Source organism: Barbatula barbatula (assembly GCF_947034865.1).
Source record: "Barbatula barbatula genome assembly, chromosome: 23".
Lineage (NCBI taxonomy): Eukaryota > Metazoa > Chordata > Actinopteri > Cypriniformes > Nemacheilidae > Barbatula > Barbatula barbatula.
Genome location: NC_136786.1, coordinates 12887076 through 13098251, shown reverse-complemented (window position 1 = coordinate 13098251; position 211176 = coordinate 12887076). Strand labels below are relative to the sequence as shown.

The following is a 211176-nucleotide window of genomic DNA, read 5'->3' as shown; positions in this document are numbered from 1 at the left end:
TCCTATGCAATATACTTAGACAGGGCTGGACTGGGATAAAAAAAGGGCCCTGGCATTTTTGCTCAGACCGGCCCACCACAATCGGTCGGACACAACCAACCAGTACCCCATCCTTGCGGTCCCTGTAGATATGCATATCTACTTTTCCATTCCCCAAAACCCCTACAAAGCTGAGAACTAAGTGCCATGGACCAGTGTACTCACTCTCTCTTGACTGACTCCGTGGTGACCAAAGGTGGCAGTGGAGTAGGGCCTACACAAAGTGAGAGAGAGAGAGAGCGAGAGAGAGAGCGAGAGAGAGAGCGAGAGAGCGAGAGAGCGAGAGAGCGAGAGAGCGAGAGAGCGAGAGAGCGAGAGAGAGAGAGAGAGAGAGAGAGAGACGAGAATGATAACTGAATGAGAAAAATGATCCCCATACAAGTATCTTTAATATATAACAATGTAGAGAGATGGTTGCACATATTTTATACTTACTTAGTGGAAATGGCTCCATGGTGAACATCATCTCTCTGAACATCAAAGACAACGAACTACAAACGTAAGGGCATCCTGAGAGAGAGAGAGAGAGAGAGAGAGAGAGAGAGGGGGAATAACGAGTCACATTTCAGTCTACAATATTCTGAATATTTTTATAATAATATCAATAATCTCAACTCACCTTACAATAACAGCAGTTTCCTCAGTAGCTTGCTCTTCTCTGCAACTCTGTCAATTACAATGTGCTCCATGTTATAAAAGCTAGTTAACATTAGAATAATCAGCCGAAGTTGCAATTGAATAAGTTAACTCTGCTAACCTAGCTACAAAAACAATGCAAAATAGCTTATGCTGTGTTATTTGACTTAAGCTGACTGAGTGGCTAGTGCAGTAGGTGACAATCTGACAGACATTATAATAGCGACAACGATTATGTTGTCTTACTATAATATTCATTAATTTAGGTAAATCTTCATCTTCGTAGTGGCCCAACCAGGCCCACACACTGTGATGTCACCGTCCGGAGCAGAAGGTGGCAGTAATGCACCAAAAAGCTGTTTACCGTAAAACACGAAGAAGTCACCGGCCGGTCCCTGTATGGTGGTGGCGTCACTTACTGGACCAGGATCGGTGATCCTTAGCTGTTGTGTTTCCGATATGAGCTTGTTCTTCAGAAATGTTTGGTAATATGTAACGTTAGCTTGTGTGGACGCTACCGCACTACTTGATCAACAAAAGAGCTTCGCTACGGAAAAGCTATTTGATTCAGAAAACAGCGACGTTACCACTACGCTACTGAAAAATGTAGTTAAGCTAGTAGCGTCACTGCTTGTAGCGACGCTACTGCCCAACACTGCTTACAGTTTCAAGTACACTCTCCTACTCACTCTGTCTCTCCTTGACTTCACTATCAGACACCTACTCCTCTGCCTGGGTGCCGCCATGGCTAGTCACCTCTCCTCCATGTGCTATGTTCACCTGTTTTTGCAAAATTTCGTCAGGTACTATAGGCTTGGAAACTGAAGCTACAGCACTTAACATGTCGGTTATTTTTGCACATGTTGAGGCATCAACCTCTAGAATTTGTATTTGTTTGGCCCGCAACTTCTCCGCACCCCCCTTGCCCTTGCGCTTTTGTTTCTCCATCCTAAGTCCACAGATTTCTGGCTCTGACCCACTGACTGCATTTGACACAGGAAACCGAGGGGGAGGGGTGGAGCCCTAACCATAAGAGATGATTGGGCCAGCCCAGTGTCAGTCTGGATAATGAACCAATGGGCCGCTGTCCCTGCTTTATGGGCCGGTCGTTGGCAAATAAAAAAAAATAATTTTATATTAATCGGCCCCCAAGTGCGTCGGCCCACCGGGCATTTGCCCGGTATGCCAGATTACCAGTCCAGCCCTGTACTTAGACAATCATTTAACATAATGTAGGCAGTCCACAAGTATGCCATCAGGTGCCATCTACATTACCAGCAAATGACCAGCATGAACCTGTTAATAACCACCTTGGACCAGCTATAAGCAAGCTTCCACTTTCCAGCATGCTGAATTTCCCTTCTGGGTAGGTATTAAAAAGCACAAACATATTTTATTTGTCTTTTTTTACCTCTTCATACAAGAAAATGCAACAAGCGCTGAGCGAAAATAAATAAGATGTGCGCTGAAGGAATATAGAGCCCTTCTCCAGCAGCAGAGAGGGAAAGAATGGGAGTTAGATAAGCAAGCCCTGCGGTAGAGATGAAGCACAGAATGAAAATGGATGCAGTGCTCTGACCTTGTTGATCGGGCGAGAACGGATGAATGCATTTGTGATGGAGGTGAAGGGGATTGGCAATGGAGGGAGAGAGAGAGCGATGGGAGAGGAGTGGTGGAGCGACTGGCCAGACACAGCACACATTCTCATGCATTAGTGTAGTAATCAGTCCCCAGCAGGGTGCATGGAGAGAATTGAATTAATTCCATATGCAGACAGTACTCTTGACAAAAACACACACAATTGCGCTACATACCACAGTCCCCTGGTGATGTTGCACATGTCAGATTACCCTGAGAGTGTATTCTCGCCCGCTTTGTCCGTGTAGAACAATTGTGGTGTTTGCGTCATTTCAGATGATGTTAATGGAAGCTGATGAATGCAAATAGATTTTTATGTGGCATGGATGCACATACAGTACGATACATTATAGATCCATTGAAATGATGAAAAGAAACACTTCACACATTAAATTTACCTGCAATGCAACACAATGTTGTGTGTTTATTTTCTTTTTCCCAGCTGTAGATTTTGCTGTAATCATCTGCTAATATAAAGAATGAATGAATGACGTACGAAGCAGTTGAGTGCCCTTGAGAACTGTGAGTTTGCGTAATTTATCCAAAGGCTATGCGGTGTCAGGAGTGGAAATAAAACCAAGAGAGCGAGACGAGAAATTTACATTCATAACTTCCGGTATGTATCATTCAGGGCCACAACAGGGATAAAAAATCCTTCTACTCTGTGCAATAAGCAGAATGGCTTTGTCAGCAGGTAATAGCCAGCTGCAATTTTCTGCCTCCTTTCTATAGTTTATCACCTGATCCCAGCTGCAGTTTATCTGTGAACTTCCATGCTTTCGCCGAAGCGATCTGGAGAACGCTCGCTCAACCCATCATTTAACCAAAAATGTCCATGACACCCATTCACCTCTGGGGTGCTGATATGTGCTTTTTCTTTTTTCTCTCCCTTTCACTTTCTCGTGGCCTTCAACAGGGGCAGATGTGATTAATTTTGATGGGCAGGGGGTGATCTCTTACCGCTTCAAAATGAAGAAGATGAAGATTTTGAAGGATGTGATAGCCCTGAAGTTTAAAACATCGGAGAGTGAAGGTGTGATTCTGCATGGAGAGGGTCAACAGGGGGACTACATCACTCTGGAGTTGAGAAGAGGCAGACTTCTTCTCCAGATAAACCTCGGTAACGCTGAGGAACTCTTAGACCTTTGATGTCTGTGAGATATGTTGGTGTTCCTGCTGTGTACTCTGTGTGTGTCCTTGTGTGTGTGCAGTATTTTTTCATGTGAATTACCTAGTAAAAAGAGTGTGGGGAGATCAGCGTCCAAAAATATTTTCAGTAGGATACCGTGATGTGAATTCTTTTTAATACTGTACGAGCATCCTTAACTTATAAATGGACTTAAACTTTATGTATTTTATTACATGATTTCTTGATCTCCATAAAGAAATGATGTGTCAAAGTTCTAGCCAAAAAAACAGAAACATTCAACGAATATTTGCAAACTCTGGATATTTTTATACGATGGACATAATCAACTCATATCCAATGCTGGAGATAAATGATGTTGCAGGAGTTGCTTCCATCCATAAGTGTCCTCATGTTTCACCGTGAAGGAGAAGATGTCATGCGTTTGATATTAATGATGATCTCCTCTGTCTAATAAACTGCAGGCAGTAATCAGTACGGCTCCATCCTGGGCCATACATCTGTGACCAGCGGCAGTCTTCTGGATGACCATCATTGGCATTCTGTAGTAATTGAGCGCTACAGGAGAAATGTCAATTTTACTCTAGACCAGCACACTCAGCACTTCCGCACCAACGGGGAGTTTGACCACCTTGACCTGGATTATGAGGTACGAGAAAGTGAATGATTTATTGCGTTGAACTTCATTTCACAAGCAGGAGAATTATGGGATGCTAAAGATGAAATTTCTTCAGAAATGTAGCATTTTTACAGTGTTGGAGTTAAAGGAATAGTTCACAGAGAAATCCACAGAGAAAAAATGAACTATTCCTTTAACTTTCTCAAATAAAATTTCATTGTACAAGGATTGTTTGCATTGGGGGTTTTCATCCCTCAGCTTTGAAAATTACATTCGCTTCTCGCAGTATTAATCCAAGCCAGTAATGTGTAGCAGGATGTTAAAGTTATCAAACAGAAATAATGCATAATTGCATATTAATACGCACTGTTGAGAATTGTATGGGAAACTTTTCTTCTGCGACATAAAGAATATAGTCTGTGAAGAAATGCTTGTCTAAAGCCTGGTTGGATGCTAAAGGGCTTGTTACAGCTCAGTTTGTCTAGGACAAATTGACCCCAATTAAAGGGAAAGTGTCTGATTAATTGAGCTGAGAAAGATCCAAACCATTGAGTCGTTTTCTGCTGGAGCATGCTCTGCATTTACAAACAATTGCATTTATCGACTGTTGTGTTTAGGCGTCTTTGTTTGAGATTTAATTTGTAACAACAGGAAAGTTTTGGGTAAGATGCTTGTCAATAGGCGAGCTGTCTGCTTGTCATAATACTATGTATTTAAATTGGGTATATCATATACAGCTGTCTAAGTAACTGATCTTTTTCAATGCTAGTAACATAGTTTTTACATGTCAGAGTTTATTTTCTACCTATAAGTATAAAGGCATGGTGTAGTGTTTTTATTGTTATATCACATAAATCTAAATGTAGACATTTTTGATCAAGCTACAAAAATTGTGATATGTATTGTTGCTCTATTGTGATATCTTTTACTATATGACCTCTGTTTAATTCTATTGGTTGAGGTGTTAACAATATATAATGTTTTAATGACAGTACAGACCACTTCTGAAAAGACATAAACAATGCTGGTCCAGAGGAACCTCCAATTTCAGTTTTCTGAAAAGACATAAACAATGCTGGTCCAGAGGAACCTCCAATTTCAGTTTTCAATCATTTGTAACGGAATCAAAATGTTAAACAATTATCTTTTAGATTTTATCATGTATGTTAGATAAAAAAGTATATTATTACATAAATATAAACTGAAACCGGAAGTGTTAACATCTTGTGAAGTGGTCTGTAGCCCCTTTCTGGTAAAAAGTGTTTGGCTTTAAGTTATGAGATACAAAGCATTTATCATTAAGACTTTTATAAGGTTCTGACCTGATCAGATCTACTTAATTTTTCAAATCTAGTAGTTCTAGTAAACTATTATAAACATAGAAGATTTGATAACGTCTAATAAGTCATTTCATGTTTATGATGTTTACCATGTTAGCATTCTATCACAAAGCCTTATTCCATTTTTGTCTGGCTGGTCCCTCTGAGATGCTGTGATTTGTTCATATAGCTGAGTTTCGGAGGAATGCCTTATTCCGGGAAGCCAATCTCTGGAAGCAGACGAAACTTCAAAGGATGCATGGAAAGCATCAACTACAATGGAGAGAACATCACTGACCTAGCCAGAAGAAAAAAACTGGACACCTCTAGCTTTGTGAGTCGATTTCCTTTTTTCTACGCCATAGAAACCATATCAGAGGGAAGTAATCAGAGTTCGATTTTTCAGTCCATAACTTTTTCTGGTCATGACAGTTTTGCGCATATTTAACATGTTTTTGTGGGTTGTTTTGCCTGGAGGGTTTTGCGGAGGTGTGTGACCATGAAGTGCTGGAATATCGCTCAAGCTGTGCAAGGTTGACAGCTGAAAATGCAGAACGCATTTCAACTGCCGTGCCAGAGACATGATATTGATGGAGCTTGCATTTTAAACCTCATGTCTATATGCTGTACGGATTAGTTTCATTTGTTTCAAAGTGCTGATGAAAATGTTGCAGTGATAATAATCTGATTTTCCAATTAAATCAAAATGATCTGATTTGCATATTATCTTTCTATTGTAATCGAGAAATTAAAGAGTTTTAATGATTATTTGTGATAAGTAAAATACAATCTTACTCTGCTATATTTTACACTTAGTGATAGGTTATTAGGCAAGCATTAAAAATGTGAAATCTTATTTAATCACTCAGGAAGGCATTTCGTATGATAATGACAGGCTGACGTAGTTTGCCACAAATGTTCATAACTTGATAACAATGATAAGAGGAGCGGTGTGCATTTCAATTAAATGTTTCGGTTCCGCTTGTCTGGTATTGCTTTTGACAAATCATGCTTGTACTGGAAAAACAAAACTTTAATGAACATGATCAGAGAAAGTAGTAGCTGTGACAGGGTCCCCAATCCGACTGTTTAATAATAAGAAAATAGCACAGCTCTCCTTTTCTTCAAATTTGACATGTGTCCACCATAGACTCTGAGTTATATTCAGGGTTGATAAGGGGGAAGGTTCTGTTATGAAGTGTTTAGAAAGGCTGAGTGCACTTTTCTATTTCACTGCGGTGATTAAGTTCTCTTTATTTAAAATGATTAAGATGTGCATTTGGTGCCTTAAAATTACCATTTAGAGGGGCGTAAAGCTGCAGAGTTATGAATGAAAGCACTCGGCCTTGCTTTCATGCGCCTTCTTTCCAGCTTAAGGTTGTGAAATCTACGATGTGGTTTGAACATGCTGCTGCAGCAGTTTGGGAGATCTTTCTATAAGCCCATGTTCCACATGAGAGGGCTTCAGCTAGACTCTTATTTAGTTTCTGGTCACCAGGGTTGGGCAATAGTCTGAATCAAAGACCTGGCTTCCTTTCAGTTCACAAGTGAAATGGGTTATTTGAATTGACAGCACCCCACAGGATGTTAAATTAGATTTTTGAAGTGCAATTAAAAAAGGATTGTTAAGTAATATAAAAAACTAATAATAATAACTTTATTATAAATATAATTAAAAAAATTCTTCTTACCTTATTATTATTGTTATTATTATTATGATTATTACTATATTATTAAGACGATTAATACTTCCACTACTGCTACAAATGACACTAATACTAATAATAAATAAGATTATATTTATTATTGTTATTATTATTATATTCTTGTTATAAGTATATATTAATTATATAATTAAATAACAAATAATGTATGTATTTTATACATTCATATGTTATTTAAATTTGTATATAAATTGATAATCATAAACTCATAAACTTTCTATAGATGGAATTTCTGTGTTTTTTATGTTATAATCTAATATGTTAGTACACTGAACTCTTATGTAAATGGCTTTTAATTGTAATGATAACTCACTTTCAGCGGAACCTGACATTTTCCTGCGTGGACACGCACACGTTCCCGGTGTTTTTCAACGGCACAAGCTTCCTGCAGCTGCCAGGCAGAAGAGACCACAACATGGTTTCTATAGGTTTCCAGTTCCGAACCTGGAACCCCAGTGGCCTGCTCCTTTTTAGCTCCCTGGCAGACGGAATGCTGGAATTGGCTCTGAACGATGGAAAAGTCACAGCGCACATCAACGTCACCCTGCAGAGAAACATGCGCGTAGACCTTGCGTCAGGTGAGCCCACATTCTGCCTCCGCGCACTGATTTATGGCTTCTTAAGTGGACGTCTCATAAGGTTTCACCAGCCTGTTTTAAGAGTTGTTGTCTTTCTAGCATAATAACCCAATCGTTGAGAAATTAGTTGTTGAAATGATGTTATACAGTTTTGTGGTCTTCCAACAGTCCAATCGGTCTATACTCATCTTAACAATGCAATTTAATCAATGCTGAATAATGCAGTTGTTAAAGTTACTTAATATCCCAGAAGTATTACTTTTCATAGCTTAAAGCAGTTTTTGGTAAGGTTTAAGTATCAATTTGATCTCAGTCTTTCTCCTACATGTACATTTCCTCAGAGGAAATAATATAAACAGATGAGACAATTATTGACTTACAGTTTATAGTGATAAAATGAATGTGGACGGCATAGCTCGGATAATTTTGTCTTGAAGGAATTTGATGAGAAATGTTTAAACTCTTTACGAATCTCTGAGTTTGAATTAAAGTCTTTGGTGTCTTGATAAATCTGACCACAGTTTTTGATATACTTTGCATGTTTAGAATTGACAAAAATGTAAGATTTCCAGAGTCTGTCTTATTGCTGTTTATTACATCGTGTTGCAGTCCAAGACAAAAAAAAACTAAGATGTATTAATTTGTACGTTTTATTTGACATCGGCAATACAGAATAGAATTCCTATGTAAATATTGTGCAGCAGATGCTTGTATATACATGTATATACTATTCAATACTAAATTGCACACAGTAAAACAATGTGTATATTTTGGTTTGGTTTTATTCAATTATAAAATATGAATATATATATATATATATATATATATATATATATATATATATACAGAATATAGAAAGGAGAGTTTTGGCACAAAGATGGCTTTAGACATTCAGGGCACACTCTCCAAACTCATGTGCTAATAGGCCATTAGGAGGAAGGGTAGTTACTCTTACATTGTTAACCTCAAGGCTAATTGGGCTCCAGCTGTTGGAATCCTTTATCGTTTTTAAGAAAAGCAAATTGACTTCGCATTGAATTTCAGCATGGAAGAGACAGGTAATAACTTGATGCATAGTAAGGGCTCAGCAAAGGCTATGAGATTAATGGGTGATGAGCTGTGGTCCGGTCTTAGCTAATAGGTCTCCACAAACCGGAATTTTGAGCCGGTTTTAAGGTTTAGCATGTTATTGGATTTACTGGATCAATGGTAGACAGTGTCAGGAGTGTAAGAATTGATATACAGTATGGATGAACCGTGGAACTGCTATGGGTTCATTATTATTTTCACTCTGTTAGCGTTTGACATTAATCATTATGCATTTGAGAACATCTGTTCTTGATCCCGATTTGATTCATTATTTCTTTTCTTAAAATCCCAGTTTACATTTTGCAATTCAACACTGTTTGGTGGTGCTGGTGGTGGATTTGGTCTTTGCAACAGTATTTATCATGTGTAGTTAAGCATCTTCAAAAAGTTTTGATAAATCTCGGTTTTCATTTCTTATTTTAATAGTTTGTATATACCATTACAGATGTTCGCACTTTCTTAGAAAGCCTCAGAGAAAAGCTTCATCTTTGAAGCATATTTTTTGTCAATACAACATAAAAGAGCTTTATGCATGTGGCTGCACAACGGGGCTTCTCTTGTCAGTCAAACTTGGGCTATTAGAATGCAGTTGGTATCCTTTTTACAGCTTTGAGGTTTTATCCATCTGCGGAGACTCATTAGCTGTCGACATATTATGAATTAAGAAATCATTGCCTCAGTCATGCTTTGTCGTGAAGATCTCAGTGCTGAGGTCTTGCTGAATTGAGATCATACTTGATCAGTACTTTCATAGTCTACAATATTCTCAAAAGTTTACATCTAGAATGTTGCATATTTTGGAGATCAGAAACAAGGTTGCTGGATGCTGATGTTCAGTAGGTGTTAGGGCCTGACCAGCTGAAAAGTTCACAAAAGCAGAGCAGTCGACTTCTGCTGAACCATGTGCTAAACCAATTAAGCAGCCATCAAAGGTTTGGATGTCGGTAATTGGAAGTTTCTTTGACCCCAGATGCCTTTCCATTGACTGGAGATTTAATGCCACAGATTAGAAAGTTACCAGTTTCTTAAATATATAGGATATAGGAATGATGAAACCATCAACTAGGCAAAGGTCATATAGTAGAAGTTCATCTGTGTTATATGAAATATTATTTTCTTTGCAGCCCTAAGCCCTGCGTGCCTGCCGGCTCTGTCCATTTCTGGTTCGGGTTAAAGGTCCATTCTGCATGTCTTGAGCTGCAAATTGGCTTTGGGAAGGTGGATGAGAAGTAAATTGATGAAAAGGAAAAAAAATAAGCGTAGTCTCGCTAATAGGCAGTAGTTAAGTCAGATTCCAGAGGGGCCGGGGGTTGCCACAGCGTCCTGATTTTACTTAGTATTTCAGCAATTCATTTTGTTTTCAGCCTACTGAGTTGAATCGGTTGAAGCAGATTTTCTTCATCTTTTCCTTTAATCATTGAAGATTAATGGCCGACATGTTGTGTTAATTGACATGGGAATTACATCAGGAGTGACATAGTGTGAAGGATCCATTTGCAATGAATGGGAATGTTAGCAATTTAGGGAATAGATTTTCCTGGCTGAGTCTCTGCTCTTTTTGAGTCCACCAAAAATGCATCTGAAATACAGTATGCAGAGCACTGTTAAAAGTATGTAGACACGGCACGAGCAGAGATAAGCAGGTGTTTGCAGGAGCTCAGTGGCAGGCTCATACAATGGATTGTGGGATTGACAGTGGGTTGGAGGAAGTTGACAAACTTCATCCAAATGAGAGCCAAAACACTGGGCAGTCTTCAGTCACTGTGAGGTATAGTACAGTAAAGAAAGTGACGTGTTTTAAAATCTGCTGATAGTTCTGAAGTTAAGACTGTGTTGATTTTAGATTTTAAGTACTGTTTGTGTACACTTACTGCATTAAAGGGATTGTTCAGCGGATAATAAAATATCATTAGACATTCATTTCTATAAGTATCTAACATTTGAAAGTATTAAACACAACTCTAAAATGTCTGAGAAAACTATGTATTGGCTTTCACACAAAAATATAATTATTATTATTGTATTGATGGAAATGTTTCGGTTCTTTTTAACGTTTAATCACCATCACTCGCGAGCCAATGGTAAGCACGGATCACTTCCCTGAGTAACAGATAAATAGTTATGAGATGGTGCTACTACAGGGTTAGCTTTCCTGTGGCTCAGTGGTTAATGCATGGTGCTAGCAATGCCAAGGTCATGGGTTGAATCCCAGGGATTGCACATACTTACAAAAAAGTATAGAACAATGCGACGTATAAAAACGTCTGCAAACTGCATTAATTTAATGTAAATGTAATGGTTATCTAGTGTGCCATTGTCAAGAGAACAATGCAACTTTTGAAGTGTTCTAATTAAGCATGACGAATCGAGTGAAAATATGTTTAGTCTTAATGTTTTGTTTGTGTTTCCACTTTTTTGCTAATGAAGCCAGCTTGCGTTAGTCAAATGCTGCTGTTTGCTGTGAACTTGTTAATCTTCATTATGATACTGTCAGGAAATGGACGTTACGTTTTCGGCAGTAAGACGCTAATGCTCTAGTGTGTTGATAGCATGGATATAAAAAAACTCTTTTATTTTGTTTTCCTCTAATCACTAATGCTTTTATACGTTCTAAGTAAAACTAATGGGTATTCAGAGCATTGCTGCAGGTTCAATTACTTGCAAAATTGACAGGGTGACTGAAAATTGCCAGTGATTTTCCACTCATGAAATGTACGCCTGTAGAACAACACTGACAAGTCATGTTGCTGACAGTTTGATGAATCGCACCGATCACAGACCTGTTCCATTGTGTTAATGGGATAATTTGGAAAAACCTTCAAATTGTCATGCTTGGTGGCTTTTGTTGTGCTCCTTATATGCATTCAGCTGTTCTCGTCTGACTCCGGCCAAGGTCTGATACCTTCAAGGCATGTGGACTCTGAGGAAAGAGAGAACTGCCAATTGTCTCGCACAGTATTCTATCATATATTGATCCTGCTTGTTTAAGTGAATCTGTTTTCTTTGGAATTTATGAAGCCCTCTGGCACTTATGAGTTTGAGTTGACTGTGTGCTTTGGTCTTTAATATTTGGCCCTCTGAGGTAATTCGAGAGGCTTTTTCAATTCAGGCGGAAGGCAATTTACCAACCTCATAAACTGGGACAATATAACATTATAATCATAGTAAGGTATAGTGTTTTTCCTATCATTCCCTGGGGGAATTCCATTATTGCTGTGCTTTCGCATTCAATATTGAACTTTCAGCTTCACCAAGAAATTTAAGATGAACAAAAAATTTGATTTGTTACCTGCTATTTATTACCGTGGTGAAATGACACACAGAATTGACGGTATTGTGTCGGTTCTTACAACCTTCACTCTTGCTCAAAGGCTCTTGTATAAATGTTTTAACAACCGTCTGTCTGTGGTGACAGTGAACAGTGTTGTTGGTTGGTATGGAATTTTGCCTTTGTCAAAGAAAGCCCACAAATGAAATACGTTGTTGACATTTAATATTTTCAGTTTATATATTTTTTTATTATTAAAATATTATTTAATTGTTTATAAATATAATATTTAATTATTTATATAATAATATGCATTTGAATACATGTTACGTTAAAGTATTATTATATGTAATATTATTCAATAACTCACTTAGTTATTCATTTTATAATAAAGCGTGCTACACTGTACCTTCACACATTTTAAGTGTGCCTGCTTTTTTCTAGAATACAAACTTGTTAATTAATCATATTCAATATACTACATGAAAACACCACAGGTGTGTACATTTAGTAAGTTTATGCGACCCCGTTTCCCAGCTCTGTGAGCACAAAATGTCAGATGATATTTTATCAATAAAAACGTACCATCCCCATGGACTGTTCACACCGGTGTTGTAGATGTAATCAAAAACTGGATGTTTTTTCTTCTCTGAAAACTCTTAACGCCTGGTTTGTTGCAGATTGGTTTCAGAGGCATGTATATTGTATAGACAGACTACAAGTGATGGAAGAGATTGTGGGCAGACCGCTGAACTGATGCAACGCAGCCATTCCTTAGGTCGTTCAGAAGAGATGATGTTTATTTCCTGTGCGCTAGAAAAAATGTCCATGCTCTGAATTCCAAGTCAGTGAATGAACGTGACGAATGTTGCGCAATAATCCATTGATCTTTCTGATGTTTGTTCACAGCAGGACTAAATCGCTCCCAAACAGATTCTTTGCACTGTTTGCATTCCTTCACGTTTGCTTAAGCGAACAGATGTCTCCGGATGCCTTTTTGATCATTCGTTGTTTTAAGCACATCCAAAATTTACAATGCTATCAGCTAGATGTTTTTTACCTGTTGTTTTGTCCTGTACTTTTTTTCGCAGTTTCCTGTGTGAAATGACATGTGTCAGCTATTCTCACCATTGATAGTATCTGTTAAGTGACAGTGTACTTTAGTCTATTTTATTGGTGTGTCTAGTTACTCACTTCAGGCCATTGTCTCTGTCTAAAAAAACTAGTTTAAAGCAGCTTGGAAAAGCTCAAAAGCATTGACCCAATGAACCTCGCTTAACCCTGTCTATTTTCCAGCGGAAAAACAGGAGGTTTGTCTATTTCTGAGCCACGGCCCTGGTTAAATTCTATCAGTCAGAAATAAGCTGAGCTCCTCTCACGCTTTCCTGTTCCCTTCAGGGCGGCGATGGCTTCAAAAATCAATGTGATATCTCGAGGTGACTGGGAGCAGAGAATATCAGTTTTATCCCTCAGGCTTCTGCTGAAATATCCAATGTTCTCGACACGGTTCCACATAGCCTTTGACATACGCAGCTTCCTTTGTTGCACTTTTTATATCTTCCCCTCAGTTACTTTTGCTTCCCTTTAATTTGTTGAGTTTTTATGAAAAAAGGTAAAAGCAGGGACTTAGTTGAAAGGTTTTCTAATATCCAAGTTTAATACTGTATGCTGAGGCAGCTATAAAAGTATGCTATAGGTTGGTCCTCAAGTGTACGGTGGGAGTTAAAGGGACAGTTAACCCAAAAAAACAATTTCTTTCATCATTTCCTCACCCTCGAGTTGTTATAAATCTGTATAAGTTTCTTTGTTCTTACCAACACAGAGAAAGTTATTTGAAAGAATGCTTGTAACCAAACAGCTCTTGGCCACCATTGACTACCAGAGTAGGAGAAATTGCTTTGAAAAGATGAAAGAAATTCATACAGATCTGGAACAACAAAACAGACTTTTTTGGGGGGTGAACTGTTCCTTTAATAGATTACAAACAACCCGAAATAGCAGCATTGGTTTAACAGAAAGTGTGCGTATTAGATAAGAATCATAAATTATTGGATGTTTAATTACATTGTTTTAATAAAAAATAAATATAATACGAAAATAATTTTCATTGCTTAAAACAGGAAGTGATTGGTCTAACAATGGGGCGTAGAATCAGGACATTTCACCAGACTGTGATTATTTGTGTTTTTCAAATATGTAATTTCCTTTCACTCTGAATTATACCCAAAAGAAACACATTAATCACCGATCCATTGTTCAGGCCATTTAGAGCAATTGAGAAATTCAGCCGGTTGCTTTTAACACAGCATTAGCTGGCACTATTTTTGATTTGTTGAGGATGAAGGTGCGAAGGCCTCCGAGCGGTCTTGTGTATTTTACATCCCTCACAAAAGCCTCTGCAAACAGTAATTGCAAGTTTGAGCTCTGTCCCCAGGAGCCCACAGGCTGTGCTTTAAGAAGTGGACCTGACCACGACAGGCCAAAGTCAAGAGAGAAACCAAACTGATTAAGGTCAGCCTCTAGGTAAGAACTAAACAGGATGGGGCCTTAAACGATGCTCAGATACATATCATTAGACAATTGGATAAATAGTAAAACCGCCATTGTACTAGCTTATTATTGGCCAGGGGTAACCTTAATTTGTCTTTGACAGTCAGAGAGAATCAAAATTTATCACATACTGTAACCAAGACCTCCCACTGAAAAGTCATTTCTTTGTGCATTTGAGAGAAGACCTCATACGTATTTCATGTTTAAAAGACAATTTCAGACAGACCACTATCAAACAAAACATATTCATGGAAACACAGGAGCTGGAAGTTCTCCCAAGAGCACTCTTTGCTGGCACAGCCCAGCATTAATCATGGCCGGGTGTCTGTGAATGGTAAGGAGGAGGAAACTTTCCAGGCAATCCTTTTCAGATGACATTATTGCATCTGGGGCTTCTTGGCTTGAGTTTTAGAGGGTCTGTTCCGGCTTTACCCAGACCCACATACTCAAATAACAGCCTTACCATGATGACAAATAGAGCTGCGGGCTGTGTATCCCAGTAATTGCATCAGTACCTTTGAACCTCATATGAGGATGCACCTGCTTTTAAAGGGCACTGAATCCTTCAAATGTCATTCAAACTTTAATGGACTTGTCCACATGAAATCCACCAGGCATTTATCAAAGACCATTTGGTTGGTGATGGCAGAACTATGTAAGTTGGATATTCTTTGAATGCAGAAGTGAGTCTTGTTATGGATGTGAGCATTACTAGCAGTCCTGGGCAATTTCAGAAAGCTTTTTGATTGTTCATACAATGTCATACCAAGTTGTATGGTTACCAACGTTCTTCAAAATATCTTTTTTTGGGTTCTGACAGATGACTTACAGGAACATTCTGTCATCCTTTACTCACCTTCACGTTGTTCCAAATCAGAACATTTCCTTGTTCTGATGAACACAGAGAAATATATTTGGAAGAATGCTTGTAACCAAACAGTTCTTGGCCACCATTCACAATTCATAAAATTGCTTTATACATTTCATTGTTCTGTTGAACACAAAATAAGATATTTTAAAGAATGTAGGAAAGAACACAGGTCTGGGGAACCTTTGACTACTCTTGTAATTTTTCCTACTATGGTAGTCTATGGTGGCCAGGAACTGTTTGGTTACAAGCATTCTGCCAGATATCTTTCTCCGTGTTCATCAGAACAAAGACATTTACTCACAAACTTGGAACAACTCCAGGCGGAGTAAATGATGACATCATTTTTATTTTTGGGTGAATTGTCCCTTTAACTTGAGGTTTAAGGTTGGCTGAGATGAAAACAGACGAATGAAGCTCACCTAAATCAGGTCTAGCCATGATTTGGTGGAGTCCAGTGAGGTCAGAAGTGAGAGACAAAAGCGTGTATGAGATTCCGAGGAGCTGAGAGTCATCATGGGAAAGTTGATTAATCAGGTAGATAAGTAATGACACTAGCTTGATCTGTCAGAGTTCGAAGGACCCACACTGTGTTAACAGAGGGTTTCTTCCTCTGATAATTAATCTGTGTCAGTATGTAAAGACCTCAGGGTCTCTCACGGGGACATGCATGGATGCTGCTCTTTCACACTGTTGCAGCGTAATTAGATATGCTGCGAAAGAGCTGGAATGCAGTGATGCTGTGGCAATGAAGAATGCATACCTAGAATGAACTCCCACAATGCACCTTTCTGACCTAATTACAGAACCTTTGAGAATTCTCGAAGGAAAGTGGAAGAGAAAACATTGTGAACCTCATTTGCCCAGCTCCTTAATATTAACTAGGGGATGTAAGATTCTCTCTGTCGTCATTTGAAATGTGGTTGTGAAAAGTGTTACAAGTGGATTGCCAGTTTAACATTATCTGTATTTTCCTGTTGAAAATACAATAGACAACTTTGAACAAGTTATAAATCCAAAATTTTCTTTAGGGATTTCATTGTCCCAAAATGAAAATTCTGTCATTTGTTTACCCTCGTGTTGTCAATGCAATGGAAGTCAATGTTGTTTGGTTACCAACGTTCTTAAATCTATTCTAATGTGTTCTGCAGTTAAAAGAGAGTCATACAGGTTTAGAATGACATGAGGGTGATTAAATGATGAAAGAACTTTAATTTTTTGGTGAACTACCCAACTACTGGCTTTAGCTGAACGGTAAATATCAAGTCCCTTAAAATTTGCCTAAAATGGTAAATAAATCTAAATAATGGTAAATAATACCAAAATGGAAGAATCTCTATTAACTGGCTTTATTCATGTATAAATATTTTGTATTAATTGAATCAATTTGACAAAATTCGTTTACAAAAACAAAAGGAATTTTTTTGAGTCACCCAAGTAGAAATAGCTTCTTAAAGTAACAGTTGTACAAGACAATTGCTTATTCTTTAAAGGCATGTTCAAACCACACACAAAAACAGAGACAACAATATCTTTCTATGCAATACATTTTATTGTTCAGCTAATAAACAATTAGAATTTATTTGACTTTAAAGGGTTAATGAATTTAAAACATGAAGCTACAGCTCACAAGCTTAGAATAAACATGGCATTATCGTTCTTCAGTGTGGACGGAAATGAAATTATTATGATTTGTATAGTTATCATGTTTGGTGTAAACAAGTATTTTATCCTTAATCTGAATCATAGCTGGTCTTCTTTCAGCATTGTGTTTACACTCTAACCTCATCGGCTTTGTTTTCTACAAAGGTACTAACATTTATTTGATGTTTTTGTCGTCACATTATGTCACTTAACATAAATGCTTTATACACAAAGGCCATCTGTTGTTCAAACTGTCCAACAGATCCAGCTGTTTGCCACATTGTTGTTCTAAAGATATGTTGTTCTGATGGATGGCATATGAGCACACACCCAACATTTGAAAGACAAATTTATCAGAGGTAATGGCGTGTAAGGTATTTTGGCCTTGTTCGTGCCAAGAGAACTGCGCCCACGAGAGAGAACGAGTGGGAAGGAGAGAACGGTTGTTCTATGTTTTGTGGTGTGTGACGGATAGGTAAACTGGTCACTAGGGTCTTTCAATGAGGTAATGTCTTTCCACCAGCTCGTGATTAATGATGGAAGAGAACTCATTCTTCTGAGAAAGCTTCAACCTGGTTATTATGTTCGGATGACTTTTGCCCTTCGTGATAGCATCAGAGCAAATAACAGCTCTCTGATTTATCAATCTTCAGCAGTTGATGCAGGTTTGTTGGACCTTCATTGCCTTGAATCGGCTCTCGGTGGATGCTTGTCAGCCAATTAATCATCTTCATATGCAATAGATGATGGCTGACTTGAATGGCCGGTAATCAGAGTGAAAGAAGGGCAGAATGCGGAAAATGGATGTCCTACTTCTGTAACTGAATGGTTGGGAGGTCAATGTAGGCTGCAGAATATTTTGAGATTGGCTGGAGGTCATATAGGTTGACTTGGAGAGCATGGTGCTAGCAACACCAATGTCGTGGGTTTGATGCAAGGAATACACAACTGATAATATTGTCGTGTCGGGAGACATCTTTGTATCTACATATTTTGTGATTTTTATTTGATAAATCATTAAAAATGGTCACCCTTCACCTCTGTTTGTGGGTTTTGCAAGAATATGTATTACAATGAAAAGTATTACATAAAAAGAGTCAACTTTGATAAACAATGTTTGATTGTGTTTAAAATATTGTGATTTCTGAATAGGTCAGAAAAATGCATAAATTGGCAATTCCCGTATTATAGAATTTTATTATTTTATAATATTATAAATATAAATATAATTTTGAATTTCATTTTCATGTGCCTGTTTATGAGCAACATGGAATGTTATGGATGTGACAATTCTGTTCTATGGGAAACTATGCTTTAAAAACACATAAAATACCTTCAAAACTTTAATAGATATGTCACATGGGTCATTAAACCAACAAATGTTGACATCTGATCAGTATGGGAAAAACTATATATTTTTATCTTAAGGTTGATACCTTCATGGAATCGCCCAAATGTAAAAAATATATAATGCATAATTTGTTTCTTTTATCATAGGTTCTGGTCTGAATGATGGAGAATGGCATGATGTTCGCTTCCTGGCTAAAGAGAACTTTGCCATGCTGACCATTGATGGCGATGAAGCGTCGGCTGTGAAAACCAACTCACCTGTCCAGATCACAACAGGGAGCACATACCACTTTGGAGGTGCGTTCTTAAATGCACTTGCTTTTTTTAACACAGAGACCAATATTACATTGACTGACTACCATGAGAACAGATTTCAGATTTTCTCAGTATTCCTGGTATACTGGAGGCTGGTGCGGATTCACAAAGGCCTTTGAATTCCGTTCTGCTTAGAGTCATAGGCTCTGCTTGAAAGGATTTGCAAACTTTTCTCGCTGTGCATGCATAAACATGACCCTTTAAAGAAAGAAATCTTGATGGGCATTAAAAATGCTGATAGGCTTTAATGTTTTATCTCGTTTCATTGAAAAACTGAAGAAAATTAACAAAGGGATGGTCCATTCAAAGGAAGAAATAATTGGCCGCACAGATTAGTGTGAAAGTTTGAGGTTCTGCTTCCATTGTCTTTTAACTCTCATGAGAGCTGGTTTGTCAAGGCAGAATGTCAGCGTGGATTTTGATGTACAGATGAATAAAAAATGTCTAAAACGCATTACTTATTTAAAATACACTTAGGGCTTTAACTGCACCTTCTAGAAAAAACAATGGGCCGCACAGTGTGACTGAGATAAAAGTCAAATGTGAGCCACAGCCGGGCTTCTCACTGATGTGTCAAGTTGACAGTCAGAAAGTCTAAAACTTCGTCAGGAACTTGTCATGAATTCAGTCGGACAGCTAGATTTGTTAAGATTAAAGCTTCAGAAAGTCCAACAATGCTGCGCGGGTCATTTTTTATCTTTTTATGACTTTCTCCAGCAACAAACTTTTTTTAAGCATCCATCTTTTCCTTTTATCAGAGTGCTAAGGCACTGTGACCTTCTTCCTCTTGTCAAAGCTTTAGGTCCAAAGTTGCATGTGTTACGAGACAAGCTCATTTCCCCACTCTGATAGAAACATACCCACCCCGTGCCCTCTTCAGCCCACCATCTGTCCAATCAGACCGTTGGCAGATAGTCAGAGATAAGAAGGTGGGCAGCGGCTCAGAGAGGCTAAGTATGCAAAGGAAGCCCAACAGTTCGGATAGACAGCGGTGTCTGCCGCTATCAACCTGACTGACTGTTTAGGCTGAGGGATTGTATGGCTGATAGCTTTATCAGCCTCGCACATCCTCCAAAAGAGCCAAATGAGGTAAGAACAGCAGTCCCCCAGCTCTAGGTCTGGCTGGGCCCGACAGCGCATTTACGCATGACAGCCCTTAAAATGAGATCAAAAGCTTCACTTCTCCTCCCCGCGCTCCTGTTGGTTCACCTGCGCACTGCTATTATTATCAATCATGCTGCTTCATCCATCACTTATATTCCAGGGAAGATTGTTTACTAGTGACTGGATCCTTGTATAAATAGAGCATCCTTGTGCCCGTTACGTAATATTTTTCGTTATTTTTGGTGGGAATAGATTAAATGGTGAACTTAATTCACATAAGCAGGTTCCACTTTTTGTTTTGTTACAGGTCATGTGTGTCATTTTTTAAGTTGAAATATTTCTTATCCTTTAACAAATGTAAATAGGTTACTCTGGCTCTGTGACAAGTCGCTTTGTGAGCATCCCGACTGATTTGACAGAAAGTCACACAGTGCATGATGGGTCTGAGTCTAGTCGGAGGATATAAAACATGTTTAATCATTTGAGTCAAAACTTTGTCTTCGATGCTACACAACTTCGAATTCTGTCAAATTCATATGCTGACCAGCCACAGAAAACTTCTGTTTCTATTTGTTTTGTTCAGATATTGTGTTTAATTTCTTTGTGGTTCCCAGCGGTTAAAGTGATTTCAAGCCTGGGTCTCATTAAGAAGTATTAGTCTCTTTGTTCACTTTAAAAATAAATTCTGTTTAAAGGGATAGTTCACTCAAAAATGAAGATTCTGTGATAATTTTAAACCTGATGATTTTCTTTCTACTGCATAATCTACTGCAAACTCATGGGACCGCTGTTGTTCGGTTACCAACATTCTTCAAAATATCTTCTTTTGTGCTAAAACCTGTCATACAAGTTTCAAATAACAAAAAGATTAGTAACTGATGACAGAATGTTCCTTTAATGGGTGAACTATCCCTTAATAAATGAATCAATGACCACTTTACAAAACAGCCCCTCGTGAATCTCCTTCTACTCTTTGAATCTGCCACTTGTGTGTTAACACCGGCCTCAGAGCACATTCGTTTTTACGGCGGTAGAGTCATCAAAGACAGCCTGATCAGCCTTGGTTAACAATGGCAAGGTCAGCTGCAAAACAAGCAATTTCAGGCCCAGATTGAATTTCCACAGGCAGCCTATGAAAAGTAGTTAAGTCATGTATTACATTCTCCTCTCTTGCATTAACGTGAACATACGTTCTCATGTTGACAGATTGAAACAGCATAACAATCTTGCTGTCATTCCTACGCATTGACCATCGCATGTTTATTTGGCCTGCTGTATGACTGAGCTCGCTTCTCAGAATCGATATGAATGAGGAAATTGAATCCGGGAATTGGCTTTGTCTCTGTTCAGGAAACATTCCGTTAATATTTAAATGGTTCAAACGGGATGGCACGAAATCCCTCATGTAGCTAGTTGCATTTAACATTTAACTATTGTTTGTTTTTCTAGTTTCTGAAAGGCAGACTATCCCATGTGGGTGGCACTTTGTCAAAGCTTTCTCCTGCACTTTTCATCCTAAAATAGAAGTATGTAGATAAATACAAGACGAGTTTGGTTTTTGCAGTGTGCAGATAAGAAAGTGAACTCCCTGTTGGTTATTACTCTTATCAGCTATGAGATAATGACTCTAAATTCCAAAGACAGTAATGTGTGTTTGTTCAAGATAAGCTCCTGGTAGCTGCTCGGTTATACACCTGATTTTGATCCTCATTATAGGGTCAGACATACCCCAATGACACTGTTAGAATTTGATACTAAATGTCTGAGACATTTTCAGGCATTCAGAATCCTGATATTTTCTTGGACATGTTATTGTAAATATGTAATTCCAACTTTTGTTTGATGTAAAAGTAAGGCGCTTTTGAGTATTGAGCCTACATGCAGTATATAACACACTATATAGATTGATTTGTTGACAACGGTATTAAACCATAAAGATATTCATGATTCGGTTTTTCTACCTCCATCACCCAACCCATCTATTTGAATAACTATTTACATTCACACTCCACAGAATTCATCTCTGTTGGTTTGGTTCCCACCGTGTGAAAAACCTTAGACTAGTTCGCAAAAGTAGGTTTTACATCAAATGCAAATTAGCGTAAATATTTGCATACCGGAAATGATTTTTTAAAAGTTTTTTTAGTTTTGAGCAAAGGAATCCAATATAACAAAACACTTGGGTATGCGACAAACGGTTTAGGCGTAACTAGCAAAAATGCAATTTTTATTTAAATAGTTATTTTATAACCCTCTGCTGGAAAGCAAAATCAAAAGAAATCGCCTCATTCATTGTTTTCCAAACCTCTCCACTGGGACATTCACCTGCAATAAATATAACAATGTGTAATCCATTTTTAAATCAAAGAAATGCTCTTGCACAGACTTTCCCTCTCCACTACACAACAAAAAGATACTCATCGTGGGTTCATGTGGACAAATATGATTATATTCATCACATATTTGATCATTTAAGTCCTTGTGGCATATTCTGACACAAAAAATCTACCCTCAGTCCTTCATATCTTCAAAAAAAAAACAGTGTCTCACCTGTATTTGTTTGTTTTCATTAGAACAGGGAGAATAACTGTTTTTTTCTAACTTGAGAGCTGATGCTATCTTGGCTTGGTTGGATGCTGGCCCGTCTGACGGGAGATGGCAGTCGATTGGATTTTGTAATAAAAAAAGACCGGTGAACAAAGAGCCTCAGAATTCCTCTGCAGCGGACTTGGAGTTTACAACAGTCATCAACCTGTAGGAGGTCAGCTTTTAGTTTAATGACTTTAATAAGTGGAATCAAATAAATGGGCTAAATGTCCCTGTAAGTGTTACAAACATCCAAGTAAACAAAAAGGTGTAACAGGGTTTTTTAAGCTAAGAAGAGTTTTACAATAGGATTACCGATAGATATCTTCAAATTCTGTTTGCCGGTTATGAATTATAATTAGAGCACATAAACACTCATTAATCTTACAGTAGATATTCTCTTATCTCTGCATTATACTTGTGCGTGCCAGGGTGTGAATTGGAGTCAGCTTCGGCCTCTCTCCCATAATTTACAATGTTATCTTGTCGCAAAAGTTACTCTCCTCAATTAATTACGACACCAGGATGGGACGAAAGCAGTCTCCAGTAAGTCACATCCAAGCGTGGGTGACAAAAACCTGCATTTTCATGCGTCTCTTGCTGATCAACCGTGGCTGCTGGCAGCTTCCCTGTTACCCACAAATCCTGGCAATCATTAAGATGCCAATGCGGCCCTGCCTGAATTTGTCAGCAGATGCTTGTTTTTTCACAGTTTTTCCCTCAATAACGGGACACATTTCATTCAGCACACTTTCCGATAGCCCGACTGCCCACCACACCCTTTCCAGAACCCCCTTCCTCATCTTCGGTTGACAGCTCAGGCTTATAGACTCCTGGACAGGTGCAGAAAGCAGACAAGACAGATGGTTAGGCAAACCTGCGAAAACTTTTTACTTCGATATTTTAAAGGAGCTCCATGCAAATGCTGTTCCCTCCAGATGCTCTAATTTGTAGATTAATGTCAAGGGGCTGCGGGGTGAATCTCAATAAAATGGGCTTTGTTTATCTTCAATAGGAGTGTAAACAACCCTGTGGATTTGACAGATGTAACAAGTTTCAGGATTTCAGTATTTTTTGAATCAGTGGTCCATTTAGACATAATGCGTCTTATGGTTTTACCTCACGGCAGAACATTTAAAAATGCTGTGGAAATTGGAATTTCATTGTTTTATGGTTACTAAAGGTGTCACAATATACAACTTTTTAGAATAAACATGATATTAAAAACCACGATTATCAGTATTATGTTAATTCTATGTAGCGGTCCGCAGAGGGGAAGGACAACGACACGCAGCAGCCTCCAGATTTTAAGGGCTAAAGGTCCCAATTAAAGAGTTTGACCAGATTTTTAGTCGACTACACGACCTGGCAACCATGTGAGGAACAATTGAAGTACGAATAAGAAATCCAAATGATTTCAGGCAAGAGACGTGGGTATACATGTACAAAAATTCTTTATTCAATCCTAGTATTCTTCGAATGTATAACATTTTAAAATTGGCTGCTTAATTGCAAAATTGGCGAACCTAGACACACAGAAAAAAAGAATAAACTGCTTTTATAGTAGTTGCAAACTTACAATAAATGCCAAACCACATCCTTCAAACAGCACACAAAATCAAGCACATAATGAATAACTCAGCACAGCAACCCAAACGGACAAGGTAACACCAAACATGAAATACACAAAAATTGACATACAAGACAGCAAACGGCATCAGCTAAGAATTTTAAAACGGCACCTTCTGATACAAAACGCCAAACGGGGTCTAACGCTAATAAGGGCATCTAAACCAGTTTATAAATAAAAGCAGAAAGCGCCCACATGGACTGCCACATAACCAAATAAGGGCAAAACAGAAACGTTAGATAACGGCTAAATCCGAAAGGTCATTGAAATCCTTTTCCGCATTCATTAACCTGCCGGACATGAAAAATAATTATTAGTTATTAAACTCGAAAAAAATAACACGAAATGAAGTAACGTAATTGTAAGGGTAGTTCCATAGTGGTTCAGGCTATGGCAAGATTACATTAACAGCAAGATGGGATTTAACTGTGTATTTCTTGTCAATTTCCACCGCTCTGCAACTTATACCAACGACGGAAATTAGCACGGTGATTATAGCTATATACAGTGGAAGAGCATTGCTATAACATGACTGTATTTTCTTGCAATATGGAGCGTTAAAATATTAACACTAATACAACACTAGTCTGTAGGTTTGTAAATGAAAGTTTTAATTGACGTAAAATGGTTACAAAATTAACACATAAAATTGTAAATAATTCTACGGACAGTTTCCAAATGTATGTGATAGTACCTGAGATGATAGAAAAGAAAAGAGAGAAAGTATAGAAGAGGAAGAGCCAGAGCTCACGGAGAGAAGCTTCCAGCGAGGAGACAAGAAAAAAAGCTCAGAGCATCTTACATTTCCTTTTTATCCGTTTCTTGACCATGTGACTAAACTAACGTGATATATTCAAATTGATCAATCAGGACTTCCTTTTACACCCCACTGTACTGGACCTTCAATAAACAAACATCATGGACAATAGTGGTTGATCACTGTATCAGCTCTCCTGTGATCTTAAGAAGACCAAATGGTGCCCAGCAGGACATTAGCCCAACAGGAGAAATGGGCAGCAAGTACTCAGCCAACAGTGGAAAGGAATGATAAATGATAAAAAATAATATAAATAAATATGATAATTGCTCTTCACAAACAATGCACGGAACCAACCAAAAGCTACAAATAAACCACAGATGACGTCACCAAGGGGCTGTACAAACAATGACACGCGTCCAGGTGGACAACTCTCAACCAAATATGACCGCAAGTTCAAGGCTACCAATTAAAATGAGTGAAATCACATGGCCACCAAGGCACAAGTGATTCACTCTGCTACATCTATATGAATTGTTGGCCAAAAAGAGAGACAGCACAGAATAATCCAAAATAAACATACATTTGACTGATAGCATAATTAGTTTTTATCAATTTCAAAAGATATTGAGTTATATCGTTATTGTAAATGCTTTTGTCCCGATAACCCTGCAGTGAAAATCTAATTTTGTGACAGCCCAATGGTTACATTTGGGCAATTCCAGTGTTATGGATGTGAAATGTTTTGTCAAATCTTGAAATATAAATGATCAGAGAATGTATTTATTACCAATATATTGAATTATCTGTTTATATTTTACTAAACTCCTGATGATAGAGTTCAAACATCAAGTTCAAGTTTTCTGTTTTAGAAAGGAGAAAGAATGAGAGAAAAGATTAAGTGCTATTGATGACTATTAGGTTTTGAGAGATTTCTGTGAATTAAAATACACAACAATACCAAACAAATGGGGAAGGAATGGCTGTTTTTAGAAATTTTATGATGAATATGGACCGTTTTGGATCTGACAATTAATTTACCTGACTATGAAAAATTATGCTTTAAAATAACAAAAATGTCATGGTTCTCGTGGTGAGACACAGAGAGAAGACCCAGGTGTAGACAGCGGGTAAGGGGTTTACAGATAATTTAATAAATAATAAAACAAAGACCCACGTGGGGGTAACATAACAAAACATGGTAATATTATGACAAGACAGAACTGGACTAAAACTAACTATACATAAACAAGACTTGAATAAACTCTTGACAAAAACTACAAATAACTAAACTAACACAACACAGGAACTCACCACACAAACCACAATGAACCAGCACAAGACGGAAGACACAAGGGCATTAAATAAGGGAGCAAATCAAGAGGGAAACAGGTGAAAGGCATTAATCAATAAAGAGGGTAACGAGAGGATGGGAACAAAGACGAGACCGGAGAGAGATTATGGAAGGCCATAAGAACAATAATTGTCTCTCTCCACATTTAACATGAGGTTCTGTCATGATCCTGCCACTACACGAAGAAAACATGACATGATGCAGCAGAATCATGACAAAAAATGCTTAGGTATTTAAACCACCAAATATTGACATCTGACCTATCAGTATACAGTAGTAGTAAAAGATTTGTTTCATCTTAAGGTTGACATTTGCATGGAATTGCTCATTTGATGTTTGTGTTTATTTCCTATTTATTTTGCCTGCAGTAATTAGTCAAATGATAATCAAACAGTGAAGAAGTTACTTTAAATCTGGGCAAAAATCCAGTGCAGTGAATTCTTCCAATGAATATAAGTTTTTTTAACTTATTAGTAAGCATCTGCGTTTCAGTTGAATGTGGTTGTTTGGAACGTGAATGACCTTTTGCGGTTTCATAGATATCACATTTGTTAATTAGGTTAGTTTGATAAGTTTGTCCCAGTTAAGGGTCCTTATGTCCGGCTTTCGCACCTATGACGGTAGATTTCCTGCACACGTGTCATTAGATCACACTCAGCGAATGTGTATGACCTTTTTATTCCTAAGTGATTTACAGTACACCCCAATTACTGTTTTTGCCTTGCTCGAGGGCATGATGGTTGTCAACAGCTCAGGGTCACCCATATCTAAAAATGAAGCAGTAATCCCTGAGTTACTATGGCAGCCAAGTTAAGTCTTCTCTGATATGAGAGTTGCACTGGAAAAACAGAATAAATATAAATGTCAATTGGAAAATAAAACATATACAGTAAAATTTATTTTTGTTTTATTTTTGGAAGATAAAAGGATATGCAAACTTTTTATTTATAAAAGTTTAGTTTATTAGAATTTTTATTTTCATTTACATATTTATGTTTTGCATGTCCTATTTTATGTAATTGATGTCATTTATGATTATTACCCTAAAAGTGTCCTTGACAATCTTACAAGTAATGTCATAAATGGATACATACAGAATCACTTATTTGCGGTCTCATCTCTTTGTCTAGGTTATTTTTTACGAACCAGAGCATCTCCGTCCGAGCGCTCATTCCAGGGCTGCATGCAGCTCATTCAGGTGGACGATCAGTTGGCCGATCTGAAAGCGGTGGAGCAGGGAAGAACGGGCGCCTTCGAGAACGTCAGCCTGGACATGTGTGCCATCATTGACAGGTCAGAACCCAACCCCCCCCCCCCTGCTGCCATTAAACAAACACTGGCTGAGACTGTGATTATCGTGTGCAGCAGACTGAGACAGTGGCTTTATCCCCACTGGCAGCGTCTGCCTCGGGGGCAGGATCTGTTGCATTCTTCCTGTGCTCCCTGGAGCTGACCTTCCTCTAGACACTTTATTCCTGGAGTGAGCAGTCCAGCAAATGAGAAGTTTAATCTGTATGAAGAGGCTTTGCTAAACATGCCATTCCTTTATATGTTGTTATTGAATATTTTAGAGGTGTAGAAAGGAAAGAAGGTTATTTTCTTCAGATTGATTTTACATATTCTCGCTGTCTGAGGTTTAGCATGCAGTTGAAACAATTCGTCTTCTTTAGCATGTAGATGAATGAATGGAAATCTACGCTTTACGGTCTCATGTGACCTGAGAATAACTGTATGCAATAAAAGACATGGTTGATTTACTAAAGTTAAAAAGATCAGCGGCATGTGAATTCATATTTTATCGTTTTCCTAGCACATTTTTTTGAATGGAGCATAGATTTGATATTTTGAATAAAAATAGTACATATGTGCGTTTGCAATTCAGCGTTTCCTTGAAAAAAGGACTCATCTTCCAGACTAGAGGATTTCCAGGCAGATGTTAGGGCCACATTAGCCATTGCTATATTTCCTTACTTTCAATATATTGTGTATCCCTGGTTGTGAATTATCATCGCATTTATATATATTCATACCATTTGTTCTACAATTTGTATATCAGCAAGCAGAAAGATTATGATGGTACTTTAACATTCACATGGATGGCCTTTAGCCGGAAAAGAAAAGTCATTTAATAAGAATGGCTATTTGTGCAGTTGTTTGTAATTTGCTCATTTGCTCATTTATATTTGTAGCCCATTTATGTAATCACTGACACTCCAGAAAGATAAAGTCCCACAAAAGAAGCCATTGTTTACATTCCATTAGATTCCTTACGGCTCATTTTAGAAGCTTAAGATCCACTTTAATTGTGTGTAAAGATGTATTGTGCATTAATGTGTCTCATTAGACTTACAGTCCACGGCTGAGTACATTCTCAACATGATTTAAACACCAACTCAATTCATTTTGCACATCAACGATTAGTTTCTGCTGCGTGTTTAAATTTACATCCAGCGCATGACAGTCGATGTTTAGATGACAGTGCAGATGAGGTTTCTTTCTCCGCCGCTCTGTCATTGTGTTTATTTATGCTGTTGAGATTATGGTTTATATTGCGATACAGTTAGTTCTGGGTCCCCAGAGGAAAATCTTTTCCTTTATTAGATCAGGCCAGACAGTGACTTCCTCCGCCTCCCTTCGCTCAGAAGAGAGCGCTCTGTAATAACAGAGCAGGCAGGAGACTGTTGAACGCTCTCTGTGTGTTTTTATTCCGTCAGTCTAATGATGCTTCGCTGGCAAAGCTCCACAGTGCCGGCACGGCGAGGAGCAAACTCATTACGAGGAATCGGAGGGGGGCTACTCGCTCGCCACACCATTGATTTTATGTTCGCTTTCATCAGCCGACTGATGTGCTATCAATCTTCTTTACCAAACCCCTCCCTATGTTTGACGTGTAAAAGAATATTCCACGTCCTCCCGTCAGGAGACTCTAAAGCACGACCTTTCGAATCGAAGCACGCCCGTGGTCCTTCTCTGTTTTTTTTCTTCTCACCCCTACAGTATTTGCATACCTCAATTGCTCTCGCATCAAACTATTTCACACACAAGTTGTTTCAGGGGCTTCTCAAATTGTGCCTCATCCCTAAATAGCTGCGCAGATCTGTGTCAGGGTGGGGGTGCAGGGGTGAGACGCGAGCAAAGAGAGGAGCTATAAACTAATCTGCGGCCATCTCAGTGGTGTCGCACCCTGACGAGTCTAATCTGACGGAGGCATTTGAAGCCACGTGCTATCGCTGCTCATAATGGTCGCATTAAAAAACTGTCACTTTCCATTACAAAAGCGCAGCTAGGGATGTAAACACCCAGAGATTGGGGAAAACAATGCTTTGGGTCTCTTGGCTTCAATAAGATGCTTCCTGGACGAAAATGCAGACAGGCACGTATTTTCTTTATCTTACTTTTGGAAATTGGGATGAAACCACCAGTATGCCAAGTGTCCATGAGCAGGAAATGCTTTTTCAGGCTCACTGCCCTGCAATCTCCGGCTCTTTGCTTGATCAGGAACAATACTGAGATCATTTTCGCCCTTCAAAAGCTGAGCCATTACCAAAATACACATGGCTAAATAAATGCTGACAGCTGATTTTAATTAACAGGCTGGCATACATTGCCATTGTAGAGATTTTTAAACTGTAGTTTCTAACTTTATTGCAATTGTGTATGGAAAGCATCTTTGTTCTTTAGGCCCGTGCACAATACAGAGTCCATAATGAAACCGAAGAGCTTGCATAAAGTCCAGACCTGAAACCATTTAACACCTTTAGGATAAAATTGGAACAGCTAGACCCATTCATCTAGCACCAGTTCTTGATCTTATCGATATTATTTTGGGTGCCAATCCCAATCGGTAATGTTTTAACATTTAGTGGAAAACCTTCTCAGAAGAGTCAACGTTTTTGTGGCATGATAGGGAGGTATTGATGCTTAAAATCTGACAAATTCTGATGTATTTCCTAGATAAACAGAATATTGAATGAGAAAGTTGTGGCTTATTTTTTGCATCATTGCAAATGTATTAAATCTAGAAATATGTGCATTTCAATCAGTAAAGGAGCAGAACCACAATTGGAGGGAGAGGTTGAACCGCATGTTGTTTGAAACCTGTATTACTTTTTTCTGTAGAATGCAAAAAAATGATATTTTGAGAAATGTCTTAGGGGTTTTGTGTTATCAACATTCAACAACAACCAGTGTTGTTTGGTTATCAACATTCTTCAAAATATCTTCTTGTGTGTTCTGCAGAAGGAAGAAAGTCAAACAGGTTTGGAATGACATGGGAGTGAGTGAACTAAAGAATTCTCGTTTTGGGTTGAGCTATTCCTATAAGAGATGTCTGCCCAAGCCATTCCACAGCTGAAGTACATTTTTAGAATTTAAAAGATAATTAAACTTGTGACTGCCACAGAATTGTTTACCACAAATGCGTGCTAACGGAGTAAATAGGGTCAATTTTGATTAAATGTGGACTTTAAAGTTTTGTACACTCGAAAAGCGAATATGAACGTGATGTCCAGGCTTCCAAAAACTTTTGGCAATATAGCGCAGGTCTTATCTCGCAGTGGCATGCTGCTGTTGACTCTGACTGAAGTTTTATTATCGAACTGTGTCATCAGTGCCCACATAGATATCCAGGGACCGTTCTATTGTAGGAGTTTGATTAATGAACATTATAAACGTTGTCACCGCACCTATCTCCTTCAGGCACAGATGGCCAATGAGGTAACCCAATTAATCTAGACATGTCACATTTTGGAAAACTACGGTTTGACAGCACTAACCCCCAAAAACATCCCACAATAGCACTGCAGCAGAACTTGTCAGATTTAGGGGTCATTGTTAGTGGCTTTGTCACAGCTCCTCATATGAGGCCCACTCCTAATGAGTATTAGCTCCAAGGGGATTGTTCCCTAATTTTATTTTATACCGCGTTCCGCCGTGTTAATGGATTTGACATGCATTTGGCAGGACTGTGTAGGGAAGTCTGGAAACGGACAGCTTAAATTCAACACAATCTCGGCACTGAACAAGCATTGCATCACCAGATTTGAGTTTTTATCCTTGACCAGTTGAAAACACTTTTGATGAAGACTCTTTCTTAATTAAGTTGAGGAGAAAATCATTGAAGCCATTGATTGTTTTAACTTTGGCGTTTTAATTAGGATTTCAGCTTAGACTAGGATAAAAGATGTTGGCAAATCTGCGCAACTAGAAAATCTTGGTGTGTGTGTGTGTGTTTTGCATTGTGGGAATAGTATACTATCTATTCCTGAGGCTAAAGATATAGGCTGTTTAATTGAAAATGTCCACATGTTCCCATAGTCCAGGAAAATAGATTAGCTGGTAAAACAGGAATTAGTATTTCATGTGTAAAGTATCCTGCATACCTTCCTGAAGGAAACTAGCCAGATTGCAATTGTCATCATACTTTTAACAGTTTGTTATGATTGAATGACGTATTGTGTTACAGTATGTATAAAGTTAAATGATGTCATAATCATTATCGTCACCATCACAACCAACACATTCTCACATCGTCTGTCCCCAGTGCCTTTTCAAAGGGAAACACGACGGTAAGCGGCAAAACGCGGTGCTTGTGCATCCAAAAATAGATTAGCTGGTGAATTGAGTTGTCGACATGCGCAGCTGAAGATGAAAATATTGTATCCTGTTGTGAACGGCAGCGGCAACCACATCGTCTTAATGTCGCCTGCCGTGTGGCAATTCCACCGCCAACCACGTACCGTTTGGATCCAGCATTACAGTTCTGAGCTGACGCTGAGTAATGTATTTCCCAAATCCAATGTGTTATAACAATGGGAAATAAGGGATGATTGTCCCTTAGAAATAATGTGGATAAATAGCACTGAAGCAAATTTGATAACATTGATATTCTATTTAAGATGAATTTGCTTTGTAGGCCGATGTGTGTTTTATGATAGAAATTTTTTTTTCAGATGTATGCCAAACCACTGTGAACATGGAGGCCGATGCAGTCAGACCTGGGATGGGTTTACATGCATGTGTAATGGGACAGGGTATACAGGAGCCACCTGTCATACATGTGAGTATGTGTATTTGCATGTATGTATGTATATTTGTGTTTATTTACAGAGAAATGTGTATGTGTGTTTGTGCTGGGAGGTAGAAACCTGAAATAAGATGCATTGTGGGGTCCAGTCAATGACCCATTCATCTTATAACCATAATGCACAATGTTTTATATAAAATCTAAGAATGTAAAACATTCACTGTAATGGTTGGCCTAAAGAGTTGTGATGTAGAAATATCACTAGCTCAGTATAAAACATTCAAGCTTAGATACAAACAACATGCAACAAACATGCACTGGCATAGAAATAATAGAGAACGAACAAAATGACGTTCTTTGAAATTATGGATTATATGGAGAATGCAAGGAACATGTGACAGTTCTGTAAGCTTACATCTAAAAACCTATTTGAGAAATGTCATGGCTTTGCATTTAAGTATGTGCTTAACAGGCAAAGGTGATGTGAAGGGCTTTTTGCATTGAATGAATTGTATGAGATGTCTAGTTGTATGATATTTTGACATCACAGGAATAATAACATTATTAATAGCTATATTTTAATACGTTTGCTTATTACACTTTTAATCAACATCATTTGTTTAACAGCTTTATTAAACACGAGTGGAAAGTCATGAATAATTCAGATTTATTTCATATCATTTTTAAATTAAGACAATTGGTTTCCAATGCATGTTTTATATTATGACTGAAAATATGCCATGTGATCCTGTCCACCAATAGAAATTCAATAGGGCATTTATATTGAAATGAAGAGTTTAGAGTGCCCTGATGTCAGTATAACTTATATAAATCTCCACAGGTCTCTATCTCCTGTTTTGTTTCTTTATACACATTGATTCATAGAAAGAGGCCTATTGTATTCTCTTTGAAGTCCTTTTGGAACCACTTCTGGAAGCTGAGATGGTTCACTGATGGTTCAGTTAGTACCAGTGCATAGAGAAACTTTATGTGACCCCTGAAGTTAGATCAAATAAACAAGAGAGTAGAAAGATACACAGTGGGACCGGTTGCATGTACGTCAACAAAGATGAACAAACCTTGCCCTAAACAAAAGAAAGGTTATACCGAACAATACTACGCCATAAAAACTGTCAATTATTGTTTGCTCTGTTTTTGCACAAAAAAAATTGGATTTGTAGATTTTAAGACTCAGCATTTAAAGCTTATGATTTTCATCCAAAGTGAAAATATGCTAATTTAGGATAAACTTTTTGGAAGATCAGTTCAAATGTCTTGCTAAAACACCATGGTGATTTTGTCAGATTGGAATCTCAGTAAGCAAACATAGTGCATACAGAATTGGTAATTTAATTTCCTAGTTCACTTAATTAGTTTTGCACTGCTAGCCTGCATCTCCAATTTGTGCGAAAATTAACATAAAAACAGAATTTGATCTCATTTTCAAAATGAAGGGTTTTAGTAGAAGCTATGGAGAGGTGCCTTTGCAAAAATGAACACGCCAGAACCTTCTTCAGCTGTTCTGTTTAAAAGTTGTTTGATATAACTTTTTTTTCTGCAGCGGTTTATGAGCAGTCCTGTGAGTCCTACAAGCACTTGGGCAGATCATCAGATGCCTACTGGATTGACCCAGATGGCAGTGGACCTTTAGGCCCCTTCAAAGTCATCTGCAACATGACGGGTAAAGAGTGTTTTTATGTGGTTTACCCCAGCACCATCAAAGTGCTTTTAGAGAACAGTCCCTCACACCTGTTTAATAAAACAAGCAGTGGATTACATGCTTTAGACATCTTTCTATTCCCAAAACAAACCATGGTATTCCGCAGAATCAATCACTTCGACATCTCAAGCCATTTGTTTCCAAGACAACCAAGCATTTCTCTATTTAGGGCGTCGTTCCTGAAAGTTTCCTCTGATCCAAAAAACACGTAGGAAAATTAGGACATTAAAATGTTATCATCGGAAAAGCGACTTAGAGTTTAATGGTTACATTTTGTTGTTGTTTGAGGCGGGAAGGAAAGATTACAGTTAGAGGATGTGGAGGATTTCACAGAGAGAATCTTTCATAAGCGACACATAAAATCGAATTGAAGAAAATCTTGAAAAAACAGATACCGTACCACGTATCTCTTGAACGTACAAAGTAGCTTTTCCGACGTCCAGTTGACCTATTTAATAATCATTATGGTATCCGTGTTTTAGAGGACAAGGTGTGGACAACTGTGGTGAATAACCTGCCGGCACAGACGACAGTAACAGGCTCCAGTCGGGAGAGAAGGACTGTACTTCAGCTCAACTACAGCGCCACTATGGAGCAGGTCACAGCTATAACCAACAGCGCTGAACACTGCGAACAGCACATAGCCTACGCATGCCGAATGTCACGGCTGCTCAACACACCAGGTATTGAGAGATGGGCGTGAGTGTGTGTATGTGTATACAGTATGTGATGGCATCGTGGCACTGGAGTTGGATGCTAGAGCCTTGTGAGTGTTAGAGGGTTATCTAAGACAGAAATGTAAAAAATATATAATTTTATCCAGCAGTCGCGCTAGTTCCCACCAGAGCATATGAAGGTCGAGTGTCTTGGTAATGGGGTAAACTGATTGTGGAATAGGATTGCAACCTAAATAGCCCCCCAGTCTCTGACAAACTCCCACTTTCCCTGCTCTGGGTTTAGATCCCACATTTATTGGCTCTTTGCCCAGCTCTCGAAGTGCAAGAATACTTCCAGAACAGGTTTTTATATTATAATAGCTCAGTTTCAAGAGAATTACTGTGTTTGCTTGTTCGTTTCATAAGTGTGGGCTAACAGCTGGACCTGAGAAGTATTTGGTGCTAGATATAGGCTAATGTGTGTTGTCGAGAGAATTTGGTTGAATAACACCTCACAGAGACAAAGTACAGTATAACTACTGTGGTGAGGAAGGCGGGACGAGAGCCGTGAGGCGGGGCCGGTAACGTGAGTGATAGTTGCAATCAGCTGTGCGCGCACCGGTCCCGCATATTTTACGGAGGAGATCGGAAGCTTAAAAGGACGACCGGCAGGACTGTTGACGAGAGAGGACCGGGCCCGGACATGTTATGTTTGTATTTATGTTTTATGGCCGGCAGTCGACCGTGAGGTGGCTGTCGGTCTTAACTTCCGTGTTTATTGTTTGTTTATTTTTGATTAAAGTTTGTTTAATGTTCGCCTCCTTCCTTCCCTTCTATTGGATCTCATTACAACTACATTTACAAATGATTTACTTGGTAACATGATTGGCTTCAATTTTTTCATTTTCAAAATGTAGTTAAGTAAAACAGTTTCATTGGACCCACGTGCCAGACCCGAAGTTAACTTTCGGTCTGTGTTTGTTTGTTTAAGTCAGGCTGGCTAGTGGCTGAAAATTAAAACGATTTATATTTGAGCTAATTTATATAAATATTTAATTGTATAATAATTGTATTAAATAAAACGATTTGTTTTATTTTATTGTATGTTGATTTTCCATCCATCCATCCATTTTCTACCGCTTATCCGGGGCCGGGTCGCGGGGGCAGCAGTCTAAGCAGAGATGCCCAGACATCCCTCACCCTAGACACTTCCTCCAGCTCTTCCGGTGGGACACCGAGGCGTTCCCAGGCCAGCCGGGAGACATAGTCCCACCAGCGTGTCCTAGGTCTTCCCCGGGGTCTCCTCCCGGTTGGAAGGGCCCGGAACACCTTCCGGGGAAGGCGTCCAGTAGGCATCCGTAACAGATGCCCAAGCCACCTCAGCTGACCCCTCTCGATGTGGAGGAGCAGCGGCTCTACTCCGAGCTCCTCCCGGTGACCGAGCTTCTCACCCTATTATTTAATTATAATTTTATTCTAGACACTTTTAATTTGCTACAATGGGAGATACTTCGTGGATGTGTACCAGAAGTTAAGTTTGTGCCACAAAAGCATGCATGTGCAGTAACGTTTGTTTGTTGCTTCGAAACCAACTATCTGCAGTAAATTCTACCAACCCTGTAGAAAATAACTGCCAGGAGGTTATAAAGTAAAATGAAATAAAAACAACATTCAATTGGATCTCGTGAGAATCTTTTTAAGTATAAAACTGTCCAAATACATATCTGAAAAATATAGCTCTTCATATACATTAACAAGATTACTTTTTAATCTCTCCCCTTATCTAAGCCCTCAGCCCTTGGTCATTTACCTTCTCTCTTATTTGCGCTTCAGTGCTCTACCAGTCTTTGCCACTATCCCCTGGCACTCCAGCGACCCAATTTCTGATTACAGTCAGCAATAACAATTTGCAGCATGACTGTGGCGCTGGGTGCTGATGTTAATCTATTAATGAGCATGCAGCACGGTGAGGGCCATCAAGTTTACTGCTAATCTGACTTTGGGAAAATCTGCCTCTATTCTTATTATGGAGCCTTTGAGTTTCTCACACACTTACATTTTAACTATGACCTGTCTCTCTTTGCTTGCTTTACATAGTTCATATAGGTTATTGCCTGTGTTTAATTAAGCATGGGTGGAATCCGTGGGTGGAGGAAATATGTTGTAAACTGACGATACTGTTTAGCATGTTGACAGAATGTTTATATGCTCTCCTACTTGGATAAAAGCATCTGCCAAATGAATAAATGTAAATGTTGAACGCATTGATTTTCTACTGGCCGCATTAGACAAGCAGAAGTTTTATTGAATAAAGATGAAATTGAAGTAATAGTAGAAACTGAAAATTATAATTCTGTCATTACTTTCCATATTCATATGCTATTGTTTTTCCGAAGGAAAATTATTCCGGAACTAGTGCGATTCACGACATGTCCTTTGAGGAGAGAATCACTGCATTCAATTTAATTTTTTGTCTGAAAATAATATGAAAAAGTACAGTGTACGTTCAAGGTAGAATTGCAGTCTGAATGTTCATCATTTCACGAGTTCGCCTCGCATATAATAACTGGTGATAGGGGACGGATATAAAGCGTATTTGGCGTGCTGTCCCGGGGAGGGGGCTCCGAGCTGATGTGCACCTGGACTTGGGTCGATCCCCCCCTTGGGCTGTAAGGTGCTGGGCTGTAAGGTGCTGGGCTGTAAGGTGCTGGGCTGTAAGGTGCTGGGCTGTAAGGTGCTGGGCTGTAAGGTGCTGGGCTGTAAGGTGCTGGGCTGTAAGGTGCTGGGCTGTAAGGTGCTGGGCTGTAAGGTGCTGGGCTGTAAGGTGCTGGGCTGTAAGGTGCTGGGCTGTAAGGTGCTGGGCTGTAAGGTGCTGGGCTGTAAGGTGCTGGGCTGTAAGGTGCTGGGCTGTAAGGTGCTGGGCTAAACGGTGCTGGGCTAAACGGTGCTGGGCTAAACGGTGCTGGGCTAAACGGTGCTGGGCTAAACGGTGCTGGGACGGTATGGAGGAGGGGTGTTGAAATCACTAGAGATGGTGAAGGTAAGGCAGCTTGTCTATTTGTAAGGTCTCCTCACAGGCTAATTGGGTAATTGGTAAGATTGGTTTATGGGAACCAGCTGGGTTAGTTATCTGATTGTGTGATTAGTCATGGAAAGCCAGCTGGGTTGATTATCTGTTTAGCGAGATTGATAATGACGAACCTGTCGTGTTAGTTATCTGCACGTGCTCCTCCCGAACTTAGTTAATAGGCCTAAAACATAATTGTAATTTTTTTGTAATATTCATATTCTTAGTCCTTATTCATTTAAATTCCTATATCGTATAAATACTTATACATGTCAGAATGGAAATTGATTAATCAAGTTTTTCTTACTTTCCTTTAAGTGTGATAATTATTCATAAATCATACGCATGAGCTGTGGATAGAGAATGGTAGCTGATGATATGCACTGGGCCATTAGCTTGACTCTCTACAATTCTGTCCTCTGGTCTTCGTTAATATTCAGTGAAGGACAATCAGAGCAGATGTCATAGTTATGTGCTGTGTTGTCAAGCAGGAGCGTTAGCTGGCAGAACGGACACTGACCCCCTGAAGTGTTTGTGTGTCCCCTTTATGTGTATTCATGCATGACAGCACTATGGTGAGTTTTCATTTTCAATTGATGTTTTCGTATTCAACTGTTTTAATCGTGTCACTCTTTAATGGTTGTAGTCATGGTCAATAATTAATATTTGGCAAGTCAAAATTGGTGAGTGAATAAAACAATTGCTCTAAATTGCAATCCTTGTTTAAAAAGTAAAACTTCATGTTACTTTTTAATCTTTATGTTTGTTAAGGTCAAATGACATCAACCTGGTGGTTATGTGTAAATTGTTTTATACTTCTTTTTGCGAATTGGAGTAAGGTAAAGATACTTTTTTTAAACTAGAAACTAGAAAAACGTGAAAAACACAAAAATACAACTGCATGAACATAAATCTGATTCTCTTTGATTTTAATGATTCAAATCCATCAATATTTAAGACAACATTCTCCATGTAAGGTAAATTATTGTTATTTGTTATTCATTATACTCATTATAAAGTTTCCCAACACTGATTGTGATGGGATGGAAAAACATGAAGATGAGTAAGTGAGAATTTTTTTTTTACAAACTATGCCTTTAAACATCTGTTTAGAAGATTTATAAAGTACCTAGCAAACAGATTAAGTCCATGTTGAATCCAGTCACATAAGAAGAGACTATTTCCCAAAATATGCTTTCTAAATTGACTGTCAGGTTTCATCAAATTACGAGGAGGGCTGGCATTCTGCGACCAAATGAAGCGTTAAATCAGAATTGCAACCAGGGTGCATTAAGTTCGGTAATTGGGAAGTTAAGCTATAATTGTCTTAATTCCTTGATGCCTTCAGCCCTCACATGGGTGAGCCATCAGGTTGTTATATTCCAGTCTCTTATCGTCTGCGCCGTTCCCCAGCGTCCTCACGCCTGTTGACCTCCATTAGATCTGCGTGGGGGACGGAGTTGAGAGATTCCTGCTGTACATGTCCATTTGTCATCTCTTCCCATTATACCACAATCAACATTGACGTTTTGTTTACTCCCCGTCTCCTTCGGAGGCACCAGGGGTCCATTTGTATTTAAATTGTCCTCCTTACAGCTAAATTAACCACTTTCCATTATGATTAGACCTCTGCTGTCATACAAAGGAAATTGTGTTTGATGGTGATGAATTGAGAAAAGTGTTTTCATTTTTGGCCGGTCAATATAAAGAGACAGTACATTGTCAGGCGGGAAACTGTGTCTGATTGTGTGAGCAGGACAGACATTGAGCCGGGAACTGTCATGGTGGTCTGTGTGTGTGTGTTAGTGTGAATGTCTACGCAATTAAAAGACTTCGACATCTGAACGATGGGAGCTGGATGCTCGACTTCAAGCATTTTATGTCATCTGATGGAATAAATTCAAACAGATTTTCTATCTACTGTATATCTTTGACGCCATATTGTGCATGACTACAACATCTTAGTCCTGTTTGTTATTTCTTTAAATGAATGGGTTGTACCTGGCACACACGTTAGTGTAAACACATCCCTCTAACATGCAGCACATAGTCCAATGGGAACATAAACAGGTCCCATTTAGAGATGAAATTGGGCACACTTTGGCATTTCCAGATGATATATTTGTTTATCCTGATCTGGTGTAGGCTGCTGTGTTGAAATGTAATAAAGGCGGGATGCTTAAGTGTACACTTTAATGCAATGTAATATATCAATAAAAGTACAAATTCTTCCAAAACTGCACAATATGTCTGTATTAACCTTAGTTTATTTTCAAACTTGTGTGCTCTTGTTTTGTTTGTTGACCACAAAGGGAGAATTTTAAAGCAGTTTTTGCTGATAGTGACCAGTAGCCATCAAAATGATTTTTCCACAGTGGTTTCACAAAAACAATAACAGCAGGTTTGGAATGAATAATGTGTGTGTAAATGATGAAATAAGTGTCTTTTTCCAAAGTAATTTATATCAAATTGATAAAATAAGCCTTTTTTATCTTGGTTTTGAAACTTTGTATTAGTGTAATCTGTTGTGTGAAGGGCATGTGCTGAACAACCATATTCTGTATATTTAGATTCTTGGCTGTGATTTGCTCTTTACATTCTGGCTGTAGATCACGCAGGACATAAAGATTTTACGGCCGTATGTAATGTAAACCTCAAAGGGCAGCACTCCGTATGATTAACAAGATACTCTGTGGGGTGTGTTGAGCAGGGGTGGAGGGCTTGTCTGAGGTTTTCTGCGCTCATCTATTTCTGTCTTTTTCAAAGTCAAATCACACTTGCAATCTTTCGTTCTACAAATCTCCCACAAACCCCAAGTTTAAAGTGCGTTGCACTTCCTAACTAAATTTACAGCTCTATTATCTGTTCTCACATCTCAAAAATACGCAAAATGTTTGAAGGTCTTGATGCATGAGTTTTGATGCATCAAAATGCCTATAAGATTCCTGTTACTTGTGTAAGGGAAAGGAGGAAAGCGAGGAAATGAAGAGTTTAATCGAATGAAATGATGAAATCCCAAGTTAACAATACATGCAATTCGTGAGACAAATGCTGAACGAACCATCAATAAGTAATTTAACCCTTGTTTTGTTTTCTATTAGACAGGTTATTAAATAAACACCATTTCAGCTATACATTTATGTATTTGGCAGACGCTTTTATCCAAAGCGACTTACGTTGCATTGTATTATAAATTTGTTGCTCAGCTATGGAATCTGGAGGCGTTTCTCGTGTTTGTTGCGTTTCCATGAGGATTCATTTCTGTGGCATTTTCCTCCTTGATTCGCTGGTAGTCTGTTCATCTCTGGGGTGACGTCTTGGGAAGCCAATCACGTTGGTTGGTGTTGGCCGCTATAGTGGAGTCTCGTGTTTGCGAGTTTAAATTTAAGGGTGGGTGAAGACAATAGTTGCATGTTGCTTTACTGCCAACTTAACTTAAAACCCGACTCTCGAGGAAAAGAAACGAAAATAACCAAAAGAAAAGTAAAATGAGAGTAGTAAGATGGCTTGAAGTCCGGTCTTAACCCATCTTAACCATAACTCAGTTCTGCTAGATTTTCAGTCGCTCGTTCTCCTAGCTTTAAGCCCCCCAACCCACTCCACACCCCCGTGTCAACGCATATTTTCTTTGAAAATCAAGGGTTAAGGCCTCTTCTGACAATTTATCGGGTTTAGCTGCTTATCATTGGCACATTCTTCCTTTGTCTTCAAGCCACTTGACTATGGGAGGAAGTTGAGTGGTCTCAGTCCAGGTGGTATCACATTTGGAGTAGGACTTTTCTTGATTGATGTAGCTCTGATTAAATCATTGGTGTCTGATTTCCTCCGTTCCTACACTTACCCCAACACACAGAATTATACTTAGAGTTTACAAAATTAATTTTTCTTTGTTTAAATGTTTTCTTTACAACAATTTCAAATTTTTACATTTTTATATACAGCAATAGGGGTAAATTCTGCATCTGAAATGTGTCATTATCAAGCCCCAAGAATATAATACTTATACTTTCTAGTTCTGTTTGTTAAAAAGCTTCTAGTAACTGAGATCTGATTAATCAATCCTTTAAAACTATAATATTGCTTACAGTAAAGTTAAACACAGCACTACATGATTCATTAATAGCTGCAAGTGCGCTGCAATCAGAATGAATGACTTCTGTTAGTAGTGAATACCTCGTGTTTTGTTGTTAACCATAGATATGTGTGCTTGTCCGCATATAAAGAGAAAGATGTGTGTTTTTATGTGTGTGCTGGTCTTTATATAGAGTGTATAGAGAGATGTTGCTTTAATATTATATAGGAGTAATCAGCATGTCCATGGTGCACAGTTTAAAGAGAAATATACCCACATTAAAATGCAGATGGTCTTTTGTGCTCCTGAAATTATTACAGTTCCCCAGACGGCTCGTTGTCGTGACACTCTTAAACTGACCTTGCCGTCGTTTGGTTTACTCAACATGAACCCAACCATTTGGCCTTTGACCACCAGACTATTCATATTGAGACAGATACGCAGAGAAATGGCTTAAATGCATAATGAGATGCAAAGTAAGAGGTTGATATAGGAACTCTGTCAAAGTGAGAAAAGACGTTGAAATTAACTGCAGTGATCTAAAATAGTTTTTTAGTCAGTAGTGTTCTAGCTATGGATGTAATTACAGTGCCAACCACGGATAAAAGTGGAATGCTATGATTTTTTTTCTAAATGGTCCTGAATAGTTTGTGAAATCACCAACTGTAGCAGAAGAAAAAATCTGAGGAAAAACCTTATGCAGGTGCTTTGATTTTTTTTACAATGGAGGTTTATTTTTACAATGCAGTGACATTAGTCATTTAAGAGTGCGATTTATTAAAGTTTATTATATTAAGTTTATTTATAAATTATATTTTAATAATTGTTTTGAAATTTAAGCTACAGTTCACCCAAAATGAAAAACCTGTCATTTCCTCACCCTCTTGTCATTTCAAACCTATATGACTTTCTTTGTTCTGCAGAACACAAAAGAAGATATTTTGAAGAATGATGGTAACCGAACAACGGCCGTCATTCCCTTCTATTGTACGGACACAAAACCAATGCAAGACAATGGGTGCCGCCATTGTTCGGTTGCCTACATTCTTCAAAATATCTTCTTTTGTGTTCTGCAGAAGTTTGAAATGACAAGCGGGTGAGTACATGATTTTTATTTTTTCTGAAGCTGTGAATCTTTCACCATTAACATGACACCAATAATCTGATATTTGCATTTGCAATGACAGAAAAAATCTGATTAAATTTAATTTCCCAAAACAGGCCCGAGTTTTACCCTTCAGGTCGCATTGCTCAGGTGCGACCTTCAGCAAATGTTAACTAGATCCGAGCTGTTTGTTTGTCGTTCAGCGATCCTATTTAGAGACGAGTCAACCGTACACGTCCTATTGGATGCACCTTTGCTTCGGTACCATGTAAATACGTTTAGCATTTCTAAAGTGCCACATGGGACACGATGACAGTAGCTGAAGTTTAATTAGGTAAGAGATCCTCAGGGGTGTGGCAAACGCACCTTTCCTGTCGAATGTGTGAAATAGAGTCTCTGGTGTTGTGCTCTACCAAGTGTGGCTGAATTTTAGGGCCCCAAACTACAATGAATTTCAATTTCTTTTGAATGACATGAATAAGTAAAGCAGCGCTATGGACCTTTCACAGCGTAGATTCCATTTTTAGGTCACATCTAATTTTCACTACCCATGTTTTCCCAGAACGAAATGTTATAGTTCAAAGGTTACTGTTACATGGCTCAGGAGATTTTGAGTTGCTAATAATGTTTATTAAACTCTGTCTGTAGATGTGTCTTCTTAACATTCAGAGTAGACAACGAGGACTGGTTTTAACAAATGGCATTAAATTCTATAGTATAGAGCTATTAAATATCACTTGATACCATTATATTGCTTATTTATTATGATGTACCATAATATTGCACAGATAAATTGGTTTTGAAAGAATTTAATTACAAATGTTTTATTTGATATTAAAACCTCTCAGTTGAAAGAGTTTGACTATCCCTTTAAAGTGGTCACATTTTTACCCCTTAGTAATATTTTACCAACACATATTTTCAATAGCGGAAATTCCACATCTTCACCAGACACGCAATGAAACACGACTGATCTGCTATCCAGACCTACAGTCCTGTCAAATTGAATATGCCGTCCCCCCTGACTAAAGTGCATGGGTGTATTCGGTGTGATGTTAAACCATGCAAGGTATCGCCGCACTTACTTCGGTTAACTAGATGTGAGCTGCATTGATGTGACAATCGAGGACATGATGTTTGAAGTCTCATCAGCATGCCTTCTGTACATCAGATATAATAGAAATAGATTCAATTCCTGCCTGATGTGAGCTTATTAGAAGCCTGGAATGTTCTGTGGCTTTCAATGAAGGTCTGTGTGTCTTACTGTGAGTTAATGAACAGGCAACAAACCAACATCTTCATCCAATCATTTACCTCATGAAATACACATTACCATTTGCATATATTAATGCGTCATTAAATTCAATAATGTTGTCATATGTTTCACTGACACCATCATATGTCATTTCCCAGCCTGCTTTGGTGCACGAGGGAATGTCTTAAATGGTCACGCTTGGTGTTTCATATCAAAGTTAATGGAAAATTAGTCGGGGGACAGAGATCAGACAATCAACCTATGACCCACACGGACCAGTGCCAACAGGGACGTTTTTCTACTTTACAAACGCTTGTTTGTGCCTTTTACGAGTAGTCTATGCTTTCACCCCATTGGTTTTCTATTTATCAGTGCAGTAACAGCGAGCAAAGCTTCTGAGCGTAGCACACCGCCCACGGTTATGTGACGGGCATCTGTGCAGTTAACTCTGTGAGCAGAAATTAAAATTTAGTCGTGACAATAGGATGGACTTTACCCGGGATGCAGTCTCTCTCCCATGGTGGCGATAGCAGAAAAGCAGAGTCCAAGAGGAAGGCGCAGTTAATTGCGCTGGGCAGCCACACCACCGTTTGCCTCATATGCTCCAGATGGTTCAGGACAATACAAACTGCTTCATTATCAACATGGTTAACCCTGTTTGTGCCTCCTGGCATGAGGGGTTCGGGGTACGCTTATGGTTAAAACTAGGAACATATTCCAGATAAACAGCCTTTACCTTTTTCATCTCTGTCTATGTTGAAAGTTGGGAACAATATAGGCGTATTAGTGTTTGATATACTTGAAACCAAATGGTCTGTGCTGGTTAAAGCATTGTTCATCTGATTCAGTACATTGCTTCATGCTCATCATTCATAATTGTTTATGTGTGTGGTGAAGTTGAATGATTTTAACAATCTGATGCTAATATGAATAACTACAGTGCGTGATGGCAGAAGGCTGGGAATATGATGAATAAACGTGGCTGATTTCATTTATTGACTTCGGTCAGTATTATTTAGTTCTTGGTTGTTTGAGGTGCATGAATTTCCCAAGTAATGGCACCATAAAAGCAGTGCATTTTGATTTATATTCATACAGTGATCATGCATGTGTGATGTTTCTCCCTTCAGTGTTGGGAAGAATCAAAGACACTTTAGCAAGACTCGGCGTTCTCCGCTTTCAAAACATTTCCGTTCTGTACAGTAAGGGGATAAAAACAGATTTTTTTTGTCATTTTATTCCGCTCTCTTGGAAAATTTTGTTTGACACAGTTGCATTTTTTGTGCATCTGTAGACACTCTTCACACCCTGCATGCATCTCATCATGATCCAGAGTTCCTGAGAGATGCAAAATGCTCTACAGCTGTGTGATCTTAAAGCCTATTCTGTTTTGAGCTTTTATATCAGCGGTTCCATATACTTTTACATTTTTAAACGAAAAACTGCACTTAGGATTTTTAAGCCTGCCTTATTCTTAGGAAAGTGATATTTTAGGCTGTTGCATTTTTCTCTTTTTTCATTTAGATGTTGTAATAGAACATTTTCTCATGCAATATATTGTTCTTTGTTGCTTTAAGGGTCTTATTACTTAGCTCATGAGATTTCTTAGATTTCTTAAGATGAATGATGAAAGAGTAAAATAAAGGGATTTACCTGTAAGACAGGATTAATACAACCGGGAGATGGTGTACATGTTACTGTCTGGCAGGGGTTTATCTCTTTCTGTCTGTGACATTTTGACCCCTGGAACTTCTACACGATTCAACTTTTTTTTTTTAAGTTGAGAGGGAAGTGTAAAGATACTTTGGCTAACCAAAGAAATCACACAAGTATTTAAATGATCTGATTAAACACATAAACACTCAGCATATGCATGATTCACTGTCATGCATTCTCAGCTTTAAAAAGATCTTTCAATTTATGCATGGCACATCTCTCAATCTTACAAAAGGCAATGTCACAACAGAGTTAGCTCTCTTTGAGCCAACCGTCTTGTGTATCTATGATTAATCGCTCTGACAGTAATTCTGTCTATCTGTGAAGAGTGCCAGACGGTACAGAACGAGGAAATGATAAATGATAACCCTTAACCCAACACAATTCAAAGTATTTGATAAGGTAATAGATCTACTTTTTGCTGAGCTGTAAGTAAAGCGAAAAACGTCCTATAGAGAGAATCACTTACTTTAATACACAAGAATATTGGAGCCTTGAGACGTGATGTGACATAGTGACAGTTGTTATGATGGTTTCTAATTCTTAACAACAATGTTCAACACATTACAAAATGTCAGCATTTAAATTAGCATCAACTTGTTAATTGTGTTTGCAACACAAGTTGTGAGTACTTTGGACAAAAGCAGATATCATCGTTGTCCTTTCAAAACCTTGGACTTCCACATTCACTGTTTTTTAGGAAATGGAATCAACACTGTACTTTTCAAATGCTTAAATTCTGTGTTGTCAAAGTAGACGAGGAGTTTTAATACATTTTATTGATTCGATATTTGCAAAACCCAGTGACAAAAATGAAGGGTGACTAATAATGATTTATTACACTATACAAAAAATGTAATCACAAAAAGGACAGCAGCGATATGTAAGATATACAGGACATACAGTATATAAGATAAAAGTGGCATAAGTATAGCTCAACTTTTTCCATTCACAAACAAACCTCTCGTTGCACTGACAATACAAATGAGTCCAATTTGTGTGAAACAAAAAGGCGTCTGTAATGATGATCTGATACCAGCAGCACTGCCTGATCCACACATGACAGATCACCTCTTTAGTGTCCCGCCATGATTTAGGACACATCACAAAAGTGTGAAAAAGCTTTAGACATCGACTGCACATAATCTCACACCGAACAAATGACTAGCTTGCATTCCGCTTCTTCCAGACAGATCTGTATCCCCTCACACCAACACCAAGATATAAAGTGCTGAGAGAAAAGTAATGTTAGGTTTTGGGGAGGAAATCACTTGTTTTTCCAGGAGATTGTATGTTTTAGTAAGCACAAATATGCTCTTTAGCCTTATTAGCTTGACCAGTCTGGTTTATGCAGAAAATGTGTATCATTATACATGTTCAGAAGACTGAGGATGTATGTCCGTTCTATAACCCCTGGAAACATTTTAAGACGTGAGGGGAATGTAGTTTCTTTTATGAGTATGCGTGTGCAGCAAACAGCTCGCTTTCCACTCCTCATCACACGCACAAATGTTGAGAAACAGACATGAAATACACACTCTTCATCTCACACCCATCTGCAGACACACACCCAAGCACACAAACACACATTCCTGCCAGGGATCTCATTTGTCACATCCATCTGCCACCTGTAATGCACATTGTTGCAACTGGAAAGCAAAAGAGTTCTTGCCAAACACCTCTCAGCTGGCGACCACAGTGGCAACAAAATACGGGACTGAAATAAATTAAATCGAAAGCCCGCAATACAAACATGGCGTTTCTGTCCAGGAGCTGGGGAACAAAGAAAATTGAATTGACAGATGTGTCATATGACCATACGTGTTGTTGTCTGTAGATTTATGATGATGGATTTCAATTGTTTAGGTTTGTTGTATGTTTGTTGATTATTTATTATTATGCCAGATAATAATAAATGCTCTATTTTGTTATTATCTCATTTCATTAATATAAGTCGTAACGATTTTGTTTTCTAACTGTAAAGTTGCTGTTATGGTGATATTCACACTTAAAACGCAGGCAGAGAGAGAGTTTGTAACGGTTGTGACTTTCTGCAAAATGTTGAATGAGTGCTTAAGGGTTTACAATATTCTGATATGTGCAGAATAAACATATCAATAAGCCTGGTTCGTATCGTGACCCCTAGTTTGAACCCATAACCCAAGTAAATTTTCTTTTAAATCACAAATTTTGTTCTGAGTCTGAATGCTGATGGGTCACAAATTGGTTTTAAAGCTGTTTATACTTGTTAATACACAATATAGTCCCAGCTATGACACATCAGCTAAATTATACCAATAACAAGGGCCAGCTGGAGAAGCGGTCACAGGTGTACTGCAACCCTTTCCCCTCCTCTTTTACTCGACTGATCTTCACTCAAGCCACTGATGCATTATAGATGTATATACATTGAGCTTGACCTGTCACTGTCCTGGAGTGATCATTTCCAATACAGTTCTGCTCCGGCAGTATACAGATTGACATTGCAGTCTCAGGTCAACGGGTCCTGTTAGGTGGAAAATGTTGGACAGAGAAAGAGAAAGAGAGAGAAGCAGCACTGCGTGAAGGGGTCTCTCGATCGTGTCGTGATGGTGAGTGGGCGATGGCATGAGTGGCAGATGGTGGCTGCTGCTCTGGTCTCCCTGTGTCACTGATCAGACACTGCGGCTCTGACCTATTCAGCCTGTAATGATGGCTTGAAGCCATTTTGTAGATGGAGCATAAAAGACTTGCATGTTATGATAAATTTGGTGTGAACTATGCCTTCAAATGAAGAGAAATGTTTAGGCATTTAGAAAATAGAGGGTGTAAAAACAAACCTGTTTCTTCTTATCAACAGCCCGCTAAAGAGCCTCTGATCAACAACTTAAAGGACATTTTCTGATTATTTAGATTATGTATAAATCTCCATTTCAGAAAATTTACCTCTTTATCTGGTTTTGTGGTCCAGTGTCACATATTACTGTATCTTTACCTGTAGATTTGATGACAATGTTTGAGACACTGTTCTTTTTGGACTTTTGTTGGACAACAAAAAGCACAGAACTGGTCTCATATAGCCTACCACAGTGTAGTTTTATTTACATTTTTTATAGAAAGATTATAAAAGAGATAGAAGTCCGAACTGAACGGTTTAGGAGCTGATTGAAGAGATGTTTTCAGCCGATTCTTAAAGATGGCTACAGAATAAGGTACATGAGAGTTAGTTAGCACTATAAGACGTCGTCGTTTGATCTGGCGTGTACAAAAGTCAGCATTAGCGAGTGAAGATAAGCGGTGCCGAACCTCTGGTGGTCTTGTAGGCCATGAGCAGAGCCTTGAATTTCACGCGAGCGACTATAGGGAGCCAATGTAACATAATGAAGAGAGGAGTGACGTGTGCTCTCTTCGGTTCATTTGAAGACCACTCTTGCCGCTGCATTCTGGATCATCTGTAGGGGTTTGGTTGTGCAAGCTGGAAGTCCAGTCAGTAGCGCATGGCATCGCATTGCAATAGTCCAGTGTGGACAGAACAAGAGCCTGGACAAGGACTTGAATAGCATGCTAGGACAGGAACTAATATTGTAGAGGATGAATCTACAGGACTGGGTGGTGCTGACAACATGATCTGTGAAGTTTAGCTGATCATCGATGTTTCTTCTGAACTTTATGAAGTTATGTGAGATCATTGGGGTCTTTCTTTTTACTATCACAACAACAAATAGCTGATAATAAAGCACACAATCCATGTATCCCCAAATCGCTTCCAAAGAACGGCTTGCTAAGTCGGCCTCCGAGCGATTCAGCCTAAACCTTCACTCAAGAAGATTTGCTTTGTTATGTCCCATTGGCTCTATCGTCTAAGTATTCAAAAAGTTTTTTGAATATATTGCTCATGCAGATGTGAGATGGATTTGGGCTGTGATTTTAAACCTCATGCATTCATGCAGCTGTATCAGCGAGGGAGTCTGTGCCGCATGAGCACGTCAGGGACTTTGTGTTAGCGTGCGTGTGTTCCCATGCAGCGATAGAAAGAAAAGCTTTTCTCGAGAGCTCTCTGTCATCTAATTACGCAAAAAGGTTGTCATTCAAAACAGATTGCTGTCTCTGTTTGATTGATGGCGGCTGTTATGGTGTTGAGTTGCTCATTCCAAAAAGTGTAAGAATAACCTGCGGATTTTGAATATCTTTATTTCTTTATTCAACACCCGAGATCAATGACCTATCACAAGGTTATTCTGTGCTCCCTAAATGGGCTGTGTCGATCTGGAATTTAAAATAATTGTCATTGCTTTTCTCTTTTCTTGTTTTGCCTCTGAGTGTTCAGATTATTGTTCACAGACCATTGTCTTTGCTGTAGTTAAGGGAAAACAAATATGAGTGCCAAAGTCCATCAGTCCCATTCGCTAATACTGTACAGTCTGCTTTGAAGTAAAGACCATGTTTTCCAAACAGCCCACTGATCTTACAAGGTGGCCAATTCGTATGAATTCGTACGATGTGAATCAACCGTAATTATTAGAAAAAAGCAATGCTAAGGCCCTCCCCTAACCTCACCCCAAACCTAATATCAAAGAGTGTGAAAGAGTTCATACGAATAAGCCACCTTGTAAAATAGTTATACATTTCTGTAAGATTGTGTTGGTACATATGAATCTATTATATGAATTAGCCAGCATATGTATATCACCTTATTGTATTTTTCCTGATAAAGTTGTTTTATTAGATATTGTATAGAGTAGTTGGTGGAGTATGGTGCTAGCAATTCCAGGATCATCCAGGGAATAAACAAAGTTATAAACTATTTAAAAATACCTTGAATGCTCTGTAGGTCACGAGTGTCTATGAAATGCATAAATGTAAATTACAAATTCTATGTAGCAGGCACTTTGGAATAATAATTTTCATGTGGGCCTATTGTTTAGTCATTGGGACTACGCATGGACATCACGTTTTAAAAAATCTTGATCTGCCAAACAGATTTAATGTGGTTGCAAATATGAAAATCTGACCTTGTTTACAAGGAAGTTAACATGGTCAATGTCACAAGTATGCTTCTTTAATTAGTGACCTAAACATACAGTAACATTATAACATTTTTGTGTATTTTAGTTTTTTTGAGAATTGAGAACTTTCTATTACATTTCCTAGACTTATGTACCCCATTGTGTATGTATTTGTTTTGCATGTTGTACAGTATTGGTGCTGTTGTCTACATTATATTATGCTATACTATCAGTATTAGAGGTGCATTAGAATTCAAATGCCACACACACCTATTGCCCTTTAAAGTTTAAGGCACCCTAATATATCTGGATCAGATCCAACTTCTTTTAAGAAGTCATTTATCTCCTTGCTTTGGTCCTGGACTTCATACAACTGAAACATTGTAGTGTTGATAGCCCTGGAGAAGAGTATTACAGCAGTCTGATAGAGCTGGCCCCAGGCATTGCTTCTGGAAAAGGGGACCGTGGAAACGTTGGTCTTTTGTGTGGTTCTCAGAGGTACCGAAGAGTGCTGTGTCTTGTACGGGTTCTTTCTGGGACATGCCTTTAAGTCATACAATAACACAGTGTAATGTATATAAGACTTCAAATCGTGGATAAAAGCTTTACATGGTCGTAAATTGCTTAAGGCGGAACTGTCTCGTGTTCAGAATGTTTATTAGCATGAGGCTTTGTACTTTCAGACTGGAAGGTGATGGGGAGGTAGAAACGAGGATCAGGCCTGTCCTATAGGATATTTATGGTTAAAGGATACCTTGGATCTGACATGGCACCCACTGTACAAGGTTGTCCATAAATCACGAGATCGCAGCTTCTGATGCGATGATAGTTAGCCCTTGTTCAGCGCATGAAGGTGGAAATGTAGCACACAACCTACAGGAACTGTGACGATAAACACAGGTAAAGACAAACTTGATTTCACAATGAATATATGACAATACAGCATGAGAAAAGCAGCTAAAAGAAAAACTGCATTAAATATATATTTTATGTGGTTGTCCTCAAAATGGATTCCCCAATCACATTGAAGAGGTTTTTAATGTTTCTCTTTTTTTATTTTGCTTGTTTATTTGACAACATGTCTGCACCTGACCGATTAGTTCTGACTTCTATTTCTTTTCGACTCTTTCTATCCTTAAAAAATAAGTGTTGCTTTGTATACTGTGGTAGGCTATGTGTGTCAGGGAATGTAATCCATACAGGATAACGTAGGGTTACACAAAACAGAGATTTATTAACAAAGTCAAAATATGTAGGTAGCACACGGAAAAAAAACACACTGACATTTAAACAATACCGGACAATGAGGGGGCAAACAGAATGAGTATATATAGTCCACTGGTGATGGGGGGATCGCTGACAGGTGCGGGGATCGCAGACGAGACACAGGTGTGGGAGCATGAAGGATTGTGGAAAATTAAGTCCATGGGGAAACACGGGGAGAGACAGAAGGAAACGTGACAATAGAGGGTATGCATTGACGTCATTTTCTCACGTGAACACCCCGGGACATGCCCCCCTTGGGGACCAGGACATGTACCCTTGAGTGGTAAAACACGCAGCAAAATGGCCGAGGAGAATCGCGACTAAAACACGCAATTATTTGCTGAAATTACAAGCAGCTGGCCTCGACGGTGATCCTTACGACTTTCCTATGACTAACAAAGGAATCAGGTGTTCCTGGACACTGAAATGTTGCACGGAATTGCATTTCCTTATATTGTAAGCAGTCTCAAAAAGTTGGTACGGGGGCTGAAAATGCAAGACATTTTGAAAAGATTCAGCTGATGGAACATCTGTAACAGGCCTGTAACATGATTAGCTATAAAAGAGATGTCTTAAGAGTCTCTTAGAAGTAAAGATGGGCATAGGCTCTCCAATATGTGAAAAACGTGCGTAAAAAGATTGTGGAATACTTAAAAAACAACGTTGCTCAACGTCAAATTGCAAAGGCTTTGCAAATCTCATCATCTACAGTTCATAACATCATCAAAAGATTCAGAGAAACTGGAGAAATCTCTGTGTGTAAGGGATAGGGCCAATAATGACTGTTTCAAAGTGGAAAAGTGTTCTATGGTCAGACGAGTCCAAATTCGACCATCTTGTTGGAAATCACAAACGCTGTGTCCTCCAGGCTAAAGAGGAGGGAGACCTTCCAACATGTTATCAGCGTTCAGTTGAAAAGCCAGCATCTCTGATGATATGGGGGTTCATAAGTGCATACGGTATGGGCAGCTTGCGTGTTTTGGAAGGCACTATGAATGCTGAAAGGAATATTAAGGTTTAGATGGCGTCTATTACAGGGAAGGCCTTTTGTATTTCAGCAGGACAACGCAAAACCTCAAATTTTAGCTATTACGACCGCATGGCTTTGTAGTAGAAGAGTCAGAGTGCTGAGTCTTTCACCTATAGAGAACATTTGGCGTATCATTAAACGGAAAATATGTCAAAGACGACTATAAACTTTTCAGCAGCTGGAAACCTATATCAGGCAAGAATGGGACCAAATTCCAAAACTCCAGAAACTCATTTACTCGATGCTCAGACTTCTTCAAACTGTTTTCAAAAGAAGAGGAGATGCTACACCATGGAAACATGTATTCTCAGTTTAAACATTTGTTATGTTCTTTATATTCTATTGTGAATAAAATCTGTGCTGAAAAAAAACACAGAAACCCAATAGAAACTTTCACAGAAATTCTTATGGTTTCCATTAGAATACCATTACAACCTGATTGCTTTTTCCTTTAAAACCATTACAAAATTCCTTTTTGTAGTGTGTTTTGGGCATTATTCCAGTAGGATTTAACATCCCACCAATAGAATCAATCACATACCAGTAGACACCAGTTTCCATTAAAACCAATACAAATCCCTTTAAAAGTTCTTTAATGATTTTTATTTTTTTCAGCAGAGATATTGACTCCTGTGATTTGAAAGTCTTATAGTTTTCATTTTATTCAAATTTTAAAACGTTCCAACATTTCCGGAATTCGGGTTGTATGTATTAATCAATAATATTTATTTTCTTTAAATTTATCTTGTCATTATGGTGTTATCAATGCCAAGGTTCCCTGCTGTAATAAACAATAGAACCTTGCTCAAAACACAATAGAAAATGTAATGAATACAATGGTTAAAACTAACCGTTTATTTTTTTCAGGTTTGTAAGTCAATTACAAATGCATATGAAATCTATTCCTTCCTCCCAAATTGAGAAATGCATTAAAATATGTTTATATAAAAAAGCTTGGATTGCATTGAAGGTCCACAGTACATTTCATCAGCTTGTTTTATCTTTAGATTTAACCCACAACATTTTTGTTGTGAGTGCAGTGCTACACTAGTTAAGCTACTTAATATGTAAGTCTGAGAGCCGTTTCTATTGCTCTCAACAGTCGAAAGCAAATGAAGATACAAGACTATTTAACAGGTTTTCACCCTGTTCATCTTTGATAGGGCCTCCACTGTGGATGTTTCTGAGGCGTATGATGATTTGTTTGTTTCTCTCGTGCTGTTTGAAAGCTGTACTATAATCATTTGACAGAATGCCACAGGCTTCTCTCCCAGTCTCCTGTAGTTTGTATTTACTGTTAAAACAAATCTGGATCACAAGTGTGTATTTAAAACAGCTACAACTACAACTTTATCAACGTTTTTACCGTCTGGGAGAAGAAAAAGTCAAACTCTAAAATCAAATAAGTGTAAACCCTTGTAGGTTTGTGATGTTTAAAACCAGCATGACTCCCCGTATAATGACAAGCTTAAATGTATTTTTAGGAATAAAGAAATTGCACGTCTATATATTCACCTCATGGCAATGACAGCTGTCAGGATGCAAATTTCACACAGTTCAATGTGATTTATTAGCCCTTGATTGTAAACATTTCTGCAGCATTTCATCCCCTTCCATGTGGCTCTGTTAAACAAATCTCATGACAGTGTTATACACTGTACTATACACCCAGTCAAAGCAGATGATGGGATGTAATGTCTGGAAACGAATATGTAAGCCGTAACACATTTTCCCTGCGGTTTCTGATGCTTCATGTTGTGATGGTGCATATAACACACATGTGCAAATGGTCTTACACGCTCTTGGGTTATTATATCTTCATAATCTTTCTCATCTATCTTTGCATTTGTTTGCCTTTTTTTATTAAGTGGCACATTGACAGCTTTTTGTGTAGGGTTTTTTTGTTTTGTTATTACTATTATTTCCAAAAAGAAGATCATAAACCCTGTCATTCAAAAGAACATCTATATTCTTTGTTTTCAGACAAAAACTCTGCATAAAGAATTTGAACTCAGCGTGAACTGAGGAATTCAATGGAGAAGATGAATTAATGCTGAATTCATTGTACAGACATAGAGCATATAAATGACATTCAGAGATTTAGAAGCCCTCATACATTCTTTTAATGTCTAATCCATTACAGAGAGAGAGAGGGAGAGAGAGAGAGAGAGATCCAGGCGTGGAAAAAAGAGAAGCGAGATCTCAATCTTTTTTTCAGGGAGGAGGTGGTATTCAAAGTCCTGTTTGAGTCGAGAGGTTGGATAAAATGCATTTGCTGGCTGCAAGCTGGCACGGACAATTTTACCAGCTCTGTCACCCAGAAGGCTTTACACTTCATCTCAATAAGCAAGGTCTCTTCATTTCGTTCTTCTCAGGAGCCGAGGGAAATAGCCGAGAAGATGTAATGTCAGTTCAGAGAGAGGGTCATGTTTCATGTTGTCAGTAGTGTTTGGCACATTACCCAATCAGGAATCGGTTTTATCTTTAACCGTTGCACTATTTACCCCATCAGGCTGAAACCTGCATCTCCGACCTTAAAACCCCATGACCATTTTCCCCTTGGAAAGCCAGGGGCTTTACTTTCACATCTGATCCTGTCATCACTTTCCGTTGCTTATGTCACAGCGAGACAATAATCCTTGTATTTCCACCCGTTTGTCCAATATCACCTTCAAATGAGAATTCCATTTACTGATGTGAACATAAAGGACAATGTATTCACTCAGGAATATACTGTATCCCTTAGGATATAAAGTCCATCAATCCAAAGCCTCTTTCTTATTACGCAGAAATAATACTAATGTTTATGCATGACCTTGTGCATAACGGTCCTTTGTCTCCTGCTCGGGATGACTGAATATTTGCCTCCAAAGTCGCTCAATGCTCTTATGACAAGGTTATTCCTGGTAACAAGCTCCAAAAGGCGGCTTTGAAATGTCTGTAGACAGCAGAATGTAATTCCACCACAATCTTTAGCAGTATGGAAATCCTGTGTCCTTGCAGTAAGACCAGGTGACTTGTAAATGCAATTCCTCAGTCACAAAGAGATTGTGTTTTAGATGTCATTCCTGGATAATAATAAGCGTCAGCTCCATTACCTTTTGTCACCTTGAGCATGCTTGTCTTTACTATGAATGCGTTTGCCTTGCCTTAATGCACCGAGTGTCGAACATGAGAAAATGTAAAGGCTTTACAAGTTGAAAGTGACACGTATGGATGCACTAATAAGATGACAAATTTAATTAGATTTTTTTCACCGAGAGGGAAATTAGGTTTCAGAGGAAATGCTGAGGGGGAAATTATGTCCAGACTGTAATATGACAGGATTTCCTCAAGGGCATGCTAGTTATATACACTGTTTCTGCTGTTTGATTTATTTATTTACTCATTCATTGTTGCTATGTTATTTTTGTCTCCTTGGAGAAAGAATTCGATTGAATTTTATCATCTTGACAGCCATAAACAGGGACAATCTGCTTGTTTGTTTGGTAAAGTATACTTACTCGGTTAGATTCAGTTGAATCCAATTTTCCAGTTCCTTTTTTACATAGCCAGAGAAAAAATGACCACTACAAAATAATTTTCAGTTTATATGAATTTATAATTTTTACTAAAAACTTGACACAACAGTTCTTGAAAATGAAATGCAAATCTGGTTTTTTATTTGCAGAAAATGTAAATGGCACAAGCTGGTGAAAATAATTATAAAAAATGCTATGTTTGCAGATCTTGAATACGGCAAAGAAAACAAGTTCATCTTCATGTTTAAACTACACAATACTAATGTTTTACATGTATTTTTGGATCCGTTCAAAAATGAATTATAAATAGTTTGCTTGTGGTTTCATAATTTAAAAGTTCAGATTGACAAGCCTTTTGTTTCACCGAATAGAGCTTCTAAATAAAGGTTTACAAAAATATATATTTTTCAAGCCAAGACTGTGTAAAGATTGGATCATAGCCGTGCATCTTTTGTGCTCCCTCCCCCTGTGTTGATTGACAGGAGTCGAGGGGTGATTTCCATCTTAAGGCTACATTGTTGAGAGATTGACAGATGTAACTACTATCAAAAGCTGTGTTTCTTTCTAACGTTTGTTGTGAAGCACTGGAGAAGCTTATGAAACTGGCAATAAAATCCATTTCAGCCTTGTGCTCGCAACAGAAAAGGTTGAAACCAATGGGATTTGAGCTGGGCCAAGGCTTAGTCACGTTTTATACGTGACTACATGGTTAACAGTTATAATATGTTTGTCCTGTAATCTCCAGACTCTTTCCTTGAAAACCCTGGTTCGCTTTCACGAGCAGGTAAAGTAGGTTGAAAGGTGTGCAGAGTTTTTATAAAGGGTTGTTTCAGCACCACTGTGAGACAAAGTAATGAAGAGGCTTTTGAATGATTCACTGAAGGGATTAGTGCCTGTTGAGAATGACTGTAGGTCATAAGAAGTGTCTGTCACCTTCGAAGTGTTTCGGATGAACGTAGCTTCAAAGAATTCCTCAGGAAAATCAATACCGGGAGAAGCTTAACCATAAGTTTATTTTGTGGAGTTGTGTTCTATTTTTCTTTGCTTTATGTCTCAAAGTCTTATTAAGTCAACTTGACTTGAGGTGATCGTGAAAAGATTATTTTAATGTTCCATTGTTTTTCCACAGTGACGTAGTGTAAAAAGTTGCACTGAATTTTTATGTATTTTTGGAATACGAAAAAGGTGAAATTACAGGAATACATTGACTGGCAGTTGTGCATAACATGAAAAACATAATTTTACTTTACTTTTCACACAAAACGTTTCTAGGGCAACATGTGTTCTACATGTGTTTCTGCACATGTGAAACGTATCTTGCTTGCCTGTAAGGACATTCTTTTGGTAAACCAAAGACATTTTATATTTCTTCCCATTGTTGCTGATAACTGACAGTTCACAAAGTGCAAAAATATTAATCTAAACCTCACCTCAGACCTCTGTGTCTTTACAAAGATGGACAGAGTTGTTGTTAAAAGCTTTGTCAAAATGAAAATAATTGAATTGAAAAAGATTGTTGGACTGTTTCAGAAAATAATGACATCTCAATCTTATTCTATGACTTACGTAAGTGTATGCGATTTGTTTTAACTACAAATGTTTTTGTCACACTGACACCTTTTTAATTAAACGCTAATCTGGCTTTTTTTATTTGTCTGTAAACAACACTGAATAATCGTTGCCGAGAGTACAGAAGACTGAACTGTTTGTTCATCCTTTAATGTGGCAGTTCTCAGTTTTGCTTTAAATGGAACTCTGAGAAGCTGTTTGTGTTCATATCCAGTGATATATAGAGAAATTATCGCGTTGTGTTGATGTCTTTTTTTTAAGTTTTACAGGCGTGAAGTGTTTCGACTTCAACATTCTCAGAATTTCCAACATTTACTTTCTGAGTTCGTGTGTGTAGGAAAAGAAGCTGAATTCGATATCTCCCTCTATCTCTTTCTGGAAGGCTCAGTTTGAATTATTGATTTTGCTGGGAAAGTACCGTTCAGAGCAGCTCCGGCCTTCCCCATCTACCGCAGGCAGGAATCTTTTTGACCATGGGCAAACTACATTTCGGGGGTCCAGGAGGAGAGTGAGGATTGGTCAAATGAGAACCATGTGCTGATGTGTTTTCTTGGTTCACTCAACATGAATCCTCGTGAAGGTTGGTTTACATTAATTGGTTTACTCAAGTGTATGGCTCAAGCTCTTTTGTGTTGTACTTAAATCACAGTAGAGAAGCTTTTAGGTGACTCAGAGGTGATTACACACCTGTCATCCGAATGGAGGATTTTGACAGCCTGTGAGTGACGGGACATACTGCAAACCGTGTCTGAAAGTCCCAGTGATCCTGCTTCCCACATCTATTTGAAATACCTGGCAATGTCTTACAGTTTAAAGGCATCTGAATTGTCATCCATTCAGACCCTAAAGAGGAAAGATCTAAACATGATATTTCTACAAGGAAGGATTTTATTGTGCTGAATTTGATGTACGTTGGGTTTTCCTTACATTGAATGCAATCTGTGACTGATTGCGTAGAGTCTGTAAAGCGACATTTAGCATTTCAGGTAACTCGGGTGGCAGGACTTATGTGTGTGAACTTTGTGTTTTCAATACAAAGGAATCTATAATTAACCTGTTCCTCGTGTGTCTGTTGGAACTGTTGGCCACAGGTTTTGATAGCTAATTGTTAAACATGTATAAGAATCAAGGCTCTGTGATTATTCCTTTGGAGATTTGCTTTATGGAAGGTACTACAGCAAAGATATCAAATCTCTCTCTTTCTTCTGAAAGTTTTTCTTGTTGAACCTGAGGGGTTTGTTATATAATATCCAGTGTTTTACAACTTCCATTAACAATCTCTTCTTGTCATGTATATTTGATGTTTAATATACACAAAGAGCAGGATTCCACTCCAATGAGTTTTTTTATTGCAACACATCTGATAAGAACGCAGTATTGCTATGAATCTTTTTTTGTGTATTTTCCACTGATAACCACAGAAGTTAAACTCATAAGAAAGAAAATCACAGAAGAGATTTATTTTCTCCTTGACATCAATGACATTCAGCTGAGAGCAAATGGAGACTTCTGCTTAAAGGAAAAGTTCACCCAAAAAGGAAAATTATTTTATCATGTACTCCCTCTTCAATTGGTCCAATCTGTATAAATGTTTTGTTCTGTTGAAGATTTTTTTTAAGAATGTAGCAAAGCAAACAGTTCTGGGCACCTTTGCCTACTATTGTCATTTTTCCTACTATTCAATGGTGGCCAAGAACGGTTTGGTTACCAGCATTCTTTTAAAAATCTTTCTGTGTTCATTAAAACAAAAAATGGATTCAGATTTGTAACAACTTGAGGGTGAGTTAGTGATGACAGAATTTTCATTTTGCTGTGAACTGTTCCTTTAAGTCCTCTGTGTTTCAGGGGGCATAAGCAGACACCAAAATATCACAAAATTCTCCATTAAAGAGATCTAAAATATGTCACAAACTGAGCTCAGACTGGTCAACATTTCTTAAGATTTCAATACATCTCATCGAATTCTAGTGATTTTATAGCCTCATACTTCATTAATGATTTTAAACCGTTTTCTCGTGTGTGTTTGTATTTTCCCTTAACAATTTTAGGAGACACATCTGAGAAGTTGATACTGTAAAAGAAACACAACTGATACCTCCTGAGCTATGAAACAGCAATAAAATCCTCTGGGATGCTTCACCGCCGACTGATGGAGTCATTCAAAATTGATTCATTCAAATTGCCGCATGAACAGCACATCTGGCCAACAAAGTTCCCATTACTATGAAGTCATTAGCATTCAACACAGCCGATGTAATTGAGATGACCTGCAATAACAATCCGTCCAGTCAGTGATTTTGATGCACTTAGTGTCAAGAAATGCAGCCTGCGCAGTGAAAGATGACTCAGTCATGACGTACACACACACATGGCTGCAGATTGAAATGAATGGGAGAAAATACGCTGCGTCCTTTTCAGGTGAAAGAGGCAATTACAGTGACACAATTAATTCTCATTTAATAAACGTTCATTGTTTTCATTTACGAGAACATCGCAGGCCTGACGTTTGGTTTTGCCAACCTACGGATAGGCCGGTGTAATTATTCAGATATGCATGAAGGCTCGACTATTGAGCCGAAACAGAACTGGATCAGTGAATCCCGGAGTCATGGACTTTGAATACTTATAAGGGATTATAAATCGTGGTGACACCTGTCTCAAGGCCAGCAAAACTGTAGAAAACAACAGGATGTATTCCTGTGGTGGTTCATTAAGGAAGGAAATGAACTCCGAGCGGTTTGAAAGCAGGAAGATATTCAAAGAGAAAACCGTGGGCGGAGCTCTGGAAAGTAAATGTCAATCCTTCAAACTTTTGAATGCACACTGCATTGTGCAACAAGAACCGTAGACGTTTATTTAAATGTGGCATTTTGAAAAATATCTTTGTAATAAAACTACTTGTTTTTTAGCTGTTGTTATTTTTGCTGACATTGGTTGATGTTCCTCTTCAGAGCCGTGTGATTCCGCCAAATTACACTTTCCACCTGTGATGGCATGCATTGAGAGTGTGATTTACTAGTAGTGGAGAGTCAGGCTGAAAAAGGAACTTATTCCCTTTGGCTGAAGGCTGTAAACCGCTAATGGAATTCTAAAACCCTTCAATGCGGCGTGCAGGTATTTAAATCAGCTAAATCACTGGTGGGGAAAAAGCTGCCTGCAAAAAAGCTTTCACATTAAATCCGCTGAATCTTTAATAAGTCTGAGAAAAGAAATTCACATTTCTTAAAGTGTTATCTTTGAGAACAAGACTGTGATTTTACAAAGGAACAGCTTCATTTTGGTCTCTTTCCTGCAATGTTTGCCTCTGTATCGCCATCTGTGTCTGACTCATTAAGTTGCAGGTTACTTTACAAATTTAACTTTGTGTTTAAGTTAAATGACTTAAAATAGCATAACTGTTCCTGACAGGTTAAATAGTAAATCATGTCATCATTATAATCCTATTACTTTTTATTGAGGTAAGACAAGTTTTGAATATCACACGATTGTTATGGCCAAAGCAATTCATAAAAACTTGATCTTTAATTTAATACATTTTTTTGTTTCAGGTTTTTTGGCCAATAAATCACAATCGGAATACAAGTTTAGGGAGGCGTAGAGAGAGAGTTTGTGGCTCTTACGGCAAAACTTTAAACCGGTGTTTATTAGCTATATTATCATATGTTTAGAATGAACACAATATTGATAATCATGGCTTTTAATATCACGGTTATTGTGTATACTGGTATAATGTGACACCCCTAGTTTTGAACACTGATTTATTATGTACTTACTAAGTAACTTTTTGTTAGTTTTTATGTATTGGTTTCGACGAGAGTTGGCTTAACACTTATTCTGAGAACACAGTTATATTTGAGCTTGCTAGTGCTTGGCCCCATATGGTAATATCATATGATACCACAGCTCATAGCCGTTGTCAAATATCTCCACCTGCTGTTTGAGTCAAACGCCATATAACTCTTTATTAGTAGCATAGTTTAACTTTTCTTTCTGTGTTTCTGCCCCTTTACATTACTGCACCCCCACATTCAATAATGCATAATTGTGCTTTAACCCCCAGAAGAACCAAAGCACTGGGTCTGCTAATTTAGAACTATTAGGGTGTTTGTTTTGTCAGACTAGGTTGCTTATCTTTCTAACGAGATCTGGCAACACTGGTCTACGGTGGCCTGGGGAGCACAACACAACAAAATTAGCAAAGCCCGCGGTGTCCCTTATATCCTTTGTGTTCTACCTTAATTTCATTGTGCTTTTGGGCTAATTCACAATTTTTATAATTTGGTTGCTGTGCTAGTTTTATTGTGCTGTGCTGCTTTTTGTCACAGAACACAAAGCTTAAAGGGACAGTTCACCCAAAAATAAAAATTCTTTAGAAAATGTACTCACTTTCGAGTTGTCTCGTATCTGTAAATCTGTATAGATATCTTTGTTCTGACAAACACAAAGAAATATATTTTTACGTATGCTTGCAACCAAACAATTCTTGGACCCCATTGACTACCATAGTAGGAAAAATTACTTTATAATTTTTTCGGTTCCGTTGAACACAAATGAAGATATTTTGAAGAATGTAGGAAAGCAAACAGTTCTGGGGCACTTTTTACTACCATAAAAATGTTCCTGACATTGTAGTCAATGGGTTCCAAGAACTATTTTGTTTCAAGAATTCATCCAAATATCTTTCTTTGTGTTTAACAAAACAAAGACGTGTATAGGTTTGGAACAACTGGAGAGTTATTCATTCGTACCTTTAAGGGGGCAGTTCACCCCCCAAAGAATCTGTCATCTACTCGAGTTGTAAAGTTTCGATACTCTTATGAACCCAAAGAAAGATGTTTGGAAGAATGCCTGTAAACTCCAAAAAAGAACCCTGTTCAATTATCTCTCACATATTTTACAATATTAAGTCTGTATATAAGATAATCTCTATGAAGTTAAGAACAATGAATTCTAGCTTCGCCACTGTTTTTTTCTCTCTGAAATCTGATTTACACAGCTCAGAATTCTACAGTATGGATGAATGACCTACTGTAACTCCTCCCTTCTCTTTCCTCTCTATTCTGCTCTGCATTCACAAAACATCTTCTGGACTGTTATCTCCTACCTGCCATATCAGCCCAGAGGATTTTTAATGACTGCTGGAGATGGCAGGATATTTCCTGTTATCTGGAGGGAAACAAGTAGGCTAATAATGCCGTATCTTAGGCATTACCTGTCTCTGGATGTCTAATTAACTCCTTTAAGGTGTGAAGTGATAGGGAGTGGGTCAAGGTAAACTGCTAGAGTGTAAATCACTTTCTGGACTCACATTAAATCCAGACAAAGTCAAACAGAAATGGCGTGAGATTGCCGTGTGGATCAATAGAGATATTGTTAAGGGAGTTTTGTCTGACAGAACAGCATCTCACTTCTGCGATAAAAGTGAGAAGGGAGACAAATACCTCAGGGTAGCCTGGCAACAAGCGATGGAGCAGACTGCAGAATTTTTGGCAGAACATGCTCCGCAATATTAATCTTTTTGGCAAAGGTCTCGCGAACAATAGCAAATCACATGGTAATTGGTTTCATAATGACTTTCTGAATTGATGGTTATCTTCTCATTGGTGTTGTTCTTGGGACTTCAACACCATTTTATAAATGTCAAAAGTCTATAGATAACACCAAGCATACACATAAGTGAAAAGTATTAGTCACACAACAGATTTGAACCTATCGCACCTTGACTCAATGTGCCAGGAGTACTTAAGTGATAGTTGTGTTAAAGTAATTTACTCACGCTCTTGTCATTTCAAAGCTGTATGACTGTTCTTTCTTCCGCAGAACACAAAAGGAGATATTTTGAAGAACGTTAGTAACCGAACTGCTGCGGCACCCATTCACTTCTATTGTATGGACACAAAGCCAATGTAAGTCAATGAGTGCCGCTGCTGTTTGGTTCTGTTATAGAACTATCGCTTCAAGTTAACCATTAGGTTAACCATTATTAACCACAGCAATGCTATGTTTTTTTAATAATTTGATTTGTACCTTGTTCAGGTTGAGCACGATTTGTTGTAATCCTGTTTTGCTTGTTTGAAAACAAGTGAGCGTTTCGCTTTATGCTTTACTAATTCCACCATATTTCATTTCATAGCATCAATCAGCGTGCCACTCCATACCTGACGGAACAGATAAGCTCGATAAGTCCCATTTATCAAGCCGTTCTCTATTTAAAGAAAGAACAAGTGTCGATCAATACAAGGCTCCCACTGGGGGAACATTCCACACAGTGTGTTCCACTGTCAGTGAATCATTATGCAACAGTAATCCCCCCAACTCATAGAAAGAGCCATCCGTGTCCTCCGGAGAGAAACTTCCCTGCCATACCGATGAAGAGATGAATTTTCGATCAGTGCCAGGTTTCATTGTGGTGGCCTCAGAACCTGCCATTTTTCCTCCAGTAGGAAAACACCACTCCCCCAATTTAGGCCCATCTGATGAGCTTCTCTTTCTGGCTGTCGTGTCAGACTTTCCCCTCGAGGGGTGCCGGGGAGATGCAGACAAGCGTTTTGTGACGGACAGCGGAGTGAGTCATTCTGGCTGTGAAGAGCTGGCCGTGATACCCCTGACAGGGAGATGAAGCTGTCATTCATGGTCTTGGTGCGTATAGAGCCAACATTCTTTCATTTACATGTGGCGACAGGGCTTTCCCTTCCACAGAACACAGGGAGAGAGATGGAGATAGAGATATCGTAGGTTTGTTCATCATTTAAATAAAATGGGCAAGGTTGTGGTGGACCTAAGAAGAGACAGGACTGATAAAGATGGAGGAATGTGTCCTTTAAAGTGACAGAATCTGAAAATGTAAAAGGGGCAGTGTAATGTGTATCTCAGGACCTGATATGATGGAAATGTGTTTTGTGGCTAGACCATAGATTTTTTTGGATTGAAATGATCACGCCGGGATTCTGTGGGAAGGAGGGTTACATATGGAAACAAAAAGAAAGGGTGAGAAAGAGCAAGAAATGTTGAGTCAGAAATAGAATTTGGTGTTTCGTTTATAAAATGGCTCTCAAGGTGCATTGTGCCCCTCAGGGAGGCTGTGTTCATGCAAATACAGCGCAAGTATTGTGATCGAGACACTTCCCCTAAACAGCTACTGTTCTGGTTACTTTTCAGTCTTATTTTTATTGCTACATTGTGTCTTTTCATATAAAATAAAAAACAAATGAACAAATGAAAAAAACAAATGAACCTCCAGCTTGTCATTAAGGAGGTGTTGATATCAGCTATTTACCCTGTGTTTTATCAAGGAGAATTTCTAAATTAGCCTATACACTCACATGATAATGTTGCTGTCTTTTTTAATAATTAGAAGATAACCAAAACAAATATAGTATGAATAACGTTTAAATATTAATATAAACTAAATGAGCCACTGACATTACAATGAATGGGGAGGAATGCAACGCTCAATATGGCCACTCTAGCGATGGAAGTCACGCCTTCCAGTGAAATGAGCCAATCATCAATCAATATTGACTGAGGGTTCTCTGGAGCTGGGCTCTCGTGAGGCGCTTGCCAGCCTGTGCGCATGCACAATAGATGAAGCAACCTCGAAAAAAGCGATTTTTAGCGCAATTTAAGCTTAGCAAACCGAATTTATGGTACAGTTCAGCCTTACCCATTCAAGTTAATAGGACTGTGGACTTACTATGACATAAAAAAACTGATCAGAGGCGTTACAAAAACATGGCCGCTGAGTGGCAAGACTTCCTCAAAAGGACTATGGTAGTACTTAAAGGTTTTTAGGAGGATCTGTTGACAGAAATGCAATATAATTTACATAACTTGTATAAAGATTTAAATTATTTTTTGTATTATCTTCACCGTAAATACGTTATCTCAAAAAGCAAAATCGTGATCGTGCTGTGTCAGCTGCCGTAGAGCATTAAAATGGAGGGGTGGAGGAGCCATTTGTTGCAATTCTCTAACACTGTGTCTACACCGGACATGACCTGCGTGCGGCATCCAGTGTGGACAACATTTTTAATTGTAATGGGTTCTAATGCTCTAGTTCTATTTTATTTTGTCGCGCTACGTCATGTGTAGACACAGTGTTAATTTCATACGCTGGACCTTTAAAGCTACAATGTATTTCTACTATCTGTATCTAACTCTTTTTGGTTAAAAGTAATTGAGCAAAAATTGTGTTGTGTCTATTTTTCCTTCCCTGATTCACAACACAACCACAGCTAGCTTGTACTTATGATTCATCACTAGAGCGGTTTTGTTTTGTTTTGTCAAAGTGTAATTTTGTGTATGTACTTTATATGTGCCATTTCAGAGAACAAATGTTTTATATTCAGACCCTAAGAAGATTGTTATTATGGAAATGAGTGAACACATCTCAGGGCGGTGAAGTGGCAGCTGGATAATCAAATGTGTTATTAATTTGCACATCACGATTTATTTTTACTTATTAGCTGCTATTACAACCAGTCTGAATTTTAGAACCTGAATTCAAAAACATATTTTTCCATTTTTTCTTAAACTGTAGTCTACCGTCACACAAAAATCACAAATCCAAAAATCTATTTTAAAGCTTATCAAGGTCATGATCAGATTATCGGTTTAGTTTCTGAGAATTTATGATGAACGTTGTAACATTGGTCAAAGAAGAATAAACAGTTCGCAGGCACAAAACTCATACACAGTGTTGAATCTTGTTGTTGTTTACACCTGCTTAACAAACTCTGGGTTCCGGTTACAACCGGTAGATCAACTTAGACTTTCAGAGCTCAGTAGGAGTTCCAGAAGAGCTCCATCTTCCTGCAAAATTAGCCTGGCTCAGCGTCTGTGTTTCCAGCCAGGACTCAATGGAGTTATTGATTGAGTCTGGTGTGAACTGAGGTGGGGGGAAAACAGGAAACAGCACATGCAGATTGGTGGAACAAACTCTATTGGCCCTGGAGTTTAATGAGGCATGGGCTTCCTTTCGCATATCACCTCGGACCCCCGCTGTGTCCCTAGCAGAAGTCCAGACGAAACATGCTTTGAGCGTGTGTCCAGGGGGGCGTGTTTCATTGTTATGCACCTGCATTTATCTTTCTGGGTCCGCATCTTCTCCAAGTAACAACTCTACGGACCGTGTCAGAGCTCACTCACCATCTGTTATAATGTCTGTCCATCACCAGAGTTGTTGTTTTTTATCTCGGTTCTTTGTTCATATTTTCTTGTCATTCATGCATATTCTGTTTGCCTGCCGCTTCTAGCTTGGCTTCACATCAGTCACTCAGGGGGAGATTGCCTGGCTCCCAGCCTGTCTGCCTGTTTCCTACCCGCAGCCACCGTGTGCCCGCTCCCTCCTGTATCTATCAGCGCTGTCGGGCTCGGTCGGATATGTGCGGGTCTTCATTCCAACCTCCTTTGTGAAATAGCGGGAGTCTTCGTTACTAATTAAGTACGGTGGAGATGAATGTCCTTGAGAAGATTCACTGTCTGTTGAATTTTATTGTTTCATAATTTTGGGATTGTTTCCTTGAAAACTGTACAGACCTGAGGCAGATCAAGCGCATTACCTCATATTGAATCACAGCAAAGCACAGGTTCTGTTTAACTGGATCAGGAAGGATGAAGATGTAGTCAAATCTACATCTTTACATGAAGCATTATCACGAAGCACACTTTACTTCTATTTCATTTGGGGCAACCTTGTGCACCAGAGTTTTTTTAAAGCAATTAGACTCTTGCAGATGTGATGCTGGTAGCCAGGAGTGTGTCATCTGCTTTAATAAAGTGTTTTAACTCTGAATGATTGCAAAGTTCCAGTGATCTTAAAGAGCTTTTGTCATAGACGTCAACTATCAATATTGTATGAATATTCAGTATTACCAGGGCTTGACATTAACTTTTGTGTTCACCTGTCAAAGTGGCTAGTGGTTTTCCAAAGTTACTAGCCACTCAGCATTTTCACTGCCCCCACTTTTGTTGTTGGGAAAATAACATAACATTTAATGTGATAAAAGTTGGCATTGAATTACTTGAATAGAGCTAAATTACTTTATTTAAATTACCAAAATGCTGTATATCAGCTGATATAGTCCACAATCCTGTACATACTCGTACATCCACACACTTAGTACTTGAAGGGTCGACCTGTCTTCCCAATAGCGGCTGCATCCTCCTGAGGTCCATTTGTCACCCGAATATGTCATTGAGGTTTCCTCATTTCAGTTATAAACCATTTTAAAATGAACAATTATTTATCTTAAGACATAATCATTGTAGTTTTATTCTTACATTGAAATGTTTCGGTTCACTTTCTGAATTAAATCCTGAAAGAATAAACCTGGATGATGTATGTGTCAACAAATGCGACCTCCGGAGGACGCAGCATTCGAATTGAGACGCAGCTAGTATCTTCATCTTCTTGAGCTCAGCAGACTTCATAAGGACAATCCACAACATCTTGTAGCGAAGCTGTCTTCGCCCAGTAGTTGACATGCTGTCGAAAACAAACTTTTCTGTTAATTTAACTTTTTCACTTGTGTCGTTGTTCGCAATCGGATGACCAAACAGTGAGTGCATGGAGTGCTCAAGAGAGTTGTAGCTTTGTAGTGTCGCATTGTTTATTGTTTCGCATGACTTTAAGGAAAACTACAAATAAAATAAAAAAAGTCAACCCGCCAAAGCTATAATATGTTATCTGATATGACCCAAACATGTTGTTTATGGAGCAACATGAAAAGAAAACTTGAAAAAAATGTATTTAGTTGAATGAAACTACCGGTCAACATTAAAGTAATAGTTCAACTAAAAACAGTGGCGATCAGTGCCTCCTCTTCAGGGGATGCAGTAATGCGAAGCTCAGACAAACATGTATGTAGCCTGTCATGTGTGTGCTGCATCATGTTTACACCATCATTTACACCACTGAACATATTCCTATAAAGCTGCTTTGCAACATGTTTGTACAGATACACATACATTGTAGCTGCAATGTTGTTTGTGTACTTAGTGTACGCCTCCAACACACTTCCCAGTTTATCTGGGCTACTCATGAATGCAGATGTGGACATTTGTACGCACATCAGTGCTACTGAATGGCAGTCCACCAGGCTCGAGAGTTCCGGGTTCATTCCAAAATAACAAAGTGTTAATCCTATTGAGTATGTTTTTACAGTGTAGCCTACAGATACAAGTACTGGTTCCGGCTGTGTGTGAAGTCCTCTTCAAATCTCAAGTACTGTAATTACATTTGTCTACATTTTATAAGTATCTGTCAAACAGTTGTTCAGAGATTCACACATGATAGATGAGAATCAAGGACAGATTTTTGGCAGGCTCTTGACAACAAAATAGATCCGTCATGATCCATTTGAATTTACTTTGACTACTTTGACTAAGTTTTTCTGTTTTCATCATTTTGATTGACGTTGAAAATAAAATAATTTGTTATTAAAACGATTAAGTATGTTTCTCCCATTTATAATCAAAATTTTACTGGAGTTATGTAAATGCCCTGCAGTTTTGTTGTCATTTGTGGCTATACACTTGGAATAACAACGATTTTAACTTGAAAATGTATTTAAAATGTATTGAGTTCTATTGTATGGACACAAAACCAGTGCTAGTCGCAACGTTTTCTGTTACCAACATTTTAAAAATATCTTATTTTCTGTTCTGCAGAAGAAAGAAAGTCATACAAGTTTGAAATGACAAGAGGACGTGGAAATAATGACAGAATTTTCATTGCTTTAACAAATTTCTAATTCATTTTATTATTCAGTTTAATAAAAAAAATGTGACTTTTAAAATGTTTTTAACAAAATAATTGAAGACAGCTTTTGAAGTTTGTAACTTTTTGTGCAGTGTACCCTATTCAGTTTTCAATAGTTTACGTTGTACATTTACATTCCATAGAAAGCTTTGAGGAACATTTCACAAAAAATGAAACTTTGGATATCAGTTACTCACCCTCATGTCATTGCAAACCCATATGAATTTCTCAAAAAAAAAAATCTCAAAAATAAAACATTTAAGGAATTTCTTGTCTTACAAATGGTCTGTGGATTTTGTTTCGTCACAAAAAGCTCTTATGTCTTTAAAGGCTTGGAAAATACAGAATACGGTGTGTGAGTTTGTAACCATAGACCCTTCAAAAGAACTGTGAACTTGATGGCACAGTTTATCTGACACTTGTCCAAATTATATAATAGTCACGGGATATAGTACACCTTTCAAACTGTCTATCTCTAAAATATGTCTTTATGTTCTTTTGACACTGTGTGCTGCTGTGCTCTTACCATCTCTCTTCAATGTCTGCAGATGGAACGCCCTACACGTGGTGGGTTGGCCGGGGGAACGAGAAGCACTTTTACTGGGGCGGCTCTGCACCCGGCATTCAGAAATGCATGTGCGGCATCGAGCGCAACTGCACCGACTCCAAATATTACTGCAACTGTGACGCCGACCAGAAGCAGTGGTAAGTCGCCGCATAATCTGTGAGGATATGGTTGCCATGGTAATTTGTCAGCTAATTATGGGTTTTTGAAAACTGCTATTTGTGAGTTTCTGACCTTCTCAACCCACCAATCAAACTCATGAGAGACAATCATGTCATGTTCCTTCCTATCTGTATCATTGCAAAGCGTGTGCCACGTGTCAAGGTCGGCTTGACCTCAGAGCTTGTGCAAATAAACAGATTGTGCTGATAGACAAGCGTGTATAGAGACAGACCCTGATATTTTTCCATCCACAAAAGCTGTGTCTTTGTCTTGTGGTTTCGTTACGGAGAAGAGCTGTGGAAGATGATGCAGGGGAGGGGAACAAGGTCATTCGTCGCATGTCTTCATCATAACATTGAGTTTGACGCATGTGGATGTGTTGCTTTCAGATGCATTACTTTGAGATCCTTTAACACAGAACCTATTAAAACAGTCAGCTTTTTAAAAAACCTGATTATTTATTTCTGTCATTGCACATGGAACACATCTCTCTCCTTCTTTGTGAGATGTAACAGCATGCAAAAAACCTCAATGCGTGCCACGCTTTAGCCGTTTGTGACCATTGGCCCTCCACAGGAAGTGCACTGATTGTGTTACCCAGGGATTACTCAGTCCTTGTGAATACACAAGATTTATAAAATTGTGTTTGTTTGCACAAGATTTATAATTCTAAGAGATTTGAAATAATCCGCTAATGCTCTTTTCCTGTGGTTAACATACATTAGCATTGGTCAATGCTGAACTAAAGAGCTGTACTTGCCCCTTCAGTCACTGGTTTAGTTGGGCACACAGTATGTGTGCTAATGGCCCGTGCACAGATGGACAGTGTGTTATTGTGATACTCTCGCCACTTGTCATAAACCCCAAGCAAACCTACCCACCATGCATAATGGATACAAATTAGAACACTGGATTTCAAAGCGACAGGTTTCAGTCCCAAACACATTGTTGATGTTGTTTTTCTCCCTACAGGTCTGCAAAACATAATTGTTTTTAAATGACTTTTGCAGTCGTATTGGCACTGTAATAGATGATGGTATTAAAATAATGCACATATTGCCCCGTTGCTGCACCTGTGGGTTTTTATTGTGTGTATGTGTGTGTGCATGTTTACTAATGTTTATTCATTTGCGAAAATATGTGGAATGAGATTTTGAATAAACAAAATGAATTGCTGTCATTAAAGAGCTAACCATAAATGTCATAGAGAAAAAAATACTTATAAAATGCTTTAATGAGTTTATAAGATCTTATTAAAATATATCAACACAGATTTTGCATACAAATCAATAAAAAGCATGTAAGAAAACATTGAATAAAAGCGTGGTGTTAGTTTAAAAAATGTACTGGATCTTTTATTGAACATAGGTGTACATGTGTTCTTTAATGTGTCACATCTTGTTGGGAAGGCTTGTATTGATTAATAATTATGTTGTTTTGTAGGAGGGAGGACTCTGGGCTTTTAGTGTACAAAGACCACTTACCGGTAAGCCAAGTGGCCATCGGAGACACAAATCGACCCGGGTCAGAGGCCAAGCTGACGGTGGGACCTCTTCGTTGCCATGGAGACCGTAAGTCTGTTATTTTTAAAAGACTGTTTTGCTTAGGCACAGAAAATTACAGTTTGTGTGAATCATATACAAATAGCTCCAGATCTTGACGAGTTGTTTATGCAAAGAAATCTTTTTTGCAGTATATAAAAGAGATTCATGCAAAACTATTTCCATAAAGATATTGCGATACTCTGGATTGCAAACTTTCGGCAGAAAGGGATAGTTGGCTTCAATAACTCAAACTCAAGTTGTTCTACCTTGTATAATGTTTATTGTTATGCTGAACGCAAAGAAAGATATTTGTAACTAAACAGTTCTGGGTCACTATTGACTACCATAGTAGGAAAATAATCTACTATGGTAGTCAATGGTGCCCCAGAACTGTTTGGTTTCCAACATTCTTCAAAATGTCTTCTTTTGTGTTCATCAGAACAAAGGAATCTAAACAGGTTTGAAACGACTTGAAACCCAAACTTTACAATAGATAACTAAACTACAAGGTTGCTCCTTCTTCCGCTCTGCAAAAGGACACAGTGCCACGTATAAATGAAACACAGAGCTATGATCCCAAATCAAAGCTTTTCACAAAGGTTCCCTGTCACTCATTTTTTAATCAGTCTCAACAGCCAGCACGCCATTGTGATAAAATCTGTGGTTTGTTTTACATTTCTTTCTGAGCCACTGTGGGGAGAGCAAAAGGAATTGAATACAATGAATTATTAGCGGCATCCTTATTCTGTGAGCCAGGCGCAATTACAAACACCAAACTTCCACTAGACCGAGTCAAAGAACCCAAGGGTAAAGTATGCAGTCATCCCCTACAATCATCACTGTGTGAAATGATGCATTTTTATGCCTCATTATTCTTGTTAATTGCATCTGGCTTATTACTTAGATCAGGTGCATTTGATTACACTCACCTGTTTGACATGAATGTCAGCCGCTATATTTTTCCATTTATATTGTCCCTGCACACCTGTGGCTGGAACAGATATTTTGTCCTATTTGTCCAAAAGCTTCCATACCCACGGGTGTGCAAGCCAGGATGTGCAAGTACCACCCCAAATTCACCCTCATCTTATTCGAAACGGGTATGACTCTTTCTTCTTCAAAAGAAGATATTTTGAGAAAGGTTTTAGTGGTTTCGTGTCCATAAAATGGAAGTCAATTGAGGCTAATGTTGTTCTCTTACCAACATTCTTCGAGATATCTTCTTTTGTGTTCCGCAGATGAAAGTCACATAGGTTTGTAATGACAAGAGGGTGAATAAATTATGAAAGAGTATTTGGGTGAGCTATCCCTTCAGACTCAAATCCTTAATGTTTAAAATAAAATCTGTGTTTGATGGCTTGGGAAATGCATCAGCTTTTTATCCTGGTAGAGGTGAACTGGACTATTTCTTCAAGGCACGTACATCCAAATTACACCAGGGGAACAAAGCTGGTAATAATATGGCAAAAAAAAGTCATTTTCGATAAAAGTCTCTGTTAAATAGCCATTTCCCCGTATCTACATTTCAATTGCACAGTTGTCTCTGCCAATCAGAAGCCACAAGCTGCATGGAGCCACTTATAAAAGACTTCCTGTTCTAGAAATATAATCAATGCTCATCGGGGGTCCCACAAATCATGGCTAGTGCCCACCACACAGGACTGAAACTGCTATTATTTATTCATTTCCTCATTTATTCATGGGCTGTGGAAGGAGGGGAGCAGCCGCGCATTAATGCAGCACGCTAGCCTCACTATGGTAATGCAGCATATAAATGTTTCTCTTAGCTGCCTGTATGTGCACGGGAAGAAAGTTATAGGCCTCTAGACACGCCACACCCCTCCCGGAAGGCCCCTATGGGCATGCAGCAAGTACCGAATGTAATGGTGGTCTTGCTGCTGCTGGGTTTCTATTGAAATCGTGAAATGTTTTCCAGCATGGGTCCAGCAGTTCCCAAAATACGTTTTGCACTCATTATTTATTTACTGGAAACTCTCAAAATTAGGTAATTGAATGCATAATTATGGACTGAATGACAATGTGGATATCAGAGCATTTATAATAATGAAGGAAACGAATGCAGCCTTACAGTTTTAGGATTAATAGTGACTGGTTCCAATCTAAACTTGTAGTGAGAAATTATTTGGAATATTTACATTTAGTCATTTAGCAGACGCTTTTATCCAAAGCGACTTAGAAAGAGTTCGGGGAGCAATAAGCGATATGTCATTAAAGAGCAATTGTACATTAGGTGCAAATAATGTTGGACCGGTGAAAAAAAGCATTACAATATACCTTTCATTTGCCGTATTTAAAAATGTGTGTGTTCAAGCTTTCAGCCCTTTAATTTGTCCCCTCAAAACTTCACATTAAGTTGGGTTTCTCATTTATTAAATAAAAAAAATTGCCACAGGGACAAACACCATCATCTTAAGTCAGGAAGCATAATTAATAATCATTTATAATAGAATGAAAAAAATAAGATAACAACCAGAATGGTGATTTAATGATGCAAGTCGCCTGGCAGTGATGTACCGAGGCATCAGACTGGCAGTTTCAGACCACTGGCTGGTTTGCAAATTAATCGAGATAGATAACCTGTCAGTAACAGAGGAATATGATACTCCCGTCTTGTATTATTAACTAAGCAGCGGGTCAAAATTCGGTGGCAATGCAGTGGCTATTCTGTGAGATGTGAAAAATATTGCATACGTCTCATTACGATGCATTAGGCTTTTTACATCTGAATAGTTTTCCATTTTGATTGATAAGACTTATCCTCCGCATACAATAATGGGGCTCACGAAAAACCAGCCCGCAATTGGTTTGTATCAAGACATTTCATGGCTAGCTGAGCTATGTCGCTGATAGGTGTTTCCATCTTCATTGCAAAAATGTTGTATTAGCCGCTATTAAAACTTGAATTCGGGGTCAGGCTGGAGTCCGATCGATTGGTCATGCTCCAACTACGGCGAAATTGAATGAAATTCTGCATGGCTACACGGTTTCAGATTTAGTTCGGCACAGTGCAATTGGGGTCATAGTAGCAGCATCGGCTGTTTAGGGTTTTAATGATTAACTCATTAAATTTAAGCACCACACGTTTATGTGTTAGATTGAATTCATCATTGCTGCACATGCTAAAGTTCCCTGACATGTGTTGCGTTTCTGTCTTGGTTTAGTCTGGAGAAAGTAAAGTAGTTTCAACTATAATTTCCCCGTAGTTACTTCTTGTTCCCAAAATACTATAAAATAGGGTAAAATTACTTGCTTGCTTATTATTCGCCAAGTGATGGTGGAGGCTGCAGATGTGGGCAGAAGGATAAAAAGATAATTCAGGAATAGTTGCAAGTGCACGGAATGTCGGCTAGATAGGTCAGTAAATTATCACTGGGGATGAGGATGTTCAGTGTTGCTTAGTTACGAAGTCATTGGACCGTGGTGATGTTCTCAGTGCTGTTTTTCATGCATTCGTGATTGGCGAACCTGGAGTCCAGCGACTAATTCGGGCTATGATGGGTGTCACATGCCCAAATTCTCAGAAAGTACCTCACTCTAACTCTGTCAGAAAGAAGCATTCAACATGCCTTTCAATCTCCTCTTTGCAAATGTCACTTTTACAGTGCCTGAAATCTATGAATATCACTCAGAGCCTCAGGCCTATTAGACACTTAAAGTGAATTATTGTAAAAGGTCCCTGTGTCTGCAGCTGAAAGGGCGGCCTGCTGTTTATGATGTCATTATCAGGAAACACATTTGAATGCTCATTAGCAGGTGAGCCTGGTCTATTAATCTACATCAGTCTAACTGTAATTTAAAACGATTATTGTGACCACTTTGGAAGTTTATTTATTTTTAATGTGTTCATTTGTTTTTATTTACATATTGTTGTTTTCATTTGTTACTCATAATTTGACCATAAAGCTGTTTTTGCTTTAATAATCCTGGCAGCGACTAAAGGTTCTGATTTTTTTCACACTGGGCATTAGAATATACTGATTTGAAGAATAATTTACAATATTGCAATCTGTATATATTGCCAACTGTATTTAAACATAAATTGAGATTTAATTTGTTTTAATTCAAGCTTTGCTTTGTTTAATAGTCTTAATGCATAGAACAGGGGTCTCAACTACTTTTCTTTGAGGGCCAGATTGCAAAAGTATAAATATGATACGTTTTTTTTACCATATCCTCATTTCATCTGTGATTTTGTATTTCTGATATTTATTGCATTTTTTTTCCTTTTATACTTTTTTTGTTGCTGTTACTTTTAGATCATATATTAAAACATGCACACAGATATTGCATCTGGTATTTGTGCCTTTTTATGATATTTTATTAAAAGGGATATTGTCTTTTTATTATTATTTTTTTATTGCTGTTTTATTGCTGTTCATTAACTTTGGTTGATGCGTGGGCGTGCTGCGTGCTTTTGCGGGAGAATTGCCCAATAAGGAACTAAGTAAAGTTGTTACGTAGCAATTTTTAGTGTTCGAAAAAAACTTTCCGAAACCTGTATGAACAATGGGGGAGTGTATTGCGCACAGAAATGCTACGTAATACGTCCAACTAGTTTTTTGACAAGTTGACAATGTTAAGTATGAGAAGACAGCACGTTTTACACAGTAAAGAAGTCAGAATGCATGACGCACTTTTGCACCACCCCTTTAATGGTGAAGAAAGAAAATCTGAACTTCTATGTAATCAAAACGTGTTTTTTTCTCAAGCACTTATAAAGGTCTGGTAGCCATGCGTAAACATAGATATCACTTCCAGTTTTTCCAGCGGTTGTGTGCCAACCATTTTTATTCACATTAATGAGCTCATGGGGTCATTTAGACAACTGGTTTCTGTACGCCTGCCCTCGACCCAGACAAAGGTTAACTATCATATTTAATGAGACGTGAGTCAAAATCTGACATCGTTCTGCTCGATTCATCACCATGCCACGACTAAACACATTTTGATGACCTCCATTCCAGCGGTCTTTTGTAAAGGTGCCATCTGGTGGACTCGCAGTGCGACAAATCTTTTCAAATGATAGATGAGCGTAAAAATGAATCCTGCTTTGTGAAGAGGGTTTAGCAAGATTTGAGGGCTTGAAATGCTTACAGGGATTGAGCAGTCAAGTCATTCCTCAGCGGGACAAGCATTTTTGTGTATTTAGTAAGTAATGCGTGTTTTAACGAAGCTTAAGATGTACAGTACGTCAGGACTCACAAGTAGCTTAGTTGACCATGGCTGATTGTAAATTTACATTTAACAGGGCTATCTGTGAGGCAAGATTAGACGTAAAACGTAAATAAGCACTATGTATGTTTTGACAGAAATGCAATATAATGTACATAACTATGTCTTCAGAGGTGTATAAAGACCTCTCAACAATGAAGCGTTATGTTTTGACTTGCTAAAGGCTACCTTAAGTGTAAGTTATTGTGGTGCGAAGGACCAACAAAGTATGCTGTGCGTAGCCTGACGTGCACCTCTCCAAAAATTTAACAACCATTCTGAAGATACGTCTGATTGCAGAACCATACGTCCCAGCAGTCACAAGGCAGCAGTGCCATGGCAGCAGTCTCATGCCGGAAGTGGGCGGAGTAAAAGTTATCAGTTATTGTTAATGATAAGTCAAAATATTTAGTTAAAAGGTTTTAATTGAAAAGATGTACTTTTATATACTAAAGTTTATTAACATTTTTGTTGTGTGTCTTAAAAGATGAACAGTATAAATTTAAGTGCAATGCTATAACACATTTTTTATTAAAGGGCACCACACAGATTTTATTAAAGATTTTGGTGGGTTCTTATCAGAACTAGTACTGTCTGCAGACAGAGTCCTTGTTGCTGGTGACTTTAACATTCATGTAGATAATGATAACGATGCTTTAGGAATGGCTTTTAAAGACACTCTTAACTCCATGGGCGTTAGTCAACATGTGTCAGGACCTACTCACCTTCGTAATCATACTTTAGATTTAATTTTGTCTTACGGTATAAACGTGGTCGATGTTAAAATCCTTCAGCAGAGCGAAGACATCTCAGATCATTATCTGGTATCATGCTTGCTTCAATACCCAATGGTGGCAAATCAAACTCCAAGTTACAAATATTGTAGAACAATAACTTCGACTACAAAAGGTGCGTTTCTTGATAATTTGTCTGAATTGTCTCAAATCTCTAGCATGAGTAATAACGTTGAAGATCTTGACTTTACTATTGAAAATATTAATGCCACCTTCTCGGAAACGCTAGACATAGTTGCTCCCTTGCGCTTAAAGAAGATTAAAAATGACAGACCGACACCGTGGAAAAATGAACACACTCAGGCTCTAAAGAAAGCGGCACGAAAAATGGAGCGCAACTTTAAAAAGACTAAATTAGAGGTATTTCGTACTGCCTGGAAGGATAGTACAAAAAAATACAGGAAAGCCCTAAAAACGTCTCGATCCGCCTACATTTCATCACTAATAGAAGAAAACCAGCATAACCCTAGGTTTTTATTTGATACAGTGGCTAAATTAACCAAAAATAAATCGTCAGCGACTTCTGCTGCTGTATACCAGCATAGCAGTGATGATTTTATGAACTATTTCACAAATAAAATCCAAGATATTCGAGAGAAAATTATAACTATGCAACCAGATGCGAAACCCGCTGAACAAACGACTTACTACAGCACCCCTAAGGAGAAATTACGTTTATTTTCTACTATAGATCACGATGAACTGTCGAAAATCATTAGATCATCTAAATCGACTACATGCATGCTAGACCCTATACCTACAAATCTTCTGAAAGAGATGCTCCCAGAAATTATAGATCCTCTACTTAGCATTATTAACTCATCTCTGACATTAGGACATGTGCCTAAAGCATATAAGGTGGCTGTTATAAGGCCCCTTGTCAAAAAACCCCATCTGGACCCTGGAGAACTAGTTAACTATAGACCTATTTCGAATCTACCTTTCTTATCTAAAGTTCTGGAAAAAGTTGTCTCAACTCAAATATGTTCCTTCCTCCAAAGGAATGAGATTAATGAAGATTTCCAGTCTGGATTTAGAGCACATTACAGTACAGAGACTGCTCTGATTAGAGTTACAAATGATCTGTTTATGGCGTCCGACCGAGGTTGTATCTCCTTATTGGTGCTGCTAGATCTTAGTGCTGCATTCGACACCATTGACCACAGCATGCTCCTACATAGACTTGAAAATTATGTCGGTATTAAGGAAATAGCTTTGAAATGGCTTAGATCTTATTTATGCGACCGTTTCCAATATGTAAAAATAAACAATGAGGTATCACGCAAATCGCAAGTCCAGTACGGTGTACCACAGGGCTCAGTACTAGGGCCTATGCTCTTCGCATTATACATGTTACCCCTAGGAGATATAATAAAGCGACACGGAGTAAGCTTTCACTGCTATGCTGATGATACGCAACTTTATATTTCCTCGAAGCCTCACGAAACACAGCAATTCCATCGAATAGTGGAATGCATTGTCGATATAAAAAAGTGGATGAGTAGCAATTTTTTATTACTGAACTCGGACAAAACTGAAGTGTTACTTATCGGACCGAAAACCGCCCTACGTAACAACCAAGAATACTGCTTAACTATTGATGGATGTTCCATAAAACCCTCATCTTCAGCTAAGAATCTTGGCTTTATATTCGATAGTACTCTGTCATTTGAGAACCAGGTCGCCAAAACCTGTAAGATTGCGTTTTTCCATCTTAAAAATATATCTAAATTACGTCATATGCTGTCATCATCAGATGCGGAGAAGCTTATACATGCCTTTATGACATCAAGACTAGATTACTGTAATGCACTATTAGGTGGTTGCCCTGCAGGCCTATTACAAAAACTCCAACTGGTCCAAAATGCGGCAGCTCGAGTTCTTACACGTACAAAAAAGTATGAGCATATTAGCCCGGTTCTGTCAACCTTGCACTGGTTACCTATAAAGCATCGCATAAATTTTAAAATCTTGCTTATTACCTATAAAGCCTTGCATGGTTTAGCTCCTCACTACTTGAGAGAACTTCTTACGTATTATAGTCCATCACGTGCACTACGCTCTCAGGCGTCAGGTCAGTTGGTAATACCTAGAATTTCAAAATCAAGTGCAGGCGGCAGATCCTTTTCCTATCTAGCGCCTAAACTTTGGAACAGTCTTCCCTGCAATGTCCGGGAGGCGGACACACTCTGTCAGTTTAAATCTAGACTAAAGACGCATCTTTTTAATCTTGCATACACTAGATTATCATAATATATGTATTTCAAAGATCTAGGCTGCACTAGTTAGATCAACCGGAACCAGGGACACTTCCAATAACAACTGATGCATTTGTTGCATCAAAGAGTGCAGAACAGTACTCTACTCTCAGCCAGTCTTGTCTCATTGTTCCAAGGTTACAAGAGCGGAGCGGGCAGGGCGCAATCCATTCCTAGACCTGACAAATGCTGGACGAAGGAAGTGACGTCCCTACAAAACTTCAGCCACTATTAGATTATTAATGATAATTTTAAATCTAATTTTTTTTTATTTTCGCCTTGTTGTGCAAGCACTGTTGAGCTTGTGCAGAGGCTGCAGTTTTTGCCAGAGGGGAACTGGAATCCCCTGGTTAGGCCTGGTTTCCCTCCGAGGTTTTTTTTCTCCTCCAATGGAGTTTTGGGTTCCTCGCCACCGTTTGCATACTGTTTTGCACTGTTTTGCCTGGCCGGGGGGGCTGCTAGAATTTGATAGTCTTATTTAATTAACTCTGCATATAGTAATTTATTGTGTGTCTGATATTTGACCTGTGTTTTGAATTCCATAACCTTTTATGTTTTACTTATAGTCATTTTTTCTTGTACAGCTGCTTTGTAACAATGAAAATTGTAAAAAGCGCTATATAAATAAAGCTGACTTGACTTGACTTGACTTGACATTTCTTTTTTACTTACCAATCATTTATGTACTAACCAATTTTTCACAGTCTTACCATCTTACCATGTGCTATACACTACACATAATTACAAAATCTAACAAAAGTTGTAGCACAGAAGGCACACAATAAACAATAAAAATCAAAAATTAAACCTAACGAAAATTAGATGTAAAAGAGAGTAAGCAAGAAGTAAGCAAGATGAATTCTTCTTCCGTGTGACAAGCGAGTGTCAGAAGCATAAAATTGTGCAGCGCCACCTTGCTTTTGCTTTTGTAGAGTAAAAGAAACATTGCGTTTTTGTTCCACAAAACAGAATTTCAAGAATAAATGATAAAAGATTATTAATTTCTGGGTAAATTTAAAATGTCTTTTTGGATCACACCACTAGAGATTTCTGAAGAGCTTCAGCAAAGATAAAGAAAGATAATTTATTTTCACCAAAAGAAAAAATAAAGAAGAGTAGCTGCTTTCATGTAGTTTTGACATGAATGACCATGAAAAGCACTAGGGTCGCATCTCATGTATTCAAAATAAGTTAGCATCACAGTATCCATTTGAGAACACTTCTATACAAAAAAACACATGGCACCATTCACACCTCTGAAACACAGTTTTTGTATCTCTCACTTCAGGGTCAGCCCTCAGGGTAAACAAGACGAAGGCTAGACTTTTTACCTCACTGAGGAGAGCCTGCTTTGATCTGAAAGGATGCAGGTTTCACTGCGTTTCCAATGTAATAGCCGCTGCTGAGAGACCATAGCTGTTGCTGTTGTCCTGCTTTCTTGTGATGATATTGCAGACATGATACATTATTCATATGTCCCATGATGCTTTGTGTGAATTATGAGAATGAATGATGTCGTATTATGAGCTATCACCAAATGCAAATAAACTTGCTCTACACACAATTTGAAATGTTGGGGATATTGTGTTATAAGGTTACGAAACAGTGTTCCAGTCATTCTGGGCAAATTTACGTCTTGTGCACGGCTGTTGTTAGTGGCAAACACATGGCACTTAAGACTGGTTTGAGACATTCTGTAAGCTACAAACCAACGTTTCTTCACAGGCATTTGAAATTGCGAACAAACTAGAAAAAGCAGCCTTTTTTAAAGGGTCCCCATACAGTTATATCATAAAGATTGACAGCCGGTAACAGCAGAGAGTCAATAACAGGTCTGCTTACTGATCTGTCAATCAGATGTCAGAGCAGTAACACCATGTAATCCAGAATAACTGACTCTAAAGCCTCCTGACTGCTAGGATATGACCCGAGCTCATAACATGTGTAAGGAATGAGCACAAAATGCTTTCATTTGTTCTACCTGGAAGTCCACCTTTTTATTGGGTGCATACAACATTGCATTGGTCGTTTCCGGTATGTGAAGTTGCTTTGGTTGTGTTTCTCAGTGCCAGTGTTTTCAACAAGGCTGCCTGGACACTTGGGGTCCCTGTGGAAGGTTTAGGTAGGGGGTCTAGGAGTTGGCAATACTGTATGAAACATTTTGTGGGGGAAAAAAAGATATTTTGAGAAATGTCTCAAAAATGGTTTGGTGTCCATCCAGTGGAAGTCAACTTTGTACAGTGTTGTTTGGCTGCTAACATTCTTCAAAATATTTTCCTTTGGGTTCTGTAGAAGAAAGTAGTACAGGTTTGGATTGACGTGAGAGTGAGTAGACTCTGCTTTATCTCTTTCCATCTGTGCTGTGTTCACAAGTGTGGCTCATACAGTTGATGTAATTCTAGTCCGAGAGAGAGAGAGAGAGAGAGAGAGAGAGAGAGAGAGGAGAGAGAGAGATAGACAACTTTAAAGAAGAAGCAAGTGCTCAGTAAATGTCAAATAAAAAGCATGTGTGAAGTAGACTTTTGTAGTAGCCTTTGTGCTTGGTCTCGGTGGAGCTGACTGTTTAATAGAGGCTTGTGATCATCCAGCCAGCACAGGAGTGGTCTAATGGGCACCCACTCACCACTGCAGCATCAACACAATTGCAATTATGAAAGAGGGCCAAATCATCAGACACTGGTGTGTGTTTTGCCTTACACCATACTGAGCGTTTGGCTTTACTGCCACGACAGCTCACTCAAGAATCTGCAAATGGAAACACTGAATCAAGTAGATGTTTCTCACAGCAGAAAGTAATGTGCTGTTGGCATGAATAGCATTTACAGTGTGTTGAATAAACATTTACATTTAAACGTACGTATACAATGGGATCCAAAATATTGAGACCACATTTGTTGGGTATAAAAAGATAAAAGACACAATGCAAATGAGTGAGATTTAGATACATTTACAAATCCTGTTGCTGTATATCCAAACGGTGATATAAAAACAATGTTAACATTGTTTTGTAATCCTACAGTACCTTCATGTAGACCTATTAGCATATGCTCCCATTAAACGTTATTCAGTAAACCCAGCAACTGGTTTTATTTATTTTTAAATGTTTTAATTGAAATTGTAAAACAATACAATACCTTTTACTAATCGTCTTGATATATTTTGTAGCTGTAGCCTGTGATCATGAGTGACTCTTCAAAAACACTTCATCTGACTTCACCGTGGCTTCGGCTGGGCCGTACACATTTGGACGTCCTCGTCTGGCACCTGTTAACACACTTCAGACCCATCACACTCCTGGGGTCTGAGTAAAGTAAACAGCATCTGTGCTACTGATAAATGAGATTTCACTCACATGTTTACTTTTATCACCTCACCTCAACAGCATTGTGCCCATCCGGGACCACTTGTTTCCTTCTTTAGTGCAAAAAGCCCTGAAGTGTAAAGAAACATTGGTGTAAAAACAAATATTTCTTGACTAAATATTTTCAGAATAAACATGTCCAAATACTTGTTTTCTCCAAACAGACTGACCACATAATCCAAGACACTTTAAGGCATAGTTCACCTGAAATGAAAACGGACATTATATGCTTACCAGTATTGTTTCAAATTCAATTTGGTACATTATTACTTAAGAGGCATTTTGCCCAATGCACTTTGAAATAAAGAAGCTTTACAGACAAAATAGTTATGTGCAATATTTTAAATTGCATGTCATTACTAAGCAGTTTTACTCAAAGCTTCAAAAAAAAATGTAAAAAAAATTTATATAAATATATCTGTGCTCCCAAAGAGCAAACTAAAGAAGACAGTGGCAAGGAACAAGAAACTCTGTGATTTCACAGAACTCAGTAAAAAAATGGTGGGCTATGTGTTAGGTGGGCCAGCTCTTTTCTATGTAGTGTGAATAAAGTAAAATAAGGTAAGATAATTTCATATTAATTATTAATAATTATTTTTACCGTTTAGTTTTACATTGTGTGATCCCTCAAAGTTCCTACTGTTTGTGAGAAATGATAGGGTTACAAAATTATATTTGTGTTAGGAGTCTACCGGCATCATCTGTGAGTTTGGCTCTGGTCCTGGAGTTGTCTATACTCTTGTATCCATGTGTGCCAACACACCTCATTCACATCATATCAGTCCCACTAAAAACAAAGTTACAACAGTTTGTTATTTGGTTTGAAGAGCAGAGGTGGGTAGAGTAGCCAAAATCTTTACTCAAGTAAAAGTATACAAGTAACAAGAGAAATTGTTACTCAAGCAAAAGTAAAAGTCACTATTTTAAAAATTACTTTAGTAAAAGTAAAAAAGTATGCAATGAAAAAACTATTGAAGTAGCTAGTTACTTAAGCAGATATCTTTGCAATATACACACAGAGACTTAAGAATAGACAAACACAGAAGACACAAGCATTTCTGTAAATTGAATCTAGTCCTAATATCAATGTAGCCTACACAACTACTTATTTAGAATAATAGACCATGTCACACTGAAGTGAACCTGCAGAGTTTTGCATTTACAGTCCATTTAACTAAACTCAGAGCATCTCCTAAAATCTTTTTTGCTCTCTTATGTGAAATACAAACTGATTTTAGACTAAATTAATCACATGTGTGTGTTGTGAAAAGCTCTTTCTTGTAAACATACAATAAACTGTGTACCACACGCCCATCAACAAGTTTTCTTCCCTCCATTCTTCAAAATGTATATTTCTGCAAGCCCACATCTCTGTGTCTAACAGGTCGCACGCATGTTGCTGTGTCTGACGAACAGGTCGCGGCGGTGAGCGCATATGGCAGGCATTTATCATTGCTGGCAAACAATATGACACATTTGCAGTTTTGATAAGATAGATATAGATTCATATCCGCTCTTTGTGTTTTGCATGTTCTTATGTTTCGCACTAGGAGGAGTGAGTAATCCACCGCTTCAGATGATTCAGATCGTGCTGCGAACTGAACAAATCATTGCAACTGATTCGTGAACCTATTCAGACGGTTTTGCCCATTGTTCAATTAATGCTTTCAAAAGAATCGACTCAAAAGAATCAATCATTAGGGAATGCCCCTAAAAAGAGATGACAACCTTGAAATAAACAACCATTTTATGTTGCATATTTTAAAATAAAGGAACGAAGGAACATCACGCAATGTAACAAAGTAAAAGTAAAGATTTTCTATTAGAAATATATTCAAGTAAGAGTAAAAGTACATATTTTCCAAAATGTTACTCAAGTAAATGTAACGAAGTAAATGTAGCGGGTTACTACCCACCTCTGTTGAATAGTATACCTGAAGTTTAATCATTTGCCAAACATGAATGTTCCGTACAAACGTAAAAAGCATCCCTTACTGTTCAGTGTTGAAAGTAGTGTTTTTTACATTGACAAAGCAGAATGTAAATACGAGGGTTGAGTATTTTTCTTTTTGGAAGCTAAGCTTTCCTGAAATCTCTCATTTTTGGATGTATGCGTTAGCTATAAAGTACTTGGGATTACAGGATCTTTACAGCCAAATAGGTCTGCTTGTGTTGTCCTGGACTATGTTAGCGAACCGCCCAAGAAGCATTCAAACATGAATTCGGTTGTGACACAGCTGAAGAACACTGCAGCTTTTATTGAATCAAAAACACCTCATCTGACATTGTTCAAAAACAGAAGTGACGTGTTTGATATTGAGATGCTTTTTGATGATCAATGCAACGTTCCATTTCAACCAAACATTTTAGTCCGTTGTTTAAAAACAGAGAACGTCAGGGTCAGCATTACAACATGAACTCAGAGGCTGAAGTATGTTTTGGGTAGATGCCATATTTGCTCAGCATCCATCATTCGTGTTTCTCACTTTTATTCCAAAAACATGGGGTATTGGGTGTTAATAGACAGACTGAAGAACAGTCCTTCATTCAGCAGGCTTGAATAAAATCTGAATGCAGGCGTGTTCCTGTGCCGCTGTGATAAGCCCAAACCTCCCTCATGGCCTTGTGGTCCATTCCTGTTCTCCTACCAACATCCCAGTGCTTCTGGGGGAATCTATTCACAATATACAAGCAGACATTTCTGGACTTGAAAGTGAAGAGATGTTTGTTGACGTATGTCCGCTTTGTATTTGTAATGAAAGCACTTGGCTATAAAGTGAATTTCTGGATGGGTTTTGGATGAATCTCTCTAAAGACCTCCTTGATAAACATTCTAGTCTCCAAAAGGTGATATGGGTACAGATACACATTCACTTATTACTATCTTGCATAAAAAGCTTCATTTATCGATCACTTCACTCTCTCTCACTCCCCTTCTATCTCTTTGTCTCCATGTCCTCGGATGACACCAACCCTTTAAAATCTTTCCCTCCTGTTGTCACAATGTTCTTCTCCATCACATTCAATTTTTCTCCTTCGTGAGCTCTTTTATTCTTTCTCTCCTGCTCTCTTCCTCTCCGTACCCTTCTGTTTTATGCATGACATTACAACGGAGTGAGGTAACATTATTTAGGCCCCTGATTTAAAGCACTAGAGCCGCGGTAAAAGTCTTGAAATAAATCTGATCTCTCTGCCACAGGAGTCATTAATAAAGGCCGTCTGTCGACAAGCGTGCAGCTTTGCAAACTGTCTATCACTCTCTGTTTGGGTTTTAGCATTTAGCCAGTAGCTCAACACAAGCAGCATATCATTTCAGTCAGGCGTGCTTCCTTTTATTTATTACAACAGTGGTGCATTTTGAAAGAAAGTATCTCTTAAAAAGTACACGCTAGGAGGTGGTAAGGCAAATGTTGGTTTAATTTTACGAGGAGATATTCCAAGGGGCAACATGTTATGTTTTTACTGTCTCCCACACATACACCTACACACTAATACCACTAGTACAGAAATGAACTGCAGTACAACTGCGGAATGATTTGTATTACAGCAATCTGTGCATAACAAATGCAGGTTTGTGTAATACAAGGATGCAGTACTGAACACTGAGAAAATGTACTGAAGTTACTGTAAATTGCTGTTAGTGCAGGACATTTTCTCATTATGAAGTACAAGATCATTGTGCCACATACAGTAGATTAGGTTTGTGTACAGTTCATTTTTTGACATATATTGAAATGATGAGCCATGAAAGGCTTTCAAGGTGTCATCTATTTAAAAGTGCAGTCTGTGTTTCTTATTTTTTTTTGAGAATCTATTGACAGAAATGCAATATAATGTACATAACTATGTCTTCAGAGTGACCTTGCATAATGACGTGTTATGTTTTATTACCTTAGAATAAGGTATTTCTATCTACTTACTATTTCTATCTACTTACACCTTACATGGAATTCGCCATGTTGTTTCTACAGTAGCCCATAACGGACAAACTTCTCTACAGAGCTGGTTTCGTAAATATGTTATCTCCTCTAGCAAAGAAGCGAAAACGTGACAACATCTTATTTCTGTGTCAGTCACCCTAGTGCTTTGAAAGGGAGGGGGGTGGAGTAAGCAGTTGGTTGCAGTTCACAACCTCATCGCTAGATGCCGCTAAATTTCATACACTGGACCTTTAAGTGATAGTTTAAGAAAAATCTACATTTACTTAATATCTGGTAATTCATGTTAAAAAGCTGCCTACAGTTGTCTACATTTTAGTAATTTAGACAAATAAAGTACAAATGTGATAATTTTTTCACAATGTCTTATTATTTCCTATCAATAAGATGCATAAAACATTTAAGAAAATGTTTGTCACACGTCAGTATAGGGGGCAAATCTTGCTATAAACAAACCATTATCTACGACGTTTCCCCCAATAAACTCTTGCTTTGTTGCTTATTTATAGTTAGTAAGGTGGTAGGTTAAGGTATTGGGTAGGATTAGGGATGGTCATGCAGAACATGTGCTTTATAAGTAGGCCTACTAATAAACAGCCAATATGCCAATAATATGCATGTTAGTTAATAGTGAGAAATGCACCCATACTGAAGTGTTATAAGGGCAGCCAGATGATGTCCAACAGCCCACTACAAAAAAGTTTCATACATATTCTGAGTTGAACAGTTTTGGTTTTGATTGATCTCTTGCTTTCTCCCTGAGCCCGCCTCTTACCAACAATACCGCCTTAACCTGAAACAGGCACCACTTATCATGTCGAGACAGATGACACTTTATTTTGGTCTTTTCCACTGGACTAAGTGTGGATTCGATGCACCTCTTTCACAAGGTGGGTGGGGGTCAAACCGTCAGGGCTATTGCAAAAGAGAGATGTTGGCAAGCTGGCTTTGAAATGACTTTTGGGCAGAGGACCTCCTTATTCCCCTTTGCCACAGAAATAAACAACATTCATTGCAGTAATGGTGGAAACTGGCCATACAGAATGAGATGGGCATTGCACTGTGTCTGATGTAGCTTTGCTTACAACCCCTTTGTGAGAAATAACAATGCCCTGCAGAAACTAAAATGTTTGTAGTTGAGGAAATGTATGCATACCTTTAATATTACATGTCTAATATTAAAGATATTAGGGCTGTTCAATGATCAATCGCACCCAGAATAACCGTTTGTTGTTATAATAATATATGTCTGTGCACTATGTAAATTAATATTGTATTTTTAAACACATACATATACTTATATATTATTTAGAAAATATGGGCATGTATAGATTTATAATTATATATATATTTTTTTATTAATATTTTGTACTTTTCTTAAATATATACATGTTTGTATGTGTTGATAAACACCAAATTAAATTTACACAGTGCACAGACATATATTATTATAAACATAAACTTGTATTCTGGATTTACAGTAAAATAAGTGATTTGAATTATATAAAAGAAACATTTAAAAATGTTTACATTTATTGAGATCAATTTATTAGCATAAAATATTTGTATGAAAAGATTATATGAAACCATGAATTTCAATCAGGTATTGGATTAAAGCATTTTTCATAAATATACTTCAATAATATATGTAAATTTGAGAGAAATTAACTGTTGGAAGTTATATTTTAGGGGCTTTTTGCCTTTTCTGTTTGATAGGACAGTGGAGAACAGACAGGAAAGCTTTTAGTTAGAGACAGAGGAGTGGTACCGGCAAAGCACTCGGGTCGGACCGCAAGTGCACTGGCACTGTATGTCGGCACAATAACCACAAGGCTATTGGCGGCGACAACTGTTGGATTTTTTATCAATTTTGTAATATGTCCCACTGAAACGTTTGGTTTTGTAATATTTTCTAGGCCACTGAATTATTTTTAAGAGAAATTGCAGACCAGATAATTTTCTAAATCAGGAAAAAAATCGACCCACTACCTCAAAACAAAAATGACTAATAAAATAGAAATCATTTTAAAATAGCTTTACTTTTACCTGCCCAGTTTTACAGACCACTAGTGGCCCACAGAGCAGTCCAAAGTCCTTGAGTCTTCAGTTTCTATTACAGAATTGTTGAAATCTTTGCCTGCTTTTTGTTTTCAGGAAGCTATTGGAATGCAGCGTCCTTCAACACCCCGTCCTCATATCTGCACTTCTCCACTTTTCAAGGAGAAACAAGTGCTGACATCTCCTTTTACTTCAAGACCTCTGCTCCCCACGGCGTCTTCCTGGAGAACCTCGGGAACACGGATTTCATTCGTCTGGAGTTGAAATGTAAGGGCCCGGCTTATATTTTCTTTCTTTCTCTAGGTCCCTCTCTCTGAATATCAGTCTTCCTTTCATTTCTTTGAGCCCCCCATGTCTTTTTCACCGGCTGTTATTATGAATCCCACAGTTATGCACTTACTGCAGAGGAATGATAAGTTGTAATAGAGGAACTGCTGAGATGGCACTCCAGCGGAATCGCATCAGAAATGCACTCATTGCCCGTGTCCTCTGTCCTTATCTTTTTTGCTGGTGGACTGGTGCGTCTGGCTATTGTGATTAGGTCTCAATTTGTAGCCCTGATTACAATACATTTGCCTCAAATTTGTTGCCGATTGTTCTCCGTTGAATATAAATCAAGGCTCGGAGAGAAGAAAGATGTGGAGGCTTAAAACAGGCTCAGTAATTACTTATAAATTTCTATTTACTGAAATGAGATGTTTTCCTCCAAGATGGCTAGATTGTAGATCTGGCAGTGTAACCAGGCATTTAAATATAAGTTATTCGTACAGAGCTAGAATGAATGAAAGAGAAATTTCTTTCTGGCAGATTGCGTTTGCACCCCCCGAGCCGAGCTGTGTGATTCCTTCACACTGTTTACCGCAGAATAGGCAATCCGGAACACAATAAAACACCATCACGGATAAATCCTGTGTTTCATGCAGCGTTTCACGTTTCCTGAAGTGGCTCATTGTTGCCGAACAATTTTTGCTCTTTTCAATGTTTAACTCGAATATCTGTGTAAATCTCTGAATGCTGTTGTTATGTGCTTTGTCTCTCATTTCTGAATCAGCCATTTCCGCCATTTTACTTTGACCAAGCCAAAAAATCAGATGGAAAACAACGCATGTAGTCAGCAGTATTGGGCAAGTTACTCTGAAAAAGTAATTAATTACTAGTTACTAAATACATATTCAATAGTGATATTAGATTACTGTACAAAAAGTATTTAATTACTTCACACTAATTACTTTCTATGTCCTATATCAACCTTGTTTAGTTAAGTGATTCAAAGAACGACATGAAACAGCTCTTTTAATTCATTCAAATAAATCATATAAAAGTACATGACGTAGTATTATTAAGTGAACAAAGTATTCCAAATTTGAGTTTTATACATTAAAAGCCCAGATTTTAAAGTTAGATTAGAATTTTTATGTCAATTCCACTATTGCACTCACACATATTACACACAGTGTTTAGTTTAATTACATTAGAGGTAACTGTAATTTAACTAAAGAAAAAATAAGAATCCCTTACTTACTTTTTCAAGGGGAAAGTAATTAAATTACAGTTACAAATTACTTAGTTACTAGTTATACCCAACACTTGCAGTCAGCAGTGAAAATAAAGTAAATGGCACAACTTTTATTGTTTAAAGAAGTTCTTATGAACTATTTTACAGTAAATGTAACACATCGCCGCAAACTGGATTTGTTTACCCGAATGCAGATTTTCGCTTACATTTGAGAGTTAAATATATCAAATTGAATATGATATGGGCTGGTTTAAACAGCATCTCCTTCACTTATATTGTATGCAAGAGAAGTTTCCACTTTTTGTTCTGCTGAATAAAAGTCGGTAACGGCATAAGTTATTTTTTTAAGTGAACTCCTTAAAAAAAGTAAAAATTTGCCTTTCTTAAACTCCATAAAACACGTTATCTGGGCACCAGAAAGCCACATTTCTTACACCCAAATCCCCCCCACACATGCACCCCCGCACCGAATCCTGAGCCAAGAGTGTGTCCTTTAGCCGGTTATATATCTCCCCAGGCAACCGTGTATCTCTCAAGGGCTCTGAAGAAGCACATGGAGGGCTGGAAATCAGCTTACTGGCTCCATTTGTCGAGACGGCACCTCCTGCAGCCCCCCTGTCCTCAACTCAGAGAAACAAAACACTCGGGTTAGGACGTCACATTCCCTGCGCTTGTATTTACAAATACGTTCCCGAATCCTCACAAAACTCATTATTTTTACACCCTGCTGCTTTACTCTTCCTTTGGTCTGAGAGAAGCAAATATTGTTCTCCTCCCTTCCCTTTTTAAATAAGAATTGAACAAAATGTAGGTGAGACCGAGCAGAGAGAACGGCGACTCGCTTAGTGATTTCTTAGAGCTGGGTGACAGCAAGGCATCAATCACTAGATGCGGGTATGCTGGAAAGGACGGCCAACTGGGCATTATGCATACATCACGTGTAGAAGTCTACAGACCCGTCTGTGGAGAAGACAGCACTCTCGGCTTTGAGTGTTTGTGCTGCTAGCGGGGCATGGATGCATACAAAGTGGCCCTGAATGAGGCTGGCATGATGATAATATGGGGAAACTGGAAGCTATTAGTGCTTATTGCTGCTCACTTTGCCCCAGCAGTAGCACTGTCCTCCGGAGAGCAGGAGGTTATTGGCATCCATGAAGGAAGGGCTTCAATATGACAGATGTGCTCACTTTTTATATTCAGCTTCTTACTAAAGGATTCTGCTTAGCTACAGCCTTTGCTTATACGTGAGAGCGGCACTGCCATATGTAAGACAGAAAAATCTTGGTAACGTTTCACTTATTTCTCATAGACATATTAGAAGACAATTTTGTGAAGTTTTATGCATCTCACAATTGATTTCTAAGGACAAAATCTAAGTAATCTCAAATCTCTCATATAAATATTGTCATCAAAGGATTATGAACCGTACATTTTTATCTCCCTTTCAGAGACCTTTTAAAGGCATCAAAATCTCCCTCATGTCATTCAAAACCTTTGTATGACTTTTTAGAAATATATTTAGAGAAATTTGGTTTTGTGTCAATACAATGGAAGTCAATGGAGGCCAATGCTGTTTGGTTACCAGCATTCTCCAAAATCTCTTCATTTGTGTTCATCCAGGTTTGGAATGAAATGAGAGTGGGTAAATTATGACAGAAGTTTCATTTTTAGATAAACTGTCCCTGCCACATAAAACAAGAAATAAAACCTCACATTACTCCATTAATGTCCTGAAATGTGACCCTGGACAACAAAACCAGTCTTATGGGTCAATTATTCAAAATTGAGATTTTTACATCAACGGAAAGCTGAATAGTTAAGCTTTTTATTGATATATGGGTTGCTAAGATTGGACAATATCTGGTGGAGATACAAGAGTGTAAATCTCAAAAAATCTAAATATTGAGAAAATCGCCTATGAAGTTGTCAATCCGAGGCACTGTAGCAGGCCATCAACTCACAAAAATAAAGTTTTTATATATTTTGGGTTGAAAATGTACAAAATATCTATATGGAACATGATCTTTACTTAATATCCTAATGTTTTTTGGCATAAAAGAAAAATCTATATTTTTTACCCACACAATGGATTTTTGGCTTTTACTAAAAATGTTCCCGTTAAGACTGGTTTTGTGATCCAGGGTCACAAATGTCAATAAAAGAGCCAATCTGAACAATAACATTTCAGATGAGAAATGTGTAACAAGTCTGTTTTTGTCCATTTGGAGAGCGCGCATACTTTTATTTTTGTAATTCACCACTTCGCCTGATACAGTGGCATCAGAGTAGAACAGAGACACAGACGCAGTACAGAAAGGAAAAAACTAAGTTGAAAGTACACGTGTACTATTTGTATCAGTGTCTGAGTTTAAGCCTCAGTGTCTGAGCTTGTTGACAGCACCAGCAGGTCATCATGTGCAAGACCCAGTGTAAACACTCCAGAGCTTTTCTCTAAAGCTGGATATTCACCTGCTGCATGTATCCATCCAGAAAAGAAGAGAAATCAGCCCCTGCTGCAGGCCTGTGTGTGAGATTAAGGGTGTATTCAGACCAACCGTGTGTGTTTGTGTGTGTGTGCGCACGTTGGCAAAAGTGCAGATTGTTCAATCGAAACTCTCTTTTTCTAGCCTTCCATTATGTCTCATCGATTTATGCCTATACTCCTAATCCTACTTCCTTATTTTGGTCTGCCTGGTTTTCTTCAGTAATGACTCAAACCGAGGCCTGAAATGAGCGAGAGGCATCACGTACGGTTAGTTTAGAACGGATGTGAGATTTCAGTCATGTAGATATGCTGCCCTGTCTCTTCTGGCTTGGTGCAGGAACCAGAAGTCAGTATTGACAAAACTCAAAACCGAGGCTAAGGGATATATATTTTCTTTAAAGAAATTTTTTTGTTTACATGTGTGTGTATATTGAACATACTGTATTAAATTATTCCAGGATTAAATTAAATAATGCTAACTTGGTAGCATTTGTGTTAACTTAAAATAGACGAATAGTGCATCTTAAGAGGTTCTGACCTTTAGAAAGATTGAAAAGTTTGAAATAAAAGTTTGAAAGACCATGTTTTATGCTTGTGTGTGTCAAACCCAGTCTTAGCCTACGCATAAGAGAAAAAAAAGGATATTCTGGAGCTTTATCTGCCCGGTACGCCCTCGAAAAGCATATCAAAATGTCACCTCTGTAGTGCTGACTGCAAATGAGGTCTGAGCACATGCCACAGTCTTCTGATTCACAATTGGTCTTCCCCACTGATCCCATGAAAAACAATGCATCCTAGGGCCAGATTTACTAAACAGGGCAAAATAGCGTGAGAGCACAACTTTAAAAAAACACAGATGGGAGAGAACAGATGCAATATCTCATTCCCTTAATGATTTAGCGCAGGGTTTAGAGATGCTTTTTGGGCGTGATTCATTGAAATACTCTCCTCCCGTAAAGTTTGCATCTGAAGAGGGAACTACAAATGCATACGCAATAATGTCAGTCGCACAGCGTCTACAGCTTTTCAGCGTTAATAATCATTGCATGTATTTTTTTTTTTTATTTATGCCAAAAGAGGTGTAAATCTGGCCTCTAACTCTTAAAGGAATAGTTCACCCCAAAAATGGTCATCATTGACTTTCCATAGTGGGAATAAAAAATACTATGGTCAAGTCAATGGGAACATTTTTGGGTGAACTATTTCTTTAATACTTTTATTTCTTTCTCTTTGTGCCCTCTGTTGGCATGATTCATCATTGAATGATTGATTTATGCCCACTTTCTGCCTTCTCTGACCTGTTTTAGCTCAAATCTTTTTCGCCGCTCCTTATCTCGAGCTCTGAGAATTTAAGGTCTCAAGTGACATCAATCCACCATTGAACAATAATGTGTAATTTTCACACTCTTTCTTACTCGGCCATGCAGATGAGGCTTTCAGGCTTCAATTGGATTCAGCCATATGTACTGTATGCTGTGAATTTTCACATCTGGAGTTTTTCCAAAGCAGTCTGATGTTTAATTACAATTTGATGTTTAATTATTTCATGTTCAAAATGAAATGATTGAAGCTTCCTTCATTAAAGGGCATATGTTATTTTTTTTCATTAAAACATTACATTTCAATTAGACCAGCAATTTGTAATTTTCGTTTGATGTGCTGTTTTTAAGACTCTTATGCACAAGTGCTTACTAGAAGTCATCGCTGCATTCCATACATTTTAAAGTTCAGAGACACTAGAATCCCACTTTCTGGACATGGACGTGTCTATTAGACTTGTCAGATCATCGCAACTGGTTTATTCCTGAACAAAGCTCTTTTCTACACTCTGTTCGGGCTGCTAGATGAATGTGAAGACGACTTGGGTCCGCTGTGGCCTCAGATGGAGGAAGAGCTTCAGTCTGTCTTTGATGCATCTTTAATGAAGTGGGGGCTCTCTGTGGGCCTGAGGGAGAAATGGCAACGTGACTCTTCAGAACACCTGACCGTTTGTATGAGAGTCTTGCTTGTAATACATCGACAAATAGATGTGAAAACCATGAGCCTTTGGTGGGGTTCAGACCTCTAAAATATCCTTGGTTTTAGATAAAAAATTTAGCGAGACAGAAGCCAGTATGGGAGGACATACAGCTGCTTCACAAATCAGTTTGTTTTTTGTTTTTTGCCTATTCCATCACAAATTTACATTGGTAATGCATATAAAAGCCATTCATGTGGTATCATGAAATGTTTTGCTCTATTGGTGTGATAGTTTAGCTCTCAGCCAGTTTTGCAGATTATCAAATATAAAAACAAACACACTTTTCACTACATTGGCTTGCTGGTTTTGTTTGGTTTTCCTGCTAAATGTAAAAACAGTGGTCGGCTGAACGCCCACAGTTGTGGACAGAACAACATTAAACTCATATAAACAAGCACACAAACACACACAAATGAATGCACTGCAGAAGTATAGTGACACAGACTTGATGCTCAACGTTGGCTGGCCATGTGCAGTAAATCCAATTACAAGGATCAGAGGGTGGAGAACGATGGAGCAGCCCTAGTCTGAACCGCACACCTGCCAGGCCTGCCCCTTCCTCTCTCTCTCTCTCTCTCTCTCTCTCTCTCTCTCTTTCTGTCATTTGCTATCTCTCCCATGAGAAATCTACAACACTCTCAAAGAGGGCTTGTTTGTGTTTTAGAGAGATAGTTCACCCAAAAACAAATTCAATTTTATGCAAATTTACTCTTGCTCATGTTGATCTAATCCTGAATCTTTTTTTATAACGGAAAATCTAGAGGAATTTACTGGTTGTTGGACTTTTTCAATTAATCTGGACTGGAGCTTTTGGATTTATATGATGCACACTTTATTTTTCAGGTTCAATTTATTTAAATCCCATTCGGCTTCTTATACAAACAATATAAATCTATTGCTTCACAATAATTGGTGCATTTTGATGCTCCACGCAATCCCCAAAAAATATTGTTTAATTTTGGCTAAAAATTATTGATCCAGTTTGCACACCTGACATTATAATACAAACGTGGACTCAAATACAAAACGTATGTGAATTTATGTGAGCATGTGCGCCCATAAATCTGCATAAACTGGCTACAACTGTTCCTCTGTGAGTGTTGATGTAACAGCTGTCTCATGGCACTGTGCCACAGGTTAGGAGCGCTAGCTGACCCTGCCATTGTTACCTTCCACTTCAGAATGTGAGCTGAACAGGTGGCTTTATGAATGGCGCTGAAACACCGTCCTTCATTCTTAATTCATCCTGTCTGCACCGCATCTGCATGTAAAGAACAGTGAAACAGCACCCCCTAGTGACCGCAACAGGAACACTTGCGTAGAAAGACTCATTAGAAAAACAGAACAGAGAACATAAATGGTGACTGTAGAATATATCAGTAATACTAAGGGATATTAAAATATCTGGTGAGATGATGATGATGATGATGATTGTGACTTCTGGATGAAAATAAAGAGAAAGTCCTGGAAATAATAGTTAAAAAGTGTTGTTTTGTGCAGCAGGGTTAGAAATTAAAAAGTGCTATGAGGGATTGATGTGTGATGTAAGATATATGTAGTCACTGTCTTTAAAAAGTAAGTATTGTTGGATGGGTGACCAGTATAAAGTTAAGATCAGTGTAACTATTTTAAAGTAAAATTATAATGAAGCGTTATTGTGGTGTTTTTTTATAAGTTTGATTGTTAAGAATATAATTAGTTAAATAATTTATTAGTGTATTATAATAAAAGATTGAAGTTTTTAGATGTAAATAGATGAAACAAGTTTTTTTATGGTTATGCATAGGGCTGTCACAATATCAGATTTTCACGTATAACATTATCGCGATATATTTGAAAAATATAGTGCTGAAAAAAGATGAGTGCTGAATCATTTGCAATATTATCAAATGTTTATATTAGTATTCACACGATATTGATGATTATGGTATTTAAAGTATTGTAGTGTTTTTATAAATTATTTATCCGTGCAGTTTATTTGTATTTCTTTTTATTTAATTTATGTGCCCTCATAATCTTTAATCAAAAACGTAAACCGTTCCTCCGAAACAACTTCTCTTCCTTTTGACAGGTTATGGCGTGAGGAGGGGGGCTATCGAGCAACATGTCGCGGATCAATACAAATCCGTATCCATTTTGTTTCCAGTCAGTTCTCTGTGAACGAAATCCCGCCTAAATTTCCTTCTCATTTCAGAAGCTGCCTCACTTGGAAATACTTCACAATGGGGGGGGACAGTCACAACTTCCGTTTCACGGTGACTTTAATGTATTGGTTATTGTCCAAACCGGAATATGACACTCTTAGTTATGCCCTTAAACATTTTTAAAATGCCCCTCAAAATTAATCCCAGAAGGAATGTTGCCCTATTTAAAGAAAAAATGTTTTCACAGGCCGTTTAACCAGTCAGCACGATAAACGATGTTTAAATAAATGCATCAAAACCAGATATAGCAAGTGCGCTGTTTCAGTTGGGCAGTAAGTGTGTGTGTATCTTGGTGGCCAGCTGTTCAGTCTGTAAAGGGCACAGATTGTTGCAGTAGTCAGAATCTAAAACTTCCGTAAAAGGCACACAGGTTGATTTTCCACTGTGTCACAGATACTGTACGCTTGAGTTCCTAACTGATAAGATGCTCCTGCATCATATCACAGCACCTTAACTTCCTAAAGTGGTGACAATAGCAGTGGCCGGCTATCACGTCTATAGCTCCTGCCTTCAGTATCTGCACAGTCATAGTAACCCTGTCCAAACAGAGCCGGTCTACCCAAGAAATTCAGAGATATGTTTGACTCGAAGCCAGGTTTATCCTTTAAAATGAGTTCCCTTCACTGTGCAAATGGCAGGATTTATGTCATGCATATCATATTGAATCTGTATCACATTTCTAATTCTGAGATTATGCTTTTACCTATCGTTTATGGAGGAGCGGTGCATTATGGGTTAATGATGACTCTGCTGTAACGTGTCTCAGGTGTTAGCGGATGATTCTAAATCAGGATTTTCTCACCTTTTGAGGACAAAAATGACATTAGGCAGTCGTGGCGCAAACACTTTCCTCCATTCGTTATAAATACTTATCCACCTCCAGGAGTGCAGCTGTCAATCTTCGCTGTTTATGCAGAAGAATACTCAACACTGACTCATAAAAAGCTGTAATGAATTCAGCGTGGTAAACATACGAGCTCCCTAAGCTTTTTGAAGGGCTGTAATGATGTACCTAAGCTTTTACAGGTTTGGTTATTCCGAATTTTTAAAACACTTCATCGTTCTGAAAACATAAGGCAGAAAAAATAAACCAAATTATAGAATAAACAAGTATTCAGAACTATCCGGATTCATAACAAATAGCATAACAAAAAAGCAAGTGTGTTTATATACTGCATAATTATGTAATGTGCGTACAAATTATTTCCTGGGATTTTTGCTCTTGAGGTTATACGTACTATACTGTAGAAATGCAATGCTGTTACTTAAATCTTATTCAATACCAGAACATTTCGTGCTTATAAAAATGATATAATTGATTTACCATGTACCGTTTTTTCATTCTTCCTAATTTAATATCAAGCCTTAACACTCCAGAGGCTTTTTTATTTGTTATTAAATATTCAATAAAATCAAGATGTGAATATGTCACAAAGCAATGCATTCATTGTGTTTGACTCTCTCTGTAGCCTCTACGGTGGTGTCGTTCTCATTCGATGTCGGGAACGGGCCTGTGGAGCTGAATGTTCACTCTCCCAGTCCTGTGAACGATGACCAGTGGCACCGGGTGAGTGCAGAGAGGAACACGAAAGAAGCCATTCTGACACTAGACCAGAAATACAAAGAGATCCGTCCTGCTCCGACACAAGGACACACACGTCTGGAGCTCTACAGCCAGCTTTATGTTGGTAAGAACCACACACATTGGTTAGATACATTCTGGTCCCAAATACTGAATGCTTTTACATTGAAAACAGTAGCTTCATGTTACACAGCTACATATACACAATGACACATTTGTGTTACATACGTCTACACATGTAGATAAGTTCTAACCAGATGTGCAAAAGCATGCTCAGATATTTTCAGAAACTTTCTGAGGAGTTAATGAGACTTGTATTTAGGAAACCTGGAGGACAACGAAGGATTTGTTTTCATTACCACATTCAAACAAAAAACAAGATTCCTCCTCATTCTCTATCTGTTATTTTGACAGTTTATGTATGAATGAATGAATGAATTAATATGTATTTTTCTTGCACTTTTCTCTATCTCTGTCTGTCTTTGCTGAAAAGTCATTTCTTGGAGTTCTTGAGCACTTTGTTCTTTCCTGAAAGTGTATTTATAGTCAGCACTTAAGATGCAGGTGCAGCTACTTAAACCTTAACTTAATGACACAGGACACACGGGAGTTCACCGTTCACCTCCAAAGTGAGAGAAATCCACTGGTAGAAGATGGGTTTGACTGAATACGGTTGAACAAGTGCTAGGTCTAATAATAGTGTGTGTGTCACTCATAAGGCAATTATCTCTTGAATAGCATGGCTTTGGGCATTCATTGTGCGATTTTGTTCTTTGACTTATTCTTTTCAGCAAATGTCTTTGATGCTCATTAAGAAAAGATTGAAAGATTATTCACCGATATGGTTCTCCTCAGGGAGCTTTTAGAAAGCACGTCTAGGTTGTGCATTTAATAGTTCATGTCAGGAATATTTCTTTTTTGAACAAGCTTTTCAGTCAAGTCAATTCAAGTCAATTGTGGGGAATTTCTTCATCTTAAAGGGACAGTTCACCCAAAAATGTATATTCTGTCATCCTTTACTTACCCTTGAGTTGTTTGTACGAATGTCTTTGTTCTGATGAACACAGAGAAAGATATTTGGAAGAATGCTTGTAACCAAACCAAGTTCTTGGCCACCATTGACTACCATAGTAAGAAAAATGACAATGGTAGTCAAAAGTGCCCCAGAACTGTTCTACATTCTTCAAAATATCTTCATATAGTCAATGGTGGCCAAGAACTGTTTGATTAAGAGCATTTTTCCTAATTCATACAGATTTGGAACAATTTAAGGGTGTGAGAAGAAGAATTATTTTGGGGTGACCTGTTCCTTTACATTTGCTGTAACTTTCATTCGTATGTTATCCATGGAGCAGGTCAAAATATAATTTACATTTTCAACTAGAATCTGAAAGATATTGGACGTTGCAGTTTGATTTATGTCAGGTGTATGTGTAATGAGCAATCCAAACGGATGTTGATCTAATCCTGTCAGTGGCTCAGTAGAAATGTAAAGTCTGTAGAGATCAACTCGATGTCTTCCGTCTCTGACCCTCCGTGGGAAAACTAATTGGTTTGTATGTGCTGAGTGAGCAGAGCTGGAGATGTCCAGACCTGTCAAGCATCTCTCCTGTTCACATCTCCTCATGAATTGCTGCGTGGAACGCTCTGTGTTTCATGTCATCATTTATTGATAAAGCCAATTTCCTTCTATTTCCTTTCACCCTTGAACGCTTGTGTCTTTTTTGAATTTGGTTTGCATTTATAGTGCCCTCTTTTATTAATGGAAGATTAAAAGCCTGTTCATTCTTTATTGTCTTCATATCAAATAACAACTAGACTCCAGAAAAGTCCTTTTCAGCAGGTTTGCATTCGACTATATTCAGAATCTTTCATTCTTTTTAACTCTCTCATTACGTTTTCTTTTTAGTGCCGTTTTATTTCCCTCTGTTTGGTCTTTGTTATGCACTGTTAAGTATTCTAAGCAATGCATACTTTTAGTCTCATTGTGTTGTTATTTTTTTATTTTTTGCTTGTGTTGTTTTTCTGTCATCACCATCTTGCTTGCATGTCTGGGTGGCATTGGCTCTCCACAGGGAAGCCGGCATCATGGGCCTGTCAGGACAGTAGGTAACTTTTTTTTTACCCCAAACAAGCAGTCTTGGTGTGACTAGAGAATGAACAAATAAATATTAGTTTTATCTATATTTGTATATCTCTCTATCTGTTTTGTCTATCGTTCTGTCTATCTCGCTATCTGTCTGAACATGGAGTACTATTTCGGGCAGGTAATCGTTTGCTGCAAGGCCAAAGCCATCCTACGCACTGCAGGGGTAAAAGTGAATGAAAACGATTCCACTGGGCGGGATAGTCTAATAAATGTAATATGCTAATTCATTACAGTTTTATTAGAGAATAATTTCCCATGCAAGTCTCATCGGAGATGGAAGCAGTGAACTTAAGAAGGGTTTTAACAGCTCGCCATAACAGCCTTTTTCATTCACTCTGGTTTATTCGCATTACAGTAAACTGTGAAAAAACACGATTTGACTAATCGTGGCTTTGGGAAGAAGAAAGAAAATATATATATTTGGCATTGATCGAAAGAAATCCCTTTTACAGCTGATGAGTGGAGCTTTGCTTGGCTTTATGAGCCAAGAATCCAGGTCATCATCTGACTTAAAAGTTTACGGAAAAATAAAGAATTGAGTTTAGGAAACTTTTCACAAAAAATCACAATAGTCAGATTATAGTGCAATAGTCAGCCTATACTCTAATTCATATCATGTCTTTGGAAGAATTAGTACAACTTTCCGAATTTGACAGTGTGATATATTGTGGTAGGGTCATGGATCTGTTCACCTTTAGTAAATATTTAATGCAATTGCTTGGCCATTCACTATTAATCTACTATTAATCTAGCAAAAGATTTCATGTCTTTTGTTGAAGTGGACAGATTCCCACAATTAAAAAAAGTGTCCCAACATGACATTGAAGAGTTCCCGATTGTGAAATTCTAGTTCATTTCCCAGTGTAATTTCTCTAAGGTCTGTTTTATTGAATAAACATAATAGATGCAACAAAAGGCTTAACGTCTCATTAAAGTCTCATTCTACATTGTTTTCCAGCTAGTTGTTGAGTTAATGAGTTAAGTGATTTTGTACAATGCCAAATTATGCCATGCGAAATATTGACCAGTCATTGTCTATTCTCGTTCAGGTGCATCGGGAGGTCAGAGAGGATTTCTTGGATGCATCCGATCTCTCAAGATGAACGGGGTGACCCTTGATTTGGAAGAGAGGGCGAATGTCACCCCTGGAGTGAAGCCCGGTTGCTCGGGTCACTGCACCAGTTTTGGGATGTATTGCCGTAACGGGGGCAAGTGTGTGGAGAAATACAACGGCTATTCTTGTGACTGCACCTCCACAGCGTATGATGGACCTTCGTGTACTAAAGGTCAGTTTTTAACCCAGTATCCCAATCTTTTTGCTCCTGAATTTGGATATTAAATATGAATAAATTATAACGCACACCGTCATTTGTTAAATAAAATGTTCTCTAGAGCAGTTGTTCCCAAAGTGGGTGCCGTGACCACTGGCTAGAGGTGCCGCCAATCTCAGGTTTTTTCCAGTATCATTTAATAATCTTTTACATCTTATATTTAAAAATATATCAAAACACCAACATATGAGCATATCCATACGAAAATGAATATATGCGAAAAAAACACTGATATCTTTCATACATATGTAAAGTTTAAATATAATTTTAACGCACTTGGACTGTTCCCGAGAGAGAATCGCTCCCCTCAGCTCCGCCCACTGTACTGATACAAAGGGGAGCCTATCTTTCAAAAATTTTGGGAACCACTGCTCTCGAGAAAGAATGTCCCTTCCCTACCCTTCCTTCCCACCTATGATGATCAATTTCTAACCCCCCCCTTCGTTTGAATATGCTAATAGCATCACTGACATGATAAGGCCTTGCTCTCTCTATCAAGACCTCCATCAAGCTAAGCGTGAAACACATTTCCATTTCACACATATTTACTCATGCCGTATTGGGTATTGCAGTCAATAATGAATTCTTTCAGATTTAGTAGCCTTGGGTCAATGCAGCTGCTCCCAAATGCTGAGTTACGTCTGCGGCTCGATAATGCGCATCACCTTCACTTTCTGCACTTCATGGATGTGCTTCATTAAACTTTATGTTATCAAGCACATTTTTTATACATTTAATAAATGTGGGCCTGTAGATACTGAACTTAGAGATGTACTGTAATTTATTACCAATAATTATATACCGTTATATATTTTCTTTTACAGGTGCATATATTACATGGCTACATATAAATTACATATTATACATATGGCCAGGAACCATTTCACCCTGTAGACCTGGGACACTATACTGTAAAAAGCACCGTCCTTTGGATGAGACGTTAAACCAATGTCCTGACTCCCTGTGGTCATTAAAGACCCCATGGCTCTTCTCGTAAAGGCCAGATTCCCTCCTGGCCAGATTCCCTCCTGGCCAGATTCCCTCAACTGGCCCTTGTCAAGCATGGCCTCCTAATAATCCCTAACCTCTAAATTGGCTCTATATCTCTCTCCTCTCCACCTATAGCTGGTGTGTGGTGAGGGCAATGGCGCCGTTGTACTGTGGCTGCCGTCACATCATCCAGGTGGATGCTGCATGGTGGTGGTTGAGGAGACTCTCCCCTCATATAATTGTATAGCGCTTTGGGTGTTCAGTAATACACAATAAAGCGCTATATAAATGCCTCATTCCTTCATAATATGACTGTAATGTATTTGTTCCTTTTTAGTTTTACTAAAAACTATTTTTCTTTATGGAGCTGTGGTGTAGGCAAACGCTCTCACACTATAATTGGACCTTGAGAATAAACCAAGATTCTGATCCCACCAGTCCATCCACATTCTTTTTCCATTGTTTTACATTCATACACTTTAATGATTCTTAACCTAAAGGTTTAAATCTGTTTATGTATTCAGGAGTATCGCCAAACCATCTGTTCGCCTAATTGTAGAAGATTATTGGGTATAGGAACTCTGTGGCCTCTCTGTTTATCGTAATGACAGATACTTTTAATTTACTCATGCTTTTGCCTGTGGCTTTAATCAGCAGTAGGATGTTTATTTATATCCTGTGTTCCTCTGCAGAATGAGCCAAATTCTAAATCTTCTCTTGCCAAGAATCACTGCACGGTAAATGTGACAACATATAGTACACTGTGATTAGTATGGACAGTAGAAGTGAACACTATATTGAATAGCTTTAAATGGATAGTTCACTCAAATATGAAAATTCTGTATTCATGGACTCTCTTGACCCTCTTGTCACTTCAATTCTGTATGAACACAAAAGAAGATATTATAAAGAAAGTTGCTAACTGAACAATGGCGGTTAATGCCAGTTAACAACATTCTTCAAAATATATTATTTTGTGTTCTGCAGAAGAAAGAAAGTCAATGATGACTTTTTTGGGGTGAACTATCCTTTTTGAAGTAATTGTACAGTAGTTAAATGATCCATACGTTTGGAAGTAGTAATCCACCTACAGTATATTAATATTTTACATAAAAATCTTTGCATGCAATGTTATAACAGAAACATCCTCAGGATGAATCATAAAAGTGAGCTGCATTTTCTTAATAAATGTATAGAGGGAAATCTTGTCCCCGTTGCTCTTGAACCCCACAGCGCAGCCTCATAAAAAAGTAGAGAATGCTCAAGGGCTTCTCCGCAAATAATTAAACCAATCTATAGTCTCTGCACTGATTTTCTCTTCCTCTCCCAATACAGCATTTGTGCCAAGCTCATTTGTCTGTTCCCGTGGGTTACATGCCTGAATAGGAGAATATGAATGCAATGAATAGCAGATAAACCCACCTCGTCCTCTGCGTGCATGAGATATTCAGCGCGGGTTCGCGTTGTCATGTTCGTTCGCTCTCTTTTTACCCTTGTGTGTATTTACTTCATTACTCATCTTGATTTCCCACGGTTCTTCCTGTTCCACCCCATATGCAACAAATCCTGCGCTGTTTATACAGCTCGTGTAAGACAAATCCACGCACACTTGCACACACTTCCTAGCAGTCAGGTTAAACGATCCGTGTAAGGACCTTTGTTCTCCCCTCAAGTAAAAAGGTAATAAGAAGGTGTCCTCTCTATTTTATAGCTTCTGGTGAAGGCCGCCCATGAATGCAAAACATGAGGGTAATGTCCGTTTTCTGAAAGCATCTCTCTCTTCTTCCAGACGTCGGAGGTTTCTTTGAGGCAGGGACACTGGTCAGATATAACCTCACAACAGACATGGTGGCCGCAGCCTCCGGCCTGGATGACAAGAGCATAACTCATAGCGTTTCAACAGAGACGAACCTTACACGTGAAGACCTCACCTTCAGTTTCAGTACCTCCACGTCTCCCAGTGTCCTGGTCTTTGTCAGTTCTAAAACCCAGGACTACATGGCCGTGGTGCTTCGTCTTAACGGTAAGACATGTTGATGGTATGAAAATTCTTGTCTGCTCTGTGTCTTTGTATTCACCTTCAACCAAATGTTGCTGTAGAGTCCGTTCAACTTGGAGCTGAACTCTTGATCAGTCCTAGTCTGTTTAATATGTCATGCTGTATTAAGTGTAGACTTTAGTCAGAGTGGATGCCATATTTAAGTATTGCAAATACAAGGGTGTGAGGAATCGAAGTACAAACAAATCAATGAAGAAACTACATTTTTGTTTGCTTGTACAAGAGTACAGTATGAAATATTGAATCATAATTCAGTTCCTCAAAGCATCGCTTTCATTCCAGGCAAATTAAATATGGGGTTCAGTATGGAGTTTAGAAATCAGATACTAGTTACACACTCATTCAACCACGTAGAGAATCTTTACAGTTCATCGGGGAGACGTGAGATTTATAGGAGCGTCAATTATGTGGCGTGTAAATTAACAGTAAAAGCTAATTATGTGACAAATGACACAGAAAATGACATCACTGTCTGTTGGCATAAGCAGAATCCTATCATCCGTTCACGTCTGGAGTTGAATGTAAAGACTTTAAAGGTATAATTTATCCACTTTCAAACCTTGGTGCCACCCATTCACTTGCATTGGTTTTGTGTCCATACAATAGAAGTGAATGGGTGAACCAATTTTTGGGTGAACTATCACTTTTAACACAAACTCAAACATACTGTTTATTTTGTCATTAAAGACCATTCCATAAAATGTAAAGTTAACACACAAGACTGACTTTACATAATTCCTTTGGTTAAGCTTCCGAAGCCTACAATAAATGTGTATCTGTTGCCGTCAACCCAAATACAGTTATGTTTTTTCTGAATTTTTACAGATTCCCTATGACCTCACTTGTTTAAATATTTCTGTTTCTTTCTCATTCTCTGTCTCAACCGGCTTTGCTCAGGCACCCTGCAGCTGCGTTACAACTTGGGTGGTCTCAGAGAACCATTCACCATTGATATTGACCAAAGGAACTTGGCCAACGGGCAGCCTCACACCGTCAACATCTCTCGCGTGGAGAGAGACATAGAAATACAGGTAAAAGACATACACAAACAGAATAATATACAGTCGTAGTGGTTAAAGATGTGAGCTAGTAGCCGCACACTTGATGTTGTTCCAATTGCTTCCATTGTTTACCGAGTTTGTAAGACGCTAAATGACTAAATGTAAATGTTCACACTAGTCTGCAGGATAATTGAAAGCCCATATTGATCCCTGAACTTAGACTCAGTGCGCACTTTAGATTTTTATTATGTCCTAAATGGCGGGACGCACAGCAGCCTGTGTGATCGATAAGCAGGACGCTCAGCAAAGATGGAGCGATAACAGAGTAATCAAGATCCCAGGAAGCATGAGTTCCTCCACACCATCATCTCAAGGCCTGATGTCCGATCTGCAGGATATGTGCTTATAACAAGTTGCGTCTCAGGTGATGGAGCTGTATGCTTCCTTTCACCCCCATTCCATCTCCATGACACATGAGCCAGGAGAACAATATGAATGACAGAGGGGCACAGAGCATGTCAGATATACTGTGACCTTGTCGACTAAAGTGTGTTCTGTTGACTCTCGCTCCTCTCTCTCCACTGTCTATCTTGGGTCCCTTCGATGTGTTTCACGCTTCTAAATCAAATAATCAAATCCCCGCTGTCTAAACGCATGAGGCACGGCACTGAGATAAGCCTGTGGGCATGAGGTCTTAAAGCAAGGCTGTAGCTCTCTTTAATTCAGCCTTATTTCACTTCTTGTGACACAACTCTGCCAAGCGTAAGATCCTGCAGACCACTAGACGTCTGGTTCAGAGAGAGAGAGAAAGAGGACCATAGCCTGTTCGCCCTTCTTTTATGGACCCTTGGAACCCTGCTGACATTGCAGCAAAAACCAAGTGCCATCGTTCACATTTGTGGGTGTGTGTCACATATAAAATGATATACTGTATATATATATATATATATATATATATATATATATTACAGTACATAGTTTCGTATAGTTTTGTCAAGATAATACTGCGTGTGTAATGATACAAGAATAAGAAAAATGTTTTCTAAATTAGTTTTGGGCTGCAGGACATTAAAGTTGCTGCTTGAAATTCCACATCAACCCCGTCAATGTATCAGTTCTTGCGGTGTTAGATACAACACATGCATTTTCCAAAAGAGAAAAGAGTTCGCTTCAAAACGGATACAGGTAGGAAAGCCAATAACATCGGTCCATCTGACCTTTCCACACATCCACACCTGTGATAAATGAAGCGTCGCACCCTTTTTGAATCGGACAGTGAAAGGTCAAAGCATAACTAAGAGAACAACCATACAGACAAAGCAATCAGAGTTCTGCTTGATCTTTTGGAAGTTTTTTTAACCCTAAGGCAATTGGCAGGCACCGTTTCATTCAGGAATGCATTATTCATATAGAGTAATGTATTCTTTTAGGTTTTTCCCCCATCCTATCAGGTCAGCTTGCTATCAAAGTAATGCGGAGGACCCGGCACAATGCTTTTGTGAGTCATGATCTAAGAGTTGACCTATTCTAAAGAGATTGAAAGATCATCCCCTGCTGGACCCTGGAGGGCGTAATTTCCACTGGGGACAGGGGAGACATGTCCCCCCTCACTTTTCAAAATCCTGTCCGTGTCCCCCTCACTTTCAAATCAGTTTTTTAATTATTTTTTAACCACACGCCGTCATCGCCATGGAGAAGTAGGCTATAGGACCGAGCAGGACACGGTCTGTGTCGATGCGCTGTGTGCACACAAAAAGAATCACTGAAAGATTGTTTTCAATCACGTGGTTTTGATTTGAATTTAATAGAAATTTGCTTTTACGTGGTCGTTGTTTGGATAACCTCCCAAGAACCATATCATGTTTCCCAAAAGCTTATTTTTAGTACACAAGGGTTCTTTTATAATATAAAAATGTAAGAAGTTGTAAACTCATAAACTCTTTAAATAAATTGTGTTTTAAGGGACCAACAAAAGGTTCTTCTATGGCATTGCTGTGAATAAACTTTAAGCTAAGATGGCACCATGCAATTATGATCGCCTAAAAACATTTTTTTTCACCTTTTAGAAATGAATAATGCGCACAGACAGAAATGTAGAATAAACATTGATCCCCCAACATTTTCACTTTATTTGATATTGTTTTCCATTCTTATATACACTGTCTTTTGTATTGATTTGCTCTCTCTCTCTCTCTCTCTCTCTCTCTCTCTCTCTCTTTCTCTCTTTGAATTATTCTCTTAATGGGGTGGTGTCTATACCTCAGGGCTGTCCCTCTCTGTGTGGCCGCGGTGCAGAAGAGGCTTCTGTCAAGCAGCTTGTTGGATGGTGATTAATTATAGGCTCACAGCAGGGCTCATTAACACTAGCTGCATCAGAACAGGGCAACAGCACTGCAGGGGACAGCCTCTCTCTCTCTCTCTCTCTCTCTCTCTCTCAAAGTCATACCTACATCCCAAGATAAAGGTAAACAAGCTGCAAGCAATTAAATTTGGTCCCATTATCCCATTGATAAACGGCAACACGCCCTCCCCTGTTAGCAGCAGTGGAAACACAAGAGCATGAGACATCTTATGAGATTTAGAAATGCAATTGGACAAGGTTCCAGATGAGTGATGGTTTACGGTGAGGGAGGGAGAAGTTCCCCGGATGAATTTCCCATCACAAGTGCACCTGGGAGGCGTCTGAATAAACATGCCTGCATTTATCAGTCCCTCACAACAGTGAAACAAATTAGAGCTGAAATATGTCAGACAAACGGTATTGTGTCGGAGCCTGTGTTTCTTTCTGTTAGCCTCATTGGTATTCACGTCATTGTGCGGCGATGAGAGAGCCGCTTTCACAGCACAGAGGAGAGTAGGAGAGCAGCCGTATCTTCAAGCACAATAAAGTAATTTAGTGGAAATAATAATTTTTTAATACAGAGGTTGAGATGCCTTGTGCTTATTACGAGTGCCTGTGAATCAGCTGTAACAAAACCAAACTGTGTGTGCGTGCGTGTGTGCGTGCGTGTGTGTGTGCGTGTGTGTGTGTGTGTGTCTGTGTGTGTGTGTGTCTGTGTGTGTCTGTGTGTTTAAATAAACAATAACAGCTGTAGGCCTACTGGATACCATATTGAAATATGGTCTGCAAAAATATGTTTTTAATCAAGTCAATCTGTATTATGCAATAAGTAAAATAACATAAATAATGCTAATATAATAAAAATATAAAATTAGTAACCAAATAAAACTGACTGTCTGTTTGTATGTGTTGCTACATATAGAAAATAATTTCTATATATACTTGTTATTATTACGTGTAGTAATTGTTGTTTACATTTTTATTTGCATACATTTAGATTTAATGTTTCATTTACAGGATTGACTACTGTGTACACATTTTGTTGTTTATAAACTATTGGCCAGAAGATGGCGCCAAAGTTCACTGAAGGACACTTAAAAATATGCATTGGCATTTGATGACCTCAAGAGAAGGTTTAACAGTGTTGTTTTCAATCCTAATTACATGTGTTTGTCTTGTAGCTGGATCATTATCCATCAGTCAGCTACACCCTGCCTGAAGCCTCAGACGTACAGTTCAACCGGATCAAGTCCCTCTTCCTGGGAAAGGTTTTTGGTAAGTCCTCCTGTTTCTTCTCCCAAGCCTTGGATTAACCTTTCTTGTATCAAATTCTAGATTAACTGGAAAACGTATTGGCAATAAACATTCTACCTAACAAAAAAATTATAGTTTTTGTATATTTCTATTTAGGTAAATATGGCATAAAAAGGTTCTGCAATGCTGCATGGGTGCCACTAGGGGGCAATTAGGGATAATTTTGCTTAAATGATTTTGGGGCATGCACAGTGACTTTCAGTATAAAAACGTAGTATACTATAAAACGTTATTATACAATTATACATTAAACAAATGCACAAAATGTATTACATTTTAATTATCATAAGCTGCATAGTAAAAAACAAAGCATAGTTGGCCATCACAGAGTCTCCAATGTCATGCTCTCTCTGCAGTCTGCCTTACTTCTCACAGTGTATCTGAGTCAGGGTCCTTAGGGGTATAGTTTACCCCAAAAAATATCATTATTTTGTCTCATGTAATTCCAAACCTGTATGGCTTTCTTTCTTCTGCAAATCACCAATGAGACATTTAGAAAAATATCTTCTTTTGTGTACCAAGAAGTCATATACAGGTTTTGATTGGCACGAGGGGGATCTTTTATTTTAGGGTGAACTGTCCCTTTAAATGTCCTATAAAGACATTAGGACACGCACTGAAAGGTCTCTTACCCTGAAGCATGTAACAGACATGCACTTTCTTTGCACGCGTCTCTCAATGAATATCAATAAGGCACCAACCGGCCCCATTATGCTCAATTCCCCTCAGCGTGCCGACACGCCAAAAACAGCAAAGTGACCTGCTGTTGTTTCCAATAGCAGGAGACAGTTTGTCTGATAATTACACCTGTCACACAAGCACCTGCTTTCATTCGGCCATGCCCAAAGCCTGACAGCACTGTCTGTTGCATATGCTTGAGACTAATGACAGGACATTTTTATTCAGCAGTTTTATTAGGATTTAGGTCACACTGAGCAACAGAAGAAATGATTCCTGCTTAACAATAAAAAACGACAATGTCTATCCTGTTTACTCACCCATCACTCAGTGGGACTGAATCTTGTGAACTGCCATAGGAAAGAAAAACACAATTGAACGTCTCAGTTGTTTCTCCTAGTGAGGTTAAATAAAGATCAAATGAAGACATAAATGAATTCATAAAACTCCTACAGAGTTTGTGTGTTCCCCAGATATTGCAGATCACTTAGAAGATGGACATTTATTACATCCAACCTCATGGATCAAACGTTAGAGCATTTAATGATGTTATTGGGAGCACGTGGAAGGTCTGCCAACCTCAAAATAAGTCACGTCTGCTTGTTCTAAAAATCAGCTATAACTAGGACACCTAGTAAAAAACGTTGTGACAGGGAAACATTGACTGCTGATTTTGTCCTCTGTTGACGGATACAGGGTTTCACTGCAGTGAGTTGCGAGTGAAACCGATGCTTGTTTCTCTCTGAGAAGTATTAATAAATCAGTCTAATTGGACAGTGAGCTGAGGCGGTTCTCTGTGTCTGTGGACTGTAATTGCGTTTTAGGAAATCAGAGCAACATTAAGGCTTCTGCCTATGAGCTCACTCTTTCAGATAATAAAGCAGTGTTTATTCCCCTCTGTACAACGCATGTGGAATCAGTGATTGTGTCTGTGTTTGTCTTCTCTCAGGTTCATAGTAGGTGTGTCCCCAGCATTTTAGTACCACGCTAATGCTAATATGAATATAATAACCAGTATTTATAACGTACAGTATCTGAATAGTGTACATTACTGTAATTTTCCATAATGCAGCTGAGCATGTGAGTGATTGAGTGCACTTATTGGTCAGGTATTACAGGAACAGTACACCCCATAATGTAAAATTGCTTTATAAAATTGTTTGTGCTGTTGAATACAAAGGAAGATATTTTGAAGAATGTTGGAAAGCAACAGGAATATTTCCTACTATGGTAGTCAGCCACACAAACATAATAAACCATAACTAAAAGCCAGGCCTGGTCCTCTCTCGTAGTACTCTCCTGTCGCTCCTCTCTTATGCTCCCGGAGCTCCTCCATGAGGGATGCGAGACCGGTGCAAGCACAGCTGACGCTCATTATCACTCACGTGACCGGCCTCGCGCCTTTCTCTCACGGCTCTCGTCACGCCCTGCTCGCCACATTGGGTTGTTTTGTGAATCTTTTGATATACGTTTTTAGATAAGCAGTGTTCAGTTTCACATAAGTGTTGCTGTTGAATTGTTATTGGGAATCTTCACAGATACTGTATGTTAATAGAATGCCAAGTATTTGTATTACTATACACATTAATATACATATATCGCACACAAGCACATCAAGTATAATGTTGCAGATGCAGTCATTTTGGCAATGTGTCAGAGTATGCAGTACTTTGGTCAGTGGATATGCTGTTGGCAGAAAGGCTGATGACATAGCGGTTTGAGCTCTCCAGAAACCACATGCAGTCTCTCTTTATCCCTTCTGTGTTCTGGAGTCAGCCTACTAGTCTGTCTTATCACTGCCATTTTCTTGTCTAGGAGACTGATCTGGTCAATACCTAAAATGATTTTTCCGAAATCAATGTTCATTGCCAGATGACCAAATGATTCTCTGCAGGGAGAAAATGTAGCAGACATTTGTTTGTGTTTTTTATCAAATAATTGTGTGCATATTCTTCTAATCCACCATTGCTGTAATTTTCAGATGATGCTGTAACTCCTTCAACATTATTTGTGATATAACATGAATACATTGCAGTGCAAGCAGTCAGGATAGACATTCATTAAACTTCAATAAGCACAATGACCATCAATATCACATATAGTGGCAAACCACTCAGCACACGCTGATCCATGTGAATTTGCAGTAATTGCAAATGAGATAAAGCTAATTAAATGGCTGTGTGCTTTATGGACCCTGGAAACTGCATCAGACTTGTAAATGTTCTGCATGTCACCCCTTACTACACCTCCACTATAAATCCTGCTCGATTGTGATGATCTTCATTCCCCCCCAAAAAGGAGTGAGAGGTGCAGTGCGTTCCGTGCTACCACAACATCCAGCCCCACCCCCCTATCAATTGCTCTCCCCGTCTCAGTGTTATCTCACAAGATGCATTGTCCTGGATAGGTTTGGATCTGATTTTTCAGCGGACTATCACAGGAGTTCCCAAACTTTTCAGCCCATGACCCCCAAAATAACAGTGCGAGTGACTCGAGACCCCCACTATCCTGGGAGGTGATTAAAAAGTAGCCTATAGGCTTCAAACGTTGTGCACGTACTGTATCAGGTCTATCCAGACATGCTCTTAATGACAACACAAAAGAACATAATATTATTTTATACTCTACTTGTTGTTATACATAAACCATGAAATATTGCTATAGATGGTCAAATCTTCTCCCCCTGCTGGCCTCCCTACATTGTCTTTGGTCGATATTAATCATTGTTTATTTTCAACAAATAAAAATATCCTAAACTTAAAGCCTGAAAAATAATCTGCGTGCACATCTGGGGATGTTTATCGTGGTGCTGTTAAAACGACGTGCTGCACCTAAACTAATGCGGTTCCCTACTTGGGACCCCTACTTTGGGAACCCCTGGACAATAGTGCTGAAATTGCTGCTCTTTGTTCTGTCTGGGTGGTGCTGCACCAGTGCTAAAAGTAGTTATCCATTGCAGAATTACTGTGTTGAATGTTTTTGGTATTTTAGTCAAGGATTTTCTTCAAAGTGTTATTGCTTATCAACGAAAAGAGACGGATATCATCTGCTAATGTGAAATGGCTCTTCAAAATGAGATTAAACAAAGCAAGATTCAGAAAGAAAAAACATTTTTAGAAGGAATGTAGGACGCCTTTGAAGTGTATTTTACAATTTTGACAAGCTCACACTGCAGGAGAATGAAGCCAAAAGTTTTGGAGGAGAAGAAAGCTCCACAAAGAGGATATGATTTAAATATAATATATTTTATTTGGCATGTTTTAATGTGGCACCTTAAACTTTCCATCCATTCTGATGTCGAGTGTTATGCACCCCACTAAGGAGATAGATTACCCAGAATTCTCTTCGACACTCAATTGTTTTGTTCACAGCTGATAAACCATTGCATGAATGATACTATATTGGTTTAAATCCCTGAGTTACTGAAACCAAATCATATCTTATGTATTCACCTCACAAGAAATGAGATTGCAATGATTCAGCAGGAGCTGAGGGTTCGTGCTGGTTGCTTTCAAAGCAAACGTTGCAGGTGGGAGTCAGACTCCCCTTATTTTTCTCAAAGAAACCAGACATCTTTAAAAGAAAATGTCGTGACAGACTCCGAGGGCGTTAATGTATTCTGCCCCTGATGTTTAAAGAAAGGTGTCTGATCTACCATTAAAAGAACACCTCCATCTCCACATGTGAGGAGATGATTCATTATATTTCCACATGCTGTGTCCTTGTTAAAATTCTCCAATGGACTGCTTAAAGAAATATTTTGGGTTGTTTACCTAAGTAGGCTATATCAGTGTAGCCTAACATCTTTGTTGTAATCCACGGTACACCACAGATATTGTACAGTCAAGAATTCGATGTTTACCTCAGTGTGTGTATACAGACAATGTGTTTACAATAGAAGTACCACAGATTAATGTTTGCAAAATAAAATATAGTTTCACTGTTTTAAATCCGGGAAGCACGGTGATGTGATGCTGTGTTCATACGATGTCTATAAACATAAGCAGCTATATGCATTAAGAATGCACGATAGACTGACTGTAATGTGTTTAATCCTCAGGGAAGCTTATGAGACTATCCCTCATCGAAAGGAATTCATTTGTGCGCCTTTCTAATGTAAATTGTCCCTTGAGGGTGTAGTCTGCTATAAATCTGTAGGTTATCCACAGCTTTATTCTTCAGCGTTTGAGGGGGCTTCTCATAATTAATACTTAATGACTTTGTGGTAATACTGACTTGAGGGAATCTGTCATTTACTGAAGCAATAATATTAGATGTATGATGCTGTACGCTGATACTTCAATGGCAAATACATTTGACAGACAGAGCTCAAAGTGAACATTGCAAAAATTTATTTACATGGTCCTTTAGACTAAAGCCTCCCTTATGAACACAATAAACATGTGGTTTGACAGACGTTTACTGTTATATATTTTTTGAAATCATATTTTTGAAATGCAGTAAAAAAAATATTACAGGACGAAAAACTTACAAATAATATTTTGCTGCATTTTACTGATGCAATGTTTGGGATTTCATGATCTTGAATCAAATCTTGGCTTTGAGTGGTAAGGACAACAAAATTGTAAAACAGATCTCAATTTAGTCAATCTGGCCTCCATCAAAGCCCTGTTGAACAGATGATGTCATTGGCTATTCCATGAACATTGCACAGCTCTGGGCACGGTCATCGCCCAGCAGGGCTGCGTCGTGGTTTACTGACATCACCAGCGCAGCAGTGGAGAGTGATCCAGATCCAGGCAATATTGAGATCCAGTTTTCCAGGTGTTCCAGGATATGAATGTGTCTGGAACGGCATAGAAGCTGCAGTCTGTGAGCATTCAGCCCCAGCTGCAGACATACACACACGCAAGCGCAGACAGAACGCAGAAGAATCTGCGGCGTGGAGCATTAATTTGACAGAGAAGAGGGCAGGTATTTTGAAGGACGTATATATCTGAGAGCAACCGTTTGCCTGGCGAGGTAATATTTGTTTGTGTATGGCAGTATTAAGGATGCTGATGTTGTGTTTAAGAGTAAAGGACTCTGTGCATGTGTTTATATATTTTAAAGATAACCTTCCTGACGCACGTATGTACTTGATATTAGAGGGGTCAGTGTGATGGCTCACGGTCATTTACTTTGAATTGTTGAGCAGATTTCTGCATTGTGTTTTTATTGTGTGTGTGTGTGTGTGTTATGCAGGTAGTGTAGAATAGAATATAGCAAGCAAATACAGAAGAAAACGTGCAGTGTGCAAATCTGTTCTAACTCACCTGTTCATCTTTTTCTTTCTAATTATACTCAACACATCTTTATTTATTCCATTTTATTCTGCCCTTTTGTGTGGCTGTGTGTCCTAGATAAACTCAGTGCCTTTGGCGCATGTTTCGGATGCTGTTTTCATGTGCCGCCTGACAGGTGCTGTTGTGTCTGTTAGCACATGGGTCATCATGCAGCAAGATCTGATGGTCGACCCCTCCCCCTTTTCTTGCCCATTCTGCAAATAGACCATCCCAAGAGAGAGGGAGAGAGAGATGAATAGAGAAAGAAATTCGAAGATTGCCATAAGTACAGAGAGATGCATCAACCCTGTGATGTGTTTGTGGTCAGCGTGTCATTGAAATTCACATTATCACTTTTTCTACACAGTCGATTTCCCACCTCCCTCTGTCAGACAGCTTCCATTTGTTACCATAGAAACCCTTTCATCCCTCCCCTTCTCTCCATCTTCCCAGCCCATCCATCAAAAGACAGTCCTCAATCCCTAATTTCCCCCCTCTGTCGCTGCTCACTTCACACAGTCTCTCTCTCCCGGGCAATAATGGTGTGTACCAGGCTAGCAGTGTTTACCTTATTGCTTCTGAATAATTCATCACATTGTTTAGCAGCTCGGAAACAAAAGAGCTGTTAAAGGAATTCAGAGCTATTCAAATAGCAGTTTTACTTAATTTAAACAATTCTTTGTGTAACTTGGCCTGTGGAATGTTATAAAGAATTTTTGTGGGCTTTACTGTCTAGAATCAGTTCATTGCTATTCTTGACAACCGTAAGTTCAGAAATTTAGAGTTTCTCAGTCATGTTAAAAAACGGTAACAGGCGTGGACAGCAGTTGGCCACAGGTGATGGGTGCAATGCAGCATCTGTTGTTGGTTTAACTCGCAGTCGGAGAATCATGCACATTTTTACTAAAAGATTATAGGCTTCAATAATGGCAATTTTAAATACTGACACATTAAAGTTACACACAAAAATGTTAAACGCTAAATTTGTGTTTGGTCAAGCACCGTGATTGTGTCGGTTTCGTCTCGCTTTTTTCCCTATGTGGTGCGTAAACATTCCTGTAAGTAAATAATATAACATAATAGAAAAGACCAGCTGCTGCTTACCACTTTTACATTAGTTTGTATAATAATAGCAAAATATGATAACTACTTTTTAATTGCACGATAAAAATTTAATACAAATAAATACATTAATGCTCTCAAGTGTGTAGCCTACATAATAACAATGCTACAAAAAGTAAGCCACAGTATTTAATATAATTAACTATAATTAAATTAACTTTCACAATGTACAAAAGGCAAAGGCAAACGCAAACTCGTGACGCGGCGGGCAATGCCAGTTGGGTGATTTTCCACTTCCGGCGAAGTGATTATTCGTTGTTCCCTGATTCCCTACACCGTCCGCAGTGCCCTTCGAACTGAACACGTTCACTCCCTTTGGATTGGAATCTCACTTAAGAAGGCGGAACACCCTGTGAAGTCCACTTCGCAGTCCATTTATGGCCAAATGGAACGCACCTCTACAGTAGGTAGGGGGAGACAAATGGACCACCACTAGAAGGTCATCCTACTGTAACCTTTTTCATGTGAGAGAGATCTTGAATCTGATTAAACCTATAGCAATGCACCTCACTTGAAGCATCATGTGCCTTCTGAGACCCACAGGATAAAGACAGTAAGATTAAGTTATCTTAATTGTATCCTCGTTCTTAAAACATTTTCTTGTCTGCATTGGTCTCAATAGAAAAGCAGATTGTCGGATTTTGCCCGCCTGCCTTTAATATCACATTTTGATCAAGGGGATAAAACCTTGTAATGAAAATCCCGTTTGCACTAAGCAAGTGATAATATCGTGCAAATATTGCTGCACAGCCCTGGCAATCAGTGCATCATGAAAGGTTCGGCGAGAGAGAGCTCTCAAGAGCTTTCCACCTGAATTTACAACAGCGATCAGTCAGTTCTCATGAATATTCCAGCCACGTTTCATGGCTGTGCAACCGTTATACAACAGAACATAATATTTCATACACGCATGAACCAGAATCCTCTGGTTGATCTGCAGGTGCTCAGTATCCCTTTCTTATCGCAATACTTGTACCGTAAAGAAAACGATTTAGATCTGAATGTGACAAGAATAATTTTTAAACCCAACGTTAACCTAATTTGCTGAAATACCTCTCTGATTTAATAGTGTATTATTTAAACAAAAGCAGTATCACATTTTGTAAGGCATAACCTCAGAGATAGATCAGAGATTATGTCTCTTTATTAATGCGGTCGCTGCACATGAAAAACGGACCCATGAGGCGGATCAGATTTTCTGTATTGGAATTCATGCGCGTCTTACTAAAAAATTAACAAGTGTTCTGTCTGGCTCTGTGCCAGTGAGCGTGCAAGATGAACACACGTTCATGAGGACGTTATCCCTTTTCCTTTCTTTCTGGGATTTTATCAGTGAGATTGACTGCAAGATTGTTTCAATGGGCAAAAAATCTTATTGAGGTTTATTGATTTCTAAAGGTTAACCATATTGAATATGTTAATGTTTGTGGTCTATTAGTAGGTTTATTCTGGATTAGGGACTCTTTATTGAATGCAGAGACCCTTCTCTGACCCTAAAACAGTCCAGGAGAACATTGATGTTGTGGTTTGAGATGCCGATGAGATAATGTCTAAAACAGCTATCAGGTTGCGGACTGTATTTATTTTGCGTGTTGAAGACATGGATAGCTCAATGATAGTACAAACTACTCTGACAGGCGGGTAAAAGTGTATCATCTTTAACAAGATGATGTTGGAGATAAGTTAAGAATCTGTTTATTCTGTTTTTTATTAATGAAATGCCGGGGTTATGAAGAGTATAGGGCACAGTTACTTTGTGCATATTCCCATGTGAGATTTGCTAGTATTTTATTTAACCTTAAGCTAGACTGGTATAAATTTCAACACAGCATCATTTCAATAGTCCAACACAACAAAATGTGCAAGAATTTTGAATGCTTTCTTGTCCTTTTTTGGCTTTGGCTTATTTCCAAACCTAGTCTATATTTCATTATACTTTATGATATAGGCCTAACAGTGAAAAATTTATATATAAATTAATAAAAATTTCTGTTTTGTGGCCGTTTAAACATTGATTATGTGTGTCTAAAACAGCTGTTTATGTAGGCCTATAAACATTGAAGGTTATTTAATGAAGCAAATTAGAAACTGCAATTTGTTGAATTGTTTAATTATGTAATATTATGAATAGTAGTAGCAGTAGTAGTATATTCAAATTGTTTGCAACCTTTATATTATTTCGAAAATGAATTGGAATTTTCAAATAATTACAATTCACTGTGTCACAAACACCGTAAAAAGGCAAAAGACTGTACTTGCTTGAGTGTGGAACTGAAAAATATGACTTAAAATATTTTTTGTCGTTGTCTGTATGACAAACCACCATTCTTAGTGTTTTGAAACCAGAAGATTTTGAGTCTGAGAACTCTGCTTCAAACATCAACATTTCTTTGAAACTTATTCATATGCACCACATAAAGCTTCCTTTGTATTGACTTGCTGCTGTGTGTCTTCAAAGTACTATGATTTTTGGAATGCTCTACTGCAGAGTTTGTAGTGTGTACTTTACCCCAGGCTGTGGTGAGACGAGAGATTGCCGCAGTTAGCTCACGCTGCAGCTTCTTTAAAGAGGCTGAGTCTGTGATGTGCAGCAGTCGGATTCTCTTGTGTGTGATCAGTGGATACCTGCTGCTGCACTCCAGAGATGCCAAGATATCTAGGTGTGCCTGAAAAAAAGAAATAGTGAAAGATAACAACTGTTATATAGTGCATTTTAAGAAAGGTTTATGTTTTACATTTCATTACATTACTATTTTAATAATGATTTTAAGTATTTTAATTTAAACATTACATCATCATTAAATAAATACACTGGGTGAGTGGGATTTATCACTATAAAGTGTTAGGTGTGTATAATAATTTCTCAACACCTTGAGTGATAAAATAAAACACTAACAAAGTGTTTTCAAAATAAACACTTTTGTCAGTGTTGTTTTAACACTAGCAAAGATGGACCTGAATGTTCACCCGGAAAGTGTTAATTTTAACACCCATGTTGATAAATAAACATATTTTTGCTGTGCACTATATGCGCTTGATATGTGTTTGGGTATAAAGATCATTTACAAAGATTTGTTTGGTTATTCATAGCTATACAGTTATTTCACCACAGTAACGGACTTTGGAGACTCCACCTAACATCCGGGCCTCAAACACATCCCCTCAGGAGTTTAATAATACAGTGCCAACGTAATGCCCTTCTCCGCATGTACATTATACATGAACATGCATTGATCTTGTCCTCTGCCTTCAATGAAACTGAATACATTTCCCGGAACAATGCTTGGATCAGTTTTCTGAATATCTTCTATTTCTGGCTGATGTTCCAAACATTTAGATGCATGTTATTCTCTTGCGCTTACTTTGGGTGCCTGTTTGTCTCGCTTGCAGAAACCGGACACATCGACCCAGTGATTATAGAAAAATACAACACCCCAGGCTTCGTAGGCTGCCTGTCTAGAGTGCAGTTCAACAGCATTGCTCCTTTGAAAGCTGCCCTCAGGTCCCGTGGTTCTGCACCCGTCACACACCAGGGTAAACTAGTGGAATCCAACTGCGGAGCTTCACCCCTCACCATCCCACCCATGTCTGCTGCAACTGACCCGTGGCACCTAGATGCAGGTGAGCTAAATATCTACTTTGCCTCTGAAATGGGTTTTCTTTGTACTGTAACCATTCCAGCAGTATATATACCGCAGTATTTCCCTGTAGTGCAGTAAAACAGCAGGGACGTTTCATTTCAAATACCAGCTTATTGATTTCCCCACCCTTTTTAAAGCAAAGCATTAAACTGCCCAAATACTGTAGATGTGTCCCCTAAAAATGTAAGTCCCTTTGCAGAAAACTACCTCTTAACTGCTCCAGTTATTGGATTCCTTTCAGTTTGATTTAAAGATGCTACAGAAACACTGAATAAAACTTCAATACAGTACTTTTTAGATTCTGCCAGTGTATTCCCATTAGACTAGTTGCCACGACTGTGGCTGAGTAAACAGACCTTCAATTTTCTTTAATGTGAGACCTAGTGAAGGACATTACAGTTACCCTGCCATTCTGCGAATGGTCAATGTCCACTTAATGGACAAAATTTGTTCTGTACAACCCAATACACTTAAGCTGTAAGTAGTTCACCTTGAAAATGAAAAATCTGTCATCATTTATACGCCCCCTTGTCTTTTCAAACCTTGATGACTTTTTCGTTTCTTCTGCAGAACACAAAAGAAGATATTTAGAAAAATGTTGGTAACGGAACAGCACAGCACCTCCATTCACTTCTATTGTTACCAATGCAAGTGAATGGCTGTTAACAACATTCTTCAAGATATCTTATTTTGTGTTCTGTGGAAGAAAGGACGTCATACAGGTTTGAAGTGACAAGAGGTCACTTGATGACAGAAATGATGACAGAATTTTCATTTTCAAGGTGAACTACTCATTTATATTAGCATTGGTGTGTGTGTGTGTGTGTGTGTACGAGGGGGTGAAAGACAGAACAAATGGCCCATCAGATCCTTAAACTTCAAAAGTACTGTATATATTTGTAATTTTGCTAGACGGTTCTTCATGAGTGTATTGTTGGGAAAAGCAATAAAGTATGAACATTAAGCATTAGCAAGACGCCAGTTTGCTCTTGCTATAGCTAGTGTGAGGCAGATGGTGTTTATAATTTATATGCAGGGGACGTTCTCATTCCAGAAAGCTTTTTATTGAACAAAACATACCCTTGGATACAAGATTCGATTTTTATTGCAATAGAGGCTATAATTGTTGTTTGGTTTTGTTTACTGGCAATTCTGTGTAGTGTTCATCCTCTATCACACCTACAAGAATGGTTTCACTCCAGGAATTGATTTGCCTTGTAAATGTTATGTTGAAGAGCATATTACATTTTACAAATGGCTAGTAAAAAATTACCTAATAATAAATATCCTGTAGGTGCGGATTTCCCCTTCAATGAGGAAAGAGTCATACCAGATGGGGTTAATAGGAATTCAGCTATAATAGGAGGTAAGATTTGAGACACACGGGTCATCATTTACCTTTACTACCAACAGAAAATAAAAATAAATAATGCTTTCTATTGCACTTTTTAATAAGGTTGTATTTGTTAACATTAGTTAATGCATTAGGTAACGTGATCAACAGTATTTTTTAATCTAACAACATATCAACCGTGGCATATGTATTCTTCAACTTGCAGGAATCATTGCGGTTGTGATCTTCACAATTCTCTGTACCCTGGTTTTTCTGATCCGGTACATGTTCCGCCATAAAGGCACCTACCACACCAATGAGGCCAAGGGAGCCGAGTCGTCCGAGTCCGCCGACGCGGCCATTATCGGCACTGACACCAATTTCACAGAGACCATCGATGAAAGCAAGAAGGAATGGTTCATATAATGTGCCGGCTCTGATCTGACATGAGGAGCTGGTTTATATAAACTCTTTCAGAATCTTTTTTTGATTATCAAATCTACGTTTTTGAACCAAGCTCATCACCAGTTTGAGAAACTGCTCTGTACATAGTGACTGGCTGGTCTCTTTTTATTGTGTTTTTAAGTGTGTAATCTCTGGATTACATGTTAATAAAGGATTTCACCGTGTGTTCTTTTTTTAACAGATATATGATTGTTTGCCAATATTCTTTGTTTAAATGAAACCTTTTTTGGTTATCTTACAAAACATCCTTGTGTGGAAAATGTTTTCGACAGACTGTAAATTCAGAATGCTTTATTTGAATATGTTTATCTCATTCATTGCACAAACGAGAGATATTTAATTTCAAATGACATTATATTTTATATGATCAGTATTATTCCACTGAGAGGAGAAAATTGAAGCATGCACCAAGAATTGGGTCGATTCAACACTGTCTATTTGCACAAGCATTTGTTTTACTGAAGGCTTTATCATGGCATAAAGATTATTTTGAGATATAATTATTGTCTATTTTTCAGTTATGCAGGTTGTGCGGTCAAAGCAATGGCATAGTGGTATCTGGTAGATTAATACCCAAACATGTATCATCAGCATTTGTTGTGGCAGATGAAGCGGGTGGGATTACTCACACCCAATCAAATTAATTCAAGGTGCCTTTAAGATTGAGCCAATCAGCTTTCTATTTGTTATTTTATCCTATACTTCAAATTAAAAATCTCAACAAATCAAATGACTGAGATGTATTGACACACCTGTCTGAGCAGTGTAGACTGAAAGTTCATAGGATTAGCAGTGTGTTTTACAAATGTTCTTCCTGAGACCTTTGATTTTGCAGACATGCTACAATATTTGAAGCATTTATTAAACATGTGCACTTGTGTTTACGTTAAAGACGTGCATTTTGTCAAACTGCTGTTGACATGTCAAAATATTTTTCATTTTGCTTTTGTATATTATCATTTACTTTCGAATATAAAATGTGAAATAAAAGTTAATTTACCTAAAGATTATGATTGTTCTCAGACTGGTTTTAAGATTGAATGTAGAAAACTGATATTTAGAAATGATGTTTATTTGTGATATCGAGGTATATAAGATCTCTGTCAAGACACACAGGTCATTTATATTCTCTCAATGAAAGATTAGGCACTCGTCAGCACTTAATGGGGTTATGAATGGGTTTACCAATTTATTCAGATGCACACGTCCAGATGAATAATAAAGTGTTATTGAAAGTTCATGTTTTATTTGATATAAAATATATACATATACTGTAAAGGATTAGAAGGTTTGGTTCTGAAGAGTTCACAATCAGATTACGGACACACATACTTTAACATGAAGTTGACTTTGGTATTTATATTTACATTTTAAGCAAATTTACTTTTTAGGGAAGCTTGGGGATAATGAAGGATAGCAGATTCATGAGAATTTAAGTTTTGATGTTTACATAATTGACCTTGAACAGTTTCATATTTTAATATCCAATTCTTCACCCCTCATTAACAATAAGAGTTTAGATATTGTTTTGTATAATTGTACGTTTAGTCAGTTAACATTCACAATAAATGAAATAGATATATTTTTATGATGATATTTTGTAGATGACATAGCCCTTCATTGTGTCTCATATGTGTATTAGGGAAAGCCCAAACATTAAAAATGTTTTATGGAGAAAATGATGTGAATGTTGTGCTGGAGGCAGAAAAACAAATTGATTTGTCTTCTTTTGGTTTCTTTGTTTTACCTTATCAGTATTAATTGATTTTGTGAAGGTGAAATAATGTTTTCCTTTATTGATTGTTTTCTTCTAATGACTAAAGCTTTCTTGTATATTTCTATGCACAGTTAGCTGCCTCTCAATTGACATATGTATAGAGCTTTTATTAAATGAAAAAACAGTTTTTGACCACAACAATTAAGGAAACCTTTGAAATGTGTATTATTTATGAGTAAATATAAGAGTGATAAATGTAAACAATATATTTACTCTTCAGTATACCATAATATGATTGCATTGTGTATTAAACATACTATTTCAACGGCAGCATGACCACTGTATGTGAAACAATTACCACAATTGTATTTACTCTTGAGAAAATATTTTTTACTTTATGATGTTGACAGGTCAGGAATGATAGTATAATACTTTTTATATTGATAGCAGTTCTCAGCTGGCTGTTTAACGTGAGATATTTGTACTGACCTTTTTCATCCATCTCATTGTTGTGAGTGGCCTGAATGCAAAATAAGAGAATTCTTCATCCGTGTCAGTAAAAATTGAATGCTTGTCATGTACTGGCTCTTGTGGAAACGTGTGGCTCATTAATTTTGTTTGTTAAATGTGGTTACTCCTAACAATATTGCTTAAGAACATGTTTTGAAACGGCTGCACTGTTTTTACGATCACTAAAGCTCTTCTAATCCGTGTAAAACTCAATACTGCCACTCTGTGGTGAATAGTTGCAAACAACACCAGGAAATGTTGGAAACTTTCTTAATGACGACATTATCACCTTTAAATCTAAACTTATTTAATGTGTATAGTAAATATAATTAAAATAAACTTAGTGATGTCTTTGTGTTAATAACGCATTGCAATGACACACTGAAGAAACAAAGTAAGAACAAGAAAGTATAGCCCTACATCGTTTTGTTATTATAGACACTTCTTAATATTTATATTTTATATGTCCAGAGAGAATTTGACTGTTTCACTTTAAGACCAACATCTATAAAACTCAAGAACAGTTTTTGTTGCCATGGTTTAGGAAGTGTGTTAAAATGTACCAGTAAGTTATGATAATTTATTAGGAAAGAGCAAAAATATTGAGAGATACATCACAAGATAAACATAGATTTTTGTTTTTTATGTGAAAGTAAAATGTGTCCTTTCTAAATAAATGGGCAAATTAATAAAAAGTAGTTAGCTATATGCATCACTGCTTAAGATCTATTAACACAATAAAAAGAGTATAGTCACAGTTCATAAATGTCTCAAATGAACACTGCTGATATTTTAGAAGAGAAACATGCTAAAAAATCAGGCCCAGAACATAGGACCTTGATGAATGCAATCTTGTTTTTGCCCCAAGGTGAAGACACTCGGTAACCTTCATAACAGCAAGACGCTTTGTCAGCATGTTCAAACATACAACACAAAGTGAGTACATTTATTTTTGTAAAAATAAATGTTTTAACTTAAATTTGCTAATGAACCTCTGGCTCTGATGTATGAAGTGCCATAAGAATGTCATGCTGGTCTTGCAATCACACTCTACCACAGGAGACCCTTGGCAGTCGTGCTTGGATTAAGACCTTGCTATGTCTCAAATAAACTGGGAGAACGCTATCTGTCAGCTGAGAAAGTTACTGTCAGAGACCGTTCCATAGGAGTCACAGTTCATATGTGTCTCAAAGTAACACTGCTGACCTTTTACCCTTAAACAAGTGGGCTGTGAGATTTTCAGCCTTAAATTGCAAACTTGAAAAACGTATTCTTGCAACTGAAAATGTTACTGTCACATAAGGTTCCCTTGTGTTAAAAAAAGAGAAGAAAAAGACTCGGAAATTCAGGCTCTGAACCTGCAGCCTCCATGATATAGTTACACCAGAGCTAGAATTGGATTTGGACCAGAAAAATCTCAGTCTATGCACAAGTTTTCTATTATGAAAACGAGAAATAAAAAGGCATTATGGATGTGATAAAAAGGTTTTTGAAAGACCACACACACTGTGAATGTGTTGCCCAAACCAGAAGCAATAATCACAAATGGAGGAGGGATGCCTCTTCGCAGAACACTAAATATAGTTACTTGTGAGTAATATGCACTTCATTTATGAGAAATACGGACCGTTATAGAGGTAACAATCCTGAAAATGGCACCAGATGTGAGAAATCATGTTCTAAAAATATATTTTTTTAAATATTTCACCTACCACATGTTGACTTCTGTTCCATCAGTATAGTAAAAGCGTTTGGTTAAAACTGTATTTTTTATGGTAAGGTTGACATTTGCATGGAACAGCCCACCTGCTTTTTGAAACAACCTCAGGTCAGGGCCTCTCTATACGACTCAGATAAAGGTAATATACGCCATCTCTCTGTACTTCCCATCCGTTCGGTTATGGGAAGACATAACTTGAGGGAGATATTTGTTCACATAGCCATAGGTTTCTTGTACTATTACAAACGACTTTTCCTAGTATGTCAGGTGTTAATGAAGTCTTAATATCCTGTCATTTTTTATTTAAAAAAAATCAGTTTTAGTAAAATAATTAAAATGTTATTGTCATATTTTTTGTACTTGTGTAAGGCCTGACTGCAATGTAATGTATTCTATTAAAGGGATAGTTCACCCAAACATTTTTGTCAACAATCCTGTCATCATTTACTCACCTTCAAGTTGTTCCAAATCTGTAGAAATGTCTTTGTTCAGGTGAACACAGAGAAAGATCTTTGGAAGAATGCTTATAACCAAACAGTTCTTGGACCCCATTGACTACCATATAAGGAAAAATACATTTGTTCAGTTGAATACAAAATTATATATTTTAAAGAATGTAGGACAGCAAACAGTTCTGCTGCACTTTTGACTACCGCTGTCCTTTTACTGCAGTCAATGGGGTCCAAGAACTGTTTGGTAACAAGCATTCGTCCAAATATCTTTCTCTGTGTTCAACCAAACAAAGACATTTATTCAGGTTTGGAACAACTATCGAGAGTGATTCATTTATGACAGAAATGTAATGTTCCTTTAAGTATGAGAAAGCAATATATATATATATAAACATATGTATCTATCAAATGTTCTCATGATGTTTTAGCCTATCATTTTTTGCTGACTGGGTGAGGAACCTGAAATATTAAGAAGGAGCCTGCGAATAGAGAAATTGCAATCGAAGTGTTCTGCAAACTGTATATACATATATGGAAAATAAGCATATATAGGAAATATATACGAATGTGCTAGATTAAAGGTCTTAGTTGAAACAGTGAGAACGTGTATTTGTTTAATGCACAGAATACAACTTGCAGTGAAATGTAGGTACATGTAAACATGTTCAAAAATGTGTAGTTAATATGTATGAACTGAAGTCGTCAGTGGTTATGTGTGAACGCTAGGGGTCGCTGTATGTCTCAGAGCTGTGGCGTATGACGCTTCAGTCGTTTTAATACGGAATTCTTAATGATCTCTCTCAGACCAGTCAGATATGAGACAGCACAGGGCCTGAACTTACACAGCTCGACGATACAAACACACGCAGGTAAGATCCAATATCTTTACATACGTGTCAACCTCTCTGGTTTGACGGACAAATAACTGGACGGTGATATTTCAACATTTAGCCTAACGAGGGGAAGTCGTTCTTCTTGTGCCATTACAAACGACTTTCTGAATAAATGGCCATTTCAGGTGAATAACGTTACGTTAAAACCTTCGCCACAATAGAGGAATGAGGTCAATGGTGTGTTTTAGTATGTGGCTCGTTTATGTTGCATTGATATGCATTAATATTTCTACCCAGCGGCCAGTTTACACTGTTAGCCAACTGCTAGCTAGCATTGCTAACGTATTGACACTGTTGGGAAATAATTTTGTCATAATATTAACCTTCACTTTAACACACAATCTTAAATACATACTCTTTTAAACATGTGTACACGATACTTGTACGTAGTAAACCTGTTAAAATCTTAAGGAAGAAGCTGAATATAAATAGTAGAGAAAGAGCAGTTGCTTCATATTAGAGGTATAAATATAGGCTATACATACGTGAATATAAAGCTGGTAAGTTAAGCATCCTAGTCTGGTATTTTTTCACAGTTTGAACGTGCTTAGTAGTTGACAAGAAGTGCCAGTTTGTCTTTATGATCGTTATGTGCAAGTTTCTTACAATTCAATGTTTTTTATTTATTAGGATGGGCTTTAAATCATTCTCCGTCAAGACCCATGGGAAATTGATCAAACTGTTTTAATAAAAGGAGTGGTTAGCTCTTTATGTACTCATAAAATATGTATTATCAAGAAATACAGCTTAAGAAATGTAATACAGGTTTGCTGAGTATTTGATATTCCATCTATTTAAAAACTCGTTGTCATAAAGTAGTTAAAGTGTGTAATAAATGGTACAATCTTTCACTTACTTTTCGTAGTGTCAAATAAAAAGTTATTACAGATTTCATCTTTCATTTTTGTTCTGTTGAACACAAAAGAAGACATTTAGAAGAATGTAGGACAGCAAAGAGTTCTGGGGCACTTTTGACTACTATTGTATGTTCCCTACTATGGGAGTCAACGGGGGGCAAAATCTGTCTGGTTAAAGCATTCTTCCAAATATCTTTCTCTGTTCATCAGAACAAAGATATTTATACAGATTTGGAACAACTCAAATGCAAGTAAATTATGACAGAATTGTGGGGTGAACAATCCCTTTAAAGTGTTATACATCGTGCAGTCTGTCGGTTACTGTTTTTCATTGTACTTCCTTTTTATAGTGGCAATAAAAATCTATAATAGATTTCTGTTCATACGACACGTATATAGGAGTTGTCCTCTGTATGCTTCATTACTGTTTTCCTTCAGTAACAGCTTCAGTAGTCTGACTTTATTTCTTATGAAGGTTTGACAGCCTCCGGAAGATCCACATGGCTCATGTAATATAAGTATGACGCTAAGGAATATGGGCTATCAGGTCAACGAGTCTAGTCTTGCTTCAGCTGGTCTAATAAGATTAAACGTGACCAGGGACTCAAGTAGTTTGATGTGGTTTTCCACGTTGCTTAAAGGGATACTTCATCCAAATATTCCGTCATCATTTAGTAGATATTTGAAAGAATTCTTATAACTAGACAGATTTCCCCCCACTGACTACCATAGTCTGAAAAAATACAAAGGTAGTCAAAAGTGCCGCAGAACTGTTTGCTGTCCTGCTTTCTTCAGTGTCTTCTTTTGTGTTCAACAGAACAAAAAATAATGGGTTTTTTTCGATGGTCAATGGGGGCAAGATCTGTTTGGTTATAAGCATTCTTCCAAATATCTTTCTCTGTGTTCATCAGACCAAAGAAATTCATACAGATTTGGAACAACTCGAAGGTGAGTAAATGATGACAGAATTTTCATTTTTGGGTGAAATATCCCTTTAAACAAAGTGCATATGTTTATAGTTTTGCAGAACGCTCATAGCCTTAGTAGTTCTGAGTCGATCGGTGACCCGAATTACTGGTCCAACGAACTTAAGCTGTATAAAAAGTGTATCTACTGGATAAAGAGTGACATAGATCCAAGCTGTGGTTTGCGTGTGTCTATGGGGGTTAAATGAGTAAGTGAGCATTAAACGGGTCATATGGTGCAAATTCATGTTTTTCTATGTCTTTGGTGTTATAAGTTTCCCATGCATGTATAAGACACGTAAAATTGCAATAAAAAGTGTCGGAAAAAAAGATGCATTCTATCAAGAAGTGAATGCTCACCCAGACCTACCTGAAACGCCTCGTGTAACCACACCCCCACAAATCTACGTCAGTTCGGGGTATGATTTGACTAAGACCACCCAAATGTAAAATTAGTTTTAGCCGTGTCATATGACCCCTTACACATCAGTGTCCGCTTCAGTAGTCCATTCTCTTATACAGTATGTGTCACTGTAAGCTGCTTTGATCCAAATGTGACGCTCTTAGTACTGTGTTTAGTTTCACTGCTGTCTCGTGCCCTGAGCCAGTGGTCAAGTCGGGTCGCTGCAAGCTATTAGACTTTAAAGGGACAATAGTTTGGTTTTGTTAGTAATGTTTCAGGCGTCTTTTCTTCAGAGTGAATTAAAAAACGAAAAAATATATAAAGATATAGTCTGAAGTGTTGACTAGTACTAGTCTGGTCCCGGGCAGCATCTATATAACTCAAAAACACAGATTATTCACCAGAACTGTTTCTAAAGCCAGCAGTTTGTCAACAAGAAGCCCTAGAAAGACCAATGTAATGTTGGGAAATGCTATTAATAGTCCAGCTGAACCCAATCCTGCTGATCACATGCCCTGTTTTCCCAAACCTCACTCACTCCAGAATCACACCACAACATGTAAACAATGACCGGCAGAATTCATATCCTCTGCATCCACAACATGCTGGACTAAATGCTTGTCGCTTTACATCAGCGTGAGTCGGACACAGTTTCCCATAATTCCTTCCTTCTGCATTCGAGAGAAAATGTCATCCACTCTGGAATTAAAAAGAAACTGTATTTTTTTCTGTTGTGTCATCATGGTCCATCACATGGATGGCTTGTTGTTATTCTATCCAACATAACCGTTTTTGTCATTTGTATGGTGTATCATAAAATGTAGATCTGTATAATTATTTTATTTCTTTCCTCTATCTCTCTCTCTCTCTCTCTCTCACATAGATACCTTGCCGGAGCAGTTAACCAATCAGCCCTCAGTAACCATCTGTGAGGTGGAGCGGTACTGATCCCTTAAACTGATCCTCTCTGAATGCCGTCTAGCATGGTGGACTACATGTGAAGCCGCAGCGTTCTGGAGAGAAACGGGGAGAAGAGGATTTACCTAACAGAAGCAGACCGCCACAGAGACAATGTCATCCAACCGGAGCCAGAACACCCATGGGCTCAAACAGATTGGGCTGGACCAGATCTGGGATGACCTGAGAGCAGGAATACAGCAGGTCTATACACGCCAGAGCATGGCCAAGGCACGCTACATGGAACTCTACACGTATCTTATCAGGAAGGCACACCGGGATGATGGGGATTATTGGGTCAGTAATGGGCAGTATAAACAAAAGTGTTTGTCTTGTTAGGTTTGGTTCACAGTGACTGAATTTTGAGTTTGTAACAACCCTGAAAATGTTGCTTCTTGTAGCATTTGTTGGATGCCTAGTTGCGTTGAAGTGCTAGTTGTTTGAGCAAGTGTTTGATTGAGAATCGTTTAGGTCAGTAGGTTTGAGCTTGTAGTTTTACAGTATGACAAAGTTGGTCAAGGGGTTAAAGGATTTGAGTGTAGGTTTGTTTTTTGCAGGGTGTTGATTAATCTAATGTATTATGCATACAATAATATAGTTGTCTAAATCATAAACATGTAGTCTATTAAATTGCTGGTGTCTCAACATTTAAGGTCCAATGAGTGCAATATAATATACATAACTATATCTGTATAAGGTGTATAAAGACCTTACATAATGAAGCGTTGTGTTTTTATTACTTTAGAATGAGCTATTTCTATCTACTGTATATACACCCCAGGTCCCTTTGGGTGGAATTCGCCATGTTGTTTCTGGAGTAGCCCTACACGGACAATCTGCGCATTTCGTAAATACGTTATCTCCTTCAGCATAGAACCAAAAATATGACATCATCTTAGTGCTGTGTCAGCCACCGTAGTGCTTTGAAAGGGTTGGGGTGAAGTAAGCTGTTGCTTGATATTCGTAACCTCGCCGCTAAATGTCATATACTGAACCTTTAAAATCTGATTAGATTTTTTGCTTGATTTTGAGTTGTTGTAAGATATGTATAAAACATGTAAAATCACAAAACATGTTAAATTAGAATGCATTGTGCTAATTTTATTGGCCCGTCGTCTTCTGTCCTAAGAGCTCTGAAGCCTTTTCTGTCTAAGTAAAAACACCCTGGCCGTATTTTAGGAACATTTTTCGATATCATTATTGCTTATTTGCATTTCACCGACTAGAACCGCATCAGACAGAGGATTACTCTTAGTTTCATCTGCCACCCACAGCTGTCTTTTTATTATACATTGCCAGTATTTTTACATTTGTCTGCGTATGGCTCTGTTCCCCCACGGATCTTTCTGCTGTTTCTGCAGGTTCTGTTAGTGCTGTTCAGAAACTGTGCTGAGTCTCAACACATCATGTCAGAATTCGGCAACATTGCAACACGCGCCATTGCAACACACTATAGTGTTAAAAGCGTCATTGAGACTGTTGAAACGTTACCGCAATAAAGACATATGAGTCCTTGAATGTTGTAAGAGCATCACATAGAAAATATATAATCCCTTGGCATCATCGTCAGTGTGGTTCTCTTATCTTATGTGGGTTTTGGTCAGTGTATTAGGTCGTTTTGCTATTGAGAAGGTGATCATTTGTGGTCTTGTTCTTGGAAATAAAAGTTATTTTCTCATTGTAAGATGTCACAGTACTAAAGTTTGTGCATGTTGAAGTGAACTGTTATGGAATAAGCGTGTTGTTTCATTGGTTGAAAAATTATAGATTTGGTAGAGCTGTCTTGTGTGCGCTTTGCAGGCACTGTTAGCAAACTCTTAACCAAAACACTCCCTTTTCAAATAAGATTCTTACGTGTTCAAGAATCACTCACTGAAGTCCCTCCTTCACGGCTCTGATGCTGTAACCCATACAGTGTTTATTCAGTTTTGTGCTTCCATAAATGTCTATCATTTCCTTTTTGTTTTCACGTTGTTCTCATTTTGTGACGTATAGCTTTAACCTACTGTTCAGACATGTGTATAACTACTGTACCAGCGTGCACCAGTCTAACCAGGCCAGGGGTGCCGGCATCCCTCCTTCAAAACCCTCCAAGAAAACCCCAACACCCGGAGGGGCTCAGTTTGTTGGACTAGAACTCTACAAAAGACTGAAAGAATTTCTGAGGAACTACCTAACAAATCTTCTCATGGTAATGACCTTGTTGTTAAAATGACAGATCAAATAAATAGATTTATATCTTCGACCATTGAATGTCATGTGTTGCTGTATTAAACAAAGTCACGTTTTTGTCGTGAGGTAGCTTTTTTTCTCACTAGAATAAACAGCAGTGTGAGTTCTTGTCACGTCTCCAGACATCTCCCACACTTTCTCTCCTCCATCTGTCTGTGTCTGGCAGGATGGAGAGGATCTGATGGATGAGAGCGTACTGAAGTTCTACACGCAGCAGTGGGAGGACTACCGCTTCTCCAGTAAAGTGTTAAACGGAATCTGCGCTTACCTCAACAGACACTGGGTGCGCCGAGAGTGCGACGAGGGACGCAAAGGAATTTACGAAATCTACTCTGTGAGAGAACCAGAACACGCCCGGCCTGGTCATGGGGTCCTGTTTTCCACATATTGTGATTAGAAAGAAGACAGAATGGTTATAGCATGATATTGTAGTGTAGTTTAAGGAAACTTTCTTGCTGATTTTCTTCCTAAGGATTAGTCCTTTATTTTACTCATTCGATCATTGTTTTGAAAGAAATGCATGCAGGCCTTTAACTGCATGTGGGTAGTTGATGAGAAGTATTTTTCCCAAACTTTTGTCTACAAAATATCCAGATCAGTTTTTATCACACAATAGGACACATTTGCATATTAGTCTGTCAACATAATTCTGGATTAATGGCTTTAAATATTCTTATTTGTTATTTTTGTATTATTAAAGTATAATGTTATAAACAATTATTATTATTGTTCTTTATACATTTAATTGTGTATATATAGTATTTATATGTGTATGTTATAGTGGGATATTATTTTTACTAATGTTATTCATTTTTAGTAATGTACTGTGTCTGCTTCACAGCTCGCTTTGGTCACTTGGAGAGAGTGTTTATTTAGACCACTAAACAAGCAGGTCAGTTGTCTGTTTTTGCCAATTTATAATAACTGCAATTATGCAATACAATTCACATTTATTTTCCTTCTGTTTGTATAGGTGACAAATGCTGTGTTAAAACTCATTGAGAAGGAGAGAAACGGGGAGACTATTAACACAAGACTCGTCAGTGGTGTGGTGCAGTCCTACGGTAAATGCGACAGTATTGTATATGGGCCAGATGGTATTCTCCAATAATGTTAAGGTCAGTTTGGTCAAATATACAGGGCCGTTTGAGTTTTTAAAGAGCTGTGTTTCGTTTCATTTTGTCTTTTCCAGTTGAGTTGGGTTTAAATGAGGACGACGCATTTGTGAAAGGCCCGACATTATCAGTGTACAAGGAGTACTTTGAGACACAGTTTTTAGCCGACACTGAGCGCTTTTATACAAGAGAAAGCACAGAGTTCCTCCAGCAAAACCCTGTTACTGAATACATGAAAAAGGTAAAGCTTGTAGTTAGTAACTTAATAAAGATATATCAACAAAATGTTTTTTTATATTTTCTAAATGCATAGTTTTTTTATTATATGCGTAGTTTTAAATTTTCACATGGTCAATATTATATCACTGCTGTCCTTCTGAAACCTTGTGTCTTCATATTTTGTCATTCAAATGTTTTGTCATAAATCATCATTGTAAGTCACCCTTTATGTTTATCACTGAGTTTAGCAAATATCTTACCAGTAAGAGGTGTTTAAAAGTGCTTATTAACAGTATTTAATCATTTTAAACAGCAATGATTTGGAAGTTTTAGATTATGTGTGTGTGTGTCTGCAGGCAGAGGCACGGTTACTGGAGGAACAGCGGCGGGTGCAGGTTTATCTCCACGAGAGCACACAAGACGAGCTGGCTCGCAAGTGTGAGCAGGTCCTCATTGAGAAACACCTGGAGATCTTTCACACAGAGTTCCAGAATCTGTTAGATGCTGATAAAAATGAAGGTGAGAGAACATTGCCATTATCCAACATTATTGAAGTTTATTTATAAATGCACACAAACTTGCAATGTGAATATGATATTGTGTTTTACACATTCTGTGTAATTTCAGATCTTGGCCGGATGTACAACCTTGTTTCCCGGATCACAGACGGATTGGGCGAGCTAAAGAAACTCTTGGAGTCACACATTCATAATCAAGGACTGGCTGCTATTGAGAAATGTGGAGATTCAGCACTCAATGTAAGTCCCGATGTCATAGCATAAAGCTGTAGTGTTAGTGGATCTCTTTTGAAAGTTGTATACTTTATGTATATATAATCTTATGCTCATAATGTAGTTCTTATCTTTGTTGCACTTAATACGTCAGCAAAACCTGTACATCCACGTATTAAAAATGGCATTAGATCAGTGCTGACTAAGTACCGAACATCAAAATCAGGTTTGAAAAAGAACACGGACTGTTTCCATGGCTGAACCTGAATTTCCTGAACTTATGACCTCATGCCACTGTATTGACGCAAAGCAGATATATTCTCCATACAGCATCTCAATGGGATTTTGAGGAGCTCTCCTTGCACCATATACAGTTTTTTTATCATGCTGAAGCAGTTGGTTGCTTGTGTTCATCTTTCTCAGAATCAGTTCTATATTTCCCATCAGATCATAATTAAAGACTCCATGCAGTATTATTTGCACTCAAAACATCACTTCCCATAGCCGGGCAATTAGAAAATATGACCCATATTTTAGCTAAAATCATTGTCTAATGTGCATTTGTGTTTTGGGTGCCAAATGTAATTGTACATTAGATTCAATTAATGTTTGTTTTTCTTTTTAAATGATTTTGCTCATTAACATTAGTTAATGCATTAGCTGACAATAAACAGTAAGTCTGTGCAGCATTTATTCATCTTATATTAATTAATTCTTAGTTCGTTGGTAACTAATGTTACTGCTTATTTTCCAGGATCCTAAAATGTACGTGCAGACAATCTTGGATGTGCACAAGAAATACAACGCTCTCGTCATGTCGGCGTTCAATAACGACGCTGGGTTCGTGGCGGCGCTTGATAAGGTTCCCATTCTATATTAATGGTCAGCTTTCAGCTATGGTGCTTATATATATAACTGGTGTAACTTTCACTCTTGTGTTGTGTGCTTCACAACAGGCCTGTGGACGATTCATTAACAATAATGCTGTAACAAAGATGGCCCAGTCCTCCAGCAAATCCCCTGAGCTTCTGGCCAGATACTGTGACTCTTTATTGAAGAAGAGGTGCATACTGTCATCTACAGTCCTATATTCACTTTCAGCCATTGGGCACTGAGGGAACCTGCTAACCCCTCATATCAGATTAGAAGTGAAGGCATGCCATGAAGCTGATACTTGTGTTTATAGATCTGGTAAATAGTGATGGGAATGTCTGATTCTTTCTGGTAATACCATTGGTCTCTTGTTATTTCTGGAAAATTTATAGATTTACAATGAAATCCAACAAAAGTGTGTTCTGCAGTCATTATTTTGAAAATAGCAGTATAGGAGTGTGAAGTTTCAGCTACATTGCCTGTTTTCTGACAGAACAGTAAGTAGGACCTAAGGACAAAATTCTTCGGAGTGCATTAGACAGGCCCTAGATGCAGAAAGTGACATTTTTTGTAATTTGTAAAATGGATGTTTGTTATTGTGCACTACTAATGTTTTAACTAGCTGTCTATTTTATTCAGTTCAAAGAATCCAGAGGAGGCAGAGCTGGAAGATACTCTCAACCAAGTGGTTAGTCTCACACGAATGGATATTCCTTAGTCAAAATCATCTCTTTACCCGGGTTTAATTTGTCGCAGGATTGTTAGATTTGTTCATTCACACTGCCAGTGATTTTCTGGAATCTGTGCGAGAGTTCACACACATCCTGTGAAGATCCCGTAAAGACACGTGACTTAATATACTGCAATGTAATGTTTGGGTTTTATTTTTCCGTGAAAATAGGGTTGCTCATTGTGAATTTTTCCTTGCGGTGTTTTTAGGTGGCTACATAGTGCAATTTGTTTTTATTACTGCCTTCCTTTAGTTTGATTATTTGCCACTCTCTTTTTTGGTTATCACTCTGTCATTTGCAAAAGGCAACAATATATGGTACAAAGACGTCAATTTTAAAACTTAAAACTTTTTTTATTTACATTTTTTATTGGTAAATGCAGAACAACAAAGAGGCACAAGATTGCAAGGTAGGCTATAGCCCAACGAGCTTTAGCTAAATATAAGTTAAATATAAAATGCCATATGAAAACAAATTGTCTAGGCATGTTCGGTGCAAATTTACACAGCCTTAATGAAACAATATAACCAGAGTGGAAAAAATTCCTCAAGCAATTAGAATACTGAAAATCAACCTACCAAAATAAAAGTCTGGTTAACTACAGTAAGTTTATGTGGACAAATGTATTACTATTTAATAGTAAAAAGAAGAAATTAAAACTAATTTATATCAACAAAATGCATCGTTATTCAATTATTCAAATTTCTTATTTATATATTTGTATCATATTGCATTTAGAATGTATTATGGTAATGAATGTATTAAATGGGTTTAGTTTTCACAGATATTGAAGTATGCAATTTCAGCAATAACCATTTATATATTTCTAATAAAAAAGGAATCAAATTAGTTGCTTTTACCAATTTTCAAGAGAATTTTTTTTCTTATTTACTCTTGTATATTTAGTATTGCTCTTTAATAAAGAAAAGAGGCACTTATTTTTCCATCGATAAATCGGGTATTTGGATAATAAGTAGAATACTCAATTAGTAAAAGAATCGCTAAAAATTTGGTATTAACACGGTATAAACATTGTTTAGTAATATGAGTTTGTATGAGTAATAATAACGTTTTTTAACCTTAGATTTTCGAACCATTTCGGAATAAGCTCACGCAGATCGATTGAAAAACCTGTTAATAGGGCCTAAAGTGATTAGAACTCTTGCATTCATCCGTAATTTACCCAAAGACAAATAGTAGGCCTATTTTTGTTTTTGATTTACTAACGGACAAAACTTACTCGCTAATATATATTTGTTTTCATAGCCAAATTATTTAAGATTTGTTATAGATGTGTGTAATCACTACACTACTTTTACGGCATTGTTACTGCCTCTTGTTCACACAGGGCACTTTCCGGGACTGATCCCGTTAATGCTATCCGGAATCACTTTTCTGATCAATCCGGGATGCGTTTGCATTCACACAAAACGACCAGTGTTTCAGTTATTTAAAGCAAATCATTGTACTGTTAATGTGTGAGTGACAAGCTTCTTCAATACAATTTATCAGATGGTGGTTTTCAAGTATATCGAGGACAAAGACGTGTTTCAGAAGTTCTATGCCAAGATGCTGGCTAAAAGACTGGTGCACCAGAACAGTGCCAGTGATGATGCTGAGGCCAGCATGATCTCCAAACTGAAGGTATGTATAGATACTGTGTTTTATATATATATTTAATGCATTGTTTTATGCAATTTGTTCTGTCCACCTTCAGCAAGCCTGTGGATTTGAGTACACCTCCAAACTCCAGCGCATGTTCCAGGACATTGGTGTCAGCAAAGACTTGAACGAGCAATTCAAAAAGCACCTTTCCAATTCTGAGCCATTAGACCGTAAGTGCTAAACGTTTGCATCAGATTCTCATTTGTATGTGGTTTTAAGTCTGACACTGACTCCATCTGTCTCGCAGTGGATTTCAGCATCCAGGTTTTGAGTTCTGGCTCATGGCCGTTCCAGCAGTCCTGCACGTTTGCTTTACCATCGGAGGTGAGACACTCAGACACTTAACCCTGTAATTTCACACCCTCAGAAGAGCTGAGAATATTGTACGATAACACATCGTGATTTTGAACGCCTTTGTTTTTCACAGTTGGAACGGAGTTACCAAAGATTTACAGCTTTCTATGGGAGCAGACACAGTGGACGCAAGTTGACGTGGCTTTATCACCTCTCCAAAGGAGAGCTTGTTACCAACTGTTTCAAAAACAGATACACCCTTCAGGTTTGTTCAATATAGCATTGTTTGACACTTTTTATTTCTTAACATTTATTGTGACTCATTTAGAAGGACTGTCACAATGTGTGGTGTGTCCCCACAGGCTTCCACCTTCCAGATGGCCATTCTGCTCCTGTTCAACACTGAAAACATCTACTCCGTCCAGCAACTTGTTGACAGCACACAGATTAAAATAGTGAGCATTACCGGTTAAGATTCCCAAAACATATTCTCCCTCCCTCTCGTTTTCTTAAATCATGCTTCCTTAACAAGATTAAATTGTGTGATTGAGATATGTGACATTTGTGCAGGATCCGGGATGTTTTTATTTCACGTCACTGAAGAAAGTCAGTTATTTGACATTGAAATAAAATTGGATTCAAACTAAGTTGACGAGTATATTTCTCTTTGTTTAACAGGATATTTTGGTTCAGGTTTTGCAAATCCTGCTCAAATCAAAGTTGTTGGTAAGTGTTAGCAATTTAGCTCCTTATAGGCTTCTGTCTTTTGAGATCACTTTTGTGTATATACATATTTATATATTGCACATAGTATATTCAGTTTTCGTTTATGTCTGTGGTAGGAAATCCTTTTCAAAATATTTAATTCTCTATTTAAGCATAAATTAAAGGCCAGGATGTGCTAGAATTCCATTTGTTTTGCTTGGCAGGTCTTGGAGGATGACAATGCAAACATAGATGAAATGGATTTCAAGCCTGAAACGTCAATCAAACTTTTCTTGGGCTATAAGAAGTAAATGAGTCCCTTTAGACTGTTCTTGTAGCTTTTCACAAATAATTCACTTTTACTATTATTTGAATCAATGTAAAAATGCATGTAGTATGGATGCACGTAGCATCTTTATCATCCGGATCTCTGCACTGCTGTGTGTGTCTGCAGTAAGAAGTTGCGAGTCAATATCAATGTACCAATGAAGACGGAGCAAAAACAAGAACAAGAGACGACACATAAGAATATTGAGGAAGACCGGAAGCTCCTCATACAGGTATTCAAATAAACTGTCATCTTAGGTTAAAATAAAATTATATTTGAATAGTTTTTATTGCATGTGTTTGTTTATCTCATGCGCAGGCAGCTATAGTGAGAATCATGAAGATGAGGAAACTGTTGAAGCACCAGCAGCTTTTGGCAGAAGTACTGAACCAGCTTTCCTCAAGGTTCAAACCACGAGTCCCTGTCATCAAGGTAACTGGACAGCAGCAGCTTTTTTACATGTTGAGTTTTAAAACCATGTTCTGGCCCTGTCTGCTGATTGGGCTGTACTTTTTCAAGCTGATGTTATTACTTCATTGATCATTTGGTTTGTTGATTGTAACTGGGCATTTTTTTGGGATGGGGTCTTCTAAAAGAAGAATGTCATTTTATATTTGTATTATGTAATTGCTTAAGGAGAGGCAGGCACTCATCACTGTACCAAACAAACTATAGCTGTGATTATATTGTGTTTTACAGTATAGCACAAGTTCTTGTACCGATGGCATTTGTTTTTATTTTTCTTGCAGAAATGCATTGACATTCTGATAGAGAAAGAATATCTGGAACGTGTTGATGGTGAAAAGGACACCTACAGCTACCTGGCTTAAAAATCTGTAAAGTTTGGCCCCTTAACATCATTCCTTAGACGCTTGTCTAATGTTTTGAGGAATGTCTACACAGTAGACCCAGACAAAACAGATTTTTTTATGACCGCAAGTCATTGCTGGCACGTTGGATAATGTGACACTGGACTTTACCCTTTAAACCCAGACTGCTACAGTGGCCAGTCCTTGTCTTTAAGCCCTTAAGCTGCTCAGGATTGCCATTCACTTTTTAATGTGTAAATAACAGACATTGAACTATACTCATAGTGGGACCCAGTGAAAGGGTTGCATGCCATTGTCTATTGGAAATATACAAAACGCTGATGAATTGAATAGACTTGGGAACGTGACAGCTTTCTAAAAATGCTGTTGGCTGCAGATGCAAATACATATGACACTTTTCAGCAGCATTCTTGAGTATAATCTGAATGGCTGTTTAGTTGTAACTTGCCACGAGAACGCCATTTGTATAGTGCAGTTCATTTTATAAATGTCATGAATAAACAATTTTCCTTATGCTTTTTGCAGCATTTGATTTTTCCCTCATTGTAAATTTACATTCATACAATTATTACAGAAGATATCATTTTCAATGTTTATTTCTTCACTTTTTACAAGTCCCTGTAAACAATTTAACAGCACCTTATAATAAGAGGCAGAACGCAGGAGATGGAGTGGTCAAAAACCCTTGGGCATCAGAAAGGAATGGGCTATAATGTAATCAACGGTGCGTGAGCGATTTGGCTCCTAAAGCTAAAGTTCCCTAAACAAATCACTGCAAAGACTAGCATCAATAAATTATATAGAACAAGTTTATGCTAATGAAATAAATAGGGTCCTTAATCTTTTTTTAAGCATGGTATTATTGCTTTGATTCTTATAACAGCCCAGGTTAAGAAAAAGTGTGATTGTTTTTCACTTGATACGGGACGAGCACCAACAAAAGAGCACCATGACAAGTTAATCACCCTATCTTAAGTAACGTCTAGGTCACAGCTGCGACCTTGCCACAAATGTTACAAAACCGTATAGAATAACATTGAGCAAAGACGAGATACCTGATTCCAACTCCATTCAAAACCTTTGTTCATGCATACAATGAATATACTGTTCAACAACATTTTAAGAAATCTAATTCAAGAAACTATTCAGTGTTTTTACATTTCAAGGCACTGCAAGACTATGATACTGAGTCCACCCCATCTTTTATAATTCACCACGCGGTTTCATTTTATCTTTACAGCAACTGTGCACTGGCACTCCAAAGAAACCTCTGCACCATATCTGATTACATGTAAAAAGGAACGTGACTTTGGTTTTCACAAAGAACAAAACTTTAAAAATAAGATGCGATGTGTAATCTGTGTTACAAACATGCAGCCTTTGTTGCAATGTGAAGTTTGGTCCAAAGGTGTCATAATTTACAGCAACAGGAAACAAAAAAACAATCCAAAACAATGGCCCATTTTTGAATGGTTCGCTGCAGCTATAAACACGACAGTATGCTCAAGTTATCATAAAAAAGTGTATCCCAGAGAAAGCCTGTTGGTTGAGTAAAAAAAAGACAGAAAAGGAAAATCCATAAAACATTACTTTTAAGAAAGTCTGTCCTATAAAATCCAGTATCTAAACTGTATTGAAAATGGATGCGGAGAGAGAAATCCTGAAGAATGTAAGGCATTTGTTCAAGGAGGTAGATGGCTTCACAAAATCATTGCATTTCCATTTCACGTTCAATGCCCACATATTTCAGAGCATCGGCTTGACTGTATCTACAAGACATAGCAAAATTCAATCAAAGTTAGATGGCTCTCCTTTACATTGCGCAAAACAACACCTTTCAGAATGCTTAAAATAAAAAATACAGAGATGAGTAATTTTTTTTTTACCTGTAGTCAAAGAACAGTTCCTCTCCAGTCTGTATGGCTCTCTTAGCAAATATGCCAATTCTGTGATCCCCATTAACCATCATGACTGTGGAGGGAAGAAGAGATCAGACCACAAGATCAGATTTTACAGTCTCTTTGGAACGTCATTTCCTGCTCAGCATTTTCTATGACTTACCTTTTGCATAGCAGTTAGGGTTTACAGAGTGGTTGGCAAACCTGATCTTGTTTCCTTTCCTAGTTGCATCAACGACAAAGTCTGTGGGTAAAAGGTGGGAGGTTGTTAGCCAATCAGAGCACCAACAGTTAAAGTGAATGTCTGTCAGACGGAGGTGTATTACCGTTATTCAGATTGAACAGGAAGCTGCACATGTATTTGTCATAGACCTTGCCTCTGCGGTCTGCTTCATCCTGAGAGATGATCTACCAGGTAAAAATAGAAACATGTCAATTTTGAAGGAAATGCATCATTCTGAGTGATAAACTCTCATGGTGTGACGTTTGTAATAAACATCTTCTCACCTCTCCACAGTACTCGGAGATGAACTCATTCTTTTGAACAGGCTCTTTAATGAAGATGCCCCAACCGGCCACATCAGATGGAGCGAGTAACAAGTGCTAAAAGATGAAAAAAGAATGGTGTAAATAGTAGCGAAAAGAGAATCCCAATTAAATACTCAATGATATTTATTTATAAAACAAAAACATTTCTGTAAATGTTCAAATATATTTTTGAGAGGGGGTGTATGTTAGCCAATGTTTTCACGTTACAGATTTTTGATTTGTGTTTCTGTTAACTTCTAACTTCCAAAAAACATTGACAATGTTTTCACAAATTAAAAAAAAAATGCAGTGAAAGACAATGGGTTCAGGCCAAAAAAACAAGAATTTAAATTAAGATGAATAATCATGCCTTCTTCGCTCCTCTCTGGATGCTGCAGTTCTTGCAGGAGACATTTTTACTGTCCCAATGTTCGGCCGCCCCGCAGGTCAGGCAGAGGTCAGGGTCACACTCCCGTACAGCCAGGTAACATGGGCACTGCTTGGTGTTACACTGCGCTTTACAGCGGCAACCTGGAAACCGGTTCTGACCTGCACAGAAAAGAAACTGTTTAAACAACTTGATTTAAGATCTGAAATGGTTACTTGAACTGAGTGGACATCAGGTTTATGTCAAAACACTAAAAAACATCTCTCTGTGTTGCATGCTTAAAATGACCAGACTGGTGTGTGTTTGTGTATACTCACATTCCGAGCTACACTGGCAAAATTTCTCACAGAAGTTCTGAGCAGTGACACAGGGGCAAGAACTGTCACATGGCTGGCGAGGGTGGTCACATGGCTGATAGTTGTACACATGATTGGAGGAGCCATCTGCGTGCAGACATTTCATGCATTTGTAATTCATCCTTTAGGCGCTAAATAGTGATTATTTGGCAAAGGTGACAATTTATTTTAGACTTTCAGGCTGTGCTTAATACACCAGCATTTTTATGACATGAGTCACTCAGACACACACCTTTTTTTAGTTGAATCTTCCGACAGTGGGTGGCCCACAACCTACAACAAGCCAAGAAAACACAACAGATAATTAATATAAACTTGGAATTCTTCATGATGTATCTACTGAAAATCTCTTTTAATGAGATACCTATGTTTCCTCTTTTTCTTCCTTTGAGGAGTGTCTTCATCCACCGCAGGTGCACGGGCAATAATGCTAGATTCTTTCACCCTGAATTCATAAACCTAACAGATCAACAACACAAAAAAAAATCAAAGCCTGAATTACTAGCAAAACGGTAAAAAAGAAAAAAAAGAAATCACAGTCTCTCTTGACGCAACTACATTCAATATTTTACCATACTCGTTAAAGCAAAAATAAAAATGTATGTGTTCCAAAAATATTTCAGAAACAAACTCACAATGGACAAGAAAAGGTATCATGGTAATACTATCAATTTATAAGTATAAACCAATATCTCTATGCGTAAACAAGTGACATTATAATATAAAACGTAGCATGATCATTGCAGACCTGCCGGTATATGGCTTAATTTTTCTGGATTATTCTTTCATCGATAGGACATATAGTCTCGACTCTTCGATACTCAGTGCCGGTGTCGTATCAAAATCGGACTCCCCGTGACATTATGACTCCCCTGTTTTCCCCTACGAAGGTTAAGGTTAGGTGTGTGGGCGGCTTTAGAGATAGGCACCGTGGCTGCTAGGTGTGACAGAGCTGCAACTGTAGAAAACGCATACAGACACAAAAAACAAGCAAATTCAGAAAGCTTCTTCATTAGTTTAGCGACACATTCCATGCAAATACTCAACAAACAAACACAGAAACATGCTGCAAATACTCGCATGAAACGATGAAACTATTTCAGAGTAGTGACACCCAGCAGCCACCGTAGATAGGGACCAATCACAAAGCAGCATCCTAAGTGAATGACCCAATCAGAAGTAGGGGAGTCAAAATTCGGTACAACTTCAACCGGAACTTCTTCAACTCTGTTTTTGCCACTCCGAATTACCATCGGTGTTGCTCTCCAATAAGGATATCATCTACATACCTCGCCGTAAATATGCCATTCTGGGTTCTTTACAGGGCTACAACAAGGATGATTCAAGCACAATATGAACATTCTGGTCGTCAAAATCTCATCCAACAAGTAAAACATCATGGTCCGTTGACCACAGCTTGTTAGAGATCCCTGCCAGGTCAGCTCCTACTGGCTCTCAAAGTGACATTCTTTCCTTTGGACTTTGGAGTCTGCCTGGTGATCAGTGATTTTAATATACACGTCGACAATGAAAGTAGTACTTACACAAAGGATTTTTTATCCTGTCTTGATAGTTTAGCATACAACATTTTATAATTTCTACTCATTTGAAAGGCCATACACTTGATCTTGTCTGTTGCTCTGGCATTACTACTAACAGCACAGCTTCTGACTTAACCTGTTCGGATCATCTGTTGGTATCCTTTAAATCTTGTTTAAGGTTATTCAAGTGTACTCAAAAGTCGTACCATCTCATTTCGTAATATTAAGAACATTGATGTATTGGCATTTACTGAAGACCTCCTAAGTAGTTAAAGACAATCTAGCGACTTTGGATGAACTGCTATGCCATTATAGTGCACCATTAAAATCCAGGACTGTCTCATTTGTTAATTCTGCCCCTTGGTACACCCCAGATTTGCGTAGGCTGAAAGCTCAAGGTCGCCGTCTGGAGTGTCTGCATGTTAGAACCAGACTCGTTGTCCACAAACACATGTCCTCTTGAGCATATGTAAAACTGCCATCTCTACAGCTAAATCTGACTATTATTCGCAGTTAATCATGTCTAGTGAAGGGAATGCAAGAACCCTTTCTTCTGTTATAAAAGATATTTCAAAGCCTCCTGATTCTATACCATCATGTTTGCACATCATGTTTATGTGATGCTTCTTTGACCATTTTTAATGTAAAAATAGTCTTTGTTAGCTACAGATTTATCCTGTTCTTCATTTGGTTTCTGTGTTACAGTCACTTGACTCTACTCTCTCTACTTTCAAACTTCCAACAGTAGATGAGATAACTTCAGTTATTTGGAAATCTAAGCCAACTATTTGTCAGTTAGACCCTCTTCTAACTCAATTAGTTAGAGCCTGTCTATCAGATCTTTTATTACTGTTTTATTACAAAGTATCACTGTTATGCTGACGACACCCAGATCTACATCTCATTTAACCCAGACGATACCACTGTAGCAGCACGCATAACAGCCTGCCTAGAAGACACCTCAGCTTGGATGAAAGAGCATCACCTGCAGCTGAACTCGGCCAAGACAGAACTACTCGTGTTTCCGGCACACCCCACGGTGCAAAACTATTTCACCATCCAGCTTGGCAATTCCACAATCACCCCCTCCAAATCAGCCCGGAACCTCATAAAGGAGTCATATTTGATGAACAGCTGTCCTTCAATGATCACATTGCAAAGACAACGCGATCCTGCAGATATGCCTTATTAAACATTCGAAAGGTTAGTGGCACAACTTCTTGTCCAGGCCCTGGTAATCTCAAGGTTGGACTACAGCAATGGTCTCCTTGCTGGTCTTCCTGCAAAGGCGATCAAACCACTCCAGCTGGTTCAAAACGCAGCAGCACGCCTCATCTTCCAACAGCCCAAAAGGGCTCATGTGACACTCCTTTTCATCTCTCTCCACTGGCTACCGGTTGAAGCCTGTATCAGATTCAAAGTTCTGTTGGCAAGCATAAGTGACATCACTGGAAAACATTTTTGGCTCAGGTAAATTATCTTTTATCTTTCAATGAACAACCTTTATGAAAATGTTCAATCAGGATTTCGTTCCGATCATAGTACTTAGACTGCCCTTGTCAAGATCTCTTATGTCTTAATAGCAGCTGACTCAGGACTCTTATCTATATTAATTCTTCTTGATTTAACTTCAGTGTTTGACACCATTTCTATGAAATCCTTTTAGACAGACTGCAGTCTATTGGAATTGTTGGCACTCCTCTGGCTTGATTCACATCATATTTCTCCCGCCGTACTCAATTTGTTCAATTAGGCAAGTTCAAATCTAAATCATTACTTCAGGTGTCCCACAGGGATCAGCTATGGGTCCTATATTATTCTTTTACTGCCGCTTGGAACTATTTTTAGGAAATATGATACCCATATTCATTGTTACACCCAGCTTACTTATCTTCAAAACCCACTTCTGAACTTCCTTCAATCTACGGAGGAGCATATATGTTTGTCTGAAGTTAAAGCTTGGTTTTCAAGTAATTTAAGCTTAATAGTAGTAAAACAGATATACTTTTAGGTAGAAAAAAATAATATGTCCAAGTCCAGCGGTTTCTCTATGTGCATTGATGGTTTTACAATTGCTCCTTCAACGCATGGAGTAGTAGTAACAAGATTACTCGCAGGGCTTACTATCACATCCGTAACATTAATTGCCTCCGCCCTGCCCTCTCAACAAGAAGAACTGCTACTTTGGTTCACACTCTTGTAATCTCACAAATAGACTACTGCAATACTCTTTTTTTTATGGTCTTCCCCTCAAACTCTTACAACAGTTAGTGCAGAATAAACAATAGATGTCCTACGATGAATCACATATCTCCTGTTTTTCAACTACTTCACTGGCCTCCTGCTCCACCATACCTATTGGACCTACTTTCAATGTATACTCCCTCTCAAACTCTAAGATCATCATCTGAATTGTCCGTAGTTCTTCCTCGTATGCCTTTAGCTTCTATGGGATCTCAAGCTTATAGTTATGTTGCTCCTATCTGTGGTACTTGCTTCCACAGGACATTCACAATAGAGACTCTCTCTCTACTTTTAAATCTCATCTGAAAACTAAACATTCTTGTATTATGTTTAATTGTTGCATGTAAATTGTGTGATGCGTTTTATTAGCTTGTAAGGTGTCCATTATTGTCAGGTAAGGTGCCCATAAATAAAATGTAGAATTATTATTATTATTATTATGTACCTGTCTGCAGGTCTTTGTGCCGATGAGGTTTGCGATAGCGCAAAAGTTGTCATAGTATGTGCCGATCAGCACTCTGAAAAGAGACGCCTCCGCTCCACTCCAGTCCACATTTTCTGGCGGCTCTGAGCTCAACTTCAACTTCACTGGAGTCTGACAGCGAGAGTTTGCTTCTGTAAAACACATATATCACATATTACACAACTACTGACAAACAGTTTAAGGTAACGTTTCAAAAGAAGCATTATTACATTACACAATGCATGACAAAACATTGCACAGCATGTTGCAGCAATAATTTATATTACCTGAGGAGCTGTTTGTCTCATCTTTTTTGTCATCGTCATCTTTTTTGTCATCGTCATCTTTATCGTTACAATCATTGCCATCGGCCCCACCCTCTCGATCGCTGTCTGTATCTTTAGTTTCATTGTTAATCGTTGGGGTGCTGGGTCTGCTGCTGCTGTTTGGCAGTCTACCTCTGCGTCTGCCCACTGTGCGCTTAGAAGGGGTCTTTGAACGCTCTGCCACCACACCAGGTGGATAATCCCTAACCATACCATCCTGATGAGGCAAATTTATCCAGATTAACAAACTATAGTTTAAATTTAAAGCCACATGACCTTTCAAAACAATTGCCTTATTTCATATTGAGTACTTGCCTGCACCATATACATGTAGCAGTACACCCCACACGGTTTGCCGTCCACAAGATTTTCCATGTTCTTGCGCTTATATGTGTTTGGAGTTGCATGAAAAGCTGCAAATGAATAAAAACAACAAGTGTGAGGGGTAGGGTGACTGCCTTTGAAGGATAGCTGCCTTTGGTGCAGTTGCAGCTTACGGTGAAGGAAGCAGTCGTATTTAAAGCAACGCCTGCAGAAGAGCGTATGGAAGGAGTGCAGACTCTGCTCTCTTTGCACAGACTTTGCGTTTGGTCCGTCTATGTTGGGGGTGCACTCGGGCGGAAGAGCACCCGGGAGCTGCTGCTCAGTGAGCTCTTTATACCTGCAGAAAGAGGAAGTGACATCATGAATCAGTTTATTGTGCTCATATAAAATGACTGCTCGTGTTTCATAGACACATCTGACATACTTTTCTTTGAGTTCTTCGGGCGAGCCTTTATCAGGAAACATGGAAGAAATGGCTTCAAAGATTTTATCAGAGGGGAATTTTTTCAATCCATCATTGTTTTGACCTGTTGCACAAAAAACACAAATTGTGGTCAAAATATGGATTGTGTTAAAAACAAGACATTCTACATATTGCCTGTTGTATGCAATAAAAAGATATACCAAAACAAATAAAAACCTACATTGAAATCAAATTAAGTGACTTCTAAGCATTTTAATTGTTGTTAAATGCATCTGTCAGTGCTAGGGCTACACAAAATAAACAAGGTACATCTGCCATCAATTTAAAGTCATTAGTACATTTATACCAACAATCTGCTCAGGCTTCATTTAATTACTCTTACTTTCAGAATTTAGTTGGTCCTTGTGAGAATCTTCAGGCTCATCTTTTCCATCACAAAGATCCATCTTTTCCAATTTGCAATCATGTTGTTCTTCCTCTTCATCATCCTCATTATCACTGTACTGATTGAGTGCATTCACCAGCTCAACAAAGATCTCATCATTTATAAAGCCACACTCTAAATACAGAACACAAAACCGAGTTTCACTCGAGGGCCTGCTGTCAACACAGTAATTGCTCTTTTTAAAGGAACAACTGCTTTTAGAGTTCATATTATTCAATGAAAGTCTGGAAAAATATAACTAAATGTTTTTGCTGACCTCGATCTCCATGGACTTTTCCATCATAGTTTTTAATAAGCTCTTCAATGAAGGTGCCGTCTTGATCAAGGATTTCATCACCCATGTATGGGATGTTGTGCAATACAGTCTCATCTTCAACCTTAAATGGAATACAAGATTTATTTAAAAAAGGCTTTTAAGGCTTGGATTTATCAGACACATAATTAGATTTTACCATAAAATTCTGCTGCAGTGGTGACCACGAGTACATGACAGGCACGGAGGCCACAGCATTCAGGGTTTTGAGAGGAATGACTTGTCTGGAGAATTCTGAAAAGCCACTGTCAACAGTGCACTGCAAATGAAAAACAGAATCACATACATGCATCACAACCTTAAAGAAACATTTTCCTGCCTGCTGTACGTTCTATTAATGACTCATATACTACATATCCAATGAGACCTGGCAGCAAATCCACATAAAACACAATTTTACATTTTGATCAAGAACTACAAGAGAGATAGTAAATAGATTACACAGAGGACATGCAGAGCAAATTCGAAAACATGTTCAAACCTCTCTGGTCCCTCGTAAGGAGCTTACTGGTGTCATAATATGAACAGGCTGTATCCGTCTCAGTTTCCATTCCTGATTCAATATGTCTGTCCGGTCCAAGATCTTCTGTCTGTTGGAGCTGAACATGCTCTGTACAACAAAAAAATGTGTTTCAATGTGAAAGCATTATAGATAGGCAGGCGGGTAATGTTTCCCTGCTGTCTATGGCACCTAGTGTTATACATTAAAAGACCATCTGTAGTGTCTAGATCAAAAGATCACAAATAAACTAGTGTGGGAAGCTTTGCCGTGTCAGCCCATAGATCACCTTGACCTCATCTGCCCTCCTGAAACGTTTGAGCTGCCGCAGTCGCATGTACTCAGACTTCACTCGCCTCCTCCAGCAAACCGGACCCTTCTCCGATTTCCTCCCAGTTAATCCCATTGTTGCCCTAAAGACAAATACAGTGTGGTTTTATATTTCATGTCAGACTGTTTTTGAAACATACATAAACCGACAGTGTTTTTATGGTAAAAGAGCAAACTGTAGTAAATAATGAGAGCAGGTACATAATACATGGACAAACACTAGGAACAGCTAATCTAACATATTACCTAATGATATTATAAAAGCAAAAACCCAATGTGTTGTGCTGAGATTATTTAATATTCTGCAGATATGTGGGCTGAATATGTAACAGAGCAGCCGATGGCACATGCTGACAGTGACAAAGTGTCATTTGTAAGTTCACATGTCTTCCTCCTACAGTAAGATTTCCGAGTGTCTGCTCAGCGTCCTTTCCTAACACAATTACATTGAATCTGAAAGTCAAATTTTAATCAAAAATTCGAAGTTTACAGTACATTTGATATTTAGACTTGGGATGCTCATGTTATTGGGGTGCTGAAATGACAGGTGTAGCAGCTCACTGGCACCCCTACTGGTAATATAGCGCATTAAAGCGACTAATCTAATTAAAACACTTACATTTATTATTATTCATTTACACTAATATCACAAAGGAAGTTTATCTAATAAGTGAAGCACAACAGCACTGGTGAACAAAACATACAGCCAGCTGAGATGATATTAACAAAGGTATAGGGAAGCAGATGAATACCCGGCATTCTGAATATATTGATATATTGGTGTATTCGTAACCTATAGGTTTACATTGATATTTAATTTGGTTTACCCCGCCTGACATTAATGGGTATTATAATGCAAACCTGCGTTATAATGAAACCGGGAAGGCACAATATCCACGTGTTGACACGATTATCGACAAGAAATGTAAAAGTCTTACGTTTGTAAGCTATAATGTTTATTGACCACAGCAAAGTGAACCGCTGGTCAACGCATATTCCGCGATAAGTTAAACTACATTGAGAAAGACATGCAGAAAGGTCGTTAATAGCGCGTGACATCAGAGTCAAACAACTAACAAACCAAACACTTATCATGACTTCCACACGTTACAATAACTTTATAATGAGCTGTCAGCAGAGTAATGCGAGTCTCACGTGAATGCAAGACTGTCTATAATTTGTTTAAGCATAATTGACGTCCATACAATGTTTCGATTTCAAATTAACTCGCTAACCGGTTAGCTAGGCTGTCCTAACCAAACTAAATGTGCTTAAACAACCTGGCCCAAGTGTTTCTTTACGCTCTTTGCCTTGTGCTTACCTGCAGGTGGAGACCAGTCCACATTCAATCGAGTGACTTTTTCGCCAGTTTGTCAGCGCTGTCACCGGGTTAAGATGACCGGTTAACCCAGCTAGCTAACTGAGCTAGCTCGCGGTAGAGGGTCGCTTCACCTCCGCACGCCCGCGTTACCAATACCGGCGAGCCTCGATAAACAAAAGACAAGCGCTCTTTTGTCTCTGTATCTTCAAGTATGAGTTTTGTCAGAGGTTTGTAACTTTTGGCGGAGGCAGACTGTAGTCGCATTTGAATACAATTCGAAATGTTTATCAATCCTATTATTTCCGTTTCTGTAGTGAAGTATTGAAACCCGCTCAGTCTGTCGTTTATACTCAGAATTCGCCGCCCACCTCGGGCACTGCAGAATCAACGAGCGCCAAACAGATGAGCCAATCAGAACCAGCCATGTTCGAGCGGCTCAATATCGAGGAGTTTAATTGGCCGGGCGCTTTCCGGGATTCGTCCAATCGGATACGCGCCTGCAGTGGGGGCCATGTGAAGAAGTTCTCTTTGTTCTTGATTTTGAACGAATACATTTTGTTGTTAAACTGAAAAACCGGCGCGACAAATTGTCAGTCGTGGGATTTTTTACTGCCATGGATGATGTAAACCGATGGTTAATGTGTTTGCGTTTTTGGACACAGTGTCGTGCGAATTCGGTTCTTTGGTAGATTGTGCATGCTTAGTAACGAAGCAAATACTAAGAGTAAACAGATCTATGTGACAATCAAGTCGATACGGTAAATATGTCATTTTATTTTGACATTCAACCGTGCCACTTCCTGTGGACCGTTTGTGCTTGGGTCAACTGGTTCATTAAGCGCCTCCCACTCCTAAAGAATCTTTCAAGGAGGTGCTATGGTCAACAATGGTCAGTTTTGCTTACTTGTAAACATTCACGTTGGCATAAATCCCGTCACGTGAATATTTACAGGTTCACCATATCTACACTAAACCCCATAACATTGATGATGTTAATGACTTAATTATATTTGGATGACCCAGTTCACCAATGAACATATATAAAGACAATATTCAAGTTAACCACTCCATTTACATTTTTTATTTAAAAGACTTCTTATTACAGTGCTTGGTTTGGAATGAAATTACTGAAAGTTTTGATCCCAGAGACAAAAAAATACAAAACCACAAAATCCAAACATTATTTTTTTCTGAAGGTCACAGATTCCTCCAGAGAACTTCCATTTAATGGGAACTGCATTCATATAAAGTTCATGGTTTGTCTGAATCTCTTAGAGCTCATCTTTTTTCTGTGATAACTTTGTGGCGTGCTTTTCCACAAACTTGCTCAGTTCTTCGACGTCCCTTTTACCCCCTTCAAATTTGACTGGGTTCTGCTTGCTGTTGCTGGGAGCAAAGTAGATTGTAGGGAAACCCTCTGCTTTATAACTCTCATGAGGCACATCATTAGAAGTGGCATCCATTTTGGCAATGACGAGATTCTTTTCATTCTTGTATTTCTTTCCGAGAGCAATGTAATCTGGCTCCATCTTTTTACAGTGGCCACACCAAGGAGCATAAAATTCAATAAGGACATCTTTCTTGGAGTCCATGACAATCTCATCAAAAGTTTTGCCCACCACAACCTTTACTGGCCCTTTGTTGCTCTTGGGAATAGGTTGAGACTTAACAATGGGTTTCACCTTGCCTGTTAAGAGAACAAACGACATATTTATCAGTACTTCGTGAGAGAATCCCCATACAGGAAAGCTGCCATATTTCTCTTGTTATAACTAATAAGTAGAATAATTAACAAAACCACATACCTTTTTTAAAGGCCATAACAAAGCTCTGAAGCACATCAGTGTCAAATTCTTCTGGGTCCATGGCATATTTCTTTCCTCCCTCACCAAGAATGGCAACATTCACCTCTTCACCACTTTCACTCAGTCCAAGACTCTTCAGTTCATCAGCATAGTCTTCCTCATCCGCAATTGCAAATGTGTACTCAGGGAACTCTTTTGCTACTTCAAGCACTTTGCTTCTCCAAAACTGTGTGGCTGTGGTAAAGATAACAAAATGTGTGAGTCACGCACTAATGGGAAAAGCTGTAATTGTATAGCGATGGTCTTGATACTTAATACTGAGTTTTAAGTACAGCCAGTTTGAAATACACTTACCAACTCTGTAATCAAAACTGAAGTCTACTCCATAATATACAACCACGAGAGGTCGTGTGGTGTATCTCTTTGCATCATTGCTTTGTTTTCTATGTCCAACCAAAGGAAGTGCATGCTTCTTGAAGAAATCCTGGACTTCTGAAGCAAGTGTGGAATCCTTTGAAAAAATATTAAATATTCCTTACAAAAACTACAGAATAAACAATACTGTGCATCTTTTTCTTTAAGGATGTCAAACTCTAAACTTACTTTAACTGTTAATGAATGAGATGCTGGCTCATATTTAGATCTAAACCGCTCGGGATGGAGCATGACAACTTGTCCTGGGGAAGCCTTGAGGAATTTTGAAACTTCCCTATCAAACGTATGTAGAAACCTGTACTCTTCCCGCAAGGAGTTACCTTCAGGAAGAACAGATTGTTCGTAACAAATTTTAAGCTTAGTTCACAAATTCCTCATTTTAAATTACTCACATGCTTCTTGATAGATATCATATGCAGCATCTTCTTCACCAGAGAAAACTCCAACAATCACAACATCATCTCCGTCTTTGAGGAGCTCCTGAACTTGTTTGAGAGTCTGAACTTGCTTTGACGGAGTACCTGCCTGGTTTGTCATGTAATCAACAATACCTAAAACCCCCCAAACCAACCACGAACAGATTATTCTTCTCTGATCTCTGAGAGCACCTGTAACTATATAGATGTTTTCATAAACATCTTTATAAAATGGGCCTACCAAACTTCTCCCTTGGTCCGTTGTAGTCAAAAGCCTTGCCCTTCCTGAAGATTTTAAGTGTTGGGTAGCCAGAAACTCCAAACCGGGTTGCTAAATCATTCTCTGCAGTGGCATCAACTGTAGCCAATGGAATAGGAGGAGTGCGATTGCTGAGCTCCTTAGCAGCCTTTTCATACTCAGGTGCAAGTTTTTTACAGTGACCACACCTGTTTGAATATTTAACACAGTATTAGTACTGCACACTCGCTGCTGAGGGAAAAAACTTAGCGAACAAACATGCAGAAGAAAATAACTAAAGACACGAACCAGGGTGCATAGAACTCCACCAAGATGATGTCTGCATTGTTCACCACATCATCAAAATTATCTTTAGTCAAGACTATGGCAGCCTCTGGAGGAGGTTTCCAGTCTGGTTGGGCAACTTCTTTAACACGTTCCACAATGGCTGTAAGGCACAATCATACTGACAGTCAAAGCAACCGAGTAACCGGATTTACTTCAGGAAGTTATTTAAAAAACACTTGTGCTCGAATGCACTCACCACGCTCGCTTCGGTCCCCATCGTAATCTATTGGCTCGCCCTTTTTGAAGATTTTGATTGTGGGATATCCAGACACTTCAAACCTACTGCCCAGAGCTTTAGCCTCAGTGGCATCAACCTTTGCCACTGGAACAGATGGGTCGTTGTCTTTAAGCGTCTTGGCGATCTTCTCATACTCCGGAACAAACTGTTTGCAGTGGCCACACCTGAAAAAGACGATGGCTGTCTTTGACAGCCGACTCTCTTCGTTGCTCTATTGAAATGGAGGGATTGGAACTTACCATGGTGCATAAAACTCCACCAATACTGTGTCTTTGCCCTCCATGAAGGTGTCAAAGTTTGCATCCCTCAAGACCAGCACCCCATTCTCCTCCTTAACTTCAGTGTCATCTGTATCATCCTCATCTTCTTCAACATCATCTTCACCAAGATTTTCTGCCGAATCTGCAATTTCATATTTTTGTTTCAGATGCTAAATAAAAATGCTCCTTGTCTTTAATTTATAATGACTTCCATAATTACTACAGAAACAATTTTTTTATTAAAACTAACCATGGTTTTATCGTGGTTAAATGGATTGCCAGGGTTAAACCATGAGACCATGAGACAACTGTAACTTTGAGGTTATCTTAATTTCCATACAAATGCAATACTTTAACTGTGGTTAATACGGCTACGTTTGAAACGAATGTATTTGTTGCTGGGAGACACAACGACACAATGTAATGCATTACAAAAGCTAGCTAGCAACTGAAGCTAGTGCAAGACTTTTAACAGATTTTAATATCCACAAACAAGCAAATGGAAATCTTACCATCCTTTGCATCCTCTTCACATCGGCTGGGCAATATGAAGTGTGCCACTCCGAGCAGCACCAACAACATAAGCGCAATCTTCCTCATTTTCTCAGATTTTCACGCCTACTCTTGTTAAATGACTGAATTAAACCTGACGCATACACTGCTGTTGGAATAATACGTTATTTAAACACGGTAATACTTAAGATAGCTTTGGCATTAAACAATATTGCAAACGTCAATAGAACTCATGCTTGTTTGGCAAAATGCATTTCTCTGACTTGGCTCCCCACTCCTTCACTTGAACTTGTCTGACTTGCCACGCACCGATTGGCTGGGACAGGGAGAATTCCACCAATCGTTTATCGCCACTCAAGTCCGTAACTCAAGCACGTTCTAAACCGCAATTGGGTGGTCTGTTGCGACCTGCAGTCTGATTGGATGACGAGAGAGTGGAGTTGAGAGACCGGAAGAGAATCTTTTTAAATTCTTTTTTAATGTATTTTATTATGACACAATTCTTTACAAAACACAATTTGAAAGGAAGAGAAACTACCGCTTGGGGAAGTTTAAAGTAATGTACATACTCTTAAGTAATCAAAAAAACACATTGTTTTTTTGTTTACTTAATGTTTCGCTTGTTAAAAGTCACACGAGACACAAATAGGGTGAATATAAACACTACATTTTACTGTAGGTTTTATCCTTTGGAAGTTGACTTGTAAACTTTATTTGATTTTTGTTATACAAGAAAAAAATACATTTTTGTTCGTAAATTTAATAACTTTACACATATTGTTCAATGTATCCTGGAATGTTGACTTGCTCTTCCACAAAATAATTGTCTAGTCTCTCTGTAGGCAATACATTTAACACATACAACTCGGTGGTAGTTGCATGACCTGTGACAGCTTCACAAGATGGGGTGTTTCTTTTCATTTGTGTGAGAATGTCACTGTTCTGAACATTACTGCGGTTATCTTCTATCCTAGCTGGGTCAAAGAGCCTTTCAGAGGACATTATGTCGTTCCACTCAGCTGGGGTACAGTTTAACCCCTTGCTTGAATGAGGTTCTTTCAGGTGGCTTCTGAAATCCTTTAGCCCTTTTGAATGGATCTCCTGGGTTCTTCGGTTTAAATATGGAGGCATTTGGGATTCAAGTGGTGCTCTTGATGTGAAATAATGAAACAATTTTTTTTTCTAAATTAATTTTGGCGTTTAAATGTATATTATATACCACAATATTTTATTAAAAAACAAAACACAGCAAGAGTACCTTAAAGTGTTTTCTTCATGTGATAATGATGAAACACCTTTCAGGTCCAGACTTCTGTGTTTCAACCGCTTGAAATTGTTTGTCTGGCCACTCGAAAAGGTCACATCAAAATCAGCACTCTGTTCAAAATATGATGCCATTGGTGTCATTTGTAATGTTAAATTAAAGTAACGGATTGATAATTGATAATAACCTCTGAGTCTGAGCCTCGACCATGCTGAGAATTTGGAAAGGAGAAAGTGCTCTTGGTTTCAAATACATTTTCTTTTGCCGGGAGGGTGTTGGCATTCTCTGACATACTGCAAAGATGAAACAGTAGCTCATCCATAAGATCATCAAACTCTTCCAAATAAAAGCTCTGGATGGAGATAATAGATTCAATCAAAACAACATTTTCCATCAAGTCATAAAATGATGTTTTTATTATGTTTATGTTTTATAATGAGTAAAGGCACTACTTACATTTGCATGAACACGACAGTCTGGTTTTTGACTGCCTTTGCCGATAAGAAGTAAAGCTTTATTTCCCATGTAAGAGATCAGGTCAAACACTGTGATTATATCTTTTCTCTTTGTAGTTCTTTTTATTTGTTTCACAAAAATTGAAAGGGGGCAAATCACCTGAAAAAATAAGAGCAATATCAAAATAAGATCATGTTAACCAAGTGAAATATTTAAATAAAAAGATAATTATCACATCATTTGATTTCTCTACATACCACAGCTTTCAGGGAAATCATAGCGCAAAATAGAACCCCAAAATTAAGTTTTGCTTTGGTTTGGTAATACATTTCACTAAAGTGGTCCATGAGAGAAGAGCGAGAAAAAAATAAATCAAGAAATCCAGTCATGCAAGAAGACAGGAATGAATTCAAGATCAGGTTCCACAGACAGGAGCCGGCAATTGCGACAATAACACCAGGTGCCTAAACAAAAATAAAGTAATTAATTGAAATGGCCCTTGCTACGCTAATGGACTGAACACAGGACTTAATATGTTGTGTCATGTAAATCAATACCAGTAACCAAAGCAGGCTGGAGAAGATCTGCTGCAAAGCAGAGACTGCAGCTGCCGCTGTTTTGTTAAGCCGTAGGAAGAGCACACATTTCAGGAGAAGCAAGTTCACAACAATGCCTTGGATTGCTAGAGAAAGCTGTAAATGGAACATTATGTTTATTACCGCTTATAATAATTACATCATAGATCAAATTCTAATTAGAGAACAATGTTTTTCATGTAAAGGGCTGTGTGATAGGAAACTCTTTTATTTCAACTTTTAGAAATTTCACTTACAATTTATTGATTTGATGTGATTTTGTGCAAGATTAGTAATGACATGATAAATACCTCAAACTGTTTATCTTACCTTCTCACAAAACAAGATGGGACTTAAATCAACATATAATTTAAAATCCGACCTCTGCAAGAAGTCAATCGTCTCTGTTTTTAGCATGGAGTTGTACACAAAGCAGGCATAGCGCAAAAGACCACAGATGATAACTGCCACCTTTGTCAAAAGAATGTAAAATACTATAAAACATGACACCACATAATATCCTAATGTTTTTAAGTTGTTTTGATATGATATGTCACCTCTAACCAGCTCCAAAGGTTTGTCCAGTAAAGCCGTCCTCTTTGAGTCATGACATATATTTGCCAATACATATGAAGCAATATAAATAAAAGGAAAATAAGCTGGAAGTACAAAGACATGTGAATTTAAAGCCTGAAGTAGTTTTGCACACGACTTATTACAATATGCATTTTTTTACTGAATCAAATTCAGGTAAACAAGTAAAAGCATATACAATTCAACCTTCACATTCGACCCATTGTTATCAGCTCAGCTGTTGTGCTATCAGACATCATGTGATTGCTCACCTCACAGGTCATAACACTGTAGTCAAGGGCAGCTGGAAAATGGTAGAGTCTGGTAGATTGTACGGTGGTTGAAGGCATCAGGGCTCCTGTTGGAGTTCGTTCAACTACAATACTGACTGAGGTGAAGAGGTTAGTGGGCGCATTGTGGAGAAGAAACTGGATCCTCACAACATGGGTGAACTGAGTCATCCAGCCAGTGGTCTGAAGCTTTTCAATGACCTGCATCACTTGAGACCTGTTTGAACCATGTAAGTTACAAATACAGTAGCAGATTTATATACAGTAGTTTTTATAAAGGAGTAAATTCTGTACCTTGTTTTTCCCAGGCTGACACTCACTCCTTTTCCCTCATAGCAACCCAGTTTTCCGCAAAGTGAGTCATTTTCTATGACAGATTGGTCATTGGAGCTTGAGACAGAATCGGTGGAGCTCAGATATTCATCTACGGTCTGACTACGTATGGCAGAGCTGCTCTTTCCCAAGAAATTCAAAATCTGTACATAGACAAACTAAATATTAACCTACATAAGACTTTACTGCAAGTCAGTCGGTGTTGATGGTTTACCTGTGATGATGAGTTATATGTGGTCTCAATCTTTTTAATAACCGGGGTCACAGTGAGAGAATATGCACCTCTTAAAGGTTCCGTCTACAAATGTAAAGCAACTTTTAGTAACGTCACTTAAATCTCAGGACTTATGTCAAACAAATCTTCAATAAGCACACATCAATATTAGCTCTTTTATCATGTCCATGGGTCTTATGACACAGTCTCTCCAGGAATGTAGTCGCAGTCCAGTTCCACCAATCATCATGGTTTTGGATAGAGTGAAATGAATTCTGTAGGCTCCTTTTGATACAACAATGTTAGTTATTGTTATCAGGTTGAGTCAGAATTAGTATATTAGTTTGTTTTCTGTATAAGTATGGTGTTTACTTTGTGAAGTATGTTGTAATTGCCTGATTCAAACGGTACTTGTGGTCATTGTCAGACTTTCCGTACGTCACAAAGAGGATGAGTGACAGCATGATAAGGTGTAACATCAAATCCCTGTGAAGGCAAAGCAATAATTATGAGGTCCTGAAGGTCAAAGGTCAAATATGAAAATTGAGACAGATCAAACAGCAAAACCTTGCAGTTTTGTGAAGGAGAGATCTTCTCTTAATCGGACCCCTCAAACTCTTTAACGTTCTTGAATTTGGTGGTCGCACCAGACGGAGGTATCTGGCTCTCTGACGGGCTGCAAGCACCTGCCCGTAAATATAATGCAGTGTAATGGCATATTTACTTACAAATATTAACCAGTTTATATTGTTTTGATTCAGTCAGGCATTCTATTAGTTTGTGTATACTGCATTTAATAGATTTTACCTTCTCAAAATGTGTTATCCTCCCTTGTTGGTATGGGTTAGACAACACATTGTCTATATTTTTGTCCTTGTGTCTCAATAACTCACTTACGGGGCCTTTAACACTCAGACTGTGGAACCAGTCTGGTCTCTTTCGATGCAGCAGAGACACAGTGATAGCAATTATAAGTATCTGCAGAAAACCAAAAGTTTTTATTTCAGGTTTTAATTCATATAGATTAATTGTTGCTTTTTAAGATCGGACCTGTTAAAACCCGGGCCAAGTATGTAATTGAGACCACATACATTACAGTTACTCAATATGTGCAATATGCAATATGTGTGGTCAGAACATGATTTACCATTGCTGGATGAAGTACAAAGCCACAGCAGACAAGAGAACAGAACACTGAATGAATCCACAGAAGAGCCTTTGTCCTGCTGAACCTGAAGCGTAACGAATTTGAATCCTAGTTTTCATAAATTTGGAAAACAAATTTGGAATGCAAACACGCGTTTTTACATAATATTCAACTTTCGATTTACTCGCCCTCACTTTCATAATTTACTCAAAACTTAGACGTTTCTCAAAATATCTTCTTTTGTGTTTCACAGAAGAAAGAGTCATATAGATGGTTTGAATGACACAAGGGTGAATAATTATGACAAAACATTTTTTTTGGGGTGAACTATACCAACCTTTAAGTGCTAAAAAAAAGGTCACCCACCTTATTCCTAGAGTTGTGGTGATTATGATAGACATAAGAGAGAGGGAGATGCAGAGGGTCCAGCCCAAATAATAACACCACGATTTAAGATTACTTATTCTAACACAAAACTGCTGGTTCTCCCGAACGTCTGTGTGAGAAAGTGAAACAAGAAGACAGGTGAGGTAAATAATTAATTTATATTACAATGCATATTAAAAGTAAAACTAATCTTAAAAAATAGATACTAAACAATAATTAACCATAATATCCTTTTTAAATTCAACATAATTGGTAAATTACTGTCAACCAGATTATTAACCTGCAGTGGGGCATGATCTGAGATCAGACTGATTCCGTTTGCTTTTCACATGTGATCTGTTGTTGAAATCGGATCTGTTCTCGTCTACAATCTCAAGGATAGCATCTGGATCCTCCTGCAGTTTTGACGCAGACGTCTTCCAATTCTGAGAACCATACTGCAGGACACATTTCCTCTATTTATCAATGTACACTAAATAACTGAAGTGTGAATGATGTCTGTATACCTTATATTCCTTTCTCCGTGAGCCCTGAGTCCAGCTGTAGGACAAATTCGATTCAAATGTGCAATCATTTATCAACAGCGCATCGTGGTGATCTGTGATAAACAAGCAAACAAATACATACTAATTTGTTTAAATCTATTTTAGCATAGGATATTATAACATAGAGGAAAAGGCATAAAATGTACCTTCTACAGAGTAAACATCAGGAACATTAACCCTGTACTGTTCTTCTGAAAGATTTTTAGAGATGTTTGTCTAAAAAACACATGAAGAATTAATCAGTAGCTTGATTAATATGTAATACATACAGCAATAAATATTAATTCATTCATATTCACATTCATATAATGCACATTTAATTGTGTGGCAAAAGGACACAATTTTAGACAGCCTGGGAATTCTGACCTTACTGACACGAAACACCAGAGACACCAGACTCCCAACCGGCATCACAGCAAGAACACTGCACAGCCCTGTTACCATGGAGACCGGTGAAACATCAATAATGCCCATCTCTAGGAAGTGCTAGCGATTTGTGTGCAGTGGAAAACAAAGGAAGTGTCTCAAAATTATGAAATACATTTACAAAAGCATTGCTTTTCCAAAGCAACTTATTAGTATATCAGTACAACCATAAACATGTTCACACAGAAGGGTATAAACACCTGTTCTTCCAAAAGATTAATGAGCATTGTGCCGACACACATGTAACCCTGCAGAAGAAGCATACACACGCTTAAACGCTGCACGTGTGTGTGTGAGCTGTAGGACGGACAGCTGTAGGCAGACAGCCATGGATGAAAGTCCCCAAAGTACTCTGCGAGTTTCAAATGTAGAAACTTCTCCAAAAACAAGACACAAGAAAAAGAGAGTCATATATTACAATATACAATAAATTAAATATATATATATATATATATATTAAATACTTATATAAGAGAAATCCCAATTTTATGTTTGTATGTTGTCAAAAAATTTAGGAACGCAAGTCATTTAAAATGTACTATCCAGTAAAATTTTTATATCAAATGTTGAAATCAAAGAAATACACATTGAAACACAGCCTTAAAGGGATTGTTCATCCCAAAATGTTTTTTTTTCTCTTAATCATCCCCATGCTATTCAAAACCTGTTATGACTTTCTTTCTTGTGCAGAACCCAAAAGAAGACATTTTAAGAACCAAACAACATTGATCCCATTGACTTCCATTAAAAGGACACAAAACCATTTTTCAAAATATCTTCTTTTCTGTTTCAAGGAAAAGAAAGTAATTTACAGGTTAAACAAGACTTATTTTATTCCTACACTAAAAAAGAGTGCATATAGCACTAAAAGTGGTTCCTGGCTCGGGAACCACTTTTATTGCTACAAGGCACCATATTTTGGTGCTTCAGTGGTTCATCTGCGGTTCTTTGGGATGACTGAGGTGCTATATAACCGCTGAAGAACCATACAGGGGGTTAACAGGTTCTTTATACGGAAACGGTGCTATATGTCACCCCAAAGAACCTCTGAAGAACCCCGGAAGCACCAAGATATGGTTCCCCTATGATCACGAGCAACAAACCACTTTTAGTGCTAAGCTTTTATTAGTTTGTAGGACTTTCTTTTTAAGACATCCCTTTAACATTCTTAATACTGTAAACACAAGACATTGTGTTAAACCTGTTTAAACGTCAGGCTGTGTTCAGCAGCATTGAGGCTCCTCTCTACTTTCCCATCTCCTTCATCCACTGCCAGCCAGCATTGGCCCAGAAAGAACCACCAGGACCCCTGCACTAGGTCTCTGACCACCACATGACTCAGAAACCAGCTGGGACATAGACCTCCATTATCATGCCAGAGGTGCACCTTCCATACTCGACCCAGACTCTCTGGAGTGCTGTACAATGGCCCGTGAATGAGAAATAGGGAAGAAATTAGCTACAGTTAAGAGCAAACATTGAATAAAATTTGAATCCATGAGTACTTAGAAGGCAACATAGTGTCAGAGTTCAAGGCCATTTTCTACCTGCTTAAACTAAGTATAAACAAATAGTGGAAGAAAATGTGCCTATATGGTAAGATTTTGCGGCGTATAAACTTACCTAAGAATAAAGGTGTTCCTAGTGTTGCAAGTAAAAAGTTTGTAGTCAGTACTGCTGAGTTCCCTTGTTTGAGAGACACCATCATCTCCATACAGAACAATGTGGACCTGACAACATTGCCCAGATAAGTATAAATACATGCATCACATTAAACTTCTACAATTTATTACGATTACAATTTTATTCATACCCGTGCTGTCATCTTGGTCCTAGATCTAAAGCCTGTATGTATGGTGACAGCATAGAGGAACTGGTCTAAAGGATTGTTTTCTGGTAGCAGAAATGACCCCGTAGTTTTTTGCATTGAAACATCAGTATGTGTACTGATGACCAGCACCAACACATACAGAGCCAAGAAAATGACTGACACAATGATCAGTGTGTAGTTTGTATTAGATCTGTAACATAGAAGGAAAACATCTGTAAATGTAATGTCTGGTAGATCTGACGAATGTGGAGAGAGGTTGGAGTTGTAGCCTACTTGATAAACTGTGAAACATCGGCAGAGTTATAACTGCTTATGATTTTCTGATGTGACACAGCAAATGATGTCAAGCGCATGCAGCTGAGGAAAAAAACAAAAACAAATAACTACTATCGGACATGTAGTTAATGGGTGCAGAATCCAGAATTTTCAATGTTACTTGAAAAATACAGCTATTTTCCATCAATTACCGTTTTGCAGCTATTTGATATAGGCTAAAATATTTGGTTTTCAAATGCAGGGAGCTTGCTATCTTACTTACTCCCACATATTAAAATATAAATATTAAAATACACACATTAATCATGTTTTGAGACCATACCTGAAAATAAATAACTTTACAAGTTCTTATTTTATGTTCTGCCACCAGGTGGCGCATTTATTGGCAGTAACAAACCTGCAGTTGATCTTGTCTGGAGAAACTCCACCATGTGTAAAACAACCATCTGATTTCCACTCTCTCACACCATCCCAAGACAAACACTCCACCGACTCGATGTTAAGTGTGTAGTTCACTGCACTGGCAATGTACTTGTTACCAGGGCTTTCATTATAGTCCGCATTGAGAAGCATCAGGTAGACAGCGCCAGCAACTGCCAATGTAAACAGTTACATTTTCATTAGGCTTATTTATGAAACATGTCATACACATCTTACTGTACAAACAAAAATATGTATGAACGATGAATAAATATGATTCAAACCATGCAGAGAGGATGCAGGGAGAAATATGTGTTCTGTCTGGCCTTTCCAGTGATGCACTTTTTTCTCATTGTACAGTTTAGGTGTTGGCTGATCATACATTCTGTGAACAGAGGTGAATATTGTGAACAGTTTTCCGATATTTCATGTATTCACTAAGTGCATTCCACAGTCATCCAGTTCAAGAATTGATACAGATGAGTGTAAATGTATCTAGTTTTGAGATGAAAAATAAATAAAATACGCATACCCGTCTTGATATGCAAGAGTCCAAGATGGATGAAGAGCTTAATAGAACAATATAAATGATTTGCAGATATACCTCAGCAGCAGTAGGATGGGAAAAGGCCGTTCAGCTGGCCTGTTAAATCGCAAAGTGATTTGAAGGGCTCTTTGCAGGATCTTTTGCGTGACGTTGAATTGATGGGTGTTCACACGGCTACGAAGAAGAGCGAACTCTGCATGTCTGCTCTGCTGGGAAACAGACAAGCACAAATAAGAACAATTATTTTCTCTTATTGATGATCAAACTGAAAAAAATACCTACATTGCTCTCCTCTCTCCCCTGAAACGTAACCGTAACCGGTGTGGCCAGGTGTTGCAATTTGATTTCTTTCTTAGTGGTGCAGTTGTAGAGCCGAATGTCTGCTGTGCCTCCATCGAGCTGCAACGTTGCATTACGTTAGAATGCAGTTTGCTTTATGGTGCAAGGCGCATGCATTTTCAAGCCCAGTCATGCATTTATAGTGTACCTGTGAGAGGGTTCTGGCCCAACGGTATGGGCTCTGCCTGTACTCTGTGATCCAGGTAATAACACAGGGGTTGTGTTGGTAATTGCTATTCCATTGCTGAAATTGCATCTCCAGAAAGTCATTGAGGTGGAACGTGGTGAGGCCGAATGATTTCATTGTCGTATGAGAGTGGTCAACGGTCCAGACTAATGCTTTCAATGTAGTGGTGCTCATATTGTACTGTGGGACATCATTGGACAGCATATACCTCTGCAATCCAAAAATCACAGATTTCTGTTTATCCTACATTTTTCAACTAGATTGCTTTGGATAACAATGTAAATCATGTATTTAAAGGGATAGTTCGCCCCAAAATGAAAATCCTGTATTCATTTCCTCACCCTAAAATTATTCCAAACTTATTTTCATTTGTTGAACAAAGTAAGATGTTTTTTAAAATGTAGAATGTCAAACATTTCTGTGGCACCATTAGTCTCAGCCTCAGACGTCATAGACCTTTGGCTAAACGTCTGATGCATAAGGCACAGAGAAGAATTCAAGAATTCATCACGATCGTTTAAACAGTTAATTTTAATAGTATGCGTAAACGTATAATAATTTTGTTGCTGTCAACTTTCGACACGTTTGTGAATGTACAACGGTCTGTTACTGCGGGGACATTTTCACGCCTCTTAACATGACGTGGCACAAATCGAAATGTGATTGGTTGCTTTACCTGTCAGTCATATGGCATCTTGGGCAGGCCTTGGCCAAAGAAAGCAGAGCAACCATATTATTTCCCCCCCTACTGTAGAGGTCAAAATTGCCTGAATTGTTTGGTTACAGATAACAGATTTGTCATTTTTAGTTGAACTATCCGTTGTGTAACATTTTACGCTGGAGTACTAGGCAGATCTATGAATGCCGTTTTATTCCTCTTCAGTGAATGTCTAGGCTTTCTTACCAGCACTAAATCAGTGATGGTGTGAAGCAGTTTGTTTATGAGTTGTTGTCCTGGTCTGATGGACAATACTGGAGCATCCAGGAGACCAGACAGGAGAGAAACCAGTGCAGTCACAACCTTGATGTCTAGTAAGTGTCCTGCTGGCGGTTTGGACTCATGTAGGGTTGATGAGATGTTCTGAACATGATGGAATACTTTATTCGCACTATCAAACACCACCTAAAACAAGTATAAGACAGATGAAAATGAATCTGAAACTAAAAACATTATAATATGAATATAGGCTACAGAATCTCTCGATGTAATCGTTTAAGCTTGGGTGACTCACTTGACTAGAGATTTTGTTTAAATCAGTGAGCATGTGAATGATTTCCAAAAGAATTCCCTAGGAAGAAAATAATACACAATTACTACTTATAATTTACATCACGATTTTTGCAAATCTTAAAAGGATAGTTCACCCGAAACTGAAAATTCAGTCATCATTTTCTCAACCTCTCATCATTTCAAACCTGTATGACATTTTTTTCTGCAGAACAAAAAATAATTTTTTGAAGAAGATTTTGAAGAAAGTTGGCAACCGAACAGCGTTGGCACACTTCACTTCTATTGTATAGACATAAAACCATTGCAAGTGAATGGGTGCCGGCGATGTTCGGCTAACAACATTCTTCTAACTATTCTTCTGCGTTCTGCAAAAGAACGAAAGTCATTCAGGTTTGAAATGACAAGACGGTGAGTAAATGATGACTGAATTTTCTGAAGTTTTGGGTGAACTGTCAACATTCAGTTTATACAGTAACCTGGTCAGTGATGGTTAGCTGACAGATGGATGAAATGAGAGCTGAACGTGTGAGAGTCAGAAGATCAGCAGAGAACTCTTGGTTCAGACTCAGACGGTTTAACACTGTGGTCAGAAGATGAATGTAGTTGATGATGTCTCTGTTGCTTCCGATTATTGTCAGACCGGTTAAGTTACCTATTCCATATATATACCTAGGAGAATAATTTTATATACTTACTAAACAGACAAAGATGTCAAAATTGTATAAGTAGTATCTTTGTATACGCACAGTTCTTGATCAGGGCTGAGCTGAGAGGACGAGTTCTTCTGAAAGCTCGGCAGAACGGTGATGTTCACAGGGGACCGCTTGGTTGTCGCTCTGAATCTATTCTTTATTTCCACATAGACTGTGACTGTGGGAAATAGATTTTATGAGAATGAATATATTAGACATGTGTATAGATATAAAAACGTGAAGAAACATAGAGAATGTCAATGCATGTCAATGAGATCAAATAAAAAACTAGAAGGCTTTTTAACAGCAATCTCTTTAGAATTTGAGCTTCTGTCTTGCTTTTGTCAAGCATACTGTATGTCAAATTTACCCTTGTAATCTTCTTCTGGATCCCCACTAGGAAGATTAAAATAATGTTGGAAATCTCTGCCCTCGTAAAGCAGTCTCCTTGGAGAGTTTCCAACACTATAACTGTACTCAAACATGAGATCCTGATCACAGAAATATAATCAAATCATATTAAAGAAAAAACTGAAATAATACAAATATCAAGCAATTTTGTTTAAAACATTTGAAATTCCAATAATTTGAGAAAAAAGCAGCAGACCTCTTTTCCAGAAGAGCAGAAGATGCTGAAATTAGTGTGGATTTCAGAGCCTGTGCTAGGTTGTATTTGACATCTCATTCCCTGAGGAACAGCTTGTGTGTGAAAGAACAGCTGGCTCTTTCCCTGCAGTCGCCCCTCACAACCTGAGATGATAAAAACAGTAATGCAAATGCAAACAGCTCTTGGCCAAATCAAAATAATGTATTAGAACATTACACAGTTAAATTTGCATTAACACAAGCTGAATTCCCAACAAGACAAACACAACCAAGGCAGGCCATAGCTGATTTAAGGACTCACTTGCAGACACCTCAAGCATATAAAGACTCTTTGGTTTAAGCGTGAAGGGCTTAAATGTGACAACAGAAGAGGAAAACCCTAAAGAGAAAAGACAAAGTCAAAGTAATGTGTAAGAACAATGACATTGAATCATCACAGTACCTACAAGCATGTTAACATGTCACATACCTGTGAGAGTGTTCGACTCAGAAACAGTCTGATGAATGAGCTCTCTGTGTAGATCCAGCAGGGTCTTCTCAGATACCGCTTGTCCAAGCAAGCTGGGGTCCACCAGGTTATCACCCTCATTGTCATATGAGTGAAAGGATGAATCTTCATTCCAGTTAAACCCCATTGGATCAATCCCTTATACACATAAAAACCCACAGATAAATCATTATGGCAGGCATGTGCTGTTTAAATATTAGCAATCAGAAACAATGAGGAACAGACACGATGTGTACCTGTTGGTCTGCCAAGTGGGACTCCAGGATCAGCCTCTTCGATTCCAAAGTTATAGTAATCGTAGTCTAAACAACAACCAATTTTATATAAAAATCACTCAATTAATTTTTTATAATGTGTAAATAATTATTGCACATATTTGACTATTTTCCTAAAAAAATAGTTATGATTTGAAGTGCTAAAAACAAATCCACCACCAGGTGGCGTCTAATTTCATCTTCATGTACAATGACGCATATCGGCTTTATCTCTTAGACAAATGAACATAAAAAACATCGGTCTAGCCTTCTTCTAGCTGAAAAAAAGAGAAAAATATTTGAACGTCTTGCAGCTTTTAACATAATTTATCTATTAGCCTAATGCCATACCTGAGTTCACATCAGTCAATGACACTCTGTCTGAGGGTGGTAAAGGATCTCTATACTCCCACTGACCCCCGGAGGACTCTGTTTCCTCAAGAAAGGGCAGATTGAAGGATGGGTCCGAAGTTGAGGTATACGGAAAAGATGAATGTTTTAACATGTTTGTGTTGGGACTTCGAGTGTGTGCTTTAATAGTTTGTAGTTTTGTATAGATCTCTGAAGCAAAGATATTGGGTGTAACTGATGATGAAACATCAGTATTATTAGATAAAAGATAAGGAGACAGAGACACTGGAATCGGGGGTTCAGTAAATGGGGCTTCAGTGTAAGGGGTCTCCACAGGCTCTTGGTTTTCCTCTATTTTAGCTGGTAAACCTAGATCCACAATGCTGAAGAATGGGGCTGAGAAAGATAGAGAGAGAGAGAGAGAGAAGGAGAGAGAGGAGAAGAGAGCACATGATACACTAAATATTTATTGCAAATCACTAGCAAAACGATAAAATATCAAATATTTTACCCTCTGTGGTAACTTTGGTTGAGGCATTAACCAGGTAAAGTTTCCAGTTATATGTGACATTCTGGGGTTGGGAATCACACTCATAGCAGAGAGCAAAGATGGAAAACTGCTCATTCCAGTTCACAGAATTTCCAATACAATGTGTACACGACATATGAATTTTTCTGCATAGCATGAGAAACGGAAAACAAAAGTTATGCCATATACTGTTTATAATTCCTTAATTCTGCAATCATTTTTGATATTTTCATGTGTACAATAACATTTGCTTTACTGCACTCACAGTACTACATTTACCTGACTTGTTTTGATGTAACAGTGATGAACACCTCAGATGTTGACGATTGGTTCCTGCTGTCCACGGTGAGAGTGAACTGAAACAGGTCAAAGCCAGACCTCAGGGAATAAGTGGGAAATTGAAGTACTGCTGATGTGGTCTGAATGTGTGTGTTGAAACAGTTGCTCTCTTTTGTGTGAACTGGTCTGCATGACCAACTGTAACTAAAACAAAAATAATGTGCTTTACATAAAACCAATTTAAACTTGGACGGTAAATTAATTATTAATGCTGTGTGGTAAAACATTTTTCATATACCTTAGAGTATTATTGGGGTAATCTGGGTCGTGTGATTTTCCTCCATCCAGTGCAATGGTGCCACTTTGACGATTCCTAAAAATGTTTGTAGCTTCATTGATGACACTCACAGGATGGCTGAGCATCACTTCAATTCCAACACTGTAGTTACTGTACACCACATTACCAGCCACCTGGACCTTAGAGAACAATCCATGTTACACATTATAAATATCCTGCTGATTTTTATCACATAAAAAGCAGAGTGGACAAAGGAACATTACCTTTGCTATAGCTTTATATGTTCCATAATGAAGGAAATACTTTGGCAGTTCCAAATATTGCCTGTCTGTTTCAGTGTGTGGAAGGAGCACTGGCTGTCCCCTCATGTCATATACAGTCCATCTATACAAAAGACCTCTGGAGACATTACACTGAATGTGGGCCTCAAAGGTCACAGCCAGATGTACATTCTGGTACCGCCACACCTAGAAATAAAATAGACGATACATATTTAGCATCCACTGTATACCATGGCACTTTAATATATACTGGTACTGAAAGGTTATGGTTTTTATATTTTGCTTTGTGTTTTGTATAAATGTTACAATGTATTCTAATGTTCTGTATGCCATAAGAAGCTGTATACCTGTATTTTGTTTGGGCCCATATTTTTCACCATAGGAGGCTGACATGATTCTTCAACTACAAAGATGTGTCCTGTTAAGGACGTAGTGCTCACCAGGTTGGACATAACTACCTCAACTACATACTCGCCGATTCTAAGAAAAATCACATTTTTGAATAAAATAATAGTGTTAAGAGAAACAACGTATAATAGGAGAACAGATTTCTACCTGTTATAGATGTGATGGTTAAAACCCGATCCGTCTCGCTCTGTTCCATCTCCAAAATCCCAGCGAAAGGAGACATCAGTGCCTGAGCTGATTCTGCAGATGAAGCTCACAGTGCTGTTTAATAACACTGAAGGCGGGTGTAGAAGCCTGTTGGGCCGCACAGCTTTCTGAACTACAAGAGGGTAAACATCCGAGATGACGGAAGTGAGACCATCAGACACACTGACCGTCACGTTGAATCTGCGATGCAAAAAGAGACAAACAAATGCAGTTAATACCACAACATTCTTGGTTCAGTACAAATTAAGCTCTATTGAGAGTTTCAAATAAATATCCCTCATAATTTTGTCATTTAATGTTTTACAGTATATCATTTACATTTATGCATTTAGCAGACACTTATAACCCCCCAAAAATAGGAAACATCTTTTAGACAAACAATATGAACACCAATCAAATAAAATGTACTTGTCTGGAAGTTGATATCTGTTTGTGTAGACTCTGGATGTTGTCTTTATTTCAGCTCCATCTCCAAATTGCCAATGAAAATATAGCGGCTCTGGTCCTTCTGTTACTGCTACGAGTGTTATATATTCCTGTGTTGCATACGCTTGTTTGTCAGTGTGGATCCACACAGCTGAAAAAGACATGACACAGGAATATAAATAGAGGTGAGAGGTTTGTAAGTGTGGCTTTGTTTTATGTAAGAGGGAATCACACCTCGCTTGTGATTGTGAGTAGATTCTGTAAATATTTCCCTCTGTTGTCTTTCCTTTGTCTCTTTTGGCAGAGGGGCACAAATATTTTGATCTGTCTTGGACAACATGAGATCCAAGTACTCAGGCCCAGAAGGACACGCTGTAACCTTCCAGCTGGTAGAATGAGAATGCATGTGGTTGATCACAGTCATGTCTTAGAAACATAAAAACAAAACATGGTAACAATTGTTAATCTTTTGCTTTGCTATATTTTATTCATTCATCAATGAAAGGTACAATCAGCTAAACATACTTAAATAATTCAATCCAGCAGAAGGTATTGTTGTATTTATGTAGCAGGTGAAGTATCCACTGGCCATGCTGGAAGTATTTAGCAGGCACTGAGAACCAGAGTTCCCACTTAACTTAAATATAACCAGAGAAAAGGTTTCCTTGCTCAAAACCGGAATGCCTGGAGGAAGAAAATATGTCTACATTGTATACTTATATAATCTTATTGGATTTAAGATCAACATTGTTCTCAAATTATTCAAATAAATTCATTAAGAAGCTTCATTTAATTACAGCCATGTTAACTATCCTACAATATGTGGGCTGCCACAGCAAGCGGATGAATAACCTGAAACTTCAAGAAGGAAAGGCTTTCCAATCTGCACTCTGTCAGTAGCAGTAGATACAGTGGAGTCATGAACAGAAGCCAGCCAGCCCGTCTCATTGCCATAAGAGACACACACAGAGAAAGAGAATCTACAAGCATATAAAACCAGACATTCTTAACACAAAACTGAAACATTTTGAATATTCAAACATCAAAATTATTTTTGTTTAATATATTTTGATCATGATGAGCACAAAATAAAGTAAAAACTTTCCTCAAACAAAAATATTAACAAATTGGCAGTTTACAGTAACTTTTATTATTATTATTAATAACTTTTATTATTATAAATAACTTTTAGTTATTTATTAACCACTTTAGAAAATAAATGCATTTAAGCTCTATGTAAATAAGCAGCCTAGAAGAAATGAAAAATATAAAACAAATTGTTCTTACCCTTTATTCACATACAGTTTTGAGCATAGTGGAGGGAGAGTTTCTTGATGGGATCCATCCAATGAGCTATAGTTGCTGAATCCAAGGTTCTTCTGAGTAACTGAATAAAGTAGGCCTATATAATGAATCTGTGCTCAAGGTCTTACATCAGGAAGGCCATATCACATTTAAGAGTTGGTACATACCATTTTCCAGATTGCCCCCGACATGACTGACGCCAAAAAAAAGTTGAAAAATACACAATTCCGACCATCGGGTCAACGGCCACATTGTCACAATTCTTCAGTCGTTAGTGTAACCAGTTTCTTTGCCCTCTTGTTTACGTCGCAGAAACAGGTGGAATATTGGGCGTGGCTTCTTGATTGACACTTGCGCTATCAAATGTTGAAACGAACGGATGCGATTGCATTGTGCCTGCAGATCACAAATTACGACAGCAAGAAGGCTATTCGTAATTATTAAAACGACATTGTTTGTGATTATTTCTGTTTCTCCTTTTTCTATGAACGGGTTACCGATTTTCAAATAATATACAAATAGTCCTCATTGTCACATTCAACAGTGATCAAATCGGGATCCTACTACTTTTCTAATTTTTGCAATTACGTTGACGTCGATTGAGATGTGATTAGCTGTAGCTATCTTTATGGGATTTGATGAGTACAACAATCTAAAGCTTGTTTCTGATGATCATTCAGGTCCATTTCGATGTATAAAAACCTGTATTTCTAATTTGTGAAACAACGTCTCCAAGGATAACCAAGAACCCAAGCGACACCTGCTGTGATTAGATTTGATATTACATTTTAGGCCTAAATTTCACAACCCGTCGTTTTACAGGTGATGCGTCCAAATAATAAAGTTATTTTACAATTCATTAACATAAAGAAATGTCAAAACAGTCTCCTCTGAAAAACTCATGAAGCTATTTCATCTGTGACAAACACACTCAAATAAAGATAAAATGCAGCAGATGCTCCAGAATAAATGTACCTGTTCTCCACAAAAGGGTGCACAAATTCTTTAAAGTTTTTGCACATTTCTACATCATGAACACACTTCCTTAAATTCCAGTTGTGTATGCATTGTTTGTTGTGTGTTTTGAATGAAAGGCGCATGTTTGTTTACGCCGATTTTTGTTCTCTTCAAGACAAAGGATGTTAAACTTCTCATGTGAAGGCACAGAAGCTTGTGTATAAAGCCTTCTGACACAGTCTGATTGATCACACGTCCGTGCTGCTTTTGGCTTCAAAGGAGCAGTCGGAATGAGTGAGAAATGGACATTTGTAGGTGAGGCATGAACACATTGTCGGTGACCCACACAGGGATGTCAAGTGCTGGCTAAGCCAATGGCAACATCCCACTGAGAAAACAGAAGCTGTCACTTCAAACACTCTGTATATGTATTTATGTTCCTCAGTGATGAATGGGAGCTTTGACATTGAGGGACATGGACACCCGAGGCAAAATGGATGACAAGGTTAAATGGAACTACCTCTCACTGAGTCCTGATAGCTTCCTCTTTTTTAAACGTCTTACTATAGGCCTATATATATATAACGTCGTTTTGGGTTTGTAAGGTGCACGTCTATGACCGCTGTGAGAAACAGCATTTTTTTATTAGATTTTCTGGTTTGCTTTATGAAGTTGGTAACAGCCATAGTTTTAGTGAGGTGGTATTTAAAAATTATTTTTTAATATTTTTGGCATTTTTAGCCTTCTTCCCAAAATCTTAGAATATTATTTTGCCACCAAGCGTCCACATTTGCAGTAACTGGGATTTTGGCAACACTTTGGCCTAATCACATTACATAAACAACACACGGACTTCCAAATTAGGTAACATAATACCTTGCATAAATTAACATGGTTAAGTTAATCAAACATAGAAACAGCAACTTAAAATTTTATTTGAAAATAATGACCTGGCTCATCAAGTTCATCTTACATTCAAAAATTAAAACCTTTCGTTACAAATATGCCTACTTTTAGAGAGTATCGAAAAGAATGTCAGAATTGTAGGCTATATTATGCCATATTTTGTCAGGTTCACCCAAATGGAGAAGGTAGAAACGTATTTTGCCACTGTCAGATTTTATTGACCGAGTATAAAGTTTGCAGTGTGTTGTACACAAAACGTTCGTGGGTCGGCTTCTCTTCTAAAAGCCTGAAGCTCACGACTTAATGATTTCAAGGCTTCTTCCGATTGTTTGAAAGCGCGATACCACAACTGATACCACAACTGAATACGTTTGTTCCAACCTTGAAGACATGCAAGCACGTTTGAGACGATAAATAGCCAGAGAAAAAACAATGACAAAACATCCCCCATTAGAGAATATAATTATTTACATTTTTAGTTTCAATTGCAAGCCGCTTTTTCGATTCGATAATATCTTTACATATTTTTATTTGTGTTTTTCAGAACTGGATTTATTATGATTTGCAATTTAGACAGAGATATGGAATGGGGACAATGCATAACGAAAGGGTGTCGATTGAAAAAGTAATCTAATTGACATCGGGAGAGGAAACAATAAACAAAGAGCTACCATATGTTTAACAGCTGTTCTATAATATGCACGTAAATGCGTAGATCAGACGACAGGGGGCGATAAACTGTGAATGAAATCACGAGCAAGGCCCGCAATTTAAATGCGGGAGGTTATGTGTTTGGGGTTCGGTAATGTAACAACAAAGACACTCTTCTTGAAATATCACCTCACCGTTTTGATCGTAATGTTACAAATACTTGTAATTATTGTTTGATTAGCTTTTATATCATCTTAAATATTTTCTTTTTTATTTCACTTTTACAGAATCATTGTTAAATTGTTCATCTGATGTACGTTGACACAGTGCTTCGTTTTCAGAAATGTATTCACGAGGCTGAATGTTCCAGGGCCGTGGAAACAGTGGTTGACCACTTGTCTTATGGGTCCTGCTAATGTCTAGGATATTAAGTATCAAGAATTTCACGATTGATTTGACTGTACAATAGAGAAAAGCTGCGCATAAGGGCGGTTGTCTGCTCTTACAATCGTGCAGTGACAAGAATATTACACAATCATGCGGGAGAGATCGACCTTAGGGAGGAAGACGAGGAGGTTGTGGAAGAGTGTGATTATGGTATTAGGCCATATGATTTCCCCACCAGTCTACATTTAAATTTACAAATATATGTAGTAATTGTCAACAAATTGTAGACTACAATAATCGTGCAAATATGTCGTTTGTAACAAGTAGCATAACCATACATTGATGTATCTTTATTTTACATGGCCTAGCCTATTTAACATGATTTCATTTATAGTATAGGCCTAATATAAAATAAAAACTATTTGAATGACACACATTTTGGTATTATCTCTACGACGCCAATACCACCGTATTTACAAAAAACGGATTGAGAATGAGATCAAATCTTTTTAAAGTTAATAAAAAAACCGGCCTAATTATTTGTACTATTGTTTTAACATGCTTTTGGGGAACGAGCCCTGTGGATCGAAACAGCTTTAGGCTACTCCATTCAACAGCCTACATTGACAGTCATTTAAAGTGGTTCTCAAACTTTTCAGATCAAGAACCACCTATAATAAAATAGTTGTTCCAAGTACCACCCATGACCGCCATAGAAAACCATACAAAAAATGTGATAAAATAAATAGTATAGCTGCGAATATTTATCTTTACACATCGTCCTCCGATTCTAATGTATTATTAATAATAAAAACACTTACCAGCTGTTCTCAAACTAAAGAACATGTCTTTTCATGCGTTTCAAGTTAGTCAGCAGTGGACACAAAACACTTTTTCACTGTAAACAGTGCTCTGCAAATACTTTTATGGGGGATTTAACGACTTTGTGGGGACATGCAGAAATACTACAAACTTATATCAAAGACATACAATGTGGAAAAAAATATTTAACACATTAGATGAATAAGGATACGTATACTTAAACGTCAAGAGAACAGCTGTATATAGCAAAACAGAGACACACTTGTCAAAGGGACTCGTCAAAAAGACATCGCAACGGGCGCTTCATTGATTTAACCTCGAGTAGATGCAAACGCGTGTTGAATTTGACCTTAACAGCAATAACAACCGATCTTAACAGCGGTTCAATTGCAGAAATACAGAATGAACGTAATTTGCACGCATCTCGTCGGAAGAGATGAGAGAGATGGGCCAAGCGCCTGTCTGCTTCGCTCTGTGTTTGAGCTGCCCGTCACGCGGCTGAGTTACATCCACCAATGATAAATAAACAATAATACAACTATTTAAAAATTGCACATAGGCTGAGATGTATTCCGTATTTATCAATCATGTGTTAAACATTCGAAATTGTATTTAAACACGAAATGTAAATGAATATATAGAGTTCATGTCACGTACCAGGGTCTCTTCAAGTACCACTGGTGGTGCGCGTACCACAGTTTGAGAACCACTGATCTATACCATTGTATTGATTTATATAGGGATAAGCCTCTATTACAGCTGAACAGAGTTTTTTATGCAGAAAGAAAGTCTTGAACCAGATATAAGCAGAGATTGGAATTGTCCTGTACCATCACTAAATATAATGAAACCTTTACGAAACAAGGTGAGTCATTGCAATTTATTTTTAAGATTATATTTAATGATAGAGGATGATTCAGGTGAGACATAAAAAACAGTTAACTCTATAAGATAATGATAAAACATTCATTTTAATATCACGGCTTATATAAAGCCTATATAGCTTTTGCATATGTGATTAATGATTGTGTTTGCACAGGATCAATGAGGCTGGTAGTTATCAATCCTTTCCAGTAAGGCCTCAGAGTAACCAGGTGAGTAGTACCTGTGAGAACAAGGTTTGTGAAGTGAAACCACAAAAGCCACACATCATCAATTAAAAACATAAACCTAAGCTTTTAACAGCCAGCAAGTCTCTTGGCTTATAAAACATTTTGGCATTGTGCTTTATTTCTTAAACTGTATGAATGTGCATTAACCTGACAATTTCCTCAGGGTAGCAGTTGTTAATTGCACTGATATACTCCTGAAGTGCCGAACCAGGTTCTGCTTTTATCTCCTGTACCTTCTTTAGACCGCCACTGGTAACAAACAAGCGCCGTGCCTTACTGTCATGAGGAAGTACCTTCACACATAAAACATAGATAACATAAATGACAAAAAATTTGCAGCATTCTTAGTATGTGAAAAAAGCGCACGTCCCATTACCTTGCTGAATTGACATATGACATGTTTAAGAATGTTGCTGGGAGCGTCATAGAGAAGAGGCTCTAGTACAGCCAGATAGGTGCACTTCTGAAGGATGCTCTTCAAAGCCTTCTTGGCCTGTTTTGAGTGTGTAAAGCAAAGAACGGATAACCACTTATGCACAAATTCTGTCATCTTCAATGCCATTAGTAATCGTTACATCATCAATTATGACATATGGTGAAGCTGCTCACCTTGACCTGCAGGTCTTCAGAGCTTTCAGGGTCCAAATATAAATGTAGGAGTTTGGGGAGCACATTGGCCACGGCAACTGATTTTGCATGCTCAGGTGTGTGACGACCGATCTGGCCAAATGACCAAGCTATGGCTGCCTTGATATGGTCTTCATGTTCCTCTTCCAGGCAGATAGCCAACTGTGGCACACCCTACAGGAGAATCGAATATGAACCATCGTCAATACAGTCTACTTCTTATATGAGCTTTAAAAAATATGTTTTAACAGACCTTAGATACAATCACAGCCATGGCTAAGTTCTCAGTGTGTGCAGCCACGTAGCCCAGCATCATGATCCCTGGTAGGCGTGCAGCCCCTTTGGAATCCCCAAGGTAGTCAATCACAGCTGCTATGCCCCCCACATTTACTATTATCTGGGACAGCTAGTAGGAAACACACACACAGACAAACCAGTGCGACATAATGACAAATAATTAGGGGTGAGTTTAACATTTCTAGGCCAGCACAGCACAACATTTCTAGGCAGGTAAAAAAAGTGAGTGATGCAATGGCTATGGGGTTTTCAGTTGTCTGTTTCCTGTGCTGCACTGGTGATAAATAACAGGCCCACATTCTCCATGCTTTACAGACCGGCTGCCTCACACCATGTTTTTAAACAGAGGGTGTCAAAGAGCTGATAAAATGGAGATTCCAATGTTACCCCGAGCATCTTGAAATCATTTACGGGGTATGTTCTGTATGCGGTAGGTACCTCGGGGGTGTGTTTTGTGATTTCTCGCATAAGAGTGGTGACGTTCTTCCGAACGTATTCGTCTGGGTCCTTCAGGCAACTTAGTGCGGCAGGAAATATGTCGGCCTCTACAACCATTTCTGCTACGTCCACGGAATGCTTGGCAATTTGGCTGAGAGCTGAGAAAACCTGCCTCTGTAAAGTTCAGACGGAGAGTTTTGGAGAATAGAGGCAAACTTACACAAAATCGTTTGTGTGGGTGTAGATTACTTTCCAACAGTGTTTCTCACAAATAATTTTCTCCACCTTTAATTTCCATGCCACTCACTTTCAGTTTGGAATCTGGGTTTAGGATCATCTGCGCTAGGTAAGGGATGGCCCCCGTGTCCACCACAGTTTGAGCCAACTCAGGGGAGTGCTTGGCTATGTCACTCAAAGAAGAGGCGGCAACCCTCTTAAGGGCGATTTCGGGCTCTTGGATACACAGCACAAGGAGAGGCACGACCCCAGCATCTACTACTGCCTGAGCCAGCTCTGCACAATTAGGAAAAAATAGACAAACATTAAAAAAGGAATCGTTTCATTGGAGTACTGCGAATACAAAACTGGCTTAAAAACGTTTGGAAGCAAACTTACGTGCACTGTGTCTGGCGATGTAACCCAGTGCCCAAGCAGCAGCCTCTTTGACCCCAGGGTCAAACTCCTCCAGGGAGATGACAAGAGCCTCCAGTGCACCACAGTCCACTACGGCCTGGGCCAGCTCGGGGGAGTGCTTAGCAACAGCCCGAAGAACGAACGCAGCAGCCTTCTTGTAGAATCGCTGCATTCCACAAGTATACCAGAGGAGAAAAGAAATAAGAAAGTGGGCATTAACCAATTAAAATGCTCATGAATCACCAGCAACGCATGCATAAGTATCTATTTATCTATCTATTTATCTATCTATTTATCTATCTATCTCTATCTCTATCATATCTACAGAAAAGTCTTTCAACTAAAAAAGCTCTTACGTTTTGCTCAGCCAGGGAGTACACAAGCTGAGGAAGAATGTCTCCCTTTACTACAGCCTCAGCCAGGTCATCGTTATAGTTGGCAAGCCTTCCGAGAGCCAGAGCTGCTGTCTGCTGAATAGTTGGGACGGCATCCAAAAGGAGAGGCCTCAAAAGGGACATTACACCTAAGCCAAAGAGAGTGAGTAAATTTCACATTTGTGCAGGGGAGAGTACAGGAGTGGAAAGACACTTGAGGGCAGATTAGAGAAGGGAAGACTTGATTCAAAGTACCTACATTATACAATGTTGAAAATAAATGTTTATTTAAGACGCAGAAAGAACAGAGAAAGTGGTATATGTCCAATTTAATTTCTTATGTGTTTTTAAGTCATTTCATGTAGACGAAAGGCTATTTGTGAAAGAGAAACAGATAGGGAAACACTGAGTTTACTTTAGTTTAGTAATGTATTTGTTTCAAAAAGTGTGTTTTTGGTCATATGATCAAATTAATGAGACATTCCAAATGTATTCCTTTGTGTTCAGCAGAACAATGAAATGTATACAGATCTAGAACAACCTGGGGTGAGTAAATGATGACAGAATCTTCATTTTTAGCTGAACTGTCCGTTTAATATGTGCATTAATTTATGTCCATTACATAAATAAATAAAAACATTAAACTTATTAGTTATTACAACATATTTGCAAATTATTCCCCTAGTTCTGTCCTATATTAGCCTATATATCGTTTTGAAGTAGAAATGTTTTTCACGTTTGTCATTTTAATCTCACAGACCATCTCAATTCCTTATAAATACATTTTGTTACTCACCAGCATTTTGAAGTGTTTCAATATTTTGTGGTCTTGTTGCAAGATCTGCTACAGTTTGTACAAACTGTGTTCTTGCCTTTTGGTACTGCTCAAATACTGTGAAAGAATAATGTATTACGTCTTTTCATTAATTATATTAAAAACAGCGGGACACACTTTCTCACCTTGCAAAACCTGCCGTTGACTCATATTTATATCAGTATCGCCAATCTTAACAAAATAATATATTAAAGAGACCAAAAAGTATCTACACGTACTCCCATTTGGAAACAGCGTTTGTTGTGACTTTGGTCTAGAGGAGGCGTGAAAGTGTTGTCCTGGCAACAAACCGGAAGTGATATGCGCATATGCGGCTTGCTGCCGTGTTCGTTCTTCTGGTCCGCGCTGAAACGTCCATGTCTGCTTAAATCACTGTTAATGTGGCATTTAATTTATATCCAGACTAATAGTGGGTTTCATAATCCCCAGATATCATCGCAAATGAAATGGGATGCACGAGCGGTCGCTGAATGTGGGATATAGGAAAATAGCAGCTGCTAGGGCGAACAGCTGCCCCCATACAGACCTACCGCAAAGACAACTGCAGTTATAGCAGCAGTGGGGTCTACGAATTAATGGGCAAATTTTCGCATCTTCTATAGAAACATTGCGACCAGTAGCTAAACGAGAGCTGCTTTTAATTTTAAAAAAAATAGCAGCATAAACCTTGTCGCTACCTCATGGACTGGTTTAGTTTGTATACTTTTTAAACTCAATGCGATATTTTCAATAGTTGTCACAAATTCCATGTTGCCTTTCATATTTTCTGTTCGTCGATACATTGTTAAAAATAAAGATTTCCGAAAAGAGTAAATTATAACGATTTCATTCAAGAAAAAAAAATTGGTCCCCCAATAACCTTTTATTAAAAAGGTATAAAAAGCACTTTCCAGTATAAAGAACGTTTAAGGTTCTGTGGATTTTAAATGTTCTTTACAGCTCGACAACTAATCTTGTTTTTTGGGGGTCTAGGCATATGTTTGCTGTTCACGGGCTCTGTCCCCTTAAAACGACGGTAATACTGAACTTAAAAAAACGACCAATTACTGTAGAGTTGAACTATTTTGTTTGTTAGTGTTTTGCATCCAAAATGGTAAAATGGGCATATTTACAGCTCGTAATATAGGTTGTTCAATTCAATTTAGGCCGTTGCACGTTTATTTTTAATTGTTTGCTTTGATCTTTACGAATGGCATTCATGCTCAAGCTTATGTTGAGATGTGCATGTCATAACTTCAGTGTCAGTTCAGCTGAAGGCGTTTTCATAAGCCTGTCAGATTAAGCATGACACCTCATTTTGCAAAGCAAAATATGCACTCATTTAAAAAAAATAATTATACAATGACTCTGATAAACTGTTTGCTAAATTTTATTTTACTAAGAAGGATTACTCGGAATGCCATTTGAATAGCTGCTGTCATTACACCTGCCTTTGTTTAATAAATCTACCACCATTGGTATTTCCATATCTGTTTTTTATGTTTTCTGATAGCCCATAACTATATTTATTTTGTATTTTAATGTAGAAACTAATATTATAGGCCAATATCTGCCTATTAAACTCTGGTTGGGGTTCAGTCTGAATTTTGTTATATAAATTGAACTAGAATCCTATTAACGCCAATCTTGAACAAAGAATAATAAATTATTCAAACAGATCTTTAGAGATTCCAGTCTGGTGCTGACCTGTTACAATATTTGTTTACCAAATCTACACACCAATATTGTCAATAAAATGTCTTAATATGTGTTGAGTGCAATACTATGTCTTCAGTCTAACGGCATGATGAAAAACAAACAACTTTTTACGTTTGTGGTTTCCTGACGAAGTTTGCGTTTCTATAAACACCAACTAATTACTTCGCACAGGCTACACGTTTGTTTATTATTAATAAGCATATTCGCAATCATCGATACCCCAAAACCCGGTGAGGCTATATATGGGCATTCAGAACAATACAGAAAAGAAAAGACGGTGTTTTGGTCATAAAAATAGACACAAGTCAAATGTATGTAGCAACTGCATCATAGGAAACTTGCAACATCAGACATGAAATCAAATGGACCGGGTCACAGGTTAACCGAACGAGCTGCAAGCAGAGGCGGTATTTTGCAGTCGGCTGGGTGAAGGTGTTAGATTTTGAGTTAGATGCTAACTTCATTAAAGAAATAAGAAGGATTTAGCCTATAAAACTGAGATTCTAAATGTATTTATTCAGTTAAACCATTTAAAGTTGATTTGACTATCTCTGCTCTGCCGTGGTATATGAAGCTGGCTAGTAAACCCAACGCAGCATTCTGTAGATGGTTTGCGGTCATATCTGAGCGAGCTATGTAATTCATACAGTGTGTGTTTCCCCTTTAAAATCGGATCTTCTGTTGCTATATCTACGAATGAATTCACAACAAACAGTACATGTTTCATGACAATTTTGTGATTGATTATTTATTTATATTTACACTGTTACTGCTACTGAAAATAAAAGATTATGTAAATGATAAAATGACAACTGGAATAGTTTTGCGACATAAGTCTATGTGTAAAAAAGTTTAACAAAACATGCCGAATAAATAGGGACTAATATAGCAGTGCAATAAAACTTTTCATATCTTTCTATGATGTTTCAGCTAACTTTACAAAATGTGTAGCAGTTCAAAAAAGCGAATGAGAAAGTGTAAAATGTTTTATTTAGATGTTTATACTGTGCAACAGTCACAATACAATAGCTGTCAATAGTCTACAATCGACCAATGAGACAAATGAACACTGACGACATCAAAATGTTTTCCAGAATGAACAGTGGGCGATTCTTGTCTTCTTTGGACAAATGTGTGTACGCAATAATCTGAAAATCTTAAAGCTGTATGTGCACGCACTAGCCTGGAACATGACAAAGTACTTCGTCAGGAAAAATGTCGGCCCAAACGTTTGAGAAAAGTTATTTAACATCAGGACAAACTTAAAAATCTAATTATAAAAATGATTACGCAAAAAACAACGTAAAATTACATTTTTTTCTCCCGTAGAACACAGGCCTAAATACAGTTTTTTGTCCTTTAAATTTGAATATATACAAATTTTTTCCTTTGATACATTGTTAAAAGCCCGCTGAATATAACAGGAATGTTTAGCAACTACCCTAGAAAGGCAAACTAAAATCAAAGGTTTTTTATGCTTCAAAGAACATTATAATACACGTAAAATACAAGCAACACATAACGTTTCCATTTCAGTCGGAAATGTCGGCCTAAAGTAAAAAAATATAAAAGGTATTAGTCATTTCTGCAAAACTGTTTCTCCGCTGTTGTGAAAATGCCACAACCGACTGCTCTGCGCTCCTCTTTGCAACCACATATGCCAAAGCCTACATGGTTTTCACAATCTTCGATAATTCCATCAATGCATCAAATGAAGTGCGTCACGTTCACTATACGTTAAAATTATACGTTTAATATAGTGATAATAATGACAAAAGAAGAGATCCTAAACAACACTACGATGGCATGTAAATAGCTGAATTATATCTGGCGTTGGCTTCAATGTGTAGTCCCTCATCATCCCGATGATGTGGAAGATCCGTTCAGCGCTGTCTTTCGCACTTTGTTACCAAAACTGAACTGTCGATTCGGGCTTGTCATCGTAGAACCGTTAATAGGATTGGACATGTGGGTTAAATGGGCAGGTGAAGGCTGCACCAGCGTGCTTGGACTGGGTAGTGGTGAGGAAGTGGATGGAGCTCCAGCGGGACTGCTGGCCTTATCGCTGGCTGAGTCGCTTTCAGAACGATTTGTATTGTTTACGCCATCTTGCGGGTGACTAATCTTCATCTTTTTACAGCTGGGGCGCACGCTGTATTTCAGAGGCAATGGACCATTCTATGTGCGAGAATAGCAGAAGGTATCGTATCACTGAACGCAACGAAATTTCATAAAACATTTCATGTTATTGTTAACATTAGCGTTTAAGATTATTTTCATTTAAATGCATTCAACAGTTTTAGAAATGGGATGATTTAGTTAAGTTCATTTGAGCACTTACTCTTCTCCATGTGTAGATGTAAGCAATGTCCATTAATGTGTAATAATCTTTCAAAGGCTCATCCTCATACATAACTTCAATCTATTAGAGCAATGAACAATGTTAAAACAAGCATCCCAATTGGCAGAAACACATTTTGTACCATGATCTCATTGTAAATAAGAATTTTATGTTATCTCTTTGTTATATTTGCAATTCAAGAAAAAAAAGAAAGAAAATCCAAAGCCACACAAAATACATTACCTGAAAGGTGGGAGGTATATCCATTTTGCTTCTCAGAAATTTTCTCAAATGCATCACAGTCATTGCAGCAGGGCACTGCAAGTATCTTTTATTATTAACCTGTGTATGCAAATAAATAAATAATACATTATTCATATAAGCTTTAATGTTGGTGTGTACAGAATTTTTCCCATAGAGCCATGAAGGACAAAATCATAGTAAAAAATCTGCTACCTCTTCTTTTTGTCTCTCTTCTGTGCAGCCTTGCTGTTGTGCTCTGTACAAGAATTACAATAGTTTTAAAATGATTTATCTACCATCTTTTACACTATACATTGCAGAACGTGTCCATTAAAAAAAGTGTTGTGCAGGAAAGGTTAACTGCACATTTAAATATACTGACAACAAAAGGTTTGTACCTTTGATCAAAAAACTCAATTGAGAGACTGATAATCTCGTCATCTGTGATGATTCTTTTATCCTCATCAGCAACTTCCCCTCGATCTTCATTGGATCCATTTGCAGCTTTGTATAAAATACAATTGAAATAATAAATTATGCTTTGAATTTAACAATATAAACAACTATAAACTGAACAATTAAACCGATTAATGGCACAGCAGATCAAATGATCAAATTTTAGATTATCAAAGTTGTTTAAAAATACTTACCATCAACTGAAGGGTGTTCTGCATAAAAATCTCTCCTACGCTTCATCTCATCTGCACAGAAACACACATGTGCACATCAGCGCATTCTCATTACAAATTAAAAAAATATATGATTTTAACAATGATTAACATACTTTTGAAAAGACCAGGCACCAGCTTGTATACAATGTCCTGAAGGGTTTTGTCAGATCTGTTAAGACAAAGCACATTTTTGATGATTGTTAGGTTCAATGTAGATCATAAGTCGTGAAAGTTGTGAAAAACTTAAATAATAATATTTTTAATTTACTTTTAAAAAGAAATGCACAAGAGAAATTGACAAAAAACTGCTTTTCAAGCTAAGAAAATTGTCAAGGAAAATGTTTCACTATTTCACTCATATCTTACTGTAAGAAGTGGAAAGATAGAACAGACAGTGATATTAAAGTTACCTTATATTGAGAAGTGGCTTTGTTTTGTGGACCTGGACATCACATATTGGACAGTACTTGCTGGTTTCCATATAGCGGACAATGCACATTTTACAAACTGAGGGTCAGAGAAAAAGCACAAGATTAAACAAATTACCTTATATGTTGAATCATGTAATCACCAACTTCCATAGGCTTTACTCACATGAGTGCAAGCATTCGATAATTGTGGTTGCATCTATGAAATATCCACCACATAAAACACACATCAAATGGGGATTGAGCTCTGTAATCTTGATCCTTGTTGTACGATGCATCTTCATAGGATAGACCAGATCCTGCAGGAGTATTAAAATAGGATTAACAAATGTTGTGCAACTACAAACTGCCAGAAGCGAACCAAAATTACTTTTGACATGTCAATCCCCAGCTAAGACCCGAATAGGCATTTATCCCAAACTCAAGAAACTTTCTAATTTAATCAACACACAACACAGCGAGATATTACTAAAGAGTGCATTATTCCGTCATACACGCACCTGAACTGACTTCGTCACAAACACTTCAAACGGTTTCTATAGCAACTCTAGCCGCGTTACATGGCAACGTTCAGAGCACTGAATATGAACATACCCTACTTTGAATGCAGTGAAATTTAAAACAAATCTCGCCAGCTGTGCGCGTGCTGTGTGGCAGCATTCTTATAAAATTACAGTGCTATGATCTCGCTCAAAAAGAATAAGGAAACTGAAACTTCATTATTTCAGGCAAGCCTAAAAGCCATTTAATTTATTTAACATGCAGGGCCTATATGCTTATATCGGCTCTCGTCTCTCAAAGTCTTTGTCTCCCGTTAAATCTTGAATGATCTGCCGACGAATGCTCCTTGCACTAAACTTTCACCCGTTTGACACCATGACCGTCACGTGTTGTTACACTGTTCATTTCCTTTGTTTACTATTTTTGAAACATATTGTTATGTCACGACATTCACGATGAGATAAGAACGAGACTTTCAAACCAAAAGTGACATAGCATAAATACCGGCCTTCAATAACCTATCAATAAACAGTAAAAAGTTCATGATCTAGAATTTATTAGAACAGCAAAAAGTAAATCTTAATTGTTTTAATCAATAAAAGAATTTTTCAGAGTTTCACACGTCGTAGAATGTAAGGCTTGTTTTAATACCATTGCAACTGTTTATAAATACTAGTTATGGTTTCATCTATAGTCTCGCTCCTATAAATACCAGCTCATAATACATTATTCCATATCACGTCGGATTTAGCTTTGACGTCCACAACTGCGTCTTAAAAGTCATACAACAGGCAAAATCATTCACAAGGGCGTATGGCAAAGTCTGCCGTTTCTATGTCGAAACATTGAGGTGGCGAGTGTGATTATAGAATAATTATGAAACCAAACCGCACACTTATCCCAATATTACAATAAACGTGTCTGCGTATCACGTGACATCACGAAGCACAGCCAGGTACCAACTTCTAAACTACTTCTTAAACATTTATTTATTTTACCACTTTGTTTGTTCCTTAAAACGAAAAAAAATTGAGAAATGTGTCTGTTTGTCAAAGTGCTGATAATTGCCATTAGTTCAATGCAAACATCTCTACAGTAGCATTCTTCAGATAAATGACAGAAACCACCAATACTTGAGTTTATTTATTTCAGTTTTTTATATTCCCACATCATCCTTAACGTGAAGGTCCGTTGTCAGCTATTACAAGCTTTGCCATGTACCCCCGACAAACCGACTGGGCTAAGTTACCAAGTAATTTAAGTTAAGAAAACACACAAATAAATACAATTCGGCTCAACGACGGCTTAATCAGGTCGTAAACACCTTACGGATTAGATATCTATAAAATTATAGATGTACTTAATAAAACGACAAACAGAAAATCCTTTTGAAGACAGCTTCACACAAACAGTCCACCCGTCTGGTGTGTGAGTTTGCCTACACGCCAAGATTCATTAATAACTAAATCGTTTCATTTATCAGGGAACAACACATAAACATAGTGATACCTATAGCTGTATATCGCAGCACTAAAAAACAATCATTGAACGCGAACCGGACAAATACTCACATAAAATAACTAAAAACCATAAGCACGCGGAAAGACAGAGGCAACATTGCGTGCGCGAGCCTGTCAGTTCCCGCATCCACTCTAACGCGTCTCCATTTTAAGCTCACAAAACACAGATACGTTCAAAATAGCGGGTCGGAAATCAGATATTGGTAAGGAATGATATCGAACAACACATACCTTACTGCGCTGGAGGAAACAGACGAGCCTGGAGGTGGTTAGACAATGAAAGTTAGAAGTCGATCAGTAGAAAATGAATACGAGCCAAGCGGCCATCTTGAAAAGGGCTGCAGACGCTGTCAATTGCAATAAGAGAACGGTGGAACCGAGCGCATTTCGATAATAAAAAAAGAGAAAAGGTCCGATTCTCGAAGGGTGTGCCGCGTTCGGTTGTAGATTTGTAAGACGCTGTGTATTTGGACCTCCCGCTAGTAAAACAGCCAGGCTGATGTGCGTTTTCTCAACGCTAGCTCCTTCAGTCCTCTCTTTGAAAAATGCTGCGCTGATGGTTCAGTGGAAACTGACACCGTCCCCAAAATGGCTTGTAGTTCGACCGCCCCGTCCGTCACGTGATCTAATTCCTTAAGGGTGGCCTGGGAATATGTGTCGGTGTATTTAGCTCTGCTCGCGTTTTCCACATAACAAAGAATAGCGTTTCAAATTATGCTTGATCGTGGTCGTAAGGTATACACAAGAGGCGCACCTTTCAGCCATTGTTGAAGATTGCACATTTGTATGAAAAATGATCTATTTATCCTAAAAGCTTTTGAAGTAGCCTAATATTTCGGATTCTCAGACATTCATTATTGATCAACTTAGTATAAAACGCAAGACGTGACCATCTTTCCATAGACAGTGCGTTGAACAAATAGCGCGGGCATGGCAGATACGCTTCAGAATTGATTCATGTGTGGTGAATGTGATTCCGAGGGCGGCACAGTTTATGGAATCTACTCACGTCCCGTTCATGTCCAGGAGTCCTTCAAAATGTGCAGTAGCCTGCTGTTTTCTTCTACATATACTAGCCTACTTAATAACACTGACTTACGTGAACAACATATTTCTCGATATTCTATTTACTACTAAAACCTGCTCGGCCACGCAATCTTAACGCGTTATAAACCTCTGCCTAATTAGACGTACACAATGCGTTTTTGTTTCGAGTAACATGATCCAGTGGTCTGGCATTGTTATTATTATAAATGGCAATTTTCCGCACAAAACAATATAGACAGCCGAGTAAGCATTACACAGAGACATGTTTGTTTGTATCAAAGTGGAACGTTTTATTGTGAATACTATAACAAGTGTCACCACATAGGCTAACAGTTGCCTAAATACAAACAAAATAATGAAAAATAATTTGTGCGGAACTTCGTCCGGTGTGATGAAGACATTTCCCCCGTTAATCCCCAGGAATCAAGACTGGGCTGCTCTCTCGATACTTTTCGCTGCGTCCTTCATTTTCCCAACCAAATCCTAAACACATTTCAAACAATCCAGCACATTTAACACATTTAAGACGACATATGTCCATAACCAACCTTACTATGTCAGATTTATATCATACTGCAGTGTTCATGCAAGATATCTATACTAAACTATGTTATTGTTGATTAAAAGCGTCACAAAATCATTTCTATTGACGATCATCAGTTATGTCATGTAAAAGAAAGAAGGCTACCTATAAATCAACAAAATCGGATAAAGTAGAAAGAGTTTATTAAAGCAAATAAACTCTCACCAAAGAATAAAATAAAACTTAATCTGATCCCAACACACAATTATGAAAGGATGAAAATGCTTCTTGATCACATGTGGCCTATAGAGTTTTGCGTATTAACCGCAGAATTATTTGTTTAATTAATATGATCATTTTATCACGTGGAAGTCTTCTCGGTTTTAGTCCGCTAAAACTTGTGGGTCAATCAAGCAAGCAGCCTACATTATGTACATCTGATGTGACGATGATGGAGTGCACGAGAATTTTATGACTTGATCTCTTTGACAATTCACCTTTGTGTCACCCCTACGACAAACACAGGCATCTGTTTAATGACTACGATAATAAAATTGCTGAGCAGAGTTCTACTCAGAGGCGGAAACACAACACTGACATTATAACAAGTTTTGTGTAGGCAATTATTAAGGTAGGCCTATATTAGAAAACGGCCATGAAGGTTTTCCGACCAGGACAGCATTTTCCTAAAAGTTAAATCCTAAAAATGTTAACATTGCCAATAAAGAGATAATACTAAATAAACCTGCTTGTAAATAAAGTAAAACCAAAATTAAACAAAAAACTTGTAATAGGCCTAAAATTGTAAATACGTTTTAGTTAATCTTTTAACTTGTATTTAATTATCAATAACTAATCTTAGGATAAAGCAAACTAAGGATCGTGCAAATACACAGTTTTAAAAAAATACCTGAAGCTGCTCCATGGTGCAACTAAAATTTATTTCAGAAGCAGCGCCACCCCTCTGCAAACGAAACCAGAGTTTAGTTAAAGTATAAGAAAATAAGCGAATAACATTTTTAAGCAAATTCTGTATCTCGAAAATGGCATACCTCAGTGTTTAAGGAAACCAGGTAGAATGGTTGATTGACTTTATGTACATGGCTATTCTGCGAAAAGAAACAACGATTGTAAGCCATATTAGCATAAAAGTATAAGAAATGTTTATTTAATTGAAGAGACAACCAACCTTTATACAATACTCAAGGCGCCACGAAGCATCAGTTATATGAGGAGGGCATCTGTCAATGCTAAGACAACAAAGAAAAACATATTTAATTAAAATAATAAGCCCTTAGCAACTTTATCGCTGCGCACCTATCTTTCAATTTTGCGTGATTCATAAAACTGCCTAAAAAACAGAGAACAAAAAGTTTGTCTGATAGACTTGCCATATGCATTAAAACATGTGTGATCAGAAATAGATAAAGGCTTTAAGAAATAGGCTACCAAAATATATTAGAAAATGTCTCACCTTGACAACAAAGATTCCAAACATCTTTTATGTTTCTAAGAAAATTGAAATACATAATTAAAACTGCAACTGTTCGTGAGAAAATGAGTATTGTTATACAATGTTTTATACCTGGTACTTGGTATAAAATAATTCCAGTCTTTCACTGTTGAACCTGGCATCTTCAAGGCACGAGCTACGGTAAATGATAAGTAGAGGCAATATTAAGAATGCACGCGAAAGGCAGAACGATATTAGATTATGAGCAATAAGGACAAGGGACTTTGGACAATTTCACCTAATTGTTGATTTATCTGCATTTTGTCTGACTCCTTCGAGAATGAAAGTCACTGCTGCAGCATGGCAGTGTTTCAGGGCAGTCTGGTCGACGTGCTTCAATTCTGTGTGACCTGCGAAAGATGAAAAATGCTCAAGACGTGTGTTTGTGTGTGTGTGTGTGTGTGTGAGAGAGAGAGAGAGAGAGAGAGACAGAGAGAGAAGATGCTTAGCGGGCATCTAGCGCTTATAAACCAAGCTAACGTCGTTGCTTGTCAATTTTGATCAATAATTTGCCCCGCATGCAGACTTCTGCTGTACACAATCAAGTAAATCTTCATGATATATTTTATTTGTTGTCTGACTTCGTGGGAAATAGCTTTAATGTAGCTAGGTCCATGTTATCGAGCGATAGCATAGCCAGCACGGCTAGGTAGATTGTTCATTTGTATGCGCTATTGTGTTGATATATAAGGCGCGTCGCGACACAAAGCAAGGACGACAATATAAGGTTCACAATAGCTTTAAGCCGAAAGCCTAAGATAAAGAAATACTGCAGCAGCAGACGTGGCGTAGCCTGTCCGACTTCCTTCGCGAGAGCAAAGCACCGGAAGTAATGTAGCACAAAGAAAAACAGAGCCATCTCACCCAGAACCGTCTCGCCTACAGACGAGATCAGACTGTCGAAAGCGACCTCCGTGAATATCGTAAAAGATTTCAGGTCGAAAAGATTTGGGTCGGCAAGGGCTTGAAGACCCTTCGTTACTGATTCAGACAACTCCATTTTGAGCCTCAGTCACATGAGCCTGTCAGCTGATCTCAGAGCTGGTGTAGTCTGCTAAACGAGACGCGGTAGCATAACTGATGTTTAACATGTAAATATGTGCTGTTGTGTATTATATTTGTTAACACTAATGGTTAACGGTCGTGTAAAACACTTGTAAACTGTTCTTTAGCCTACAAATGATAAGGCACGTGCGTCTGTTTTTTACACTTGCGCGTACGACGTCTGATACAGAAACAACGTGATAAACAATCATTTAAACGAGCAGATTCAATGTTTTCTGACTATACCTTACAGTCGGTCACCTTTTAATATCAAATATGTGTTGTTATGCTCGATTTTAATTTCTGTTAAAATAAAGCAAAACCACAGCTTGGCTTTTATACACTGCTATATAGTTGTTGTTTTATAGGCAAACGATTTATTTGGTTGTTATTTCTAACCAGTGTTTCTACAATACAAATGTTTTCAGATGATACACCTGATGTACCTTAAAACGCTTGGTCTTTTAAAACAGGCGCCTGCGAAGAAATGAACAAGTACATTCGCTTTGTCCACCTTAAGACTTTTCGTGTTACTGGACTTAATAAAACAAAATAATGTGTTTTATGTTCAGATGTGTTTCTTTATCAAATTGTATAAAATAGGGATTAAAAGCATTGCGTTAAATGAATTGAGAGAGAACCAAAATCTGGATTGGATAAGAGGTCTGCACAACAAAACTTGATGTGTTTTATTAAAGTACATCTTTCATTTTGAGGGTTTATTTTGAGAAGTTTTGAGACATACACATTCTTTTGTGGGGTTTATGTCAGTTTTAGAAGGTTTTAGAAGTCTTTTGGTTTTCGATGTTGTGGTTCTGCTGTCTCTCACATTTCAGTCTCATTATGTCAATGTGGTGAACTACAGAGGCTGGGAATTATTTTTCATTGCATGAGTTCTTTAAAGTGTGAGAAATCATTGTTGCAGGATTGTCAGGAGTTACTGTTCGCAAATATTTTTGCTGTGTATATTCAAATGTATGCTTAATTATTTCGCTCGTTACATCGTTCGTTCGAATAAATTAATTATTAGATTAACCATATGTCCATATTTGTTTACATCTCTGATTGCACAAAGTAAAACAAATTTCAATAAGAATTATTAATATGACATATTTTAAATATTCTTACATTTCTAAATCATTTTCAATGTCGTGCTTGGTCAGCTGGTCCCAAGAGAAGAAAAAACAATTGGTGGTAGATACATTTGCAGCTTACTTCTGGTGAAACTGACATAAATTAATTAGCTTAATATGTTCGATATCTAAATATTTTAATGTTTACCGACCCTGAAATCAGAGCTTTTAATAGATTCGAGGTCTGTACATTTTTAGTAATCACCTAATGCAGGTATTTGGTTGGGAATTCTTCAATCGGGAGCCCTTGCTTTGCAGCATTCAAAATCTAGTCAATATACTTTTTTAACGAGGAAAGCTTCAATTTTATGATACGCACAAGAGTTTATCCAGACTATTTTGATTACCACCCCACTTGTCAAATGGTATAAGCTATATAATTTGCACGGCGACCAATATTTACCAGTTAGTTTTAGTTAAGTAAGCACACCAAATGTGCATAAGAAAACAGTCTTATTAAGATTAAGGTCACTGCTCTGAATGATGAAATTTCGTACAAGAATTGTTCAGCCCAATCGCGCAAATCTATCGACCTTGTCACTTCAGAAGAAAGTTTACACATAGTCACAAACGCTACCAGGAGTTAAGTCCCCTCTATCGCTTTAAGGGGAAAAGCAATAGAGACAAGACCTTACAGAAAGAAGCCTGGTTTAAATAATTTCGATAAAGTCGCGATCAAGGCCGGCATAGACGACTCTGTTTTGTTGAGAAATCATATTTTTATTTGGACCCTCAAAAAGGACAGCGGCCATCTTGGGAAATACCCGAAACAAGATGTTCAACAAAATGGATGTGACGTGCATACGAACATAAATCCCGAGACCAACCAACATTATAATTAAACAGATGTAAAAGATCCAGCAGCAAATGTTAAAAGAACAAGTGCACGCTATAAGAGAAAACTGCTTAAATTAACCTTTTGCTTCGCTTGAGCTCTTTTATTAGGGGGAGGAGATTTTTAATAGCCATTAGCCCAGTGTAGGCTGTTTTGTTAAAATAACAATTTTATTACTAGTAATTATCTTTACATTGCAGCAGTTGTAGAGACAAGAAAAGAGCCGATAACAAACAGTCAACAGTTCTTTAAAATGAGGGAAATATTTAAAAGGTTACCAAACAACTGGTACTAGTGATAATTCTAATTATGAAAATCTGCCATTTTTTGTATTTATTTATATAATATATTATTGTGGTTATTATAGTGTATTATTAACTTGTTTTATTTCTTATTTGGTAGCTTGTTTAAGATTATTTTAAAGGTAATTTTAACGTTATTTTAGTAAAGAATATGCTGTAAAATATATATTACCAATTTTGCCAATATAAATATGTATGCTACGTTGAAGTTTTAATTTATTATATTCATTAAATACTTTAGATTGCTTATCTAATAGATGATGAGAAAACATTTGCAACAGCTTTTTTTATTATTGATAATTTTATTGAAGTTCTATTTATTTGTGACCCAAATATATCAAGGTAATATTCAGTGTTCATTATATTGTGTAGAATTAATTCATGTAGAAAACAGTTAATCACTTTAGCTACAGATTGAGTCACATTGATTTATTTTTTATTTAAAATAGAACTATAAACAGCCTTTACAAAGTTTTTAATAAAGTTAAATATTGACGTCAGGGATATTTTTTTCCATTCGACATCTATACATTTAAATGTTTCTTTTACGATTACATATTCATTCAGAAGGCTTTTTGGCATATAGTATGTTAAACAATAATGACAACATTGATAACTTTAAATTTAATAGATCTCCTAATGTAGCCTAACTTTTAGAATTTTCATTAAGCATCCGAGAAAATAGTTATATAAACATTTCCGTTACAGAAGAGGATAAATATTATGCAAGTGCACTTTATTATAATAATGGATTTTAATAATAAAAACAACAGCGAAATGTTTGGAAAGCCAATTTAAACATTAGACAGAAGCACTATTCACCTTTAGAAATAAATAACAAATAAACAAAAAACTTAATTATCTTAAATAATGCCTAAATGGGCTGATTCAACTTTAAATAATTTATTTTATTTTATTAGAACATTATTTTCATTTTTAAATCTTGCTGTTGTGTTACTGCTATCATCTGGACATTTCTAATTACAAATGTCTATCATTCTTTAGTTTTTTATCATTTTAGGGAACATAGTGTATAGTGTTTCCATTTCATTTATGCTTTTAGTTTTGTCTTACTTTGTAAAGTTTAAATGGTAGCTTACTATTGCTGACTATATAAAAAAATAAGCCAGCATTTTATTTTGTGCTTCATGTGATGTGGAAATTAGATGTGCATTGATGACTGTATCTAAGAGAGCACATATTTTACCGTAACACCACAAATATGCTTAGTCTCAGCTCACAATAATCCTATTTGTTTTTGGCAATGCGTTTAACTCTGGCTCGTGGGTGCTATTTGTTCATTTCCTATACTTGCAGAGACTAAACGTAATAAAATAGAGGTTTGCTTACTTCCAACTGATGCACCCTTTATTTTACAAGCCGCTGTGCTGATTAATTTTGTGAGCTGTGGGTAGTTTATTAGTGATGTGTGGGAAATCCTAATGGATTTGTGCCAACCCCTTGCTAGATCTCATTCAGGATGGGCACAGTGCCAAAAGTGAGTGCTGCGTGTCTCCGCCTCTCCCGTCTGGTCCTGCAGCTTATATGTTAACGAGTAAACATCTCATGAGCTGGGACCTGTTGCTTTATATCTCGTTTTTCTGCCACTATTTTGTTTAAGAGCTCCGAATCTCCATAGATCAATGATTCTTTGTGAAACCTCTTGACAATAAAACAGAGGTTCCCATTATGTATAAGCTTTAAAAGTCATGTTGGTCTCTTGTACGTTTAGTCCAAAAGACTGCCTTTTGATTGCTCGAGAGACCATTTAGCAACGCTCGGGATACATGAAAACACGACAGGATATGACTGAAAGTGCCTCGCGCTGTGTGTGGTGTTTCTGTGGGTCTACATGTGGTTTCCTTACAGAGTGACTATGCCCCCTATAGGATTAAAACATTCTCTTTGTGTTTGCTGCAAATTCATGTATCGATAGAGGCGAACAGTGTTCTATCTGGTGAAATGAATTATTCAATGTAGACTAAATTACCCTCACAATTCTATCGCTAAATTTAATTTACATTGACCTAGAATTGTGCTCGAGTTTTTTTTTGTTTCTTTGTTTTCTATGTCTTTATGCCGCTTGTTTTTCTTTGTACATTTTGTCAATCAAATGTAAAAACAACAACTTGACACTCGAAAAAGTAGCCACTGAAATGAGGGCACACGTGTTTTGACAGGTTCTTTAAAAAACATTAGACTTGAATTGCTGAAATTGCCCTCAGCACATTCAAAACAAATGATGTATGAGAAATGATGTCTATTTATGTCTTCATTTTTAAGCAACAAAATGAAAAAAACTAAAATCCCAAATGCTAACCTGGATACAGCAAATAACGCAAATAGGTAATACAGACACGTATACTCACTTCTACAATGAAACAGGCGGGGGCGCACCGGTGGCCGCATGATGGCAGTGGTGGGGTGTAAGTATAGCCGGTCAAAGGGCCTTACGGAGACTCCAAAAGAGCTAAGATTTTTACCAAACGACGGGGCAGACGATATTTTAAATATGGCTTAGATTAGCAACCAGCGGAGAGCACTAGCGCGCAATGGTGGCGCTGAAGTCCCAAATTGTCCAAGTTTTGCTGTTGTTCGGGATTCACTCAATAAATGTCACTTTAATTCCGTTTATCATAGAACCGTTCTTCGCACAAACGCTTCCTCAAATCTCTTAGCTGCTTTTCCTTAAATGTTGGTTTTTATAGGCCTACATTTTTTATATCAGTCGATTAATTTAGTCCGTAATATACAGTAAAAAATTGGTTATAGCCTACTTATTATGTTAATTAAAAAGTAAATACATGTAACTGCGTATTGTATACTGTAAATACAAAGTCTTAAATATTTACATTTTATTTTATATTTGTAATATCTTTATTTTAGTTATTTTATATATATGTGTGTGTGTGTGTGTGTGTGTGTGTGTATATATATATATATATATATATATATATATATATATATATATATATATATATATATATATATATATATGTATATATATGTATGTATGTATGTATGTATGTATGTATGTATATTATTTATTTATCTTAACCTTTATATGCTTTGTTTTATTTTTGTCTAGCCACTATACAAGCAATACGCAAAACAAATCTGTGATTTTCTTTATGAATAGACCTATTTCTTTCTGCTATTTATACATGAATAGACAATTCAAAATACTGCTTTCTAAGCTGATTTTTTTTGCAAACGTGTCATGCAAGCCTGCATGGCCGCTGCGGTGATTTTCCAGGGTAAGAGTGGGAAAAGCAGGCTCGGCTACACGGGAGTAACCTCCTTTACGCTGAACGGAAGATTCGGGCGCCATTGAGTCCTTTTTAATAATTTGGATGTGTTCTTGCCCTTTCCTCATTTCTTTCACACAAAACCTTACATATCAACACATGCACTAGAGCCAACTGCTTCGACGGCCAGTGTTATTCCCTAAACGTACAGATTCCGGCAGGTAGTATGAAAGACTGATGAATTTGTGTATCAATTGTTCAAAATCGGTCTGCTGAAAAACACATGCAAAATATTAAAATAAAACAAAGATAAGTGAAATTAAGTCAAATAAATAAGTGTGTGTGTGTGTGTGTGTGTGTGTGTGTGCGCGTGCGCGTGCGTTCGTGTGTGTGCATGTTGATAAAAAGGGAGCTTGCATTTTGTTTAGATTTGACTAGCAAATAATACTATTTTTGAATGCATTTTCCCTGTTTGCTTATTTACAAGTTTTTTTGTTTGTTGTTATTAAAGGTCACAAATCCGCGTTTAACTATGGGCTGCGGGAATTAACCCATCGAGTTTAAGAGCAAATGTAAAAGCACGCAATTCTGATTTAAATATTCATTAAACTTTTCTCTCCTCTCTGCACTACATTTACACTATTTCGTGTTTGAGGTGCACATATAGCCGGCTATACAATTGAGCAATGATGTTTTCATTGTCAGCTTGTTTAACTAAAAATATTTTACTTGTTAATACCAGCGAAACCACAGAAGATAAAGCCGTGTTTGTGGAGTGCGGCTTTGAAACAAATAAAGCCAACATGAATGATATTGTGGGTTTTCCTTATCTCTCTCCTTTTCCGTCCCTCCCTCTTTGCAGCACACGCGCCACACACACTTAACCAGTAGATTTTATGATTTACTCAAGTAAAAAATTGAAATCCAAAGAGTGTGTATTGTCAGAAAATAAGTGTCCTTTTCTAAGGATGCTGTTCAATTCCCCTCTCAGCTGTTAATGCGGCACAAATGAAAGTATTTTACAATCAGGCTCACGGCGACCACGAGATCTCAAATTCCTCGTGCAGGAGGTCCGAGCTACTGGGATCGGCTTTCATATACGCGCATTAACGCAAAGCGCTCTCTTTGTTCCCCTCTTCTCTACCCCTCTCTTGAAGTTTATAATTGTAGTACTTTTCTTTTCTTCGTGAAACAAATATATGCGATGGGCTCTTCTTATAAAGTACAAAATATTACATTAGCACTCAGAAACGTTATTTCCATTGTGTTTGGCTGTGTTGACGTTGGTTGCAATTCACGTAAAATAGTGCAAAATAACCCACACATCACTTTGTAGAAAGTTTTGATTGACAGTATTTTTATATTGGTTATGATACTGTCTACAATTCAGACATTGTTTCAAGTCCCATCTTACAACACCTATTACCAAAGAGAAAGTGTCGTTGCTGTTCTCTTTCCCCTTCTCTCCGTGGGCCTCTCCAATGCTACACTGGGGGACTGGGTCGCTGTGATTGACAGGCCATGCTTTGTGTTTCTCTCCGTGTAAAGAGGCACTCTGCTGCCAAACAGACTGAGGGCCCACTGCACGCATGCCCCTGACCTGACAACCTCCTGTTAAACAAAACAAGCTACCCATAACACACAATACCACAGCTTTTGTTTTTCTTTTGTTTATTATTGTTTAGTGCAGTTTAAAAAGAACTTAGAATATATATTTATTTAGATTGAATTGTTGTATTCTGTACCTGGTTATAATCTCATGTTATAAGAATAGTATTGTTATTTCTGAAAAACATAAAATAAAGAGAGTTAGGAATCACACTTAAATTAGTTTATTTATTCACAAATGTGAGATTTATTTTGATATACAATGCCAAAATATTAGAATTTTTAAAATGTTACTCTACTGAATTCAAGGACAGGAGGTGAGTGAATGTATCACTGGATCATGTGAATAGTAAAATGTGTAAATTAATTGGTAACACTTAACAAAAAGGTTTGTTAACATGGGTAAATAGCCAACATAAACTAACAATTCATGAGCAATTTAGTTTTTCATTTAACCAATGTGTACTGAAAAACATTTTGATTTGCGTTAACAAATGATAAAATTATGAATTATGGATAAATGTTTAGAGATTTAGAATTTATTTAATTAATTTAGAGAAACATGCATGATTCACGTTAGCTAATGCAACCTTATTGTAAAGTGTTAAGGAATTATTTTCCAATACAGGTTAGAAAAAAATCTCATCATGCCACATAGTTTGTGTATGTACAGCCTACATAGCAAATTGTTTTGTGTGTGCGTGTGTGTATTAAGATAGCTCTTCAATATGTACTCAACCCCCCATGCACCACTACTGCCTGTGCCGGGACTAATCCTCTGCCTCATTCCCTCAATTGGTTACCTGCCTCACCGCCTCAGGTGTCCAGAGCTTCTCTCTGTTTGCTTGAACTTAGCCCACACAATCTGCAAGGTGTCACTTGTGCTTCCATGAGTCACACTGCAACAATTCAACCATCGAGGGGTGCGAGACAGAAGAAAGTGGATGTCATGTTTAAGCGAGAAAGAGCTCTGAAATGGTCTTTAGGCCTCAGGCTTCTCCGCTTCCACTGGGGATAGAAATCAAACATTCACGTACGCACATATGAGGCAATTATTTTCTCTAACCACTTTTGCCTCAAAACGTTGATTTCATGCTGGTTTGCGAGGAGACAAACGCTGATGTTGGTTGAATCACTTGTATTTTGTCATTTTTCCACGAGTGTCTGTTTGTTGGCAGCACAAGACGGATCTACTTATATTTTAGATAGCAAGTGATGATAAACCATAGTTATCCTTTTGTATGTGTATTCATCTTGATGTGCAACAGCCCTGAGAGGCAGTTTGTGTGTTAAACTTATTATTTTGTGATTATTTTGTGCTTTTATTATATTGTTACCAGACGTTTGATTTGTTTTGGAACTGTCACACAATTGGAAAAATCTGTCATCGTGAAATTTAAATGTGTCTTGTGTGGGCACATGACATCATCGCTTTCTTGCTCAGTGACCAAACCCACATTTTTTTTCCCTTTTAGTCAAACCCAAAAGCCCTTCTGACTCGATTTCCTTTGCACTTCAGGTATTGATTCCTAGCCCTGCGTGTGTGCATGCATTTTCCTGCCATCCACTGATTTTAAGCCATCTCTCCCTGTTTCTCTCCCCCTCTCTCTCTCTGTCAGAGAATGAGGAGTGATGAAATCTCTCTATCCCCGTGGCAACAGGCGGCACATGGATTGAGGCCCGCGCTAGCAGATGCCTGATCTATGATAATGTCTATCGATAGGAAAATCAATGAAGGATTGATCCTCAGGCCTGTGTGCAGAGAGAGTAAGGGAAAAGAAAATGGAAGTGAAAAGAAAAAAAGAGGGATTCTAAAAAAGTAGGAGGTGAAAGAGTTATCAGGAATGTGTGTGCTTTTTCAAATGAACGGAAAATAAAACTAGCGGATGAATAAGGGGATAAGAAGGAAAAAGAGAGATGCAGAGACTTTCCTCTGTCCCTGTAAATTCGGTTCTGATGGGAGCTCAGAGGGCCTATAGATTAGAATGGAGAGGCTTTAAATGGAATTTGAAAAGAGGATGGGTTGAAAGAGGGGGAAAAAATAAATTTTCTCTGAGGTTGAATCGCCTAATGATGATCTGGAGAAGTTTAAATTTTTCCCCTAATTGCTTGTTCCTTGAACATTCAGGTAAGTCCTTACACTACTGGGTCAACAGACCATCTCATTTAATTGGTGGAATCTATTCGTAAAATGTATTTTATTCATTTCAGTCTTGTTACAAAAACAAGAAAAACAAAATGCACTCCACAAAACACTGTTCTTATTTTCAAAATTGAAAACAGCACTTTAGCTCATATTTCAGACAGAATACTTTTGATTTTAAATCAATTTAAATTGAGTATGTAAACAGATATATATGCACTAGTGCCGAAAGTTTCTTTGTGTGATCCACAACGCAGAAGTTGCTGTGGAGAATAGTAGGATTGCGTGGCATCTTGATCACTATGGCGACGCATGGACAGTCTCCCCGCCGCACGCTCTCTCCCTCCCCACTTCTGAAGTGAAAATGGGTACCATAGCAACGGCACACACTGTTTACAATATGTATTCTCACTTTGTCACTGGCTGTTGATGGCTTCAATTTGCGTGTACATCTTCCACCAGCGTAAAAGAAATATGGAGGTTCTTTGAAGTGAGGAAAGGCTCTTTGTCTAAAAATTGAACATGAATTAGAATATGGAAAAGACAGGAAATAAGAGGATTGAGTAGATACATCCATGCCAAAACCGAGAGAACATTTATAAGATTAATGGACCAAAATCAAAAAATACTGGAATCAATTATTATTGTGGAAGCAAAAATGTCCTAAATTACGATTTATTTTTTAATTTTGTTAATTCATTTTTGTTAAACATTTTTCTGTTCATAATTCAATTTTAACCACTTTTACATTGGAAAAAATTACTTGTGAACCCTGTACTTTATTGTAGATATTAACATAACACCAAACCAAGTGCAATCTCCAGATCTTTTTGGAAACTTTGCAATGATACAGAGACGATGAAACCATATTTCCTTCCTACTAAGTAAAGAGAGTTAGTGGGGGAAAAAATTTAAAATGCTGGCAGCTCCCCGGACCTCACGCTGGGTACACTGTAGGGAAATGGATTCCTTACCAGGAAATCTATTAAATTATGGCACACTGCCGTGCCAGGCTTGGAGCCACTCTCTGTTTTAAAAAAATCCTTATTAGCTTTAATTCAAAAATTATAATCAACATGGCTTGAATATAAAATTGATAATAGTAAGAAAAATGAGGGTAATAATATAAGGGACAGGCAGGCAGCTGGTATTGGGTCTGAATGGTGTTAGCTTCATACTCAAAGATTCTCTTCCTCTGTTCAGCTTGATGGTTAATCTAGCACTATGTCCAGCGTAGGGTTCTGCCCCAGGGAGAAAATCAGGGAGGGAGGTGGAGAAAAGAGGGTAACAGATAGAGAATGGGTGTGCATATACAGGATCCAGAGGAGGGGGAGGTTAATTTGCACATATTAAAGAGGGCAGAATTTCTCATTAAAAAGAGATTGAAGTTGATATATGCCTGTGTGTGCCTGACACACTGTACATTCTGATTGTGAAGTCCTTGACAGAACAAAGGCGACTCTACCTCTCCAGTGACCACAAAAGCTGGAGATTGGCATTCTGCACCAACCTCTTACTCAAAATGTCCCATGAACTTTTATTATTTAGAAAAACATGTGCAACATTTTGATTTCATTTATATTTGGCTGCACAGAAACAAACAATAGTGGAGAAATTGTATATTTGTGACATAGGGATGACTGTAATATGGAGTGTTTTGTATTGTGTTATTTTGTGATTTGCATGAATATAATTCAATTAAAGCACTCAAAGTGGTTTTCCCAGTAACAATCGTAGCATTTTTATCACACTTTATTTTTATTTTGTAAAATATTTTGAAGTATGAAGGCCTACAATGGTATGAGTTTTGTGTTTTTGCTTGAGAAGTTTTGAAAATAATCCAATCAAAACTTTCTGCAGCCCATTACCACCTCGAAGATGATTGTCATTGTAAAGCAGTTATTTAAAATTGGGAAGCACACTATGGGTTGGACTAATCCATGAAAAAATATAAAAAGTATATCATCTTTACTAACAAGACTGTAACCAGTTAATTGCAGCAGTTTCAAAACAGGAATCTAATTCATTAAAGACAAAAAGTTTGGCTGGGGGATTTCTACAAGCCATTTTCTATTACAAGTTATGCAATCACATCCTAACTAGGTCTTTCACATATTGTGGGGCCGGGCTTTATTGTTTCTAAACTGAAAGCAGCGTTTCTTTCTCTCGATCTCTCTCCTCGTCCTGACAGAGGCCATTATGTGCCCTGTGCTGCAGCTTGGCGCAGACAAAGCACAGCAAACACAACTAATTGTGGGTGTTGTGTAGCTGCCAGTGTTCCTACAGGCCCTCTCCCTTAGCCCGAGAAGTGCAGTGTGTGCACCTAAAAGCATTCCGAAAAAGGTAACACGAATTAAGTACACACGGAAAATCACGTTATCTTTGGTCTTGTTCAATGGACTTTGTCTGTTACGTGTCCAACACCTACAGTTACAAACTTTCTTATCATGCCAAAAGCTAAATCTGAAACATGCCAGGGATGACGGAAAATTTATTATCCAGCTAATCCTTCAAAACAAGTGTCCTCCACTCTGCAAAAATACCGATCATGTTGTTCAACAGATGTTTATTGCTGAAGAAGTAAAAGGAAACGCACAACTTTTATATCGCAGATGGAACGGTGATGGGAAAAGCTAGAGAGGGCTGCAGAGGTTTGAGGGATAGGAATCTGATTTATTTTTAATTGTATCATGTTGCACTGTAGTGGCGCTCCGAGCTGTTAGTCAGGGAGTTTGTGGGAGGTCTATGCTCCAGATTACATTGATAAATGCACACCTGGTATTCAATGGCCGCACCCTTTTAATACATCAGTCTTAGGCCGACAATGTTACCCTGTTAAAATTGGAAACGCCGTGGAATTAGTGGGTTTCACAAAAAACACATTTTACCAAGTGCACACAATGCGTAATTACATCGCAACTTTGTGATTTCTGATCCAGATTCTAAGATGGCACAGTTGTTAAATGCTAAATGTATTTTTATAATATAGTACGTATTAGAACTTATTGATATAGTACCTAATATTAGAACGTTCTTCCAGATTATGTAACACTGAATTTTCTTTTCGTTTGCACAAAAATAATTATGACGTAATTTTTGGCCACCCGTCTGTGCCGTCCAAACTAAAATGGTGATAGACTTTTACATTTTTGTGCACATCTTTTTTTGATAAAGAACACTGAAGTATCACGTGTTCTTCGTAAAAAAAGTCAGTAAAATGAACATTCTCAAAATACACATAGCTTTGTTTAAACGTATTAGAATTCACAAAGCTGAACACAGAAGGCCCATATCCATACACACACCTGCCCCATTCCTACGCTTTTGCACACACACGCGGTCTCCAACCAACAGGTCGTGTGCCGTTTATGCAAGAAGCCGCACAAAAATAATTTTTTTTTACAGATTATATAAAGTTCTAAACAAATACAGCGTGTTCTGCACAAGTTTAAAGGATAAATGAATACATTACCTAAGTTTTGAAATAATTTTATTCTGTCAATATAAACGTTTAATTACAACGATCTTTTACCTTCTGTTTAAAATTAAAATGTATTTAGTATTGCTTAATTGTTTAATTTGTTTTACTTGTACAGCGCTTTTGGAGCCGCTACACAAAAATAAAGATTTATTTTTGTATTTATTCAAACATTCAAACCTATGAAAACGACTGTGACGCATTTCTTTCAGCACATAACCCCAAATGTCAACTCAATGTTCTGTCACATAATTACGTACCTGAATTACTCCCTATATACAGGGCTGATTCATCAAAATACCAATCTCTACTTCAACCCTGACCGACTCAAACAGACGGAACAGGCCCCCTCTCCCACTCCACTCTGCCCCTATGCTAACTTATACACACACGTTTTCCTTGGTGTTCCCTCTCAGATATTCTTGCTTTTACAAATGCTACGGATCTCCCACTCTCCGGTTTCATAGCAACGCATCTTCTTCATGCTGCATATACTCAGGTAACCCCGTAATGGTCTTCTGCCGGGGTTACCGGCCACATATAGCGAGCGGACATGTCTCTCCGGGAGTTAACGGGTTGAATAATTAATGAAGTCTCCAGAGATGTGCAGTGGCCCACAGCAGCCTCTATCCATGACATGCATGTTCACTGCACGGCTTAAAACGAAAGGCCTGCTTGCTAAACGCGCACACACACATCCCTCCCTCGTGAGAGTGGCTCCACTGCATAATGGTGACAGCTGATTCTAACTCACATTTCCATAATTAACAAGCTTGCGGCAGGTGAGCCTATCACTGTATGTCTCCCCTGACCCAGAACAAAATGAATAGCTCTTCTTGTATCAAGGAATTATATGCAATTTACTCCTTCTCTGGGACATTATGGGGAATAAGAATAATTTAAAGTAACCCCCTCCATTTGACTGTTTTATTAATTATTATGGGGGACTGCTCAGATAATGAACTGATATCTATTTTTACCCGATTATTATATATGATGTTTCAACACTATATCCTGTCACATTAATTACGTTCCCTCGAATTATAATGTGTCCGTGATGAGGATGATGTTTTAAACAATTTGATCTATTTTTCATTTTACGTTATTGCAGTATTTATTTAAAAAATATCTATTTTGTGTATTGTATTTAATTTAGTAGCATATATTTTATAATAGCAATAAAGGTTTATTTTCTTAACGTTTTAAAAAAACACATTATACGACGCTAAAATAATCAAACATATTTTAATCTTTGTCATAATTTACCGCATAAATGATACATTTATTTGCGGATAAGACCTACTTGCGTTTACCTAATGGTTAACGCAATCATCCTAGCTGTTTATATATTATCTGTATTTTGCAATGCACAAACAATAAAACGGACGTATATTTTTATTTTCATAACGTATTGTTTTAATATAAATGTTGTCATTAAATTCTACATTTATAGATAATTATTAATGTGTCAGTTTGCTTGCAGAGGGATCGCAGCGGAGTTGCCGAGCTCTTATTCCTCGCTGCTGTTCAGCGCAGGCTGCGGCAGTCAGAGGCGGCAGGGAAAATCAGCACACACCGCTGAGAGGCCCACTGTTATTGTGGAGCAGAGAAGAGTGTGTGTGTGTGTGTGTGTTCAGAGAGAGAGAGAGTGTGTGTGTATGCCACAACGTGGGCGTGCAAAGAATGAAATCCAGCAAGTTGAAAGTAGAAATACACGTTTTATTGAATGTATGTCTGCTCGTACAGCCTACGCATCAGGGAAACAAATAAAATAAAACCGTATGTGGCATCATTGATTTGACCGATTTGCCTGCAGTTAGCACACGCTTCCTGTGCAGTATGCTCCTGATCTAGTGAGCGATTGTCATAGGCAGGGAGCCCAGAGACAGGGTGACACTGCAGATTAATGTTACGCAGGGGCTCAGTTCCCCCCTTTTCCCCACGCGGAGGTCACTGCCCTCCGCTCGCACTGTGCCTCCAGTCGCCTGGAACTAAACCACCGGGGAGCTTCAACTGGTTTCGTATAAGCATGTAAAATGAGTCGAACTTTTCAGTATTATTTGACAAAATTATTTCGTCAAAAAATTCAAACCACAGCTTCATCCTTTACGAAAATGAACCTTCATTTAAACACCCCAAAATTATTTTGTTAAAATTAAATATATTTAATTCAATTCAATTTAATTGATTAAACAAAATGTTTACTGTAGTATAACCACGGTTTTGCTATAGCAATCAATACACCAAATACAAATGGTAACTATACGTTTACCACAGAAAAGAATTTAGATATTTAATTTAGGGATGAAATATGGGTTTTATTCTACATTGTATTCTAAAATTAACCTAAATTAGCGTCCTCGTACAATAGTTAAACGCTTTTGAGATTGTGTTGGAAATAAAGCCTACACTTGCTACTATTAGCCTACTATTTTTGATGGGCCTATCTATTATCATAACAAACAAGCAATCGTGTCGTGTTTACCATTGATTTTTAATTATTGATCTAAATTTATTGTTGTTTATGTGTATTTCATAGTCCCGTCTGACCGTCAGTTTGGTAATAGGGGGTTGGCGTTACCTCGGAAGAAGAATAAATTTGTCTGAGAATGAAGAGAGATGTGTCTGAGTCCCACCGGGCCACACTGGGACCATTATCCAACAGGAGTGAAACCTGTGGGGGTCCATCGCCGGAGCCGTGGGAGGGAGGCAGTGATGAGTTCGGGGGAGACTGTTTTGCCTGTACCCAACCCCGATAATCTCCCTCAATGGCGGGGGAGGACACGTACTGTAAGGACGGAGAGATGGAGGAGGAAGACGGGGCCCCTCCAGCCGGCGGAAAGTGTTTGAAACGACAGGATAAGCGTTCAACACAACTGCACAGGAGGAATGCACAATCGGAACAGGGTGCCCAGAAAGAAAATTGTCTGGAAAGGATTACGTTCAATTAGTATACAAAATCGATTTTTAGTTTGCAGTTTTGCATTTAGTAAATCACAAGAAATATATTAGGTATTTTAAATTGTTACAATTTACAATTAAATAATTGTATTATATAGCAGAAATTAAAGAAAGGTTTGTTTTTTCTAATAAATTATTTTCAGTAAGTCAACTAAAAATCACGGTTGTATTTTTTTATTTTAACAAACAACGAAACACTGTGAAGTGTATAATTGAACCCTTCGATGGCAAACAAATGAAATGTTTCTGTTGTAATACAGCGCAACAGTCACGTTTACAACAATAACGAATTTTGTTCAGGCACCCAGATGGGCAGAAGTGGTCCTTCATTGGCTACCCAGGAGAGCCAGGGCTGCTGTCCCCATAGGCCTCTGGCAGACTGATTGAAACCGTTGATGTTGGACAGGAGTTCCGCTGGAAACAAGGGGGATGGGGCTTCAGAAGGGGTGTGTCCAAACGCCCAAGATGTGAATGAATAAGCCCAGCGGAGGGGGCAGCCAAAAAGTGGAAAAAGATAAAGCATAGGACAAGCAGGAGGGAAAGACACTGCAAGAGACAGAGAGGGGGAAAGTTAAAGAGACATCGAGCTGTAGAGAAAAAAACGAGAGCAAGTGAGAAAGCAAGCAAGGGGGGGGGTTGGCTGTGGCATGTTTAAACAACCATACATGATGGACAGGTCTGATAAGACAGGTGAGAAGAGTTGGGGGCTGAGAGAGGGGCTCTGATTCTGACTGGGAGAGGAAAGTGAGCTATTAATTACTAAAGGAGAAACAGATGTAAAAGAATGGTGCCTGAGCAGCTGGAAATCATCAGCATAAATGAAAGAGGGAGGAGAAATAAAGATGGGTGGGGAGAGGAAGAAAGGAACAGTTTAGAGGAGAAGTGCATTGTGGGCTTCTTGCGCTGAGATGACAGGGGACACGTTAGATGCTCATCGAGCAAGGAAGGCACAGCTCGGGGTGAGATTTTAGATGTAGTAACACAAACAACAGCGTGTAGCTTCAATAGTTAAGATGATTCTTAAAGGTGCTTTTAACTCTATTCAGAATAAATGAATTACAGGACCGCCATGAAGAGGGAAATGAGAAGAGAATGGTGTTCATCTCTACCTCGGAGAAATTGGTTAAACACAATTGAAGAACTCAAAGACAGAGCATGCTGGATGACTTTGCTAGCTGCACTTCATGTCATGGTTTAAAAATATTTCCACATTTCAATTTGATCCGTTCAGGTTTAGTTCCATTGAGAACAATAAGAGACCATAAATCAATCACCTCCCCTGCAGCTCTGTCAGTTAGCTGCTTTTCTTACCTACCTGTAAGCTGAATCCATTCCTTACAGACAGCATGGGGAGAAAATCAAGCGTCCCTGAGGATCTTCAGTGTGTGTGTGTGTTTATTTGGATCGCCCCTTCCAGTGCACCTGGGGGAGAGGGAGTGAGGGACAGAGAGGCTTTAGCAGCTTTCAGTCCCCT

The 211176-nt window shown here is 38.0% G+C and overlaps 7 protein-coding genes across 10 annotated transcripts; 2 read left to right on the top strand and 5 right to left on the bottom strand.

Annotated features, from left to right (window-relative positions):
* Positions 1 to 38119: 38119 nt before the first annotated feature.
* LOC306889026 (contactin-associated protein-like 2) lies at positions 38120 to 124400 on the top strand. The gene is made up of 12 exons (XM_079447681.1): positions 38120 to 38258; positions 70512 to 70668; positions 72134 to 72261; positions 89972 to 90142; positions 99570 to 99788; positions 102881 to 103117; positions 105942 to 106175; positions 107109 to 107242; positions 110735 to 110828; positions 121343 to 121573; positions 122888 to 122959; positions 123153 to 124400. The coding sequence occupies exons 2-12, from the start codon at positions 70598 to 70600 to the stop codon at positions 123350 to 123352; spliced, it is 1791 nt and encodes a 596-aa protein (XP_079303807.1). The 5' UTR covers positions 38120 to 38258; positions 70512 to 70597; the 3' UTR covers positions 123353 to 124400.
* Positions 124401 to 128485: 4085 nt separating this feature from the next.
* On the top strand, positions 128486 to 142177 carry cul1b (cullin 1b). 3 transcript variants are annotated; one of them, XM_079447735.1, is made up of 23 exons: positions 128534 to 128659; positions 130452 to 130488; positions 131792 to 132119; positions 133879 to 134056; positions 134264 to 134431; positions 134939 to 134989; positions 135071 to 135161; positions 135290 to 135453; positions 135788 to 135950; positions 136059 to 136189; positions 136917 to 137024; positions 137119 to 137225; positions 137675 to 137723; positions 139279 to 139410; positions 139484 to 139601; positions 139679 to 139755; positions 139859 to 139990; positions 140088 to 140180; positions 140404 to 140451; positions 140655 to 140737; positions 140885 to 140990; positions 141077 to 141190; positions 141508 to 142114. In XM_079447735.1, the coding sequence occupies exons 3-23, from the start codon at positions 131980 to 131982 to the stop codon at positions 141586 to 141588; spliced, it is 2334 nt and encodes a 777-aa protein (XP_079303861.1). In that variant the 5' UTR covers positions 128534 to 128659; positions 130452 to 130488; positions 131792 to 131979; the 3' UTR covers positions 141589 to 142114. The 3 variants fall into 3 exon arrangements, with proteins under 3 accessions (XP_079303860.1, XP_079303861.1, XP_079303862.1); XM_079447734.1 differs by lacking the exon at positions 130452 to 130488 and having other exon boundaries at positions 128486 to 128659; positions 141508 to 142177; XM_079447736.1 differs by lacking the exons at positions 128534 to 128659; positions 130452 to 130488 and having other exon boundaries at positions 132035 to 132162; positions 133861 to 134056.
* On the bottom strand, positions 142028 to 153417 carry ezh2 (enhancer of zeste 2 polycomb repressive complex 2 subunit). 2 transcript variants are annotated; one of them, XM_079447738.1, is made up of 20 exons: positions 152989 to 153417; positions 151627 to 151750; positions 151320 to 151448; positions 150978 to 151097; positions 150782 to 150902; positions 150463 to 150639; positions 150081 to 150183; positions 149830 to 149993; positions 149648 to 149745; positions 149294 to 149549; positions 148989 to 149158; positions 145123 to 145217; positions 144991 to 145031; positions 144720 to 144845; positions 144385 to 144563; positions 143994 to 144089; positions 143813 to 143894; positions 143650 to 143730; positions 143475 to 143559; positions 142028 to 143357 (listed from the first exon to the last, which is right to left on the bottom strand). In XM_079447738.1, exons 2-20 carry the CDS (start codon positions 151741 to 151743, stop codon positions 143297 to 143299), a joined length of 2301 nt encoding a protein of 766 aa, XP_079303864.1. In that variant the 5' UTR covers positions 151744 to 151750; positions 152989 to 153417; the 3' UTR covers positions 142028 to 143296. The 2 variants fall into 2 exon arrangements, with proteins under 2 accessions (XP_079303864.1, XP_079303865.1); XM_079447739.1 differs by having other exon boundaries at positions 142092 to 143357; positions 151347 to 151448; positions 152989 to 153374.
* Positions 153418 to 153743: 326 nt separating this feature from the next.
* On the bottom strand, positions 153744 to 157593 carry pdia4 (protein disulfide isomerase family A, member 4). The gene is made up of 10 exons (XM_079447397.1): positions 157241 to 157593; positions 156708 to 156870; positions 156427 to 156632; positions 156192 to 156330; positions 155886 to 156091; positions 155621 to 155779; positions 155397 to 155548; positions 155148 to 155304; positions 154794 to 155027; positions 153744 to 154675 (listed from the first exon to the last, which is right to left on the bottom strand). The coding sequence occupies exons 1-10, from the start codon at positions 157326 to 157328 to the stop codon at positions 154260 to 154262; spliced, it is 1920 nt and encodes a 639-aa protein (XP_079303523.1). The 5' UTR covers positions 157329 to 157593; the 3' UTR covers positions 153744 to 154259.
* Positions 157594 to 157719: 126 nt separating this feature from the next.
* pkd1l1 (polycystin 1 like 1, transient receptor potential channel interacting) lies at positions 157720 to 160622 on the bottom strand. The gene is made up of 8 exons (XM_079487707.1): positions 160382 to 160622; positions 160094 to 160195; positions 159519 to 160007; positions 159219 to 159425; positions 158962 to 159120; positions 158693 to 158857; positions 158500 to 158618; positions 157720 to 158391 (listed from the first exon to the last, which is right to left on the bottom strand). Exons 3-8 carry the CDS (start codon positions 159666 to 159668, stop codon positions 158010 to 158012), a joined length of 1182 nt encoding a protein of 393 aa, XP_079343833.1. The 5' UTR covers positions 159669 to 160007; positions 160094 to 160195; positions 160382 to 160622; the 3' UTR covers positions 157720 to 158009.
* Positions 160623 to 179014: 18392 nt separating this feature from the next.
* Positions 179015 to 182824, bottom strand: spag6 (sperm associated antigen 6). Its single transcript, XM_079487973.1, has 11 exons — positions 182591 to 182824; positions 182427 to 182522; positions 181613 to 181779; positions 181239 to 181422; positions 180931 to 181136; positions 180624 to 180797; positions 180142 to 180294; positions 179871 to 180062; positions 179638 to 179754; positions 179409 to 179554; positions 179015 to 179254 (listed from the first exon to the last, which is right to left on the bottom strand). Exons 1-11 carry the CDS (start codon positions 182613 to 182615, stop codon positions 179191 to 179193), a joined length of 1524 nt encoding a protein of 507 aa, XP_079344099.1. The 5' UTR covers positions 182616 to 182824; the 3' UTR covers positions 179015 to 179190.
* A 2311-nt stretch (positions 182825 to 185135) lies between these two features.
* Positions 185136 to 193962, bottom strand: LOC306912130 (polycomb complex protein BMI-1-A). The gene is made up of 18 exons (XM_079487998.1): positions 193815 to 193962; positions 193189 to 193300; positions 193023 to 193086; positions 192912 to 192946; positions 192627 to 192687; positions 192490 to 192546; positions 192348 to 192401; positions 191345 to 191397; positions 190099 to 190126; positions 188013 to 188145; positions 187829 to 187925; positions 187532 to 187587; positions 187398 to 187448; positions 187146 to 187251; positions 186961 to 187003; positions 186748 to 186846; positions 186505 to 186585; positions 185136 to 186341 (listed from the first exon to the last, which is right to left on the bottom strand). Exons 1-18 carry the CDS (start codon positions 193948 to 193950, stop codon positions 186021 to 186023), a joined length of 1587 nt encoding a protein of 528 aa, XP_079344124.1. The 5' UTR covers positions 193951 to 193962; the 3' UTR covers positions 185136 to 186020.
* Between the last annotated feature and the right edge of the window lie 17214 nt (positions 193963 to 211176).

What these genes read in the sequence shown, in the direction of transcription:
- LOC306912130 (XM_079487998.1), bottom strand. Translation starts at nt 193,950, where the DNA reads ATGGAGTTGTCTGAATCAGTAACGAAGGGTCTTCAAGCCCTTGCCGAC. An exon ending in GCAGATAAATCAACAATTAG is followed by an intron (nt 193,087 to 193,188) that starts GTGAAATTGTCC and finishes CATTTACCGTAG; the next exon opens with CTCGTGCCTTGAAGATGCCA. An exon ending in GCCTTGAGTATTGTATAAAG is followed by an intron (nt 192,547 to 192,626) that starts GTTGGTTGTCTC and finishes TTCTTTTCGCAG; the next exon opens with AATAGCCATGTACATAAAGT.
- pkd1l1 (XM_079487707.1), bottom strand. Translation starts at nt 159,668, where the DNA reads ATGTTCCATTTACAGCTTTCTCTAGCAATCCAAGGCATTGTTGTGAAC. An exon ending in CCAGCCTGCTTTGGTTACTG is followed by an intron (nt 159,426 to 159,518) that starts GTATTGATTTAC and finishes ATTTTTGTTTAG; the next exon opens with GCACCTGGTGTTATTGTCGC. An exon ending in GTCGAGGCTCAGACTCAGAG is followed by an intron (nt 158,619 to 158,692) that starts GTTATTATCAAT and finishes TATTTTGAACAG; the next exon opens with AGTGCTGATTTTGATGTGAC.
- spag6 (XM_079487973.1), bottom strand. Translation starts at nt 182,615, where the DNA reads ATGAGTCAACGGCAGGTTTTGCAAG. An exon ending in TCAACGGCAGGTTTTGCAAG is followed by an intron (nt 182,523 to 182,590) that starts GTGAGAAAGTGT and finishes ATTCTTTCACAG; the next exon opens with TATTTGAGCAGTACCAAAAG. An exon ending in CTGAAGACCTGCAGGTCAAG is followed by an intron (nt 179,755 to 179,870) that starts GTGAGCAGCTTC and finishes CACTCAAAACAG; the next exon opens with GCCAAGAAGGCTTTGAAGAG.
- pdia4 (XM_079447397.1), bottom strand. Translation starts at nt 157,328, where the DNA reads ATGAGGAAGATTGCGCTTATGTTGTTGGTGCTGCTCGGAGTGGCACAC. An exon ending in GTGGAGTTCTATGCACCCTG is followed by an intron (nt 156,092 to 156,191) that starts GTTCGTGTCTTT and finishes ATATTCAAACAG; the next exon opens with GTGTGGTCACTGTAAAAAAC. An exon ending in TGTTATGGCCTTTAAAAAAG is followed by an intron (nt 154,676 to 154,793) that starts GTATGTGGTTTT and finishes TTCTCTTAACAG; the next exon opens with GCAAGGTGAAACCCATTGTT.
- ezh2 (XM_079447738.1), bottom strand. Translation starts at nt 151,743, where the DNA reads ATGGGATTAACTGGGAGGAAATCGGAGAAGGGTCCGGTTTGCTGGAGG. An exon ending in GCTACATGTATATGGTGCAG is followed by an intron (nt 149,550 to 149,647) that starts GCAAGTACTCAA and finishes TTGCCTCATCAG; the next exon opens with GATGGTATGGTTAGGGATTA. An exon ending in GCACAAAGACCTGCAGACAG is followed by an intron (nt 145,218 to 148,988) that starts GTACATAATAAT and finishes TTGATCTGTTAG; the next exon opens with GTTTATGAATTCAGGGTGAA.
- cul1b (XM_079447734.1), top strand. Translation starts at nt 131,980, where the DNA reads ATGTCATCCAACCGGAGCCAGAACACCCATGGGCTCAAACAGATTGGG. An exon ending in CGCTACATGGAACTCTACAC is followed by an intron (nt 132,120 to 133,878) that starts GTATCTTATCAG and finishes CCTACTGTTCAG; the next exon opens with ACATGTGTATAACTACTGTA. An exon ending in CGTTTGCTTTACCATCGGAG is followed by an intron (nt 139,756 to 139,858) that starts GTGAGACACTCA and finishes TGTTTTTCACAG; the next exon opens with TTGGAACGGAGTTACCAAAG.
- LOC306889026 (XM_079447681.1), top strand. Translation starts at nt 70,598, where the DNA reads ATGTGCGGCATCGAGCGCAACTGCACCGACTCCAAATATTACTGCAAC. An exon ending in CATTCGTCTGGAGTTGAAAT is followed by an intron (nt 90,143 to 99,569) that starts GTAAGGGCCCGG and finishes CTCTCTCTGTAG; the next exon opens with CCTCTACGGTGGTGTCGTTC. An exon ending in CCCGTGGCACCTAGATGCAG is followed by an intron (nt 121,574 to 122,887) that starts GTGAGCTAAATA and finishes AATATCCTGTAG; the next exon opens with GTGCGGATTTCCCCTTCAAT.